Below are 211,342 nucleotides of genomic sequence, written 5' to 3' on the forward strand. Positions count from 1 at the left end.
CACACCAGGAACCGCGGTGTTGGCCGTCGAATGGCGCTAGCTGCGCAGCATTTGTGCACCGCCGCCGTCAGTGTCAGCCAGTTTGCCGTGGCATACGGAGCTCCATCGCAGTCTTTAACACTGGTAGCATGCCGCGACAGCGTGGACGTGAACCGTATGTGCAGTTGACGGACTTTGAGCGAGGGCGTATAGTGGGCATGCGGGAGGCCGGGTGGACGTACCGCCGAATTGCTCAACACGTGGGGCGTGAGGTCTCCACAGTACATCGATGTTGTCGCCAGTGGTCGGCGGAAGGTGCACGTGCCCGTCGACCTGGGACCGGACCGCAGCGACGCACGGATGCACGCCAAGACCGTAGGATCCTACGCAGTGCCGTAGGGGACCGCACCGCCACTTCCCAGCAAATTAGGGACACTGTTGCTCCTGGGGTATCGGCGAGGACCATTCGCAACCGTTTCCATGAAGCTGGGCTACGGTCCCGCACACCGTTAGGCCGTCTTCCGCTCACGCCCCAACATCGTGCAGCCCGCCTCCAGTGATGTCGCGACAGGCGTGAATGGAGGGACGAATGGAGACGTGTCGTCTTCAGCGATGAGAGTCGCTTCTGCCTTGGTGCCAATGATGGTCGTATGCGTGTTTGGCGCCGTGCAGGTGAGCGCCACAATCAGGACTGCATACGGCCGAGGCACACAGGGCCAACACCCGGCATCATGGTGTGGGGAGCGATCTCCTACACTGGCCGTACACCACTGGTGATCGTCGAGGGGACACTGAATAGTGCACGGTACATCCAAACCGTCATCGAACCCATCGTTCTACCATTCCTAGACCGGCAAGGGAACTTGCTGTTCCAACAGGACAATGCACGTCCGCATGTATCCCGTGCCACCCAACGTGCTCTAGAAGGTGTAAGTCAACTACCCTGGCCAGCAAGATCTCCGGATCTGTCCCCCATTGAGCATGTTTGGGACTGGATGAAGCGTCGTCTCACGCGGTCTCCACGTCCAGCACGAACGCTGGTCCAACTGAGGCGCCAGGTGGAAATGGCATGGCAAGCCGTTCCACAGGACTACATCCAGCATCTCTACGATCGTCTCCATGGGAGAATAGCAGCCTGCATTGCTGCGAAAGGTGGATATACACTGTACTAGTGCCGACATTGTGCATGCTCTGTTGCCTGTGTCTATGTGCCTGTGGTTCTGTCAGTGTGATCATGTGAAGTATCTGACCCCAGGAATGTGTCAATAAAGTTTCCCCTTCCTGGGACAATGAATTCACGGTGTTCTTATTTCAATTTCCAGGAGTGTATAATGTGAAACATGTAATACCTTTCTGTTTAATTATTTGTTTCATTTATATATAATGAAATCAAGTTTCATGTTAATAGCCTATTGTATTACACACCCAATGCTCTCACCTGGATTTTCAGCTGGAGTCCATGGGCAAAGAATAAATAAATAAATAAAAAGACCTTCGGGGTTTGATTAAGATCTTTTAAGCGCAATAATCCACAATGATCCACGTCAGCGTACTCGAGTACTGGCAGATGTGATGAATTGTGATCATTTCACCACCGTGCGACATTTGCCTGCAATGTGGAACGTTCAAAAATCGGTGGTATGGCTACCGCATGTTCTAAGCAAAAATTACAAAATCAGTGGGTCTCTGCTTGCTCGTCATCATTTAGCTCGTGAATAACACAGACCATTCCTATTCCGTATCGTTCCTGGTGACGAAAAACGGTGTCTTTATACTAACGTAAAGAAAAGAAATGAATAGCTGAACCCAAACAAATCAGTAACTCCCATACAAAGACCTACACGCATCCACAAAAGATAATGTGCATCTGGTGGAACAGCGGCAGTGTGTTGTACTACGAACTGCTTCCTCGAGGTGTAACCATCACTGTTAATATTTATTGTCAACAACTGAGACGGCTTGCAGACGCAATCCAAGAACGACGACCAGGAAAACAGCGTGAAGTGGTGCCACTCCACGATAACGCCCACCCGCATTCTGCTAGACTGACAAAACATATTGTACAGGACTTGGGTTGCGAAGTAATTCCGCAACCTCCATATTCACCTGATCTTGAGCCCTCAGATTTCCACCTTTTCCGATCTCTATCGGAAAACCTTCACGGAATTTCCTTTTCGGATGCAAATGTGCTCCGCACATGGTTCGACGAGTGCTTCGCTTCAAAACCGCGTGATATCTACAATCGAGGAATCGGAAAGTTACCCCAGCGCTGGCAGACTGTTGTAAATCGTTAAGCAGAATATATTATTGATGACTAATGTCTCTATTATGCGTATCTGTCATCTTCATTAAATTTATGGACAAACTCTACGAATTTATGCACCAACCAAACATGTTATTACTCCTATTTCTCACCTGCAAATCTACATACTCTAAAAAAGTTAGTGACCCTTCACATGGATGCCAATCTTTGCAGAGAGTTAAAAAAAAGAATGGGAGAAACCGGATAAGTGGTTCTACAGTTATTACCGCCAGTACTACACCTGGTACTGAATTCTCTCGCCTCAAACGGATATTCCTTTACATGGAATCGCCTTTAAACGTGGTATCTATTTTGTAAGCCCATCGAAAAATTAATATATTAAAAAATGTTTTCCTCTATGCAATTCCGAGAAAGCCGATTTGTCGTGAGACTATTAAATTGCTTTCTTTTATTTCCTTCACAAATTGTAGCACCTTATAAAATTTTCACACTGATTAAGGCCATAAAACCAGGGTTTTTTTCAGAAAGTGCTTCTGACCAATAATTAAACGTTTCTGTAAAACTTTTCATCGCCTATTTCACCCCCCATAGGGATTGAATTTCCAAAAACAATGAAACACACATTTTTTTTAAATTTCTAACCTAGAAGTCAAATACTGATTTTCATATATGCAGTAGCCGTAGTAGCCCCTTAATAATAACGATTTGTTTTCAAAAATCTTTCACCTTTTATTTCACCACCTTAGCAGTTAAATTTCCAAAATTGCTGAAATCCATATTTCTTTATTTCTGACACAGAAACCAATAGCGACAAACTCTTGAAATACCTTTGAGCCCCTATATCACCCTCTTAGGGGTGGGGTTTCGGAAAATCCCCTTTTAAACGATGCCTACAGTATAATATCAACACCCTCTCCAAATTTCAATCCTATCCTTAGTGTTTTGGGCTGGGCGACGATGGGCAGTGAGTGAGTCAGTCAGTCGACAGTGTGTTTGTGCACAGGACTCTGTTGCCGACTGCGAGAGTGTTTGTTTTAATTACCTCAGAGGGTGGGGTCGACGTCACGTTTGTTGGTGGTCAGGCATGGTCTGATCGTTTTAGCTGCTTCGTGTTGCTTGGGGCGATGCAGGAGCTTATTTAGCCGTGGCAGAATAGGCAGCTGCCTAGGACGGCGGATTTTAAGGGTCGACTTATAAAGCCACGTCCACAGTGGCCTCACCTAGCCTTGCAGAACCAAAAAATTAGGTTTGGCAAAGTGCGGCGTGGCCAGTGAGGTCTTCAAACTGTCCTGCTCTGCGCAGCAATGAACAAGTTCCATGCAGTGTCGATAGATCAAAGGAAACAGTTCGTTCGTGGCAGAATGGCAGAGCTGTTTGGAGGGCATTTCTCGCTTCCATTTTTCATTGACGGGCGCGCGTGCATACCGCAACATCGTTGCGTATAGTGCACGCAGAATACCGTGGCCAGTAGATGAGCAGACGGCAGGGCACGTGTGGGAAGAGCGATAGCGGTGGGGGCTGTAGGGGAAATACTGAGTGCTGGAGGGGAAGTACCGTTCTAAACTGAAGCCTACACTCACATTTTTTGTAAATATGAAGTGGGACACCTTGACACCCACAACTGCTGTTGACCATTCAAAAGGATCTGTCACCTATTCTTTGATCAGTATCCGCACTAGTCTCCATTCTGTGTAGTTCTGCAATCCTCTGCACCACTTTGCGCTGCTGTGTGCAGCACAGAGTGGCATATCCAGTGTGGATGTGTCTTAATCTGTTTGTTTTTTAAAACATTTTATTCACAACGCTTGAGAAGAGAATGCGAAATCACAATGAAATGTATATGAATAACACTGACAAAAATCACCTCATGAACAGTATGGTCAGGTAAGTCAGGTAACAAGAAACGGACATGTTTTGTTTTAGCAATGACGTTACGTCATGACAGTGTGACCATTGTCCATTTTATTCAGTATCATGCCTTCTCCTGTGGCGTACATTAGGAAGACAAATGTCTCTGCTCACAGTTGAGTTTTGTGGTAAGGGAAGCTGCCAACAATGCCATACCAGTAGCCATTCAACAATGCCACTTCAAATTCAAAAGAAGTATTGGCAGTCATTATAGCAGGCAGCCACTTGGCTGGCAGTCAAGTTTAATTGGAAACTGAAAAGAGTACAGTTGTTTAATGTGTAGAGTGTGATTTATAATTCATTATTAATTAAAATGACGAACGGTTCTAAAGACAGGAAACTCGTGAAAGATAAGGCAATAATGAAAGAGGAAACTGTGAGAAAAAGTGTACAAATTGATGTGCTATTTAAAAACCAAACACAGCCAGCTAGTTCCAGCTCGAGCTCCAGTGTAGAAAGATCAGAGTGTAATAATGTGGTGAAAAGTATGGAAAGCAGTGCAGCGTGTGGTTTATCCGAAAACAATAATAATGGCGTGGAAACCATCATGTCAGTGGAACCAGATGACACGTATAAAGCAAATGATGAAGCGATTCAGTTGCCAACGATCCTGTGAACTACATAACAAATGCATTCCTTCGCGATGGTCATTGGACACGATATGCAGGTATACTGACTTTACAAAGGACTTAAATAAAGCTTTGTTTTTCAGAACCATGAGGAATGGCAAGAAACAACAAAGACGATTTTTAGGGTACTCACAAAGCAAGGCTAGAGTATTTTGTGTCCCATGTTTATTGTTAAATGGAACTCCATAGCTTTCAAAACTTAATGAGGATGTAACTGCCCATGTAAAATTGAGCTCAACATAGGAAATGTGTGTTAACTGCGGATCCATATCACTGACGTCGATATGCAGCAGGGTTTTGAAACACATATTGTGTTCGAGCATTATGAATTACTTCAGATGGAATGGCATATTGACACAAAGTAAACACAGATTAAGAAAACATCGCTCTTCTGAAACACAATTAGCTTTTTAAACGCATGAAGTGTTGGGTGCTATTGACAAAGGATTTCAAATTGATTCTGTATTTCCAGAAGGTTTTTGACATTGTGCCAGTTATGTGACTAGATACGTGATTTCATGTCAGAGAAGTTACAGTTCATAGTAACCAGGTCGTTGATAGTAACTGACGGAAAGTCAACTAGTAAAACAAGTCACTTCTGGCGTTCCCAAAGGTGGTGTTACAGGCCCTTCGCTGTTCCTTACCTATATAAACAATTTAGGGGACAATCTGATCAGCCATCTTAGATTGTTTGCAGATGATGCTGTCGTTTGTCGTCTAGTAAAGTCATCAGAGATCAAAACAAATTGCAGGAAGACTTAGAAAAGATATCTGTATGGTGCAAAAATTGGCTGTTGACCCTAAATAACGAAAACTGTGAAGTAATCCACATGAGTCTTAAAAGGAATCCGTTATACTTCCATACACAATAAATCAGTCAAATGTAAAGATCGTACATTCAACTAAATACCTAGGAATTTCAGTTACGAACAACTTAAATTGGAAAGACCACACAGAAAATTTTGGGGGGAAGGCAAACCAAAGACTGCGTTTTGCTGACTGGTCACGTAGAAAATGTAACAAATCTGCTAAAGAGACTGCCTACACTACATCGTCCATCCCCTTTTGAGATCCTTACTAGACAGGATTGGCGGAGTACATCGAGAAGGTTCAACGAAGGGCAGCACGCTTTGTACTATCACAGATTAGCGGAGAGAGTGTTTGTGAAATGGTACAGGATTTGGGGTGGACATAATTAAAACAAAGGAGTTTTTCGATGCGTCGGAATCTTCTCACGAAATTTCAATCACCAATTTTTTCCTCCAAATGCAAAAATGTTGATGCCGACCTACGTAGGGAGAAACGATCATCATAATAAAATAAGGGAAATCAGAGAGGTCACACAGCAAGATACAGGTGTTTGTTTTTCCAGTACGCTGTTCGAGATTGGAAAAATAGAGAATTGTTGTGAAGGTGGTTCGATGAACCCTCTGCCAGGCGCTTAAATGTGACTTTCAGAGTATCCTTACAGCTGCAGATGTAGATGAACTTTAAAAGCTAGAGGACAAATCATGGGGTGAATAGATAAGAAAGTAACATCTCAGATTGACACAGAAGTAAAATATTGGAGGGGCGTTTTAAAATGACTTGTTGCTATGGCCAAGAACTTTTTCATAAAAGAACTGTCTTTCACCTTACCGAAATTTCGAGATGGCACTAAAGCTAGTAGCAGGATTCGATCCTTTTCGAGCTAAACATATAACTTCATGGAACAAAACGAAAAGGAAACAGATCATATCTTCTGTCTGAAAAGTTTATATCAATTTCTTTTTTGTTTCGATCCAGCATCAACTGATTACAAAAAAAAAAAAAAGATTGTCCCAGTCTTCTGGAGAAGTCAGAGCCGTACTTCCTAAAGTTACATATTATTGCCTGGTATTATCTACACAATTTTTTCTAAATTTAGTCGAGAGAACTATGTTACACATATGGACTATACACAAAAACAATTTGCTATAGCAGTGCATAAATTAAAACCTTACAGTTTGTGATACCGTCTTCAGATCTGAGATCCATATATTTACAGTTTGTGACACTGTCTAAGATCTGAAAGTCACATATTTTTAGAAAAAGGGTCTTCCATTATACAAGTTTACTAAATCTAGAAACTCAACTGTTGCATACACAGGATGGTTTATTAGCCATAGTTTTAATTTCATTTTTAATTTTGTAATGGGCAGTTTGGAGATATTAGGGTGGAAGCTGTTCAAAAAGACTGTTCCAGTCTTCTGGATGAGTCAGAGCCTTACTTACTAGAGCTACATATTATTGCCTGGTATTATCTACACAATTTTTTTCTAAATTTAGTCGAGACCCTGCATAGTGAGAGCTTTTCTCACAAAGTGTGGTTCCATGTGAGACAGTAAGGGGTCTCTCTCTACCTCTAGTGATGTGCTCATGTATTTCTTTATTGAGTATTTCGTTACTGTTTACTGCCATAATGATTATCTGAAGTACATACAGGTTACCTTCAGTCAGTATTCTAAATTCTTTAAACAAATATCTGCAGGATTCCCTGGCACATTTCTTTCCAATAATTCTAAGTGCCTTCTTTTGTAAGATAAGTAGTCTTTTCATATTATCTTTATTGATGGATCCCATAGCTTAGATGGGTTTCAAACAGTGCAAAATAGATTTGCCTCACAGTGCTAATGTTACAAAAATGTGTCAGTTTTCTTAGAGCATATGTGGTAGTATATAGCTTTTTGCAAATATCTTTTACATGGTCAGACCAATTTAACTCTGCATCAAGTGTCATGCCAAGAAACTTTGTCGAGTTTCTTTTTTTAACTTATTCATCACCCATCAAAATTTGGTTTTCATTGGTTTTTTGCCTCCCAATATCAAATTCAATACAGACTGATTTATTTAATTTTAGTTTGTTTTCATTAAAATATTGCAGAATTAATCCTGCTGCAATGCTGGATTCCATTGCACGTTGCGAATAGCTAGGATAACAGCATATTATGTGGTATCATCTGCATATAAGATAGCTGTAGTAGGGTTTGTTATACACTGAGTATTATTAACATAAATAATAAAAAGAAGTGGTCATAGTATTGACCCCTGTGGAATAACATAATTAATGTCAGTGCTGTTTGATTTGATGCTTCCTCTGTAGTGCTAATAGAAACATCAGATTATCTGCTGTGCCTTGAACGCCATAGTTCCACTGTTTGTCAAGCATATGGTCATATCAACACAGTCAAGTGTTTTTCGTAAATCTAGAAAGATACCATGTACATGTAACGTTTTCGATTAAGTTGGATGCTTCTGTAATGGTGGATCATCCCTTGACAAACCTTTACAGCCTCCAAGGAATCATTCTTTTGCTTACCAGGAAGTTCCAGATTCTTATGAATATTAATTTCCCAAGGATTTTGGATATTATTGGAAGAACAGATATGGGTCGAAAGTTTTCTACTAGATTTGTTTCCTTTTTTAAAAATGGGCATAACTCGAGCAATTTTCAACTCATCTGGAACTAGACCATTTCCACATGAAAGTTGATAATTGCTGATAAACATGATGCAATTTTATGAATACTTGCTTAAGAGTGTCCAGACTAAGACCAACATATCCTGCTGCATGACAATTCTTCAAGCTGTTCACTATTTTAATTATGTCTTCCTCACCTGTTGGTGTCAAAAATATGCTTCCTGATGCTATTGTTCCTCTGAATTTGTATTTCAGATTTTTAAGCTGATTGTTTATGCTGGAGTCAACAGAGGCAAAAATAATTGTTAAACAGATCTGCTACTGCATCCTGATCAGTTCCTAATGTACCATTTATCAGCAAATTATTTTCTGTTGTATGTTTACCAGGTTTACCTGTTTTTCAGTTTACTAGTGACCATGATGTTCTGCAAGTATTATTTGAGTTTTGAATGACACTTCCAAAATATTTCTGTTTTTCAAAATGTAGGAGGTCCATATAGCATTTCTGATACTTTTTGAAATCTTTTAATATTTTATTGCTCAAGTCATTTAACATAGCATACTCATACCATCTTAGTTTTTCTCTAGCCTCAGTGACTGAACCTGGTACCCAGTTTTGGATCACAACATGTGACTGAATTATGTTTTTATTAATGGGCAGGCTTGGTTGAGAATGTAGGATATTTCACTTGAGAATTTTCCATAACTGTAATGTGTTGTTAGAATATTGTTCCAGTCTACATTGCTTAGCATGTTATTCAAATGAGTTATATTTTGGTCTGTATTCGCCCTAAGGTGTCTATAGCAATTGTGTGTAGGAACCTTATTTGTGCTCACACTTAGTTCTACTGCATGATGGTCTGACAAAGCACTTATAACAACAAAAGATGAGAGATCATAAAGGTGAATACCAGTGATTATGTTATCTATCACAGACTGGCATGTTTCAGTCCCCCAGATTGCAGTGTTTATCAGGTATCTCACACTATATTCAAGCAGAGTATACTTGAACATTCTAGTGTGCAACTTATCTGCTAATACATTTGTGTTGAAATCTCATATCATTGCTAACTTATTCAGGTGTGACATAAAAACATTCTCTGTGATATCACAAAACTATCTTAAGAAAACTTCAAAGCTTTCACTTGGAGGTCTATATAAACATTTAACATAAATTTAATCACTTGGTATCTTTATATGTACTGAACATTGTTTGTTGTCCATTCTAATGAATATTTACTTACATTTACAGAATTCAAATCAAATTTACTTTTTACATACATCGATACTCCGCCACCTCTGATGATCTGCAAAACTTATTCGCTAGTACCATGTTAAGATGTCTAAAAAGTTCTAATTTGGCATCAGATAACCAGTGTTCACTAAATGCAAGCACATCAGGCATATTTTCATTTTCAAACACATCTAATTGTTTAAATTTATTGATCAGGCTCTGTACATTCTGGTGGATTATTTCAAAGCTTTAAATACCTTGTTGTAGATTACTCTGGTTTTTCAGCTTAAACAGGGTCATATCTCTGTTTATCTTTTGGGCTTGTCCTTCTTTCTGGTTGCCACTAAAAAATCATTTAGATGGGATGGATACACTGGCTTCCATCTGCTGTCTGAAGTTTTTTTAGTTGACAGTGATGGGTCTGCTAATGTTGGAGTTGGTTCTGCTATTGTTAATGATGGTTCTGTTCCTCTTTCTGTTGATTTTGCTGCTGGTGTTAGAGCTGGCTTTGCAGTTGATGGGCTGTTACTGCATTTGTTGTTGTTACTGTAACTGTGATGTTTTTACTACTTTTGGCAGAGATACTAATGCAGGAATTGTTCCTGCTACTGTTGATTCTGCTGCCACTGCTGGTATCAGAGCTGACTCTGAGTTGATGGAACTGCTGCTGTTCTTGTTATTGTTGTTGCCGCAATTGTTTCTGGTGCTTATACTATTTTTTGTGGGAATATTTCTGTAGGTGTTTACTTTAAAACCAGTGGAGGTAGGGCGCTCATCACAGTTTGCTCTTCTTCACGTAGGATTTCTGGCTCTGCTTCTTTTATTTCTTTAATGTAAGGTGTATTTGGTAATGACATGTGGTCATTATCTTTGATGAGTCTCTCCAACATTTCACTGATTTCCTCAGGCAAAAGTTTCTTGCCCTTTTTGTTCAGATGCATCCCATGTTTGGTGAAGCAGTCTTAAGAAAATCTATACAAAGAAAGTTTGTATTTGTTTACATTTTGCATATTTTCCGAAATTTTGAGCCGGCTTTCCTAATTTCTGTGTTTACACATGAAGTGGAGATGAATCATGTCTATCTGGAATGCTATTAACAATCACGTTCTGCTTCATAGTACTGTCCAGAAATTTCTTTAACTTTTGTATAGCATTCAGTAACTCATTCTTGATCATGTCATTGGTGAATAGTGAATGGTAGTGAATAGTGTATTATTCATCTCATAACATACAATTTCTAATCATATGATTAGTGCACAGGAGACACGTCAAAAAAATGGATAACACAACTTAGACCTAATTGGTACAAAGAATTTTAACATTAATATAAACTTTTATTTTTGTTTCCTCCCTTTTGTGAAGGACAGCTACATTTACACACAAGACTATATGTAAATTTATCCTGCTCAAATGTTCAGCTCATCCTTCACGAACTCCTCAACAGTGTAGTAGCAGCATTTTACAAGTACATCATATAGCTTTGTTTTCAGTGTCTCTAGGTTCATACTCAGAACATTCTTTCGTTTTAGCTTGTTATGAATTTTCATTGCCATATACTGAGGAGACTGCGCATATAGGTTTAAGCGATGAGTGGGAAGCATAAAATTGTCTTTGTTTCTCGTGTTATACATGTGATTGAAACAGTTTTTCTCGAATAACTCTAAATTGCTATGTAGAAAGATGATAATATCATAGATGTATAAGGAGGGAACTGTTAATAACTGTTGTTTTTCAAATAGTGGGTGACATGATGTCCTTTGCATAGCAAATGCAAAGCTACATAATTTGTTTAACAGGTAGTCAACATGTTTATTCCAATTTAAAATTTTATCTTGGTTTATCCCTAAAAACTTCACGGATTCCACTTCTTATATATCCTGATTTTTATGAGCTATTTTAATTTCTTGAGGCTTTGACTGTTTTGTTCTGAACTGGACCATGTGGGTTTTGGGGATGTTCAATTTTAATCCATTCAGTTGGAACCATGTTTCTAGTTTGTTCATTGTGTTTATTATGTAGAGAGGGATGTTTTCTGGCTCCTGGTTTTCAATTAATACAGATGTGTCATCTGCAAATAAAATCGATGGAGCATTTATATTGTTCGGTAAATCATTAACATAGAACAAAAATAAAATAGGTCCTTTAATCGAGCCTTGAGGGACACCTTGGGCTACTGTTTTCCATTTTGAATAGTAATTTGCTGCATTTGATGAGACAATCACTCTTTGTTTTCTATTTGATAAGTAATAAGTAAGCCAATTTAGAACATTACCCTTGATCCCATACTTGTTAGGCTTATAGATGAGCAGTGCATGATTTACAGAGTCAAAGCCTTTTGTGAGATCTCAAAAGATTCCTCCAACTTTATTATGGTTGTCTAACGATGTGCTGATCTTGTCGATAAACTTGTTAATGGCATCAGTAGTGCTTTTGCCACACTGGAAATCAAATTGGTTTTCCGTAATAATATCATATTTCTCCATAAAATTTCGAATCTGCATAGCAGCAGCATTTTCAAAAATTTTTGATAGGACTGGAAGGAGGGAGATGGGACGATAATTCCCCATATCCTCTCTTGACCCTTTTTTGAGCAACAGTTTTACTTCTTCATACTTCAGCACCTCTGGGAAGCGTCCTTGTTCAAAGGATTGGTTTATTATTTCAGATAGTGGGTAGCCTATTATTTTACACACAAATTTAAGGACTTTTGCTAGTATTCCATCTCAACCTGCAGAATTTTTGTTTTTTAGTTTTAATATAATTTTTTCTACATTGTTGAAATTGTTTTGAATTTTGTGAGGTGTTCAGAATTATGATTTAGTCCAAAGGGACATATATTGTTCTCATAATCTGGAAAATTAACCTCTGGTTTCACTACATCAATGAAGAACTCATTTAAGCATTATGAAATTTGAGCTGGATTTACAATGATCTCATCTTCAAGCTTAATTGTACTAATTCCATGTCTAGAGGCTTTGATACCTAATTTGTGTTTTACAACTGACTACACTGCCTCTGATTTATTCTCATGTTTTAAGATTAATTTATTATTTGTCATTAGCTATGCTGCTTTGACAACTTTCTTAAATGTACTTTTGTATCATTAACATATTCAATAAATTCAATTTTTTATTATGTCTTAGTTTCTTATCTAGCTGCCTTTTCTTAGCTCTGGAGATTTTTATACCTTTAGTGATCCATTTTAATTTTGTCATTTTATTAAAATAAATTTTTTGTGGAAACATTTCATTGAAAACACTTAGAAAATCCCTTAGAAATGCTTCAAAATTTTCTGTGCTTGAAATATATTTATGAAAGTGCCATTCATCCCATAGAATAAGATTGACGTGTCATCTGCATACCTTACAATATGGGAGTTAATGGGTTGTGCAATGTTGTTAATATAAGTCAGATGTTGGCAGTCAACAGAGATGGACATCATGCAAGAGTGGAAATAGGAGGCAACCAGCTAGAACATGTGAACAGTTTTCCATACTTTGTGTAGAATCTTTGAAGCTGATTTAATTACACAGGAGATTACCAACAGTGGACAAAATGGTTCTGAATCTCACCAACAAGTGAGGACTCTTCTATGGGAACAGTATGATTCACAAAAAAACAAAATCAGTGATGTTCAACCATTACTTTATGCCAACATTGGCCAAGGGTATCGAATCATGCACCCTCACAAAGAGTGAGTCATCAGGACTCCAGACATTGTAAATAAAATTTATTAGATCCAATATCCAGAAAACCAAGATGGATAAGTTAAGGAATGAGGAGTTGAAGGTGAAAGGCAGGATCAAGACAGCTCTTTCAGACTGAATCAGCACTACCAGAGTATAGTGGTATAGACATGTAATGAGGTTGGAGCCTACAAGAACAGGTTGAATAAATATGGAAAGAGAAGAGGAAATTAAGTGTCCTGAAAGAATCCCAGATCTCATTGGATGGATAGGATCAAGGATATCCTCACTGTCAGAGGAAGGACTATGGGTGACGGTCTCCATGACAGACCAGAGACTCATCAACCATACAAGAGACACTGGATCAACTGTACAAGGGAAACTGTTCAGTGGTGGTGGTGATACAAATTCAAAATGTAAAAAATCTACAGTCCAAGTTGCATTGCTTGCAACAGTACTATAATTCCCTCTTCAATGTTGCATTGCTGCTTAATGCTAAGCTGCAACAAGCAAAACAAAAACACAAAATATAAATTTTATACTTTCATTGCACTGGCTCACTTGGTATCATGAGAGTGGCTCTATCAAGTAGCTGAATATAAGACACAAGTGTCTCTGTACCAGGGAGGGGTATGTTTTATGGAACCATTGCTCAACACAGTAAAATACAAATCTCCTCATGAGATCATTATTTCCCATTTCAGTGCCCTCCAAACCCTGCCCTACTTTTTTTCTGTCTCCCCAACCTAATGTTCTCCCCCCCCTCCCACCCCCCTTCCCCTTTTCATTTGCCCTTCCACATATTTTTTGACTTCTTACAAAAATCTGCTCCCACAATAACAATGTACAGGGCACATGCCCCAACTGCCATACACTAGTTATGCCACCGCACGACTCTAAATGAGTCTCTAAGTGATTCCTCAGTGACTTTAAATAACTTTCATAGCAGTTATATTTTCCAGTAACACAATAACGTTTATCATGGACAAAAAATTAAGCATATCAGACCCTACCCAGATGCTAGCTAAACTGATCTAAATTAGTTCACAATAAAAAGTGGAATTACTGATTTTTACATAAATTAAATCTATATTACTGGTCTTTCTTTCATGTCAACGATGGATTTCTGTACCAGGGACCTGGTGACCATCAGGAAGCAGCAGTGTGAGGAAGGTAGCATGAGGGAAATTGTTTTGGCCTCAGCATACCTTCCCTCCGAAGACAGCTCTCCTCCTCCTCTGGAGGTGAGGAGACTGACAGAAACTTGCCATCGGCAATGCGGCCAACTGTTGGTTGGATGTGATGCCAATGCCCACAACCTAGTGTGGGGCAGCAAGGACACCAACAGTAGAGGTGAGTACCTTCTCGAATTTCTCTTGTCTAACAACTTGGAGGCCCTGAATAAGAGTGACAAGCCTACAATCAGCAATAGCAGAAGGGAAGAAGTAATAGACATAACCTTCGGTTCCACAATGATGGGCAGCTATGTTGAACAATGGCATATGGCATTAAAGCCATCCTCATTGTACCACAGGTGTATTAAATTCAAGGTTCAGGTGGGAATCAGACAGACTGCGCCCTAAAGGAATCCCAGGAAAACAGACTGGGAGACATATAGGAGGGACCTCAACTTAAGCTTATCAGAAATTAAAACCTAGATAAGGAATCCAGTAGAGTTTGAGGAAGTAGCAGAGGCTGTAACATCTGCCATATTGACCTCATACGAGGACAACTACTCAGTCACCAAGAAGTTCACAAATAGAGTGTGCCTTGGTGGTACAATAACTTGGAAAGGCAAAGAGAGCACGTACAAAGACTGTTTAACCTTGCGAGATGTAAAGGACAACGGGCAAAATATCGTGAGGCCCTTGTCAACTACAACCTTGCAATTAGATAAGCAAAGGAGGCATTCTGTGAGGAAGTGAAGGGCATGGCTGCTCAAGTGAGACTTCACAAACTCCTACCAACTAATACAGAAGGTACGTCAAGGAAGGAGGATGGGGAATATACAAAAACAGCACATGAGACACTGGAACTCCTCCTCAAAACTCACTTTCTTCAATATGCTCTGGCAGATAACAGAGACCAGAATGTGATCCCTGAGAGACAATGGGTCTCAGACAATTGAAGAGAGGACTGGGAATCAGCCAAGGTGTGTGCCAACTTCAGTAAAATCCAATGAGCAATGGGAACATTCCAACCATTCAAGTCACCTGGCCCAGATGGAATCTTTCCAGCTCTCTTGCAACAAGCAGGAGAGAATCTTAAAGGAGTCCTATGCAGATTATTCTGGGTTAACCTAGCAGTAGGACTCATTCTCAATGCCTAGAGGACAGTGAAGGTTGTCTTTATTCCAAAGCCAGGGAGAATTGATCATACCAAGGCCAGGATGAACCAATCAGTCTGTCCTCCTTCATTCTAAAAACATTGGAAAAACTGGTTAATGTACACGTTGGGAAGAGGAGGCTAACTAGGGCTCCTCTACATTCAAACCAACATGCATTTCAACCAGGTAAATCATGTGAGACAGCTCTCTATCAACTCACTGGGAGGATGGAGAAAGCACTTCACTTTCAAGAAATAGCCCTCTGCATCTTCCTGGACATCAAGGGGGCTTTTAGTAACACAACCTTTGATTTCATGGTTAGGGCAGCAGAGGTGCATGACCTAGGGACCACTATATGTAGGTGGACTAGGGCCATGCTTAGTGGAAGGAAGTTAGAGGCTACCATGATGAATGAAAAGATGGTAATTAACACCACTAGAGGTTGCCCACAAGGAGGAGTTTTGTCCCCTTTATTGTGGAATGTAGTGGTGAACAAACTCATTGAGGAACTAAATTCCAGACAATGTTTTTGCCAAGGATATGCAGATGACCTTGTCGTAGTAATACTTGGCAAATTTACTGACAAGATAGGAATATAACACAAGGTGCACTGGACATTGTGCAAAACTGGTGCATTAAACAGGATCTAAGAGTTAATCCTAAGAAGAACTAAATTCCAGACAATGTTTTTGCCAAGGATACGCAGATGACCTTGTCGTAGTATTACTTGGCAAATTTACTGACAGATAGGAATATAGCACAAGGTGCAGTGGACATTGTACAAAACTGGTGCATTAAACAGGATCTAAGAGTTAATCCTAAGAAGACTGTTGTGGTACCATTCACAAAGAAGCATATCCAACACTCAAGTTGGAATCTAAAGCTTTTTGATGAAACTCTACCTGTGAGGGGATAGTATGATATCTAGGGGTAACCTTAGATGAGAAACTAACATGGACCCCTCACATTATGAGTATCTGCTCCAAGATGAAAGGTACTCTAGTGAGTACCTGAAGCACTTGTGGCAAAAACTGGGACCTAAGCCCCAGAGGTATGCACTGGATATAAAACACCATGGTTAGATCTAGGATCTCCTACAGGGTCGTAGTGTGGTGGAAGAAGGTAGAACAGCAGGTTGCAGCTAAGAAGCTTGCTAAGGTGTGGAGACTGGCCTGCTTAGCCATAACAGGTGGAATTAGCAGCACACCAACGTTTCAGATGGAAGCCATGCTGGACATGCCTCCGCTACACTTTTGGGTCAAGATGAAGGCAGCAGCTGGTGCATACAGACTCAAAACTGGTAAAAACTAGATCTCATTGGGATATCCAGAATCACACACTAAAATAGTGAGTGAGGTAAATATAGGAATGGATGGGAAAATGCTGGCTGACTATATAATAACTCCCAACTGCTTCAACAAGCCTTACAATATAATAATTGGAAGCAGGGAGCAGTAAAGAGTTCAACACCATACGGGGGACACATTGTCTGGTTCACTGATGGGTCGAAATCAGACCAAGGCACTGGGGCCTGGGTGTACGGGATTCAGCCAAGACTGGAGGGTATCATCTCTCTAGGAAAACTGGCCTCGGTATTCCAAGCTGTAATTACTGCAATCAGGGTGTGTGTGTGGAGGAAAATGTGTGTAGGTGCTAGAAGGACCATAGCATCTACATATATTCAGACAGCCAGGCAGCCCTGGATTAATTGGCAGCTCCTGCAATAGCTCCTCATGTCACAGGGCTCTGGTGAAGCTAGGGGGAAGCAATAGGGTAAACCTAGTGTGGGTCCCTGGCCACTCAGGGATCAGTGGCAACGAACAAGGCGACAAATGGGCCAGGATGAGGGCAAAGACTCCATTCATTGGACTGGAACCTGTCCTGACAATCACCAAGGCTGTGATCAAACTAGAACTACAGAACTGGCTTAGAAGACAGCACCTAGAATACTGGACCAAGGTCTATAAACAAAAACATGGAAAGGTAATGATGCCAAAGCCATGTTTTCAAAAGAAGCTCTGTAATCCTGGGCTTGAACAGGAAAGTTATTAAACTCTTGGCTGGACTAATGACTGGCCATGGGAATTTCAAAAAACACCCACATACAATGGGTATAATGGAAGAAGACCCTAAATGTGGGATCTGTGATGAGAGTGAAGAAACTGCATCATGCCTAATCTTTGAATGCACAGCATTGGAGAGCAAGAGACACAGAATTTTTGGGACAACTAGACCTGAAGAAATTGTGTCTAACAAAGAACTGGTACAGGGACTCTTTGCACTATTTAAGGGCATTGGTTGGCTTTACTAGACATTCAGGGAGTGATACCGCACAATGAACTCGGTTTCGGTGCAGACAGTGGTGGTTTAGATCAAAGCTGTTTTAGCTTCCCTGCCAAAATCAAATCAGATCAAACTGGTATTTCAGATAAATAAATATACCTCAGAAAAACCATAAGAAGGTATTAATGCTATTAGCAAATGGATGAAAAGCTGACAGATGCTATCTCATGCAAATTGTGCAATTAAAACTCTCTCGTTATGTGGACAAATACAGCAATTCTTTTAATATATTGTCAGTTGCTACTGTTCTATGGACAACCTTTGCTAAATTGCTCGAGTGTGCAGTACCTATACCAAATAGGACTAACAGTGGATTTTGAACATATACAGAGAAAGGCAGCAAGAATAGTCACAATTTTGTCACAGATGTTGGAAGATCTCAACTGACAGACTCTTGGAGTTAGATGTAAACTATCAGCCAATATCAAAGTTTCAAGAATTGGTTCTGAATGATGAATCTAGGAATATACTACAATGTCCAGTCAAATTTTGAATGATCTGAATAACCGAACACCACCCATTGGGATTTTTTGTGATCTTTCAAAGGCTTTTGATTGTGTAAATCATGAAATTCTGCTAGACAAGCTCAAGTATTGTGGCATGAGCGGGACAGTGCACAAATGGTTTAATTCGTACCTAACTGGAGGAGTGCAGAAAGTTGAAATAAGTAGTTCTCGTAACACGCAAAGATCAGCACATTCCTCAAACTGGGGAACTATCAAGAATGGGGTTCCACAAGGGTCAGTCTTGGGTCCTTTGTTGTTCTTATTATATATTAATGACTTGCCATTCTATATTCATGAAGAGGCAAAGTTAGTTCTCTTTGCTGATGATACAAGTATAGTAATCACACCTGAGAAACAAGAATTAACTGATGAAATTGTCAATACTGTCTTTCAGAAAATTACTAAGTGGTTCCTTGTAAACGGACTCTCACTGAATTTTGATAAGACACAGTATATACAGTTCCGTACAGTGAATGGTATGACGCCATTAATAAATATAGACCTTAATCAGAAGCATATAGCTAAGGTAGAATATTCCAAATTTTTAGGTATGTCCATTGATGAGAGATTAAATTGGAAGAAACACATTGATGAGCTGCTGAAACGTTTGAGTTCAGCTACTTATGCAATAAGGGTCATTGCAAATTTTGGTGATAAACATCTTAGTAAATTAGCTTACTACGCCTATTTTCACGCATTGCTTTCATATGGCATCATATTTTGGGGTAATTCATCACTGAGGAATAAAGTATTTATTGCACAAAAGCGTGTAATCAGAATAATAGCTGGAGTCCACCCAAGATCATCCTGCAGACATTTATTTAAGGATCTAGGGATATTCACAATAGCTTCTCAGTATATATACTCTCTTATGAAATTTGTTATTAACAACCAAACCCAATTCAAAAGTAATAGCAGTGTGCATAACTACAAAACCAGGAGAAAGGACGATCTTCACTATTGAAGATTAAATTTAACTTTGGCACAGAAAGGGGTGAATTATACTGGCACTAAAGTCTTTGGTCACTTACCAAATAGTATCAAAAGTCTGACAGATAACCAACAAGTATTTAAGAAGAAATTAAAAGAATTTCTGAATGACAACTCCTTCTACTCCATAGAGGAATTTTTAGATATAAATTAAGAAAAAAAAATATTTAAAAAATAAAATAAAATAAAAATAAAAATAAAAAATAAAGAAAAACAAAAAACACAAAAAATAAAGTTGTTATATTAACTTAAGTATGTTGTTAAATTAACCTAATTATGTCATGTATTGGAAAATTCGACTCGTTCCACATCATTACGAAATATCGTATTCATGATCCATGGAACTAGTATTAATCTAATCTAATCTAATCTAATCTAATCTGTCTTACGTACTGCTCCCATAGCGATCCTGAGGACAAATTAGGTTAATTACAGTGCACACAGAGACATTTTAAGCAGTCATTCTTCCCACGCTCCATGTGTCAATGGAATGGGAAACCTTAATAGCAGGTACAGTGGGATGCACCCTCTGTCACACAGTTCACAGATGTTTGCTGAGTATGAATGTAGATACAGATTTTTGTCATAGTCATTCCTCATTTTCAAACTGCTATTGAGAGCCATCTGACTCTTCCTCCCAATACATCTTTTGCCATGGCTCCCCTCTCTCCCAGTTGCCACAATACTCTTCCATTCCCCCTCCCCTCCCCATAGCTGTCAGACAGGTCTCTGTGTGGCCACAGACCCATTAATCAGCCAAAGGCAAATTAGGCTGTATGTCCTCATTTTTTTAAAATTTGTTTAGGCCTCATTCATACACCATGTATTAATGATTATCATTGATCTCATATAATATTAAGAAAGTAACAGTAAATATGCAACAGATACTCAGTTTCATTTTGGAGAGCAGATACTTTTTTTCAAAATTCTGTTTTTTTTCTGTATAACTTTTCTATGCACAAATAAAGTTCAGTGTGTGTAACTTAATGTTAATATCACCTACAGAAGTATCATCTAACAGTCCTTCCTTTCTATTACTTCATGCCTTGACTCATTCAACATCATTGAAGATTCTACTACACTATAAGATCTATGAAAGTATAAAAATGAAACACAAACCCTTCCCAATTGTTAAATGAATGATACTCTTCTTTTTTAATAAACGACAACTAAGTGTCATTTTTATTACTTTTCAGTTTCTTTTCATATTCAGCTTTATTTAAAATTAGAGAGTTTTGTAGAAACACCATAAAGAAAATATAGCAACCAAAACCTTGCATGTGTTACACAGTTCTACGCGGGTTGCCATTTTGTCATCAGGTTCTTCATCACCAACGAGCTGATCCGAATAACGGTCCATAAGATCAATTACAAGGCCATTAGTCCACCCAAATCCCATTTGGCTTTCATATTCTCCACCTGAACCAGGAGCTCCAAATACAGTCACATCATATTTCTCGTGCATTACCTGTGCATCAGAATACCAGTTAGTGGACCCATTGGGAACAGAAATAAGGGCAGTGTTTCTCTACCTGAATAAAGAAAACTCATACTTCATATCATAATGTTAGTCATTTCTGATGTTCCATATACAAAGATCTAATTTGTATACTTTTATGTAATTAACAGATTTCTTTACATGTGTGTATGTAGTTGAACTCTGCTGACATTTATAGAGCTTTACATAGAAATACAACAGAAAAGATGTATGAAAAATGGAAATAAATAAAACTGTACTACTTTTGAGCAAGTTATAAATATGGCGAAAATCCCTCAAAATACCCCCCCCCCCCCCCCCCCCCAACACACACACACACGCACACACACACACACGCACACACACACACACACACACACACACACACACACACACACACACACACACAGGCAAGCAAAACACAAAACTCTTATCACACTTTTTATTCCTGGTTTTTGGCAAGTAAGTTAAATATTGATAGATAGCTTTTTGTGGACTATGTAAAAGTACAGTTTTTACTTTAAAAAAATAGCTTCAAACAACAAAACAGTGAATAAATAACACAATTTGTAAATGACATTTTTCATTATGTGGCATAATTTACCTTGACATTATGTGGTTAGAAATAATCAATAAAATATAAACCAAAATGACTTTCACATTCCCATCTTGTCTCCTTTCATTCTCCTTTGATAATTGTGTAGGGTTTCTCTTTTACTGAGAAAACAATGTAATATAAAAGCTTTTATTCATACTTACAGAGCCTGCATACAGAAACAGTAGACTCTGACACTGCTGTCAGTTTACAGCACTTTATTCTTTTAAGAGTTTAAATTATAAATTACTGTTTTACAATGGCAATTGTGGTCAAATTATTGATGTATATCTGCAATTAATTATCACAAACTGAAGCTTGACTTTTAAGTCCATTTAGCTGTCACAGATGTTGTAAATGAAATGAGAGCCATAATTGATTTGTGCTCTCATAGAAAAAATGCGGCTCACATCATAAATGAACCTCAATATTCATTAAAATCTAGCTGCTCTGCTTCATGTTCATATTCTATAATACATAAGGCTGGTGTTCAGATTGCGAATTATGTGAGATTTTGGTCAATATTTTCTTGTTTCCCACAAAAGACTGTGGATTTACCCCTTCCTTAGGTCTTTTTGTACATAGCATGTAAAAAAAACACACAAGTAAGAAGCTGTAAAAAGCCTGCATTTCTCTGAAATTCAGATATTGTGATAGCAAACTGGCACAACAGTCAAGACACTACAGTGAAGGTGCTGGAGATGGCAGTCATGCGTGGGTGAGGCGTGCTTGCTTTGTAGTGCCTCAAGAATTTTGGTGTAAATTCTAGAAACACTCGGCCTTCCACCGTCTCGAACACCGTATACTTTAGGTATGAGTGCGGGAGAGTGAGAATGTTTCTACCGATCCACCTGGTTCTATGTGCAGGTCGGAAGGTTGTTATTAGAAGACTGTAAGAGGGGCGAGTCACTGACGACGACAAGTGTTTGCCGCCAGCACCACAGAAGACATGATGAAAATCAAAGGAATAATTATGTATTATTCTTTGGTGTGTTAGTGTCTGTGTTGATTGTAAAAAATACTAATGAATAATTGAATATAGATTTCTATGCACTTCATGTCTTGGACTTAGAGAAGTCAAGATGCATGTTCATATTTTCATATGGTTTTTAAACCAACAATTATGTCTCAATGTACTTAATTATTTCTAAAGCTCAAGATACGAGCGAGACGGCAAAGATATTTATATGCAAGAAGATCATTAATCAACAAGTACATTGACACTAAAGTTCATATATATGTGATCAATAGATTACAGAAATAAGAAGATATTATTTTCTGTTGCAAAAAATGTTAGAACATGGCAACCTAAATGACAGGACCTGAAGAAAATGGGAATTTAAAGACAGAAACAGAAAGAAGATATTATGTGTTACACTATCAACCATGCCTAACAAGATACAAGAACTGTTTCCAGTAATCGTTTTGAGTCCAGTAAACCAATGGAAGAAAGTTGCGAGTGCAACACAGTAAAAGACATGAGAAAGTAATAGCAGAGACATCAACTTTTTGACTAAGAAGATTGGGTGTGGAGAGGAAGCAGTCTTCACACACGTACATCGCGCAGATGCCGATGGAGTAACCAGTGACCGGTGCCGACTGCACCAGCTGCTGCTCACTGGTGCTGACCCACGTCTGCTCGCTGACGATGATGCTGAAACCAACATTTGATGCTGCCAGCACCAGTGCTGTCCACCAGCATTGATTACACATTCGCTCACCAATGGAAGTAGAACTCTATGGTGGGTTAGTAAAAACCAATAATTACTTGGTAAAAGTTGAGGAGACGGTTGAATGATAAACTGTGATTATAGCTATTGTACTCAGTGGTGAATTTTATTTTAGATGATTACTAGGTCTAAGACCAATCAAATTATGGATCAAGAACAGCAACAAACTTCAGGACCAGCCATGGCCATTACAGTGAACAGGGACACACCAGACTCTAAGTCTAAAGTTAGACTCAGTAAATACTCAGTTAAATGCTAGATTAGATGACCAAAGTGCTAAGCTGGATGACCAGAAGGCTGATTCAGCCACTGTAAGTGAAAAATTAGATGCTCAAACTGAAACCTTGATCAGTCAAGCAGCAAATATAGATTTATTAAAGACTGAATTTGACTCTTTAAATAATCAGGTAGAAAATTTGAAGTAACATTTAAAGAGTGAACTCACTAGTCCTTTGAATACTCATGTTAATCAACTATTTATTGACCTTAACCAAAAGCAGGATGAGCAATTTCAGAATTTAGCTAAAAAACTAGAATTTGATATTGAAGATGAATATAATAATGCAGAATCTGAATTTAATGGAAAATTAGGATCTGGTGAAAGTGTATGTAATATTAAATTTAATTCTGTAAGACAGGAAATGAATACTTTGGAAGACAGCACAGACCAGCCTAAGGAATTAATATCGATTATTCAATTAAAATTACAGGTGTTAATATACGAGCTGTTACTACACAAGTTGTCAGTTCGTGAGTAAATAATATAGAACAAAATTTCAAAGAAAAAATAGTCAACTTTGATATTATAAATGTAAGTAGTCTGGCAGAACCATTTGTGTTAATTATAGATCGAAAAATGGCCAAGAGTATAATCTCCAGAAATGTGGCGAGTGTTGCCTTTTCCAAACCTAATGATACTAACAAGGTTATAGATGACTCGTGGAAAGAATTCAAACTTGTCCAGGACAGATTAGAACATAAAATAATTTTACCTAATGTTGTGTTACCTAGTAAAGTGGTTATTGTTTTGTTGTGGAGAGGTTTTCACACAAAATCTAACAAGAAGTATTGGTCTGTAAGTAATTGAGTGAGATTAATGTCAGATCCATGGGCTCTGGGTGGAGTCACATCTGTCTCTCAGGGACGTTAACATTCTGTGTTAACACACAGAGTGACAACTGTCGGATCCCTAGATGTTTTCAGTGTTTCTTCTGTACTATTTTTCCTGCACTGAATTCCCTTCACATGTTAAACTATTCTGTAATCTATTCTTAAATTCTTAAACTATGGTTCAAATGGCTCTGAGCACTATGGGACTTGACTTCTGAGGTCATCAGTCGCCTAGAACTTAGAACTAATTAAACCTAACTAACCTAAGGACATCACACACATCCATGCCCAAGGCAGGATTCAAACCTGCGACCATGACGGTCGCTCGGTTCCAGACTGTAGTGCCTAGAACCGCACGGCCACTCTGGCTGGCTCTTAAACTATCCTATAAGTTCAGTGTATATGGAACTGGAATATGGCTACAAGATAAAGACTGATTAAAGAAGATCACAGATAAACAGTGATCTCTAGAAATGAAATGAAACAAATAGAATATTATATTAGTGGAAATATGAGGGTACTAATTAAACAGAGTGATACTGAGATGACATAAACTGAGTGGAGTATTGTGCAAAAGACAGTAATGTGGTTAATTAAACAGCTATTATGCTGTAGTGTAGAAGAATTTTATACTTAGTACACGCTACTTTATACCTTTTATGAAATATAATGTAAATGTAAGGGCTTGTATCACTTTTGGAAGGGGTGGGTAGTGTAAGTACAAGCATGACATATACTAGATGGAATCAAGGAAACAGTGTAGTGACACAGTGCTCATTTCAGAAAGTCAAAAGTCTAACAGTTCATTGTGTAAGAAGTGCAAAAAACGCATCTTGTGTGTAAACTGCAATTTCTGGTTACATGAAAAAAGTGTGGAAGTGACTCTAAAATTCATAAAGGACGATTGTTCTTGGACATGCCATGACTGTTTACACAGAGGAATGGCAGAATTATGAAGTGCAGTGAATTCAAAAGATGAAATTATAAAACTATTGCAGAGTGACATAGAAACACTTAATAAAGAAGTGTCAGCTCTAAAGGAAATTAAATGCCAATCTAGTAACCGAATCAAAGTCGTGTGTCTGCAAAAAACAAGAACCAAACCCTTGTGGCTGTGACAATAAACAAATAGTAGGCTGTGTATCTGATGAGAAGACGACAAATGAAGCACTAGTCGGGAAATCAGTCTCAAAATACAAATGGAAGACAGTAAATTATAGCAAAAAGAAAAACAAGGTTGATACTGAAGCGATGAAAACATGTGATGAAAACATACAACCTAAAAAATATCTGATAATAGGCGACTTGCTGTTAAAAAATATAGTAGTACCAGACTGCAAAATTGATGTTTGCCCTGGAATTAGAACTTACCAACTCAGTAAACATATTACAAACATTTCAACAGCGAAACAGAATGTGGGAACCAATGCAGCAGAAGCCAGGCATCACAAAGCGTTTTCATCCATGTTGGGACGAATTCTATTCGAAATAGCAGTGAAGAAGAAATTATCAACAAAGCCAGAAACCTGATTTGTTTGGCAAAAAGTGCTTATCTATCCTCAAAAATAATAATTAGTGGCATTGTAAATAGGAGGTCAAAATAAACAGTGATGTGAGAGAGCAGTGCAACAGACTTGGAGTAATATTCATCGATCCTAATAAATTTTTAAATGATAAATGTCTAGGGAGGGATGGTTTTCATTTGAACACACTAGGTTCTGCAGCTTTAAGTAAAATGTATATGGATGTTTGCAAAATCATAAACAAGGGAAACTAATATATCCTGATGGGGGTAGTAAACTATTTAAACAGAAAAAGTCCACATTTCTGCACCTAAGACATCACAAAGTTGCGAAAAGGCAGTTTTTTGGGAGGAATGTCCTGAAGAAACAAAAAACAAAACAGGTGTCGAAGTGTTACATCAAAACATTCAGTACCTAAGCAAAAAGTGCATACAGTTACAGCAAGCACAAAGTGATGAAAATGCAGTTGTAGTTATTCTTACGGAACATGGATTGTCTAATACTTTAATTACAATGACTAGATTCGACAACTATACCAGTACTCCGACAAGTAATTTCTGTTGAACAGAACATAAAAGTTGGGGAGTTGCCATATGTCGTAAAGACCATCTACATGTCACAAAACTGGATTTTATCACAGAAATTAGTGTGGAAATGACATTTGAAATTTCAGCAATAAAGCTGTTGATAAACAAAATGCCCATCATTGTTATAGGTCTGTACAGATCTCCTAGTAGTATTGTGGACAATTTCTTACAAAGCATGGAAAAAATATTAGAAATCATATGTAATAAGTATAAGAACATAGGTATTGTTATAGCCGGTGATTTTAATACAGATTCCTTAAAGTATACTAAAGATTATGAAAAAGTAAATGATATTCTGTGAAGCTGTAATTTGTCAGACAGGGTTAATGGGCCAACCACACTAAATAAAGACTCCTCTAGCTGTATAGATCACTTTTACACCAACTTAGATAACTGCAGAGTTGACATAATAAACCTTCGTCTCTCTGATCATCTTTGCCAGACAATGGAAACACTGAATATGTACAATTCACAGAGTACATATGAGACGATTGAAATAAGATGTACAAATGAAAAATGTTTAGAGAAGTTGAGGTCTGCACTGCAGTCTGAGACATGGAATGACATACATTGTGCAGAAAATGTTTCAGACAAATGGAATAATTTTATAACACTTTCTTTGCCCATTTCAGTATTTCTTTCAAAAAGAAATATACTCAAAATCGTACAAGACTTCCTTCAGAAGTAAAACAGCTGAAGAAGAGAATGTTTATTACTTGGAAAATATATAAAGAGTTCCAGGACACATCAACTAGAGATGACTACCAAACGTGTCGAAAAGCCTATAAACAAGCACTGAATGTATACACAAAGGAAGCTACACAGCAAAAAATTGCTACCTCAACTAACATAAGCAAATCAGTATGAAACTGTGTAAATGAGAGAATCAGCAGAAAACCAAAGCGTAGTGTCATCCATATCCAACTAACGACTGATAATGTAAATATTTCAGATCCATATATGATCAGCAATGTTTTTAATACCCACTTTAGAAATTTAGGTAAAATGTGTGTGACTTCTGACACTGATGACTACAGAACTCCTTACTGGGTACAAAAATCAGTGTTTATTTATGAAACAGATACAACTGAAGTGGAGGGAATAATAAATAAAATGCAAAACAAATTCTCTACAGGATGGGATGAAATCTCCTCCATTATATTAAAACGATACAAACACTCACTCATACCTGTTTTGGTCCATCTCTTCAATGAAAGTTTGAATAAAGGTGTGTTTCCGTCTGAATTAAAATATACAATAGTCAAGCCATTGAACAAAAAAGGTAGTATCGACAAAGTTGAAAACTACCAACCCATTAGATTAGTTCCAATCCTAAGAAAAGTATTAGAAAAAATTATTTCACTACGGTTAGAAAACTTTCTTGTCAAGGAAAAAGTGCTACGAGAAACCCAACATGGTTTTAGGAAAGGCTATTCAACATCATCTGCCATATGTGGTGTAGTACATACAATACTTATGAAATTAGATGAAAAAGAGAGGGTGGCATGTTTGTTCCTAGATTTATCACGTGCATTTGACACAGTATCTCATGAGCTGCTACTTGAGAAACTGGAAACTTATGGTATTAGAGGAATAGCCAAAAGTCTCATACAGTCATACCTGCAAGACAGATATCAGGCCACACAAGTCACACACAAAGTGGGCAACATTATTAAGAAGTACAGCTCCAGTCCAGCTATAGTAAAGTATGGTGTGCCCCAAGGGTCAGTTCTGTGTCCGTTATTGTTCATTCTATATGTTAATGATCTGCCCACAGAACAAATGGCTCTGAGCACTATGGGACTTAACATCTGAGGTCATCAGTCCCTTAGAACATAGAACTACTTAAACCTAACTAACCTAAGGACATCACACACATCCATGCCCGAGGCAGGATTCAAACCTGTGGCCGTAGCGGTTGCGCGGTTCCAGACTGAAGCGCCTAGAACCACTCGGCCACACCGGCCAGCTGCCCACAGAACACAACAGGAAGCTAATTAACTATGCGGATGACACAATTGTTGTTAACTGGGGAACCAACGAGAATGATTTGGCCCAAAATTGTTCTGATGTCTTATTTGGATTGAAGATCTACTTCCAAAACAATCACTTAAGCTTAAACATCAATAAAACAAACGTAATGGAATTTCAAATACACCACAAACAAGATGAAATGCAATGGAGTGTTGTGTCTGATGATGGTTCAGAAATAAAAATGAAAGATAAAACTTCCTTCCTTGGCATAATGTTATATCAGCATCTCTCTTGGGAGCATCATATCGATTTCTTATGCCAAAAACTTAGCAAATCAATTTATGCAATGTGTAAAATGTCACAATTTCTTAAATATGAGCAAACGAGTATAATCTACTATGCTTTAGTGTATCCATGCCCACATATGGAATTGAAGTATGGGGATGTGCTGCTGCCAAGCATGTACATAGGTTATTCATCCTTCAAAAAAAGGCAGTTAGGATCATGTGTAAGCTTAGATATAATGAGTCTTGCAAAGCAAATTTTAAAATTAAGAAACTACTAACACTTCCATCATTATATATTTATAAAACTGTTCAGCTGATGCTAAAATACAAGCTGTACAATCATCTAAATAGAGAAGCGCACATGTACAATACTAGGAGGGACGATGATTATCACCTGGATGGAAATAATACAAAAAGTGTGGACAAGAGCCCCTATTACATGGGGATCAAATTTTATAACAAACTTCCAAAAAAATTAAAAAGCTTAAGTGGACGCTGCCTTGAAATTGCCTTGGAGTTCCTCAGCAATAAGTGTTTTTGTAGTACTAAGGAATTCCTCTCAGAAGAGTAGAATACTTTCATTTGTATAAATAGTATTTACATGTACAAAAAAAAGTAACATAATTTTTTATCTGTTAGAGATATTGTATATAATTGTTTCCCACAATGTTATAGGGGGAAATGATCAATATGTAAACTATCCAAAACAAATCCTTGTATCTGTCTGTGGAGAATAAATAAGTAAATTATTCACACACCCCACCTTTCAGACAACCCCCGCAGACAAGTGTAACTGATTCTTCACCATTTGCCATTCCAAAGGTGTTGCTAGGATTTTTCTTCGGGGGCTTCAAAGGTGAAGGTGAGAATGTCCGTTCTGTAAGGGACGTTTAACATCATACCTCCTCCGGCTTCTCACTCAAGTACCGGTCAAGTATGGATCCTGGGGAATGGGGGTGGGAAGGGTTTTCCTGTCTTTGGGGCTATCTTCTTTCTCTTCTTTGATCGTAACATCCATTGCTACTTTTTCCTTTTTTGCTTCTCATTTGAGTACCAGTCTATCTTTCCCTCTTTTCATATGCACATACTTCTATCGCTGAAGTCCTTCTTATTTTCCATGGTTTCCAATAACCTTCACCTTATTTCATATAAGTAGGCTGAAGAATCAGGATACACAAACACACATCTACATACACACGAAGATACACTGAAACACAAACAGGAGAATTATGAATTAGACACCTGAAGTGATGTCAGAATCATCAAGGGATGTAGGGGAATAAAGATATATGTACATCTGAGTAGATGCACATATTACATTGTTGATATGTGACAGTTTTGCATCATTATTTTTTTGTCACTCTCATACATATATTTACATGTATATAAAGACAAGAGAGTAACAATCAATGCACGTGCCATGCTAGTCATTTGAGAAAAGGCATAGTATCTACTGGAAGTTGGTATATACAGGTAGACATAGCATCTACTATGTGCGGGTATGATATCTGTCTATATAGTAGGAGTGAGGAGTGAAAGAGGACTCCAGGGTATTAGAGGGAGTATTGGAAAGTGGAATTAAGGTGTAACGGAGATTTGTAATTTTACCAGAGAATATTTAAGAATAGTATACATAAGAATGTATGCTAGGGCAGTGAACCAGGAGACCTACTCAAGAAGGATACGGAGGGCACACTCGATATTTATTGGATGAGAAAAAGGGTGGATAGGCAGACCTATGACAGGCTGGCCTATACTGCACGGACAGGGGCACCAAGAAGGGGATTGACCTGTACCATAGGAGGATAGGAATAAGAAAGGGGCATACCTACCAAAACAGAAGGAGAAAGGGTACTCCTAGGAGCAACCCATGTAAGATATAGGTACTGTTCCTAATCGGAAAAAGGGCAGTATCATGACAGAAGCCACATGTTTAAAGGAAATAGTCTGGTAAGTTTGAATTCTATGCATCAATAGCCTTATTACATTTTAGATTTACAAGTGTCAGAAGAAGGGAACACTTTTATTCTACCCAGAGTTCCTCCAGATTTCAATACGTAATGAATAAGTACATACTTAGGAAAAGTAGTACAGGAAGTAAGAACAGAGCAATAGAATATTCATGAGTTATGTACACCTGGAATGTATGATTGGAAGAGGAATAGAAAACAAAAATTTGGTACTCACGAATTTTTGGAGATTGAAAAGAGTTAACTCCAACATGGATCGAAAGGTTCACGCTTTATAATTGCGGTAAAATATGCATGGTTATTAGTAGAAAAAGATGTACTGTTAAAAGATAAAGAATTATCTTGTGTGAAGTTATTGTACATAATGAATATGTATAAAATATCATGTGTTCAAGCTAAGGGGAGGGTAATGTAGTGCCTCAAGAATTTTGGAGTAAATTCCAGAAACACTTGGCCTTCCACCATCTTGAACACCCAATATTTTAGGTACGAGTGCGGGAGAGTGAGAATGTATCTACCGATCCACCTGTTTCTATGTGCAGGTCAGAAGTTTGTTATTAGAAGACTGTAAGAGGGGTGAGTCACTGACGACAACAAATGCTTTTCTGCCAGTGCCACAGATGATGTGATGAAAATCCAAAGAATAATTATGTAGTATTCTTTGGTGTGTCAGTGTCTGTGTTGAATGTAAAAAAGACTAATGAGCAATTGAATATAGATTTCTATGCACATTCATGTATTGGACTCGCTTGAGGCTAGAGACTTTTATCTTACTTCACGTCTTAGCTCTGCATTAGGCAGGGCACATGTGATGTCCATAAATTATTGTATTGTTACTATGATATTGAACTTGTGTTTTATGGAGTCTGATGTTTAAAGAAACCAGTTGGCTTGCCAGAGTTTAATTACTTATCTGGAAAAGAGTAAATGTTGCTTTGTGTTGAGAGATGAAAAGATACCAAGAATGAACTGCAAGTGTTCCACGAGTACACAAATTATTTCATGAATAGAGAATTAGCTTAATAAATTTCTGTAATCTGCTGTAGTCTTTGGAGAAGAAGCTTTTGGGAGATCAACATAGCTGACTACCCAGAGAAGAGAATTGGCTGCACACAATACGTAAGTCAACTGCAAGAGACATGTGAGTCTTGCACCTCAGTACCACAGTGTCTCGTGTTGTCCAAAAAATGTTAGAGCTTGTTTGTATGAATGGTGTGTGTGTGTCTCTTTTTTACTGATGAAGGATGTGGCCAAAAGCTTTATGTGTCTTTCAATTGTACCTGTCTGCAACTTGATTTGTCTTCTCTTCAGCAGATGGCAATCTGTCTTTGCCTACATTGTTGATATTCCAACCTGAAGCTTCCATTGTTCAACAAAAAGATTATCTTTTTAAAAACATCAGGACATGCTGCCAAGAGCAATAAAAAGGCATTCTGCATCGTGAAGTAGAACTAGAATGTAAACCAGATCCTCAAATCAGTGACAATGAGGATCCTAAGAAAGAACCTGAGAAGAGAGATATTCTAGAACCGAAGAAGAATAGGCAAAAATGCTGTTTGTGAACAATCTCAAACTACTCCAGACAAAAGTATTTCTGAAGCAGAACACCAAATTCTTTGGTCACTATAAAATATAGGATCTCAGTAATATATTTTTGTGGAGTTTACGAATTCAAAATTTTAGATGGTTTTGGCCTATTAATGGCTTCAGAATCAAAGTTTGGTCTAAAAGATTTCTCAATTTTGGGCCAATTTATTTGGTTTTAAATTTTTGTACATTTTAATGTCCTATAGGTCTGAAGGTGTTAGCCACTTATTGTGTAAAGTCGAGTTAAAAAAAGCCTGTACCATTTGACAAAGAACAGTTTAAAGGTAATATATATGCAGAGTGTGTTTATTAAACATGTCAAATTAAACACAGGTAATAAAATGAAACTCTAAAACACATTATCTCTAAACACCTACTTTCCATCACCAATATTCAAATTTGTCATTAAAATTTAGACATAGATATCTATAGTTTATTTTACAAAGTATTCATAAATTAATGCTGAACATAAAGATTACACTAGCACAAATCCAAAATTTCTGACAAGAGATCTCTTTTTGCTTTCCATCTCACACATAGTGATTTATACCTAGGTATTTTCAATATCTTTCTTACATTACCTCACACAAAATATTATTTCACATTCAATTTTCTGTGGAGTACAAGGTGTTGTCAAGCAGATATTGTTTCAGCTTGTGTTTGAACTTTACTGTCTGATAAATTCTTCGCAGCAATGAGTATGTGGTCGAAGGTTTTAATGGCAGAATACCTCCTTCCTTTCTATGCCACATGAAGGATGGAGTGAGGGGTAATATAAGTTATTTCTCCTTCTAGTATTATAACTATGAATGTTCCTGTTGTTTTTGACTTGTGATTAATTGCTGACAACAGTCTTAATAAAGAAGTAATTGTACTGCAAGGCTGTTGTCAGTATGCCCAGTTTTATAGAATTTTCTTCTACAGGTTATAGACGACACACCATGTATCATCTTCATTAGGTACTTCTATGCCACAGGCACTTTCTTCCTCACCGATGAAGACATTAGTGAATGAAAATACAAAAAATTAGCCAACTTTTTGATGATTTCATCTCCAAACTCTAATATTATCCATAACACAAAAGTTGCAGAGCTCATATGTTGAAGAAGATATGTAACCTGTGACTTTCAAGTTCTTACCAGTATTAACACTTAAGAATTTGGAATATCTTGTTTCACTTACTGATTTATTCTCATGCCTTATTTCTATTGTTGGAAGGGTCAGGTCTTTTACACTACAGAATTGTATGTACTGTGTTCTATCTAAGTTGGGTGTTAGTCCATTTGAAGAGCACCAGTTATTAATTTTCAAGAAAATTTTATTTACATTTTCAAGTGTTACAGTTTACACATTTAGTTTTATTATAATACTTACACTGTCAGCAAAGAATATTATTTCTTCTTCTTGGATATATTGTGCAGATCATTTATTTACAACAAAAACAAGGTTGACAAAATATTGATCCCAATGGTACGCCTGTTATGATTATTTCTTGTTCTGAAGACTCTGTTTTGTTGTGTCCATTCCCTTAGCTTCTTAATGTGATACTCTACATCTTTTTAGTTAGGAAGGATGAAAACCAATTACCAGCAAGATCCCTAATACCAAAGTACAGGGCTATTACAAATGATTGAAGCAATTTCATAAATTCACTGCAGCTCCATTCATTGACATATGGTCACGACACACTACAGATACGTAGAAAAACTCATAAAGTTTTGTTCGGCTGAAGCCGCACTTCAGGTTTCTGCCACCAGAGCGCTCGAGAGCGCAGTGAGACAAAATGGCGACAGGAGCCGAGAAAGCGTATGTCGTGCTTGAAATGCACTCACATCAGTCAGTCATAACAGTGCAACGACACTTCAGGACAAAGTTCAACAAAGATCCACCAACTGCTAACTCCATTCGGCGATGGTATGCACAGTTTAAAGCTTCTGGATGCCTCTGTAAGGGGAAATCAACGGGTCGGCCTGCAGGGAGCGAAGAAACGGTTGAACGCGTGCGGGCAAGTTTCACGCATAGTGATGTGAAAGATTCAGTGTTTAAACCTCCTCTACCAAGAAACGTGCCAGAACTGCGAGCTCACATCAACAAGGCTTTCGAACTCATTGATGGGGACATGCTACGCTGAGTGTGGGAGGAACTTGATTATCGGCTTGATGTCTGCCGAATCACTAAAGGGGCACATATCGAACATTTGTGAATGCCTAAAAAAACTTTTTGAGTTTTTGTATGTGTGTGCAAAGCATTGTGAAAATATCTCAAATAATAAAGTTATTGTAGAGCTGTGAAATCGCTTCAATCATTTGTAATAACCCTGTATATTGTCTTTCCTAGGAGAATACTGAGAAGTATACAAGCAAATGTTTTTGATGAATCACAGAAAATACCAATTGGCTTAATTGTATCATATAAATTTTATATGAAATTTGTCATGATTTGAAACATGGAGCATTCTGAGGATCCAAATGGAGACTAAGTATTTTTGGGATAGCTACTTTACTATTGTAGTGCACATAATCTTTTCATTACATTTCAGAAGGAAGTGGGCAGTAGGATTGGTCAGTACTTAGTAATCTGTCTCAGTACCTATCTTGTGAAGGCCTCTGCCAATAGCATACGAGGTCTGTTCAAAAAATTTGAGAACATTCGTAATTTCGCACCAATGGTATGTTGGAGCAAAATCTGGTTTGCATCCCTGCACATGTCTGTGTGTAATGTCTATCTGCTGGAAGTTTAATTGTTCTACACCCGTTAGTTATCGCTCATGTTCAGTGCTGTAATGAGGAGAATGTTGTGTCCATGGTTTGCAAATTCTGAGATGGCAGAGTTAGAAGAGCAATGTGTCTGCATTAAATTTTGCATGAAACTCAAGAAAATATTTGCAGAGACACAGCAAATGATGCAGGAAGCCTACAGTGATGAGTGCTTAAGCCATACTCAGTGTTATGAATGGTTCTTATGGTTTAAAAATGGCTGGATGGAAGTCAAAGAAAACCCTCGGCCAGGACGTCCTTCAACATTTACTAACTGCGCTCATGACAGGAACATCAGTGAAATTGTGCATGCCAATAAGACTGTCCAAAAGATTGCAGAAGAATGTAACATTTCATTTGGCTCTTGTCATGAAATCCTGACACAGCATCTTGGAATGCATCGAGCTGCCATCAAGTTCATCCCACAGCTGATGAGTCAAGACCAGAAATACCTTCACCACTCAGTCAATAAAGAGCTTTTCAATGATGCAAATGAGAATGAGATATCCCTTAAGAGAATCATGGTGAGACATGGGTCTATGGCTATGATGTTGAGACCAAGGTTCAGCGTTCACAGTGGTTTGGGAAAGGTTCTCTGAGACCAGAAAAAGCTCGTCAGGTCAGGTCAAATGTCAAAGCCATGCCGACAGGTTTCCTTTGACTTTGAAGGATTAGTTCATAATGAATTCATGTCACAGAGAAAAACTATTAATCAATGGTACTATCAGGATGTGTTACGATACCTGCCAGAGAATGTGAGAAGAAAACGGCTTGAAATGTGGTGAGGCAATTCATGACTCTTGCATGACAATGTCACACCCACCCATTTATCCTTGTTAGTGTGCGACTATTGCACAGAAAACAATACCACTGTGCTATGTCATACTCCATACTCTCCATACCTGGCCCCTGAAGAATTTTTTTATTATTTCTGAAGTTGAAACCCCCATTGGAAGGATGACGATTTGCAACAATAGACGAGATAAAAGAAAATTCATGTGATCAAACAAGATGCAATTCAAGACTGCGTCCAGAAGTGGAAATGGCATTGGCAGCATTGCATAAATTGTGGAGGAGAATATTTCAAAGGAGACAATGCACAGTAAGTAAATGCAAATTTTGAGGACAAATTTCCAGGATTTTTTAAACAGACCTTTTATTCCAGGTTTTCTGGAAATATGGCTTATGACAGTGATGTATTGAATGTGTATTTTAGTACTTTGCTTATATGTGATGTACAGGACTTTGGTAATGTACCTGGTTTTCTATCAGCTATGTGAGAGTTTTAGTTCTGACCTAGTTAATCACGTTCTCAGTTTCTCAGACAGCCTTATAAGGAGTAAATGTATGTGGAATTGATACTGCTTCTTGTGTGCATTCAACTGCTTTACTCCTTGAACATTCAAGCTAATCTTCTAAACTGCTTCCACAAAGTGATTATTAAATATGTCAGTTATCTGGCAGTTTTCTATAGCAACAAAGTCATCACATTCCTTAACTGATTTCCCAGTTTATCTCCTAACCATTGTACATATAAATTTCATTTTACTATCTTAATTATCAAGTTCAGACAATATAGGGATTTTTTTAAATTTTAATCTCCCTCCTTAATAAACCACAGCATTTTTTGTAATATAAAATCTTCTCCACTTCTCTGTTCGTTCTAACCATTAAGTATGATTTCCTTTTCCTTGCACGATATTCTGAAATCTTTTATAATCCAAAGCTTCTTATGTCATACTGGTGCCATCCTACATTATTATTATTTACTGAATGTCATAAATCTTATATAGCATCTGTGCAAAGATATGGCACTGGTGATGGTAAAATGTTAAATACATAGTAATTTTTTTCATGAAGATAAAGCAGTACAATAAAAATGTGTAATACTTGCAACAATAAAGTACCATTTACCTTGAACAGCTAATAAAAAAATAAACATCAAAATTCTGCACATACCTTGTGCCAAAAATGATAGCAGCTATGAGGTACAGAAATGACAAAAAACATGATGGCTCTGTTAATATACAAAAATATAAACAATACATGCTAATATTCACATGTTATCATACACGTGAATACATACATAAAATTTCCTTATTTGCTCTATACCACTTATAGTGAAATGCCACTCATAGTGAAACAGCAGTGTAAAGGAGAGGACAATTGCAATATTATGCTTGGAACAAGCTTAAAATATAAAAAGCAAAGCATGAGCTCTGCTGGACCCATGGATGCCCAACTGGATGTTCCTCAGAGCATAATGAAGCTGCCGCCAGCTTGTCTCTGTCCCGCAGTCAGGTGTCAAGGAACTGTTCCCCTGGAAGATGACGGATTTGCGCCCTCCCACTGGCATGATGAAGAAGGTATCGGGATCCTTCAGACCATCCAACATTCTTCCACTGTGTCAATGTCCAGTGCCAATGGTTATGTCCTCATTTTAGTCGCAGTTGCCGATATCATGGTGTTAACAATAGCACATATATATGTTGTCAACTGTGGTTGCCCATTGTCAGGAGTGTTCAGTGCATTGTGTGTTCAACAAACTTGTATTCTGCCCAACACTAAAGTCTGATGTTAGTTCATCACAGTTCACCACCTGCCCTATTTTACCAGTCTGCCCAGCCTACATTGTCTAAACTCTGTAATGAGGAGTGGCCAAGCACCCCACAATGTCTGGACATTGTTTCACATTGGTTTTGCCATGTGACACTCATTGTAGCACTCCTTGAACAACCGACAAGTGGCATTGTTTTTAAAATGCTCATGCCGAGTCTCCAGAGCATCACAATCTGCGCTCGGTCAAACTCAGATAAATTGCACGCCTTCCTCATTTTACACATGGACAGCACACTCATTGATACTACATGCACATGTCTGACTAGCAGTCATTCCTTGCCATGTGATGTTGCTATCACCTGGAAGGGTTTATATTGATAGTAGGCTGGTGGTCACAATGTTCTGGGCGTTCAGTGTAATGTACTGAAGATCACTGTATACATAGAATATTTGGGACAAAGTTTCCTTAAGACTGAAACTAAGTGTGTGATAGAAAGAGATCATATTATTAATACAAGTTTACCTTCAGATACTTGTCAACATACTGAAAAGTATGCTGCGTTAGTATTTCCTTTACTTCCTTCCTGAAGGTATTGCTTTTGCTTGTAAACAATAGCAGCAGTTTGTTAAAGTGAAGACTGCCCATATTTCTCATCCCTGCTTGACTTCTGCTCAGTCTTTGGCTCACTAGATAAATGTTTGCCTATGTTCATGTGAGATAATTGTGGAGTTCTCTATATGTTTCAAACAGATCAAAGTTACTCTTTTCTCTTTGCAAAACACGGTTTCTAGAGCATAAATACAGGGGCATGCAGTAGTGTGATACTAATTTGTGTGCATCTAGGTGCATTTGTTGAATTCCTGTGAATTCAAAACTGGTTTTCTCTTATGCCTACGACATCTGCAGAAATACCTTTAGAAAACAGATATATACCTGGACCGATAATTGTCTTCACCTGTGTTAGATGAAAGCAAATATCGACAAGACAATAAAATTTGTGCAATCCCATGTCTTACTGCTCTGGAAAATGAGAATTCATTGATTCTTCCATATTAATCATAGTGCATGAATAATATTAACTGATTTTGTTGACTATAAATATCATCAGAATTTGTAGTAGACATACCACAAAAAATAACCATTCCTCTGCAGTACTTGTATGTAGAAATCAATCATATAATGCATTCATAAATTGATGAAAACAACTTTTTCTCAATAAAACATCCTCTTTCCCAAGAGTTCCACATCTCTTTCAATTTTTCTGATCCTCAAGAACTATCAACTACACATGTTGCAGAATGAACAGAGTGGCTTGTTACACCAAGAAAAAAAGACATACAGATCTGTGTTGTTAATTCCTAACCACCATTTTTTACACATTATCCTAATAAAAGTTCTTCTATAGAAGAGAAGGAGAAATTTTCTGTGTTCCCTTTTAAATTTTACTTTGCTGTCCATCAGACATATTACATCACTGGGTAAGGGATCAAAAGTTTTTGTAGCGGCATTTGTACACCCCTTTTTGTGCTACTGATAACAGTAATTTGAAATAATGAATGTCATTTTTTCTTCAGGTATTATAATTATATAAATCAATATTTCTTTTGAACTTAAGTGGATTATTTACAGCAAACTTCATGAGGAAATAAATATATGTGAAGCAATAGCCAGAATACTCAACTCATAATAAACAGGTGTCTACAAAACAAACACATGGTGCTCATCCATGATCATCTTGTAGACATACCTACATACTTTGTCATACCTACTGCTACTTGAAGAAAGAGATTTCTGTGCTGACATAAGCTGTCATCAGCACATCAGGAGGCAAAGAGACTGTGAGAAGATTGATAGTAGGCACAAGCAACACGCCTATCAGGATAGAGGCTAAAAACAGACTTGGAGGCAATGCGCCACCAACGTACTCCCTACTGCCAGTATTTAGATCACCATCACGGATCGGAGGCCCCAGTCTGTCACTGCCCAGTCCATCACCCAGTGAGTCACCAGGTCACAGCCCAGTCACTTGCAGTCACAAAAGAATCTTAGTCTCAGGCATTTCATAGTGGCCAGAGTAGTGTACATAGTGCACTTCACCAGCAATGAGGCTAACGTGGAGTATTATGGAAGAGCTTGTACCACAACACATGGGTGCTTAAGTTAAGTAGATCTCTGTTTATGTTACTAAAGAACCCTATTAATACATGTGTGCAGTTGTTATAGAAAGAGGATACTGGCCACCAAACAACATCCTCTCCTTGCTTCCAATGGTACTAGCCTACAGTGACAATAAGATGACACAAAAAAACTGGCAATGAGTAAAAATAATTCCGTGCAGATTTTGCTTGCATCTCTTGTGTTTCAGATTGCAGGGATGATCATATTTGAGTGTTTGCTAATTTTTTGTTGTGTTCTTGCATGTATTCCACCTATGCCACAGCTGCAGATCTAACACAACCTTTATAGTTTCAGAACCAACAAATTTCTGCTTTGCTGATGGCAGTACAACAACTTCTGGCTGCACAAGCCTCATCGGCCACACAACAACTACTAACTGACCGACTAGCCCAACAAGTGCCACTGACCAGCATACTTATGTTCCTGCAATTTAATGACACCAAAGAGGAATGGCTCGAATACCTGACACAGTTCCAAGGACTTTGTGAAGTTCTTCGAGTACAAAGTACTGTGCAGCTGCAATACTTTCTTTCAACTGTCCGGTCCCCAGTGTTCAGGTTAACATAAAAACTATTTCCAACAGTAGCTCCCAATGAACAACTATGATGACATAATCGCTGCATTAACTCAATATTATGAACTGCAAGTCCAAGTAGCTGTAGCCAGATATCAGTTCATTTGCTTGCAGAAAAAGCTGGAACAGATGTAACTTCAGTGGTACACAGAATTAACAGGTATGACTTGGAAGTGTAAATTTAAGTGTAGTTGTGGCAACTTTCACAGTGATTTAATGATTAAGGATGCTATATTATTCAATATCCCAGGTAGTAGAATATGGGAACAGATCTTGAAGTACTAAGATCCATCACTTCCTCAAGTATTGCAGATCTTAGAGCAATATGATTTTGATGCCACAGCGACCGTTAAGTTTGATCAGATGCCAATTTGTTGGGGCAAGTCCTCTTGCAACCAAGTCCCCAAGCAGCCACAACAACAAGCGTGTACACAGCCATGTGGACAGCCACATAGACATGTAAACAAGCCTGTGAACTTAGTGAAGTCTTGCTCTTGATGTGTTGCTTGCCATAAAAGACAGGATTGGCCACATGTAACGCAACATGTTACACATTTAAGAAAAGGTCATATACAAGCAGTTGATTGCAATGGCGCAAAAACGCCAATTTTGCCCCCTCCCAGATAAATACAGATTTGTGCATATTCAGTGAATGCTGTGTTCTCTAAATTTACAACAGGTTCTGACAAAAATAAGATTTAAGTTTTGCCTCTTTCTCACCCTAGTGCTGTGCAACAATGTTCTAACAAACTATTTGTCTCAATACAAATGGTTGGCTGTTGTATGAACTTTCAGTTAGACATGGGTACCTCAGTAACTTTGCTTAATTGCACCATATATGTATTTGCATGACCTACCAAGCAGCGATAACTATCTGCAAGTTTACATTAATATCTTACAGCTTACTGTTATTAACTGTCAATGAGGGAACACACACTGTTGTTACATTCTACCTTAACCTAGGTGGAACAGAATGGACATCTGCAAACAGAGCTGTTTGTGCATTACCCTATCGTTCGTTACCCTATCATTTGACAATACTGGTCTCCATGAACTCTGTGGTTTGCACACTGTCTTTTTTCTCCATATTCTCATGCCTTATTGCTCCATGTTCTCATACCTTAGCAATATAGAAAAGTTTATTTACAACAGTAGAAGATCCATGTTAACTTTGTTTGATTGCGGCTTCAAGATATAGTGACTGGTGAATCTAACTCACATTAACTATTACTCTTCTCACTCTTTATTCATTCCTGAATGATTCCTCTCGCTCTGAAAGATTTATACAGTGGTCCTGCTTCAAGAGCTCTCCAATACCATTGAGATAGGTTCTATATCAGCCCCATCTGTGCTGTTCAATAATCCTATAATTCCTTAGCTACAGGTGCTGTATCAGCCCCGCCTATGCTATACAATAATCCTAACATTCTCCCAGCTACAGGCCTCACCTGTGCTGTACATTAATCCTATAATTTCCTAACTACAGATGCTATATCAGTCCCAGCTGCCATGTAAAGTATCTGTTTCTTCCCCTCAATTTTCCCCTGACTACAGGCACAATATCAGCCCCACCAATGTCATATAATTAAAAAACATCCCTCTAATTCCTTTACCTCCACATACCTGATAGACTTTCCCACAATGTCAATTCTTCTGTATGGTCAGCTATTGCTGGTGGATTTACTGCTATCATGAACACTGCTTCTCAAGGACACTGGGTAAGTTTAAGTGAAAATATCATGGCCAATGACACATCTCTCATCCTTGTGGGATCTCAGCACTTTGGTTGTTTTGAGACAATGCCACATGATGTGAGACAGTAAAACCTAACCACACAATACCACTATGAGACAATGTCATATGATGTGAAGACAGTAAAACCTAACCAAACAATATCACTAGTATTCCTGGCTTAGCTATGACCTTAAATCCTAAATTACACGTACCTGAAATTACTAATATTATGTTACTCATATCCTTCTTAGTCATCATAAAACATTTACATTACATAATTCCTGTTTACACCAAAAAATCTCATGTCTCTTCTGGCTTATCCTCACAAAATTATTGAAGTTTTCAGAGTACCCAAAATTTTCTACACCTCAGCCAGGCACACTCCCTGTGGTGGCTGCTGTAATGCTCTCTTTTATGGCAAACCCAACATCCTATGGGATGTGACTCAGCGTATGCCCAGGTAAATTGCACCGAGTGTAGATTACTGGAGTAAATGGTTCAGCCCTTGGGCTCTTAATGATACTACAGTGGTACCTAATCCCAACATTATGAGAAAAGTTTGTAAAGGTCACACCAAAGGATGTAAGAAATTCCATGAGGAAAAATTAAAAATTCGGCAGACATGGTAAAGGGTAAAGTTGTAAAGATGACTTAGAATGAACAGTGCACCATCCCAACAAAATCAAGGCACAGGTCTCCGGCCAACACCCCTGCCTAACACAGCAAAGTCAGCAGAGGCACCACTTCTGCAACTGACACTTCCATGAGTTGACAGGCAAGGACAAGTAGCCATAGTAGCTTCGACTCAGAAACATGACTCTTTTACAGTAGTCAGCACCAATAAGCACGATTAAACCCCCCCTGACACCCCCCACCCTCCACCCCCCCCCCCACCCCCCCCCCCCCCCCCCCCAGCCCATACCAGTTCATCATTTAACCAGCAGGGCAGTTACATATTTGATACACAATCTGTGTCAGCCACAGTTGACACTGTAAATTAGCTGCCATCACACTGCAAATGAGGTATCTCTGCCTGTCTGCCCAGCCCTAGCAGCCAAAGCTGTGCTAGCCTCTACAACAACAGTGGAACTAGTCAGTCTCATCCCCTGCAGAAGGCCATGAGCGGTGCTTGCCCACCACTGCCAGCACAACTCTGGCAGACCAGAGATTGGAGTTCAGCACACTGTCTACAGAGAGCACTTTTCCAATGTAAGCTGTGCTATGTTGCCTGCTGCTACAACGCCAGAATGTTATGTGAAAATGGAAACACTCTTGAATGACTGAATGATTTGCCTCGACTAATTAATGGCTTGTGTTTGTTCTCATGTTTGTGCACTACTGCTTTGGATGAGCCAGAATGGGCATAAGGTTTTTATTGTAAATCGGAAATGTACAGATTAAATTTTTTAGGGTGAGAAAGGACAATAGGAATAAAACATGTATCAGTAATTAAACACAGGCATAGTGTAGGAGTTAAAACTCATGGCTAAGTGATGAAAATTATGAGATCTGATCTGGAAAATGTGATGACCAAGGAAGACAGGTCGAGTTACAGCATGAAAAAAAGACAGTTAATGTAACCTTTTTGCCAAAGCCTTCTTCAGAAAAGAAAAACATGCATGTTCACACAAGCAAGCACGTGTGCACGTCCACACACACACACACACACACACACACACACACACACACACACACATATGCGAGTGTGCAAACAAATTACTATCCCTGGCCACTCCAATCAGAACAGAACAGAAACAAAGTGTTTCTTAAAAGACATCATAGCAGCCGTTGACTGTATAAAATATTTATTGTTACTATTGCAAAGGCTGCATTTTGACGACAACATGTACTCATGTCAGATAGTTTTATATTGTGATAGAATGTAACTTTGCAATGTTACTTGAAAATGGCCATAAGGCCGAAATTGCAATAGTAACAATAAATATTTTATACACTCAATGGCGACTATGATGTCTTTTAAGAAATATTATATGACTGTGAATCCCAACCATGAGAAGTTAAAGAAACACTTTGAACAGTATCAACAGTGGGCCAGGGAAGGACGAGAATAGCAGTGTGTGGTGGGGGAAGAGGAATCTGTGCTACCTGGTGGAGCATGTTGGGACAAGGTGTCAGGAGACAGGACTGACAGATGCAGTATGTGTTTGTGCACTAGGTCTGAGAAATAGTACCTTCAACATACTGAGCAAAAGAGCTCCCATCACTGTAGATACACAGTCAATGAGTGGCCAGGCTGTATGGAAAGGATGTTTTGGTGTGGAAAGGGATGACTGGTGTCAAAATTCAGGCACTACTGGTGGTTGGTGGGTATAATATAGAGAGATGTTGGGATGGACTCATTAGATGGGAGGAGCTCGATGTCCAGAAAGGTGTCATGCTCGTTTGAGGAGGATCAAGTGAAGTGGATGGGAGAGAAGAGCACCCGTGGCTGTGCTGTAGATTTGTTTGTATATCCTCTCTTCAAAGGGGAAATAGTTGTGTGTTAGGATATACACTGATAGAAAAAGTCACAACACCAAAAAATAATTAATGTAGAGTAACAAAATTTTGGGAATACATTTGTGTAGGTAGCATATTTAATGGTTAACACTGCAAGGTCACAGGTTAATGCAAGCATGAGATAAGCCATAGGAAATGGGAAATGCTGGTGCTACCCGCCCACCCTCCCCCCTTTCTCTCTCCCTACTCTGCTCTCCCAATTATACCTAGCTGCCCTACCCTCTCTCCACCTTGTTCCTGCATGCTCCCACAGCAGCACTTTACCATGCCCCACCCTTACACCAACCTCTTCCTTGTTCCCACCCAGTTGTCTCTCCCATCATGCACTGCAGTTGGCAGAAAGCTTATTGTGTGACAGTCTTTTTGTTGTTCCTATCTGAGACTTAGCACCTCTGTTATATAGTGAATAACAACTATCCTTTTCAAAAATGCTACTGCCAATTACGTCATGCCTTGGTCATTGCCCCACTCCAGATGCTTTGACACAACTGCAAAACATGGCTCCTCTGCAGTAGTCAGTGCTGTCCAGCAGGATTTAAACCCCCAGGATCATTCCATCATCATTGGTCAGCTGGGCAATTATATGATGTCCAGTCTGTAGTAGTCAGAGCACTTGCCATAACTTTGCCACTGCTGGGCCACAAACAGCCCAGGGAGCCAACACTATGCCTGCTGCCTGCCCCTGCTCTTCAGTGCCAGTCCAGGTTTCAACTCCAGGCAATGCCATCACCATGTAGCTGGGACACCACATCCTTCTGCTATGCTGGTTGTCAGGTGCCGCTACAACACCAGAATGTTATGTGGAGATTAGAGTTCACTTTAATGAAAGTATGCATTGGCTGAATTAGTTAAATACTTGTTGTGTTCATCCTCATGCCTGTTCACAAGTCATTTGGACCAGTTACATAGTGGAGTAATAAAGAAGTTATTGTATCTTCACCATGACTTTCTCCTGGTGCTGTGCTTTTCCATCCTATCTTTGGCAAAGAATTGCACCCACACATCAGCAAACTTCTTTCTCCCCTTTACTTTACTATCTCTAAGATTTTTTTCTCTATGTAAGCCAGGTGAAACGCTGTTTTGTCAGCAAAACTGAAATGTACTTGGCTGTGTATAACAGGATGACACAGAAAGCAATACATTATTGTGAATACTGAAGAATAGGTAGAAAAATAAGGAGAGGTCAGTAACATCTATAGGAGAATCCAAAAGAAAACATTCAATGAATATTCCAACAAATCAACCTGAAACTTGAACAGCTACTGTATGTCCACAGCATTCAGACCAGTCAGGTAGCACTAACAGACACATCTACAGCACTATGGGAAAGGCAGGCAGGTTAGTGCCCATTATGATGTCCACAACACTGTGGGGAAGGCATGTCATTGTGCAGTATGATGCCCACAGTACCTTGGTACAGTGCCTTAAAACATAAGCAGCAATCAAAGAGTTAAAGGAATATGCTACAGCATCGTAATTAAAACCAGAAACAGCACAGGGTTGTGAATGTTCAGTGAAGACAAAGAAATGTTTACATCTTTGTAAAGGTCCCTTACCCATGGTACTGGCTTTTAGAAATTTACATATTTTATTTATTTAGCCGCTGGAGACATACATTTATGGATCACTAGATATTTACTATTTCAGTTTTGTAAGCACAATGTCATACACACATTTGCAAAAACCAACATTTCTGTGACACATTACTGTACACAAGTACACATCTGATACATCATACACAAGTACAATCTGATACATAGACTGCATGTACATATTTAAAATCTATTACATGTTGTTGTTTACTTCTAGTTGTGAAACATATTCACTGATGGGACACAAAGCTTCACAAGGAACAGTTTTTGTTTAAATATCTTTCACAATGTAATCAGCAATGCGAGTTGGGAAACTGTTGTACAATTTTATTTCCATATGCACACACTTCTTTCAAGTTGTACTGTGTTATTGTCAGTTACTCATAACTTTATACATTTTTGAGTAGCATGGAGATATTTTTCTTCATATGCATGTGCTGAACTTGTTTTTTTTATTACCAAGCAAAAAGTGGTATTTCATATGTGTACAAACTATAGAAAGCTGATATTTTAATTTTCTATCGGTGACTTACAACCGGCAGTCCTTCTTACATTATCAATAAATTATTATTTTGATAGCTGATATTTGCAGTTTGAAGATTTTATTTGCATCATCTGTCTTCAAATTTCTATATCTTTGCTCATTATGACATTAAAGTGTGAAACACACACTATTTGTATCACATCTGTGGCTAATCCATTCCAGAGAACAACAATAGTTGTACCTAATTTCCTATTTATTTTTTTATCTTTCCACAATCATCAACTGTCTACAGTGAGCCCATAATCTGAAGGAGCCATCTGTTACTCTTCTACCTTGTTGGATGGTGTTAATTTATTTTTCTCACACTTAATAACTGGTTTTCAGCTAGTGAGTCGCATACTGATGCATCTTTTTCTGTTATAATGTAGGCTATACTTTTAGCTATGTCTTTTAATCTGTTTACCTGAACCCTGTGGCCAATACATGCAATGTCCATAATAGAAGCATTTGTGAAGTGACTCTAAATTTCAGTGAAACATTTATTTGCAACTGTAATGTCTTTATCTGAAATCTAATCAGGATGAAAATAAAAAGCATGTTGACTAAAAAGTGATTGCGTGACCCTAAAGTTTTTTTGACAATCACTTGGAAATAATGAGAAAACTGCATCAAACAGCATAAATTATTTCACATAAGTATCCAAACATAAAAAAATAATTATTGGGGCTGAAATAGATCTATTATTAAATATTGAGGAATTACTATTGAAGTTTTTATGTCCTCATCCATGAGTACTATAGACCTTCCTGCTGGCTGTTCAGTCCAAGCAACATCTAACTTTTCTCTCTAAAGACAGAAGTTATCAATTTCGCAGAAAGGCCAATATTTGTCACAGGAGCAGTCAGTGATTTTGTTTAATTATTTCAAGAAAAACACAGTTTATATCATAATTTATTAACTGTTGATCCAAACTTCAGATGAATTGGCCTTCTTCAGATAGAACACTAAAATCAGGATGTTACTATTGCCAGCATCAGCTAATGTGTTTCATAAAGTTACATGCAAGCTGATGCCTGGTTAAGTTATATCTGAATTTGATCTAACTCAGCTGAAACTGGTAATAACAGTAAATAAATCACGATCTAGATGTGTTGTTTATAAAATATTAATTTTGTGTTCTATAATTTGGCCTAAATGTATGTGTTGTATTTCTTATAAGATTGTTGCTGTTATTCGAGTTGGGTGCATGATGTCATAGTTGTTAATGCTTAATTGTCAATGAATTGTTACAGAAATATATATGCAATGCAGAGTACATCATTGCAAAATAATCTAATAAAGTAAACAATATTAGATAACATTCTAAATAGATACATACACAAAACATTGTAGTAAATTCTAAAGATCTCTCAAATATGTGTGGGTGGCTGGTTGAAAGCACCTTCATGGTAGAGTTATGTATCTATACAACTCTTTGTTGTAACTCAGTAGACAAGCAAAAGTTTACTATCCATATTACATACACTCTGAAGGTCATCATCACCTAAAATAGAGAGCAAGTCACATCCAAACTGTGTTCTGCTCTCATTTGATCATTGGGATCACTGCTCCAAGAAAGTGATGCTACAACATTCAAAAACCCCAAGTATCACATACTAGGTGATGCTCTCACTGAAGCATAAATCTGTATGTTAAAGAGCAGCATTTTATTCAGAGGTAAGAGACAACATCTTCATTTCACCTTACTTGCTGGAAAAAAGTACACTTTGGCTGAGTAGTAGATTTCACCAACCACAGGTTGTTGACATTCACATTCTGCCAGTGCTCTTTCCAGTAACACTTAGTCTTGTCTCTCAGCAGCAAAGTTACTACATGTAGTAGGACTTTGCATTGTACAACAAGAAGCAGTATGCTGGCCCCCCTTGGCTGCCACATTCATAATTTCATTGTTACAAATTTATATATGCACTGGTAACCAACTGAATACCCCTCTTTCCTGAGTGCTTGAGATGAGGAATTTAGTAACCTCATCTGTCCCATAACCCTCAAGATAGCATGTACTCCCACATCATAAACACTGAACTTACTCAGTAATGAAGGTCCAAGATGGAATGACAACAATATTATGGAAAGTATAGATTGTTACTCTACACAAAAAGGAGGTACTCAGTTGCCGACAGATAGAATGAAGAAGACTGCTGAAATATTTACTCACAAGCTTTCAAACAAAGTTTTTCTTCTGAAGCAGAATACATGCACATTCTTGTAAGCACAACTCATACTCAAATGGGCACTGTCTCCAGGCATGGGGGCCTGATTTTGCCTGATTCTGAGGTGACCATTAATCTGCTGGGGTGGGTGATGTGGGCAAGGGGGAGGCAAGGAGTAGGAAGGGGGAAGGATAGAAATGTGAGGGTTGGGGGAAGATTCTGTGCTGCCTGGGGGATAATGCTGAGACCTTGTTTGGAAACAGGTCTCTCATGCCTTGTCTCTCAAATCACCTACCACCTCACACATACACACCACCTGTCCACAAAGGAGCACACCTCTCTTGGCTCAGTAACACCCATGAAACTAAATCATATTCTTCGCAAGGTTTTCAACTACCTCTTGCTATGCCCTGAGATGAGGAATATCCTCCCTACTATTCACCTCACCCCTCCAACTGTGTGATATTCTGCCATCCACCCAAACTATGCAATATCCTCGTCCATCCATACTTCACCCCTGCTCCCCACCTCTTGCCTCAAAACTTATATCCCTGCAATAGGCCTAGATGCACATCCTCCTACTACCACCTTCCAGTCACTGACATTGCCTATCCCATCAAAGGCAGAACTACCTGTGAAAACAGCCCTGTGATTACCAGCTAAGCTGCAACCACTGTGCTGCTTTCTACATGGGCATGACAAACTAACAAGCATCTGTTCTTGATGATCAATTAGTAAAAACAGTCAAGATCACAGAAAATCTCATTTAGTAAAATGACCAGCTTTTGTATGTTTAATCGGCCATCTTCATAATACGAGCATTATTTTGCTAGAGCTGGTGAATAGTGAACACCTGTTTGTGGATGCAACAGTGACTGCTGCAGTTACCATTGTGATCACACACAGCTGTTTACCATGTTGCCAGCTTCAGTCAAATGGTGCTCATAATCTGAAGATCGCTGATTAAACATGCAAAAATGATTGATTTAAGAAATGAGATATTCTGCAATACTGACTGTTTTTACTAACTGAACTAAAAGCTGCCTGTCCACTACAAAATTGTGGACAAGAGACAGCTGGGCCACTCAGTTAATGAACATACTGCCTATCACAACGTGCTTCACTTCAATGAGTACTTCTCAACATGTACCAACTGGATCCTTCCTATGAGTTCTGAATTTTGCAGGTGGGATCTCTCTCCCTGCAATATATCCTACATTCCTATAACCCCACTGGCCTCAATCTCCAGTAGTCCCTGTCCTTCACCTACCTACCCCTTTCTCTCCTCCCACTCCAGCACTGTACATGCCTTCTATCCAGTATCCCACCAACACATCTCTACTCTATCCCTTTCTCTATTTCTTCTCCCCCTCCCTCCCTCCCCTAGCACAGCCTTCCGATAATGTATGTAGTATGCTGTCCCTACCACTTCCCTGCATGCTTCCTCAGGCAACACAGGATCTTCTCTCAACCAAATGCTTATGAGTAAATATTTCAGCAGTCTTTTTTGTTGTGTCTATCTGTGACTCAACATCTCTTCTGTATGGTGAGGCAATTTATCCTTTCTATAGCCCTGAACTTATTTAGTGGGTACATCTCATTTTAATGTGTCCAGTTGTCATGACATGTAGAAGGGGCAGTTGTAAAGTTCATTGTTGTTAGCAGTGTAGCTTTTTGGTGATGTCTCTGAAATGGTAAAAGATTAAATCCTGTTAGCAATTGTATTTACATCTGTGATGTATTTAGCCCCGAAGAGAAATTTCTCTCTTATTGATCAGGAGACTACCACTGTACATGAGAGGCTTTTCAGCCTTCCCAAGTGAAACTGTGAGGTTCTAACAGAGGTTCTGTGTAGATGATCAGTATTTGAACTTGTATGGAGTTGCATGCCTCAGATTTTAGAGAAGCATTCCTCAGTCTAATAGGGAGAAAGTGATCTTCATAGATGTCATGAATACTTCAAAATGCATGAATCAACAGCATGATAGACCATGTTCATAATAGGACCTACTCATTCCTGAACACTATAGTGATGTCCGAACATCCAGGTGGCTGTACAGCATCTAGTTAGCCTTACTAAGCATCCACTTCAGCAGCTTCCTGTCAGACATGGCATTATCTGTTAGATGTATCCTGTCCAGCAAGTAGTCACTGCTGTGCAAATCACTGACTACATCCCACTAAGTAGTCTATGTGATGACAGAAGAGCAAATCAACATATAGGCAGTGGAGGACAATTCAACAGCTGTACTGAGGTACTGGTCTCCATAACATTTAATGTTCACTAAAGTCACCACAAAGAAATTGATTTTTGAATAATTGTGCACTGATGTCAGTGACAGCCTAGAAGAGCTGTGACATGTGATTCATATCAGTTACTTGAATGGACATTGCGTATCGTGAAGGACATTGATTATTTGAATGTTGCCACTTGCTTGCGACAACTCATTGTAAATATAAAGTTAGGTATTGTCAGTTCAATAGCTGAAATAAACTCCATTAATATGATTTGCTTGTATGTTGTCCAACTATCCGAGAAAACAGCTTCCTAGGCACCCTATAAGAGACAAGTGGGCAGGATTCCACAAAAAAGGAAACACAGACACCTAATAACTGAGGCTGACAGAAAGACCGAGCGAGGTGGCGCAGTGGTTAGCACACTGGACTCGCATTCGGAAGGACGACGGTTCAATCCCGTCTCCAGCCATCCTGATTTAGGTTTTCCGTGATTTCCCTAAATCGCTTCAGGCAAATGCCGGGATGGTTCCTTTGAAAGGGCACGGCCGATTTCCTTCCCAATCCTTCCCTAACCCGAGCATGAGCTCCGTCTCTAATGACCTCGTTGTCGACGGGACGTTAAACACTAACCACCACCACCACCGCTGACAGAAAGTGTAAATTGGCAAAAACAGGAACATATAGAGAGTGAATACAAAGGCGTACAAGCATGCATGACTACTGGAAAGAGCTGGCCTGGGTGGCTGAGCAGTTCTAGGCAATACAGTCTGGAACCGTGCGACCGCTACGGTCGCAGGTTCGAATCCTGCCTCTGGCATGGATGTGTGTGATGTCCTTAGGTTAGTTAGGTTTAAGTAGTTCTAAGTTCTAGGGGACTGATGACCTCAGAAGTTAAGTCCCACAGTGCTCAGAGCCATTTGAATCATTTGACTACTGGAAAGATAGATGCCACCTATAGGAAAATTAGATAGATCATTAGAAAAAAGAGAAACACCTGTATCATTATTAAGAGTTCAGATGACAAGTCAATATTAAGCAAAGAAGACAATGCTGAAAGGTGGAAGGAATTATTAGAATGGCTGTACAAGGGGAATGAACTTGAAGACAGTATTACATATAGGGAATAGGAAGTGGAAGAAGATACAATATAGCAAGAAGAATCTGACAGAGCACTAAAAGATCCAAGTTGAAACAAGGCTACTGGAGTAGATGACATTCCCTGATAATTATTGAGATCAATGGGAGGACATACCATGACAAAACTATTCCATCTGGTATATGAAACACATGAGGTAGATGATATACTCTCCAACTTCAAGAAGAATGTGATAATTTCAGTTCCAAAGAAGGCAGGTACTGACTGTTGCGAACATTACTAAACAATCTGTTTAATAAGTCATGGTAGCAAGACACTGACATGAATTATTTACAGAAGAATGGAAAAAACGTAGAGGCTGGTCTTGAGAAGACCAGTTTGGGTTCAGCACAAATGTAGGTACCCACAAGACAATATTGACCAAATGTCTCATCTTCATACAACTAAGACCGAGTAAAGAAAGACAAACCTATGCTTATAGTATTTGAAGATTCAGAGAAGGCTTTTGACAATTTTGACTGGAATATACTCTTTGAAATTCTATAGCTGGCAGGGATAAAATATAAGAAGCAAATGGTTATCTACAACTTGTACAGAGACCAGAATCAGTTACAAGAGCCAAAGTTTAACCTATACATTGAACATGGAGCAAAGTAAATTAGAGTTCAGGAAGAACAAACAAAAACTTTGAGGTTGTATTTCTCTCAGAGATGGCAAAGGACATGGAAGAATGGATAATGTCTTCAAAAGAGATTGTTAGATGTACATCAACAAAAGTAGAGCAACAGTAATGGAATGTAGTTGAATTAAATTTTGTGATGCCGAGAGAATTAGATTAGGAAAAGACATGCTAAATATAGTAGATGAGTTTTGTTATTTAGGCAGCAAAATAAATGACAATAGCCAATGTACTGAAGATATAAAATGTAGACTGACAGAAGCAAGAAAAATATTTCTGAGAAAGAGAAATTTTGCGAACACTGATTATAAAGTTAAATGTTCAGAAGTCTTTTCAGAAAGTATTTGTTTGGAATGTATCCTTATATGGAAGTGAAATGTGGATGATAAACAGTTCAGATAAGAAGAAAATAGAAAATTTTGAAATGTGGTGTTGCAAGAGAATGCTGAACATCATAAGAGTAGATCAGATAACTAATGAGGAAGTGTAAAATAAACCAAGACAAAAAGAAAATTTATAGCACAAGTTGACTAAAAGATGCAACTGATCAATAAGGCACATCCTGGAGCATCAAGGAACAGTCAGTTTGATAATGGAGAGAAGTGCATGTGATAAAAGTTGGAAAGGGGTGCCAAGGCTTGGCAGAAGTAAGCAGATTAAAATGTGCCTTGGTTGAAACAAGTTATGCAGAAATGAATAATAGGCTTGCACAGAATAGACTAGCAAGGACAGCTATAACAAATCAGTCTTTAGACTGCATTTTCCCTGTCCAAACACCAATAAAGTAACCCACTTCTGGAAAATTATTATCTAGATACTTACTTTTGTGTCAACCCAGGCACGGTAGTTATTATAAACCCAGCGGAGTGCCCATTCCCGAGCCATTCTCAGTGCTCTTGGGTCATTTGTAGCTTCAAGGGCAGAGATGACAAGGTCTTGATGTGGGGGCCATGCATTAGGAAAATCCCATTGCTGTCCCGTTTGCTCTAAGGTTGTTGGGATTCCTCCAGGATATTTAACCTGCAGAGTAAGTACATACAGAAATTATCTTTTTAAATGTAGACTTGCAGTTAACAGTAACTAAAACAACTAATTTTGATTTAAATTAAGAAATCTTTCTAAGAATAATGTATAATTTCACTTTATGCTTTCTAAATAATAGCATACACATTTTACCAATGTGCTGAACAATACAAAAATTTGTATAAACAAGAACAGCTACTGATATTACACACATGCACAGAGAGTATACACTTCTGTCATGAGAAAATAGCAGTTCAGAGAAAATGAATTAAATAATAGGTAAAAGTATGGTCTAAAATTGTGGTACCATGGGACTGTATATAGTGGTAATAACATAGTAAAGGGAACTCCTGAGTGGACTACAGACAATGGTAGCACTCACTGCATAGGTGAAGCAGTTTCATAAATAGTGTAAAGGACAAGTTCTCTCACTCGCAAACATAATTTCAGTTCCGTGAATACCTGTAAAATGGTAAGTAGGGGGTCTCCCACATTACTACTAATCTCAAAAGGCAAAAATTCTCTTTGAGATCAAATAGCAAACTGAATTTGCAAAATGTTGCATTTGCTATCTCAATACGTGACATGATGAATAATCTATTGGCTTGAGAAGCAATTCATATATGGGTCAGTGAAGGGCAGTATGACCCTGCCAGTGGCCATTAGACAGGGGTATTATTGCATGTAATACTGCAGTGGGAACAGTGCTTCCATGTTTGATGAGAGGAAATGTTTCCTTTTTGATGTTTAATTCAGCTGCAAGACGCTGTCTACAACAGATTATGTTATCAAGGTCGATTTTTTCTGATTTAATTTTGGAGGGACACAACAACTGGCAACTTCATGAAGATCATAATGATTTATTTTTTATGGAATAATTATTGTTTATTTGCAAGGCCAGAAATTACATATAAAATGGCTTGAATTTACAGCATCTGTGGGTGTAAGAATATGCTAAGTGAACTGGTTTACAATTTTCATTGAGTGATACTACTGCACTTTTTCTATTTTCCTGCTTATTTATTTCTTCTTGAAGCATTTTGCATGCTATTGATGTTGATAGTTTATACAAATTAAATAATACATATAATAATATAAGACAGTAACAAAGACAACAGTTACATCATGCAGATTTACATACAAATGTACAATGAGTATAAGTTAAAAATTAAGATCTTCTGTTACACAATCAAAGTATTCCTCTATGGCTTAAAAGCCTTCTTTAAAATTTTTCAAGGTAGTGTGGCAGTGCATATCAAACGGTCTGACTCCGAGGTATATATAACTATTATGCATCTTGTTTACTCTAGTAAAAAGCTGGTCAGTAATTTCATTGTGGCATGTATTATGATAATCAAATGATTGTCTTAATTTGCAGCTCTCTTGGTTTTCTTTTGTGTAGACTAGTGTGCAGACTAGGGAACTATGTATGAATAACAAGAATCTGTCAAAGAGACCCAGCTTCTTGTAAAGTGGCCTATGGGAAACATTGTTTTGAAAGCACCTATTACACATCTGATTGCCTTTTTCTGTCACATAAAAATTATTTTGGCCCCAATGGAGCTGCCCCAAAGCTGTACGCAGTGTATTATGTGGTAATCCTCAGTTTTGCTAGGCAAGCAGGATAAAACAGATGGGTAAAGCATGGCACAATCTAAGAAAAGACATCAAAGGACTAACCAACTCATTTAATCAGAATGTTTAGAGGCACAATTAACTGCGGAATGCATTTATAAAGGAAAGTTGCCACAAAAATGTCTATGAACAAAAGCTCCGATAATCACCATCACTCATGAAGGCATTATGAGAACACATGAGGTGTGCCCATCGTTAGTTTGTGGGGAATCAGTTTACACAGTTTTTTAAGACAACATGACAAATGTCATTAACATTCTTGAAGTATTGTAAATGAGGCTAATATAACACAGTGGTCAAGGAAATATGCAAATATGAATCAAGGAACTTGGAGGTACCGTAAGTGTATCCAACCTAACCAGTGATCAAAGCAAATACAACATACAAATAAACAAACATGAGGTACCAAGGGTAAAACTAATCTTGTGCAGTGACTAATGCAAATACAAATACAAAAATGAACCTGAGGAACTCTACGTGAGGCTAATCTAACATGTTGCTTATTTCAGTCTTTAATGGTCACATGCATGGCACCACAGTGGTTTGCATTTAGTTCACAAAAGAGGTCTGATCTTGTGGCACTCACTGTAATTTAAAGGGCTCTGTGAAACAGATACTCCACCCTAAGAACATGAAGCTGTGTAAATTCCGGAACTACTCAGCCTTCTACCATCTTGAACACACATTATTCTGGATATGAGTGTGGGACGGTAGAATCCTATCTACTGCACATCACATGTTTGTGTTTGCAGGTTTAAAATCAGTCATGGGAAAAAAGTAGATGCGGTGGATGAACAGCACCGACAACTACCTGTCAGGCAATCCACAGATGTTTTAGTGAGTGTGTAAGGAAGAACCATGGAGTTTATATGCAGCTCTGTGCTCATTGGGTCATTGACTATTGTTATTAAAATAAAGACAGTTGAAAAATAACTCTTGAAAACTCTTGATGTAACCTTGCAATAGGCAAGACTTATTTTCTGATTCATGTTAAGAAAAGTTATGGTATCAAAGCCAATTTTCTTTTAACTGCAATTCAATTCGTTTCTGACATTCGACTGTATGAAGGACTTACTGGAAGTTATATATTTATGTAGAAAGTGAGGTTTTATTGTATATGAAAGTCAAATACATCGTTAGTTGACAAAAAGCAAAGTTTGTATGTCTACTTATTTCATAAATAAAAGGGTCTATAAATTCCTGTACCTAGTGTTATTCACGGAGAAGAAGTCACAAGGGTTTCCAGCAGCCAGCTATCCAGTAAAGAAGAGTAGCTCCAAATTTCAAGTAAGTCACCTCGTAAAGAAGTGGAAGGTAGTTTGGGGGAATAAACCGAAATAACCCAAGTTCACACTCACACTTTAAGTCATAAATGTTAGAACATGGCGACTGGTGTGAAAGGACCAAGAAAACAGAAATTTTAAGTAAAAATGAGAAAAGAAGCTGTTATGTGTTGCCATAGCAACCAAACATAATAAGACAATGGAAATACTCTGAGAAATTGGAACATATTCAAGTATCCAATGGAGCAAAATGTAAATGGAAAAACGGTGAATAAATGAAAAATTCACAATGATAAAAACAGCAAAGAAGATTTCGACATATTTGCCCAAGAAGAAGTACACACAGAATGCTCCGACCAAGAAGATCCAGTGTGGGAAGTATTCAGCTCTCACACTCATCAAGAGGACGCAGATGCAGAAATCAACATACATCTGATGCCACTGGCACCAGCTGTTCGCTGGTGCCAACCTGCCTCCACATCTGCTCACCTAGGCAACACGAATTCTACGCCAGGTGAGCATGATACAAAACTTGATTACTTTACTACAAAGTTGTAGAAGATGCTGTTGAGTGAACTTTTATTGTGTAATTATCATATTTAAAGTTATTTTTAAATGCTTACAAGAGCTAAGGCATATAAAATTATGGAAAATATACAACAGGTTGGGGAAATGTAAGACCCAGCTATGGCCATGAAAATTAGCAAAGAAGTACCTGACTGGGCTAAGTTGATAAATTTAATCAAAGCTCAGAGTCTTAAGTTTAACTCATTAAATTCTCAATTAAATGCTCAGAGTACAACTCTAAGTAAAGAACTAGGCTTACTAAATTCTCAATTAAATACACAGAGTGAAGCTTCAAAAGCTCGGAGTGAAACTCCAAATACCCAAATGACAAATTCAGGTTTGTTAAACGCCAAAGTCGACTCTCAAAGCAAAGAATTTATAATCTATGCGAAGGCATGGGTACTTTGAAGACTGAGTTCGACGCAATTTGCATTTACATTTGTCTGCCTGTGTTTGTATATGTGCGGATGGATATGTGTGTGTGTGTGTGTGTGTGTGTGTGTGTGTGTGTGTGTGCGCGCGCGCGCATGAGTGTATACCTGTCCTTTTTTCCCCCTAAGGTAAGTCTTTCCACTCCTGGGATTGGAATGACTCATTACCCTCTCTCTTAAAACCCACATCCTTTCGTCTTTCCCTCTCCTTCCCTCTTTCCTGATGAAGCAACCTTGGGTTGCGAAAGCTTGAAATTTGTGTGTGTGTTTGTGTGTTTTTTATTGTTTCTATCAACATACCATCACTTTCTCGTTTGGTAAGTTGACAGCATCTTTGATTTTTATATATATTTTCCCACGTGGAATGTTTCCCTTTATTATATTCATAGCAATAAGTAATAAAATAGAGAATTTAAAAGTAGATTTAAAGAACGAGTTGACAAATTCTTTGACCACTCATATAAATGATATGTTTACTGACTTAGTCAGAAATAGAGTAACACTTTTCACGATTTATCGAAAAGGTTCACATTGGGAGCAAATGTAATAATGTAGAATCTGAACTTACTGAAAAGTTAGGATCTCTTGAAAATGTGTACAATATTAAGTATAATGATGTAAGGCAGGGGTTGAATCATTTGAAAGAGAGTGTAGATAAGCTCAATGAATTAATACCAGTCATTCAATTGCAAATTACAGGTGTGAATAAACGGGTAGATAATGTAGAAAGAAATTTCAAAGAGAAAATAGCTTACTCTCATATTATAAATTTAATTAGTTTGGAGGAACAATTTGGAGAAATTATAGATTGAAAGGTTACCGAGAGAATAACATCCAGAAACATATCACCTATTCCTTCTTTCGAACTTAGTGATATCAGGAAGGGTATGGATGACCTGTGGAGAGAATTTAAGCTTATCCAAGATAAAGTAGAAAAAAGGGTTACTTCAACTAATGTTGGAGCAGAGCGGTGGAGCGGTGACTGATTTGCAGTGGGGAGCTAATTCAGGGTTATCTAGACAATTCCCTAAATTTAAGCTGGACGAAGTGTACATCTGACCCATTTCTTAAAAAGATTTAACCACGCTTTACCAAAAAATTGGGAAGATTCCAAGAAGATCGAATTTGCTTTGGGGTACCTTCTAGGGGAAGCCTCAGAATGGGGAACAGTAAATATTGAGAATTTTTCCTCTTGGGGAGACTTTCAAAAGAAATTTAATGAGAAGTACTGGTCTGCTAGTGTTCAAGAAGAGTTAATATCAGATCTATGGGACCCAAAATATTATAATAATACTTCGGGTACTATAAGGAAATATTTCGATTGGCATTTAACACCAGCAAAGTATTTAGATAAGCCAATGGAAGAACAAGGATTAGTACGTTTTAATTAGACAGTTACCAATCTATGTGAGAAAAGACATCTTGTGTAGTGGTTGGAAAACAATAGAAGAGTTGTAGTCTTTTTTTGATACACTTGATGCAATAAATAAGGACTGCAATGAAACTTTACACCAAAGTGAAAGTCCAAACCATAAAATAAATAGTGGAAATAATTTTAAAAAGCATGAGGCAAACTTAGCAAAAGTACACCAGTACACTAAGAAAAGTTGTAATGACAATTATTAAAAGAAGCATCCACTTCAAATTTAGATCCAGTAGCTTCTCCAGAATTTGTACCGAGTAACCATAAAACACAGAATGGGAATGTAATATCTTGTTTCGGTAACCAACCCATAATTAGTAGTAATGAGGAAAACATTGTTCGATCTGGATCCAGGACCGGGGCCCAGGTCGTGGAGGTACATCAGAAGGTCTTATTCCATCTCAGTATGTTAACTTTACACACAAAATACCCACAAAGGAATGGTTGCTGCTTGAAGAACCAAGCTTAGCTACTAATAACCCACAACCTATAATAGCAGTGATAGTGGAAACTTCCGAGGTTTTTTTTTTTATCTCCATGGCGGCTGCAGTGTAACACGTGTTAAGTTCGGCTCGCGAAATTTAGTTGAATTCGAAGGTGTTCTCGCAGGTGGTGTTGTCTAGTACAAGTGTAAATCGTGAAAACAACAGTGTTCTGTGCAGTAGTGCTATTTTTTTTTCTGTGCCCCGCCAATATCTTCGAGAAAATGGTAAACAGAAGAGTGAACAGCAGCGCGTCCAGCAGCGGGGAAGCAGCAGGTGCGGCGGGCCTGCTCTTGGCGGAAGGTGCGGCCGCGGCTTCCGGTATAGCGGAGCTGGTCCGCTCTGAGGTAAACACTGCGCTTCGCGATAAAAACAATCTCGATCTGATAGCAGGCACTATATCAGATACTGTAACGGCAGCAGTATTGGCCAAAATGCGTGAAACTGTTGAGGCCAATACTGCCGAAATTACAGCACTAAAAAAGTCTGTGTCTGAATACGAGAAAAAGGCACGAGAGTTGGAAGTGAAACTATCTGCCGCAACTGACGAACTAGAACAGTACCAAAGGCGAAATAGTCTACGACTGTTTGGAGTAGTAGAAAATAAGGAAGAAGACACGGACAACCTGCTTATACAGGTTGTGCGTGAAAAATTAGGCGTTGAAGTGACCAAGGCAGACATTGACAGGAGCCATCGGGTGGGACGAAAACTACCAGGTGCCACCAAACCTCGTCCAATAATAATTAAATTTGTCTCGTACCGAAAAAGGGCCGAGATCTTTACCCAGAAGAAGAAGTTAGCAAGGACAGGGCTTACAATAAGGGAAGATCTGACACACGAACGGCTAAAGATTTTAAACAGTGCCATATCCCATTTCGGTCTTCAGAATGTGTGGACTCAGGATGGCAGAGTAATCATTAAGACAGCAGCTGGAAAGAAGACAGTCACAAACATGACAGAACTGAATAGTATTAAGTGAAGCTACTCGAGCCAAAAGTGCAAACTTAACACCATTTGCAATTGCAACAGCCCCAATACTCAGATATAGTCTTGTAATTTTATTAATTTTTTTAATTATACCCATATTTGTACCTTCAACTAATTGTTTTTGTAACTGTATTAACTTTTCACTATTTTTTTGTGTCTGTAGCTCTAACCATTACTTAATTTTAGTTACTGCTAATACTTTTTTTCATTTTCTCAGTTTATTCTCTTCGGTTCTGAAATAGTTCTATTGCAATTATTAGTCTCTCCTTGAGTTCATTAATCACCCATCTCTTCGGTTTAAATTGTCCATAACAAAAATCACTATCAGTATCACTTTAGCAAATTTCAATCTAATTGTAGCTTCCTATGATAATCACTACCAGTATCACTTTAGTAAATTTCAATTTAATTCTAGCTTCCTACGATAATCTATTAATTATTAAGCTTGCTTCTCTCTGCTGGCAGCATCGGCCTCTTAAATCACTCCCTTCTCCCTTATTTCCACCCTAAGCTGTTTCAAATACGCTAATTACATTTCTCCTCTTACGACAGAGGATACACAGTGACACACAGCTGTCACTATTTTGGTCATATTCTTCTTGCACCGAATACCACTAATCCATTTTCTATACTCCCGCAACCTCAGGAAATCTTTAGCAGTCGCCTTTCTTTCGGCACTCGCGGTGTCACAAACAGGGCGTGCAAAATCTCGGACACCCCTGTGTTATGTCACTTGGCGGAAGCAGCGGCCAGTGCTCCTCGCGGCAGGTAGTGCCTAACAAAGGGACAAACCAGTCTGCCACCCTACTCCAGGCGGCTCAGCGGAACGCGTCAGAGCTTTTAGCAGCTCACTGCAACATCCAGTCTTTACCTGCGCATTACGAAGAACTTAGCCTCCTCTTCAACCAACTAAACTACCATGTAATCCTCTTATCCGAAACGTGGTTGAAACCACACATATCCTCTGCATCTTTTCATCTCCCAGGGTACACATTTCTTAGGGCAGACAGATCAAAAAAGCGAGGTGGCGGGGTCGGCGCGTATATACAAACAGATCTCAAAGCGAAAGTCTTATGTACGTCAAATCCTGCTGAAGAAAAAGAGGCTGACTTCATGTTCATTGAAATAAATATACAAAGTCGGAAATTCTTGACTGGCGTCGTGTACAAGCCGCCAAAAATAAGCTCAATGAGTTCCTTCCAGTCGGAATTACATTCACTTCAGTGTCAATACGAACATGTCATCGTAATGGGTGACTTGAACATAGACCTGCTAAGAGACACTCCCTCCGCAATAAACCTAAGAAGACTGTTTAGTTGCAATAGCATAAACATTCTTCCATTACAACCTACACACCATACGGCGCACAGTCATACTCTTATAGATTTAATCGCAACGAAACAGACTGACAAAGTAAGAGATGTTGGTCAAACATCGGCCCCTGGCCTCTCAGCACATGATGTAATATTCCTGGCCTACTCTGTGCAGCCCCCAAGGATCAAATCGTGTTACATAACTTGTAGGAACATGAAACGTATTGACCTTGACGCTCTAACAGCCGATTGCTCAGAAATCTCATGGCATCAAATAATCAGAAAACCCACAATCGACAGCAAAATTAAAGAACTTGGTGATAAACTCACTGCCCTCTATGACAAACATGCACCTGTGCGCACAATCCGTGTAAGAAAATCTCCTGCTCCATGGCTGACAGCTGAATTACGTCAAATGATGACTAATAGGGATGCTGCCCACAGGCGTTTCAAGGCAGATCCGAAACCCGAGCATTTCGAAGAATATAGAAAGCTACGGAACAGAGTGAAACAATGCATTCGCAATGCTAAAATCAGGCACGCTCGCTCCCTTGTATGCAGTGATCTGACGCCCACGACTCTATGGAAGAATCTCCGTAGCTTGGGGGTCGGAAAGGCAAAATCGGAAACTACTTTTCATGTGTCAGCTAACGAATTAAATGAATTCTTCTCTGCACCTCTGAATAACAGCACAGCTGATAATTACCGTCCACAAGAATCCCCAAACAGAATAACTAACAACGATACCTTCCATCTAAAACATGTAACAACAAATACGGCAAGAAAAGCAATAATGAGAATCTCTTCTGATGCAATAGGCAACGACAGTATCGGTATAACCATGATTAAGAATGTTGCCGATATCTTAGTACCTGTCTTAACTGACATATTTAATTTTTCCCTCGTGAACGGAATATATCCCACTGCATGGAAAAGAAGCCTAATTCGACCCATCCCTAAGATCGAAAACCCGCAACTTCCTAGTGATTACCGACCAATTAGCATACTGCCTGCTGTTTCCAAAGCGCTTGAATATATTGTTCATGACCAAATCACTGAACACTTGCATGAATTCAGCCTATATGACAAATTTCAATCCGGTTTCCGTAAACATCACAGCACAAACACTGCTCTAATTAAAGTAACTGATGACCTGAAATATGCCATCGACAATCGAAAGGCAACAATATTGACGCTACTGGACTTCAGCAAAGCTTTTGACACTGTTAACTTTGACATATTGCTCAGAAAAATGCAACAGCTTAATTTCTCTGATAGTGCAATGAGATGGTTTGAAAGCTACTTAAAAGACAGACAGCAATGTGTTGTCTGCGTAAATGAAAAATCTTCCTGGAAACATGTTTCCTCGGGAGTGCCACAAGGATCAGTCTTAGGACCACTTTTGTTTTCTTTATATGTCAACGATATTTCGTCGGTTCTGTTCTCCTGTAAATATCATTTCTATGCCGACGACCTCCAGCTCTACCTAAGCGTCAGACCTGAAGATGTAAACACTGCAATCGCGCAGATGAATGATGATCTGTCTTCAGTAGTGACATGGGCGAAAAACCTGGGGCTTAAACTAAATGCAAAAAAGACGCAAGTAATCTTAATAGCCCATCAGAAATTAATAAGTTCAGATTTCCGCGAATGGCTACCTCCTATTCTGCTCGACGGTACTCCAATACCATATCAGAAAACAGTGAAGAACCTGGGTGTAACTTTGGATGAGCATCTCAACTGGGCAGAGAATACAGTCGCAGTGTGCCGAAAGACGTTTGCTTCTCTCTATGCTCTCAAAAAGTTTCAGAACATATTTCCACAGGACTTGAAACGCCAGCTCATGCAAGCACTCGTTCTACCGAACCTCCACTATTGTGATGTGATTCAACAAGGCATGAGTAGTGAAAACAAAAGACGGCTAGAGCTAACCATGAATGCCTGTGTGTGTTACACCTGCAACATTCGCCGATATGATCATGTTAGTGCTTCATACTCCGAGCTAGGGTGGCTGCGGTCGGACAAATTGCGTGACTACCACACTCTATGTCTACTCCACTGACTCCTCGTCGCGCAAGCACCCCAGTACCTTGCTTCAGAGATTAAAAACCTGTCATGTCATCATAATCGAAACACGAGGTCACTCTTATTTGGCATCCTAACGGTGTCCACTCACAAAACAAAAACTTTTGCAAACTCCTTCTCAGTTGCCGCTGTCCGCCTCTGGAACAAGCTGCCCCCTACCTTGCGCAAAATTCGATCTCCTGCTGCTTTTAAGAAGAAGTTGAAGCATTTCCTACTATCATCCTCACAAAGTTCTCCACAAAATTAATGTACAAGGACAATCCCCTCATCTGTCAAATAGCAAAGCTAGCGTCTCCTATCTTGCTCCTGAGATGCCTTCCTCTTCATCTATCTCTATTAGCCACACAATCTTCTTTTCCTTTATATTTCCTTAATTATGTTTCATCATGTCTCTATTCTTCTCCTCCCTTCACCATGAGTCTCCCTCATACTCCCTGCCGCCAGCACTCCTATCTAAAATCTGTCTCTTCAATAATGTCTAATTATAACAGTACTTGTGACCTAAGAATATAAACTCTATATGTATGTATTTTTCCAGGTGTACCTTTCAAATTGTTTATTTCACTTTTTGTACTAGATGTAGTTCAACATGCCTACTAAAACATATGAATGTAAAATAAGTAGAATGCCTGGTTAGATGTAAGAGAGGGCCTGATGGCCCTAATCTTGCCAGGTTAAATAAATAAATAAATAAATAAATAAATAAAAATAAATATATTTATAGATTCTGGAAGTGAGGTATCACTCATCACAAACGCATTTTTTAACTCGATTCAGGATAAACAGAAACTTGCCATTATTGCCAGTGGCTAGAGTATACATAACTGGGATAAAGGGAACAAAAAATAAACTTGTAAAATATGAAACTCAAGTGAACTGTAGTATTGGACATATGTTATTTCATCAAACGCTATCAATAGTAGAGAATACCAATGTGCTATTTGGTCTAGATTGGTTGTTAGAGTTTAAAGTCATCTTAAACTTTGACAGACATCTTCTTTGTCATGGTAGAGGGGACAGTAGATGCTGGACACCATTTGTAGCAAATAGCCACATTGAGGAACAAACAACTGAATGTCAGTGTCTACGGTTAACAGCTACAGCACAGTTATCGCCAAAAATCGATAATGTGGATCAAGTAACAAATCAAACTGATACACAAGACAAAGTTAATGAATCCCTAATATTAACCAGTCAACAAAGATGAGATTTGTATAAAATTTTAATGGAGTATGAAGTGGTGTTTTCTGATTGTCCAGGTAACATCAGTGACTACATCTCTACATTCAGAATCAAAGATGACACTCCATTTCTTTTGCAAACCGTATCCAATACCAGTGACTTTGAAGGAAGCAGTTTGGGATGAGATTAACAAAATGATTGATAATAATATTATAGAATGAAGATCCAGTGTAATGAATAATCCTCTGGTTGTGGTGAAGAAAGCTACAGGCGGGGCAGAGTATGATTAATCTTAGATGCTTGTACATTAAATCGACATATAGAAATGAAAAGAGATTGAGCAATTAATATCAATGAATTGTTATCCAAGTTTGAAAAGGCAAGATCCTTTAGTACAACAGACTTGACCATGGGATATTGGAAGATAAAATTACCTCCAGAATCCAAAAAATATACAGCCTTTCTGTTTGATGGGAAATCTTATCATTTCAATGTATTGCCATTCGGACTTAATATCTCTGTGTCTGTATTTATATGTGTGTTAGATGAAGCAATAGGGAGAGACTTATTGAAGGATTTGATAATATGTGTAGATGATATCTTAATAATATCAGCTACTTGGGAGGACCATTGTCTAACTTTGTGCAGTACTCTGAAAAAATTTAAAGAAAAAGGTATTATGGTGAAGCTGTCTGAATCATTTTTTGTGTGCCAAGAACTTAAGTTCTTAGGTCATATTATAGGGGTAAAGGGAATTAGACTGGACCCTGAATGCATAAAAGCTATCAGAGAATGTCCGGACCCCAGAAATGTAAGACAATTAAAAGGGTTTATAGGTATGGCCAGATACTATCGATGGTACGTACAAGGGCAAGAGTAAAATGACCCAAGAATTTTAAGTTTTTTAAGAAAGGAAGTACCATGGACTTGGGATCAAGGTGCAAATGATGTGTTTTAAAATGTTAAAAGAGCGCTTGTTGACTCACCCATTTTACATCATCCAGTTATGGGCAAACCATTTAAATCTTCAACAGATGTATCTGATTACGGTGTTGCTGCCGAACTTTTCCAAGGAGAATGGGATCCCAAGTAATGTAGAACACAGAACCATACCTTTTGTTAGCTGTAGCCTAAATAAGCATGAACTAAATTACACAGCTACTGAAAAGGAACTATTGGCGATTGTGTGGAGTATTCTGAAGTTTCAAACACTAGTATGGGGATCAGAAATCAACATTTATACAGATCATCAAGCTTTATCCTTTCTGATGAGTAGTCAGTTACTACACAGTAGGTTGATGTGATGGACGCTGTTCCTACAGGAATACAATATTAAGATACGATACGTAAAAGGTTCCAAAAATATTGTACCTGATGCTTTATCGAGGCTACCCATAGGAATAGAAGAATTGAAATGTATGGAAGGGCCCAGCAGTATTTTTGTCATTAATTTTATGTCAGCAGAATATCCAAACATCACTGTAAAGGAAATGGCTCAAAGAATAACAGGGAAAATCCATCGTGATCCTTATTTCACAGAAATACTTTCTTTGTGTGTCCAGAACTTGTTACCTCCTAATCAATTAAGAAAATGGAAAATTATAGATCATGTTTTGGAGAGACAGCATAACAACAAAGCATTGGCGTGTATGTATTCCGAAGGTAATGGAAGATGAACTTGTGTCGTATGTTCACACAGGATATGGACACTTCAGAATCAAAAAATGTATATCCCATATGAATAAGTTTTATTGTTTCAAGGAACTAGGTCATAAAATAGCATCTGTGATTAGAACATGTGAAACTTGCCAGAAAGTAAAAGAAAATAATACTCACATGAAATACAAAATGCATCCTATTACTCCTAAGTCATTACACAAGCTCACAGCGGCGGATTTTTTTGGACCAATTCCACAAGGAACAAGAGGATGACACATTTTCGTTATCGTAGAATGCTAGTCAAAATATGTTAAACTATGTCCCATTAAAAGAGCAAATACACAGACGGTTACACACTGTTTACAGCAATACTTTCCAGAAGTACGTAAACCAAAATGGTTTCTTACAAATAACGGACCACAATTTGTGAGTAATGAATTTAGAGAATTCCTAAAATGGGAAAGTATTCGACAAGTGTTAATATGTTTTAATTGGCCTGAACAACCTAGTGTCAATTACAAAGTAAATCAGGAAATAGTTTCTAAGAATTTTATTGAAAAGGTACTACAAAGAGTAAGTAAGCATAACAAAAATGCTGTGGAACTTCAGTACCAAGTTGATGACCTGGTTCTTATAAAACATCTTCACAGCTTGACAATGAAGAAAGAGACTCATAAGTTTTTCCAAAAATATGAGGGATCGTACCGGGTACAAACAGTGATCCATCCTAAGATGCTACTTTTAGTAGATCCCGCAAGTGGATTAGAGGAGGGGAAATACAATATAAAGGATGTAAAATTGTATATCCCCCAGGGATGTTAACATTCTGAGTTGACAAGTGGAGTAACGACCATCAGATCCCGAGTTTTCTTTGGTGTTTCTTCCAAAATAGTTTTCAGGCACCAAATTCCTTTAAAATCTAGAACATCCTGTAATCTTATTGCTTAGAAAACCAGATATGACTATAAAACAGGGAACAGCTTAAGAGAATCACAGAAAAAAGTGATATATAGAAAAAATAAACTGAATAGAGTATTATATTTGTGAAAAATATAATATGATACTAATGGAACAATTGTTATACCATAGTGTATAGATAACATATGATAGAAATGGAAGAGGATGTAGATGAAGATGAAATGGGAGATATGATACTGCGTGAAGAGTTTGACAGGGTACTGAAAGACCTGAGTCGAAACAAGGCCCCACGAGTAGACAACATTCCATTAGAACTACTGGCGGCCTTGAGAGAGCCAGTCCTGACAAAACTCTACCATATATATAACACTTGGTTCAAGAATCATAAAAGAAGGTTGTATACATGGAAGAAGCCTGGAGATACTGACAGGTTTTGGATAGATTATATAATGGTAAGACAGAGATTTAGGAACCAGGTTTTAAATTGTAAGACATTTCCAGGGGCAAATGTGGACTCTAACCACAATCTATTGGTTATGAACTGCAAAAAGGTGGGAATTTAAGGAGATGGGACCTGGATAAACTGACTAAACCAGAGGTTGTACAGAGTTTCAGGGAGAGCATAAGGGAACAATTGACAGCAATGGGGGAAAGAAATACAGTTGAAGAAGAATGGGTAGCTTTGAGAGATGAAGTAGTGAAGGCAACAGCTGATCAAGTAGGTAAAAAGACGAGGGCTAGTAGAAATCCTTGGGTAACAGAAGAGATATTGAATTTAATTGATGAAAGGAGAAAATATAAAAATGCAGTAAATGAAGCAGGCAAAAAGGAATACAAACTTCTCAAAAATGAGATCGACAGGAAGTGCAAAATGGCTAAGCAGGGATGGCTAGAGGACAAATGTAAGGATGTAGAGGTTTATCTCACTAGTGGCAAGATACATACTGCCTACAGGAAAATTAACTCAGATGGAAACCCAGTTCTAACCAAAGAAGGGAAAGCAGAAAGGTGGAAGGAGTATATGGAGGGTCTATACAAGGGTGATGTACTTGAGGACAATATTCCATTAGAACTACTGACAGCCTTGGGAGAGCCAGCCCTGACAAAACTCTACCATCTGGTGAGCAAGATGTATGAGACAGGCGAAATACCCACATACTTCAAGAAAAATATAATAATTCCAATCCCAAAGAAAGCAGGTGCTGACAGATGTGAAAATTACCGAACAATCAGTTTAATAAGTCACGGATGCAAAATACTAACGTGAATTCTTTACAGACGAATGGAAAAACTGGTAGAAGCCAACCTCAGGGAAGATCAGTTTGGATTCCGTAGAAATATTGGAACATGTGAGGCAATAGTGACACTACGACATATCTTAGTAGCTAGATTAAGGAAAGGCAAACCAACGTTTTTAGCATTTGTAGACTACGAGAAAACTTTTGACAATGTTGACTGGAATACTCTCTTTCAAATTCTGAAGATGGCAGGGGTAAAATACAGGGAGCAAAAGGCTATTTACAACTTGTACAGAAACCAGATGGCAGTTACAAGAGTCAAGGGACATGAAAGGAAAGCAGTCTTTGGGAAGTGAGTGAGACAGGGTTGTAGCCTATCTCGATGTTATTCAATCTGTATATTGAGCAAGCAGTAAAGGAAACAAAAGAAAAATTTGGAGTAGGTATTAAAATCCAGGGAGAAGAAATAAAAACTTTGAGGTTCGCCGATGACATTGTAATTCTGTCAGAGATAGCAAAGGACTTAGAAGAGCAGTTGAACGGAATGGATAGTGTCTTGAAAGGAGGATATAAGATGAACATCAACAAAAGCAAAACGAGGATAATGGAATGTAGTCGAGTTAAGTCGGGTGATGCTGAAGGAATTAGATTAGGAAATGAGACACTTAAAGTAGTAAAGGAGTTTTGCTATTTGGGGAACAAAATAACTGATGATGGTCGAAGTAGAGAGGATATAAAATGTAGACTGGCAATGGCAAGGAAAGCATTTCTGAAGAAGAGAAATTTGTTAACATCGAGTATAGATTTAAGTGTCAGGAAGTCATTTCTGAAAGTATTTGTATGGAGTGTAGCCATGGATGGAAGTGAAACATGGACGATAACTAGTTTGGACAAGAAGAGAATAGAAGCTTTCGAAATGTGGAGCTACAGAAGAGTGCTGAAGATTAGATGGGTAGGTCATATAGCTAATGATTAGGTATTGAATAGTATTGGGGAAAAGAGAAGTTTGTGGCACAACTTCACTAGAAGAAGGGATCGGTTGGTAGGACATGTTCTGAGGTATCAAGGGATCACCAATTTAGTATTGGAGGGCAGTGTGGAGGGTAAAAATTGTAGAGGGGTACCAAGAGATGAATACACTAAACAGATACAGAAGGATGTAGGTTGCAGTAGGTACTGGGAGATGAAGAATCTTGCACAGGATAGAGTAGCATGGAGAGCTGCATCAAACCAGTCTCAGAACTGAAGACCACAACAACAACAACAACAACAACAACAGTGTATCTTTTGTATAGAGTATTTTATACCTTTTATGAGATGTGATATAGATGGGAGGGTTTGTATAAATTTTGAAAGGGGTGGGTATTGTAGCTAAAAGCATGATTTACAAGAACAGATAAATCATGACTAACACAAAACACATATCACACCTTTCAAACAACCCTCACAAACAAGTGTGCCTGATTTTTCATCATTTCCATAGAGTTGCTAGGATTTCCTTCAGGGACCTCTAAGGGTGAAAGTGGGACAAGTCTGTTCTGTAGGGGACAATTTAACACAAGACCTCCTCCGGCATCTCAAGCAAGTACCTGAGGGGTAGGGATCCTAGGAAAGGGGGGTTGGAAGGGTTTTCTGTCTTTGGGGCTATCTTCTTCCTCTTCTTTGATCCTAGCATCCACATCTATTTTTTCTTTTCTTACTTCTCATTTGAGGTCCTGTCTATTTTTTCCCTCTTTTCATATTCACAAACTTCTGTCACTGAAGTCCTTCCTTATTTCCGTGTTTACTAGAAACCCAAATCTTATCTTTAGATAAGAAGGCCAAAAAATGAGACTACACAAACACACATCCACATATACACAAATATACACTTCTCCACAAACATTAAATTACATAAGACAAAGCCTGTCACGATGTGAGAATCGCCAGGTGCTAGAGGAGAAAATGTGTGTACATATGAAAATATGCGCCCTTATATAGGAAGCTATGACCATTCTACATCAGATGTACACAAGAAGAGGTCCACATAAACAAAGAACAGTGACAGTTCTAAATAGAGATTAGAATAGGCACAATGAACTCATGCACAAAGAGAGACAAAAGCATATAAGTTTATGGAACAAAAATGCAACATAACGAACAACTATAAAGTAGTAATGAGTAATGGATAAATAAGGAAGAGGCATGAGCAAAGAAGGAAAACAAAATTAGGAGAGGAATTAGTCATGTTGATCATTAAGAAACGTCAGTGTAATAGTGGGATGTTAATAGTATATGTAGACATAGTATATATTGAAAATATAGAAGTTGATAAGCAGAGGAGGACTCTAGGGAGTAAATGATATATTAAAGAATGAATGCAAAGTTTAAGATAGATTTATATCTTTACCAGAAGATACTTAATTATGGTATACATAGAAATGTATACTAGGGTAATGAACCGTGAGGCCTACTCAGAAAGGATAAGGGGAGTGTACTCAGCATTCACTAAGAATAAAGGACAAGCATACCTACGTGGACACAGGACGATCTGTGGCCTAAAAAGTAGGGATGTTTTGTAAGGGGTGTACCTACCAGAATGGAAAGAGGAAGTGCTCTCATAAGGTCAACCCACAAGCATCCTAGGAGAAGGGGACAGTATCGTGACAAAAGTCACAAATTTTGTAGGAATTATTCTGGGAAGTGTGAATTCTATGAATGACTAGCATTATTATGTTTCGTGGAAATAAATGAGTGTCAAAAGAACACTTTCATTTCATCCAGAGTTCCTCCAAGCTACAAATAATGAAAATAGTACATACTAGGAAAAAGGTAGTACAAAAGACAGAAATAGAAAATAGATTACTCATGTGTCATAAACACCTGAATTTATGATTGACAAAAAAAAAAAAAAAAAAAAAAAAAAAAAAAAAAAAAAAAAAAAAAAAAAAAAGGAAATAAAGAAAAGAAAAAGAGTCCCCACAATTCCTAAATATTAGTAAAGGTGACTGAAACCATCTTAATAAATCGTCTTAATAATGAAGTAAAATAAGGAAAGAGTAGAGAAACAATAAGCGGAAGATTTTTCAAGAGAGAACAGAGAATTGTCATTGAAAGGAAAGATATGTATATAAACATATGTAAGAAATGTATACTGTTAAGATATGAAATTTTATTATGACTGATATTATTCGCATAATGATTATGTATAAAATATTGCGTGTTTTATCTGAGGGGGGGATATGTAGTGATTCGATAATTTCTGTGTAAATTCTAGAACCACTCAGCCTTCTACCGTCTACACACGATATTCTGGATATATGTGAGGATGGTAGAATCCTACCTACTGCACATCACATGTTTGTGTTTGCAGGTTTAAAACCAGTCATGGGAAAAAAGTAGACGCAGTGGATGAACAGCACCGACAACTACCTGTCGGGATGTCCATAGATGTTTTACTGAGTGTGTAAGGAAGAACCATGGAGTTTATATGCAGCTCTGTGCTTATTTGGTCATTGACTATTGTCATTAAAACAAAGACAGTTGAAAAATAACTCTTGAAAACTCATGATGTAACCTTCTGATAGGCAAGACTTATTTTCTGATTCACATTAAGAAAAGTTATGGTATCAAAGCAAATTTTCTTTTAACTGTAATTCAATTTGTTTCTGACATTCAACTGTACAAGGGACTTACCAGAAGTTATATACTTATGTAGAAAGTGAGGTTTCTGTTGTGTTTGAAAGTCAAATACACCATTAATTGATGAAAAGCAAAGTTTGTATGTCTACTTATTTCATAAGTAGAAAGAATCTGTAACTTACTGTACCTAGTGTTATTCACGAAGAAGAAGTCAAGAGGATTTCCAGCAGCTGGCTATCCAGTAAAGAAGAGTGGCTGCAGATTTCAAGTAAGTCGGCTTGTAAAGAAGTGGAAGCTGGTTTGGGAGAATAAACCAAAATAACCAAGATTCACACTCACACTGTAAGTCGGAAACGTTAGAATGTGTAAAGCAGAGGCCCATGGGCTCTTTGAAGAGCCAAGCATATCAGCAGTTATTGCCGACTCAGTTTCAGTCTGCAAGGCCTGTCGCTTACCTAGTGGAAGGCTGCAGTGGCAGCAGAAAATGGGGATGCCCAGCATCATTGTGATGTAGTGCAACTTATCTCAGTGTACCAGGGGACGGAGCACTGCAAGGGCTGGTGAAGAGAGGAAATTCGGTAAGGAGGTCAGCAAAGGAAACAGATTGTGACAATTTCTTGATGGAAAAATTGATGACAGTGTGGGATCTATGATCAATTGAATGCATTGACAATACAGCAGTTTGACAGATCAAGGAGGAGGAAGTAGTGGGTGATGAAGTTGGGTCAGTGCCAGGGTAGTGACCATAACATCAGCCACAGTAAAGGTCTCCCAATGCCAAGGTTGATGGGATGTGTGTTGGAGCAGTAGATTGTGATTATGGTACTGTCACTCCGCGTGGCTGGCACAATGTGTAGCTTGGCCTGGAGGGGCATGGGTTCGTCTGGGGAATTGTGTTCATCACTGAACGTGATAGGTGGATACCATGGGTTTGCTAGGTGTAGAGGTTAAAATGGACAGATAAAGCATAGGCATGAGGATTCAGTTTACACAGTTTTTTTTTAAGACAACAGGGGAAACATTGTTAATATCCTTGAGTATGGCAAATGGTGATCAAGGAAATATGCAAATGCAAATAAATGAACATTAATTCATTCCAAGTTGTGTGGACATCTCAGCTTCGGCGCATGAAGTGCTGGGAGTTGGGTATGCTTCTTGTAGCATGTTTTAAGCAAAAACCTCATGCACACTGCAACAAAGAGATACAAGGCTGAGAAAACTCTTGTCCTTGGATACATACAGTTCATGATGTGGTTCTTTTGCCGGGCGACATGTTGTCTGCTACAGTGTCATCTGCTACAGCAGACTGGTGGTGAGCACTAATGTGTAGTAGTGCATCACCACACAGTTCCCCTTCTGTGAGAAGCAGAGGGCAGCTTTCAGGATGCAGTGTGGCTCCTGGTATCGATCACCGGACTGCTGCAGGCAGTGGTGTAGGGTCACAGGTGACCGAGGCCACTGGCAACAGTAAAGTTGGCAGCATGGTATGCAGCACACTCTGGGCCATCACCTTGCCATCTCAGCATGGGGGTAACATCCTGCCACACTGCCAGCACAGGGGGGGAGGGGGGGGGGCAGTGCACCATGGCCGGCAGGCATAGGCAGGCACACTGCCGTGCCGAGGCAGGGTCTGGTGGAGAGCACAGTGACATGTTGGTGTCCAAGTAGCTCACACAATGTGAGTGCCACACAGTATGCCCCACACACGTATCATAATGCGCACCCTCTTATGTCACAAGTGCTGCTCACCAGGTTTGTGGATTCACCAAGGTACCATTTTCATCACTTTCTGCCTTCTCAGTACGGACAACTGGCAGGGCGCATGGGCTGAGAAGGTTGAGCGTATATATCTTCTTCAGTTGAGTGATGGATGCTGTGGTAACAGTGCTGCAGAGACATACAGAAAAGCTCTTCTTCTCACCCTCGAGGAAAAGGTGCAGGCCTGAGAACTGTGGGTGGAGTGGGGGCTGGCTCGCATCCGCTTGGAGCATGACATGTTTGCAAAAACGAAGGTCCCAGTGAACAGAGGGTAGAAGAGCACTGAGTGTGGGTGTGCCAAGCAGTCATGCAGCTATTGTATGTAAGCCAATATGCTGGTGGTCTCTGAAAGGGGCTGCAGATTAATGAAATCACTTGGATGGAGAACACCTGCCATCACATGACTTCAGAGGCAGGCACACCCAAATTGGTTTTGTGGGCCAACCGCAAGCCTAGCAGCAGGGCAGCAGACCAAATTACAGATTGATCTGTAAGGGCAGTTTTTAGGGTCTATGAACTCTCTCTGTCGTGCTGTTAGCAGCAAGGTAGTAACCTAGTCATAAAATGGACAAGCATATCATGAGTTTTGGTGTGTGTTTTAAACAATCAACATGTAAATTGTCACATGTGGTCCACCATCACTAGTCAGGCACCTCAAATGCAAGACCATGTGTCCACGAAAGCCTTGGCCACTCTATCTGCCTGATGTCAGCCAGTGACATGGCTTCTGGCCACCAAGTGAATCTGTTGATGATGTTAAGGGTGTACTGGTGGCCATCTGACAATGGAAGGGGGCTTACAATTTCAATATGGGCACGGGAAAAATGATGGTCCACTGGAGGGAAAAAGAGGCGATAGGGGCTCACACATGATGGCCTACCAGGGAGCATTAGCATGGGAGACAGGTGCAAGACCAGTTGGTGCAGTCCCACTGGATAGCAGGCCAGACAATTTGCCAGGTCAAGGAGCAGCCTGTAGTGAGCAATGAAGTCAGCATCGAGGATAAGGTCTGTAACTTCCACCATGGTAAAGATCCATGTGAAATATTTGCCAAGGCTGAGGGAACAAACAAGATGTGGGATTAGTAGGTTGGTTGTGATTATGGTGTTGCCACTTGGTGCAGCCAGCTGTGATGTGGAGGAGTTTGGATGGGGGGGGGGGGGGGGGGGGGGAGTTTCAGCAGGGGTCACCAGAGTGGGAATTGGTGGATCCCAAGGGTTTGTTAGGTGTGGAGCATAAAGCAGGTGCACAAAGCAGAGAAATAAATTAAACAAATGATGTCCAAAGACCAAACAGTTCCTTACTGGAATGTTATGAGGTACAATTATTTGCACAATGCATTTACAAAGGAAAGTTGCCAAAAGAAATTGCTATGAACACAGAAACTCTCAACTGAGTCAATCCAGTAATCCTCATCACTCAAGTACACACAAGGTATGCCCACTGTCCATGTGTGGGGAATCAATTAACACCCTTCTTTTTTTAGACAACACCAGAAACTTTATTAACGTTCTTGTAGTATGATAAATAGGGCTAATCTAACACAGTTATCAAGGTAATATGGAAATACAAATAAATGAACTTCGAGGTGCCATAAGTGTATTTAATATCACACAGTGATTAAAAGAATACAACATATAAATAAACAAACTTGAGGTATCATTAGTGACTAAAGCAGATACAAAGTACAAATAAATCAACTTGAGAAGGAAAGTTGCTACTCACCATATAGCGGAGATGCTGAGTCGCGGATAGGCACAAAAGAAAGACTAACAATTATAGCTTTCTGCTGTTAAGGCCTTCATCAACAACACACACACATACACACACACACACACACACACACACACACACACACACACACACAATCATGCAAATGACTCGTGTGTGTGAGTTGCATTTGCATGTTGCAATGCCACTACCAGAATTTACTGTATTATTATTAGACCATGCGGCATTGGACTTCCACAAAGAGGCTCTTGCGTGTAATAGGTTTGAATAGACACCCTATGGTGATCCAATGACTACACGGAATTTTTGGAATAAATAATGATAATGGCACATAACAAACATTTATACGTCTATATTTGATTATTAGTAGCACTGGTAATCTCTTTGAAGTGACTGAACAAGGAGCACTTAATTCTGTATGTTTGATATTGCCTAGCAGGAGGACATTATTCATTTAAAACAACACCACAGCCTGAAATCATTTCACAATACATAAACACACATGATAAACACTTGAACTGGTTTTGGGTTAATGTAAACTATACAAATTGTAATTACTGAATTAATGTTATTGAGCTTGCGTTGTGTACTGTGGTGGCAGCAATTTCCTTGAACGCTTAATTAAAGAACAATTAGATCTGCTTGTCAATATAGTTACTGAAAACACTAATTGAGAATCACATTGCTCAGACGGAACCGAGTAATTTTTGACTATGGCAATGTACTGAAAAGCCACCACATCGAGCTGGATAGTAAGTAAGGTGGCACAGTACCTGGCATCTTCCATCTGTTGCATGAAGTGGCATCTACTGGCAATTTCGGTGTTAATTCTGACTATTTTCTCTTGTAATATAGCTACGCCGATAGTCACGCACCACAACTTTTCACTGATGTTGCAGCACATAGAAATCACTGGATATGGGGTAATAATGAGCTATTTCGTTTAAATAATTTATTACACTCACGGAATGCAATTTAAACCACAAAATTATTATTGCCTCCAAACTTCACACACCGTAGCGAACTTGGTTTGACTATTACACAAACTGATCCACAAAATATAAATGTACTGGTAATGGCATCAGCATAACAACCACTGTACATAATAATACTCTTGTAAGATAACTTCTAGTTCGTTGCTACCAAAATGAGCTCACCAATGGACCTCATCAGTTATTGAGATCACAATACGCTGTTGGATGTGGTTACTGGTCCTTCACACCTCACCGTTGGCACAAGCAACTTCTCTCAATTAACACAGCACTGCACCATGCAGTGCCATGTACCTCCGAGTCGGTAACCGTACATTTTGCCGCTCACAGCCCATCTCCATCGAAATACCATGTCTTTCTAGCCTTAGTGTCCATTTAGCTTGTAGCCATATGATAAACGAAGTCCATATCTGTTTTAAGCTCACTTCTAAATGGTGTGTTAGCAGTGTTACCGTAGCACACAGTGGCAGTCACTTTTATGCCACTTAACACTTGTTCTGCCTCAGAGCTACGCCAACTTACCTCTACCACCAATATTACGTGCCAACGTGTACACTGTTCTCATTCTCAGGGATTCCCCCCACACCTAAACGTTATTTTACATTATGCCAAGTTCTCTATTTACAATTAAACATACCATAGCATTACAATATTCAATTATAGTCATTTTCATATATTAAAGTAATATTACATTTATATTTTTACTACATGTAACAACATTATTTAGTTTAATTCTTTTGTTATTTCGCTGTCAGAGCGCAGCACAAGCCAGACACTGTCTCCCGCATAGCGTTCTTTAATTTAGCTGCCACCAGGTGGAAACACTTCCGCTTTGCCTTCGATTCTGATCCACAGATGGCATAAGCGTCCACTTTCTCTACCATTGTGTCTTGACTGCCTGGCATTCACTAGACACTGTAGACAGCATGTTGTCACATTAGAGCAACTTTCCTTCTCGTAATATTATTACATTACATCCTGGATTTTCCATTGTTTGATAAATCAACGTGAGGTACCATCGGTAAAGTTAACCTAACAAGTTGGGTATATCAGTCTTTTTCAGCTGCATACATAGTACCACAGTGGTTTGCGCTGTGGTCAGATCTTGCACACTCACTAGTATTTAACAGGCTCCATGAAGTGGATACTCCATGCTCTGGACATGAACAAGGCAGATACTGAACGAAGTTTCCCTGGAGTATGGTATCAGTCTAACCTGCTAGTTGTACAGAGGCATAATGGGAAACTGCAATAAGCCAATAAGTCAGTTCTGATGATGAAGTAGTTTTAATATAAACTTAATACCTTACACTTACAGGGAAAAACATCATGCACTGTGGCAAGGGGGTGTGTGGCAGAGAAAACTCTTTGTCCTCAGATGCATACAACTTGTGATGTAGTTTTTTTGCTGGGAGACACGTCATATGCTACAATGCAAGATCGTCTGCAAGAGCAGACGAGTGGTGGACACAAACACATAGTAGCACACCTCCACACTCTTATAATTAAAGTGTACTTGCTGCTTCCTATTGTCAAGTGTGATTCTAGTTTTGAATCTCAACTTCCATAGTACCTCAATTGATCAGTTACAATACAATGACATACATAGTTGAATAACTTGCTCAGATTAATTAGCAGATTATCAATAGATTATTTTGCTTCAGAGGCAATAAGTATTGTTAAAACAACATTTCCAAAAGCTCACAGTACTGGTGGATTTTCTCTGGAGCCACATACTGTTAGATACCAACAGCCAACAGATTTTTTTTCACATTTATCTGATCATGACTATTTCATATCATCAGAAAGCATAGCGGCTGGTTCACTGAAGACTGGCCTGTGTAGAAAACTCTGATCCAGCTCAGACCTGGGATCACAAATGAGAAGTGAGGTTATTCCACATCATCAACCTTTTGTGACAGTGAAGTTTAAGACATTACTGATAACTTTTACCAAGAAGACTATATCCTACAAGACATATGGTTGTTAACCTCTGTCCGCAAGCTCAGAAGCCACTGTGATTGCCAAATACTTGTCTTAATTTTTTTTGTTTTAGCATTATTTTAATGTATACCAATGCATATTTTGTCCTGGAAGTGTAATGTTATTCATTAAACTTTTAAATTAGTAACTAATTCATAAGTGTTATTACATATGTGTGTGTACATCTTGAATGCAGAAGTTAGATGCTTTTGACACAAATAAATAAACAAAACAAATAAGTGTTTCATTGCAAGTGAAATGTTTGTAAATTTGTCAATACACACAATTTTCTACCATTTTTGAAAGTATTAGCATGAGGAGAAACTGGAGAGTAGTTATCAATGTGGCTTGCTCCTATTTGTACGAAGGGGAACAATTACAGTTAGCTTCAAGCAAGCTCAATGACAACAACTCACAAAAATCCAAATTATTACTATACACAGTAGTCATAGTATAATGTCTGCAATCTTTTTTTGAGTTACTGAATTTAGCTGTAGCTACTGCAATGTCAGCGACAGCAGATTGTGGCTGCTTGAACATAGATATTTTTAGGTTTGTTGTGCAATATGAATAACTTGTTTATCAATGTCTGATTAAAATTTGCCATTTCATTGTGCTCAGTGTCCTACATTACCAGAATTAATAAAGAAGTTAATCATTTTTGTCAGGTGTAATACTGAAGGTATCACTAGTGAGTCTTTTAGTATAACTCTCCTAGCAATCTTGAACTTGTTTTGTACGCTTAATATATCAGTTTTTATCTAGGTATCTTTAAGTACTTCTTGGTACAATTTATCTGTCAATTTTGGTTTTTTTTTTCCTGCATGGCATAAGATTGAGTAAATTTAAGCATTATTATATTAATGAACAATATAAGAAATGGTGTGAAAGTGGGAATCTGTGATACAGAGTTTCACATGGTGGAGGGTTGAACTTAATGATGATAAAGAACAGAGCACCAATGATCAGCTTGTATGTGTATTTTTATCAACTGGGGCATTTATTTATTCATCCACAGACAATAAATACAAGGGGTGTTCAAAAAGAAATGAGCTGGAGGCATCATTACAGAAACCAGTACCTCTGTGTTAGAAGTATTGAACTTGGCTGTTGAGACACTTGTCTCACTGTGACACAAGGCGGTGAATGACTGTCTCATAAGATTCCCGGGGCTGCAATGTTAACCAGTTCTGCACATACAGCTTGACATCATCATCTGAGGTGAATTGTTTGCCCCTCAGAGCCTTTTTAAGGGGACCAAAAATGGCGTAATCACAGGGAGAGAGGTCTGGACTGTATGGAGGGTGTTGAGAACCTCCCATTTGATTTTCTGCAGGAGCGCCACAACTGGGCTGGCCGTATGAGGCTTTGCATTGTCGTGAAACAGAATGACCCCACGGGTGAGACTGCCTGGTCATTTTGATTTGATCACTTGGTGAAAGGTGGTCAAGGTTTGGGAGTAACACTGGGCATTCTCTGTTGTCCCGTGCTGCAGGAAGTGAATCAGAAGGGGGCTATCTTGGTCAAAGAAGAACGTCAGCATAGGGTCAAACAATTCACCTCAGACAACAACATTCAGCTGTACGTGTGGAACTGGTTAATATTGCAGCCCCAGGAATTTTATGAGAGAGCCATTCACCACCTTGTGCCACAGTGCAACTAGTGTCTCAAAGCCAGGGTCAATACTTCTACCATACAGGTACTGGTTTCTGTAATTATGCCTCCATCTCATTTCTTTTTGAATGCTCCTTATATTTTATAGATGTTGTCCAAATGGTATGATGTGGGTACACGAGTAATTACTATAGAACCTGAAACTGAATTTGTTGAGCTGCCACAACTCATAGAAAATACTGAAACAATTAAACAGTTCCTGGATCTCCTAGAATAATAAACCCAGCAGTAATAGAAATTTTTGAGCCTTAGACTAGAAGATGGAAGCAGATTAACAGATATAGTAATAATTATGATCAAAATTCTGGATGCTGACACAATATATATTTCCATTAGCACTGGATAATTAAAGTATTTTATATGGAAACTGTCAATTGCTGTTACAAAGTAGCTGCCACACATTGAAGTAACAGAATTAGAACCCTTAAGTGGTAATTATTATGAATCACTTTAGCAATATTGTAGGTATTAAAAAAGTATTATGACAGCTTTTGTGACCGTGCGGTACTAGGCGCTTCAGTCTGGAACTGCGTGACCGCTACAGTCGCAGGTTCGAATCCTGCCTCGGGCATGGATATTTGTGATGTCCTTAGGTTACTTAGGTTTAAGTAGTTCTAAGTTCTCGGGGACTGATGACCACAGATGTTAAGTCCCATAGTGCTCAGAGCCATTTGAACAGCTTTTGTGATAGGAGATGTGCCATCTGTTACTGATCATTTCTCACTGCTAGTTGAAGCACAAAAAGGTCTGATTAATTATTTTCTGACTATTTACACTGACAGTACTGTCTGTTATACTTCAAAAGGAGGGAAGGTAGGTTATGGTTTAATGTCCAACAACAAAGTCATTAGAGATAGAGCACAAGCTCGGATTGGGCAAGGATGGGAAAGGAAACTGGCTTTATCCTTTTCAATGGAACCATACCAGCAACTGCCTTAAGAAATTTAGGGAAAGCATGGAAACTCTAAATAAGAACGGCTGAACAGGGGTTTGAACCACTGTACTCCTGAATGAGATCATCTCACTTTCTTTTTTCTTTTAACAAGTATTTTACTGTGCTGAAGTACAATGAACAATAGCCTTCTACATTTTGTGTTATGCTTCAGGGTAGTATATGTACATGGAAGCATAATAGCAACAAGCTTTTGACATTCTGAGATCGCAGATTAAGTTATTTCCAATACTTGTATAATTAGGTTAAGTGATTCTTTTAGGATTCTTATGCACATACAGTTAACATAAAACTATCATTAATTCATGCTGTTTGTGACAAAGAAACTTTAATGCAGTCACTTTATACTGTAGACCATGTTTAAGGTTTGCTGTGTAAAGTGGAAATTTTGAGGTTTAGGTTCAATGAAAAGGCATGAGGGATAAATTTCGTTGTACTGTTCAAATTGCTGAAGCTGAATATAGTCCACAGTATGGCATAGGAGAACACAAGGTTAATTGCATTGGAATTCAGGCTTTTTCAGTTAATTTCATTGATGAAATCTTCTCAGGATGCTAGCCAAGTGGCTTCATTGTCTTGTACAAATGTTTTAACATGTTTTCTACTCATCATCTTTACCTGAATAAGAGAAGTAGGGTATTCACTAAAATGTTGCTACAAGATGATGCTGCCACTCATCTCATGTGCAGAGAATATTTCACCAACACAGTTAATTCATTTGTAAACATAAGGGTTTTTTTCCGTATGGCTAGGGCCCCCTGTTGGGCAGACCGTTCGCCGGGTGCTGGTCTTTCAATTTGATGCCACTTCGGTGACCTGCAGTTGATGAGGATGATAGAATGATGATGAGGACAGAACAACACCCAGTCCTTAGGCGGAGGAAATTCCCCAACCTAGAAGGGAATCGAATCTGGGCCCAGAGAATTGAAAATCCGTCATGCTGACCATTCGGCTACCGGGGATGGGCAACATAAGTAATAAAAACCACAGATATGATGAGTAATGAGAAAGTAGTAACACTTGGACTGGTACACACAATGACATGTACAGTTTAACCATGATACATTGACGATTTTTACTGGTGGAACAAGTTGGAAGTCAGCATATATCATGCCTGCTTTCATATATGCACAACACATGGTGCCAGCATTGTGTCAAGGAGTCTGCACTGTCTTCTCACTGTTCATCTCCCCTTAGCAGTCATAATGCCCAAATTCTCAACTTATCTCAGACAAACAGCAGTAAACTGGAATATGCAGATTAGAAATTAAATCATATAAGGAATTATGTTGACAACATTTAATATACCAAAAATAATTGTACTTGAAGTTTACCTCCTTAAAAAAATTAAAACAAAGAGCCATACTTAAAAACAAATTTTGAAAAATATATTAAATCACATTTCAAGTTTTTATAAATCTTTCATTTTAGTTGCAGTCATCAACACTCTCATGCCTCCTCTCTCAATAGGCCCTTCCCATCAATCTCAAACGGCAGTCACCAGCCAGTCCTTTTAGGTTGTCAACAAGTCTGCAGCCCAGCAACAAAAATGGGAGTAATCTGTGCATGGCTTACAAAAATATTAATTAATTTTGAAGTTTCTTAAATTTAACATCTCAGTAAGATAACAGAATTATTTTCATACAGTTCTTTGTAATTAATTTTTGAAAATCTGTTAGGAACAATTTTAATTACTTGTACTTTTATTGATAAAACAGAGCTAGATATTTAACTTAGATCAACAAAATGCATTATTACTCCACCTTTTCACAACACTACAAAGAAGCAATCTACTGCTCAAAAGTGATAAAATGTTTCTCCTGCTGTTTTAGACATAATTTATAAGCTGTTAAATACAAATCTTTTTTGATTCCAGACTTTTCAAATAATAGATAAATAGGTGTTATTCACCATAAAGTTATACAACTCACAATTTTGTATGAATCCACATAATTTACAATCCTCTCAGCAAGTTCTTCTGCACGATCTTTGTAGAAACAGCCAGCCCATAGTGGTGTCAAATTTGTGGTACAGAAATATTCCCGCCGCTTCTGATTCAAGATATCATAATCAAGCCAAATACCTAAATCTTCATGCCAAAGCACCTGTCAATAATATGTTCACAATTTTTAGATGACAATTCACAGATCAAGAAGCTTTTCAAATATTCTTTGAAAATTGTTAAATGTATTGTCAAGCTCTCTGGACATGGAAAAAGATTTAATACTAAAATAAAAGGTGTCTCAACATTGTTCTTGGCACTAGCTGATCCTTTCATGACTATTTTACATTCTTCCCAGTAGCAGTTACTTCTCTACTATACTGTTCTTAATGCTAACATCTCTCTCTCTCTCTCTCTCTCTCTCTCTCTCTCTGTCTCTCTCCCTCTCTTACTGTTACTGTCATTGACGTAACTCATGCTATTACTTCATTCTGCTAGTGTCTTCTATTCAGTGTGACCACACCTTTCGACAACTTTGATAGGCCATATTAACATTTAAAAAACACAAATTATCTAAGTAACTATGACATGTTAAATATGGCACTGAACTATAAACCGATAAATTATCAAACATAATTTGGAAGTGCGGTTTTAGTTCCTGGATTAATTTTTTTTTACGTGAGAGGAGTTTGCACTAATTGCAATTTTGGCATTTATGTGAATCACTTTCCTTAGTGAAGTTTTAACACACTGCTCAGTTGCAGAATTTGCCTCAGATATACTAAAATTATACACTTTCATTCAACAGTCTTTTTTGCATCAAATCAAGTACATTACTAAATGCAAAAATAAATATAGCATGCTAAAGTCAACCTAAAAACTGTTTCTAAGCACTTGTAAGAGTATAATTCAATTAAATATGGTGCACATCAAGGCTTGATAGTGGGCCCACTTCTTTCCTTTTGTACATCAATAATCTAACCTTAAACATGGATGCTCGTAAAATGATCATATTTGCAAATGACAACACAATTTTATTAAAAGGGGAAAGTAAGGAAGAATTACAGCAATCAGTAAACACTGTCACAAAAACAACCTAGCAACTGGGGACAGTAGAATCATGGCTGCAAAGCAATGTAAATAGAATAAGCATATAGAATGTCTCAATGTAAAATTGTGCAAGACCTGCTGTCTTTGCCCACTAAAATCCTGTTGTAGCAATAAAAGAGTAAAGAGTGCATATAATGTCTACATGGGACATTACATGCAGGTAAGCAGGCACAGTCACACTCACATACTGTTGTAATGAAATTAAACCACTTTATTATCAAAAATACCAGGCATCGCGAAGTACACATGAGCTTAAGCTAGATACCATGATCAAACAGCTTAAAACAAAGAAAGAACATTTTGTTCCTTAGTCTCTGATTTCAGATGCCACATTGACCTTTGCAGCTCACTGTCCTCACACCTACTCTCATTCTCATTACAAATATAGAGTCCAATTCTAGAGAAACTCTTAAGCAGCTAAAAAAAGGGGAGCTAATCATGTTTGGATGCAAATCTAGAGACTCAAGTAAAGTGCTGTTCAAGATCTCTAGTAATCCTCCTCTACCATGTATCTACTTTATGAAAACACTTACAGTCTTTAAAATAAATGCAACCAGTAAAGACAGCAGATTGAGGAAAAGACACCTGTGAAATTCATGATTACTTTATCAAGAAAAAAAGTATGACCCAAATCAACATATTCCTTTGCCAAAACAGTACTTTCTACATGAGAGTTAAACTATACAACAAATTTCCCAAAAAACATAAAGGCAAATACTGAGGTAATAACTGTTGGAAAATCTTTTGAGACTTATGTACAGAATTACTGCTTTTACTCCTCTGAAGAATATTTCAATGTATGAAGTGTATTATACCAATATTTAAATGTGTGAATTATATTATATGTAATTTTAAATAGCTATGCATATAAATCACTTTCATGTGTGTACATATAAAATGAGTTGCCCAGTGTCTTGTGGATAAGCTGCATTTGTAGATGACAAGATGAACATAATACAATACAATACAGTACAATACAACACAGCAAAACTACACTGCTAACTTTGGCCAACATGGGCTTGAAAAGATTTAAATGATTAATGTCCATCTTTCACAAATGAAATAGATGTCTTGAAGTTACTAAAATTTACGTTATACCAGAGGTGACAGGAACAGCCCAAAGGCTCAGATCCTTATATTTTACATTGTTCATAGCTGCAAATTTGGTGATATAGTTGGTGTGCACACTTGTTGTTTTCAAGTATATACAGCAACTTACTAGCGCCTGAGAAAAACTTATGCTCCAACAGATCAGGAACATCCCATAAACCATTTCATAAAAATTTACCTTGACAAGCTACAGCCTTTTAAAAAGTTCTCTGTGATTTGTATTTGAAAGTAAATGTGTACAAAACAAAAAACAAAATGTTATAAAAAGTTAGATTCTGGCCAGATTTGCCCTCTGAACAAAATTGCTTCAGCTATTAAAAGTGGACTCCTGGCCAAGTCTCCCAGGGACAGGATGTAATTTATGTGTCTAAATACACGTATGTGTACTATTTTTTTTTTTAATATACCCTGACCTGGTGAACTACAAGTATCCAGAATCAGATTGCTTATCTTAGTGCCCTCTCTATTGCCATATGTAATTGTGTTGTAAACACCCAGAATTGTGAGCTTCCTTTACTTATGGGATCAGGAATGTTGATGGAGTTGCATGTGGGACTTGAATGATAACTTTCCAGCTAGGTTATCAGTTTTCTTTTTCTGTTCCAGTTGTGTCTGTCAAGTACTGTGAATGATGACAATACTTCAATCAGACTGTGAAATGTATATGATCATAAACCACAAACCACTATTTATTTGAATTCTGATGTAGGACAGAAAGAAGGTCATCATTGATCATTATGTCATCAGTCTTTTTTATTACATTGCAGATCTAGATTTCAACTGACAGCACACCTCTCATCAGTGCATTATAAGTAGTCATGCAGACTGAATGTAATTATAATGGCATACATTCCAAACTAACTCAGGGTTGTACAAGCATTAGTCCCATTGTGGCTTCAGTTGGATTGATGTTTGAACCTACCTGAGTTAGATTTGAACGTGTGTCATTATAACTACGTTCAGTCTACATGACTACTTATAATGCACTGTGAGGACCGGGCGTGAGTCGTGCTTCGGTAGCTCAGATGGTAGAGCACTTGCCCGCGAAAGGCAAAGGTCCCGAGTTCGAGTCTCGGTCGGGCTCACAGTTTTGATCTGCCAGGAAGTTTCGCACTGATGATAGTTGCACTGTCAGTTGAAATCTAAATATGCTGTGCAATAAAAAAAGACAGATAACATTAAGGCTGATGCTGACCTTCTTTCTGTCCTGGATTACATCACAGTCTTAAGAGCACAATCATGCCCATAGAAATGAACACAATTAATTCTGATGCTTTCAATAGCCCTTATTTTATTTCTATGTTTTGTTTCCTACTATGCAAAGAAGCAAGGTATAATAAATTGCTGTCCCACAATTTTTTAATTCTGATGGATGCAAGAATTGAAGAACATGTCAATGAAAAAAGTGGCAGACCACATCTCATATATAAACTGAAGATCCAATTCCTATTTAAAATGTTTCTTAAAGTACTGGTTTTAATAACCTTTGTAGTTATTAGTATGCAGACAGTTATAGCAATATTGGTCTTTTCATACTTCATTTCGTATCTTTTTATCTGATTCAAGTGAGTGTGTAGTTGATTTTCATTGATATCAATAATCTGATTCATACACAACATGTAAAGCACCACAAACAGGTTTTGTAAAAACTAGATTGACCTCAATATGATGAAGCAGATATGCTGTTTCTATTCCTAAGCATGATACAAATTTTCTCTGGTAGTACTGATTATTTTAGCAGTTGTGCTGGCATAGGGCAAGTATCCAACCTTCGGATCTTCTTTCGTGACCTTCACCAGTTGTTGTTATTTTTTACCACAATACCTGCTTAAACCATCTCACTGAAAAAGAAAAATTAGGTGCTATTACTATTCAATAAAGTATTTCTTGTTCCACAGTGAGCAAAATCCAAAAACAGACATGCTCCAGTTGACATTTTCTGCAAGTAATAGTGATTACTTTAGGTATCATTCTTTTCTGAGCTAATAGAAAGAAGTGAAATAGATGAATCTAATTTTTTTAAGTGTTTTTGAGTCAAATCTAGAATGACATAGATATTTAGGTTTCACAAAACTCTGTATTTATCACATTCCATGATAGTATGAGATGTTACATGTGTAGGCTATTATTACAGACAAGGGGAGTGCTAATGAGCTCCAACAGCTTAGTCTACTGAGAAACTCTAGCAAATCAGCTGTGGCTGATATATATAATTGTGAAATAAAATTTGACAAGACCAATGCTGAAGTCTGGGTCTTAGTTTCTGGGACATCAAAACTGGAATGTAAACATAATAAAAAAGGATTGAATAACAGGTACATAATTCATTAAGGTCTCACAAGCTATCTGAACTATTTGATTTGTGATTTACTAAGTGATGTGGCACATCGTCAGTGCTGGTAATGCTCCTGTAAAAGACAGGGCTCAGCAAACACCAGTAAATGTAAATAATAGCGATAGGTGACAAGACTTCACAGGTTGCTGAGACTTCAGACACGAAGCACTTGTTAAGTCGTTGCTCAAAGTAACTGAAAAATACAACTGTAGCAGTTATGACACTGTTGACTGATTAAAATTATGTGCCACAGCAGGACTCAAAGCCAGGAATTTGTATTTAACAGGCAATGATCATACCAACTGAGCTATCGACACATGTATTACACCCCAACAAGAAGCACTGATCTGACATTATTTCTCTCACACTTTTCCAAACTGCAGATCTGATGTAGTAATTAAACTAGTTTACAGACTTATTACTGGAAGCCATTTGTATGACATTCTGTAAACTAATTTTCATTTAATCTCTATTGGAAGAAATGTGGTTACCTTGTCCACTGCTTCAAGCCAGTCACGTGCCATGTTAGAGTAGTAACTTGCTTTCTTAATCAATCCCATTTCCTTGCTGAATCGTGAAAGTATGAATGAATTCCAATACATTATGGCATTCAAGTCAACAGGAATTATATAGCGTGTCTTTGTATCCGTCAGCACACCTTTGTTGGCACCTTGCTTGATAAACCAACGGCTAGTAAAATCAAGACCAGATTCAGCTGCTGCCTTGATCTCTGAATAAAATGACATTTTTTCTTGTTCAGTATGAAAGGTCTGTCCTGAGTGGATATCTTCACGGTAAGATTCAGGGCGTGGGCCAGGGGTATCATCAAAGTACCTGTTGATGTTGTTTCATATTACAAACAGAAATATGTTGAAACTAAAAACAATGTAAACAGTTTTTTGAGAAGAGAAGAGAAGAGAAGAGAAGAGAAGAGAAGAGAAGAGAAGAGAAGAGAAGAGAAGAGAAGAGAAGAGAAGAGAAGAGAAGAGAAAGAAGGAAATGGAAGAAAATTTAGAGTTTAACATCCCACCATTAGAGATGACTGCACGCAACAAGGTTTACATTAATGTCATCAGAAATTCCATTTACTCTCTTTGATGGTATATTGTTTGCTTTAGTTTTTATTTATAATTGATCCTGTAACATCTTATACATGCATGCATACATACAGTAATTCAAATGCGATACACTTCTGGGCATTAAAACTGAACACCGTAAAAGAAGCGTGCAACAAGCATCGAATTACCACGAAGTACATGCAAATGTCAGTACATGCAAATGATTAGCATTTCAGTACAATTGCACTAAGTAAGTGAAAGTATCGCAATCTACATTCTGTATGTAATGAAAGGTTACTCATTCAGAAAACACATTTGAATATTGGTTTTTTGGTAAAAAGTTGTGTTATCCCTTGCCTATTAGAATGGCAGTTTATCATTCCAGTATCCCAGGATTATCTTGAAAATATGGAGTCAACAGGTTAAGGTGGGCCATACTCCAATGCCATGCAGGATCTCAACAGCCTGAAATGGCTGAGAGAACATACATATTGTTCACTCAGCCATGCGTGATTGTGCAGCCACATCATGCACTTTGAATCAGAAAACATGACTGGATCTCCTTCTGTCACTTAAAATGTTCCTATATCAAGAGAAAGAACTCTTTACTTCACATGAAGCCACAGATCAGTGCCACAAAGAGGCTGTGTCAGTTTCAGAATAAGCATTAAGTTGTTTTTCAATCTCTCAGCAGCGCCTTATTCATGTCACAAAATAACATTAAACTTTGATTTCTTGCTACAGTTTTCTTAAGTTTGTTATGAAGTCACTTTCCTCTTTCTCCTGGGATGTCTCTGGCAACAACTGTTCCATATTCCTGTAGAGCAGAAGGCAGAGGCATTCCTTTCTCTTCCAAACATACAATTGCAGCTGAGCTGAGAGTTACTAAAATAGGTCTTTATAAACACTCATTTACTCTGGGGACTCTTCTAATTGCTAGCACTAACTGCAGCAGGTTTACTTGCTGTTTCATTTTTGTTCATCATGTCTAGCACCTTTTTCGTATCATCTAAATCACTGCTATAATGTAGAGTTGCTTCAATCCATGTTCTACATCTCTCGAGGATTGGCTCTGGGAGTAAATCATTATCTTGCATCAAGTCCATAAATAATTCCACTCCTGACAGCACCTTCATGAAGACTTTCTTCGCAGAGGCAACTAAGCTGTTAACTTCTGGAAAATTCCCTCTAAATTAATGTAGGTTGATTCTTACAAAGAAGAAGACAGCAAGCAGCCACTATTATATTGCTATTTATTTAAGTAAAAAGCGTCATAACTGGTTTCAAACTGATAAGTTCATCATCACACGGCTGTTCTTACATAATTTTCGATTTTATTCTTCCACTGTAGTGAAATATTCTTGGTGTGTTGGTGCCCTTCTTCTTTGTACGAATCAACCTGCATTAATTGCACACAGCCATGGTCTCACCATGTCAGTTTTAGACAAAATAGCAAATTCACTCTAATTCACTCAGACAACCAGTAAAGAGCACATGTTACACAAATCATTCTACGGATCGGAGCATGGAATGTCAGATCCCTTAATCGGGCAGGTAGGTTAGAAAATTTAAAAAGGGAAATGATTAGGTTGAAGTTAGATATAGTGGGAATTAGTGAAGTTCGGTGGCAGGAGGAACAAGACTTCTGGTCAGGTGACTACAGGGTTATAAACACAAAATCAAATAGGGGTAATGCAGGAGTAGGTTTAATAATGAATAGGAAAATAGGAATGTGGGTAAGCTACTACAAACAGCATAGTGAACGCATTATTGTGGCCAAGATAGATATGAAGCCCACACCTACTACAGTAGTACAAGTTTATATGCCAACTGGCTCTGCAGATGACGAAGAAATTGAAGAAATGTATGATGAAATAAAAGAAATTATTCAGATTGTGAAGGGAGACGAAAATTTAATAGTCATGGGTGACTGGAATTCGAGTGTAGGAAAAGGGAGAGAAGGAAACATAGTAGGTGAATATGGATTCGGGCTAAGAAATGAAAGAGGAAGCCGCCTGGTAGAATTTTGCACAGAGCACAACATAATCATAACTAACACTTGGTTTAAGAATCATGAAAGAAGGTTGTATACATGGAAGAACCCTGGAGATACTAAAAGGTATCAGATAGATTATATAATGGTAAGACAGAGATTTAGGAACCAGGTTTTAAATTGTAAGACATTTCCAGGGGCAGATGTGGACTCTGACCACAATCTATTGGTTATGAACTGCAAAAAGGTGGGAATTTAAGGAGATGGGACCTGGATAAACTGACTAAACCAGAGGTTGTACAGAGTTTCAGGGAGAGCATAAGGGAACAATTGACAGGAATGGGGGAAAGAAATACAGTAGAAGAAGAATGGGTAGCTTTGAGAGACGAAGTAGCGAAGGCAGCAGAGGATCAAGTAGGTAAAAAGACGAGGGCTAGTAGAAATCCTTGGGTAACAGAAGAAATATTGAATTTAATTGATGAAAGGAGAAAATATAAAAATGCAGTAAATGAAGCAGGCAAAAAGGAATACAAACGTCTCAAAAATGAGATCGACAGGAAGTGCAAAATGGCTAAGCAGGGATGGCTAGAGGACAAATGTAAGGATGTAGAGGCCTATCTCACTAGGGGTAAGATAGATACAGCCTACAGGAAAATTAGAGAGACCTTTGAAGATATGAGAACGACTTGTATGAATATCAAGAGCTCAGATGGAAACCCAGTTCTAGGCAAAGAAGGGAAAGCGGAAAGGTGGAAGGAGTATATTGAGGGTCTATACAAGGGCGATGTACTTGGGGACAATATTATGGAAATGGAAGAGGATGTAGATGAAGATGAAATGGGAGATACGATACTGCGTGAAGAGTTTGACAGAGCACTGAAAGACCTGAGTCGAAACAAGGCCCCCGGAGTAGACAACATTCCATTGGAACTACTGACGGCCTTGGGAGAGCCAGTCCTGACAAAACTCTACCATCTGGTGAGCAAGATGTACGAAACAGGTGAAATACCCTCAGACTTCAAGAAGAATACAATAATTCCAATCCCAAAGAAAGCAGGTGTTGACAGATGTGAAAATTACCGAACTATCAGTTTAATAAGTCACAGCTGCAAAATACTAACATGAATTCTTTACAGACGAATGGAAAAACTAGTAGAAGCCAACCTCGGGGAAGATCAGTTTGGATTCCGTAGAAACACTGGAACACGTGAGGCAATACTGACCTTACGACTTATCTTAGAAGAAAGATTAAGGAAAGGCAAACCTACGTTTCTAGCATTTGTAGACTTACAGAAAGCTTTTGACAATGTTGACTGGAATACTCTCTTTCAAATTCTAAAGGTGGCAGGGGTAAAATACAGGGAGCGAAAGGCTATTTACAATTTGTACAGAAACCAGATGGCAGTTATAAGAGTCGAGGGACATGAAAGGGAAGCAGTGGTTGGGAAGGGAGTAAGACAGGGTTGTAGCCTCTCCCCGATGTTGTTCAATCTGTATATTGAGCAAGCAGTAAAGGAAACAAAAGAAAAATTCGGAGTAGGTATTAAAATTCATGGAGAATAAATAAAAACTTTGAGGTTCGTCGATGACATTGTAATTCTGTCAGAGACAGCAAAGGACTTGGAAGAGCAGTTGAATGGAATGGACAGTGTCTTGAAAGGAGGATATAAGATGAACATCAACAAAAGCAAAACAAGGATAATGGAATGTAGTCTAATTAAGTCGGGTGATGCTGAGGGAATTAGATTAGGAAATGAGGCACTTAAAGTAGTAAAGGAGTTTTGCTATTTGGGGAGCAAAATAACTGATGATGGTCGAAGTAGAGAGGATATAAAATGTAGGCTGTCAATGGCAAGGAAAGCGTTTCTGAAGAAGAGAAATTTGTTAACATCCAGTATTGATTTAAGTGTCAGGAAGTCATTTCTGAAAGTATTCGTATGGAGTGTAGCCTTGTATGGAAGTGAAACATGGACAATAAATAGTTTGGACAAGAAGAGAATAGAAGCTTTCGAAATGTGGTGCTACAGAAGAATGCTGAAGATTACATGGGTAGATCACATAACTAATGAGGAAGTATTGAATAGGATTGGGGAGAAGAGAAGTTTGTGGCACAACTTGACCAGAAGAAGGGATCGGTTGGTAGGACACGTTCTGAGGCATCAAGGGATCACCAATTTAGTATTGGAGGGCAGCGTGGAGGGTAAAAATCGTAGAGGGAGACCAAGAGATGAATACACTAAGCAGATTCAGAAGGATGTAGGTTGCAGTAGGTACTGGGAGATGAAAAAGCTTGCACAGGATAGAGTAGCATGGAGAGCTGCATCAAACAAGTCTCAGGACTGAAGACCACAACAACAACAACAATGAACTGCCTTGGGATAAAATACCTGTAAACCTCAGCAACCTTAATCACATATGCTGCTGCATCAATAATTATCATCAAGAGTTTTTCCCTGTTTTCTTTAGCAGGTGTATAGGTACATGGTGAAAGACCTCCATGATATCGTAAAGTTAAAATTTATTAAAAACAAAAGATGAAACACCGATTGACCATAAGTATTGGCAAAGAAGTTAGTTATGAATGCGCTGACAAATGAAAAAAAAACATCATTCATTTTTTCTTTGTACATGATTTTGTTTCTCACTCTCATGTATGTAGAAGTTTCTGTTAAGAAGTGTGGCTAGGAGTATGACAGGCTACGAGTGTTCTGTATCATATTTGTTTCTGAACAGAGAAGATTTGGTATTGGTATTAAGTACTTTTTATTGAAGTGAAGTGGAACCTAGTAAGGATGATTTTCTTATTATGGACGTGCACTGGTGTCCTTGAAGTCTGCTGCCTGCATCTACAATTAAAATGTTAGAGAGGAAGTCCGATTAGCCCAAAATCGTACAAGCACAACACTTCTAATAATGCAACTGTAGTATACTTCAAAATTAATTTTTTCCACTCATATGTATTATTATTACTATTATTATTATTATTATTATTATTATAACACAACGGGTGACCTGAGTGGAAAGGAATAAGAATTGGAAACAGGTTACGTAAAATTTTCCATAGTAAGCTGTTTTGTTCGGCACAGCAAAGGTAGGACAGCTATGCAAGTTGCTTGCATGGTTACACTTTTTAATGCCTCTTTTGATGTAGATAGAAACCTTTTGCTCATTATTCCCTTCCTTGAATTTTATTGTGAAAAATTTACAGGAATATTTCAGTGTGATACACATTGTCAGTAAAACATAAAGAACTGCAATACAATAGATTGCGCATCATAATAGAGGTAAAAATGGCTTTGACATCCCATTAATTAAAATTATCAAGTGTAATTATTAGCATATAAAATTTTTGTGAAATGTTGGTAACAATAGTGAAAACGCAATCAGCCAAGATGTTGTAGAGTTGTGCGATCGGACAATTGAAGTTCAGGTAACTTGCATGCCCACTGCAGAAGGTTTAAGTGGGTCAGAGATGAGTGTCGCAGGTATGACAAATGATAGCGATGTTCCACAGCAGAATAACCTTGACGACCCAATGTTTGCAATGTTTGACGAGACAATGTCATGCATCTCCCAAAGCAACATACCGCTCATGAATTAAACATTGGAGAGCGATTCCAATATGAATATTGACAACACATTACAAACACCAGTTGGTCACAGTACAAACATTAACTTGGGAAGTACAGCTGGCAGCAACCACAATAGTACAACTGAAGCACTGCTATAGCAGTTATTATCTAACATAAACATGAAATTTGATGATATGAAACACAATATGAACACCAATTTCAGTGATATAAAACAAGATAAGAATACCAAAATTCATAATTTGACACACAATCTGAAAATTGTCACACAAGATCTAAATACAATGAAAGAAAAACAAGTATTCAAGGATTTACAACACACGGTCTCACAGAAGTTTGATGACTTAGCCAAAAATTTTTGCACTGAAATTGACAAAAAATTGAATGATATGAAAAAACAAGAAAGGCATGAAGTACTTTCTGAAGTTAACAATAACATAACAGAGCTGAAACAGAAGGTAGATTCTTTTAAAAACCATAATGATCTAGTAGAGCAACAGATAAAGAAAATCGCAGATGCAAACACAAATATTGAAGCCACACAAAACCAGATGGTTTTGACAGTAAAAAAGGTAACCACTGTCATTAAGAAACCAAATAAAGACTATGAAGGTGTACCTCTAGCTGTAAAAGAACTTAATTTAATGGTAGCAACATTAGAAGTTGACTCAGCATGTGCTAAGAAGGAGAGAGAGAAGACCAATGAAAATCTGAATGATATCATTAGTCAAGCTGAAATGGGTACATCAGATAAGGGTAGTACCATTGCAGAGAAGTTACTAACAGGGTCTACACAGATGTAGTAGAAAAGGCTATTCAGAAAAAAGAAAATGAAATAGTGAACAAGGTAAACATTAACCTACAAGCTGCGGAAAATAGGATCCACAATATTTTAAAAGAAAATATTACTGGATCTCGAAGTATGCACGTAAACACTACACAGGCGACAGTGAACAAACCATAACCTGTCAGTATTTATACACAAATTGTCATGAGTCCCACAGCAGGTACCAGTGACAGTTGCAGAGTGCAAAATGAAAACGTACACATAACTCCGATACCTGAACAATTACCAACTGGAATTACAGGTAACTACAATACAACATAAATATGACCAAAAATACCACATGTCTATCAATTATTTTTGCAGACAAAGGTTTACTGAGACATCAACAGTTTCCTACAGTCACTACCAAAGGTAAAAGAATGAATCTGGTAGTATTTATCAGTGCTTTTCATCATGTATTTCCATACAACTGGATGGAAGCACAGAAAATCAGATTTGTCATGGGATATATGCAAGGTGACATTCTTTTATGGGCACTGAAGTGACCGAATGTTGCACCACTTATATCCAATTTGAACAAGGTTTTCTCATTAAATACTGGTCTGAGGCAGTGCAAGAATGACTCAGACGTGAGGTTTTTGACCTCACACGATTCAGTGGCAAATACGGTAGTCTACATGGATACTTTGAAAAATACCTGAACATGACACACTGCTGGATGCACCCAGTATCACAGGTAGACGTGTTAAAAATTTTGAAAAGTCATTTACCATCACACATTAGAGAAAAATTAGTCACAACACGAGAGCACAGCACTGAATATTTTGTGTCAGTGCTTGACTCATGAGGGAAGGCCTGTACCCAATAGAGCATCAGAAAATCAGGCACAACACCCCACATAGTTATGTAAATCAGTCAGTAAAACATGATCTAAGCACACAGCAAGGATGGAACACACCCAGCAAAGTCACTAACCCAGAGGTAACGAGTATGGTAACAGGAATGGAAAAAACAAACTGTTTAAAAGGATTTTTCAAAACAACGGGAGTATTTTCAACACACGAGTGAATTACAGTCCACCATCACTAGGCCCTATGCCAAACATAAACAGAAACAGAAACAGTCAACCGCATCAGTGGCCGGCGCATGGAAATAACGCCATGCCTTACGCTGTACCACAGCCGACCTTTGGGCAGCAAAATAACGGCACAGCACCTAACAACACAAATTGGTGAAGGACCCACACAGTGCATCTAACTGAAACTGCTCCAGGTAATGAATTAAGTCACACTACACCATTGGAAAAAACCAACCGTTTGCAGTTAAGCCCCAGGCTATTGATCCCTCTGAGAGTGGGGGCGAAGAAAAACTACAAACATGTTTCATAAGATTTGACAAACAAAGTGACATCAAGGATGGTCTGTATCAGAGTGAGTAAGATACAACAAATAATATTCAGGAGGAACAAATACAAGCAATCAATATTTAAAATTGACACACAGTTAATTTTAGATACAGGTTCAATACCAACCTAATGTCAAATGCATTTTTTCTGTGAACTGACGAAGAGAGGCAAATTACCAGCATTTCCTGTCCAAAATTGCAAGGTGCAAACATCAGGCATTTATTCCATTACAAACTGAACATTTTACAGTGAAGTGCAATCTCCTTATTTGACAAACGGAAACGTTTAGAACGTACAAGACACAGATTGACATAGGTAAATAGTAAATCCCACTTTTCATTAAAGGATCAGATTTTTTCTATTGATTTAGTCAAAACACCTGATGAAAGTAACAAAAACAAACCAGAGTCAAATGTAATAGTATAATATTCCTTTCCAGCTGTATATTTCACAAACAAATTTGATACTGAACAAAACGCAAACAATGAGGTTAATTATGAAATGGTAGAGCAGAAACTAAGTGAATCACAGATACTAAATGATATACAAAGACAAGAACTTTCTAACTTGTTCTTTAAGCATGCAAATGTTTTCTGTAAGGAGCCAGGAGTAATCGAAGACTACAAATGTAAATTTGAAGTCTATCCACATGAAACATTTTGTGTAATGTCGTAACCTAGTCCATGGGCAAAATGAGAGGCAGTAAGGGAAGAGATCAATCATATGATTCAATGGGGAATTATACAACCTTCATTTTCCTATATTACCAATAAGTAAACCAGACGGGTCTGTAAGATTAGTTCTCGATGCTACAGGCATCAATAAGATTCTAGTACCAGTTTGCATAAGACAAGACAACTTGGATGAACAACTTCTAAAGTTTTACAATACAAAAATTTAAGTATACTTGATCTCATGGTCTCCTACTGGCACATAATACTGCACAAAGAAAGTCAAAAATATACAGTATTTGTTTGTGGTGTCAGAAGTTATCGATTCCATGTTCTACCTTTCGAACTGAACATAAGTGCAGGCTAATATATCAGTGTTGGACAAGGTTTTAGGACCAGAAATCCTTAGCAAAGTCACTGTTAATGTAGACGACAAGCTAATAGCCACACCCACTTGGTTAGAACATATCAGGCTGATTGAACAGGTGCTTCAATGATATGCGAATCACGGATTTAGAAAGAAATGGTTCAAATGGCTCTGAGCACTATGGGACTCAACTGCTGAGGTCATTAGTCCCCTAGAACTTAGAACTAGTTAAACCTAACTAACCTAAGGACATCACAAACATCCATGCCCGAGGCAGGATTCGAACCTGCGACCGTAGCGGTCTTGCGGTTCCAGACTGCAGCGCCTTTAACCGCACGGCCAATCCGGCCGGCGAATCACGGATTAACAGCCAATTTAAAAAAGTCTAGTCTTGGCTCGGAGCCATTCAAATTTTTAGGACATGTTGTGTCAGAACATGGTATATTACCTGAACCAGAAAAACTTGATGCCATATGCAATTGTCCAGCTCCAAGGCATAAAAAACAACTAAAAGACTTTTTAGGATAAGCATCTTTTTTTGTACATTCCTATCACAACAATTAATGAGCAATGATGCATTGCTCAACTTGTTACAAAAAAAATAGACCTTGGTTATGGGATGATAAGTGTCAGGAGCAGGAGGCCTTTAATAACATTAAGCAGGCATTAGTTAATGCAAACATTCTTCGCCACCCTGATATTCTCAAGATCTTTGTCTATGCACAGATGCCTCATCTTAAGGGCTGGAGGGATGCTCGTTCCAGATGCGAGACGAATAAGAAGGTAAAGAAATACCCAAGGACATCAGTTTTGCTAGTCATACATTATCAGAAGCAGAAAGATACTACTCTGTGTCAGAATTGGAAAGTTTAGCTGTAACATGGGCATTTAAAAAGTTTGAATATTTTTTGTGGAGTAAGAATATCAATGTTTACTGTGACCATCAGTCACTATCATTTATTTTAACATATAAACTACTGCACCGTAGATTAGCTAGGTGGTGTCTATATTTAAAAGAATGCACTTTCGAGATCATTTAGATTAAAGGAAGTCAGAATGTTATTGCAGATGCCTTGTCCAGGTTACCACAAAGTTTAGAGGAATTTGGTGAATTAACAGAGCAGGATGCAGTAATCAAAACGTTATTAATGCAAGATACAATGCAACAGTCTGATTACCATAAGTTTTGTAAGCAAATGAAAATTATACAACAGAAAGATCACCATTGGAGTAAAGTCATGCAAAACTTTAAGCAGGATGAAGGTGGAAAGGTAAGTAAATGGTATCAGGAGTACAAGGGCGTTTTGTTTCATAGGAAACATGAAGAATCTGATCAATGGTGTGTGTATGTGTGTGTGTATTCCTGAAGATAATATCGATGAATTTATAAGGCACACACATGAAGTATGGGGACATTATGGAGGAGGCAAATGTACTGAAAAATTGCAACACTTTGTTATTTTTTCAAATTTGAGAAGGTGAGTCCTACAGGTATTAATAAAATGTGCAATATGTCAAAAATCAAAACAGTCCAATGTGTCAAAATATACTGAGCTACACCCAATACTCACAAAAAACCCTCTAGATATAGTATCCCTGGACATATTTGGTCCATATCCAAGAAGTAAAGGAGGAGTAAGATACATTGTGGCACTATATGATATTTCCTTGAAACATATCAAAATGTATGCCATTAAAAATGCAACAGCCACAAATATCAGAAAAAAAATTCAGGAAGACTATTTGAGAAGAGTAGGTAAACCAAAGGTACTACTAACTGATAATGTAATGCTTCATATTTCATTGGGCAAAAGTGGAAATAATTTATGACCTCACAGGACACAAAGCACATATCAGTAAGCTTTATTCACCCAGAAGCAAGCCCAGTACAACAAGTCTTTAGAGAATGTATCTGGTTTATTATGACATACACCCCTCACAAACACACCCAATACATAACGCCTTTCATGCAACTTGTCAATAACCTTCCACATTCTTCAACAGGTTTCACACCTAACAAACTGATGTTCCGTACAAAGCAAATTAATGAGTGGGAGTCGCCCATACCAAAGTTACCCACTACAGAAATGACACTACAAGACAAAATCAAACAAGCAATGGTTACACTAGAAAACAGGGCTGAGTATAGAAAGAAGATTTACAATAAGAAACTGAAACATGTTATGTAATTATTTGAAAGGCAACAAGTCCTCTCAAGAACAGGCAAATTAATCCAAAACAATGATATACACGCTCATTATACCAGAGGGCAATCTAATATCCATCAAATTTTTTCAAGGATATCATCATATCAAAAATATATAACTAATCTGGGTGTCGTATTACACAATAAAATACCAGAACAAATAAAAACTGCTCCAGATCCAATATTTAAAAATAAACTAAAGGCATTTCTGACAAAGCAATGTTTCTATTCAGTACAAGAAGTCCTGGAAATGAAAAATTATAAAGTTCCTTTGTAAAATACTGTGATTAGAGTAAAACATTCTGTAGGCAAAATAATAACCTAATTTTTACTATACACAACTATGTTTCAGTTTCACTTCCCAAACTTTTTTAACTCGCTTTTTGAATGTACAAGTACACATTCTATTAGTATTAAAACTTAATTGTCTGTGAAATCTCAATGTTAATTTCATGTTTCATGTAGTTTTTAAATGACATTGTCCTTCTGTTGTGCTTCCAGTTGACATTTTCACTATTCTGTAATCTCAGTGATTATTTGTGTAAATTGAAAGTAGCACTATATTGCCTACATGTTTCTTAGTTCCCCATGTAAATTGTTTGTATTCTCTGTATGTGAAGTTACTATATTCATCAATGAACAATTTTGTGTACATTTTTTAAATGGCAGTCCGTTGCCTATTTTTTTCTCCAACTACATATTGTTAAGAAAAATGACTTGTCCTATATCATGTGTACTTTGTACAATATATGATCCACAGGATAAATAAATAAATACAAATACAAATACAAATACAAGGACGCACCCTAAATTGACAAAATTTGGCAAACTGGATAAGAAGTGGCAATTACTCTATTCAGGAGCATATGTAATTTCCAGAATACCATATCCTAGAACATACAGATTAGTCTATGAGAAAACAGGGAGAGGCAAGGGTCTCCACCCTCACAAAGATATAAAAGTTTTCATAGAATGATGAAGCTAGGTAGCAATTTTTCTTTCCATCACAAGATAATTGTACATAGTGTACATACCTCGAAGTACAATTTTTCTTCTGGAATGTATTCTAAGATAAAGTAATGTGTATAGGCATAAGTAGTTCTTTTGATTTGTACACGTAGGCACAAAATTAACAGCAATAAGAAGTAATATACTGCTTCACGCGAAGTGAAAGTATAAACAAAATTAGCTTATGGCTCATCTGTCCATGCTCAACAATACGTGCCGTTGTCAGTAGTACGTGAGGAGGCATTGACCTGTGTCCATGCATGACAGTCTGGCAGAAGGCACAACCAAATAGGAATGCAATGTACAAGTACTTAACTTAAGTACAAAGTAAATGGAAATACTAAGCAATTTCATCTACTCACTAAGAACTAAGGAATCTATTGATATATGTATGCAGAGATTTAATTAATTTTCTTCCAAAGGTAAATAATCATAAAGGGTAACAGAATAAATGAATGTCTATGAATTTAAACAAAGTATGGAAATATCTGCGGACGGATGTAATGACCAAATGTATCAGCGGCCACCGAGCAATTAGTTTTAAGTTTTTTTCTTTCAGTGACCAGTGCACCATCATGACACAGAAGAAGAGAATTACACTGGGAGCAGCAGGTACCAAATAAAGAAACGGGCTGTACCTCGAGTAAACAATTTAGTCATAAGGATAATTATACAAAGTTCATAAGGCAATGAAAAATAAAAACATACATCGTTACAGTATATCTCTGTGACATTTTATCAGTACCTATTCACTGCAGAGTACACATAAACATTTACGCATGTGATTTTACAAAAACCAATTAATTTTTACCATGTCACATGAAAGCTTGAATAATGACATTTCCCTATACTCGAGAAAGATAAGTCTACGATGGTCAAAACTTCATATTTCACACTAAGCTACACGTGAACTGAAATAAACAGCACTAGCACATGAAGAGACAACATGATACTGCATGAATAATTAGCCAGTAAACATTATTTTCATGAAACAAAAGTTCCTTGGCAACTAGTCCATGACTGTACGAGTAACATTTCCTCATAAATCCTTGAACCAGTAGATGAGTATTTCCTTCCTTCCCTTCCAAACAAAGGAGGCGGTGCCAAGCATAGTTAGGCCAGCAATGCATAATATTTTAAACCTATTTCCAAGGTTTTTCTGCCCCCTCTATCTAAGGAAGAAATGAGATCTTGTAAGTGGTATAATCATATCTATAGAATGAAACATAAATGTATCATATGCTTGAACTGTATCATAATAATGTGTATGTGATAAATTTGTATATGTGATGTGAATGAGGATAAGTTAAAACTAACAAACAAACTTTAGTAATGAAAATTTTATAACATTTTAAAATTAAGAAATTTGTGTTCGTAGTATTAGCGATGGATGGAATGTCAGACATGGATATAAGCTATCATATTATGTACAGGGTGAGCACAAAGTCTTGCCCTAATTATAAAAATTTATTACAGAATAACTGTTTGACATAATAATTTACATTTGATGCCATTACATAGGTTAGTGTTACTAGTTTTTCTTAAGACCACTTACGTTAGTAAACCTCAATGTGTGCTCCCTTGGTAGTTTGGAGAATGTTGAGCCGGTATTCCAGTTCATGCCAGGTGTTTTGTGTTTTGTAACATATGTTCTGTCACAGTACCCACAGCAGCTTCTATCCCAGCCTTCATTTTGTTGGCATCAGCAACTGGTGTGACGAAGACTCTGTCCTTGATATAGCCCCAGAGAAAAAAGTCAAGGGGCATAACGTGGAGAGCAGGGTGGCCAGTGTGTTGGGCCGTTCCTTCCAATCCACTGATCCAGAAATGTTTCATTTAAGAAATCACACACTATCAAAGCCAAGCAGAGAGGGTCGAGAGGGGGTGGGGGGGTGGGGGGGGGGGGGGGGGTGCTCCATCTTGCTGGAAAAGTATCCATGGTTGATACTCTTCTAACTGTGGGGCAATGAACTGTTGCAAAATGTCTAAGTAAATGTTATTGCTAATGGATTTTTCCACAAGGAAAAACAATCCAGAAACCTTGTTATGCATGAGGCCGCATGAAACATTCACTTTTTCACTGTCTCGCTGTAACTGTACTGTAGCATGTGGAGAGCCTGAACCCCATATACGATCATTATGCCTACTTACCACTCCACTGACATGAAAGGTGGATTCATCGGTAAAGTCCGCTGCTCATGGTCTTGCGGTGGCATTCTCGCTTCCCGCGCAGGGGGTCCTGGATTCGATTCCCAGCAGGGTTGGGCATTTTCTCTGCCTCGTGATGACTGGGTGTTGTGTGTTCATCATCATCATGTCATCATCATTGACTTGCAAGTCGCCAAAGTGGCATCAACTAAAAAGGACTTGCAATACGGCAGCCGAACTTCCCCACATGGAGCGTCCTGGCCAACAATGCCATACGATCATTTCATTTCATTGGTAAAGCATATGTGATTTAAGTAATCATTAGCACATCAATCCTGCTGATGATCCCAGTTGCAAATTCAGCACGAGTCAGCAAATCATTTGGTTGCAAGGCCTGCGCGATTTGCACTTTGTAACCATGCAACTTAAGCCTTTCATGAAGACTCTTCACCACACTTGCTTGCGGTATTTGAAGATCATGTGATGCTTGACGAGTTGATTTAGATGGACTCCATTGAAATGACTGCCGAACATGATCAACAGTTGCATCACTCACACGAGGCCTGCCACTTCAAGGATGATCTTCAATGCTGCCTGTTTTGTTAAACTTTGCATACCATCACTTTATTAATTTAACGTCTGGAGAGCTGTGTCTATAAGCAGCCAGAAATGTATGCTGAACACTGATGGGTGATTTCATTTTGTGAAACCAAAGCACACATTGGACTTTCTCCTGCTTTGATGTCATTTTGCCAGCAACTAACATGACCTAACAGACCACATCAGTCTTGTGGAGCACTAGTGCCATCTATTGGTCACAACAGCTAGTAACACTAACCTATGTAACGGCATCAAATGTAACTTATTATGTCAAACAGTTATTCTGTTATACATTTTTATATATAATCAAGGCAAGACTTTGTGCTCACCCTGTGTATTGTTGTAGCTCTATTCTTGTATGAATTTGCATTGGAAATAAAACTCCAGTGAAGAAACGAACTTTCAAGACAAGCGATTTATACAATGGTTTCGACAGCTATATGTGTCTTTCAACAAGTGGATGGTCACGTGTGGTGACATTAACATGTTTGTGCAACGAAATAATTTCTGAGTATCATGGCTCACAATGATTGATACATTAATAAGTGAACTATAGTTGTTCGGGCCAGTACTTACCTCGTCAACAGATGTTGTTGGTAAGGGTTCTTCCTGCTGGAAATGCCAGTACAATGGGTAATAATGACACCCAGGCCATAAAAATGGGGATCTTCTGCCACAGCATTGGTTTTTTTAACAATAAACACACACCAATTTCACACCGAATGAAGAAAAACGCCACGGCAATTCTTCAATATGTGAGACTCAGGTCAAAGTGTGACATTCAAATCAACACTAAGAAAATGAGTGCACACACATGCAACAGTAGTAGCTAACATGTTGAGCACTAGTGACTAGTTCTTAGCTGCCAAATCTGCCAGTGCGCAAGCACGAAATCCAGCAGTGAGTCCGAAGCAAACTGAACATTATTGTCAATGCATTAAATTCAAATACGTAATGGACTATCATATTATGTATATAATCCTTCAGTTTCTTGTAGAACTTTAACATTCATAGGATAAGCTAGCATATCCATTCCATTAAATAAATGAGAAGCCGACAAATAAAGGGCATCAACCCCTATCGGCAAATGTAAATAGGTATATATAAATAAAAAAAAACACTGTACAGCTCCATACCATGTCAACATACAGTGTAGGGGCAATTGTGTGGATACACGGTGAAAGATCCCCAGGATATCATAAAGTTCAAATTCATTTAAAAAAAAAAAAAAAAAAAAAAAACACCAATTGACCATAAGCATTGCAAGGTTGTTAATTATGAATGCACGGTAAAGCAAAGACAAATGAAAAAAACATCATCCATTTTTTCTTTGTACATGATTTTGTTTCTCACTCTCATGAATGTAGAAGTTTCTGTTAAGAAGTGTGGCTCAGAGTATGACAGGCTACGAGTGTTCTGTATCATACTTGTTTCAAAATAAGAGAAAATTTGATATCAGTATTAAGTACTTTTTATTGAAGTGGAGTGGAACCAAGTAAGAAGGATTTTCTTTTTTTTTACATGCACTGGTGTTCTTGGAGTCTGCTGCCTGCATCTACACCGAAATGAAATGAAATGATCGTATGGCATTGTTGGCCAGGAGGCCCCACGTGGGGGCGTTCGGCCGCCGTATTGCAAGTCCTTTTTAGTTGACGCCACTTCAGCGACTTGAGAGTCAATGATGATGGACACACAACACCCAGTCATCTCAAGGCAGAGGAAATATCCCCCCCCCCTGAAATAGAACCCAGGTCCCTGTGCACAGGAAGCAGGAAGCGAGAATTCTACCGCCAGACCATGAGCCGCGGACTGCATCTACACTTAAAATGTAAGACAGGAAGGCTGATTAGCCAAAAATCATACAAGCACAACAGTTCTAATAATGCAATTATAATATACTTCAAAATTAATTTTTTTCCATTCATATGTATTATTATAATTTTTTTATAACACACAGGACATGAAATATGTAATGCATCATGAGCAATCCTAACAACTGTTGAACAGTTTGTTTCTTCCAGAACAATGGAAACAATGAGATGTGGTGTTCCTGGTTCAGATTCCATCTTTTTCTCCAAAATAACGTTGGCAATAAATCTCCCACATGGGTTGGATGGTTGGTTTATCTACAGATCATCACAAGTTTGAGTCACCGATATCTTCTGTTATTTCTTGTATTACCTGAAAAAAAATATTTTATTGAAAATTAGCAAACATCAGGTGAGTAAATGGGCCTCATTTTTGGGGGGTGGGGGTTTCAAAAAAATTCTAATAAATATAATTTTATATTTCCATTTTAAAATGTTTTTGTATAATGAATATAACTGACATGAAACAAGGGAAAATCCAGGATGGAATGTAACACTATTACAGAAGGAAAGTTGCTACTCACCATATAGCGAAGATGCTGAGTTGCAATAGGCACAACAAAAAGATTCACACAATTATAGCTTTCAGCCATCAAGGCCTTTGTAACAATAGACACACATGTGCACACACACACTCACACAAACACAACTCGCACACACGTCTAAAGTCTCAGACAACTGAAACCACACTGCAGTGTGGCCAAAAGCTATAATTGTGTGAATCTTTTTGTTGTGCCTATTGCAACTCAGCATCTCCGCTGTATGGTGAGTAGCAGCTTTCCTTCTCTAATATTGTTGAATGTAACTGATATGTTTTTAAAAAGCTCAAAATATTGAAGGTGTGGGGTAGTTAACACACAAACTAATTTCATTAAATAAAGTTTTAAACTTACCTCTTTGTAAACTTTGCCAAGGTAGTTTTTCCTTATTGTTGATTCATGAGAAACTTTTTGTGTTATACGATTGTTTTTCCAAGAATGTTCAAAATTCTACATTACTTGACTTATTCAAAGGGAAGTTGCCGGAAACTAATGCTTTGCAGATAAAACTTATCATTGTCATCAGTTCCATTTCTGTTTGCAGAAAATTCTGCTGGTAAAGTTATTTTGATTTTTGAGGTATTTTTACTAATAATAGTTATTTGAGCAACTATACGTAAATGTTGTGTACTGGAATTTTTTTGTCACAGGGCACCTACAACAATAGTATAAAAATAATGTGAGTTTATTTTAGTCAAATAAAAACAACAACCACTAACACCAAAAGTGCATTGATTTTTAAAATTTTCTGAAAACACAAAAATAAAACTTAAGTGTTTTTCACATATTTGTCACAGTACTAGATTTCCATCTGTAGGTAGAGTTGGATTTTCATCATTCCACTATCAACGCAAATAAGTTTTAGTTCTCTTCTCCTTCGGCAGTGTAATATTCTGTTTCCTCCTGCTTGCACTTCAGAAATCATGAGTAACAGCATACTAGGCACAAATTTAGAAGTTAAATGAAAATGTCACTTTTTAATTCTTGGAAATGATATCATTCTGGCAGACAACTTAGTTTGTAAAATACAAACCATCTTGAGTTTTATGATGCAACAACTACACTGAACTTTAAAAGATACATCGCCTGATTTCAGCACCTTTTTATGCATTTAAAAACATCATAGATAACAGTCCTTCTACACAGACAGAACAATAAAACAGAAAATACTAGGGTCTTTCTTTTCTTCTTAAAGCATCACAATTAAAAGTTTGTATTTCAAGACTCATTGTTGAAAAAGTGAAATAAGTGTATAAATATGTAGAAATTAGTTAAATAGGCACTAACTTTTTACACATGGTGTGGAGGGTATAAGTGCAGATACTTCGGTTGGTGACTGAGGACAATGTATTGAACAACATTACATCAGTATTTACACCATTTGCAGACTAATAATTATAGTTACTACAAGTTGTACATTTTTAGATTAGGTAGTGCCTCCAAGTAAGTATGGCAGGGGCAAGCCATTAATGCTTATTTCTCCCTGGACAGCAGGTCATGTGTTGAAGTGTGCATGCTTGGACACAAAACAGTCTATACTGACTAGTGTAATCCACTTATTGGTGCAGTTCAACTGTACATGAAACATCAGGTTGTAAAGTCTATGATGTGTTCGTGGTAGGACTGATTAATGCAGAGAGAAAAAAAACAACCAACTGTTGAGTGGTACTTAGGATAAGTAAATAAATTAGTGAAATCAAAGTGAAGCAGAAATAAGAAAATAAATGAAAAACTTAGTTTAGTTTAGAAGAATTACACACTGGCAGACAGCGGGCAGAGCAGAAGAGGCAATGACCGTGAAGTCAGCAAGTTCCACATAAGCGGACACTGTCGATTCAGCCGTCAGGGCATCGCCCGACCGACTCACGTGTTTCTCAGTTGTCATATGTGAGCAAAGGCCCTCGCCTACATTCCAAGAGCAAATGACCGATGTTAAGAAGATTCTTCGAGAAGCTTTTCAACATGACAGAAGAGGCAATGACCGTGAAGTCGTTCACCTCCAGTAAACTGAAGTGAATAAATATGCGAGACGCAGTGGGCCCGACAGACAGAAGAAAAGGGAAGAGAGTAGCAGTAGTTTTCAGTCAGTTTTGGTGCTGAAGACCATCATGCAAGAAAAGACTACATCATACATAGACGCACCAAGTCCGCCGCTGTAATGGAATAGGAAGCAGCAGCCTCGGCGCCAGAAGACAGAAGTTAAAAGGTATTTGAAGTCTGATTTTTACGTATCCGGGTGACTCGTGAGGACGGGAAGGAGACGGCCTCACATGAGCAGTCACCTTTGAGCTGGGATGAAGATCTGACAGCCGAAGACTGGCAAGCGGGAGTCCGTTATTCGAGTCCAGGACACTGGCCTTCCCCCACCGCGCCGCTCCGCTGGCCGACACACAACACACGCGGCCGCTTAGAGAAGAGAAACGACTGAGATGCCACATCCAAGGTATCACTATCCGATGCATGACTTCGCTCGCAATAATTAAATGGGCCACCTCGCACTGCGCGTCTCCAGTCAACTGGGCGAGACGGCGACATGAGATACACACTGCCATGCGTAATCAGACGCCACCGCTGCTGTAGCAGAAGGCTTCGCAAATGACACAGCTGCCGTTCTCTGAGCCAGAACATCGAGTAAGGAAACAGTTGTACAAAACTTGCAATAAACGTTATCTTAGGTAAAAATGATGTTTTATTCTACCTCATACCCGAGCCAAGGAAGAACCCACCCTGCCCACATGTTAAGAGAGAAAAATTAATTTATTTAGTATTTTCACCCTGACATAATGCTTTAGAATCAAATGCCCTTTGCACTAATGCTCATCCTGGCAATTGACTAGCATCAAAAGAGAAAACCCAGTTACATTTAGTGACAGAAGTGTTACACAACACATTGATGTGTGTACATATTAAGGTACCACATACAAAAATATTTGCACTTACACCCAGTATATGTATTTGTATGTACTGTCATGCAAATATGCAAAAATCCAAGCTCCAAAGATGACGTTTGGACCACCATGGACAGTCAGCCTGGTGACCATTGTTGCACCTTTTCTTGAGACAGCAGCATAGAAAGAGATGCACTGAGAGCACTTTGTTCAATGACAAACTGGACGCAGGAAAGATATCAAATTGTCTTTTCAGATGAGTTCCAGTTCTGCATATACTGTCACAATGAACTTAACCACGTATGAAAGTTCCAAGGATAGTGAAAATTGCCAGATTGCATTCATCATCATCCAAAAGGCTCAGCACCAGGTGTAATGATATCGGATGCTGGTGGGTAAATGACATGACCACCTCTGTTACACTTAGCTAAGGACTCTCTCATGCACAGAAAATATCTGATCACTGATTACCAAGAGACTGCCATGGTACCACTCGCCAGCCACAGTGACTGCTGAACTCTAGCACACATGTGAAGCAACAATGACATACCCAGATCTGTCATCCAAGCTCCATTCAAGTGAGTGGCTGTTGTTGCTGACAGTGATGGTAGCCCTGTGTACTAACTTTTTCATCATTATATCCTCAAATTACTGACAAATTTAATCATATACTCCTATTACACTTTACAACAACAATAATTAAAATTTTGCCATTTGCTATCATTCCTTGTGTTGCAGTTTTAATGGTCAACAGTGTAAAATTATCCATCAATAGTATATGTGTTTTATCTTACATTTATGCATTATTACAATCTAATTTGCATACAGATAATTAATTACCACATAATATAAAATATAATAATTTTGCGTGAGTTTCCACTTCCTTTACTGTAGCATACTTTTGCAAAACAGGAAAATTGGTCCACCAGAAATAGATTCAGCTAATTTTTAAACAATTTTACAATTATTTTCCAGTGTGATAGTTTAACAGATTGTTGTATGATTATATTCACTATGGAAGGCACTTATTTAGCAGGCAGACATTCTGGTTTTAGAAGACAGGAATACTGTGGCAAGTTCTGGTTCCATCAACATACACAGAACTGCTCATTTGATGGGTATCAGAGGTTCCTAGATCTTTTCTCACAAAAGCTATTGCTTCATATACATAGAAACAGTGGACTGGCTAATTCAACAATAGTTTAAGGCTGTGGGGCATGATCAGGTACTTCTGCATGTATACCTTATAACACTAAGTTTGGCTGTAACAGTCATTAATATGAACCTTAGAAACTCAATATTTCTACTGCTTTTTATCTATGGACAATAAATTGCAGAATTTTAGGATCAAAGATAAATTGTTTTATTGAAGATGGAAGAAACTTGCATAATATCAAATGAGATGTAGTGATGTTATCAGAAGTGTGATAAAAAAATGAAGACCAAAGAGAATTAAAATCAGAATAACAGAGCAGGAAGAAAATTCAGATGTAGGTTTTATTTTGAGGAACACAACTGAAAACAATATTACAGAAAGATCTCTTTCATCCCTCATCCTAACATCAGAGGCCCTCCCAGCCAGGGGTTTGGATGACCTGTGTCTTCTTTCTGTCCATCTCCAACATATCCCTCTTATCTCCCTGAGGAAGAAGTTAACAGTTCCAAAAGCTAGAACAGTTTTTTTTCTATTGGCAGTATTTAGAATTTTGCCTCCTGAAAGTGGCTAGTCATTCTATCTATTGTAATTTTAAAACTCACAATATGCAATTTCAAACAAGCAAAATAATTTTGCTGCTACCAGAAACCACCATTTGTGGCCACAGACTAAATCGAACACTGTGTGTAAAATTCTTGACGTACAGCTAGATAACACACCACAGTCAGTCAGTCAAGATCTTTAGTTTCTGACTGTTTGTTCCCATTATCTCACACTCATTAGGATTGAATACAAAGACACTAATTTTGCACACTTCCACTCCCTATTCTCTTATTGATATATCTTCAGAATAAAATCAAATATGGTAAATCTGTGATGGATTAACAACAATATTAAAAGGACAGATTGTTACTCACAACAAAGAGGAAGTGATGAATGGCAGACAGGCACAATGAAACAAGACTGTTAGATATTATATGAAATACACCAACTATTTCCTCTAGCAACTCTGCATAGTTCCTGTGCCTTTACCACCTGGGAGCCTGCTTGTCACTGCCAATGCCACTCTACACTAACATCCTCAATACTCACTGCCTTGGCACTATTGAACACTACCCATGCCAACATCCAACTGACTGCAAACCAGCAACTTCCTACCTTGTCACCCTGTCCAATTATATCCTCATCCATAATTATATCTCCATTGAAGGTATCGTCTATAAATAAATATGTGGTAACTCCTTTGTAAACCTATGCGGGGTCCATCTAGAGGAACCCTTCCTAACCATTCAGAATCCCAAACCCCTGACCTGGTTCAGATTCACTGATGACATCTTCATGATCTGGACTGAGCATAGGACCACACTATCAACATTCCCCCAGAATCTGCACACTTTCTACCCCATTCACTTCACATGGTCCTCCTTAGCCACCTTCCTTGATGTTCACCTCCACCTCAAGGATAGCTATATCTGTGCCTCCACCCACTCAAATACTAACCACCAATAATATCTCCACTTTGACAGACGTCATCCATTCCACATCAAAACATCCCTTCCATGCAGCCCTGCCACTCATCGTTGCCGCACCATAGTGACAGTCCAAATGTGCCATGGGTCTCACTGAAGCCTTCACAGACTGAAATTACCCTCCCCACCTTGTCCAGAAACAGATCTTCTGTGCCTTTTCTTCCTCTACTTCTACATCTACATCTACGTACATACTCCACAAGCCACCACTGGTGGATATCCTGTACCACTACTAGTAACCTATCCCTCGTGACTCAGTACCGCCCATAGCCAGAGCAATTGAATCAAGTTTCCCATCAGTGTTTTGAGAATCTCTCATTGTTCCCTGAAATCATAAATATCTTCCCCACTATAATCCCCAGCCACCCAACAGTGGTATTACACCATTCAACCAACCTACACAACATCCTTGTCCACCCTAACACCACCCCTGCTTCCAATCCCTTGCCCCATGGCTGATATCCCTGCCATAGACCCAGATGCAAGACCTATCCCACAGAGTAGTACTCTGCCCATTTCACAATATTGTTATCTTGAGGATAAATGTACAGTTGTGTCCAAAATTAAAGCAAAAAACCACTGCTCCCCATCCTGTGTTTAATTCTTGATGTAATCATACAAACTGTCAACAGATGTGCGTATGATTGTGTTCTGCATGGACGATGGCATTTTGGTCGATGGAAAACCACACCAATGATGAAGTCAAGGGATCTATTAAACAGAGTAGCGTTTGTTGGGTAGACCCATCCACAATTGCTGTGTACACAGTTACAGACATTGCAGTATGGCATGGAGAAGACACCTACCAGACTCTCCGCAGTGGAGGCCCATAGGAAGAAAGGAAGCAGGACAGTCGCAAACTCATGTGACCTGATGGCTTAATGTGAATTGTTCTGTTGTTGCTTGGATGTGAGGACAGTTTATAGAGACAGAAACTGTATCATAGAGACCAGGGCAGAACCGATCATATGTGATACCAGAAAGAGAGGACCATTATTTGGCTGTAAAGGCATGACAGTACTGCCTTATTACTGCATAGCAACAGGCATTGGACCTTGCAGCATCCACTGGACATGTTCTATCCATGCAAATGGCGAAGAGACGTCTTTGACAGAGTGGCCTTTATTGTCGGACAACTGCTGTATGTGTGCCTCTGACGCATCTCCACAGAGGGAATGTCTAGAGTGGAATCAGAATACCACCTGGGACAGTCAGAAAAGTGGGCCAATGTTCTTTTTGCAGATGAGTCCCTATTTGGTCTGGAGAGTGATTCTCAATGGATTAGCATCTCGAGAAAAGTAGAATATGATTTTGAGACCTGAACATTGTGGAAAGAGATCAATATCAAGGAGGATCACTAATGGTGTGGGCTGGGATTATGTTGATTTACCTGCTGTCAGCAACCATGATGAGGTCTTGGGATGCAATGTATAGTTTTTGCATGGTACTGTGTGCCCAGACTTCATATTGATGGATGATAATGCTCAACCTCATAGAGCACAGGTGGTTGGTGTTTTTTTGGAAACAGAAGATACTGCATGCATGATCTAGCATGCCCACTCTCCCGATTTGAATCTCATGGAGCATGTCTGGGATGCACTAGGAAAATGAGTTGCATCATGTTAACATCCACCAACCACTCTCCAAGACTTCAAAACTTGTGAGCAGCTCCACAGGAAGAATGGGTGTTATTGCCTCAACATGACATTCATGATATTCAAGCATGCTCCATCATTGTCAGGCCTTTATTGTTGCCAGAGGTGGTCACACATCATAGTAAGCATATTAACCAGTTGTCAGAATGTGAATGCAAATCTGTCAAGTTGGAAAAAACAAAGAACATTTTCGTCGACTGTTCTGTATGTTGGAGATGTTTACTTTCTGTTTTCTGTACACTGTTTCTATTTTGCTATCACCTGTATATACAGTTTTGTCACTAAATAAACACAACCTTGCAAAGTTTCCATTTGTCACTTTAATTTTGGACACCAGTGTATTTAATGTGAAGACTCCTTAATGGTATCTGTTGCTAATAATTTTAGTAAGTTCAGGTTGAACCACAAAATTCACACCTAACATTGAGCCTTAAAACGTTTTATATAGTCTTTGCTACCTCTTCTAAGAATCAGAGTAGGATTCTACCATCTGATACAAAGGTCTACAACCAAGTTCCAATGAATTAGGGACCCCAACAAATTCAAAAGAAAATTAAAAACACATCTAATCAACCACATATTCTACAAATTATCTGATTATCTAGAGTGAGGTACTGAAAATTCTCATTAGCTGCATGAGAGGGAGCAATGTTTACTACAGCCAGATCTCTGCAGTTACAAAACTCAAGAATAGTTGTCTAAGTTTTTTATTTCTTATGTGTTTGTGTGCTTGCTAGGCACAGTCCAGTGTCCTAATAACTGTGTAGTGTATAGTTCTGCCATATTTAGTACGGATAGGGACTGTGATTGCTATTTTAATATGCCTGCTGAGTTGGTGACCCTTTGCACACACCTCCATGTGGTGTTGACTTTGGCTATGCAGCTTGGGCTGTTGTTGCCAGTTGGGGGCATCACTGTGGGAGGCCAGGCAAGGGGATCCATGGAACATCCAGCACGTCCCCCATGTCCCCTGGTCAGTCCACTACTGTGACTGCTCTGGGTATAGCCCACATTGAAGCTGACCCCTCACCCTTGGTCAAGAGGCAGATTGTTCAAAGGTGTGGCAGGCAGCAGAAGACTTTCCCAGAGGCCAATTGGAGGGCCTTCTGGTTCATCTGATTAGCAGGTTTTGGGCATGCTGACGAAGTCCCTGAGCTAGATGTAATCACGTGCCCTTTTTAGGAGGAAGCTTCTCAGCGTGTAAGGTCTGAGTATTCACAGAGGGTAGGATAACTAGTAGTTGGGAGCCCCAACATTATGGGCATAAAGGGTCTCCTTAGGGATATGCCTGCCAAAGAGGGGAAGGAATCCAATGTACAATCTGTGTACATACCAGGAGGAGTCATTCCAGATGTGTAAAGGCTGCTTCTAGATGCCAAGAAGACCACAGCAACTGCAGGTGGTGGCTCACATCAGAACTAATGATGTGTGTCACTTTGGGTTGGAAAAGATTCTCTCTAGTTTCGGGGAGCTAGCTGGAGTGGTAAAGAATGCTATTCTTGGAGCTTATCATCTGCAGCATCATCAACAGAACCAACTGTGGTGCTTTGGTGCAGAACCAAGAGGAGGGTCTGAATCAGAGACTCAGATGGTTCTGTGACTGTGTAGGCTGCAGCTTCCTTGACTTGCACCATAGGGTGGTGACTTTCTGAGTTCTGTTTAACACATCAAGTCTCCATACACACGAGAAGCAGTTACATGGGTAGTGGGGATTGTATGGGTTTTTAGGTTAGAGGATTTTGAGAAACTACAGAAAGGGTGTCAGTCTAAAATGGTGCAGGACAAACACAGGAAGGTACACCTAGCAAAAATCGGTATTGTAGTTGGAAACTGCTGTAGCTCTGTTGGAAAAGAACCAGTGCTCCAAGTGCTAACAGAAAATACTGAAGCTCAAATCACTGATAAGTATGGAAATCTTGCTAATGCCAGAAATAAGTTTAGCCGAAATTTTCATGAAGGACCTAACAGTGTTCAGAAAAGACAGATTAAATACAGTTGGTGGTGTAGTGCTTACTGCTGGCAGAATTAGTTTACCTTTCGGTGAAATACATGGTTAAAAGTCAGTGGTAGGCATAAAACATCAACCAAAACCATTCAGAATACATTTTCAGAAAATTATTTTGAACAGTTAGAGCAGGAATTCACTCGAAGTGCAAATGATTGCAATAACACCTCTTTGTAACAAATAATCATGAGCAGGTAGGGAGCATCATGACAAGATACAGGGGTTAGTGAACACAAGGGTGTTGTAGCAAGACTAAATACTGTAACATAAAAACCAACCAAAAATAAAAGCAAAATAAATCTACTTAAAAAAGCAGATAAAAATTCACTTGTTGCCTTCCTAAGAGACAGTCTCTACTCCTTCCAGTCCAACAACGTAAGTGTAGACCAGATGTGGTTTACATTCAAAGAATAGTATTGCAGGAAATTAAGAGATATGCACCAAATAAACTAATAAGAGATGGTACTGGATTAACATGGTACATAAAACAGGTCAGAACACTATTGCAGAAGCAATTAAAAGAGCATGCCAAATTTCAAAGAATGCGAAATCCTCAAGATTGGCAAAGTGTTACAGAAGCTCAAAATTTATCATGAACTTTAATGTAAGATGCCTTTAATAATTTCCATAACAAAATTCTGTCTTGAAAGCTGACAGAGCTTCCAGAGAGAAGCTGGTCATATGTAAAGTATACCAGTGTAAGACACAATCAGTAGCCTCACTGCTCGATAACAATGGTGATGTTACAGTTGAGGGTGCCATTAAAGCAGCAGAGTTACTAAACACAGTTTTCTGAAATTCCTTCACCAAAAGACCAAGTAAACATTCCTGAATTCAAATCGAGAACAACTGCCAATGTGAGAAACTTAGATATAGATATGCTTGGTGTAACGAAGCAGCTTGAATCTCTTAATAAAGGCAAAGTCTTTGGTCTAGACTGTATGCTAGTCAAGTTCCATTCAAGATATGGATGATACATTATCCCCATATTTAGCAATAATATACAACAGCACACTTGTCGAAAGATCAGTACCTAAAGGCTGGAAAGTTGCACAAGTCACATGAATACCCAAGAAATGAAGTAGGAGTAACCCACTAAATTACATACTCATATTGCTAACATTGATTTGCAGTAGAATTTTGGAATATATACTGTGTTCAAACATTATGGAGGAGGAGATTAGTGTTTAACGTCCCATCGACAACAAGGTCATTAGAGACGGAGCACAAGCCCGGGTTAGGGAAGGATGGGAAAGGAAATCGGCCGTGCCCTTTCAAAGGAACCATCCCGGCATTTGCCTGAAGTGATATAGGGAAATCACGGAAAACCTAAATCAGGATGGCCGGACGCAGGATTGAACCGTCGTCCTTCCGAATGCGAGTCCAGTGTGCTAACCACTGCGCCACCTCGCTCGGTTTCAAACATTATGAGTTACCACGAAAAAAATTATTTATTGACAAATAGCCAACACAGATTCAGAAATCTTATGAAGTACGACTAGCTCTTTATTCTCATGAAGTAGTGAATGCTGTCAACAGATGCCAAATTAATTGCAAATTTTTATATTTCCAGAAGGCTTTTAACATCATTCCTCACAAGTGATTTCTAATCAAATTGCCTGCCTGTGGAGTATTGTCTCTGTTGCTTGACTAGACTTGTGATTTTCTGTCAGAAAGATCACAGTTCATAGTAACTGGCAGAAAGTCACTGAGTGAAACAGGAGTAATATCTGGCATTCTCCAAGGAAGTGTTTAGGCCTTCTGTTGCTCCTGATCCACATAAACAATTGAAGAAAAAATTTAGCAGCCCTCTTAGATTGTTTGGAGATAATGCTCTCATTTACTGCCTCATAAAATATCAGGTGACCAAAGCAAATTGCAATATGGTTTAGAAAAGATATTCATATGGTGCAAAAAATTGCAATTGACTTTAAATAATGAAAAATGTGAAGTCATCCACATGAGCACTAAAAGGAACCCAATAAATTTCGGTTACAAGATAAAACAAACAAATCTAAAGACTCTAAAATTCAACTAAATACCTAAAATTAGGAACAGTTTAAATTGGAACAATTATAAAGATAATTTTGTGGTGAAAGCCAACCAAAGACTGCAATTTATTGGCAGAACACTTGGAAAATGCATCAGGTCTACAAAGAGACTGCTTACACCATGCTTGTCCACCCTCTTCTGGAGTACTCCTGTGTGGTGTGGGATCTGCATCAGATAGGACTGATGGAGGACATCAAAAAAGTTCAAAGACAGGCAACTCGTTTTGTATTATCACAAATTAGTGGAGAGAGGGGATGAATATTGTACGTGAATTGGGGTGGCAATCATTAAAAGAAAGGAATTTTTCATTGCGGCAGGATCTTCTCATGAATTTCAATCACCAACTTCCATTCAGAGTGTGAAAATATTTTCTGGCGCCCACCTACATAGGGAGGAATGACTATCATAATAAAATAAGAGAAATCAGAGCTCGCACAGAAAGATCTAAGAGTTCATTTTTTCGGTGCACTGTTCATTACTGGAGCGATAGCCAAATAGCTTAAAGGTGGTTCGAAGAACCCTCTGCCAGGCAGTTAATTGTGAATTGGTTAGGTTAGGTTAGTGTTTAACGTCCCGTCGACAACGAGGTCATTAGAGACGGAGCGCAAGCTCGGGTTAGGGAAGGATTGGGAAGGAAATCGGCCGTGCCCTTTCAAAGGAACCATCCCGGCATTTGCCTGAAACGATTTAGGGAAATCACGGAAAACCTAAATCAGGATGGCTGGAGACGGGATTGAACCGTCGTCCTCCCGAATGCGAGTCCAGTGTGCTACCACTGCGCCACCTCGCTCGGTAATTGTGAATTGCAGAGTACTCTTGTAGATGTAGATATTTACCAGTAGTTGGATTATCGAGTTTCTAACAGCTGTTGCCCTTCATTAATGTGTAATTTGTCTTGTATGCTGAGGACACTATTCAAGTGATGCTCGGCTTACAGTATGACAGTGAAGTCCCAATGTATGTGATGCATAGATGAGGGGGCAGCATTTATATTGTAATATTCTAATTTCTCTAGTAGAATTGTATAGTCCACACAGTAAAAGCCTCTGGTAAGGCCACATAAAACCACTTTTTCTTATATAGTTCTACCTGGACTTCATATCTGTGCATATATGCACTCTCTTAGATTTTTATTGCACAAAACATCCACAATCAAATAAATACTGTATACTGCAATCCTAACAGTAGACAAAAGGATAACCCCCACTGTGAGCTAACACATCTGTAGCTAGCATGAAACATGGTAGTATGATAGTACTAAAATCTTCAATTCTTTAGCAACTACTATAAGTTGCCCAAAAGAAAATAAATCTTCATTGAAGATTAAGAGAAGTTAAGCAAGTACCTTCTGGATGTGTCCCCTCTGTTCTTTAGATGACTTCTTTAGTTAAAGCAAATAAAACATATAAGTGGCGCTGTTCGTGTTTGAACAATAGCAATAAACAAGGTAACTGTATAATTATTAAGTTAGCTGCACAGTGTTCAAAATTGTGATTGCTAAATGGGGAAAAACTGTGGGAAACAATCCCTGACAGGATATGTGGAAAAAATAGTCATGGCTGGAAAAGCATTCCAAGGTGCAGATAAAAGAACTTTCACAGAGTAGGTTTCAGTAACTGAAAGCACACATGAGAACTCACCAATGAGAATATTCCAACTATATTAGTGTTTTAGCTCTACACTCAAAAGAACAATGAGCTGGAGCATCATCATGTAGTAGCCACATTACCCTTCATACCACCAAAAGCATGTCTTCTAGTGAGGGAGGCAGGGTCATCCGTAGGAAGTGCAGATATGCCTTGCCTGTGAAGTAATGAATAGATATGACAGCTCCCATGTGGTAGTTACCAAATAATCCCCATTCACACACTGAGGCTGGAGTGGTGCTGATGATTCACTGCTGCCACACTATGAGGATTCTCCGTAGCGCACAGGTGGCTATTATGAAGATTGACAATACTGCCCCTCATAAAAGTAGCCTCATCTGCCAATTGGATGGATGACAGAAATCCCAAGATGTGGCAACCTGAGCGACAAACCATTGCCATGGAGGCTAGTCCATAGATAACAAGACTTGCATGCATTGTAAGTGTTATAGATACTGGCAGTCATAGTAGAGAACATTCTAGATGGTCATCCGGCTGACCCTATGCTGGGGGGCACCTGTCTTGAGCTAATACTGGAGTCACTGTAAATGACCCTTTGTCTCCACGTAAAGTGGGTGTACCTCCCTCAGAAAGCATTTCTGGCTCCTTATTTTCTAAGGGATTGTTTCCTGCAGTTTGTCTCAATTTAGCAAAATCACTCATATACCAGTTGTCTCTCTCTTAAATAGTTGTCAGCTGCAGTTTTTCTGGTGTTTTGGTAGATATTTGCAATTTTGGTATTGCAATGTGTAGCTGGAGTCAGCCCAAACAAATACTGTGCATCACATCTTTTGTGCAATGCCCAGTGTCAACAGTTTTCCATTGTTTTATCAATATGTATTACCACTAACAGTAAAACACAGAGAATAACCAGAACTCCAGCTGCATGGCAGTAGCAGTCAGCATGGGGAATGAAAATACGTCAAATGAACCAACACTCTAGTCTTCAGGTCAACACAATGGGAGGTAGTGTTGCTCACGTCTGTAGGTTTAACCTTAAAATACCCTACACGTGCCTCCTGGGTGGTGCTAATTGAGCAACAGTGATTACAGGCAGCTAGACTATCCGTAGGATCTCCTGGCAATGACGTATCAACTAAATAGCAGAAACAGTTCTTTTCAGAGCTCATTAACAAGAAACATTGGACCAACTATCAGACTCCTTCAACTGAATATTGAAAGCATTAGCAGGGCAAAGTGTGACTACCTGTCAAAATTTTTGCTGGACCACAATATCGATATCATCGCCATTCAAGAAACTCGTGTTTACAGCGAAGAAATATTCTGAAGCCGAGGTCGAATTCCTGGATATTCTGCACTTGGTGTAACTTACCACGAGGTGTATGGAATTGCTACGTATGTCCGTAACAACATAAACGAAGCATCACTGATTTCTGTAAGTGTGGAGGCAGATATACATACAGTTGTCATACAATTGCATGGCATTACTATTACAAATGTTTACAAACCACCCAAAACAACATGGCTCAATTTTGTCCTACACACAGCAGAACACCCTGCAATTTACATAGGAGACTTCAATAGTCACCACGAACTTTGGAAGTACTCTCAAAATGATGAAAATGGGAGCATGCTTGCAGAATGGATCAAAGAGAATAATCTTCATCTAGTGTTTGATGCCAAAGATCAAGGCACTTTCAGGTCAGTGGCTTGGGACAAGGATTCAAATCCTGACTTATGCTTTGTTAGCTGCAACAAAAATGACTTTCCCATCAACACCACATGGAAAGCGATAGATGCCTTTCCTCACAGCCAACACAGACCTGTAATTATACAAATTGGCTGCACTGTTGCTGTCATACGATCAACTCCGCATGCTCGATGGAATTTCCAGAAAGCTGACTGGATGAAGTTTTGAACGGAACTGGATAAGACCATTCGATGGATACCTCCATGACATAATAACTATCAACGCTTCATTGGTGCACTAACAGCAACAACTAAAAAGTGTATGCCAAGAGGATACCAAAAAGAATATGTTCCAGGTTGGAATGAGAAAAGTGAAACACTGTACAAACACTGCCAGCAAAGTGGTGACCCAGAGATAGCTACGGACCTATTGTCCAGCTTGGACATGTCTCAGAGGCAGAAATGGGCAGAAACAGTAAAAACTATGGACTTTACCCACTCGAGCAGGAAAGCATGGAGTCTTCTGAGAAAACTGGGAGGAAGTGCACCAGCATGCAGAAAAAATTCCAAAGTAACACCAGACCAAATTGCTTCCCACATCATTACTACCTCAAGAGTACCTCCTGACAAGAAACATACAAGACATATCAGACGACAGCTTCGTGACCTGAAAAAGAAGGCATCTCCCTCATCTGAGTATACCCATCCCTTCACAGTTTCAGACATTGACTCTGGACTGAAGGACCTCAAACCTCTTAAGGCACCTGGATTCGATGGTATCCATCCAGAATTCCTGATCCATATGGGAGGAAAAGCTAAGAAATGGCTGGCAGAATTCTTCACTGACATCCTGCTGACTGGTCAACTTCCATTGGAGTTTAAAAAGGCGAAGATAATATCTGTTCTGAAACCTGGCAAACCCAGCGACAAGGTAGAAAACTATCATCCCATTTCCCTACTCAGCTGCTGCTACAAGCTTTTTGAAAGGCTAATATATAACAGAATAAGTAGCGCTATCTTAGAGATCATTCCAGTTGATCAGGCAGGCTTCAGACCAGGGCGTAGCTGCTGCGACCAAGTATTGTCTCTCACATCCTTCATAGAATCAGGATACCAAATGAAGCAGAAAACATCTGTGGCATTTGTTGATCTAGCTGCTGCCTTCGACACTGTGTGGAGGGAAGGCCTTATCTACAAATTTCTCTGCATCATACCCTGCAGAACAATGGCTCGACTGATTAACAGCATGCTAAGTGATCAGAAGTTCCAGGTAATCACTGGAAGCAACATAAGTAAGGAGAGGAGGCTGAACAACGGATTGCCTCAAGAATCAGTTCTCTCACCCTTACTGTTCAACCTATATCTATCTGATCTACCTGACACTTCATTCAGAAAATACTGTTATGCTGATGACCTGGCTCTAGCCGTAAAACACCAGGAAATGAAGACAACAGAAGAGATTCTAGCCAATGACCTGTCTGCATTAGATAATTACTTCAAAATCTGGAGATTCCAACCCAGTGTGAGTAAAACAGAAGTGTGCTGCTTCCATCTAAATAACCAGTTGGCGAACGTAAAACTGGAAGTAAGTTTCAGAGGCAGAATTCTTCGTCACAATTGGAACCCAAAATATCTTGGTGTCATCCTGGATCGTACACTATACTTCAAACAACACCTTCTTAACTTAGCTCAAAAGCTGAGGACTCGAAACAACATCCTCCATAAGCTATGCGGAAATACCTGGGGATCTTCAGCAACCACCCTGCGATCTTCAGCTCTGGGCTTGGTGTACTCAAGTGCTGAGTATTGTGCACCTGTTTGGATGAACCTGTTGTTTTGCTACTTGGGGAGCAAAATAACTGATGATGGTTAAAGTAGAGAGGATATAAAACGTAGACTGGCAATGGCAAGGAAAGCATTTCTGAAGAAGAGAAATTTGTTAACATCGAGTATAGATTTAAGTGTCAGGAAGTCATTTCTGAAAGTATTTGTATGGAGTGTAGCCACGTATGGAAGTGAAACATGGACGATAAATAGTTTGGACAGGAAGAGAATAGAATCTTTCGAAATGTGGTGCTACAGAAGAATGCTGAAGATTAGATGGGTAGATCACATAACTAATGAGGAAGTGTTGAATAGGATTGGGGAGAAGAGAAGTTTGTGGCACAGCTTGACTAGAAGAAGGGATCGGTTGGTAGGACATGTTCTGAGGCATCAAGGGATCACCAGTTTAGTATTGGAGGGCAGTGTGGAGGGTAAAAATCGTAGAAGGAGATCAAGAGATGAATACACTAAGCAGATTCAGAAGGATGTAGGGTGCAGTAGGTACTGGGAGATGAAGAAGCTTGCACAGGATAGAGTAGCATGGAGAGCTGCATCAAACCAGTCTCAGGACTGAAGACCACAACAACAAACAACAACTGCTTTGGTTGGACTAGATACTTGATTTTTCTGGTAATTAGCTATGCAAGTAGCCTCTTGACCAAAATCAGATGCAAACCATGGTATGTTCAATGTGACCAAGTGAGAATGTGCCATCTTTTCTCTCTCCCGAGTCATTTTCCAGTCTCTGTATTAACACATTCCCCAGAATGCTTCACCCAGGGTTTTTCATATCACTAAAAAACGATCACACTATGGGGCCACGCAAAGGAACATGCATATGACTTTCTCTTCTGAGAATGAAGACAATCTGAGAGGTATTGCAGTTAACAAGCTATTCTCACAGAAGGGGTCAGTATTCTGTTAAATGCAGTTCTCAGAAACTTTGATACATTCATTGATGCATTATGTTTAATAACTCATATCATAAAGGAAGCCATTAGGGATATGGAATAATTCAAGCTATATGTTAACAGACAGCAGCAGCCACTGCAGGTTATTTCTTTAAATTATACTAACAACTAATTTGATGTAATCAGTGGAAGAAATTACTAGCCCACAAGAGCACATATTGAGCTACTACCTGTTATACGCAGTGTTAAGTTCGAAGGCAAAAACATAAATACAATAATACAAACCAGTTTATACACTGTGGCCCAGGACGAATGGCCATTATTCTGGAAGATTGCAGGAATGACCATTTGAAGCAAAACAATGTGGTAAAAATGGGCTCTAAATGTATATCTTAAGAGCAATGAGCACTTTTTCATCTTTGCTGCTGTGAAACACATCTCTTCTATGGAACAGTGCTCATACTTCTTAAGGTATTATTTTAGAATCCAAATTTGCTAGACAATTTTTTTCTTGTTTTGGTCCATACTACCTCCTCCTAAAATATGGAAAGCAAAGAGCTTGCAGTAGAAGATATCCGAAAGGACAAACACAAACTATATAATAATATATGCACCTGACAGCAAATAATGACAACTTAATGCAGATGCACACTACATGTGAACTCTTGTGGGAATCAGTTGAAGCTGTGAGCAGTGAGGATAACAAGCAATGTACACTACAGGTGTAGTGTTCAACAAGTTGAGAAGCAATTATGGTAACCACTTGTGTAATGTGGAAATATTAGTTCAAGTCCTGGTCCATCAAAAATTTTCACTTGCCACAATTTGATATGTTTCAGTGCCTGGTGGCAGATGATGTCTGTGTTTCTTTTATATCACAAATGTTATCATGTTATCATGGAAATTAGCTTTATTTCTACTGTTGTGGTTGTGAACTGGACAATTCATCCTAAACCCACTTTTGTTATTAACCAAAAATACCATTAGGGACTGCATATACTGGCATATAAGTGCAAAAATCCCTACAACCCCTTTTCTTCAGAATAAATCATTTTTTCCTTGCCAGCATTATCCCATAATATTAGGCCATTGGACAGTACTGAGTGACAGTAAGCTAAAAACCTCATCTGCAAGACAGGGACAGGCCAAGGGTTGAACCCAATAGGACACTATATTTAACATTTCACCACTCCAAATTTAATCTTTTTTTTGTCATATCATCTGTAAAAGGGACAATTTGTTTTCTAAATTTCTATACCTACATAACTGAAGGCCTTGGCAACAGATAATACCAACAGGATGATTTTTCTTCTATCATTCTACAGTAACTGACTTTTGGATATCATACTTTGCTTTGCCACAAAAGAAGTGTTTACATAAGGCAAATTCACATAAGCCAACCTGAACTGTAGTTAAAACGTTATTCTTGATTATATATTCTGTTCTAAACTACTTCTCAGGTTTTTTTCAAAAACGTGGTGTAAAGGGAAAAAGTTATAATGGGACCTGGGGCCAGCAATGGAGTGGCAGGATGATAGTAAGGTCATTCTGGAGTCAACAACCGTCATGCTGAGTGGGCCAACACCTCTTCTGCATCACAGCTTTCCACCTGACAAAACAACACCAGTCACCAGGAAAAATATGGTGGACCCTTACTGGTCACAACTGCCAGCCATTCCTCTTTTCTAGATGGTTCAGCATGACACACAAACATTGTGACTGCAGCAAAATCAATGGAGACCAGCAGCATTTAAACCCACTCAAACCAGCCCATCAGCATTCACAGAGATGGGCAGTATATAATGCCCAGTCTGTGTCAACCACTGTCCTCCTCATCATCATGCTGTCAACATGCCACAAATGAGGGTCATCTGCCTGTCTGCTCAGCCCTGGCAGCCAACACTCTGTCAGCCATCTGGCCCTGCTCTTCAGCCTTCAAGCCAGACTCCAACTCTGGGCATGCAATTACTGTGCTGCTGGGGTGCCACAACCTATCACAAAGTACAAGGCATTGGTGATTTTGCCCCTGTTGCACCACAACTATCCAGACCATTACTGTCCAGTCAGCACACCAAGTCAGGATTGCATCGTGTAAGCAGCTTGCATCCCTGAACCTCTGGTTGTGCTACATTGGCCGAGCGGTTCTAGGCGCTACAGTCTGGAACCACGTGACTGCTCCGGCCACAGGTTTGAATCCTGCCTCGGGCATGGATGTGTGTGATGTCCTTAGGTTAGTTAGGTTTAAGTAGATCTAAGTTCTAGGGGACTGATGACCTCAGTGCCATTTGAACCATTTGTTGCTACATCTGCCACTACAATGCAAGATTGCTATACTATTATGTTAAGAAGGAAACACAGCTGAAAGACTGCACAAACTGGATGGCTTAATTAAAGGCTACTTTGTGTTCATATTCATGCCTGGTAGTAGCCGCCAGATGGAGCCTCCTATGTGGATGTATGATAGTCAAGTGGAGGTGCACCAGGCACTGATAAATGGTTCAAATGGCTCTGAGCACTATGCGACTTAACTTCTGAGGTCATCAGTCGCCTCCAGGCACTGATAAGACATCATTCAATTAACAGTCATTTATTTCTGAGAGTTTTACAATCACTCTGACTTCTTCCCAGTGCGGCTCTCCTGGTGTAGTCTGAGGTCAGTCCCATGGCCCCATCACAGGACAGTGTGGTGGTTGACATGTGTCTGTAGCCTGGCTTGGCTGTGGACGACTGTTGGAGGCTCAGCACTCTCAATGAGTGAAGCTGTGCTTACGCCCAGCCTCAAAAATCTGCATGCCCCTGTTTCTGGTTGTTGTGTTCGTGTGTAGGTGGAAGACACAGGGCAACATGTAGAACAACCCTAGAGGCAACCCCAGCATGCCACTTGTGACACAGTAAGTGTACTGCCCAGGAGTGGTGCAGCTCACAGAGTTGAAGTTCCTGTCACAGCTGGACAGCTGTGGACTCGTAGCACTAAACTCCAAGTTGGCAGCAACTAGTAACATTTTGTAATATTGACTGGGTCATTCTGCTACTTATAGAGCTGGTTTTCCAGCAGTACCAGTGATGCAGATGGAGTGGACATACTCTGAGACTGAATGAAAGAAAGGTGAGAGTTTTAGAGCAATCAATGATGTGATGCCCCTACAGGCAACTGAATGTGCTCCCATTTTCTGAGCCAGTCAGCATTCCTGGCTGACCTAATGTTAGGTTCAGTGTGTCCTTTTATGCGAAGTTTGCAGCCTGAAAGGCATTCTTGCTTCATCCCTAGGCGTAGTTACTACACACAGCCCCATTGACAGAACAGCACTGAGTCTGCTCTGCACTGTCATCAAGGCGCTGAATCAGGTGTTCCTGACTCTCTCTCCACTACAGTCTGATGCAATGAGCTCCCTGCTTGTGTGTACTTTGGTTCTTCCAAGTGTTGACATTTGTCAAGCCATCACTGCATACTCAACGAACATGCTCCACCTAGCATTGTTCCAGTCGATTTCAGCAAAATTTTGTTCCTTGCTTAGTCAGTATTCAGCTGAGCAATATTCCCCCAACCTTTATAAAATTCTGTTTGAATTTTTGCATTTCGTTGTCTGATACACATTTTCTATCAATTCACCCTTCATGAGTTATTTCTGTTTTTAAATTGAAGCTAATTTTGCAAGTCATAATCCACTTAAACTATTGCACTAATTCCCAGTCATACCCTACAGCTTCTTTCTTTGCCTTTTTTAACCCAATGTTTCAGTATATCAGCTTGCACATGGTGGGATCTTCATTCACAGATGCATCTTCCGTTAATCAGAGGTGTGACCAGCAGGAATGCAGCTTGCAGAGCTGAAGTAACTCTCACAGCCAGACAGGTGTGGACTCCAAGCTGGCAGCAGTTTGTAACATTTTGTCATATTCATTGGATCATTCTGCAACTAGTAGAGCTCGTATTCCATCAGTATCAGTGATGCAGATGGAGTGGCCAGACTTTGAGAATGAGTGGAAGAAGGTGAAAGTTTTACTGCAGTTGATGACATGATGCCCCTGTTCTGGTGACTAAATGTGCTCCTGTTTCCTAAGCCTGTCAGTGTTTCTGGTTGGTCTATTGTTTAGTTTCAGAGCATTCTTTTATGCAAAAGTTAGGGCCTGAAAGGCATTCCTGCATCATCGCTACACATACCCCCGTTGTTAGAGTTGCATTGTGTCTGCTCTGCACTCTTGTCATGGTGCTGATCAGCTGTTCCTGATGCTCTCTCTCCCACAGTCAGAGGCAATGAGCTCCCTGTTTGTTTGTACTTTGGCTCTTCTGAGTGTTGGCATTGGTTACTCCATTGTTACATACACAACGGACATCCTTCACTCAGCATTGTCCCACTCAGTTTCAAAAAAATTTTATTCCTCACTTAATTACTACTTTGCTATGCAACAAATGTCTAATTCTGCTGGTTTGAAATTGCATAATATGTCTTTGTGAGGTTAAGATATAAACAGTTATTTGTTAATGGTTTGTAAACACATCCATCTATCATCTGAGCTGTGTCTGCTAGGGTTAAGTTTGAGCTCTTGTTTAGTATGCTTGTTTCATCGGTAACCATTACAGGGCCATTTATGTAGGTTAAGCACACGAGTGTGGGCCCAGTACCGACCCTTGTGAGAGCCAACATTATGTTGGTCCTTTTCTGAGATTAATTTCATGCCTGTGACACAATGTATCAATGTAACACTCAGTTTTCTGTTTTGAAGGTAGGACTCCATCCATACAACAGTGATTCCATTAATGTAATGACACTTTAGTTTTTCAAGTATAATTTGGCTTTGGGAAGATCAATAAATATGCCAACAGAATGATTTTTATAATCATCTGACATAGAATGGATACTTTTTCTTGCCTAGCTCTAACACAACTTCATTTAGGATGTCTTATATTGCTTTCTCTGTGGAGAATCTATAATGGAATGAAAACAATATTATGAGAAGGATAGCTGCTACATCTACATCTACATCCATACTCCGCAAGCCACCTGACGGTGTGTGGCGGAGGGTACCTTGAGTACCTCTATCGGTTCTCCCTTCTATTCCAGTCTCGTATTGTTCGTGGAAAGAAGGATTGTCGGTATGCCTCTGTGTGGGCTCTAATCTCTCTGATTTTATCCTCATGGTCTCTTCGCGAGATATACGTAGGAGGAAGCAATATACTGCTTGACTCTTGGGTGGAGGTATGTTCTCGAAACTTTGACAAAAGCCCGTACCGAGCTACTGAGCGTCTCTCCTGCAGAGTCTTCCACTGGAGTTTATCTATCATCTCCGTAATGCTTTTGTGATTACTAAATGATCCTGTAACGAAGAGCGCTGCTCTCCGTTGGATCTTCTCTATATCTTCTATCAACCCTATCTGGTACAGATCCCACACTGCTGAGCAGTATTCAAGCAGTGGGTGAACAAGCGTACTGTAACCTACTTCCTTTGTTTTCGGATTGCATTTCCTTAGGATTCTTCCAATGAATCTCAGTCTGGCATCTGCTTTACCAACGATCAACTTTATATGATCATTCCATTTTAAATCACTCCTAATGCGTACTCCCACATAATTTATGGAATTAACTGCTTCCAGTTACTGATCTGCTATTTTGTAGTTAAATGATAAGGGATCTATCTTTCTATGTATTCGCAGCACATTACACTTGTCTACATTGAGATTCAATTGCCATTCCCTGCACCATGCGTCAATTCGCTGCAGATCCTCCTGCATTTCAGTACAATTTTCCATTGTTACAACCTCTCGATACACCACAGCATCATCTGCAAAAAGCCTCAGTGAACTTCCGATGTCATCCACCAGGTCATTTATGTATATTGTGAATAACAACAGTCCTATGACACTCCCCTGCGGCACACCTGAAATCACTCTTACTTCGGAAGACTTCTCTCCATTGAGAATGACATGCTGCGTCCTGTTATCTAGGAACTCCTCAATCCAATCACACAATTGGTCTGATAGTCCATATGCTCTTACTTTGTTCATTAAATGACTGTGGGGAACTGTATCGAACGCCTTGCGGAAGTCAAGAAACACGGCATCTACCTGTGAACACGTGTCTATGGCCCTCTGTGTCTCGTGGACGAATAGCGCGAGCTGGGTTTCACACGACCGTCTTTTTCGAAACCCATGTTGATTCCTACAGAGTAGATTTCTAGTCTCGAGAAAAGTCATTATACTCGAACACAATACGTGTTCCAAAATTCTACAACTGATCGACGTTAGAGATATAGGTCTATAGTTCCGCACATCTGTTTGACGTCCCTTCTTGAAAACAGGGATGACCTGTGCCCTTTTCCAATCCTTTGGAATGCTACGCTCTTCTAGAGACCTACAGTACACCGCTGCAAGAAGCGGGGCAAGTTCCTTCGCGTACTCTGTGTAAAATCGAACTGGTATCCCATCAGGTCCAGAGGCCTTTCCTCTTTTGAGCGATTTTAATTGTTTCTCTATCCCTCTCTTGTCTATTTCGATATCTACCATTTTGTCATCTGTGCGACAATCTAGAGAAGGAACTACAGTGCAGTCTTCCTCTGTGAAACAACTTTGGAAAAAGACATTTAGTATTTCGGCCTTTAGTCTGTCATCCTCTGTTTCAGTACCATTTTGGTCACAGAGTGTCTGGACATTTTGTTTTGATCCACCTACCGCTTTGACATAAGACCAAAATTTCTTAGGATTTTCTGCCAAGTCAGTACATAGAACTTTACTTTCGAATTCATTGAACGCCTCTCGCATAGCCCTCCTCACACTACATTTCGCTTCGTGTAATTTTTGTTTGTCTGCAAGGCTTTGGCTATGTTTATGTTTGCTGTGAAGTTCCCTTTGCTTCCGCAGCAGTTTTCTAACTCGGTTGTTGTACCACGGTGGCTCTTTTCCATCTCTTACGATCTTGCTTGGCACATACTCATCTAACGCATAATGTACGATGGTTTTGAACTTTGTCCACTGATCCTCAACACTATCTGTACTTGAGACAAAACTTTTGTGTTGAGCCAACAGGTACTCTGAAATCTGCTTTTTGTCACTTTTTCTAAACAGAAAAATCTTCCTACCCTTTTTAATATTTCTATTTACGGCTGAAATCATCGATGCCGTAACTGCTTTATGATCGCTGATTCCCTGTTCTGCGTTAACTTTTTCAAATAGTTCGGGTCTGTTTGTCACCAGAAGGTCTAATATGTTATTGCCACGAGTCGGTTTTCTGTTTAACTGCTCAAGGTAGTTTTCAGATAAAGCACTTAAAAAAATTTCCCTGGATTCTTTGTCCCTGCCACCCGTTATGAACGTTTGAGTCTCCCAGTCTATATCCGGCAAATTAAAATCTCCACCCAGAACTATACATGGTGGGGAAATCTACTCGAAATATTTTCCAAATTATCCTTCAGGTGCTCAGCCACAACAACTGCTGAGCCAGGGGGCCTATAGAGACATCCAATTACCATGTCTGAGCCTGCTTTAACCGTGACCTTCACCCAAATCATTTCACATTTCGGATCTCCGTCAATTTCCTTCGATACTATTGCACTTCTTATTGCTATAAACACGCCTCCCCCTTCACTGTCCAGCCTGTCCCTGCGGTATACATTCCAATCTGAGTTTAGGATTTCATTACTGTTTACGTCTGGTTTCAGCCAACTTTCTGTCCCTAGTACTATGTGGGCATTGTGACCATTTATTAATGAGAGCAGTTCTGGGACCTTTCTATAGACGCTCCTGCAGTTTACTATTAGCACATTAATATTGTTATTCCCTGTTGCATTTTGCCTACTCCTACCTTGCCGCGTCTCAGGAGGCGTCTTGTCGGGCCTAGGGAGGGGATTCTCTAACCCAAAAAACCCCCATGTGCACTCCACACGTACTCCGCTACCCTTGTAACCGCTTCCGGCGTGTAGTCCACGCCTGACCTATTCAGGGGGACCCTACATTTCTCCACCCAATAGCGGAGGTCGAGAAATTTGCACCCCAGATCTCCGCAGAATCGTCTGAGCCTCTGGTTTAAGCCTTCCACTCGGCTCCAAACCACAGGACCGCGATCGGTTCTGGGAACGATACTACAAATAGTTAGCTCTGATTCCACCCCACGAGCGAGGCTTTCCGCCTTCACCAATTCTGCCAACCGCCTGTACGAACTGAGGATGACCTCTGAACCCAGACGGCAGGAGTCATTGGTGCCGACATGAGCAACAATTTGCAGTCGGGTGCACCCAGTGCTCTCTATTGCCGCCGGTAGGGCCTCCTCCACATCTCGGATGAGACCCCCCGGCAAGGAGACAGAGTGAACACTGGCCTTCTTCCCCGACCTTCCCGCTATTTCCCTAAGGGGCTCCATCACCCACCTAACGTTGGAGCTCCCAATAACTAATAAACCCCTCCCCCCATGTGCCTGCTCCGACCTTGCTGAAGGAGCAGCCACATGTCCATTCACAGGCAGAGCGGGCGATGCCACATGGGCAGCCTCCACATTCACCCTCTGCCTCGTGCGCCGCGAACGCCGCTGAACCCGCCACTCCCCTTGGGGAGAGGGTGGCCCAACCGCGCCCGCTACCCGCGAAGATGTCTCGACAGCAGGGACAGTGGATGAAGCATGTAACACCTGGGGTGTTCCTTGCAACGCACCAGACTCCCCACTGCCGCTACACTCCAAGGCAGCAGCCTGAAGACGGCTGACCGCGGCCATCAACACGCTCAGCTGTTCGCGAACAGTGGCCAGCTCCTCCTGCGTCCGTACACAGCAGTCACACATCCTATCCATCCTAAGGAATCAATTTACTGAAGAGAGTTAATCAACCTTTAACTAGACTGCTAAATCACTAAAGGCGGCTGTTTATTGACTAAACTGTGGTTGCTAGCCACTTCTTGTAGAAAACAATGAAAATAGCACTACCTGTCTCTGGACTGTATTGAAAACAAACACTAGCACTACTGGCATCATGGTTGACTAAAGGGACTCTCTCTGACTGTATTCAAAACAAACACGAAATCTATGGAACTATTAATAGCACTCGACAATTAAAGCTTCCTAAAAGAAAAAACACACGCAAGAAGAAGTGACAAGTAAAAAAAATACAGTTAATACTTAAATTAAGGTAGCTGCTGCGCAGCAGACGTGAAGCGGATGGCAGTTACGACGACACTGACACTACTGGCGCTATGGCTGACTAAAGGGACTCTCTCTGACTGTATTCAAAACAAACACGAAATCTATGGAACACTATTAATAGCACCCGACAATTAAAGCTCCCTAAAAGCAAATACACATGGAAGAAGAAGTGACAAGTAAGAAAAATACAGTTAATACTTAAATTAAGGTAGGTGTCATATAGCAGAGATACTGAGTCACAGATAGGGACAACAAAGACTATTAAACAAATCTTTCAGCCAAACAGGCCTTCATCAGAATAGACACAATAGACACACACACACACACACACACACACACACACACACACTTGTGTGTGTGTCAGTTGCGTTTGTGTGAATGTGTGTTTATGTTGTCTGTTCTGATGAAGGCCTGTTTGACCAAAAGCTTCATCCAACAGTCTTTTTGTTGTCCCTATCAGCGACTCAGTGTTTCTGCTATATGGTGATTAGCAACTATCCTTTTCATAGTATTGCCATTATTTCTCTGTGGAGATTTCTTTATGAAAGCCAAACTGAGAGGCAGTTGAGAAGTTCTGCTATTTTAATTGAGCCAGAATTCTGCCATATACTGCTTTCACAAACACTTTTGAAAATTACAAACTGCCTGTTGACTTCTATCTCAGGTTCTTCAGCCAACAGTCATCTGATGATTTTTCTTATGTTTCGCCTGCATGAGTGGCTGGCATTATCAAAGTTTAACCCTCCTTTGCTGGTGGTGGACTGGAGCCAAGTTCACAGCTGCAGACTATGTACCAGGTGCACCAATGTCCAAGGGCTTCTCTGCCATCATTTCCGGTGTGGTTCTCTTGTCGCTACCTGCAATGGTCACTTGCTGCAGCAGGGAAAGCCAGGATCCATTTACCTTGAGGCTTTTTCCTTTTTTGTTGAAACTGTTCTCTTGTTTGTGTATTTCTATAGCTTTTCTGAACAAGCAGATGTGATAGCTCTTCTCTACAGCCAGAACTTCCATGTATATGAATTTTACTCCATGGTTGGTCTTGCACAGTGTGCTCTGCCACGGCCAATTTCTCCACCTGCTCCAACCTGCAAGTGGAGAAATCAGGCAATCTGACAAACCTTTACTGAAGAACCTGAGACAGAAGCCAACACACAGTTTGTACAAGTGGCTGTGGAAGACTTAAAAATTTTGTACTTTTGAAAATACTGAATATGAGCAAAAGGTCTGTCATTAGATGTATTTTGCTTATCCTCAAATGATTTGACAGAATTGGTGTCAGGTGCCAGACTGTAAGAGGCTGTTTCAGTGAGTCTAATCAACCTGCTTTCAATGGTCCACTCTTTGCCCCTGTATTTCAGCTGTTAGGAAGAATTTATTAAATTTAATAGCCAATGATTTGAATTTAGCATCATCTCTATCAGTGCTACTCTCATCAAGTTCAATATCATTAGCCTTATCAAGTTTTTTCATTTCATGACCAATAATGCTTCCAATAGTCTTTGCTTTGTTTTTGGAATTTTTTTGTGTACAGTACATCTATTTTAATGACACATTGATGAATTTTGCAATACAGTTTGTACTGGTGTTGCAAGCCTTGATTACAGTTAGTCTTCTACTCTGCAAAGACTGAAACGGGCCTTTAACTCCTCTGTGACTTTCCTACCCCCACCTCCCTGCCACCGAATTTTATTAATCGCATACTTCTCCTGCTCATTTTATTTTCCTCTCCTCACCTTATATGTCTTAGGCCTTTCTCCCTCTGTGAGTTCTCCATCCTTCTTTCACAGAAATTTCCTTCTCCGTCTGCATTACTATACATATGCATGCTACTCTTCTCACATATTATTGGGCACATGACAGTGGGGTAATTACCTCCTCTATGTCATTAAATTTTATGTAATTGCATGTAAATTAAGCAGAAATTATTTCCAGTGACAGTGGAATAAGACTGGGATGTAATAAATTTAAAAAACAGTATTGTAAATAACAAAAATTACATGAGTACCTGAAAGGAAAGAATTTACATATTCAGTACATTACAACCAGAAGGATGAATTGAAAGAAGAAAACAAAAAGGGAGAAAAATTGGTGAAAGTGCACTGCACATCAATGGTATTGGCATTCCATGCTGCAGTTGGTACCTGTGCATGATGAATGATGAGAAATGAACTTGACAGATGACTAGACCAGATGGAGGAGTCAATGAAGAAATAGTGTTCAATAAACATCATCATGATGTGGAGCATATGGAATTAACTGGCACCATAATGTAATATATTGTGTATGATCTTGCCACAGGAAACAAAATATTTCGTAAAATTTAAACTAGAAGTCTTACGTTCCTGCGTAACCACAATCTCAGAATTCAGGACATTTCAGAAATACCCCAGAAACTTTCCCATGGTTGTTGGGCTATACCACAGACCAGACCGTCATGACAACCAGTTTTCTTACACTCACATTCATTGGCTTCGCTAACTCATTACCAGCAGTAAAATTTCAACCTAATCTAGACCTCGGGCAAGCCATTACTACAGCCAGCTTCCCTCCACTCACATTCTTTGGCTTCACCAACTCACAACCAAACTATAACGTTAAGATACAAAACAATATCTCAAGAAATCCTGTCATATTCCTAGCAACATACAACCAAATACATACGAAAACCAGTAATCGATTCATATCTTCTGCCGAAATAAGTCATTAGATTCAGCAGTTCTCACTAGCTACTATATACTATCACCCAATAGGCTATGACCAATGGAAACAAACTGCCAAGATAAGAACACGACAGAAGTGTTGCCTACATTGTAAGTGCATTTTAATCAAAAAATTAATACTCATAAAGGCATAGTCCATATCAATTCAGGCAGGCTAGAAAAAAATCTTACGTTCATAGTCTCAGATGTTATTGAATTTAGCATATGTTAAAATGAAGGACTAAGTAAGGAACATGCTATTTTTTGTTTTCTCCAAAAAAAGTTTCTGCTCCAAGATACAGCCCTCCGAAGATGACACTGCGCATACCATTTTTAAGATGTGAATATTGGAATAAATTTTAAAATGCTGTATCTCTGGAACAGTTCTAGATATTTTGTTGTTTTCTTTTATTTGAAAGATAATTGCTTTATTATTACAAAGAAATCCTCCATTTGGACTTGACTGTCAAAGTTATTTTACTATAGCATTCTGAACTTTTTATAATTTATGGAAAAAAAATTTTTCAAACATGCCAATCCATAAAAGTTTGATTTTTTTTTTTTTTCTTTCTGATTAGTACCATGTAGTTCTACATTCCCTGAAAAGTAGAGATTCAACTTTAAGGTTTTATAAACAACTGAAATTTTTGCCATACATAAAACCTGTTTTATTACCACATTATCACATAACAGGCTTATAAAAATCGAAACTTAGCCTTATTTAAGATAATTTTAGTTTTGGAAGATGAGTAAGAGACTAATTTTTCAAGCATTTTAAAAGGTTCCGAAATATATGTGAAAGGTCCAAAAACTTAAAGGTTTCAATTTACACAACTTCTGTGCACTCTGTTTTGTACTGAAATTAGCCAGTCAATTAACTAAAAATATGTTCCACTGCTTCAGTATCTTCCTCTGATGTAGAGTGATACCTTCCTGTTGAACCAATAGGAACTGAATCACTTACAATCCTCAAAACTTTGTGAACAGGAAGTGAGCACTGACGGCATTGTTGCTGTCCTTCAGCTGGAAACCTATATCCAGCAGCTGGCCCATGTGGTAGCATAAAGTTCACTACAGTTTCATATAACTCATAGCTGGTGTTTATAATCTCTGCAGTCCACCAGTCACATTCATACACACACGCCACATTCATCCCCCTTCTTGGGTTGTGAATCTGAATATTATCCTGCTGTTTCTGAGATGTTGGCGGAACGAATGAAATTTCTTCTTTCTCGCTCTTTAAAGTGCATGCAATATGAGTTTGCCCATCACTTTGAGTCCAAAAATATGTCTTCTGAATTCTTTTCACAGGAGTAGTTTGTTTGGATCATTCTTCTTTTTTCTGATCACAGAATTATTCGACTTCCTCTTTGGACAAAAGAATGAGGGCTGTGGGTGTGTAAGATGTCATGACTCTCGTAAAATCCACAGCAGTCTGAATCACAGATGTAGTTGGTCTGGAAAGATTATGTCTTGTAGCATGGTGCTTCAGCAGGCCTCCTACATCATCACAAGACCCCTTCTTATGATCAGTAGCACTGAATACCCAGTTAGTTGGTACAAGCGATTCTCAATTCAAACAGTTGGTAGCGATTTTTAAAATGACTAGGAGCACTGTCAGAAATAATTATGATCTTCTCTATCTCTGTTTGCAGTTGAAGAATTTTGTGCATTGCTAGCAAAGCATGTGCTGAGTCATGTCCTGTGCCATCACTTATAACTGCAACACTTGTAGTCTTGTTTTGAAAATATGTCACTCCTGGAAAAATTGAAATCTGGTCATTACTCCAATGATACCCTTGTACTTCTTGTGGGAGAATTATAGACCAGTTATCAGCAAAATCACAGTGAAGCACTAAACATAGTTCTTCAGCCTGTACACACCGTTTCACTTCTGCAATGTGTTGTCATTGCAATTTCTTCATATGCTGGTGTGCTACTTCTTTCACTGACCATTTATCAAGTTCATCAATGAAACTGTCAAAGGCAACAGTTTTCTTAATTAGTTTATTTTTCTCCCATATCGCATATATAACTTCTGAAAAGTTATCTTCTACATCTTCCAGGCCAAGTTTCTAAGACAGTCCTCTCTTTCCAGGGCACTCACCCCAATCATGGAACAAGAAGTCTCTCACTTTACATCACAGACTACTAACGACTCCACACAGCCAAACCAAGGTGTCATATGTCACATGCTCCAGTAAGTTCTTCACACTTACCACGTTCAAAATTCGCACAGTACACGCATAAACAGATATCTCTGGATGGGTGTGGAACTACCCACTTAGGTCGTAGTACATAAAATTTTGATCTTCCAATATGTGAAGTTGTATAGTTGCTTTATAAATTGCAAAAGTTTCTTTAATACTGCGAGTCATGTACCTCTTCACTTTCACAATTTTTTGACCTTCAACTGTTACAGTTACAGTGTCTTTTCAGTTGGCACTCTGTGAGAACAGTCCCATTTATCTTCCAGATAAAATGACTGCAATATTTGAACTTGAGCTGCTTCTACAGGATGACCATAACAGGGATCTGGTCTTCCAAAGACTCCTTTTACAGACCTCACATTTCTTGGTTTGTCTGCCATGTACTTTGATACTGATAGAACATGGTTCAAAAATTTTTTCTTTGAAAATGTCTCTGGATTAATAGTTACAACTTTCACCTTTTCACTGTAGGATGCACAATATTCAACAGCTGAATTGATATTTGTGAAAAATTCCTGGCAAGAGGTGCAAGAGTGCTTTGATTCATTTTCCTCTGAAGATTGAATTTCTACTTTCAAGAGTGTGGTCAGTTTTGCTGTAGTGTATTCATTCATAGTTTTAGTAATTTCTCTGTGTTTCTTGATGCATAGAGCTTATGGCTTGACTTCACTGACCACGATTTATTAACAGGATTAACACCTACCTCTGTAGTTGACTGACTCAGGGTATTTAATTCTTCCTCTATTGATGCAAAATCTGCACCATTGGAGGCTTCACCTTGTTCAGATACTATCATTGTAGTTATTCTGTCAAAACATTTAGAGCACAAAAAGTCGTCACAGGAAACATCTTCACTTCAAAAGAGATTCTTCACATGAGAACACTTATTTCCAACCTGAATAAAGTCTCAGATTTCTAAGAAGCCTCTTCAGTAAACAAATTAGCACTCAACAACTACAATAAAGTAACATGCAATGAACAACCACGTCAATGAAATTGACAAACTACAACACAGGGTAAGAAATATCTGCAACAATGAAAATGAAGAAATAACTGCAACAAAGACAATAAAAATAAACATTGTAACAAATAAATTAGTAAGAAACAACTTCTGTGAAGACATAATTACCCTTGAAAGTTAAAACAATTATTTTTTCAAATTAAACCTGTCCAACTTAAAAGTGGAAGCTCTCCTTTACAGAGAATATAGTACTACATGGTACCAATCAACAGAAAAAAATCTAACTTTTCTGGATTGGCATTTTTGCAAAAACAAATCTTTTTCTGCAAATGATAAAAATAATTCAAAAGACGACAGTAAAAGACCTTTGACAGATATGTCCAAATGGAGGATACGATTGTAATCATAAATCAATTATCTTTAAAATAAAAAAAACTCTAACAAAATATGTAGAACTGTTACAGAGATACACAGCATTTTAAAAAAAATCCCGAAATTCGCATCTTCAAAATGGTGTTGGCAGTGTCATCTTCAGAGGCCTCTATCTCAGGACAGGAATTTTATTGGAGAAAACAAAAAAAAAAAATATGTGTCTCTTACTTACTCCTGAATTTTAATATATGCTAAACTCAATAACATCTGACACTATGAAGGTAGCCCCCCTACCTGAAGTGATACGGATTATGCCAATAACTAAAATTGTGTAAAAAAGATTACAAGTCTTACATAAATTACTGGTGCCTATTGTCGTCGATTAAAATTCATGACAAGTCCATATCAAAATCATGGGTTGCACTCGCTTTAATAAAAATCAGACAGTCTGTCAACACATGACATACCATTATCGAAGTCTAGACTGTGCCCTGTTACCCAAGCTCTACAAGCACTATGGAAGGTACGTCTTCCTGCTAATGGAGGATGTCATGCATCAGACGACAGTGCCCAATATTGAGATGGCTGAGAACTTTGTTTCACTTTGGTGGCTGGATCTTGTCTTTTTACTCATAAGCCCGTCATTAGCTGTTAACTTTCTCGTTCTCCTCATGTACACCTACTGCAGTTATGAATTTACAAAGAAGTCATGTTTCAGTTTGCAGCATTAAAGGAGACGGGGATGGCAGCGTGGGGAGGGGGAGGGGGGGGGGGGGGGAAGAGAGAGGAATGGGAGGGGGTAGGGAGGGAGGGAGAGAGACAGGAACAATAAAATCACAACTTTATGTGCCTGGTCTTTGCCCCAGGTTTCCTCTGTTTTGTGGTTAGCTTGTCTTGTGGCAGTTTTATCTTTAATCCAACACATCAATTGTAACTATGTTTAGATAGAAAGCGACATTAAAATGAAATTCATGAGATAGTCATATCTGGCTGAGGACAAGGGTATATAAGGTAGCCAAGAGAGAGATATGGTGCATACTGCATACCCCTTAAAATGGGTATTTTCAAGCACTTCTAGAAGTTGTAACTATTATTATTTGCGTATACACAATCAGATCCTCAAAAAAGTAGCTTGCTCGAAAAAAAAAATAAATAAATAAAATGGAGAAAGTAGCGACAAGAGACTGAGGAAATAGAAAGTCATTTATCGGCGTGTGTAGGACAGGTATATGTAATAAAAACTATGGAAATGCATTTAACCTTTCATTAACAGTTCAGATCCGAATGTAAAGAGCAAATGACTTTGAGAATTTCAGAAACATACCATAGCAATTTTGCTTAGGATCTGCTTGGAGGTGAAAAACGAAATGAAAAGAACAGGAAATTAAATGATGCCAGCTGGTAAAATCATCGAATCGCGTGGGTCAAGAGAGCGAGTATTATAACTTTAGAGCGTGTACATTATAATTTGCTTCAAACCTCGCCATACGGTATTTCTTGCCTCCTTTGGTGACAGTTACAGTGCGGTTCCCAATCCAAAATGAATATTCCTTCTCAAGTGTATCTAGGTGTTCACGGAGAAAGTCAATGTCGTTGGTAGCATCCATATAGCTTTTCACCATTGGCAGCAATAATGGTGGCTGCGAGCGCCCGGTATAATAGATACGACCGCCATTAGGTACGAGTCCAAACTGACGAACCATCAGCAGGAAGTTGGCCAGGATGCCCCTAGCTGTATAATACATTTCACACTTGAGCAGTCCACGGATAATCCAGTATGAGTCCCAATAATATATTTCTCGGAAGCGGCCTCCGGGAATTATCACACCGTAAGGCATATAAATGATGGAGTACAGCTCCTGATTCTCGCGCACCAAATCAGTTATGCGTCGTCCAAGAAATTTCCAGATTCCATTCAGTTTCTTGGCGAATTCCCACAGTCGCGGATCCTTTATCTTCTTCAGAAAAACCGGCGAAGGCTTCCAGTCAGGTGGATTCCACTTTTCGAACTCGCTAGCAACCGGCTCAAAATGGTCCTTGACGAATTGTTCGAGTTCTGGTCTACTAGGACTTGCTCCACCCGTTTTATTTAAAAGCAGTTCGAAGTCTTTTGTCGTCTCTGCGTCCGACATCCTTAATTTCATGTCAACAAAAGTCTTCGAGTCCGGAAAGAGAGAATTCATTTGCACTTCATGCAGCAGTCTGCCTTGACAATATATCTGATGCGTACAAAGATAGCAGGACACGATGTGCGCCGCGGACACAATGCACAAAAGTAGCGTTACTGCCTTCCAAAACCACATTCTTGATCTCTAGTTCAAGAAGAGAAACGACAGATTGTTACTGGAAAATTTAGAAAATGTTTGTTCTTCTTAATGACGACCCTAAATTTCACATTGCTGATACCTAAATGAAGAAAACCAGAACAACTGAAAAACTTTTTAACTTTCGCATCACAGATATTCTCCCTAGCAAAGAGTTACTGCAGTCAGATGTTAGCATGATTTTAGACAAGCTATCGAAAAAGAACGTCATGGCATTCTTAAGGTTTTATATGTACTGTACCTTTGAAGATAAATTTCATTTTACTAAACAACTAACCCCTTTAATTACTCCATGGTACAACGTTTGATTCGCCCAAAAGAAAGGAAAGTAAATGTTTAAAGTCCGTGATCATCGATTGATTGCATCGAGAATATTTTAACTAAAAATATGTTCCACTGCTTCACAATCTTTCTTTGATGTAGAGTGATATCTTCCTGTTGAACCAATAGGAACTGAATCACTTACAATCCTCAAAACTTTGTGAACAGGAAGTGAGCACTGACGGCATTGTTGGTGTCCTTCAGCTGGAAATCTATATCCAGCAGCAGCAGTTTTACTTATACGCACGATTCCTCTTGCCGTACTTGTCAAAGAACTGTTCGCTAAAGGTACTTGCATGCAAAACCTGTTTACTCGATCTACCTGTCCCATTGCAGTGCCCGCTGAAAAATGGACAACGGTTTAATACGGAGCATTTAGTGTAGCAGAATACTAAAGTTATTTTACCGTTTATTAGGCTTAAGCTCATTATTATGCTTTGTCTTCGTGAGACATTGCGAACATAGTGTGAAGGAACTGCCAGGCAATACACTCAAAATGTATGGAATCATGGCTAAAAGGAAAGGTCCTCCATAATGTTGAGGAAGTCATATGTAGTAAACTAATAATGTAAACGATTTAATAATTTCATTGTTAAGTGAACTAAATGCTGTATATTATAAGCTGAATAATATACAAATGTAAATTGACACGTAAATTAAATATTTACTACTGTATTCTGCTGTAACATTACATTCTGTGAAGAAATATTTTGCACCAGGGGATGTCTCACGCAACATCAATGTTGTCTTCAGACAAACAAAAGGATTTAATTTGATTTAATGTTCCATGACGACTTTCATATTTTTTCCGTTGTGTGTTCTTCTAGAAGAGAGACAAGATATCTGACCGTGAAAGATGATTTACATTTAACAATAACTGCCCAGAGAAAGAGCCTACATTATGTATAAATAAGAAAATACATTAATATTTGTTACCAAAGTTGGTTACTGGTTGTCGTATATATTTCTTGTACTGCATGTTTCTCGGAATATGACAGGAGTTCTTGGGATATTAATTCGTATTCTAATGTTATAATTTGATTTAAGGCCAACTAATGTGACTGGAGGATAACGTTGTAGTGACGACCCGATCTCTACCACAGCCCAGTGATCGTTTCGAAAAATTTTGTGTGGTATTTTCGAAAGTCCAGATTTGGTGGTTACGCGGAAACCTAAGAGTACTGTTTAAATTTTACGGAATCTTCTGTTATATACGACAGCATTTTTCACAATATATTCCATTACGTCACCATACACTCCGCTTCATGATAACGTTTTCGAACGCTTTCCTCATTAGTTCCGCCACCTTGCCCGATCATGCGACGGATCGTTACATTCACTTTCGATCATGTGCACAAACAGTTACCAATAGACTTGGCCACTGTTTCTATGTTTCGATATACAGTAGAGTATCGACACGTGGAACTGTTTCAGTGCTTCGAAACGGCTGTTTCACTGTTTCAAAACAGTGGGGTTTCATTCCGCTCTGTCTCGGATAACGGGAGCAGATTCGATCTCGAGCCAGACACAGAAACTGTATCGTTGTTTCAAAATAACGCTGTTTCAGTCCACTTGTGCTTGGAATGGACTAATTGTTTCCTTGTCAAAAGTTGTCTTATTAAGCAAATGTTTAGAAAGTCATTGTCTGAGACTGAAAAACTCAGATTACAGCAATGAAGCCACTAATACAGTAACTTGAGGATGGAACCTGTACCCGCCTCTTTCAAAGATTTGCAGATAAAGCAATTGCTTGTGAAGCAGCATTATTGGATCCTCGCTTCCGGGAGCATGGATTCCAAAAACCGGGCATCGTTTAAACGAAACAAAAGATACCATAATTAACAAGTGCTGTGCAATACGATAGAACGCTACTCTGTATAATACAGACAATCCAGCACCAGTCAAACCAGTTGTAGTGAGCACATTCAACTCTAGCAGTGGCAACATTTGGCAAGATTTTGACCAAGCTGTAGGAGGACAATCCACGTGCTGCAAGTATAGTCGAGCTCGATAAATATACAGGGTGGTCCATTGATTGCGACTGGGCCAAATATCTCACGAAATAAGCGCAAACGAAAAAACAACAAAGAACGAAACTTGTCTAGCTTGAAGGGGGAAACCAGATGGCGCTATGGTTGGCCAGCTAGATGGCGCTGCCATAGGTCAAACGGATATCAACTGCGTTTTTTTAAACAGGAACCCCCATTTTTATTACAAATTCGTGTAGTACGTAAAGAAATATGAGTGTTTTAGTTGGACCACTTTTTTCGCTTTGTGATACATAGTGCTGTAATAGTCACAAACATATGGCTCACAATTTTAGACGATCAATTGGTAACAGGCAGCTTTTTTAAATTAAAATACAGAATGTAGGTGTGTTTGAACAGTTTATTTTGGTTGCTCCAATGTGATACATGTACCCTTGTGAACTTATCATTTCTGAGAACGCATGTTGTTACAGCGTGATTACCTGTAAATACCACATTAATGCAATAAATGCTCAAAATTATGCCCGTCAACCCCAATGCATTTGGCAATACGTGTAACTACATTCCTCTCAACAGTGAGTAGTTCGCCTTCCGTAATGTTCGCACATGCACTGACAATGCGCTGACGCATGTTGCCAGGCGTTGTCGGTGGATCGCGATAGCAAATATCCTTCAAATTTCCCCTCAGAATGAAATCCGGGGACGTCAGATCCGGTGAACGTGCGGGCTATGGTATGGTGCTTCGACGACCAATCCACCTGTCATGAAATATACTATTCAGTACCGCTTCAACCGCGAGCTATGTGACGGACATCCATCACGTTGGAAGTACATCGCTATTCTGTAATGCAGATAAACATCTTGTAGTAATATCGGTAGAACATTGCGTTCTAAATCAGCATACATTGCACCATTTAGATATGCCATCGATAAAATGGGGGTCAATTATCCTTCCTACCATAATGCCGCACCATACATTAACCCGCCAAGGTCGCTGATGTTCCACTTGTCCCAGCCATCGTGGATTTTCCGTTGCCCAATAGCGCATATTATGCCGGTTTACGTTACCGTTGTTGGTGAATGACGCTTCGTCGCTAAATAGAACGCGTGCAAAAAATCTGTCATCGTCCCGTAATTGCTCTTGTGACCAGTGGCAGAACTGTACACGACGTTCAAACTCGACGCCATGCAATTCCTGGTGCATAGAAATATGGTACGGGTTCAATCGATGTTGATGTAGCGTTCTCAACACCGACGTTTTTGAGATTCCCGACTCTCGCACAATTTGTCTGCTACTGATGTGCGGAATAACTGCGACAGTAGCTAAAACACCCACTTGGGCATCATCATTTGTTGCAAGTCGTGGTTGACGTTTCACATGTCGTTACAGGTATTGCCAAATGCATTGAGGTTGACGGACATCATTTGAGCACTTATTGCATTAATGTGGTATTTACAGGTAGTCACGCTGTAACAGCATGCGTTCTCAGAAATGATAAGTACACAAAGGTACTTGTATCACATTGGAACAACCGAAATAAAATGTTCAAACGTACCTACGTTCTTTATTATAATTTAAAAAGCCCACCTGTTACCAACTGTTCGTCTAAAATTGTGAGCCATATGTTTGTGACTATTACTGCGCCATCTATCACAAAGCGAAAAAAGTGGTCCAACTAAAACATTCATATTTCTTTACGTACTACATGAATATGTAATAAAAAATGGAGGTTCCTATTTAAAAAAGTGCAGTTGATATCCGTTTGACTTATGGCAGCGCCATCTAGCCGGCCAACCACAGCGCCATCTGGTTTCCCCCTTCAAGCTAGACGAGTTTCGTTCTTTGTAGTTTTTTCGTTTGATGCATATTTCGTGAGATATTTGGCCCCATCACTACCAATGGACCACCCTGTATAAAGATGCCGCTAATACACAAATGAAGATCAGTTTCTGTTGTGAAAAGAAAATTGTGTGTTGTTTCCTACGCTGTTTGAAACAATGAAACGTCGTCTTTGTACTACGGCCACCTCTGTTCCACGTGAGGGCATATTTTTCAAAGCGGGTGCAAACAATAACAGACAGACAATCCCGTCTATCAAACGAAAAAGTATCACAAATGATGTTTACTACAACAGATCTACTCAGAAATTAAACAGTAAAATTTCAACTGATTTTGTTCTTGTCTGGACAATGTGCACTAACTTTGTACTTGGCTGTATTTTGTTTAGTCAGCTAAATCTTGCATGTAGCTACCTTACAAGAACATTTTTGTAAAATTTGTTGCACACAGACGTTACTTATATTTTTGCTCACCATTCAGTGAGTTTAATTTTTTTGAGTATGTTATTTATGTGTTTGAGAATAATTATCTGATTTATGTACGCATATGTTTGTGTGTTTATTTTTGTAATGTGATGTGTTTGGTTTTTACACTATAGGCATATTAATACTACTGTATCATAAATAATTCTCAGGCAAAGCAATAATGGTACTTTGATACCTTTGTTTTTGGCGTTCAGGTACTATGATAGAAATTGAATTTCAACAGCACCTTAACTTCATCTCTGATTTCCTGGGGCAGTTTACAATATAATGATAATATATCAGCTTGCTGTGAGTTCTTGAGGGAACTCCATATACCTGTACCTCATACGAACTTCTTTAGCAATAACTGTATGAATTGCTTTAAATTTTAGTCGGGATTTTATACTTCACGGAAACATACCATTCTCTGCATTTCAGTTACCTTGAAATGTTTTAACATGTTTTCCAGTTCTATCAAGTGTACAGTCGTGCTCAAAAGTATCCGAACGACCTGAATTGAATTTCGCCTGATTCGAATGCAACCCACATAGCGCAGCTGTCTAGCAGGTCCTCTAATCGCCCCTAGGTACAGTCGTTTGACTATTGAAAATGGTTCCAAGAAGTCACCTCTAGAAAACACTGCTCTGTATCGCAATAACTCAAGATGTAAAGTAATACCAATGTACTACAAATATCAGGGAACATCTTATCATAGATAAGACGGTTCTTCAGGCTTGTAAGTTCACATTTATTACAATAAATGACATACATGAAATGTTACCACTCTCGTTATTACGTCAGATAGATAATTCACGTAGTAAGTGCGTCGTATTCATGATTTCCTCTTCAAAATAACATACCGTACTTATTATTTAACACAAAATGACATTAAAAATTTAAGTTATTCACGAGCAGCTAGTTGAGAATATGTATGAACTACAAAAGACACGACGAACCATCTCGTTCTGCATATGGATTCAAACCCAGGTCATGCAGACTAAGCAAAGACTTTGTGACTGACGGAAACTAACAGTCATTCCTGACTAGACATACAGAGAGTGATATACCTCGATTTTAGACAGTATCAATTAGCAAATATCAACTTTAAATAACATAACGTAAACCTCCCCCCATGAACCATGGACCTTGCCGTTGGTGGGGAGGCTTGCGTGCCGCAACGATACAGATAGCCGTACCGTAGGTGCAACCACAACGGAGGGGTATCTGTTGAGAGGCCAGACAAACGTGTGGTTCCTGAAGAGGGGCAGTAGCCTTTTCAGTAGTTGCAGGGGCAACAATCCGGATGATTGACTGATCTGGCCTTGTAACACTAACCAAAACGGCCTTGCTGTTGTGGTACTGCGAACGGCTGAAAGCAAGGGGAAACTATAGCCGTAATTTTTCCCGAGGGCATGCAGCTTTACTGTATGGGTAAATGATGATGGCGTCCTCTTGGGTAAAATATTCCGGAGGTAAAATAGTCCCCCATTCGGATCTCCGGGTGGGGACTACTCAAGAGGACGTCGTTATCAGGAGAAAGAAAACTGGCGATCTACGGATCAGAGCGTGGAATGTCAGATCCCTTAATCGGGCAGGTAGGTTAGAAAATTTAAAACGGGAAATGGATAGGTTAAAGTTAGATATAGTGGGAATTTGTGAAGTTCGGTGGCAGGAGGAACAAGACTTCTGGGTAGCTTTGAGGGATGAAGTAGTGAAGGCAGCAGAGGATCAAATAGGTAAAAAGACAAGGGCTAGTAGATATACAAAAGGGCTAGTAGAAATACAAAATCAAATAGGGGTAATGCAGGAGTAGGTTTAATAATGAATAAAAAAATAGGAGTGTGGGTAAACTACTACAAACAGCATAGTGAACGTATTACAGTGGCCAAGATAGACACGAAGCCCATGCCTACTACAGTAGTACAAGTTTATATGCCAACTAGCTCTGCAGCTGACGAAGAAATTGAAGAAATGTATGATGAGATAAAAGAAATTATTCAGGTAGCGAAGGGAGACGAAAATTTAATAGTCATGGGTGACTGGAATTCGAGTGTAGGAAAAGGGAGAGAAGGAAACATAGTAGGTGAATATGGATTCGGGCTAAGAAATGAAAGAAGAAGCCGTCTGGTAGAATTTTGCACAGAGCATAACTTAATCATAGCTAACACTTGGTTCAAGAATCATAAAAGAAGGTTGTATACATGGAAGAATCCTGGAGATACTAAAAGGTATCAGATAGATTATATAATGGTAAGACAGGGATTTAGGAACCAGGTTTTAAATTGTAAGACATTTCCAGGGGCAGATGTGGACTCTGACCACAATCTATTGGTTATGAACTGTAGATTAAAACTGAAGAAACTACAAAAAGGTGCTAATTTAAGGAGATGGGACCTGGATAAACTGACTAAACCAGAGGTTGTACAGAGTTTCAGGGAGAGCATAAGGGAACAATTGACAAGAATGGGGGAAAGAAATACAGTAGAAGAAGAATGGGTAGCTTTGAGGGATGAAGTAGTGAAGGCAGCAGAGGATCAAATAGGTAAAAAGACAAGGGCTAGTAGAAACCCTTGGGTAACAGAAGAAATATTGAATTTAATTGATGAAAGGAGAAAATATAAAAATGCAGTAAATGAAGCAGGCAAAATGGAATACAAACGTCTCAAAAATGATATCGACAGGAAGTGCAAAGTGGCTAAGCAGGCATGGCAAGAGGACAAATGTAAGGATGTAGAGGCTTATCTCACTAGGGGTAAGATAGATACAGCCTACAGGAAAATTAAAGAGACCTTTGGAGAAAAGAGAGCCACTTGTATGAATATCAAGAGCTCAGATGGAAACCCAGTTCTTAGCAAAGAGGGGAAAGCAGAAAGGTGGAAGGAGTATATAGAGGGTCTATACAAGGGTGATGTACTTGAGGACAATATTATGAAAATGGAAGAGGATATAGATGAAGATGACATGGGAGATACGATACGGCGTGAAGAGTTTGACAGAGCACTGAAAGACCGTAGTCGAAACAAGGCCCTGGGAGTAGACAACATTCCATTACAACTACTGACGGCCTTGGGAGAGCCAGTCATGACAAAACTCGTCCATCTGGTGAGCAAGATGTACGAGACAGGCGAAATACCCTCAGACTTGAATATAATAATTCCAATCCCAAAGAAAGCAGGTGTTGACAGATGTGAAAATTACCGAACTATCAGTTTAATAAGCCACAGCTGCAAAATAATAACGCGAATTATTTACAGACGAATGGAAAAACTGGTAGAAGCAGACCTCGAGGAAGATCAGTTTGGATTCCGTAGAAATGTTGGAACACGTGAGGCAATACTAACCTTACGACTTACCTTAGAAGAAAGATTAAGAAAAGGCAAACCTACGTTTCTAGCATTTGTAGACTTAGAGAAAGCTTTTGACAATGTTAACTGGAATACTCTCTTTTAAATTCTGAAGGTGGCAGGGGTAAAATACAGGGAGCGAAAGGCTATTTACAATTTGTACAGAAACCAGATGGCAGTTATAAGAGTCGAGGGACATGAAAGGGAAGTAGTGGTTGGGAAAGGAGTGAGATTGGGTTTTAGCCTCTCCCCGGTGTTATTCAATCTCTATATTGAGCAAGCAGTAAAGGAAACAAAAGAAAAAATTGGAGTAAGTATTAAAATCCAGGGAGAAGAAATAAAAACTTTGAGGTTCGCCGATGACATTGTAATTCTGTCAGAGACAGCAAAGGACTTGGAAGAGCAGTTGAACGGAATGGACAGTGTCTTGAAAGGAGGGTATAAGATGAACATCAACAAAAGCAAAACGAGGACAATGGAATGTAGTCGAATTAAGTCGGGTGATGCTGCGGGAATTAGATTAGGAAATGAGACACTTAAAGTAGTAAAGGAGTTTTGACATTTGGGGAGCAAAATAACTGATGATGGTCGAAGTAGAGAGGATATAAAATGTAGACTGGCAACGGCAAGGAAAGCGTTTCTGAAGAAGAGAAATTTGTTAACATCGAGTATAGATTTAAGTGTCAGGAAGTCGTTTCTGAAAGTATTTGTATGAAGTGTAGCCATGTATGGAAGTGAAACATGGACAATAAATAGTTTGGACAAGAAGAGAATAGAAGCTTTCGAAATGTGGTGCTACAGAAGAATGTTGAAGATTAGGTGGGTAGATCACGTAACTAATGAGGAGGTATTGAATAGGATTGGGGAGAAGAGAAGTTTGTGGCACAACTTCACTAGAAGAAGGGATCGGTTGGTAGGACATGTTCTGAGGCGTCAAGGGATCACAAATTTAGCATTGGAGGGCAGCGTGGAGGGTAAAAATCGTAGAGGGAGACCAAGAGATGAATACACTAAACAGATTCAGAAGGATGTAGGTTGCAGAAGGTACTGGGACATGAAGGAGCTTGCACAGGATAGATTAGCATGCAGAGCTGCATCAAACCAGTCTCAGGACTGAAGACCACAACAACAACAACAACGTAAACATTGTTAACGGACGTGAATTCCTTCCCAGCATGTATTGTCCTTGTTAACGAACTACGAGAGATGTTAAATACTGCTTCTTCACAAGTTACTTACTTGAAATGGCCTGAGGTAAGGCTTTGTGTTGGACAGGGATTCGAACCCAGAACCTAATTGGATTGTCATCGAAGCACTATCAACTGTGACATATCGGATTTTCTCGGCAGTAGCTACATGTTTTAACTGAAATGACGAGACGAAACATTAATTTTTTCTTTCCCAGGAATCCAACCTGGCACCTATCGCTGTTATATTCTAGAAAAAACGAACGTTAAAAGTGGGTTTGTTACACCAGCAGCGACATGGGACATGTTTGAACTAGAAATAATATGACGAAGAGTTCAGTGCTGACTGGGAATCGAGCCCCACACATATCGTTGTTGACTGCACACAAAGAAACGTCAGCTACCGAATTTTTCTCCACCAGCAGCTCGGAATAACATCCTTGAATTTACAACGATTTCGCAAACAGTTCTGTGTCTCACTAGGACTCAAAAACGTCAGATACCGTTAGTGTTGACAACGAATGAAAATACATTGAAAATCAAAATTGTTACCCACCAGCAGATAGGTGTTCTCATGCTAGAGCTTTATAATACATAATGAAAGCTGTAATGCCGGTCCAGGATTCGAACCCTTTCACGCACAATATGTGGAGATGCTGAGGAATGTGCAGTTTTGAACAAACAACAAACTGCAGTCGAGCTGTACTGTCACGAAGGGACCAGATCCCTTATTAAGAGCGGTCTGACAAGGGGAAGGCCTCAGACACGGCCAACCGATTCAGCTCAAATTGGCAGGTCGCTTGTGAACAACCTAAAACGAAGGAATCTAAGATATTTTGGGTCAACACCCCCGCAATTTTGAGAAAATCGCCCCTAAACGTTATGACTAGGAATCGACTCAAAATTGGTGGGATCGATAGATAATTGTAAATAGAGCATTTTTCAACGTCAGGTATAGGGTTCGAAAATGCATACTTTTCCAGAAATCGAAGTAAGAAACTTTTACAATTGACGCTTCTGTACCCACAAGTTTAACGCCTTTCGCCGACAGCACTGATAGCGCAATGGCCAAGGTAATTGGCTGGGAATCGGAGAACCCAGGTTCGAATCTAGATTAGCACGTTTCCACTTTTTTTATTATTATTATTTTATTTTATGGCAGACGCTCTATCCATCTTCTTTTTTACCACCTTTTTTATTTATTTTATTTTATTTTATTTTGGGGTGGTTGTGGACCGGTGGGGGCTCGGGGGGCAATGTGGGCAGGGGTCGAAACCCGAGGCCTGGCCATAGTGTCCCCCTCACCATCACCGAGCCTGTGGTGCTTAGGGAAGTGGGAGACACAGGAATCAACAGTAGTGGAAGGCGTTGTTGTTATTTATTTATTTGCATGTGTTTTTGTAATATTCACTATTATCATTAAATTATGTGAAACACATCGGCGGAAGAGGGAAATAAGTATAAATTCTGGTTAAAGAAAAGGAAAAGAAAAAGGAAAAGCAAAAAGAAATAAAATCCGCGCAGTCTGTGACGCGCTCTCCCATCCGCGGAGGTCAGAAATAGAATCGATCGTAGGCGGTTTAAACTCAGACACCGCCGGGGGAGGAGGGGTAGGTGCCCTCTGAGCCAGGCACCCCCCCCCCCCCCCCAACTCAGTGGAGGTCTAACAAAGACCGCTCGAAGATAGTTAGCAAATAATGTTCGGTAACATGGCGTGTTTTCGAGAGCTGCATGGGCTGTTCGTAAATAGGTCCAGCAGTCGAGGTGGGATTTAGGTCCCTCATGAAAGACATAAGCGACCGCCCACCTTTTGACCCACGTAATAGCATATTTGGCGGCGGAAAAATGTCTGTCCTCCGGGTATAGAAACGTTCGAAGTTCGATTGTGTCTGGTGGCACCCGGAGATAGCAGGCAATTATTTGCTGCATGAAGCGCCACACATCTTGCGATGAGGTGCATGTCAGATGGTGTTCATCAGTGTCCAGTTGCTGGCAAAAGAGACAAAGAGGGGATTCTGACAAGCCAATGTTGTGCAGTCGCTGCTTCGTGGCAAATTTCCTGTTGACTATGTGATACCACAGTGCCCGGACGTTCGTAGGGAGGAAGGGCTGGTGGACGGTAGTCCACACTATGGGCCACTGGATGGAGGGATGTTTGGTCTCCATCACATTCCGGGGAACACAGCGCAGCAGCAGGCTGTAAAAATCCTTAGTCCTGGGTGGGCGCGTATCTGGGAGACTGGTATGTATGTAACTGTAGTCGACGAAAAAGGTCGAAATATGAGACAAATGAGGCTCGATATGGCCGACAGACACCGGTGGTGAGTTGGAAGCAGGTAGGAGGACCTGAAGCAAGCTGCGTGTTAGAGATGTACTCTGGCCCATCAACTGTTTTCTCATGGTACTCATGTACAAGGCTGCATCTCGCATACGAACATTGACGAGCCCGACGTCACCATCCCGTGAGGGCAGGGTAAGTGTCTCATAACGGACTTTAAACATGGAACCAGCCATGAGATAATAGCCAAAAGCCGCCTGAAGGTTGCACCCAATTGCAGTTGGCAGAGGGAGAACTTGCGCGATGTGAACCAATTTTGATGCCACATAAAGATTAATAAACTCAACGTGTTGAAGTGTGTCCTGGCGGCGCAAGAGGTTCTGGCGGACGTCGTTGCGGATGACGTGTAACAGGCGACGGAAATTCGTTGCCGCTGTGCGTTTGACTGTGGGGGTAAAGGTAATGCCAAGGTACCGGAACGTCCGCACAAGCGGCAGGGGTGCCACTTCGCCCTCCTGGAGGCCTCTTCCAATATGCATTGCAGAAGATTTGGCGACATTCATGGCACTGCCAGCGGTAGCCTCATAACGGGTAATCAATTCGAGGACTTCTCGAATCTCAGAGCCGGAGCGAATGAGGAGGAGGAGGTCATCAGCATATGCCCGACAGCGAAAAGTGTGTTGGCGTAGGGTGAGGCCAGAGAGCTTGGTCGTCAAGCCCCCAATAAGGAGCGCAAGGGCAATGGCATACAGGAGGGTACAGAGGGGGCACCCTTGCCGTATCGAACGGCAGATAGGTACCGGCCCTGCTAAACGTCCATTTACTTGGACACGTGAACTGGCACTGTCGTAAAGACGCCGGATGACGTCGAGAAACGGAGGGGGGATGCCCATTCTGGCTGCCACCGAAAACAGGAAACGGTGACGCACTTTATCGAAGACGCTATCGAAGTCTATAGCGACGACTGCTGCACGGAGTCTGCAGGCCGCCGCCATCGCATTTAAGTCGCGGCATTCCCCTGTGGCAGGCTGTATGTTAACCTGTCCCCCAGGCGTCGTTTGCTCTGGCGAGAGGATATGAGGGAGTATTGTTCGGAGCCGCATTGCCAGTATGCGCTTGAAAATCTTGTAATCGGCATTGAGTAGGGTGAGTGGTCTGTAACTCGTGACCATCGAACCACGGGCTGGTTTGTGGACCGATATGATGATACCCTCAGCAAAGGCGGGTGGGATTGCTTGGTCAGATGTCATCAGTTCTTGATACATAGTCGTCCACCGTGGTGCCATGAGGTCCCGAAAGGTACGGTAAAACTCAATCGGTAAGCCGTCAATGCCGGGCGATCTGTTGACAGCACCCTTGGCGATTGCGTTGTTGACTTCGTCTCGCGTGACCGCCACTGTCAAAGCATCCGCCTCTGTGTGGGGGAGGGTGCGCGCGACGTAATGCAAAATGGAGTCGTCTGCTGCAGTTTCAGCGTCTTCTTCACTGTAAGTACGACGGTAGTGCTCGACGAATACGTGGACGATGTCATTCTGAGTGGTCACCTGCGTGCCATGAGGCGTGGTCAGAGTGCTGATGATCTGCCGACGACGCCGTCGTTCGTCGGACACTATATGATGCATGGATGGAATTTCTAAATCCGCGTGATCGTGGCGTCGCGTCCGTATCACAACCCCTTGCAGTTTCCGGCGTGCCAGTGCGATTATCTTCGCCTTAGTTCTTTACCGTTCCAACTGGTTGTTCGGGGTTGGCAGTTGAGCTTCCAGATCTCGGAGAATCGCATAATAGAAGTCCTTCCCGTATCTCATCAATGTTCTCCGGATCGCCGGCTTGGAGCAGTCCAACCACCATGTCAATGTCGAGTGGTAGCGGGGAAGGCGTCGTTCGCAGGCTGTCCACGTTTCAGTGACTTGTTGGCGACATCCCAGGTCATGCAAGTGTGAAGTATTGAGTTTCCATGGCGCACGGCTGTGCCATACTGATTGCGGCGGAAGGAGGACCGTACAGATGTAAGCGCAATGGTCGGAAAAGGCCAGCGGCCAGCGTTCGGCGCCCCGTATCGCAGATCTAAGAGTTTTTGAGACACATATCCTGTCTAGTCGGCTTGCGGAATGACTGGTAAGAAAGGTATGGCCAGAACGGTCGCCATGTTGAACTTCCCAGGTATCATGGAGCAGGAGGTCTCGCACCACTATACATAGTTCTTGGCATGTAGTACAGTCGGGAATCTGATCTTTGGGATGCAGAACGCAGTTAAAATCACCTCCTAATAGGCAGTGGTCATAACGCCCTAGAAACAGGGGAGCGATTTCCTCGGAATAAAACTGGGCTCTTTCATGCCGTCCGTCGGTGCCTGAGGGAGCGTAGACATTAATGATGCGTGTCCCCATGGCAGTGAGTGCCATGCCCCGAGCTGATGGAAGGAAGGCGACATCGGTCACAGAAATCCCGTGGCGGACGTAGATGGCCACCCCGCGGCCCATAGGATCACTCGCGGAGGCGTGGGCGGTATAGCCATTGATATCTGAGAGACTAGCCAAGTGAACTTCCTGCAGAAGGACGAAATCAATATCCGAAGCCCAGAACATCTCCTGCATAAGGCGGATTTTCACCCTGGAACGGATGTTTTTGGTGTTGATGGTTGCTATCCGGTAGGCCTGGTGTCGGACTGCTGGAGGCTGGTCCACTCTGCCGTCCGCGCAAGGGCGTGGGCGTGGCAGCGGAACGTTATCCCGCTGGCCCGCAGGGGATTCTGGGGAGAGTACGATTAGTGGTGCGGCCGCGACGGCGCAGGGTCCCGTAACGGGTCCTGTTCCTCGACCTCCTCCTCGTGCCACGCCGTGGAAGCGGACACTGGTGTATCTTCCATTTTGTCTGCAGAAGATGTTGTAATGGTGCTTGGTGTAGTGTCGCCTGTGATGTTGTTGTTGTTGTTGTTGTTGTGGTCTTCAGTCCTGAGACTGGTTTGATGCAGCTCTCCATGCTACTCTATCCTGTGCAAGCTTCTTCATCTCCCAGTACCTACTGCAACCTACATCCTTCTGAATCTGCTAAGTGTATTGATCTCTTGGTCTCCCTCTACGATTTTTACTCTCCACGCTGCCCTCCAATGCTAAATTTGTGTTCCCTTGATGCCTCAAAACATGTCCTACCAACCGATCCCTTCTTCTAGTCAAGTTGTGCCACAAACTTCTCTTCTCCCCAATCCTATTCAATACCTCCTCATTAGTTACGTGATCTACCCACCTTATCTTCAGCATTCCTCTGTAGCACCACATTTCGAAAGCTTCTATTCTCTTCTTGTCCAAACTGGTTATCGTCCATGTTTCACTTCCATACATGGCTACACTCCATACAAATACTTTTAGAAACGACTTCCTGACACTTAAATCTATACTCGATGTTAACAAATTTCTCTTCTTCAGAAACGATTTCCTTGCCATTGCCAGTCTACATTTTATATCTTCTCTACTTCGACCATCATCAGTTATTTTACTCCCTAAATAGCAAAACTCCTTTACTACTTTAAGTGTCTCATTTCCTAATCTAATCCCCTCAGCATCACCCGATTTAATTTGACTACATTCCATTATCCTCGTTTTGCTTTTGTTGATGTCGCCTGTGATACGTTCGTGATTTAGTTCGGCATCAGCACGGGGCGCAGGCACACCACTAGATGTCTCCGCGCTCATAACGTCTTCGTCAGCAGTAGCGGGTTCTGAGGCCTCGTGCTGGTCGACGGTTGCGATCTCCTCGACTTGTAACGTCTTCTCTTGGCCGGAAACTGTGCGACGTCGTCGCTTGCGACGTTTCGGAGAACGTTGTTTCCTTGTGCGACCCTCCGTGTCCGACGACGGAAGGGAGTCGTGTCGCTCTGGCAGAAAGGCCGCTGTAGGAACGATGAGCGAGTCGATCTCCATCGTGTTTCCGGGGTCAGGGTTGCGTCGGCATCGTCGCAGCGGCGTCATTGGCCGGCCGAGGCGGCGGGCTGTCCGAGGCGCTCTCCGTCGGTGTCTGGTCGGGCTCGTTGGTGGCGTCGTTTGTGGTGATTGGGCGACGTTGAAAAGCGGTAGGAGACGCTAGAGCAGCGGCGTAGGTCACCGGTAGCACTGTAGGTTGCGACGTGGGTGGTTCTTCGGCAGCTGGAAGCTGCGTAATACGCCGTTGTAGGCATTCGGATCTGAGGTGGCCTTCTTTGCCGCACCCGGAACAGTTCCGAGGCTGGCCTTCGTATATAATTATTGCACGGCATCCGCCGATCTGTAAGTAGGACGGGACGTGGCTTCGGAGATTAATGGTGACCTGTCGGACCCCGTTTAGAACAGGATACGTCCGAAAGTGTGTGCACTTCTCCGCAGTGTGGCCATGGACTGTGCCGTATGGGTGTAGTGCCGCGACGACTTCCTCAGCAGGAAGTTCGAATGGCCATCAGCATGACAGAAGCGGAGCCCCTGTTTGGTCTCACGTAGTATGCGTTCGCACGCCGCGTCGTTAATTATTTTAACATAGACAGTGCTGCTCACGATTGACAAATGTATGCCGATAATATCGGTCGCTGGAATCTTCACTTCCTCTCGCAGAAAACGCTCCACCTCGAGTGCTTTGGGTCGGGCATAATCGTTGCACAAAGTAAATAGGAGCGTTGATTTACGGTAACGGTTCGCCATGGATCATGGTATGCCGGCACTTTAGCAACGGCCGTCAGAATGTAAACAAGGCGAGCTCGCGCTCCGCACGCAGTCAACACGGACGCGTCCGCTCTGTTGCCCTGCCGAAGGCAAACTGCCCCACTGAACTACGGAAGAGGCATGCGTCTAGGGCTCCTCTTACGACATCAGTAGTGGCTAGAACTCGTAAACCGCTATTTGAAGGACGTGATTAGATGCGATTTTCACGTGCAACGACTTTCCTGGGCTGAAAACCGTAAATTTGCATTCTTTTGTTACAGCTCAAGCGTTAATAATAACTCAGATTATTCAATGGAAATGACAGGAAAAATCAAGTGAACTTTGGGGCTTAATTCCGAGCGCACCAGGAAGTAACTCGTCGATCACAGAGTTGCCAAATATACCTTGCCTTGTTGCCAAATCTCAGTTACATTACCAGCAGGAAGAAGACGAACCGATGCGATCCTACAGGGGGCTGGGAAGTGACCATAGCTGACGTCTCAAAGACGCTGCTGCTATGGCCTGAAATACGTAATCCGTCTGATTCACATTTCTGTAACTGGGTTTAGGGACTGGAGCGTAGTTACTAATAATACTCAGAACTGACTGCAAAGTAAGCTTCATAAATCAGTAACTCTCATAGTTGTTTTTATGTATCATTCGTAAGTGTACTCAAAACTAAGAAAATCATTGACGAACGTTTTCGTGCCTCGCCGATAGTCGAGCACAACGAACAAGTAAAACTTAAAAAAAACTGTGCGTGTGTGTGTGTGTGTGTGTGTGTGTGTGTGTGTGTGTGTGTGTGTGCGAGAGAGAGAGAGAGAGAGAGAGAGAGGGAGATAAAAATAAAAAAAGAATGAGAGAGAGAGAGAGAGAGTAAAAATTGTTGCAGAGAAACTGAATCATGGTATGTAAGGAAATCTTTCATTAAAATGACACGTTCTACATCATTACGAAATGTCATTTTCATGATCTATGGAACAAGTATTAATCTAATCTAATCTAATCATATCATATTGCTGACTAGTCATGAAGAGGCACGAATTACAGAAATTTTCGGGAATATCAGTAACCAAATCTAAACTTGGAAATAAAAAAGACGACAGTTTTTGTAATAAACCGGGACTCCTTTAAAGACCCTTTCGTCCCTGTTAACCAACCACGAAAGATGTGTGATATACCTCCATTCAGAAGGAACAAAGTGTTCATACATTTAAAGATGAAGCGCATGATGTGAAGTTCTGTGACAGAGATATGAACCCAGCACGCAATAGGATTGTTAACTAAGTAAAATAAAATGTTACGTATCGGTTTTTCTTACCAGCTGCTAGATGTTTGAATGTAAAATAAGGATACAAATTTTTGTGCCTGAGCGACAATCGAACCGCACCCCTACCGTCCTTCTTTATCATCCACGAACATAGCTTAAGTAACACTTGCTTACTCACCAACAGTAAGATGTGTGCGTATTTGACCAGAAACAACGACCCCTATTGCGATTGTTGGCAACACATGAACAGACATTAAAAATGCACGTTAATTGTCGCTAGCGGACTGGTATGCACGTGATAGGGCATAAAATGAAATTATGAATATTTTTGTACTGGGTCAGGATTCGGACCCACATACTTACCTTTGGAGAAGACCTAGAGAAGATTGCAGTCTTGGGAAAAGGAACGAAATGATTGAACTATACTGTTCCGAGAGATTCAGATCCTCGAAAGATGAGATACGAATTCGAATCACAGTCCAGCACCAAATTTTTGCAAACGTCTCTAGTTCAATCAAGTACAAGATAAATAAGTGCCCTGTTAATATAAATGGCTATCGTTTCATCAAATAAAATAAAATCTTCTAATGTAAGTAAGTTTACTGGAGACAGTATTTCTGTTTACAATGACTTCCGCCTATTTCATTTCCCAACGTAACCGGCTCTGCCCAATTGGTAATGAAGGAACGTGATGTTTAATGCGGATTCTGGATTATAACGTCTTTCTCTTGAGGTTACCAGAGGTAAAGTAAATCTGTTTGTGCCTCTTAAAAGTAAATGCCTGATCCCACGCATTGCACCTGTGATAGTTCGTTCCACCAGACCAATGTGGCCACATTCCCCAGCCCCAGGAGTGTGCTGTAACGGATGATGTGCTTAGCTTACAAAATTAGTCGCGGTGGAAAAAATGCGAGTCTATTAAATGGTTAAGTAGAAGCAATCTTCTGACGTGGAGATTATGCTATTCTCATGTCAGCAGGATGTAAAGGCTCTTATAGGCATCGAGGTTAAGCCATTTTGAAATATTCACTAATTCAGAAAATTTCTTAGTTCGAGGAAATCCACTGTCAAGTGTGAAGTTACCGGATAATTCGATTATTACCGTCATTGTTACTATCATTTTCTTCATACCGTTGCTGGAGCACATGTGCTTGAAGATCATTTAATGCCTTTTGGTCATTATAGAAGTAGTTGCCCAAGAAGAGGTTCATTCCCTGTCTACGGAGTCTTTTTCATGTTAATATCAAACATCAGCAATTACTCGCAGATTACATTAAAACTAAAGTAATTGATGAAGACGTTACTTGATAACAAAAACGCGCTGACTTTCTTAATTTACTTGCGCCTAGAAATGCTGTCGAATACTACCAAACCGAAAGCCAAGGGATCTTACTGCCTTCTGTTATACGTCGCTGTCAGTTCTTCCACAAGATTTGGTCGACGTGACCAGTTTCAAGTTGGGCATGGCAGAGAATGTTTTAGAAAATCTATTGTTTTCCTTTGCAATAAACAGAAAGATTTTCATTGTAAGCTATCCAAGTTCAAAATTTTCGCATTATTACCTCACATTTAATATTCACTTCTATAATGTAGGAAAGTATTTCACAGCTGCAAAACCCGCATCCGACTCATTGACCTTATACTTAGACGCTGACCATAAATTCTAGCTCAGAGTGACACCAGTTTAAGTAACCTAATGTAGCGAAGACTGTTTGCCAGTGCTCTTTTTCACCGGAAAATATGCATTTCACTCATTGGGCTCCAATAGTGCGGACTGTAACAGTAATTTCTGTGTGTATGCATTGCATGCGGATTGTGGAATTTAGTGGTGCTCTCTCTTCCACTTCTGTATACAATATGCCTGGCCTAAACGGGCCCTATATCATTACAGGCCCTGGGCAGTGCAACATCATACTGACAACAGTAATGTGCTTATACTGACAGCCTCACTGTTCGTTTTAGCTGATTTTGTAACCATTTAAATAGAACAGCTTGACCTTCCAGTGGGAGACATTTCGTCCCCGTTTTCCTTGTGTGAAATTTGTCAGTAAGCTTTTTGCCTTCCAACCATCGAAATGCGGCAGAGTACAGCCAGTAAACGATTCACAAACCACGATTTAGTGCCGTTAAGACGATTTCTTTAAACACTGTCGTAGCTGAAGGAATTTAGTTTCTTCTTAAATCGTCTTATGCAGCAACGTTTACAGATATCTCAAATTGGAAAAGGTTTTTTTTTTCCAGGGACGAAGGTTGTGTGACAAACTTCCCACAGTTTGTGTCAGGTTGATCTTTTCGTCTGGTAGCACTGCATAAGTATTTTGTGTAAGAGCTATCACAAGTAGTGTTCCAGTAGCTGTGGGAATCATTGGTTGAAAACGAGTTTAACACCAATGGGTACAGTACTGCCAAATATTCAAAATGATTGTCAACCTTTAATCTGAGTTCATCCACAAACTGAGGTGTATTTATAATACCGTTGCTAGACTGTGTATCCTTGTCTTCTTTGAGTGGGCATTGGAAGACATTTAGACACACGTATACAATACTATGAATACTTCGAACGCTGTGGCTATCGTTGCTCTCAAATCTAATTTTAGTAGATTGGAGGATACAAAGAAACAATCAGACTCATTGGTGTGGACAGAAAGTAAAGGGCAGATGCAGGCACTGTGCAGATCTGCGCTTTTTCTTCTTCTGATCTATACAAATGATGTATACAAATCAGCGTATGCATTGTTTCCAAAATGTTTCCCTCTTGTTTAGTCTTCTAATGATGTAGTAGATCCACACCCGTGAGTCTGATTGTTTCTTTGTATCCTTCCATCTACTATCTTTGTGTGTTACTGCACGGTGTTCAAAAAGCAATAAATTATGCGTGCTCCCACGAGGTATCAGAACGAGGTCGCAAGAAGGCTAACGAATTATAATCAAAATACACTGAGACGACAATTTGTCCGTCGTCATGGTGTTAAGTCGGTAGAAATAGTTGGGTATTATTGCCTGCATCACCGGCATCCCACTGCCGTCTTCTCTTTCGTTTGTGTGTTGCGCATGGTGCAAGAAATATTTGTGTTTTGCTTGCTTCTGTGACGGGTTTCAGCCCACTGAATGCGAGCAAACTCACGAATACTGTCAATAATTGGAATTACGCAATAATACACTTAAAATGTGTATTTTTGCATTATGTATCCCGATGAAAATAACTGTAAATAGATTATAGGCCTACTTGCTTATTACTCGCGCTTCTCGATGCTTTCCTCGGATAATAAAAAGAAAAATAAAGAGAGGGAGAGAGACAGAAAGAGAAAACAGAAATGTATTTCAAATATCAGCTCGGTGACGCCATGTTCGTCTCGTGATGTAAAGCAAGGATAGTTGATAGGTAGTATCTAGTTGTACTAGCGATATGTATGGGTTCAGGGGTCTTTCTTTTCTCTCTGCAAACAACCAGAACAGAATTCAGTAACAAAGAGGTAAGAAGACCTATGCAATGCGACAATTAAACACTCAGTCTTTCTTGATTATTTTGTTAATCCTTAACAATCGTCTGTAATGCAGTAAAGATCTTTGATTACTGATTTTTTATTACTACCATTGTCATTGTTATTCGTCACCTCACAACAGATTTCCTATTACTCAGTGCTGCCGATGCACTTTACGAATGGATCAGGATGAATGGAATGTGGGATGCTGCGTCACGGAGAATATACACATTTCTCTCGGCGTCTTATGTTCAGGGAAATATGAAAATCTCAGTAAGAGCAGACGACAACGGGATACAGGCAATAATATCCTACTATTTCTGTCGACCTAACACCATGACGACAGACAAATTGGCGTCTCGGTGTATTTTGATTATAATTCGTTAGCCTTCTTGCGACCTCGTTCTAATACCTCGTGGGAGCAGGCATAATATTTTGCTTTTTGAACACCGAGCAGTAACACACAAAAATAGTAGATGGAAGGATACAAAGAAGCAATCAGACTCATGGGTGTGGATCCTGTTCATCATTAGAAGACTAAACAAGAGGGAAACATTACGAAAGCAATCAATACGCTGATTAGTATACATTATTTGTACAGATCGGAAGATGATAAAGCGCAGATCTGCACTTTACTTTCTGTCTTAATGGGCATGGTTTTTAGTTTCTTCTCTTCCGAATTTTCGAATGAATTGATTATTACATGGCATAGAATAATTAGTTAACTATGTTTCTTACAGCTTCCATTCGCACCAACATTTTCTACATTCTCATTCAGTTCATGAAATTTTACCTATATGATCACAAGACTGCACATAGATGCAATGGATTTCGAGGTGCATAGTGTTTGCTATCTTCCTTTTTGTGGCAGGTGGGCAAAGTTTATTTCTAAAAATTTTTTATTGTACTGAAATAATCTTTTGTCATTAAGTAACAAGGTAAGTGTTTTATTTGTATATATTTTGTGGGAAACTGTAATCGTTATGGAAGATCATACACCCGAATGTTTGACACAACTGGTAGGAGAAAACGCTTCATATTCACCAAATCACACGCCTCCTCTCCGTATCCTGCTATGAGATGAGCATGGGATTCTTCTCACATACCGCTACAGAGCTCTTCCTAGCACAGCTGAGAATTGGCAACACCGTCACAAACATTTGGCAACACTGTGACAGTGCAATCACTTCCACATATGGTACTGAATTGACTCGCTAAATTCGCTTGATATTCCCTTTCCATTTGAATGACTTGTGCTATATAATCCTCATGTAAACTAAGACACTGAGACTGAAAATTCAATTTTTTGGCTAAAGAAATGCTGTTCTTCACATAAGTGACAACTTTTATTATCTTTCACGATGTGTTACGAGGCTGAGCGACCAATACCATGATGAGAGTGAAGTGCTCGCAGCAGTGTGACCGTAGCCGCATGGTACAGCCCGTGTCTCGTGTCGCAACGGCTTATTGAATCGTCACTTCTAACCGTGATAGGAGTCAGCGTGTGCGAGTTTTTTTCTGATTTATTTTATGGAGCTACGAATTTCCAGCATAAATTCTGTAACAAAATCGGAAGAAAAACCTTTACACTTCAAGTTCTCTTGGTAGCTCGACCCAGTAGGTTGTGTTAATGGTCATAGATCTTGGCTTTCTGACTGTCAAGCTGCTTCACAATACAAGCGTCTCTGAAGAAATTCGAATCGACCGTCAACGATACGAATTTGAATCTCGTTCTTCACATTAGACTCACATGCCAAGGTGATAAGTATGAAGGGAATGAACCTCTTGATTACTGTACGATCTCTATGCCAAATTTCCACAGTAGCACTTAGGAACTCTCTGCAGACACTTACTAACAGCGGCTCTAGCGACTTACTTTTTCTCTGGGTAGCTTCAAATATGGGCAATTTTGTCGCCTTAAATCCAATTGAATGTTTTAAATATCACTTCTGAACAGCGTTCACTTCCCCATTAATTAATGTATAGACCTCAAAACAAGCAATATGCCTGAGTAGCTATGTAGCCGGTTCTGAAAGGTATTGACACTATGTTTTGCATCCATTTACCAGAGGGAATCAAAGAAAGGAACCAAACACATTACACTGCATTTACTCTCTGTGCCTTGACTAACACATACTAATGCATGAAAAAAATAAATTGCTTGAAGAATCTCTTGTGAAAGGAAAAAGAACAGGATATGACACTTTAATTATAGCGCACTGGATCGCAATGAAATTAAATCTGTGCCACACTGATGTATTGCATATGAGTGTAATAAAATACCCCCCAAATAAAAACGGTTTTGTGCCTCCGTTCCAGTAGAGTGTGAAACACAAATTGTAGACAGATTTTATGGGTCACCACTCGACAACATTAAAGCATTTTATATCGTCGAGAGTGAGGAGTGGAGCAGACGTTGCCGGCAGAAGGCAGCGCAGTGCCTCAGCCCCTCCGGTAGGCAGCAAACGGGTCACAGTGAACTCAAACGCATGTGGTCTTCAGAGGCGGATGGTCGGCCAAGAAATCTCTCGCTAAAATATTGTTGAACCAAACTGTTATTACCAATGTGACAGAGAGCGAAATATTATGCAGATTTGCTTGAAATACACTCATAGCTTCAGCACCGAGAGGAAAGGGGTGATAAAAATTGTATCAACGTGTGCTCTGGGTTGCCAGATGTCGCAGTAGCTAGACCTGCGTTTTACCTCAAGACTACAGTCACAGTGGAAAATGGTGCACTCAGACTGCACTCAAGACTTCCTCCAGGAAGTGACGCAGTCTACAATGTAGCCAGATCGAGCATAATGCCGGACGTAGTATTCTGATGGCAGCACGATTGTATTGTCCACCTTACGGACAATTTTTTTGTTTAAGACTGTATTTACAACACATCTTGCACGCTGAACACCCAGAATAATTAACAAAACAATATTATTTTATGAGAGCAACGTTAGCTACAGCGTTCGAAGTATTCATAGTATTGTATACGCCCGCATCTCGTGGTCGTGCGGTAGCGTTCTCGCTTCCCACGCCCAGGTTCCCGGGTTCGATTCCCGGCGGGGTCAGGGATTTTCTCTGCCTCGTGATGGCTGGGTGTTGTGTGCTGTCCTTAGGTTAGTTAGGTTTAAGTAGTTCTAAGTTCTAGGGGACTGATGACCATAGATGTTGTCCCATAGTGCTCAGAGCCATTTATTGTATACGTGTGTGTAATGCCCACTCAAGGAAGACAAGGATACACAGTCTAGCTACCGTATTATAAATACGCCTCAGTTTGTGGATGAACTCAGACAGGTTGATAATCATTTTCAAAATTTAGCAGTACTGTACCCATTGGCGTTAAACTCGTTTTCAACCAATGATTCACACAGCTACAGGAACATTACTACTCTTAGACAAAATATTTACGCAGTGCTATAAGACGAAAAGATCGACCTCACTCAAACTGTGGGAAGTTTGTTTTACAACTTTCGTACCTGGATAAAGATCTTTTCTATTTGAGACATCTGTGAACGTTGCTGCATAAGACGATTTAAGAAGAAACTGAATTCCTTCAGCTATGACAATGTTTAAAGAAATCGTCTTAACGGCACTAAACCGTGGTTTGTGAATCGTTCACTGGCTGTACTCTGTCGCATTTCGCTGGTTGGAAGGCAAAAAGCTTACTGACAAATTTCACACAAGGAAAAGGGGGACGAAATGTCTCCCACTGGAAGATCATGTAGTTCTTTTTAAATGATTACAAAATCAGCTAAAACGAACAGTGAGGCTGTCAGTATAAGCACATTACTGTTGTCAGTATGATGTTGCACTGCCCAGGGCCTGTAATGATAAAGGGCCCGTTTAAGCTCAAATGGTTCAAAAGGCTCTGAGCACTATGGGACTCAACTTCTGAGGTCACTAGTCCCCTAGAACTTAGAACTAGTTAAACTTAACTAACCCAAGGACATCACACACATCCATGCCTGAGGCAGGATTCGAACCTGCGACCGTAGTGGTCTTGCGGTTACAGACTGCAGCGCCTAGAACCACACGGCCACATCAGCCGGTGGCCCGTTTAGGTCAGGCATATTGTATACAGAAGTGGAAGAGAGAGCGCCACTAAATTCCACAATCCGCATGCATTGCATACACACAGAAATTACTGCTACTGTGTACTATTGGAGCCCAATGAGTGAATTGCATGTTTTCCGGTGAAAAAGAGCACTCGGCAAACAGTCTTCGCTACATTAGGTTACTTAAACTGGTGTCACTCTGAGCTAGAATTTATGGTCAGCGTCTAAGTATAAGGTCAATGAGTCGGATGCGGGTTTTGCAACTGTCAAAATACTTTCCGACATTATAGAAGTGAGTATTAAATCTGAACTAATAATGCGAAAATTTTGAACTTAAGTAGCTTACAATGAAAATCTTTCTGTTTATTGCAAAGGAAAACAATAGATTTTCTAAAACATTCTCTGCCACACACAACTTGAAACAGGTCACGTCGACCAAATCTTGTGGAAGAACTGACAGCGACGTATAACAGAAGGCAGTAAGATCCCTTGGCTTTCGGTTTGGTAGTATTTGACAGCATTTCTAGGCGCAAATAAATTAAGAAAGTCAGCGCGTTTTTGTTATCAAATAACGTCTTCATCAATTACTTTAGTTTTAATGTAATCTGCGAGTAATTGCTGATGTTTGTTATTAACATGAAAAAGACTCCGTAGACAGGGAATGAACCTCTTCTTGGGCAACTACTTCTATAATGACCAAAAGGCATTAAATGATCTTCAAGCACGTGTGTTCCAGCAACGGTATGAAGAAAATGATAGTAACAATGACGGTAATAATCGAATTATCCGGTAACTTCACACTTGACAGTGGATTTTCTCGAACTAAGAAATTTTCTGAATTAGTGAATATTTCAAAATGGCTTAATCTCGATCCCTATAAGAGCCTTTACATCCTGCTGACATGAGAATAGCATAATCTCCACGTCAGAAGATTGCTTCTACTTAACCATTTAATAGACTCGCATTTTTTCCACCGCGACTAATTTTGTAAGCTAAGCACATCATCCGTTACAACACACTCCTGGGGCTGGGGAATGTGGCCACATTGGTCTGGTGGAACGAACTATCACAGGTGCAATGCGTGGGATCAGGCATTTACTTTTAAGAGGCACAAACAGATTTACTTTACCTCTGGTAACCTCAAGAGTAAGACGTTATAATCCAGAATCCGCATTAAACATCACGTTCCTTCATTACCAATTGGGCAGAGCCGGTTTACGTTGGGAAATGAAATAGGCGGAAGTCATTGTAAACAGAAATACTGTCTCCAGTAAACTTACTTACATTAGAAGATTTTATTTTATTTGATGATACGATAGCCATTTATGTTAACAGGGCACTTATTTTTCTTGTACTTGATTGAACTAGAGACGTTTGCAAAAATTTGGTGCTGGACTGTGATTCGAATTCGTATCTCATCTTTCGAGGATCTGAATCTCTCGGAACAGTATAGTTCAATCATTTCGTTCCTTTTCCCAAGACTGCAATCTTCTCTAGGTCTTCTCCAAAGGTAAGTATGTGGGTCCGAATCCTGACCCAGTACAAAAATATTCATAATTTCATTTTATGCCCTATCACGTGCATACCAGTCCGCTAGCGACAATTAACGTGCATTTTTAATGTCTGTTCATGTGTTGCCAACAATCGCAATAGGGGTCGTTGTTTCTGGTCAAATACGCACACATCTTACTGTTGGTGAGTAAGCAAGTGTTACTTAAGCTATGTTCGTGGATGATAAAGAAGGACGGTAGGGGTGCGGTTCGATTGTCGCTCAGGCACAAAAATTTGTATCCTTATTTTACATTCAAACATCTAGCAGCTGGTAAGAAAAACCGATACGTAACATTTTATTTTACTTAGTTAACAATCCTATTGCGTGCTGGGTTCATATCTCTGTCACAGAACTTCACATCATGTGCTTCATCTTTAAATGTATGAACACTTTGTTCCTTCTGAATGGAGGTATGTCACACATCTTTCGTGGTTGGTTAACAGGGACGAAAGGGTCTTTAAAGGAGTCCCGGTTTATTACAAAAACTGTCGTCTTTTTTATTTCCAAGTTTAGATTTGGTTACTGATATTCCCGAAAATTTCTGTAATTCGTGCCTCTTCATGACTAGTCAGCAATATGATATGATTAGATTAGATTAGATTAATACTTGTTCCATAGATCATGAAAATGACATTTCGTAATGATGTAGAACATGTCATTTTAATGAAAGATTTCCTTACATACCATGATTCAGTTTCTCTGCAACAATTTTTTACTCTATCTCTCTCTCTCATTCTTTTTTATTTTTATCTCCCTCACTCTCTCTCTCTCTCTCTCTCTCTCTGTCTCACACGCATACACACGCACGCACAGTTTTTTTTTTTTTTATTTGTTCGTTGTCCTTGACTATCGGCGAGGCACGTAAAAGTTCGTCAACGATTTTCTTAGTTTTGAGTACACTTACGAATGATATATAAAAACAACTATGAGAGTTACTGATTTATGAAGCTTACTTTGCAGTCAGTTCTGAGTATTATTAGTAACTACGCTCCAGTCGCTAAACCCAGTTACAGAAATGTGAATCAGACGGATTACGTAATCCAGGCCGTAGCAGCAGCGTCTTTGAGACGTCAGCTATGGTCACTTCCCAGCCCCCTGTAGGATCGCATCGGTTCGTCTTCTTCCTGCTAATAATGTAACTAAGATTTGGCAACAAGGCAAGGTATATTTGGCAACTCTGTGATCGACGAGTTACTTCCTGGTGCGCACGGAATTAAGCCTCAAAGTTCACTTGATTTTTCCTGTCATTTCCATTGAATAATCTGAGTTATTATTAACGCTTGAGCTGTAACAAAAGATTGCAAATTTACGGTTTTCAGCCCAGGAAAGTCGTTGCACGTGAAAATCGCATCTAATCTCGTCCTTCAAATAGCGGTTTACGAGTTCTAGCCACTACTGATGTCGTAAGAGGAGCCCTAGACGCATGCCTCTTCCCTAGCTCTGTGGAAACGCGCTAATTTGAGAGAAAACATCTGTTATGGTTTGCGCTTCCAGTCTTGCTGACTGTAACGTTTTTGTCCCGTCTGTGAAAGTGCTACAAGCAGTCAGATCACACATCGATGAAGAAATCGCAAGAAAATACTTTCGGCTCATAGTGCAATGGTGGAAAACTTGCAATGCTGCACATCAGGTAACGCTTCTTTCCGCTGCTGACAAGCAAATTTTGGATTTCTAGGAATACATAACTTTATTTATGAAGTGCCACATTTGCATACCACTTGAGTATGACGCAGCATACCAATCAAACACAGACGCAATCGAAATCTAAGTGATTAGTATTTTACTAATTCGTGCCAATAGAGGCACGCTTGTGTACAGATACTCAGTTTTATTGAAACAGACTTTCGTCGTAAGGTTATCGTGGGTAGTTTTATTTCATTTCTTATAATACAGTGCACAATTTTTGTACGGTTTCTTTTAGTGTTATTAAAACATTAGTTAACATGAGAGAGAAATTAATCATCAACGATATATGCGAATTCTCTGATGTTATCTATAACAGTCTGACAATGCACATGCAGTTTATTGATTACATGCGTGTAGAAAACTTGTTCTGAGTTAAAGCTGTCAAACAAGGTTTTATGAAGAATAAAATGCCACTGCCACACGACAGCTCATGTAGAAAATACTTTTCTGACGTATTTTGGCACGATGCGCTGTCCCCATACATAATACAAAAGTTTCGAGATGCATCTGCAGCCTGGCCATCTATTAAACCTGAAAAGAACCAAATGTCGTAGAAGTTAGCCCTTTTTCCACGTGAGACTATTTTGGGTTGAGAAGTGAAGGGAATTATGTTCAAAGTTCCATTAGATCTATAACTTCAGCAGACAGCAGTATGGCGTTTTAAAAAAATTAGCAGTGAATGTATCCAATCTCGCGACGTCTTATCAACAGTGCGTGACGCTTACCGTTACGCTACTAGCTGACACATAGCTACAACGCCTCCAGAACTCAACAGCAGTTCCTCCAGAACTTGCGCATTGCATATGGCCGGATCTAGACTTCTGAGAGACAGACAGTTACTGCTTTTCTTTTGCACTGCACGACCTTTTTAACAGATAGCGCAATAGAGTAGCTCAAGTCGAAAGGAAGACTTCCTGTTTAAATTTCTGCATCCTACACTGTTGGCAGTTCTGTGTAGGTGTCAGTTACGTGATCTTATTTCGGTGATTTCAAAATACAGTCGAATGTATGCACTGGGTAGCCGAGGCAGCCAGTTCATGGCGATTCGGTCAACCAAGTAAATGAATGTACTGAACATGCTGCAAACCACTACAGGGAGTCTGCGTGTCAGAATTCTCAACCAGTGTGGCGCAACATAATTAGGACAGAGAAAGGAGTGTTAGAGAAGTTGGTGGTCTCTTGGATTGATGCTAAGTTCATATACTTTTGGTCTGGGTTTGATTCCAACTTCTGTTGATGATTTTTGATAAGGAGAGACAGATTCTGTTCTCTTCTGGTTACGCCAATTGAAGAAGGTATAATGGCATTGTGGTGTGACATTCATGTTAAATATGATATTCCTTCTCTACCAAGTAGACGTTAGATTGAACCACAATAAAGTCAGGAGTCGCGACACATAGAAACTCTATCAACATATATACCTTTGTTATACTAGTTATTTATTTCTAGTGACGAAACAAAAGCTATGTAGGGTCACAGGACACTTATTCCATCTTTTATTTGAGCTTCTGTATGTCGATAAAATTGTTTCTGATCTGGGAATGCAACTCAGACCGCTCTTAATGAGGGATTTGATCCCTTCATGACAGTACAGCAATTTGTTGTTTGTTCGAAACTGCACATTACTCAACATCTCCACATATTGCGCGTGAAAGGGTTCGAATACTGGACCGGCACTACAGCTTTCATTATGTATTATAAAGCTCTAGCATGAGAACACCTATCTGCTGGTAGGTAATAATTTTCATTCGTTGTCAACACTAACGGTATCTGACGTTTTTGAGTCCCCGTGAGACACAGAACTGTTTGCGAAATCGTTGTAAATTCAAGGATGTTATTCCGAGCTGCTGGTGGAGAAAAATTCGGTAGATGACGTCTCTTTGTGTCACGATATGTGTGGGGCTCGATTCCCAGTCAGCACTGAACTCTTCGTCATATTATTTCTAGTTCAAACATGCTCACATGTCGCTGCTGGTGTAACAAACCCATTTTTAACGTTCGTTTTCTCTAGAATATAACAGCGATAGGTGCCAGGTTGGATTCCTGGGAAAGAAAAAATTAATGTTTCGTCTCGTCATTTCAGTTAAAACATCTAGCTACTGCCGAGAAAATCCGATATGTCACAGTTGATTGTGCTTCGATGACAATCCAATTAGGTTCTGGGTTCGAATCCCTGTCCAACACAAAGCCTTACCTCAGGGCATTTCAAGTAAGTAACTTGTGAAGGAGCAGCATTTAACATCTCTCGTAGTTCGTTAACAAGGACAATAGATGCTGGGTAGGAATTCACGTACGTTAACAATGTTTACGTTATGTAATTTAAAGTTGATATTTGCTAACTGATACTGTCTAAAATCGAGGTATATCACTCTCTGTATGCCTAGTCAGGAATGACTGTTAGTTTCCGAAAGTCACAAAGTCTTTGCTTAGTCTGCATAACCTGGGTTTGAATCCATATGCAGAACGAGACGGTTCGTCGTGTCGTCTGAAGTTCGTACATATTCTCAACTAGCTGCTCGTGAATAACTTAAATTTTTAATGTCATTTTGTGTTAAATAATAAGTACGGTATGTTATTTTGAAGAGGAAATCATGAATACGACGAACTTACTACGTGAATTACCTATCTGACGTAATAATGAGAGTGGTAACATTTCATGTATGTCATTTATTGTAATAAATGTGAACTTAAAAGCCTGAAGAACCGTCTTATCTATGATAAGATGTTCCCTGATATTTGTAGTACATTGGTATTACTTTACATCTTGAGTTTTGCGATACAGAGCAGTGTTTTCTGGTGGTGACTTGTTTCAATAGTCAAACGACTGTACCGAGGGACGATTAGAGGACCTGCTAGACAGCTGCGCTATGTGGGTTGCATTCGAATCAGGCGAAATGCAATTCAGGTCGTTCGGATACTTTTGAGACTGTACATATTATGAGCTGTATCCAGGTAACTTGTGAATGTTTGATGAAAAACTGCCCTACTTGACCATTGTGCTATATGCTCCAGTAATTTTTTGATGTGTGTGCATCAGTCACTTTGCATGCTGCTCTGTGCGACAAGCAATGGAAAATTGAACTGTGAGTAAAAACAGTGTGGGTGGCACACTCATAAATATTAATTCCGTGCCTCGCTTTCCAGAATGGTACCTCAATAAATTATGTCTCATGATATACCTTTTCAAGAGCACATACAGATTATCACTCATAAAACCTATCAAAATTAGGCACTAGAATGCAGGGAAACGAGTTTGGAAAAATCTCCTCTGTCAAACGTATGAAGTAGACCTCGGGCAATTGGAAAGTATGAAAGTCACATGACACGAAAGCAGCATATTTGCTGCAGGAAATACGAAATTGCCAAGACGCCAAAGTGAAAGTTTCACACTTTCTGCGATGTGTTTGGCGCTCTCGCACCTCAGCTGTGTTTTTATGACAATGTTTAAACAGTTGACACACAAGATAATGTAATATAGAGGCCTATACGATTACAAAACACAAACTGCGTTACTGTTTCGAAACAACGTTTCAAAACATTACATTGTACTGTTTCATTTGTTTCGAAACAGTTTTGTGTTTCAGTTTGCCCATCTCTAGTTCAAATGGTGCACATGGCCCTGAGCACTATGCGACTTAACTTCTGAGGTCATCAGTCGTCTAGAACTTAGAACTAATTAAACCTAACTAACCTAAGGACATCACACACATCCATACCCGAGGCAGGATTCGAACCTGCGACCGTAGCAGTCCCGCGGTTCCGGACTGAGCGCCTAGAACCGCTAGACCACCGCGGCCGGCCCATCTCTAGTTCCCAGCTACAGCTCGCATTCCAGGCAACGTAACAGTCGCCCACACTATAAACGCACGTCTATCAACCGTTCTAAAAATAGCTCTGTTGAAGGAGAAAAATAGTTATTTTTGACGATATTTCATACTTACCTAGAAAAAAAGGAAATAACAACGTGATAACCTATTTTCAAAGATTTTAGGTAATGTCTGCCAAATTCTGAAGAACTGTATCATCGCTAGTTCTGATTCTATATTTTAATTCCGATACAGGTACTATCTTCCAACTTCTTGTTACACATAAGAGAGAGAATACACAGGTTCGTTCAAGGAGCTGCGAGCGGGCTCACACTCATGCACAAAGCTGAAATCGCGTATAAGCAGCGGCTTCTTCCGCTTCCTTCTATTTGGAGCATCGCTGTTTGATATATAGGATGTTCGGAAATTTCTATTACAAACTTTTAGTGCTTGTAGAGGTGAATGAGTACATAATATTTTGAACAGGAATCCACGTCAATAAACGTACTGTTTCCGTTCTATTACGGTTTCAATTCATCTTGAAGAACACTATACAAAACGTGCTACCCTTCTTGAACTTCCTCGATGTACTCCGTATTCTTCGTCAATCCTATCTAATAAGGATCTCACAGCGCGCAGCAGTATTCTAAAACAGGACGGACAAGAGTAGTGTAGGCAGTCTCATTAGTAGATCTGTTACATTTTTTAAGTGTTCCGCCAATAAAACGCAGTCTTTGGTATGCTAATTGAAATGGCTCTAAGCACTACGGGACTTAACATCTGAGGTCATCAGTCCCCTAGATTTAGAACTACTTAAACCTAATTAACCTAAGGACATCACACACATCCATGCCCGAGGCAGGATTCGGACCTGCGACCGTAGCAGCAGCGCGGTTCCAGACTGAAGCGCCTAGAACCGCTCGGTCACAATAGGGGCGGCTTGGTATACCTCCACCACAATGTTGTCTACTACTATGTTCTTTTCGATTTAAGTTGTTCGTAATTGTACATGGTAGGTAATTAGTTGAATTTATGTCCTTTAGTTTTGTCTGACTTATTGTGCACCAGAAGTTCAATGGATTTCTTCCAGCACTCGTGGATGATCGCACACTTTTCGTTATTAAGGGGCAATTGCCAGTTTTCACACCACATAGATATCTTTTCTGAATCTTTTTGCAAATTGTTTCGATTTTCTGTTGATTTTAAGGCATCATCTGCAAACAAGCTAAGACGGTTTCTCAGATTGTCTCCTAAACCGTTTATATAGATAAGGAACAACAAAGGGCCTATAACACTATCTTGGGGAACGCCAGACGTCACTTCTGTTTTACTCGACGGCTTTACGCCAATTACTACGAACTATGACCTCTCTGAGACGAAATCACGAATGCAGTCACATAACTGAGACGTTATTCCATAAGCACGCAATTGCACTACAAGGCGTTTTGCGGCACAGTGTCAAAAGCCTTCTTGAGATCTAGAAATACAGAATCAATTTGAAATTCCTTGTCAATAGAACTCAACATTTCGTATGTGTTAAGAGCCAGTTGTGGTTCACAAGAACGATGTCTAAATCCGTGTCGACTGTGTGTCAATTGACCGTTCTCATTGAGGTAATTCAAAATGTTCGAACACAATATACCAGGGTAATCCCAAAAGTAAGGTCTATTTTTTTATAAGTACATAGACCTGTTTATTTCTACAATGGTTTACATCAGTTTACAGCTTGAACATGTAGCTATTTTTCGACATAATCACCATTTCTGTCGATGCATCTTTGTAGACGCTGTGGCAGTTTTTGTATATATCAATTCGCCGCCATGCTGTTCAGAAAGTTATGAACCTCTTCTTTCGCCACGTCGTCGGAGCTGAATAACTGGGACCACAATTAACTCTGATAGGTACTGTGAGACTGAAAAAACTTAAACGGGCAATTCAGAACCGGAGAAGAGGAATGTTGAGCAAGGGTGTACATGTTCTCCATGACAGCGCTCGCCCACACATCGCTCGGCAAACCGTTGCTCTGCTGCAACAGTTTCAGTAGAACTTAAATCGCCCGCCCACTCTATAGTCCTGACTTGGCGCCGGTGACTATCACCTGTTCCCTTGGTTAAAAAAAAACATTTGGCCAGAAAGCGATTCAGCTCCGACGACAAGGTGAAAGAAGAGGCTCATAACTTTCTGAACAGCATGGTGGTGAGCTAGTATGACATGGGCATACAAAAACAGCCACAGCGTCTACAAAAAAAGCATCGACAGAAATGGTGATTATGTCGAAAAATAGCTAAATGTTGAAGCTGTAAACTGATGTAAAGCATTCTAGAAATAAACAGGTCTATGTACTTATAAAAAAATAAGAGACCTTAGTTTCGGGATTAGGTACTCTCGTATGTTTCAAAGTCTTGCTGCTTGTTTCAGAATCCTGCTGCCTATCGACGTTAATCATATGGGCCTGTAATTTAGTGGTTTACTCCTACAGTTCGAAAAGAAACATAACTAAACATCCATTTATCACATAAGTACATTTATTTGCATTAACATTTACGTATTACGTGTTTCCATAATATCGAAACAAAAAATAGCCCAGCATACTTTATGTACAGAACAATACTGATGCATTAAAACAGCAGTTCGATATGGCGACCAGCAACGTTGTTATAGACATTTTACCTGCGGAGTATGTTCTGGTGCACATTCTCCACCCCACCTGCTTTCTTTGCATACGACCCCGCACGTCATCCTGTCTATCCTATTGCATACTGGGAAAGCAACTCTGAGGCTTTTCTCTTTCGCTCAGCAGACATGGACGCCTTACAGATCTACACTGAAACCGTCGTAGAATCTTGTATAACCAGTTAGAGCAAGAAGCCAGACTCTCCCAGTACTTTTTTTTTTATTTTTTTCATTCAAGCTGACAGATACGTGCATGGTAAGAGCTGTCCGAGTCGGAGTAGACTCCACGTGATTTGTGTTTTGTTTGTGGCGGGTTCTTCAATCTTTTGGAAGCTGTTGGAGCTCCCATGCTATTTCATGTTTACGCTTCATCGTTATGTAAGATCAACATTTTACTTATGCCTATAAAATCACCTTCTCTTATACAAGCGCAAAAGAACTGCAATTAGTTGAAGCATGGAATTTATAACTGCTATTTATGCCAGATATCCAGAGAATCGGAATCGGATTTTCTGTCCAATGGAGTGGAGTTGCAAGTGTTACGTTGTACATAAAGAAAAAAATCGAAAATTATGTCGGTAATGTGGTGCCGTAGTATAGTAACATCAAATTCATGGAAAATTTTCTTGTATGGTGTCATGCGGCAGAGGAGTTAAATGAAAAATCAGGACCTCTAACATTAATCAAAATGGCCTTGCTGTGCTGGTACTGCGAACGGCTGAAAGCACTGGAAACTACAGCTGTAATTTTTCCCGAGGGCACGCAGCTCTAATGCATGGTTATATGATGGTGGCGTCCTTTTGGGTATAATTTTCCGGAGGTAAAATAGTCCCCCATTCGGATCTCTGGGCGTGGACTACTCTGGAGCACGTCATTATCACCAGAAACAAACTGGCGTTCTATGGATCGGAGCGTGGAATGTCAGATCCATTAATCGCACAGGTAGGTTAGAAAATTTAAAAAAGGGAAATGGATAGGTTAAAGTTAGATATGGGGGAATTAGTGAAGTTCGATGGCAAGAGGAACAAGACTTCTGGTCACGTGAATACAGGGTAATAAATACAAAATCAAATAGGGATAATGCAGGAGTAGGTTTAATAATGAATAAAAAAATAGGAGCATGGATAAGCTATAGGAACAGCATAGTGAACGCATTATTGTGGCCGAGATAGACACGAAGCCCACGCCTATCACAGTAGTACAAGTTTATACTCCAAGTAGCCCTGCACATGACGAAGAGATTATAGAAATATATGATGCAATAAAAGAAATTATTCAGATAGTTAAGGGAGACGAAAAATTAATCGTCGTGAGTGACTGGAATTCGATAGCAGGGAAAGGAATTGAAGGAAAAGTAGTAGCTGAAAATGGACTGAGGGTAAGGAATGAAAGAGGAAGTCGCCTGGTAGAATTTTGCACAGAGCATAACTTAATCATAGCTATCGCCTGGTTTAAGAATCATGAAAGAAGGCTGTATACGTGGAAGAGGCCTGGAGACATTGGAAGGTTTCAGATAGATTATACAAATATCAAAAAAAGTCTTGCATCACCTCAGTTCCGTGAGTTCCAGAACCTGTACAGAAAATTGAATAGAAATCAACATAAACATAATTTTCCCCCTTTTCATTACTCATGAAAACTACACATTGCACGTTGTACCACCATACAGCGAGGCTTTCAGACAGGTGGTCCAGATTGCTGTACACACCAGTACCTCTAATACCCAGTAGCATGTCCTCTTGCACTGATGCATGCCTGTATTCATCGTGGCATACTATCCACAAGTTTATCAAGGCACTGTTGGTCCAGATTGTCCCACTCCTCAACGGTGATTCAGCATAGATCCCTCAGAGGGGTTGGTGGGTCATGTAGACCATAAACAGCCCTTTTCAATCTATCCCAGGCATGTTCGATAGGGTTCATGTCTGGAGAATATACTGTCCACTGTAGTTGAGCGATGTCGTTATCCTGAAGGAAGTCATTCACAAGATGTGCACGATGGGGACACGAATTGTCATCCACGCAGACAAATGCCTCGCCAATATGCCTCCGATATGGTCACACTATCGGTTGGAGGATGGCATTCACGTATTGTACAGCCGTTATGGTGCCTTCCATGACCAGCTGCGGCGTAAGTCAGCCCCTGCATAATGCCACTTCAAAAAAGCAGGAAACCTCCACCTTGCTGCACTCACTGGACAGTGTGTCTAAAGCGTTCAGCCTGACCGGGTTGCCTCCAAACACGTCTCCGACGATTGTCTGGTTGAAGGCATATGCGGCACTCATCAGTGAAGAGAACGTGATGCTAATCCTGAACGGTCCAGTCAACATGTTGTTGGGTCCATCTGTACCACATTGTATGGTATCATTGTTGCAAAGATGGACCTTGCCATGGACGTCAGGAGTAAAGTTGTGCATCATGCAGCCTATTGCGCACAGTGTAAGTTGTAACACAACATTCTGTGGCTGCACGAAAACCATTATTCAACATGGTGGCGTTGGTGTCAGAGTTCCTCCTAGCCATCATCCATAGGTAGCGGTCATTCACTGCAGTAGTGGCCCTTGGGCGGTCTGAGCGAGGCATGTAATCGACAGTCCCTGTCTCGCTATGCTTCACTCCGAGACGCCTGGACACTTCCCTCGTTGAGAGCCCTTGATAACAATGTGGACATATCGAACCGCGGTATTGACCATCTAGGCATGTTTGAAATACAGACAACACAAGCCGTTTACCTCCTTCCTGGTGGAATGACTGGAACTGATCGGCTGTCAGACCCCCTCCATTTAATAGGTGCTGCTGTTGCATGGTTGTTTATATGTATGGGTTGATTTAGTGACATCTCTAAACAGTCAAAGGGATTGTGTCTGTGATACAATATCCACAGTCAACGTCTGTTTTGAGGATTTCTGGGAACCGGGTGATGCAAAACTTTTTTTGATGTATGTATAATGGTAAGACAGAGATTTAGGAAGCAGGTTTTAAACTGTACGACATTTCCAGGGGCAGATGTGTACCTGACCACAATTTACTGGCTATGAACTGTAGATTAAAACTGAAGTAACTGTAAAAAGGTAGGAATTTAAGGATATGGGACCTGGATAAACTGAAAGAACTACAGGCTGTAGAGATTTTCCGAGAGAGCATTAGAGAACGATTGACAGATACAGGGGGAAGAAATTCAGTAGAAGAAGAATGGCTAGTTTTGAGAGATGAAATTGTGAGCGCATCAGAGGATCAAGTAGCTATAAAGCTAGCAGAAATACTTGGGTAACAGAAAAGATATTGAATGTAATTGATGAAAGGAGAACATATAAATATGCAGTAAACAAAGCCACCGAAAAGAAATACAAACGTCTCAGAAATGAGATCAACAGGAAGTGTAAATGGCTAAGCGAGGATGGCTAGAGGACAAATGTAAGGACATAGAGGTGTATAACACTAGGAGTAAGATAGATACTGTCTACAGGAAAATTAAAGAGATCTTTGCAGAAAACAGAACCACCTGTATGAATATCAAGAGCTCAGATGCAAACCCAGTTCTAAGCAAAGAAGGGAAAGCAGAAAGATGGGAGGAGTATATAGAGGGTCTATACAATGTTGAGGTACTAGAGGGCAATATTATAGAAATGGAAGAGGACGTAGATGAAGATGAAGTGGTTGATATGATACGGAAGGAAGAATTTGATAGAGCACTGTAAGACCTAAGTCAAAAAACAGCCCCAGGTATAGACAACATTCCAATAGAACTACTGATAAACTTGGGAGAGCCAGTCCTGACAAAACTCTACCACCTGGTGAGCAAAATGTATGAGACAGGTGAAACATCATCAGACTTCAAGAAGAATATAATAATTCTAATCTCGAAAAAGCAGGTGTCGACAGGTGTGAAAATTACCGAACTACCAATTTAATAAGTCATGGCTGCAAAATACTAACATGAATGGAAAAACTGGTAGACACAGACCTTGTGGAAAATCAGTTTGGATTCTGGAGAAACGTAGGAACACGCAAGGCAGTACTGAGCCTACAGGTTATCTTAGAAGATGGGTTAAGGAAAGCAAACCTACTTTTATAGCATTTGTAAACTTAGAGAAGGCTTTTGATAATGTTAACGGGAATACTTTCTTTCAAATTATGAAGGTGACAGGGGTAAAATACAGGAAGCGAAAGGATATTCATAATTTGTACAGAAACCAGACTGAAGTTAGAAGAGTGGGGGGCGTAACAGGGAAGCAGTGGTTGAGAAGGGAGTAAGACAGGGTTGTAGCCTATCCCTGATGTTATTCAATCTGTATATTGATCAGGCAGTAAAGGAAACAAAAGAAAATTTTGGAGTAGGAATTAAAATCCATAGAGAAAAAATAAAAACTTTGAGGTGTGTTGATGACATTGTAATTCTGTGAGAGACAGCAAAGGTCCTGGAAGAGCAGTTGAATAGAATAGACAATGCCTCGGAAGAGTATATATGATGAACACAAACAAAATCAAAACAGGATAATGGAATGTAGTCGAATTAAATCGGTTGATACTGAGGGAATTAGATAAGGAAATGAGACACTTAAAATAGTAGAGGAGTTTTGCTATTTGGGGAGCAAAATAACTGATGATGGTCGAAGTAGGGAGGATATAAAATGTAGGCTTGCTATGGCAAGGAAAGCATTTCTGAAGAAGAGAAATTTGTTAATACTGAGTACATACTTAAGTGTCAGGAAGTCCTTTCTGAAAGTATTTGTATGGAGTGTAGCCATGTATGGAAGTGAAACATGGACGATAAATAGTTTAGAAAAAAAGAGAATAGTAGCTTTTGAAATGTGGTGCTACAGACAAATGCTGAAGATTAGATGGGTAAATCACATAACTAATGAGAAGGCTTTCAGTAGTCAGATCAAAATCTAATAACATTGTTTAAATATGAATGAGAATATGCACCGATCAGCCAGAGCATTATGACCACCAAACTATCAATATAAATCCATCCAGCTAGTAGCAGTGTCACCTGGTGAGGAATGACAGCTAGTCAGTCACACACACAGTGCATGCAGTATCAGTGGGTGTGCTGTCTGTGTGTAGAATGGGGAAGGCGGACGATCTGTATGGGTTTGACCGAGGGCAGATTGCAATGGCCCAGAAGCTCGGCATGAGCATGTTGGAAACCGCATGAATTTTCAGTTGTTAAGTGTGGTAAGTGTCTTCAGCACATGGCGATACCACGTCCACATGGGGTTGGGCAGCCATCATTACAGATGTTGGACATCATAGGCTGGGTAGACTGGTCAAACAGGACAGCAGTGAACTGTGACAAAATTAACAACAGACTTTAATGCCAGACAGGGTACAAGTGTGTCTGAACACACAGTGCCCTAAACACTCCTAATGATGGGCCTCCACAGCCGAGGAACCCTACATGTGCCAATGGTAACACCATGACCTTGGCAACTATGACTGAAATAGGCACATGACCATTGGCACTGGATGTTGGCACAGTGGTGATACCTTCACATCATGCCACTAGGAGAGCACGAATCTGTCAACTTCCACAGAAACAGCTCCTTGACACTTGTATTGCAGGTTGGAGACACGCTGGTGGCAGCTCCATTATGCTCCAGGGCACATTCACAAGGGCATCCTTGGGCCCAGTGGAGTTTGTGCAAAGCACCATGACAGCCAAAGTTATTGTACACTGGTTGCACATTACAATGTTTCATGACAATCATGTTTCCTGAAGGCGGCGGAATCCTTCAACAAGATAATGTGCCTCCCCCCCCCCCCCCCCCCATTCCACAAGATCAGGAGTGTGATGGAGTGATTCAAGGAACATGGTGGCATGTTCCGGGTTGATGCACCCCAACATGCCAGATCTGAACCCGATCGAACACATCCGGGATGTGATTGAATGTGGTGTCAAAGCTCATCACCCTCTCCCTGAAATTTACAGGAATTAAGTGTGTGTGTGGGGGGGGGGGGGGGAGGGGGGGGGAGGCGGCTTGCATATGCATGTGCAGATATAGTGCCATGTCCCTCCAGCAATCTACCAAGGCCTCATTGTTTCCATGCCACAATGTGTCACTGCTGTTATCAATGCCAAAGGTAGGTGGTCTTAATGTTCTGGCTGATCAGTGTGCCTTTTGTTGTTAAAGTTGTATGGCAGTTTGGACAAAGAAGATGGAGGAAGAGGAAATAAGTTTTAAAATTTCTAATATAGAAGTGACCTTATTAAAGAACCTAAGGAATTTGAGACTGAGGTAGAAAAATAGGTATCACACACTGCAGCCATTCACAGTGGAGTGTCTTTGTTTGAGAGTAATTGAAGAAAAAGATTTCACAATTTTGTGTGCTGCTCTAGAAACTAGACCATTAAAAAATGGCACTGTGAAATAGTGGTTACAGTAAGTTTGTGGCGTGTAAAAGTTTGTGGGTTCAATTCTCTTCAAGTACTGCAAAATATTTTTATTTTTAAATTTTTGTTGAAATGACTTTGGTCATTGTCTTTATTCAATTGATTGGTTTAAATGTAATCATTTTTAATTTCTAATCCTTTCCCACATCATTTTAATTATCTTATTAACTATTTCATTTGCTGTTATTTTTCCTTCTAATCATTCTTTTTTCATTGCAATCTTTGAGCGTGATTTTTAATTATTTTTATGTACTAAGTTTGATTCAATTTATTCCATTTCACTATCTTATGTTTTTGTGCATGTTATTGCAGTCATTACTTCTGTTTCTCATATGACAATTGTCATCCAAAAAAATGTACATCTTGTAACAAGAAATACATATCTGACACCATTTCAGAGCCAATGTAATAATTATTACAACTTCTGTTTTTTAACTTATAGAAAGGCATTTTCAAATGTTTGAATGCTAGAATAGATAAATAAAAATAATTAAAATGACATGCACAAAGTTTCCAAATGGAAAACGAATGAGGGGAAGACAAAATAACAGCAAATTCAATTGTTAATACATTGACTGAAGTGACTTGGCAATGGGTCAGACACTTTAAAAAAAGTTTACATTTAAACTAATTAATTGAATAAAAACCATGCTAAGTCATTGCAACAAATATTTAAAAATAAAAAAAAAATTTGGAGCATCTGACGAGATTTGAACCAACAATATTCTGCACATCAGGAACAGATCTTAACCACTACACCATAGCGCCTTACTGTGAACGGATAATAGTTTTTTGTGCTCTTCATGCTTCCACGAAATCTTGAAATTTTGTTTCATTGATTATTTGCAAATGAGGGCCCATCAAGGTGAATAGTTGCTGGGTGTGATACACAGAACCCTAACCTCCATCACCATATAGATGGTTTCAAAAAGTTGATCCCATCCCTGAGGATCTCTCCTTGTAAGTTATTTGGTAGAAGATGCGGTAGAAAGAAGAACAGCTCATTTGGAGGATGTTAAATCATGGGGCATAGTATAAGAGTTTAGAGTATTCATCATCGGTTTTTAACATGCTACAAGCAGAGTACACCTGGTCTTAGGCACATGTATTATCCACAAACATACTGAAACTGGAAGAGACAGACCTGTGGGTATTGATGACTTGCTAGCTAGATTTGAACAAGCCAGATATTTCAGTCCAATGGACTTCACAGTAGGATAGTGGCAAGTGAGGTTACAAAAAATTTTGAAACACTACACAGCCATCTTGTTTGACAGGAAAGTCGTATCAGTTCAAAGCAGATCTACTGCCTTTTGGCTTAAATATTTCAGTTTTGGCATTTATTCATGCTCTTGATGAAACTTCAGAGAAAGAATTATGACAAGTACTGATTTTCTACACAGACCATACTTAAATAGCTTGCAAGACATGGGAAGAGCACTATACATTATTAGCAAAAACTCAGCAGAAGTTTTACAAGAAAGGTATGACCAGTTAACTATCCAAGACTCATTTTGGCAGAGAGAAACTGATGTACTTAGGACAGGGGTACATGGAACCAAACCCACATCTGAAAGGACAAGGGCTATAAAAGATTGTCCCAGATGCCAGAACATGAAACAATTACACTCTTTCCTAAGACTAGCAGGATTTTGTCATTGTTACATGAACAGCCAAGTACATTCAGATTCAGATTCAGATTCTTTATTAGTCATTCAGCATTGTTACATGCAATAGACTTCGTCAGTTCACTTAACCTATTAATTTTACAAAAAAAATTTTTACATATTTAAGTTGATATTGGGCATTTCTAAAAATTCTTCTAATGAATAGAATGGATTAGTTAACAAGAAGTTATGAACATCGCCTTTAAATAATTTGTCAGGCTTGATTGACCCATTTTTAGACAATTTGTTATATATTTTAATTGCCATATACTTATGACTATTGTTAGTTTTAGCTAATCTATTTTGTGGCAACAGCAGAGAAGTACACGTTCTTGTATAGTAGCCATGTCTTTCATTTGTTACACTTAAATTAGGTAGTTCAGCAAGTATGTAGTTAACACTGTCAAGAATATATAAATTAATTACTGTTAAAATTCTATATTTAGCGAACAATGGTTTACAATGTGTTCTATTATCTACCTTAGCCATTACTCTGATTGCTTTCTTCTGGATCACCATAATTTCATTTATTTTTCTGCTGTTTCCCCAGAGTATTAACCCATACCTTAAAACAGATTGAAAAAAGGCAAAGTACGCTGTCCTTACGTACTCAAATGTCACACAACACATCAGTCTCTTCAACAAATATATAACTCTTGACAACCTAACCACTATGTGATCAACATGAGAGTTCCATGTTAGACTGTTGTCAAGTACAATACCTAAAAACTTTGCCTTTTGTTTTTCTATTTTTGTAGTCTTTGATAGACTGAACCACATATTCTGGGTCTTTTCCTCATTTAATAGCAGACCATTGGCATTAAACCATGATGTTGCATTTTCTTTTGCCAATTTCATATCACTTACAAGGTTATCAAGTACATGGTTTACAGATAGAAAAGTTGTGTCATCTGCATACATATATGTCTTTACATCTATATTTCCTGGTAAGTCATTTATGTGTACAAGGAAAAGAAGTGGTCCCAATTTAGATCCCTGTGGCACTCCATGTTGAACCTCGAGTATGTTTGACAGATGACTTCCTGAACTCACCACCTGGTTCCTTTTATTGAGGTATTATTTCATGAGTTTTAAACTTTTATCACATATTCCATAGTACTCAAGTTTAGAGAGCAGAAGTGAGTGGTCAACACAGTCAAAAGCTTTGCTCAGATCACATAAGGTTACCTGTGCGTGCGCATGGTCCTCAAATGCTGCTAGAATGTCTCTGACTAAGAGCTCTATGGCATGTATAGCTGACCTTCCTTTTCTGTAACCAAACTGTGATGCACTTAACATACCATTTAGTTCTAGGTACTCATACATCTGCTTATATATTATGCCTCCAAAGACTTTTCCTAGTACTGGAATTAGTGAAATTGGTCTGTAGTTTGCAGGATCTGATTTGACACCCTTCTTAAAGACTGGAGTTACCTTCGATAGTTTGAGAGGATCAGGAAAAAACCCTTCTATGAGACACAGGTTTATAGAATATGTTAATGGTGCTGCAATGTAATGTATGATTTCTTTCAATAGATTGTTTGACATATTAAAAATATCTGTACTGTATGAATTTTTCATTTCTTTGACTATTTTAAGAACTTCATGTTGGCATACCTCTTTGAAGTGTTTCAATGATGATCCGGCCCTATTATGATTTAGGTTTGCTCTCTTCAGATAATCGATACGTGTTACATTGGGTTTACTGATCAGCTTTTTGATATCATCAGCACAGCTTACAAAATATTTATTGAATGTATCTGCTGGTATTGGGACTGTCTTGTCAAAGTTTCTGACTTTACCTTTAACAGTATTAATTACTGACCAGGCTGTTTTGCATTGGTTTTTACTATTTTTTATGAAATTTGTGTTGTATCTTAGTTTCGCCAATTGCAACTCTTTCTTATACAGTTTCTTAGTGATTTTTTCGAGATCCTTAAATTCATTACAATTGTTTACTTTGGCAAGGCGCTTCAACAGCAGTAGCTTGTTTTTTAGATTCTCCAGTTCTTTGGTGTACCAAAATTTACCTTTTCTTGTTTTATGGTATTTCTTTTGAACAAGATGGGCTTTTAAAATACCTGTTAAGTAATTGTGGAATGTTTCATAAACTGTTTGGGCACTGGAATCACAGTTTTGAAATAATTTGTCCCAGTTTGTTATGCTCAACTGGTGTGTTAGTTTTATGAGATTGTGTTTTGTTAATATTAAGGTATTAGATTTTGTTAACTTTTGTCCAGCCTTGCTCTCATCCCCTTTTATAAAATGTCTTAACTTTACTGTTAACATGGAGTGGTCTGAGAAAACAAACTCCTTTACCTTGGTGGAGTACATATCACAAGCACAGTTGACAAAAGCATTATCCAAGCACGCTTGTAGTCTTGTTGGTTCTGAATTTACATGATGGAAGTTGTGCTGCCTTAGGAATGATCCTAGACTGTTAACATTATTAACACAAAGATCAAACTGGATACAGGATGAAAGGACATCAGAAGCTTTTAAGAACATTAAGCAATAATTAGTACATGCACCTATACTGATCCAGCCTATGATGCATGAGTTATTTAAAGTAGCGACAGATGCTTCAAAACACAGTGTTGCTTTGGAATTACTTTAAGGGGTATGGAATCCTAAAGTTGGGGAGCATAAGACTATCACTTTCCCAAGTAGCAGCCTTAGCAAGCACAGCTAAGGTAAAGGAGCTACTAGTTATTTTTTGCAATATTCAAAAACACCAAACATTGATTTGGGGATCGAAAATAATTATTTACACTGGTCATCAAGCATTAGCATTCTTGATAAAATGTAGGGTATTACACAATCATTACTGGGTGGGCATTTTATTAATACATATTTCCAACAGAAATTACTTAGATAAAGAGTTATCAGAACCAATTTCCTTACACAATGTCATGATTACCTTTAGGTACGAATGAAATGGACTGAGGGACCTGGTGTCATTTTTTGAATCAATTTCCTAACCTCAAGTTATACGAATGACATGGTAAGAACCCCACTGTAAGAATAAAGCAAGCAATGAAAACAAATGAATATTTTAGCATTAAATTTCAGCAAGGCAAACAGATATTGTTGTTACCTTCTGAAATTACATTATGGATGATAATTATGGTACCTTGTTCTGGAGATTAAGAAGTCTAGCAAGGTTTACTCTTAAAGGATAAGCACATTATGTTATTTGTAAGTGCATGAAGCTCATGAATAAATTTTACTATTTTAAGAACTTAATTCTGAAAACAGTAAAGATCTCTTGAAGTACGCCAGAAGATCATTAACTTCTTTAACCATCAACTATATGTTATATTCAATAATACCAAAATGATTATATGCTTTAACTGCAGCTAACTTTTTGTAGACAATAGAATGATGGCCAAACTATATTGAAGTTTTTTTCTATCAATCAGGCCAACTCAATTACTTGGATAATACGATTAAAAAACTATTTTGAAGATGTAGTAAGCCTTGTTGACTTCTACCAGACAATGGATCATAATTTACAAGCAATTATTTCAAAGAATTTCTAGTGTGGGGAGAAATAAAAATATAGACATTTCAAAATATCACCCACAATTTAATTCTTGTGAATGAGTGATGAAAGAGGCTGAGCATCTGAAGAACCAAAATTTTCATTGGCAAATCACTATTTAAGTTATTTAAGTGGCCACCTTCAATAGAAATTATAGCAAATGAACTACAGAATATGCTAAAGGAAAATATACAAAAACAATAGCAAAGGAGGATACGGAAATACCATGGAAAAGCAATTACACCTGCATTCCATGTTGAGGACTTAATATTTATTAGGTGCTGGCCCTACCTCATCCAAAAGCAGTATTCTTAGTAGACCTGGAGACTGGTCAAGAAAAGGGATTCTATAATATTGACATGTCAAAGGAATTTATAACCCCTGGAGAATTCGCACCCTTTACAAATCAGACAGAGTGATGTCTGTTGGTAGCCACAGTTAATTTCTTCATTTTCTTTTTATTTAGTTTTCCATGAAACAATCCATTCTGTTTAACTATCTCATTATCTTTAAAGCAAAAATATCTTCCACTATCCTATCCTAGTTTTGTGGTAGCACAACACTGGCAACAGAGCTAGCACAACACAGATTGCTAGTGTCCTTACCATTGTTCTCTTGCAGGTAAAATAAATAAGCACATTAATACATAGAGGACCTGTTACAGCTACAACAGAGTGAAAAAGACGTAGAATATGTGTCATAGGCTTTATATTTTGTAGAAATAGTGCACAAGCATGATCAAGAGCAGTAGAATATGGTATACAAAATTGCAAAAAATAGATGACTTCTCTATGTTATGTATAACAACAATTTTAAACTTTTTCTATACTATGATGCATTATGGTTGCATTTGTATGACCTTTTATAGGTGGCTGTATACAGTAGGCCAATAACAGCTTATGGAGGTAATAATGATCGTTCAATGAATTACGAATGTGTGATTACTTCCCCTCTTCATATTGGGATCAGTTTTGGGACCTGTATGGGTGAATCCGAGACAAGTTCATTTTGTATGGTATGCTGAACAGTCTTCATCCTCTGGCCTGTCAGTGAAGAACCCCTCAGGGAGGGGAACCTCTTTGAGGCCCTATCGTCTTGCTCTCTTCGACTGTAGAAAACCCAGTCATGATTTTCCTTTTGTACTTCTCGGACCCCTCTTTCCACATTCAAATGTTTCTATAATTGAAGCCTACCGTTCTGCAGACCACATAGTTGTAATTACAACCTATGAATGTAGCACAGCAGCAGGAAGTAACACACATATGACAATGAGATATAAGGCACTACTAAATGAGAAAATTACAAATTTCGGACAAAAGGATCATATTAAAATACATAATAGGCATGTCAAAATAAGGAAGAAATGAAGCAAGGAAGGAATCTGTGACTATAGCGCACGGCAGCACCATGGAGTGGTGCATCAGTGTTTTAATAGTTGACGCACAAAAATAATGATGATGGTGATGATCATAATAATAATAATGATAATAATAATAGTAATAAAAACTCTAGTTTTCTCACATGAGAGAGTGCTAATGGATAAATGAGTTAAGTAAATGAAATGTAATGATTATAGTTATTAACATATTATTATAAGAGGCATAAAATTTTAGGGTAGATGAACTATTAAGTACACATGTCTATCTTTAAGATCTTAAAAGGACTGAAGAGATTTACATATATAGAGTGAGCATTCCTCTAAAGAAATGGCAGGAAAATGTACATGTCACTTAGGTAAACATGCAGTACCACGGTTTTGGTTTTTTTTTTTTTCTTTTTCTTCTATACGAGCAGAATGTGACCACTTTACTACAAAGAAGATATACCTTATCATCTAGTAGTATTTTTTGGAATGTGAAGACTTCTTGGAGAAGCATGTACAGACGTTATTGGTAACAAATGGTAAACAGAATAACATCGGAGAAGACTTATTATCAGGTGATGTAATAGAATATATGCAAAATTATGGCATTAGAAGAAGTATAGGTGAAAAGGTACAAAAGGAGTCAGGAAACATACGACTGGAATAAATGAGTAGAGCTGATATGCTATGGAGACACTTCATCATTAAGATGTATAAAGATTAAGGTAGGAAACTGTACATACTGTTAATGATTTAAGAGGAGGTGGGAGAAGCAGGGTGTAGCAGGTTCCTAGGTCCATAGAAATATGCTGGAGGGCATGCTCTGCTACTGGGTATTGGACATCTCCTAGGCGGACAGTTCGTCTGTGTCCATTGATGCGCTCAGCCAGTTTAGTTGTTGTCATACCGATGTAAAAGGCTGTGCAGTGCAGGCATGTCAGCTGATAAATGGCATGTATTGTTTCATATGTGGCCGTGCCTTGAATTGTGTATGTTTTATCAGTAGCGGGGCTGGAGTAGGTGGTTGTGGGGGAATGCATGGGGCAGGTTTTGCAGTGGGGTAAGTTACAGGGGTAGGAACCGCTAAGTAGAGAAGGTAGACTGAGAATATTGTAGGGTTTGACAAGGATGTTATGGAGGTTTGGGGGGGGGGGGGGGGGGGTGACGAAAGGCAACTCTCGGTGGTGTAGGCAGAATTTTGTCAACGGATGATCTCGATGATCTCATTTCAGGGCTTGACTTGAGAAAGTCATATCCCTGGCGGAGTAACTTGTTGATGTATTCGAGGCCAGGGTAATATTGGGTGACAAGGGGGATGCTTCTGTGTGGTCTGGGGGTAGGAACATTGTTGTTGGATGGGGAGGAATGTATTGCTCTGGAGGTCTGTTTGTGGATGAGGTCTGCAGGATAGTTATGGGAAAGGAAGGCACTGGTCAGGTTATTGGTGTAATTGTTGAGGGATTCGTCCCTGGAGCAGATACGTTTGCCACGAATACCTAGGCTGTAAAGAAGGGAGCGTTTGATGTGGAATGGATGGCAGCTATCAAAGTTAAGGTACTGTTGTTTGTTTGTGGGTTTGATATGGACAGAGGTGTGGATGTGAGCTTCAACAAGATGAAGGTCTACTTCCAGGAAGGTGGCTTGGGTTTTGGAGAAGGACCAGGTGAAATTCAGATTCGAAAAGGAGTTGAGGTTAAGGAGGAAATTAAGGAGTGTTTCTTCACCATGAGTCCAGACCACAAAGATGTCATCTATAAACCTATACCAGGACAGGGGAAGCAGCTGTTGGGTCTTCAGGAAAGCCTCCTCCATGCGGCCCATGAAGAGGTTGGCATAGGACGGAGCCATCCTGGTTCCCATGGCCGTTCCCCTGATTTGTTTGTAGGTCTGGCCTTCAAAAGTGAAGTGATTATGGGTGAGGATGAAGTTGGTAAGTGTGATAAGGAACGAGGTTTTTGGAAGATCTTCGGGTGGGCGTTGGGAGAGGTAGTGTTCAAGGGCAGAGAGACCATGGGTACGTGGGATGTTTGTGTAAAGGTATGTAGCACCTATGGTGACAAGAAAGGTTTCAGATGGGAGAGGAGTGGGAATGGATTTGAGGCGTTCTAGGAAGTGGTTTGTGTCTTTGATGTAGGGTGGGAGTCTGCGAGTGATAGGTTGGAGGTGTTGGTCTACCAGAGCTGAGATACATTCTGTTGGGGCTTTGAAGCCTACTGCAGTGGGATGGCCAGGATGGTTCTCTTTGGGTAATAGGTAGAAGGTAGGGGTACGTGGCTCAGGTGGAGTGAGTAGGTCTATGAAAACCATTGTGAGGCCTTGTGAGGAACCTTGGATTTTTAGGATTTTCTGCAGCTCAGTCTGGATGGAGGGAATGAGATCCTGGGTAACAGCTTTGTAGGTTGAGGTGTTGGAGAGTTGACGCAGTCCTTCTGCCACATACTCCACATGGTCAAGTACCACAGTTGTGGAGTCTTTATCCGCCGGGAGGATGACAATAGAGCGGTCTGTTTTCAGCTCCTTAATGGCACGGGATTCAGCTGGGATGATGTTGGGGGTTGTCGGGATGTTCTTCAAGGAGGACTGGGAGGCAACACTGGATGTGAGCAATTCCTGAAATGTCTGCAAGGGATGGTTTTGGGGGAGGGGAGGAGGATCCCTTTGAGAAGGTGGTCGGAACTGTTCTAGACAGGGTTCAACACTGGGTCTAGTATTTGGGGGCTGTGTTTGGGTAGTGAAGTGATATTTCCAGTTGAGGTTCTGGGTGAATGAGAGGAGATCTTTAACCAGGGCAGTGTGGTTGAATTTAGGCATGGGGCTAAAGGTTAAGCCTTTTGATAGAACAGATGTCTCTGGAGGAGAGAGGGATCTGGATGAGAGGTTTAGAACTGAACTGGGACTGGTGATGTGTGGCATTTGACTGTAGTTACAGTTGAGATTTGGTCTGTGTGGGTTATGTGCTGGGATTGGGAGATCGAGTAGGGTGGCTGGGCTAGGTTTGTTGGCTATGAGGGGGGTTTGTTGAAGGTTATTCTTGTCTGACAGCTGGCACAACACATCTTGTAAATAGCTGCAAGTTTCCCAGTGGACATGTATCAGCTATTATAGTTACAAGAAAATATACAAACAAGACAAAAAAGTGGATACAAGAAGACTAACATAAAACACTCTGGCTAAACCTAGCACATTATAAGCAGGTTGGTTAGTGGACAAAGAATACAGAATAGATTTCAAGTTACATAGATCTAAAGAAATGATAATATTCATGATTGAAAGATCTCTATAAACCTTAGGGGGTAGTAAACCGCCAGGAAATGTGAGCATGTGGCATACCTAACCTTCTTGCCACAATGTGGGATATCAGGACACACATATGAGAATGTAGGCTTCCTTGGCAAATCTCTATGATAAAATCTTCTCGGGCTGACAGCCGAGTCAATATATCGTTTTCTACCAATGTTTCAGCAAGTTTCTTAATTGGCAACTTCAGGTGAAGTGTCAGGTTCACATCTCATCCAGGTCTTTATAGCTGCTGGACCACAAGCTTCTCTGCATCCTCGGCGCCGATCAAGCCAACCAAGCACGAGAAGAATCAGTGTGGTGGCACGTGGTGGGGGGAAGTCATGGGCACTGGGTCTCGTCATCTCATCTCGGTGCAGCCTGTTCATTCCATCAGCCACCAGCGTCCAGTCTCTATTGGTGTGCTCTCGTCATATAGTAATGAAGTGAAATAATTTTTATGTGGAGATTTTAATATTAACCTGTTAATTGAAAGTGATGAAAAAAGACAGTTTTTGAGTATACTCAGCAGCTTCCACATGAAACCACTCTTTACAGATGCCACCAGAATAACAGAACTGTCATCATCTCTTTTAGACAATATTTTCACAAATATGGAGAATGGTATCACTGAGCCACTAAATGTAAACTTAGGTCTTTCGGATCACAATACACTATTAACATACATAAATTACTCTATCCCCAAGGCAGTAAAATATAAGTGGGGGTACAAAAGGCACTTCTACACAGAAAAAGTGAATACCTTCATCCAGTTGTTAGCTAATGAAACCTGGGAAGATGTCTTTGCACAAACAACAACCGAGGAATCTTTCAATGCTTTTTCTAGTACATTCATGTCCGTATTTGAGATGTGTTTCCCAAAAAAGCTCACAAAGATCAATGTCATGCCTAGGAACACAAGCCAGTGGATAACCCCTGCTATTAGAGTATCTAGTCAAACACTAAAACATATCAGTCAACTCAAAAAAGATAACAAAGATGAACACTTCACAGATTATGTTAAGACATACAAGAAAATTTACAGGCAGGTGATCAAAAAAGCCAAGACAATGCACAATGACAGTGTAATTGCTGGGTCAGCAAACAAATCGAAAGCTATATGGAATGTAGTAAAAAAAGAAATAGGCCCAAGAAAAAATGTTAGAAATCCAGATGACTTTGTTTTAAAAGATGATCAAGGTGTGCTAGTCAGAAATCTTACTTTAGCAAATTACATTAATGACTACTTCATAAATAGTCCAATCAATCTGAGTAAAAATTGTTCTAAGATTAGCAGAACATCAATCCCAGAAGAACAAAGTGTTAATTCATTATTGATACCTCCCACGAACAAATTGGAAGTTAATCGAATAAAAAAAACAATGAAGAATAAAATGTCCTCAGGAATTGACGAGATACCTTGCTCAGTCATGATGAGATGTGCTAGTGTCATATCAGACCCACTCTCACACATCATAAACATATCATTTTCAGAAGGTGTCTTTCCACAAAGATTAAAAATTGCAAAAGTAAAACCATTGTATAAAAAGGGCAATATACATGAAGTGGGAAACTATAGACCAATAGCTTTATTATTGGTATTTTCAAAAGTAATAGAGACAGTCATAAAAAACAGAATTACAAATTACCTTGAGAAAATCAGTCTATTGTCTGTAAACCAACACGGCTTTCACAAAGGAATGAGTACAGAGTCAGCCATCACCCAATTCATTGAAAATATTGTAACGGGGCTAGATAAGAACAACAGTACAATAGGAATAAATTTGGACCTCTCAAAGGCATTTGATACTGTCCAACATGATATCCTGCTAGACAAACTAGAATATGTAGGTATACGAGGAGTAGCCAAAAAGTGGTTTCAGTCATATCTCCATAATAGGAAACAGGTAGTAGAAATTGCAACAACAAACAGTAAAAACCATAGTATTGTCTACAGATCGGATATTCAGACTGTGCCAATTGGGGTACCGCAGGGGAGTGTTCTAGGACCTCTCCTATTTCTTCTTTACATAAATGATATCAAGATTCCAGTAAATGGTACTCATATAACCCTGTTTGTGGATGACACAAACATTGTAGTAACTGACATAAACCGGGTATTGCCAACATCTGCAACCAGAGTTATAGAATATTTGCAAAATTGGTTTGAAGTGAACAAATTAACCATGAATATCTCTAAAGCTAATTATATCCATTACAGGAAAGCAAAGTCACACTCTGATCTAGATCTCAGAATACAAAATAAAGAAATTGTGAGAGCTGCTACCACAAAATTCTTAGGTGTACATATAGACGAAAATTTAGACTGGAAATCCCATATCCTGTATCTCTCACATAAGTTAAGCTCTGCTTGCTTTTAGAGATGGGCAAACTGAAACACGTAAATGTTTCGAAACAAATGAAACAGTACAATGTAATGTTTCGATACGGTGTTTCGAAACAGTGAAACAGTTTGTTTTGTAATCGAATAAACCTACACATTTTATCATCTTGAATGTCTACTGTATAAGTATGTCCATATAAACACAAATGAGGTGTGAGAGCGCTAATCATATCGCAGAAAGTATGAAACTATCGTTTAGGCGTCTTGGCAGTTTTGTATTTCCTGCAGCAAATGCGCTGCTTTTGTGTCATGTGACTTTCATTCTTTTCAATTGGCTGAGGAAAGCCTTAGCTGAAGACAGAGGAACCACCATGAACGGAACTGGAGGTGGGAGCAAACTGCAGAAACAACAGACAAGCTACTGGGATTCCCACATTCCATCAGTATGGCTAATATACCCATCCTGCTAATTTCCATGCACACAAAAGGGAATCATTGTGGATAATAGACACAGTGACTATAGACTCACAAATAACGCCAAATAATTCGAATAAATAACAAAATATAACAGAAAAAAAATTTTGTGTTTCTAGGTGTTTCGAACCGTTACTATGAATTTACGATGCTTCCCGTTCACCATTACACTATCAGTGATATGTCAAACAGATTGCTTGCAATTATACCTGCATCAAATTTATATACATGTCTAATAACTGTCACTCAACGCTTTTTTTTATTTAAAATGTTGTAGTCTTACTTGCGTTTCTTAATATGATTACTGTACATGAACAGAGAAGCGTATGTTATAAAAAAAAAAGTGTAATTTAACTGAATGATTTTCACATATTTATTATTTTGAATGCGAATAGTATGCGTTGTTTTATTGTTTGGTTAGTGTTTATAAAGCAGATGTTACGCCATTTCGGAATAGGACAGTCAGCTAGAAACAAAGCTTTATTTTGGGATACCTTGAGCTTCATGCTATTGCTTGTCAAAAGATTTCGACACTCTTGAAAGTGTTTCATGAAGTGGTATGTTGTGTTTCAGTACCTGTGCTGAGCCCGAATCTCGTCCGACACAGAGCGGAATGAAACATCACTGTTTCGATACAATTAGTCCGTTCCTGGCGCAGGTGGACTGAAACAGTCTTATTTTGAAACAACGATACAGTTTCTGTGTCTGGCTCGAGATCCGAGACAAGGGTGGAATGAAACACCACTGTTTCGAAACAGTGAACCATAGCCGTTCCGAAACACTGAAACAGTTCCAGGTATCGATACACTGTATCGAAACATAGAAACAGTGGCCAAGTCTACTTGCTTTGCTTTACATGTTATTAGCTTTGTATGTAGTAGGGAATGTAGCAGAGCTGTTTACTTTGCTTATATACATTCTGCTATTGCCTATGGCCTCACCTTCTGGGGTCATAGTAAGAAAAATCTCAAAACCATCTTCACTCTACAAAAACGAGCTGTTAGAATAATTACCAACAGTTCAAGGCTAACTCCTTCAAAGCAATTATTTAAACAGCTGAATATTCTACCCCTACCGTGCCTCTATATACAGAAAAGCGTAATTAATGTAAAAAGAAATATTAACAATTTCCAATCCAACTCGGATCTACATACTTACAACACAAGAAAGTGCAATGACATTCATTTAAAAAGAGTTAACAAGGCTTTGGCGCAGAAACAAACAAACATACAAGGAAGCAGACTGTATAACAAACTACCAGTAAAGACAAAAGAAATAAAAAAATTGTCTTCATTTAAAGAAGCAGTATTCAAATTTTTAATGACCAACTGCTATTATAGTGTAAAAGAATACCTGGAATAGCTTCATACTAAACAATTATATTTATGTACTCTGTGCCAATAGTAATTTTTATCTGACTGTTGCTATGATCTAAATAAATAATATGTACAAAAGTGCTAGAATTGTATGTGTTATATCTAAATATCAACTTTGTATTCCATATAAAAAGTCTTTCTCATACATCAATGTAAATAATCAAAGTTGTACATGCTATTTCAATGTGGTCTGATGTTATGTAGTCTACTATGCACATCTGTATTTTGTATAGTATTGTTCACCCTATATGTGTGTGTATATATATACTATGTATTTTGGACGAAATCCATGCAATGTACATTGTCTCTGGATGAATAAACTACTACTACTACTACTACTACTACTACTATTCTTGCTCATGTCATATCCCGCGGAGTGCTGAGTTGGAAGCTGCTATCACAGTTGACCATGTTATCACTGACTCATATCTCCACTGCCTCTTCAGTAACAGAGTCCCAGAAACCTTTCGCTCTACACAGCCACTTCGTTTGTTCAAAATGAAATGTGTGTCTTTCAGTGAGGATGAGCTCTGATACCCCGGATTTTCCTTTTGTATGAGGCGAACACTTGTCACATGTTCAGAGATGCGTTGTGTGAAGCAACGCTGCATCTGTACAGTATATTCTTTTCCACATTAACAGAAATGCTGTAGACAATGGTGTTCTTAGACTCAAGTTGTCCTTCACTGAGCTCAGCATATTCCCAATTTTTACTGGAGGATGGAAGATGGTTTTGATATTGTTCTTCTCCAGTATCCTGGCAATCTTTGCTGTGGGCAGCCCTGCGTAAGAAGTGTTTGCCTCGGACAAAAGGAAAAATCCACAGTAGTGGAGCACAGCCTCAGTGAAGAACAAATGTTTCAATCTGAACAAACAATGAGGCTGTGTAAAGCAAAAGGTCTCTGGGACTCTTTTATTAAAGATGCAGTGGAGATATGTGTCAATGATAACCTGGTCAACTGGGATAGAGGCTTCCAACTCAGCACTACATGGGATACAACATTAACAAGAATACAACAAGAGTGCACTGGTGGCAGCTGATGGAATAAACAGCCACATCGAGGCAAAATGCCAGGACCCGGCGCCTGCAGTTCCACGCACCACCGCGCCGATTTCTCTCATGCTTGACTGACCCGACTAGTGCCGGGGATGCAGAGAAGCCAGTGGGCCAGTGGCTAAAAAGACCCTGAAGAGACATGAACCCCACACTTCATCTGACGATGGCAAGTAAAAACTTGCTGAAATGTTGCCAGATAATGATGCATTCACTCGGCTGTCAACCTGAGAAGATTTTATCATCAGGACACATGTCATAAGGCCATGTCACATATGATATTTAGGAAGTGTATTTACAAAGTGTAGAAAATTTTGTATACTTGCAAACAAACTATTTGTTCAATTTGGAAAATTATAATTTTGTTAACTTGGAACCAACTTTATATTTTTTAAGAACAAATGTTTTTATTTCTATTTATTTCACTATATGAATGACAGAGAAATCATTTTCTTGTGATCCGCACAGACACTTTTCTTGCACTTAGCATAGGTGATTCCCTCTTCAATTCTTTTGATGGTGCATCTTTGGGCATTTCTATTCCTAGGATGTTGTATATTTGTCCTCCCAGCATTTCACTAATGTGGGAATTTGTCATTCTGTTCTTCATGTGTGATGTAACCACTGCAAAAGAAAGTTTCTTCAAAAAACACATCTCAAAAGTTGCTGTTTTTATGTGCTTGCGGCCTATTTATCTTGTAGATTACATAGGCATATAGGCCAGTGATTTGTCACTGTTTTAATGGATTTTTCGTGACATAACTTACTAAAATCATCCACGCCCACTTCAGTCAAATTATAGAATTCAACTACAGCAGATATCTACCCGATCTGATGAATTCCAGCAATTGTATGCATGGATGATTGAGGGCTACTGTTTTATTTTTCTTCAGGCAGAAAGAAACAGGCGTCTTCAGATCATCATACAAAACTTTGACTGGTTGGTTGGTTGGTTTGGAGTATAAAGGGACCAAACTACAGGGTCATCAATCCGCTTTTCCTGACACAAGCAAGGCTCAACACCACACCTAAAAGGAAAACTAATCGAATGAACAAAAAAGGGGGACAACATACACCACAAGGAAAAGCAGAAGGTATTAAAACCATAGAGCATATGGTCTGGGCTGGCTGATTGCAATAATAAAAGAAGATGAGCCAGCCACTTTGCAACACATTAAAATGTCCACTCCAAAAATACAAGGCGAGATGAACACATGTAGGGAAAAGATGACCACGAAGACAAACAAATGCAAAAGAAGTGTGACAGAGTTAAAATGGAGGTAGGTTAGTGACCTCAGAGAGCAGGCTAAATGCCCACCCTTAGATGGTACGATAAAATACCCCCCCCACACACACACACGAATAAAACATAAAACTAAATCTGCTGTTGATGCATTATCGCCCCACACCGATCGTAGGGCGCTGGGAAGGTTAAATGTCCGCCGCAAGGCAGCTAAAAGTGGGCAGTCCAGCAAGATGTAGACGACAGTCATATGTGAGCCACAGTGACGATGACATGGAGCCTCACGATGGAGGAGGTAGCCACGTGTCAACTATGTATGGCCAATGCGGAGCTGGCAGAGAACCACAGAGTCCCTGCGAGAGCCACGCATGGAGGTCTTCCACACATTTGTAGTCTCCTTAAGGGCACGCAGTTTGTTGTGCGTACTGAGATTATGCCATTCCATCTCCCAAAGCTGAAAAACCTTGCGAGGTAATTATGATCGCAGGTCAGTTACACAGACACCACTCTCCAGATGCGGCTTCCGTGTAGCCTGTCAGCAAGTTCATTTCCTGGGATACCGACGTGGCCTGGGGTCCACACAAACACCACTGAATGACTGGACTGTTCCAGGGCACAGATGGACTCCTGAATGGTCGCTGCCAAAAGATGACGAGGATAGCACTGGTTGATAGCTTGTAGGCTACTCAAGGAGTCAGTACACAGGAGAAATGACTTGCCTGGGCATGAATGGATGTGCTCAAGAGCATGAGATATGGCCATCGGCTCTGCAGTGAAAATACTGCAGCCATCTGGTAAGGAGTGCTGTTCTATATGTCCTCCATGAACACAGGCAAAGCCAATGTGACCATCAGCCATCAAGCTGTCGGTGTAAACCACTTCATGGCCTCAGTGCTCGTCAAGAAACGAGAGGAAGTGACAGCGGAGAACCGCGGTGTGAACTGAGTCCTATGGGCCACGTGAAGGTCCAGACGAAGATGCGGCCTAGGTATACACAATGGAGGTGTACGTGAATGGACCTCAAGTATAGATGGTAAAGGCAAGGACTCCAGTTCAGATAGAAGGATCGGATGCGAACTGCAATTGTAAGCCCTGACGTGGGCAGCCGATGCAGGAGATGAACCGCCGTGGGTGGGAAAAGGAGACAGTAATTCGAATGCGCAGGAGAACTACGAATGTGTGCAATGTAACAGGTGAGCAACTGCAAATGCCTGATCTGCAATGGAGGGACTACAGCCTCTGCCACGACGTTGGTCACCGGACTCGTCCTAAAAGCTCCCGTCGCTAGTTGAATGCCACAGTGGTGCACTGGGTCGAGTAAATGCAATGCTGAGGGTGCCACTGAACCATAAACCAGACTCCCATAGTCAAGGTGGGATTGAACGAGGGCTATGTAGAGCTGCAGCAGCCTAGAGCGATCTGCACCCCAGTTGGTGTTGCTCAGGCAGCAGAGGGCACTGAGGTGCTGCCAGCACTTCTGCTTAAGCCGACAAACGTGAGGAAGGCAAGTCAATCGGGCATTGAAAACCAGTCCTAAAAATCGATATGTCTCCACTACAGTGAGGGGATCGTCAATAAGGTAAAGTTCTGGTTCCGGATGAATGGTACAATGCTGACAGAAGTTCACAGCACACGAGTTTGCGGCCGAAAACTGGAAGCAGTGGGCTAGAGCCAATGACTGCGCCTGTAGGCACTGCTCAGCAACACCAGTACTGGTGGAGCAGTACGAAATGCAGAAGTTGTCTGCATGCATAGAGGGTGAGACAGACTTTCCTACAGCTGCTGCTAGACTGTTAATGGCCACTAAAAATAGAGATACACTCAATACAGAGCCCAGAGGGATCCCGTACTCATGGATATGGGGGGAACTATAGGAGGCACCTACTTGGACATGGAAAGTACAAAGCGACAGGAAATTCTGGATAAAAATCAGGAGCGGGCCTCTGAGCCCCCACTCGTATAATGCGGCAAAGATATGTTGCCAGGTGGTGTCATACGCTTTTCGTAAATCAAAAAAGATGGCAACATGGAGTTGGTGTTTGGAGAAGGCTCTTTTGTATTGCATACTCTAGGGACACAAGATTATCAGTGGTAGAGCGACACAGGCAGAAACTGCCCTGCCACAGAGCCCGTAGGCCATGTGACTCCGGGATCCAACCCAAGTGCTGACACACTATAAATTCCAGCAGCTTACATAGAACACTGGTGAGGCTGATGGGCCGATAGGTATCCACATCAAGCGGTTTTCTTCTAGGTTTGAGCACTGGTATGATGGTGCTCTTCTGCCAGTATGATGGAAAGACGCCATCGCACCACATCCAGTTGACGATCACGAGGAGATGTCGCTTGTAGTAAGACGAGAGATGTTTAATCATCTGACTGTGGATCCTATCTGGCCCAGGAGCTGTGTTGGGGCAATGTTACCATGTGGGGGAGATTCAACGGTGACAGCAGAGGTGGAAGTGCCCCAGTCTGCCTTGTTTAAAGCACATCTGGGCATGCATCTGTGCGCCTGATGCCGGGGCAGTGACAGGCAGATGGGGAAGTGGTCATCATCACACAGGTCTGTGTTCTCTAGTGGATAGATGGGAGAATGGCAGGAGTGAAGGTTGAGAGATCAATGGCTGAATATGTGCCATGTAACACACTGAAATGTGTGGGGGCACCTGTATTTAAGAGGCAGAGGTTGAGTTGCGACAGTAAATTTCTGACATCTCTGCCTCGGCCAGTAAGCACGGTGCCATCCTAAAAGTGGTTATGAGAGTTAAAATTTCCCTTAAGTAGGAAAGGTTTAAGGAGTTGATCAATCAGTGCAGCCAATGCATTCAGGGGTACTGCACCATCTGGAGGAAGATATATGTTGCAGATTGTTATTTCCTGTGTCGTCCTTATTCTGACAGCTACAGCTTCAAGAGGGCTTTGAAGGGGCACAGTTTCACTACAGATTGAATTCAGGACAGACACAAACTCCACCTGACTCGCTATTATAGTCACTATGGTTCTTTTAATATCCCCTATAGCCGTGGAGGGCAGGGGTCCGCATTTCCGGGAAGCAGGTTTCCTGAAGGGCAATGTAGAAAACAGGTGTAAAGCTTAACAGTTGCTGTAGCTCAGCCAGATGGTGGAAAAAACCGCCACATTTCCACTGGAGGATGACGTTATCGTGAGGCTGGGAAGGCATGAAGTACGCAAGGAGGCGGGTTATGCCTCAGGGTCACCTGCTGCCACCGATTGAGTATCTGTAGCCATTTCTATGGTGGATAAGGCATCAGGGAGAGCCAGGTCCAGAGGGGATGCTAAGATCTCCACAGCATTCTCAGATGCAGAACTGATGGGGAGTGGTGGTGTTGCGGCCACCAGACGGCCCTGTTTCTTAGCAGACTACTTCTTCGTTTGATTGCTCTCTCACTTCTCTTTAGGGGCTTGCTGGGAAGATTTCTCTGAAGCAGCTTCAGGCATGGAGGAAGACCATGAAGCTCTTCGTCCAGCAGCTTTTGGCTCCTTGAGGCACTGAGAAGTGTCCGCCGTGGCATTAGTGGAGACCTGGGGAGAGAGGGCCTCAAGGGACCCCTACTGCATGAGAGGGGTCGGAGGAGGCTGTTGCTTCTGCAGCAGGGGGGAGAGGACCGATGTCTCCTGCGATTGGGGGGGGGGGGGGGGGGGGGGCGGCTTGACCCCGAATTAGGTACTTTGGGAGCAATTGAGGAAGATTTGCCCCTTACCACCAAGGGGGCAGATGTATTCTGGTGGCCTGGAGCACCCACTGTTCATGGCGCAGAATGAGGAACCACTGACACTTGGGACGGCAATGGTGACACAGTTGCAGCATATGTCGATATCAACCTAATAGGGTGTAATGTTTCCAATTTATGTTTAGCCTCTGTGTAAGTCAACCAGTCCAGGGTCTTGTACTCCACGATTTTCCACTCCTTTTGAAGCACTGAGCAGTCAGGCGAGTAAGGGGAATGGTGCTCTCCACAGTTGAAGCCAAGTGGAAGGAGGCGCACATGGAGTATCTGGGTGCAGTGGACGTCCACAGTCTTGACATGTGGCACTGGAAGTGCAGTTGGAAGACATGTGCCTGAACTTCCAGCACTTAAAGCACCGCATAGTGGGAGGGATGTATGGTTTAACATCACAGCTGCAAAACCATCACCTGACCTTTTCAGGCAATGAATCACCCTCAAAGGCCGAGATGAAGGCACCGGTAGCAACCCCGTTGTCTTTGGGTCCCCTGTAAAGGCACCGGATGAAATGAACACCCCCCCCCCCCCATTCTAAATTGATGCAGAGCTCGTCGTCAGACTGCAGGAGGAGATCGCGATGGAAAATGATCCCCTGGACCATTCTGAGGCTTTTAGGGGGAGTGACAGAAACAGGAATATCACCCAGCTTGTCACAGGCGAGTAACACTCGGGATTGGGCGGGGGATGCTGCTTGAATCAAAACTGTGCCACCGAGCGACCGCTACGGTCGCAGGTTCGAATCCTGCCTCGGGCATGGATGTATGTGATGTCCTTAGGTTAGTTAGGTTTAAGTAGTTCTAAGTTCTAGGCGACTGATGACCTCAGAAGTTAAGTCGCATAGCGCTCAGAGCCATTTGAACCAAAACTGTGCCGTTTTGCATCTTGGACAGTGCTGTCACTGCTCCAAACTTATCCTCAAGGTGTTCAATGAAAAAATGAGGCTTCGGAGGTAGAAAGGAGTCCCCATCAGTTCTGCTACACACTAAAAACGGAGGCTAATATGGCTCTCTCCATTCTGTAGCCCTAAGTTTCTCCCACGGTGTAGCGAGGGAGGAAAACAATTTAGGGTCGTAGCTGTCAGTGCCATGCAGTCGCCAGCAAGAGATGATTTAGTCTGCTTCACTGCGGGTCATCTGTCCTGATGCCACTCCGATCAGAGGCTCTCCCCACAGGCATCACCCAGCCACAGCAAAAGTCACCTGGCAGAGGCCATTGCCGGGAGTCCTGATGCCCCAGGAAGACAGGCATCTACTCCTTGGCATACGAGGGAAGTTTACAGCTCAGACATCAGCAGTGCGATCCCTTTGTTGTCAGGGGGCTACCACCAAATAGGTACATGATGGCCCCACCACAACAGACTGGCTACCGAGCTGGATACTGGGCACAGAGAAATCCAATACTGTCATGGGGGCGAAAGAGGACAGGAGACAACAGAAGAAGATGACATATTGCGGTAAGTGTGCTTGCCCAAATAGTTGAATTGCAGGTGGAGATGCAAAGCCATGACAAGAGGTTCAGGAGAGTGAATATAAGGGCACTATGGATAAATCATGCACCACGTAATGCGTCCTTCCCCATATGGCCCGCACTTCTCTAGAATTTGGAAAGTGGCAGGTCAAACCATACAATGGGACCTGAACTATGGGGCTGAAAATTTTGAGACTCCTTTTAGTTGCCTCTTACAACAGGCAGGAATACCTTGGGCATATTCTAACCCCCGAACCCGCAGGGGAATACAAAACTTTAGAACAATTGTTCTTATGAGCTTCAGGATTTACTCTGGCTGGAGGAAGTCCTTTTCTCTTCTTTTGGAGTGCACCAACTAATGTGAGTTTCCTTTCATTTAGTTCAACTAATTCACAAGAGAGCCAGTTGCCAGTTGTAACACGTCTGTTGATTCCTTTGCATGGCTCAGTAAGACTTACAACATACTGTGATGGCAAGCATAGGGTACTTTGGGTCTATTCTCTAAACCAACCGAAGGAATCCCACCACAAAATAAAACATTCTCTCATCACACATTGCGATGATCTTGAGAGCACATTTACCTGGTTTTTGGGATCTGCCCCTAAAGCTCAAGAAGATCTCATCACCAGTGACATATTCTGAAGGACTGTAGTATTCTGGACAATTTTGAACGAGCAAATTTCAAAATTCACATAATGCGACAAATTTATCGCTTTATTCTCTAAGATCCCTTGTTTTTGTATCAAAACATAGCGCACTCAGTAAAATTCATACCTATTTTTTACCTTCATCCACTGAAATAAAGGTGGACCACAAGTGTGAGAAACATGTATGTCATGGTCAATGCAGAATTTTTTTTAGGACCTCAGACATTAACAAGAGGACTACAACAGCTTCAATCACTGTTTAATCAGTTCTACCCATGTACCGTTGTTCTGACTTTTACATCTCTGCTTTATGGTCAATTTCTTGATTGGTGTATTTAACCAATACGTGCATGATTCAACCAGTGATAAACAGTGCAAATACTTCACTCTCTTTGACAATGCCTTCTGCCCTACCTTTAAGAACTAGAAGATGGACAGTTATTTTTTTCGTGGACTACGCGAAAACCTACTTACCAAAAACTTATCTCGCCTAATTCTGTTTTCCCACGTCACTCACTGAAAATATTTCATCTGCACAAAAATCTGACGTAGCATCATCATAGGGTGAAGTGGTGTCTTCCACATCATTATCATTTTGTACGATAACATCACTCATTTCACTAATAAGTCACTGATATTCCACAATCGTCCTCTGTATCTTCAACCTGTTGGCATAACAATTCTTGACGAATTACGTCTTCTGTAGTAAATCGTAGATATTATGCTATAGTAACCTGAAAAATGATAAACTATCAAGAAATTTCTTTTTATGCCTTTCTTAAATGATGAAAAATGATAACAGAGATCACACATGCTATCTTAACTGACGTCGGCGCAGAGTGCACCCTAATAGTACCTAAATTATGGGACAAATTGAAGGTCAACAACTTACCTTCCCAGGCCACTGTCTTGTCAACTACTGCCCGATAGGGTAATTCAAGGTCGCAGTACCCCAAAACTAGTGGTGTTTTCTGTGCAAACAAGATGTGCCAAATCTGACACCACCTTGTGGTAGTAAAGTTAAGAGTGTCTGACAATGAAAATACACTAACAAGAAAATTTAATCAATGACTCTCATTGCCTTCTATGTATTTATCAAGAGGAGAGGCATCTAACATGTAGACTGACCCAAGATTATAAAAGCTATCGACTCTTACCTTTGCTTAACAGATCTTGAGGAAAAAGTAAGATTTGATGCTGCCAAGAAACATAGAAGTAACATCTTGAATGGAGGGGTGTTCACAACGGAGTGTAAAGATTGATACCAATGGTGATTCAATGGAGAAAGCTAACTGGTTTGGACTCATGTTAAAGATGAATTATCTGCTGTGTGCTGTCACTAAGGATAAATTGGATGGGACTCCCAGGTGAGAAAAAGAAAGAGCCACTTCAGTTCACTAAGTTATTTCAAAGAAATGAGAACGTAAATATCACAGCAAAACATATTGTACCAAAATTTTAACTACAGGTTACATAAAGTCAGACACTGTACAGTATTCAGTACAAATCACAGAAGTACGAATACATTTCATTATGAGAGTGACTGAAGGATTCACATCACCACAACACAAAGTGCAAGGACCCATCATGAAATAACACAACAAAATCAGTACTGTCTGCTTTCTTGAATTACTGAGCTGAAAAAAAATGTACTTGCTATAGGAGATGGGGTGTGGGACACAACTGTGCTATGAAATAGTTGGATGATGAAGTGACTGAAGTGATGGTGAACAAGTCAAAGTGTTGTAAATTTCAGCACACATTGTTTTGTTTGGTTTTGCTTGTTTCCAATCTTACTTCAAGTGATTTTTTTCTGCTAATGTTACTTTTATTTTCATTTTTATAGAACACAAAAATACAAGAACAATGAGCCTACAGTTTTCATTAAATGTTTTGTGCTCTGAAGAGAGATGCCATTTCTTCAAAATTAACACTCACCCCGATGGTCCTTGAGATCAAGGTCAGTTTGCATTATGTGAAGACGGGAATAATCTTATTTTCTTCCCTGTCCTTCAAGGCTACTACATTGTTATTCCAAAGGACATCTCTCAATCTTAGCATGGGAACAGGGCACTTTCCTTGAATCTCCACTCTGACAAATCACCACACTCCATAAGTACGTGATGTCTCTGAAAGCTTACTGTCAATGAGATATGACTCATGAGTGAAATGGCTGGACTTTACAGTGACATGGTGCAGGTACCATAGATCAAATGTTGCATACAGATGTATATGTAAACACAACCCAATAAAACAGAGGGTTTTAAAAAATCACTTAATCATGTTACACACATTCATCTCATTTTGTTTGTCTGTACAGTCCACTGAACATAGAAAAAAAGAGTCTGTGCATAATATACTGACATTTTCTCAATCTCGAGCACATGAGTAAGAAAGCTTTGTAAGGCTGTAGGGCAAAACCATTCTATTATGAAGGTCATGTAATATGCATCGACTCCTGTATGCAAGCCAAATGAATTGCAAATGTACGTCATGAGATGAATAAAACACAATTCATCATATGATTGACTTACTACAAGTCACTGATTTGTATGACATTCTACAATAAGCAGCGACTATAATTAATACTGTTCTCAAATAACTCACTTTTGTTGCTCATTACTCTGCTCACAGAAATAATATAAGAACATCAGTATTTTGTATCATACAACTAGTCTGATCACAACACAAGACTAACAGCAATTTTTTCATACTAATAATGGAAAGTTATTACCACGGAATTCTGTTCTTCTGGAGGGTCCATAGCCTCAATATCTTGTACGAAAGAAGAAAAAAAAAATTGTCCAAACAGGTTGCTATACATTTATTGTACATAATTTTGACTGTAGTAATTTTTCTAGCCCTTACCACAAGCCTCAAGCTTCACATCACATTTGACTAAACAGCCAGTACATATGTGAAGGTACACTCGCAATAAATCTCAATAAATTAAATACGCTTAACATCAGATTGTACAAAAAGTCAAATGGAGTTTGTATGTTATGTAGGTATGTATGAGAACTATGTAAATACAGGAATATATACATTCAACTTACGAAAAACAATAAATTCAATTTGTAACAGCAGAAGGCCTGACCACACTATTTCAAGTTGCAACTGACAAAATGTTGACTTCATTTTTCTATTTCGGTTCACTTATATTTTATGGTATCATCTTTTGGGTAAACTGGCATTTGTTACACAGGAGCTTGTAATAAGGAAAAACTATGGTTTCCAGTGTCCACTCTTATAACCTGTTTTAGAAAGCATACTGCCAAAAGATTCACAGTACATGAGCTACCTTATGACGTTTGTCGTCAACAGTCAATCACAGTTCAAAACAGCAGCAACATTCACAAATATAATATTATAGTGAAAAATGACTTTCACTATCTACCACTCAGGTGCTTAATTATCAAAGAAAAATTCAACCCAGAAAACTAATAAATTATGAGACAGAATTGCATATCTGAAGTTAATCTATCCACATAATCCTCAGCATTCTTTTGTAGTACCACATTTCAAAAGCTTCTATGCTCTTCTGGTCTTAAATGTTTCACACCGGCATTTCAATTCCATACATGGTTACGTTTCAGACAAATACCGTCAGAGAGGATTTTTCATTTAAATTTACATTAGACGTTAACAAATTTGTGGTTTTCAGTAACAATGTCCTTTCTCTTGCCAGTTTGCATTCTGTATCATCTCTATTTTGATCATCATCATAACTTATTTTGCTGTCCAAATATAAACACTCTGCTACTTTCAATGTCTCAATTCCTAACTCATTCCCTCAGAATCTGGTCTGGTTTCTACACAACTTTTTTGTAACTTTCTGCTGCACCTTTATTATCTACATCCATACTCTACAGATCGCCATGAAGAGAATGGCAGAGGGTACATTCCATCATACCAGTTGTTAGAGTATGTTCCCATTCCATTTATGTATGGAGTGCAGGACTGACTGAATGGCTCTGTGCATGCTGTAATTATTCTCATCTTGTCCTGAAGATCACTATGCGAGTGATACATGTGAGGTGGTTGTACCTTCCTGGAGTAATCATTTAAAGCTGGTTCTTGAAACTTTGTTAATGGACTTCCTCAGTATAGTTTATGTCTATCTTCACGAGTCTGCCAGTTCAGTTTCTCCAGCATCACTGTATTACTCTCCCACTGATCAGACAAACCTGTGACTATTTGTACTGCCCCTCTCTGTATACATTGCATATCCCGACAAACATCGGCAGTATTCTACAATGGGCCGTACGAGTGATTTGTAAGCAATCTCCTTTCTGGACTGATTGCACTTCCCCGCTGTTCTACCAACACACAGAAGGCTACCACCTGCTTTACCCACAACTGGGCCTATGTGATCATTCCATATCATATCCTTACAAAGTGTTACCCCCAGCTATTTTTATCAGTTGGCCAATTCCAACTGTGATAATTGATATTATTATGTTTTTTCGTTTTGTGAAGTGCACAATTTTACATTTCTAAACATTAATGCAAGTTGCCAATCTTTGCACCACTTAAAAATCTTATCAGTTTCTGATTGAATATTTATGCAGTTTCTTTAGACAGTGAATCTCTACAGATAACTGCATTCGCCTGTAAAAAGTACAAGGTTACTATTAGTATCGCCCACAATGTCATTAACCTAAAACATGATTAGCAATGGTTTCAACACTTCCTTGGGGCACACCCCAAGTTACTTCTATATCTGACGATGACACTCCATCCATGCACAAAAACATGTTTTGTCCTCCATACTAAAAAATTCTCAAGCCAATCACATATTTCACTTGGTACCCCATATGATCAAACTTTTGATAATGTGTGTGGTTTGGTACTGAGTCAAATGCTTTTCAGAAATCACGAAACAATGTATCTACCAACTGCCTTGACCAAAAGCTTTCAATATGTCATGAGTGAAAAGTGCAAGTTGGGTTTTGAATGATCGATGTTTCCACAATCCACACTGGTTGGCATATAGGAGGTCATTTTGCTCAAGATACTTCATTATGTTTAAGCTAAGAATTTGTGTTTAAGATTTTACAACAAATTGATGTAAAAGATATTGTGGACAGTTTTGTCGATCACTTCTACCACCCTTCTTGTATACGTGTTACCTGTGCTTTCTTCCAACTACTGAGCATGGTTATTTGTTCCAGGGATCTATGGCAGATTATAGTTAGAAGAGGCAAATTCAATATACAATCTGAGAGGGATTCCATCAGGCCACAGAGCTTTGTTCAATTTTAATGATTTCAGCTGTTTCTCAACACGACTGACATTAATACTTATTTCATTCACCTTTCCATGGTACAAGGGTTAAACTGGTGCAAAACTCCTGGGTTTTTCTTTGTAAAAGTACATTTGAAAACAGAGTTAAGCATTTCAGATTTTGCTTTGCTGTCCTCAATTTCAGTTAGTCTCATTCGCTAGGGACTGGAAAATAACTTTAGTGCCGTTAACAGCCTTCACACACGATCAGAATTTCATTGCGTTTTGTGAAAGATCATTTGACAATATCCTGCTATGGTAGTCGCTGAAGGCTTCGTGCATTGCCATCCTGACAACCACACGCGTCTCATTCTGCATCTCTCTCTCTCTCTCTCTATAGTACTAAGCATTGTTTTACACCTATTATGTACTAATCTCTGTTTCTTTAGTGACTGTATATGATTGAGGGGACCTCTCCTTACGAACTGTTCTACTGGGTACATACATATTTAGTGAAAGGTAAAATATTCTTTTAAACTTGAGCCATAGTTCCTCTACATGCTCCTGCCCAGTACTGAATGTTTCCAAGTTCCTCATTGAGATATGACACTACCGATTTTTTTAAACTTGTTTACTGATTATATAAATCTTTCTGCTTATTTTATTTGTCCTTTGTACTTTGGTAATCATTGTTGTCACAACCTCGTCATGGTCATTGATATCAGGTCTGATGTGGACATTCTCAAGGTCAGATCTATTTGTTGCCATTAGATCCAGTATATTTCCATCAGGAGTGGAGTTTCGAACTATCTGTTCTAGCTAGTTTTCAGAGAAGGCATTTAGTAATGTTTCAGAGGATGTGTTATCAAGCCCACCACTAAAAAGGCTGTAATTTTCCCAGTTGATTGCTGGACGATTTAGGTCTCCACTGACAATTGCAGTATGATTGGGTAAATTATATACAAGTAAACTGAAGTTTTTTTACAAAGATTTGGTTACATCAGGAGATGAGTTTGGCAGGCATTTGGAGGATGTAATTACTATTTTATGCCCACTCCTAATATTGAGTCTTGCCCTTACAATCTCACATGCACCTTCAATCTCTATCACAGTGGCTTTGAGTTTCTAGTCTACTGCAACAAAACCACCACCTCCATTTCCCATTAGCTTATCCTTTTGATGTACACTTAAATGATCCCTAAAAAATCTCACTTATATCAATTTCAGGTTTCAACCTATACCTGAAACAACTTCATAATTTCAAGGAGTCATTACAGTCAACATTGTCAAAAGCATTTTTCTAAATCCAAATGCTAAAGATGTAGGTTTGTCGGTCTGCAACCTGTCTCGCAAGATGAGCCGTAGGCTAGTACTGTTTAATGCATGCCTAAATTTCTCCAGAAGCAAAAAAGATCTTTCTGATGTCAGTTTCTATTGGTCATTCCATTCTTCTCTAGGTGATGCA

At 39.6% G+C, this 211,342-nt stretch overlaps 1 protein-coding gene across 1 annotated transcript; it reads right to left on the reverse strand.

The window, feature by feature from the left end:
- Positions 1-20,527: 20,527 nt before the first annotated feature.
- Positions 20,528-141,277, reverse strand: LOC124572017 (trehalase-like). The gene is made up of 5 exons (XM_047131122.1): positions 140,598-141,277; positions 88,690-89,032; positions 83,633-83,806; positions 53,586-53,783; positions 20,528-20,770 (listed from the first exon to the last, which is right to left on the reverse strand). The coding sequence occupies exons 1-5, from the start codon at positions 141,260-141,262 to the stop codon at positions 20,528-20,530; spliced, it is 1,623 nt and encodes a 540-aa protein (XP_046987078.1). The 5' UTR covers positions 141,263-141,277.
- Between the last annotated feature and the right edge of the window lie 70,065 nt (positions 141,278-211,342).

This window comes from Schistocerca americana, chromosome 1 (genome assembly GCF_021461395.2).
Source record: "Schistocerca americana isolate TAMUIC-IGC-003095 chromosome 1, iqSchAmer2.1, whole genome shotgun sequence".
Taxonomy (NCBI): Eukaryota; Metazoa; Arthropoda; class Insecta; order Orthoptera; family Acrididae; genus Schistocerca; species Schistocerca americana.

Bases quoted from the DNA above. Each gene is read 5' to 3' on its own strand.
- LOC124572017 (XM_047131122.1), bottom strand. From the start codon at position 141,262: ATGAAATTAAGGATGTCGGACGCAGAGACGACAAAAGACTTCGAACTG. The intron at 89,033-140,597 runs GTTTGAAGCAAA...CAACATCAACAG, and splicing joins AAGAAATACCGTATGGCGAG to GTACTTTGATGATACCCCTG. The intron at 20,771-53,585 runs GTAAGTATCTAG...TCTGATGCACAG, and splicing joins GTGCCTGGGTTGACACAAAA to GTAATGCACGAGAAATATGA.